This window comes from Pagrus major, chromosome 5 (genome assembly GCF_040436345.1).
Source record: "Pagrus major chromosome 5, Pma_NU_1.0".
NCBI classification, from domain to species: Eukaryota; Metazoa; Chordata; class Actinopteri; order Spariformes; family Sparidae; genus Pagrus; species Pagrus major.
Genome location: NC_133219.1, coordinates 34,242,902 through 34,531,259, shown reverse-complemented (window position 1 = coordinate 34,531,259; position 288,358 = coordinate 34,242,902). Strand labels below are relative to the sequence as shown.

General features: G+C 41.2%; 8 protein-coding genes across 10 annotated transcripts; 7 read left to right on the top strand and 1 right to left on the bottom strand.

Annotated features, from left to right (window-relative positions):
- Positions 1-3,016: 3,016 nt before the first annotated feature.
- Positions 3,017-13,394, top strand: LOC140995890 (mothers against decapentaplegic homolog 4). Of its 2 annotated transcripts, none has more exons than XM_073466045.1 (10): positions 3,017-3,258; positions 4,471-4,752; positions 5,615-5,789; positions 6,233-6,487; positions 6,624-6,731; positions 6,853-6,903; positions 7,338-7,521; positions 7,911-8,079; positions 8,433-8,571; positions 8,714-13,394. In XM_073466045.1, the coding sequence occupies exons 2-10, from the start codon at positions 4,513-4,515 to the stop codon at positions 8,923-8,925; spliced, it is 1,533 nt and encodes a 510-aa protein (XP_073322146.1). In that variant the 5' UTR covers positions 3,017-3,258; positions 4,471-4,512; the 3' UTR covers positions 8,926-13,394. The 2 variants fall into 2 exon arrangements, with proteins under 2 accessions (XP_073322146.1, XP_073322145.1); XM_073466044.1 differs by having other exon boundaries at positions 4,411-4,752.
- A 2,453-nt stretch (positions 13,395-15,847) lies between these two features.
- On the bottom strand, positions 15,848-24,644 carry LOC140996174 (RNA-binding protein MEX3B-like). The gene is made up of 5 exons (XM_073466471.1): positions 23,867-24,644; positions 22,422-22,660; positions 22,203-22,248; positions 19,855-20,624; positions 15,848-19,689 (listed from the first exon to the last, which is right to left on the bottom strand). Exons 1-5 carry the CDS (start codon positions 24,528-24,530, stop codon positions 19,279-19,281), a joined length of 2,130 nt encoding a protein of 709 aa, XP_073322572.1. The 5' UTR covers positions 24,531-24,644; the 3' UTR covers positions 15,848-19,278.
- Positions 24,645-26,430: 1,786 nt separating this feature from the next.
- On the top strand, positions 26,431-31,567 carry tmed7 (transmembrane p24 trafficking protein 7). Its single transcript, XM_073466328.1, has 4 exons — positions 26,431-26,487; positions 26,800-27,002; positions 27,644-27,889; positions 29,384-31,567. The coding sequence occupies exons 2-4, from the start codon at positions 26,844-26,846 to the stop codon at positions 29,618-29,620; spliced, it is 642 nt and encodes a 213-aa protein (XP_073322429.1). The 5' UTR covers positions 26,431-26,487; positions 26,800-26,843; the 3' UTR covers positions 29,621-31,567.
- A 1,166-nt stretch (positions 31,568-32,733) lies between these two features.
- Positions 32,734-40,494, top strand: fem1c (fem-1 homolog c). Its single transcript, XM_073466881.1, has 6 exons — positions 32,734-33,360; positions 36,083-36,252; positions 36,363-36,551; positions 36,863-37,374; positions 38,100-38,276; positions 38,534-40,494. The coding sequence occupies exons 1-6, from the start codon at positions 32,817-32,819 to the stop codon at positions 38,796-38,798; spliced, it is 1,857 nt and encodes a 618-aa protein (XP_073322982.1). The 5' UTR covers positions 32,734-32,816; the 3' UTR covers positions 38,799-40,494.
- Positions 40,495-60,147: 19,653 nt separating this feature from the next.
- Positions 60,148-65,686, top strand: LOC140995700 (coiled-coil domain-containing protein 112). Its single transcript, XM_073465778.1, has 14 exons — positions 60,148-60,192; positions 61,174-61,292; positions 61,654-61,775; positions 61,945-62,034; positions 62,305-62,380; positions 62,602-62,728; positions 62,932-63,048; positions 63,246-63,383; positions 64,038-64,159; positions 64,393-64,519; positions 64,712-64,879; positions 65,043-65,141; positions 65,261-65,379; positions 65,478-65,686. The coding sequence occupies exons 1-14, from the start codon at positions 60,148-60,150 to the stop codon at positions 65,506-65,508; spliced, it is 1,500 nt and encodes a 499-aa protein (XP_073321879.1). The 3' UTR covers positions 65,509-65,686.
- Positions 65,687-65,875: 189 nt separating this feature from the next.
- On the top strand, positions 65,876-81,792 carry pggt1b (protein geranylgeranyltransferase type I, beta subunit). The gene is made up of 9 exons (XM_073466870.1): positions 65,876-66,003; positions 66,563-66,681; positions 68,427-68,491; positions 69,398-69,549; positions 69,739-69,871; positions 71,501-71,546; positions 73,628-73,812; positions 75,015-75,123; positions 78,075-81,792. Exons 1-9 carry the CDS (start codon positions 65,876-65,878, stop codon positions 78,239-78,241), a joined length of 1,104 nt encoding a protein of 367 aa, XP_073322971.1. The 3' UTR covers positions 78,242-81,792.
- Positions 81,793-90,643: 8,851 nt separating this feature from the next.
- Positions 90,644-118,865, top strand: trim36 (tripartite motif containing 36). 2 transcript variants are annotated; one of them, XM_073465429.1, is made up of 13 exons: positions 90,644-90,758; positions 92,344-92,578; positions 100,528-100,874; positions 101,486-101,632; positions 103,560-103,655; positions 104,442-104,579; positions 104,684-104,799; positions 105,906-106,027; positions 112,055-112,172; positions 112,276-112,481; positions 114,686-114,869; positions 115,609-115,722; positions 116,397-118,865. In XM_073465429.1, exons 1-13 carry the CDS (start codon positions 90,720-90,722, stop codon positions 116,767-116,769), a joined length of 2,235 nt encoding a protein of 744 aa, XP_073321530.1. In that variant the 5' UTR covers positions 90,644-90,719; the 3' UTR covers positions 116,770-118,865. The 2 variants fall into 2 exon arrangements, with proteins under 2 accessions (XP_073321530.1, XP_073321529.1); XM_073465428.1 differs by having other exon boundaries at positions 92,344-92,590.
- Positions 118,866-121,787: 2,922 nt separating this feature from the next.
- Positions 121,788-240,579, top strand: ccser1 (coiled-coil serine-rich protein 1). The gene is made up of 11 exons (XM_073466977.1): positions 121,788-121,911; positions 127,882-128,876; positions 129,642-130,059; positions 133,224-133,408; positions 141,095-141,185; positions 143,809-143,917; positions 160,802-160,976; positions 166,420-166,497; positions 177,507-177,584; positions 182,397-182,477; positions 235,571-240,579. Exons 2-11 carry the CDS (start codon positions 127,890-127,892, stop codon positions 236,360-236,362), a joined length of 2,994 nt encoding a protein of 997 aa, XP_073323078.1. The 5' UTR covers positions 121,788-121,911; positions 127,882-127,889; the 3' UTR covers positions 236,363-240,579.
- The last annotated feature ends 47,779 nt before the right edge of the window (positions 240,580-288,358 follow it).

The following is a 288,358-nucleotide window of genomic DNA, read 5'->3' as shown; positions in this document are numbered from 1 at the left end:
TCCCTGACAGAGAGACAGTCACATCACATCACTTACCCTCCTGTCTTGCTTGTCCACTTGTATTTACATTCGTGACTCTGTTGATGCATTAACACACACAGACACACGGAGCAGTCACGAGCCTTCGCCTCTGAGGGACGGCTGTCAAGGTGATGTATAATGGCCCGATCCACCTCAGCACCAGCAGTGTGGAGACCCTGAAGAAAAGCAGCTTCAACCAATCACAGTGTCTCCCTTTGCGATGTTATGCTGTGAAAATCTGTATGTCTAAATATGTGCTGCTCGTCCTAATCAATTAGCCGCCAGCTGCTCCACATTCACTGCAACTGCAAACTGCTTTGAAGGTGTCTGTATCACCTGGCAATAGCTGATATATATTTGCTCATTTCTGTCAGCCATGTGAGAAATGAGATGAACTTCACATTAAAAGGTAATTCCCTGGCTTTTCGCGTGACATTCAAGCGGCCTGGGTACTAATGCAATCTACGGTTAGTGCCACGCAAACACCTGCAGCATTACATCCTCTACCACCTAGTGCAGGACGAATGAATGGCAGTCATGAGGACAACAGGAGCATTTAAACTTCATGATCAGGTCACGCTAAATCAGGTTTCGCAGCGACTTTGATGTGTAGATTTTGTCCAGAATGTGAAACACGTCACGGTCGCTCCTGTGACTCTCATTCTTTAAGCCTGCTAGGAGCTGCAAATGGGTGAAATTCAATTTGTAGGGCTGTTACCAGAGTGTAGAGCCATTCATTCCAGATTTACATCGATTTAAAGCTGCCTCAAGGTTAAAACATTGAGTGAATGTCTTATGGATGTGCAACAGTTGAGCATTATCTGGGCAGAGCGATTGCAAAATACAACCTCTGACAGTTGTAGGCCTGTACTGGAGTTGATCAAATGACTGAATACTAACACGCCATGAATGCTGGGCAAAATTCAGCATGATAAGGTTTGATTTTGTCCATCAGATTTGAATTTTCTTTTAAATTTGCAAGAAATTATGATATCAATTGGTTTATTCTGTTTCATTTTAAGGTTAGAAATGCTATTTTTACGGTGTCCTGCTGTTATTAATTATTTTTTATCATCTGAGATGCTGGCAGAGTGACAGACTGCGTGGGAACTTTGGATCCTACAACCATTTTTGCATCATCACACTACAACACAACAGGTGTTTGCTTTTGGCCTGTGGTCCACCATTAAGTTTTATTTTTGGCCCTTCAAGGAAAAGAAAATATTCTAATCTTTTTCACCAAAATGAAGCGTAAAATTCATCACAAAATGATCAAACCCTCTGATTTCTGATCAGAGGATGCCAGCGCAACAGAGTTTATGGGCTGGTGATTACTGCTCTCTGCTGGACAACCAGGGGAGGAATTACAGTATGTGTGTGTACTGAGAGAGAAGGGAGCGTTACCTTCCTCACGTCCCACAATGCACTGCATAAATGTGTTTATGCAGAAAATGTGACAAAGATAACCTCCCCAACCTTTTCTCTAATGTGATTCATTAGGATTGTAAATTCGGCAGCGAACTCATTTATCACTGTGCTTCTCTCTGCCACGTGCTAAATGGAAATTAAAAAGATCAAGGCCTTGCAATAAGTGGGTATTTTGGTCACAGAGAGAGGCATAAAGAGAAATGAGACTAAAGGAAGAATAAACTGACAAGTGGAAAAACCAAAGCAAGGCACAGACAATAGAAAGAAATATAAAGGCCTGCTCTACTTCCCTCAATGACGGCTATTTATCTGAAATAAAGAAACAGAGACGACAGAGCTTAAAGAGGGAGAGATAAGATGAGGAAACAAAGAGAAAGAGAGATGATAGACAATTAAAGTCAAATTATGGGAGCGTGCCAAGTACATTAGCTGCCAACGCTGATAATTAATCATCATTGTGCTGCTTGTCGGCAGGTAATATTCACATCTGTAATTGGGACAAATTGGTAACCAGTGGAGCATTTAAACTTCAGCATGTGTGTGTGTGTGTGTGTGTGTGTGTGCTTTTACATTCTCATTAACGTAGAGAGGGTAAAAATGCGAGTGGAAAAATCAAGGATAAACACTGTCGACTTTTCATTCCAGCTAAACATCACAGCAGCAGATTTCACTTAACTAATTAGCACGTTTTTAATGACAGAGGAGAGAACGTTCAGTGGAGAGAGCAGCTGTGTGCAGCAGCTGAAATAAAACTGTCTTTATGTAAAAGCCTGTATTGTTTACTCGATATAAACCAGTGTGTTACTATCGTTCGTGCATTCATTGACCGTCTTACAAAGACGATTCTGCTTTTTCTCTAATTTTGAGGAAGAGTTGAGAATCCAGGGGGAAATTTTAAAGGAGCAGTGAGGAAGTTATAACCGAGTGACCCGGTGTGTCAAGGAGGAAAGCTGCTGTCACTTTATCCTGCACTTACCCTCCTGCAAGATATGGTCATAAATTGATATTGTGATTACTTTGACAGATATTGCGATCGCGATATAATTCATGATTATTATGGATGATTAAATTTTACATCACAATTTTAATTGTCATTGGAAAAACTAGTAAAGTCACGATGATGTGGCATTTCTCCTGATCACTGCCTAACAAATGTGTTTTATTACATCTGGAGAACAGGTTTTGGAGGCCAGAGCATCTCTGCAGCACTACAAAATCTCATGAAACACTGTTTTGTGACACATTTTACCTTTAAAATGTAAATGCATGTGATTTGGATATTGCACTTAGTCATATTGCGATTTCGATTATTATGCAATTAATTCTGCAGCCCTGGTAAAAGTATTAATAATAAAAGTAGATATAGAAGAATATTACATAATATTATATAATATTAATAAAAGTGGTTAAGGTAATACCTGCAGTTATTATAGTAATATATAATGTAGTACTCTAATAATAATGAACTGTATGGACACTTGACAAACCCCTGTCTCATTGTGCGCATGCGCACTGCGCCATAGAAGTAAATAGAGTGAGAGGCGAGTGAAGTGGGTCGGGGCTTGACACGAAATCTGAGGTTTGACTCAGGTTTGATTCGCGCTCTCGCTTTGAGGATGTAAGGCTGCTCCTTACGACCAGCGAAGTTTATTTTCCCCCCACCATGTTTTTGTGAACAGCTGGTGAAATTAATGAGGATAATCCAGGAGGAATACCGGATCTGCACAGCCCCACCGCTGGCCCCGTCGGCACGGTAACTTGGTACAGAGGCAGGGCTCTCCTGCTAGCTGCCACACCAGCTAACTCCAGGTAGCGTACAGTGCTAGCTATTTACACCGCTTTATTCAGTTTGCAATTCAAAATTTAACGCTACGTAACGACCGCGTCGCAACCAACGCGCTGCGGGGAAATTATTTTGTTGTTACCAACGCAGAAAGTGGTCATTGTGCTGCGGAACTGGTCATGATAAACAAACACGCCTGCTAACCTCGTAGTAGCATGCTACGTTAGCTCGTTTGCTATCAACAATCATCGGTGCTAACTGATGTTTTCGCTAGCAGGTAGCTAGCGGCTAATCCCATTTCAAGCGCGTTATGATGGAAACGGGAAGTTCCGGTTAGACTCTTCAAAATAAAATCACATTCAAGCGGTTTCAGTTTCACAAGACAAATAAGCGTCAGGCAAATATGCTTTTAATTGCAGTGTAAGGTGGCATGTGTGCGCTAGATGGTTTTAACATACAGTCACCTTTGCTGTTGATATCACGTAGTGAAGTTGTCTTTGCCCCTGTGGTTAATAAAGTTTTACCTTTTTTATTTTGAAGACAACGTGTCTGTACTTCCGGTTAGCTCTAACAGTTAGCGGTAGCTTCTCGCAGCTTCCCTGAATTAACTGCAGCCAGAGTGGCGCCGCTAGCTAGCTGAGAGGAGACGAGCGAGCACAACTACCTAAACTTTGTATCCACCCGCGCGTAAAACACCTTATTGTTTTTCTGACCTCAACTACAACTGTAAAAAAAATGCTGCTTCGTCACGTCATTTGGTCGTCGGTGAGCTAGTTGTTAGCATTAAACCGCTAACAACTTGGTTAGCTTGAGGTTTACAGTTCATTTTGGTTCATGCCTCCTGCCAACCATCGGGACTTACAACAGAAACATTGCGTGGTTATGGTGTTCTGGCTGGATGGCTAATGTGGATTAGCTCAGCATTAACGTGCAGCACAATAGCAACATGGCATTGACTGACAGCTACTCTACTCAGAATAATAAAACAGGTAGATACAGCTTGTTTCTGTACACTCAGCTGCCGGATTTTTGGACACATCAAGCTACAGCTTCATCTAATACCACTTACAATGAATACATATCTAAATAATTTATCTTGCATGAAGATTAAGATTATAACCATCAAAGTTTTATCAACACCTTTCATCAAAAACCTGCATGTTATCCCCTCTATTCAGATCTGAAGATCGACATCATCTCCGCTCCAGCTCGCTGATTATGTGAAACTGTGCCAACAGCGTACATCCTCTCAGAAAGTGCAGTCCGAGACAGAAGTCAAGATGTCCATCACCAACACACCCACCAGCAACGACGCCTGCTTGAGCATCGTGCACAGCCTGATGTGTCACAGACAGGGCGGTGAGAGCGAGACGTTCGCCAAGCGAGCCATCGAGAGCCTGGTGAAAAAGCTGAAGGAGAAGAAAGACGAGCTCGACTCCCTCATCACAGCTATCACCACCAACGGGGCCCATCCCAGCAAGTGTGTGACCATTCAGAGGACGCTCGATGGACGGCTGCAGGTAGGACGACACTGTTATCTGGATCATTCATTTAATACACACGTTTTGAGAAGCTCAGGCCAATAATACATCTGTTCATGCTTGGAAATGATCCTTTTAGTCTATTTCACCTATAGTAAATTATCCAGGCTTCAGATTCAGCTGCTATTCCATCAAACCAAACCATCAAATACCACTAAAACAGTTGTGATCTCAGTAGAGATTAGTTTGCACATTATGTTTGTAATAAAATGCCATAAAAATGAAGAATGCCAATTATAATTTCACAGGCCTCAAGGAGATATCTTCACATTGCAAAGAAAAGCAGCAAATCCTCAAATTTTAGAGGCTGAAACTAAACATTCGTCTCATTGTTTCAGCTCTAACGGCGTCCAAAACGTGAGATGAAACACCTGCCAATTTGCCAACATTGCAAGCTGTGATAGTAAAACAGAATAATTATTAATTTAGCAGCCTATATCTATTATAACTTTCTTGTTCTATTACTACATCACTTAACAATAAAAGTATACCATTAATATTCTATTAAAAATCGTATCCAGTTATTAGCAACTCAACCATGGTCTTATATTTATGATCATTTTCAAGTTGTTTTACTAAGACATTAGAGGTTTGATGTTAATTAATTGATTAAATGTTTTTTGTGATCGGCAATTGTTGCAGACACCTGACCTTGAATAAAAATCAGTCAGGACCTTTGAGTAATGAGTTTGTAAACCTGTGATCTCGCCAGACCTTGCCATTCACTAAGCAATAAGAAAACAAGTTGCATTCCAACAACCATTGACCTCAGCTGTAAGGACAGAGCGTACAAATTAATGACCTCTTGTACTGTCTCTCTGCTCTGTGTTGCTGTTCTCAGGTGGCTGGACGTAAAGGGTTCCCTCATGTCATCTATGCCCGGCTGTGGCGGTGGCCCGACCTGCATAAGAACGAACTGAAGCACGTCAAATACTGCCAGTTTGCCTTCGACCTCAAGTGTGACAACGTGTGTGTCAACCCCTATCACTACGAGAGAGTGGTGTCTCCTGGCATAGGTGAGTAACGGGGGGGGAGTTTTCATCGAGGGTTTAAAAAATGTATGACAAGGTCAATGTGGAGCCTCATACCATTTTACACCAAAGTTAGTGTGCATATGGAGGTTTTTTAAACCGGTGGACAAGTTTGCCTTTTGTTTTTTTGTTGTATTTTTTATCTTGTGTGTCACATTTGTAATCACAAAAGCCAGATGTTAGTGGGTGTTAGTGTCTTTTATTTAAAGTTTCAGTTCTCTGTTTGTTATCGTGTACTATAGTGAACTGAGACCAAAAACTGCCTTTTTAAAGAGGGAAATATATTTAAATACCTTGTTTTGGCAATCGTTCTTTTATGCCAAATGTTATAGTTCAAACCACAGTGATATTTATCAGTAATGCAGATAAGTAGTTTGCATTGTCAGTAACATGTTCTACCTTTTTTTTCCCTTTCCCTCGGTCCACAGACTTATCAGGACTGACACTGACCAGTTCTGGCCCCAGCTCAGCACTGATGGTTAAGGATGAGTATGACTTTGACGGACCGCAGAGTCTGCCTTCTATTGAGGGAGGCCACTCCATCCAGACCATCCAACACCCGCCTTCTGGCAGTCGCCCGGCCCCCTCTGAGTCATTCGCGACCCCAAACCTGCTCCCGCCTGCTGAGGCCTCCACCTCCTCCTCGACGGCGTCCTTCCCTGCCATCGCTGCTGGATCAGGCAGTAAGATATACTTGTAAAATATTCCGATGTGTGAGCTTGTTCGTCAGTCACTTTACGTTTGTGTGTATTTGTACATATGTGTCTGTAATTGACAGTTTAAGACTTATCCTCACTTCTGTGCTCCTTCTCTCCTCAGGTGCCAGTTCAACCTGGTCCAGGAACAGCAGCTTCACTCCCAACATCCCCCACCACACCAACGGTCATCTACAGCACCACCCTCCCATGCCACATCCTACACACTACTGTGAGTACAAACTGTTACTGCAGCTGTACAAAAAAATAATGCATGGACAAATTCACATACTTGTATTTAAATTGTGTGCAGTATGAATGAGCGCTGACATTACTGTCTTTGTGTCTGTCAGGGCCCGTGCATAATGAGCTCGCCTTCCAGCCTCCTATATCCAATCACCCAGGTGAGATCACACAACAAGCTCGTACATGTAGTTTTTTTACTATTTTAGTTTTTATATTGATATATTGTACATTAAACAAAAAATGTTTATTAATGTTTTTGTTATTTATCAAATGAAAATATCAAATAATTATAATTAGGTTTTCATAAAATTGTTTTGTTGCTTGGGTTTTGATAACTTGAAAACTCACAAAAGTTGAATATTATCTGTATTTACAGCTTATGATAATATGGTGTTTGATCCAGCCTTTTAACATGACGCAGTGCGGTTAGCCTTCTGAGTTTTTCTTGCAAATTTCTGACTTTATGATCTCAGAGAATATTTGAGTTTATTATTTGTAAATTTGTGAGTTTTTACCTTTTTTTTCTCTTTATTTTTCTACGTTAATCTAAAAATATTGAGTATTATTCCAACAAATATTCCATCTGTTTCAGCTCCTGACTACTGGTGCTCCATTGCCTATTTCGAGATGGACGTTCAAGTCGGAGAGACGTTTAAGGTGCCCTCTTCCTGCCCAATCGTGACGGTGGACGGATATGTCGACCCCTCAGGAGGAGACAGGTTCTGTTTGGGCCAGCTCAGCAATGTACATCGCACTGAGGCTATTGAGAGAGCAAGGTCGGTGAACAAGGGACAGAATCATGGAGCTTTTATTTTTTTATAGGAACAGGCTTCTAACACGTGACATCTCTCTCATTGGTGGTGTCTTTGAAATAATATTAAAAAAATAATCAAAAATATTAAGGGAAAATGCATTTCCATGTCTGTCTGTTTTGTTTTGAGTGTGTATATTCACACATTTAAGACTTGAGAGCCTCAGAACGGCGTCTGTACTATCAACACATCATATCAGAGGTGCATGTTTATTTACAAGGAGAATCACACAGCCTTTACACTTTGTAAAAACATCTAGGGCAACTGACTAAAACTGAAGTGCTGAGTGTAAACAGAACTCCACATGGCACTGTTTTCACTTCCATTGTTTCCTTGTTTCCTCTGTCTCCCAGGCTTCACATCGGCAAAGGGGTTCAGCTGGAGTGTAAGGGCGAGGGAGACGTGTGGGTGCGATGCCTCAGTGACCACGCCGTGTTCGTTCAGAGTTACTACCTGGACAGAGAGGCGGGCCGAGCCCCCGGAGACGCTGTTCACAAAATCTACCCCAGCGCTTACATCAAGGTATGGACATGGGTCACTGGACTGTAAAAACGAGTTCATCACTCAAGTTTGACATTTCATAGAACGTTATTTCTCTTGAGGAAAAGTGAAAGCTGCAACATCTGTTTCCATGCATCACCTCAGGCTTTTTGCTCTGTATTGACGTTGGTTTTATACAGTTGTGTGTATTTCACAAAAAATGTTCTCCCATACTGCCAAAGACTCCTCTTGTTATCTCATTAGAGATAATCACACAGCCCAGCTCTTACTGGGGTTCTCTCTGATTGGCAGCCTGTGGTGCTGACATTTCTCCTGTGCAGGGGAGGTAATTGCTGCTGAATGTACAGTGTTTCATGTCTCGTCTCTCCTGCCAGGTGTTTGACCTTCGCCAGTGCCACAGACAGATGCAACAGCAGGCTGCTACAGCTCAAGCGGCAGCTGCAGCCCAAGCAGCCGCTGTGGCTGGAAATATACCTGGACCTGGATCAGTGGGAGGGATCGCTCCAGCTATCAGTAAGATACTGTTACTGCAAATACAAAAGCACATTTAATTTACTTTTTAATGTAAGGATTTGCTGCTTTTATGCTCGATTGTTGAGTTTGTCTCACATTCACACATTCAGTATCAACCTGACTCCCTCTCCTGTTATCTCAGGTCTGTCAGCAGCAGCCGGTATCGGTGTAGACGACCTCCGGAGGCTGTGTATTCTCAGGATGAGTTTCGTCAAGGGCTGGGGGCCCGACTATCCCCGCCAGAGCATCAAGGAGACCCCCTGCTGGATTGAGATCCACCTGCACAGAGCTCTACAGTTACTGGACGAGGTTCTGCACACGATGCCTATAGCAGACCCACAGCCTCTGGACTGAGATCTTCATAGCTGCAGCATCACACTGCGACATACAGTGGCAATGGAAAGTCTTCCTCGGTGAACTGTTTTGCATGGAGAAGTCAGTGGAGCAGCTGATGAAAAAATACTTACAGGTGTGTTTGAGGCACCTTTGTGCACTGTGGCCCCTAATTTTACTTTTTACCAAAGCCGTATATTAAAGATATTTCTCTGTATTTTTCATATATGGCTTTGATTTATAATGACTGGAACAATGAACTGTAGGACTAGAAAAAGACATCACATATAACTACATTTTAACCATGCACATAGTTGATCTGCAGATCCCATGAAACTGGAATGTAAACCGACTACTCAGTGTCCCTGGAGTCCATGACCACCAACTACTGACAGACATTAGATTCACTGAACAATACGAGGACATCTCTACAGCTGGGGGATGAGAGGCTCTCATATCCAGTGTGTAGAGCTGGTTTTCTGTTGTGTCAGTTTTCAGTCAAGCTGTTAACACCTGGGAGGACGAGCAGCTTCGCTCCACTGTCAGGCTGAGGAGAAAAGCAGCAGCACTCTGAGGAGGATCACTGCTCCACATCGTCAGCCACTCAACAGGGTTGGGGACCACCCAGCTGCATCCGGTTATACTAAACGTTTCACGAATATCACAGGACAAAGAAATGACATGCAACACGCCTAAAGCCCACTCTCAACCTCTGAGCTGACACAAGGTCAAGTCTAAGGACTGTTGTAGGTCGGGTATTGTCAAACTGCAGGTGTGGACCTTAAACTGGCTGTGGGTTTAGTGGGTGTCCAATGACAAATCTTGTGGTAAAGGGTACAAATATTTATCATTAACTAGTTGATCGTTTGCATGCATCTTAGTAGCACTTTGGCTCTATTAGTCTTCATAAAGCACTTAGTAATGCTTTATTCTGCATAACCTTATTCTACAATTTCAAGGCCGTTAACTAAGAGCTTTCACACAATAATAGTCGTTATCCTTTAATATCACTTAAGTGTTGAGTGTTAATAGTGTCCAGATGACTACTTGGACATCGTTAACACTTGTAGTTTTGTGTTTAATTAAGAGGTTATTGAGGGAAGCTCTTAGTTAATGGCCTGGTAGTTATAGTATATGATCATGTAGAATAAGGCATTAATAGGTGCTTTTTAAGAACTAATAACGAGGAAATATGCTGCTAACATGCATGCTAACAAGCAGCTAGTTAATGGTGAATATGTGTACCCTAATATAAAATGTTACCACCCTCCACCCGCACTAAATCAAACAAAATTTTGGACTGAAGGTAGAGCCCCTGTTGGAGGTCCTGGACCAGACAACCAGAAAATAAATGTCCCTCTCCCCATGTCACAGCTACATGAGGGGTTTCAAAATTCTCCGAATCCACAATATGATATAACTTTCGATTTTAAAGCCATGAGTCGATTCAATTTCTCCTGATTTGACAAAAATACCACCCGTCAGTGATTCAATAAGAAACAATAAAAAACCAAAAGGAAACTGAAACATTTTATTTGAAAGCTCCTTTTGATAGATTTCCAATTTAAAATCAAACCCTAAGCTACACAGGTGCAGTTTTTGTGTGGGTGTTGTGACATAGAAAGTTGAATTAGTCATTGAAGATACAATTCATCTATTTTCACTGACTTACTGTGATTTTCAATTTTTGCTCAGTGAAGTGATCATCACTGGTCACCCTCCAGCGTGGTCGCCTCCCGTCTGTTTCAGGTATGGTTACTGTTTTTTGGAGAACGCCCTCTTCTATGCTGCCACAAAGGATGAGTCTCGTGCACCTTCTGCCAACGGTTTGCCTTTTTTTTTTTTCACTTCTCGCTGAGAACAAGAAAGCTGCTTTTGGTTCAATAAGATTGAAACAAGAAAGCAGAGAAGAGGCAGCCAGTCGGTGTTGGACGGTTGGACGTCTGAGATGTAATCACAGTACCATGAACAGGGTTTTTGGCAAACCAAAGTTCTGATTGCTCAGAAACAAACTGAGTCGAGTGATCATGAGATGCTGGACTGTGCCCCAGTTACATTTGGAGGTTTCTTTAATTGACTTTTAGTTGTACTTGTATTCATTTAAATTTTATCAGTTTTTATCCCCACACATACCCGACAGTCTCTCCACGCTAGTTTAGAAGTATTGTACTAAAATATGGTATATGACTTGCAGCCCACTTATATACTACTTAATCCAGGCCTCTTGTGTATAGTTTACTGACAAAGATGAGAGAATTTAAGAGTTTCCCAGCAATATTGATATATTTTCCTGGTTTTATTTTGTTACTTTTATTAATTGATTTGTATTATATTTTTAGCACTTTATTTTTTTTTCTTCTTGTTTTTAATTGAGTAACCCTTATTTTGAGGTGGTTGTCCTGCGACATGAATAAGGGAGTGAATAGGTTGGTTTGTATTTTCTGTAGGATTGTGAGCAGAGGCAACATTGTGATGCATTTGTACTGAAGACATTTGTAACACTAAGACACATTTTTTTTAAATCTGCTTTTGCCCTTTCACTCTCACTCTAGGCATTTACACACATCTGTAGGGTTTCTTTTTGGCTGTTCTGAGTTGCAGTCATTTTCTTTTTTGATTGCAGTTTTTTTTTTCTTCTTTTTAATCCATGTAAATAACTTTGTTTTTGAAATGCATGTCAATGTTTGCATGAATTTTATTGGCAGATAGACCCCTTTATCCCTACCCCTCTTTTTTAAAATAGAGTACTTCACTTGCCCTGCGTTACACAGGGAAACTGGACTATCTAGAGGAGAGTAGAAAGCAGCTCCGGCTGTATACTGGTGTGTTGTTGTTTTATTAATACAGCATTAAAGCCACACAGAGGGGAAACGGGATGTAAATGAACCAACGTTATTATATAAACTCATCATCTTGGCTCCTAAATAAGGCAACTTGTCTTCCTAAACATACAGTAACCCAACAGTTGTTAGTTTGCAGCCTCTCTTTAAAGCAGAAATGGACAACTTTTCAACTAGTGTTTCCCTGTGGTATTACTGTCGGCGCTGCAGTTGCAAAGACAGTGTTAGCATGGCTACAGCTAACGGCCGGGTTACTGTCTCAAGTAAAAAACAACCGTAGGAATCCCAATTTGAGCTAGAAAACCTGATCTCGGTGCCATTTAAAAAAAGGCAGAAATAAACACCCGGTTGTATTAATAAGTCGGCAGGTTTTGTTACTTACTGATCCGGTAGAAATAACGCCGGTTTTGAGCCGGCTCAAGTCCCGGTGCTAAGGAGGAACACGTATCAACGGGGGAACAGACTTTGACACAACAACAACTTGCTCTCCATCAAGTCAACGCCCGTCTGTTCACTCTTGTTTTACCTCGGTTAATCACTCTCCCTCTTCACCTTCTTTGCCTCCCCCATCAGCGGGGCTCTTTATCTTTTGCAGTGTAGAGTTTCCACAGTTGTTCCACCGTTACCTGGGGATAGTGACCGGGTAAACAATGCCTCGTCCAGTTTTGGTTGCCGTAATGCCACCTTCATTTTTGCGGGAACGATCAAGCCCGGTGGTAGACAGAAAAGCATAGTGAAAGCGAGGTTTATAGGGAACCAATGTATAGGCACAGTGTCATTTATTTTACGGCCATTACACTGTGTAATCGGTATTTACTCCAGAATGTGTTCAAGCAAAAAAAGTTGTCTATCACCAGTTTAAAGAAAAATGAGTAGAAGCATGATATTTTCTCTCTCACAGGTGTTGAAACAGTTGAAGATAATTTGAGGCACAGAGATAAATTTCCCCTCCTCTCCCCCCGCGCTGCATGTGATACACTACTCTGTTGCGCTGTTTTTAAAGGCATTTGTTGTCATAGATCACACACATTGATTAGGAATCCAGATTTCATTCGCTCACAAACATCTGTTCATGCTTATTTTTCATACCAAACTGTCACAGTATTTTTTTTTCTGTACTGTTTTCATGATTATGTCCCTGAACAGGAGTGTTATTTTCTGAACGGTGCTGTCTTAGTGGGTTACGCAGACGAATTGGATTTGTTTAAGGTTTAATTGAAATTTGGGGTTTGATTATCACAGGTATTGATCCACTCTGCTATCCATTTGCTTTGTCCCCCCTCCCTCTCTGACACATCTTGGATTTATTTCACTTTAGTTTTAATAGTATTGTCAACAAAAGTTTATCCTACATCAGGGATTTCTTCACTTAATTATGCATCAAATTAATTGAATGGCAGGAAACAGAATATTTTCTGATTATATGTTACTGAAAGAACTGATGCTGAATCCTGTCTGGATAGATAATCTGTTATATTCTGTTGTGCTTTAAGGTGGACAGATGTTTTTATATAACTTGCAGTTATTATAGGAGCCTAAAGACACAGCTCAGACGAGTTGATGTTGACTACTATGACAGATTGCAGATATAAATTTTACCTGTATTTCTTATGTGAGAGTCTGTAATTAAACATGGAGTGGTATTCTCTACGTGGTGACCTGTTTATTTTCTTCAACAAGGTGACATGTTTACAGGGATGACGTTGGTAGAAATCAAATGTGTGCGTTTGACGTCTCCCTTCACTCTCCTGTCAGTAACACCTTCATCCTCCACAGAAGACATTTTGTGTTGCCGTGAGAAGACTTCTGATGGAAATCAAAATGAACGCTGGTGACTCAGTGTGATTCCAGCGTTGCTCCGCCCACCTACAACCTGTGAGAAAGTCTAATCAACCCCGAGCAAAAGCACCTGTGTGGGTGTATATGTACATAAAAGTCGTGGCCATGCAGTTTGTTCTGCTGTCCACAGTTCTGCTTCAACTTCACGACACGATGAGTGTGGACTTTATTGTGAAGGAGACATCTACCAGCAATTAAACAAAAACACTCAGATTCTGGATTTTTCAAATAGAGAGGAAAAACTTAATTTTCTTTACGGCATTGCTAATGACCCAGCTAATTGAATATTTTTCATACTGTCGGTGGTTCAATTCCGATCTCCTGTCCGCATGGCTGCCACACAAATGTAATATTTAAGGATTAATGCCCGACAAGGTGTCCATTATAATGTGGATGATTGATCATTCGAACACAAGGCCCTGCACTGCCACCCTGTGGTCATTAAAAGGAAACACCAAGGGGCAAATCCAAGTGTTTCCTCTACATTAACTGATTATAATAACCCAGATAACTAAACAAAACAAAAAACACAAACAAAGGACCTCATTAACATTGAACTACATAGTTCCCCTTTAATCATGATCAAATCATGAAATATAAACAATAGTGCTGCAATCACTTGTAGCACTTGAACCATTACTAAGACCAACGTGGACGCAGAACAAATACCAAAAATTACCCCCCTGCAACCACTGCTACAAAACGATTACAGAGGAAACACTGCATCCATTGTCCCAATCGGTCCAGCTGATGGCAGTAAATATCAAACATGTCTGATTTAATCACAGCAGCTCCAACTGGAACACTGAAATGCCGACATGAACATATTTTGTACAATCTTGTACAAAAGCGTTTTCATAGTCAAACTCTGATGCTGTAAGATCCTGACTGAGCCATGAGGTAGCAGGGGTCAGAGAATCAAACCATTAACCTGCCAGTGCCACCGCTTTTCTGTGGATGTAAACAGTGACCCAACCAAATCTCTCCCCCGCTGGTAATAGTTACATATAACCTTATGGGGACACATACGCCAGCAGTGTTTGTCAGTCTTTTAATTTTTAATTGTCAGATTTGGGTAGGTGTGTTCGATGTAGATTTGGTTGGTTGTCTCTCTGCTGTTGCCACTCCTGACAAATTGTTCCAGTGCAACTTACAAAACAAAACTGAGTGAAACGAAATCCCCTCATAAAACCCTCGATTTACTATTCTGTTATTATTCAATAATCCTCAAGTGATCCAAAGATAAGACCGTTTCAGCTGAACACGAAGGGAGCCAGAATTTCAATGCCTTTTTTTTTTACAACTGCAATAACAATAAATTATAATTTAAGCATCAAATTTTCAGCCAATTAAAAAATGTGCCTCTAGGCTACAGAGACTTTTTCTTGACGTAGGAACTATGAGCAAAAAAAAACAGAACAAGGAGCCTGTTTAACTTGAGTGTTATGCTGGCTCGGTTTAAAGATAGAAATGATGGCAGCAACATCATCAGAAGTCCAGAAGGGCTTTCACATTTTAAGGCATTGGTCATGAGAGTGATGCTGGTTTTTATCAGTGAAACGTGTCAAAATGAGGGAAAAAGCTGCAAATCTGCTGAAATGTCCCCCTTATTCCTAGAAAAGCTGAAGCTCCTCACATCCTGAAAAGGATCCTGCAGGATAGGGAAGATAAGTGTAAGCATAGACATTAAAATGCTATTTTACACTAAGTTTTACTCATACATATGAAAGGTTCACCCAAAAATAAGTTATCATCTACTCGCCCCATGCTGATGAAAAGTTGGATAAAGTTTCAGCATTCTCCTGAACAACTGAAGTAGATGTGGTCTGTCTTAATCCAAGTCTCTGGAAGCCTCAACATCCCGCATGCAGTCGAGTTTGTTCACCCACTTCAGTCAGCTAACACTTTGCAGCTACAGCGAAGATTTTTCTGCTTGATCCTGGGGTTCTGGAGACTTGGGTTATACCAGGCGAGCCATAAGGAGGCATTTCTGGGTTTTCATTCTGGTGTTTAGGAAAATGCTGCAACACTGTTCTGCTGTGAAGCTCCAGAAATGTTTTGGGGACTACAAAACTTCACCTGACTTTCCATCCGTGTGACGGTGAACAGATAATGACTGAATTTTTACTTTTGGGTGAACTTATCCTTTAATATTATCCTCTTATATATGTCTTATGTTTGCCGTTTGTATTGACTGTAATGTGCAGTGTATGTTTTTATCTGTATTGACACACAGAGCACAGAATGAATCACAACAGTCCGACTTGGCTTTAAATGAAACCGTCTTTATTAAGTAACTTTAATATCAGAAAAATAAAACTCTTAAATTCTCTTTACAGCAAATATATAATATCAGTGCTTTGGCCGCAATAACTTAAAAGGCCGTTATAAAATATAGTCTGCTTTTAAACTCCTGATCAATTTGAAGAATTTATATGCCATAAGACTCCCCCTACATATACAAAACAAAAGTGTAGTAAAATTAGCAAATACTTTGAACTGTTGGTACAGCTTAACAATATATGTATTTATATATAGATAATCTAAAGATACATTTTACAGTATACCGTTCTTAATTTGGTGGCGTACAGACATGACAGGCAGCTTGAATCCTTGGCCTTTTTACAATTGCAGTGTGACGTTTTACATTGGCGGTACATTATGAAGACATGCTCGTGATGCACATTCCATTTTTCCACTGGGTTAAAACGGCAGCTATCAATACTAATATCATCAATACTGTAAACTAATAACTAGACTACAAGCAGATAGCATTGACACCCTCCTGCAACATTTCTGTTTCCAAAATCTTCATTCAACTTAATCACTCAGAGAAAAGTGAAAAAGAAAAAATTAAAAATCTTATTGTAAACATTTTAATATAGATATATTTATGTATATATATGAAATGTAACAAAATAAAAATAATTCTGTATATTTCAGTCATTAACAGTAATATTATATAATACATACACAAAAATGTCAAGAGATTCATGTCAAATAAACTGAGGGGCCGACAGTGTATTGCATTCCCTCAGAGGGAGAAAGAGAGCAAAGAGAGATCGACCCTTCGTAGATCTGAGAAGTCAAATAAAAAGGACGGAGAGAAGACCACAGGGGGCAGAAAAGCAGATGGGGATTTTTTTTGCACTTTTGGGACTCGTTCGTTTCCATTTCCTCAAGACGGCTCAATCACCCCATGAAAGATATTCAGCGATGTTCAGGAAACAGAGCGAAGCGATGGAATAACTCCCAAATACTGTTTACAGCTGGAATGCTAGAGTCCAATGTCCACACAGTAAAGCAACAGTATTGACCTCATGTAGTGTCAGCACAGTCCGAGATGAACTCATTCCAGCTGCTTCCCCTTCGAAATGTCCATCAACGCGTTCGATCCTGTAAAAACAAAGTCTAGAGACACTGGTGTTTAAAGCTAAAGATTTGAGATGATTTCCACCAATTTGTACCTTTTCTTCACTTTTCAGGTGGAGGAACGGACAGATGCACACGTGGAAGGAGGGCGGGGGGGGGACAAGAAAACAGAAAATTATGTTTTTGGAGTCCCGTCCAGTCAATAGTGTGATAAGATATGGGGAACGACTGTGCTTAGTAGGGCACAGGACAAAAAGCAAAATGAGCTGAACATGAAAGTTTGTACCATTGAAACATCTGATCATCGCATTAAAGCGCGTGTTGAAGGTTGACCCCCGACTGAAATGTAGCAGAGAAACAGAAAAGAAGTGTGTCCTTCTACAAGTTTATGCCCGAGATTGTTTGAGCTCTGTAACAAAAAACCAGAGTAGTTTAAGTCGACTGGTTATCATACGGAGACTATTTTTGCATAGGCCTCGCTGACAAGACATGGGATTAAATAATAGCACAGTAAAGCTATGGGTGGCCTTCAATTTTTGCATCCCAATGGAATTATTTCGCTGACTGCTTCCCAAACAAGGACACAAAATGGCTGCAGGTTGGGAGCCGTTCAAGTGAAAGTTGAGATGTCTGTACAGTACGGGGATTTGTTCCAGATTACAGCCGTCTTCATAGTTTCATAAGATATCAGTTCTTTTGGCTCCCAGGTGAGGCCTAACTACTAAAAGTAGCCATACAAAAGTATCTGCAATAAAGGGGAGGAGGAATGTTACCAAAGGTACGAGTTGTGCATATCTTTCTAGCTTAAAACCAGCAAATGGTTTCCCAAACAAGGATGTAATCGAGAGATAAACAAAAAAAAGGCAAAAAGAAAACAATGAGAGAAAATGTATGAAATTAACTACATGGGAGTGTTCGGTGCCAGAAAAAAAAAATAACGAAGCAAAAGGTGGTAAATATTTGAGAATAGGAAGCAAAAGAAAACATCCCTGTGATATAAGCTTTGTTCCACCGAGATTCATTTAAGAGACTGAACTTCGACAAATACATTAAGACCTCAGTCTGTCAGCTTGTGTTCTTTTGAGCAAAAAAAAAAAAAAAATCTGGATTTGTAGATAGTGTTGTCAGAAGATTACAGGCTTTCCAAAAAGGCCACAAGTTTGTTTTTAAGACAGAGCAACACCGTGTGTCCGCTGAACCAGTTGTTTCTTTTTTGTTTACTCAGAACGGAATTAGGCACAAGTTTACCGTAAACAGTTCTCTTTTTCTTTTTTGTAAAGTAGAAATTGAAAAGCAACGTGGCGATACTGTAGTGGTGTAACATCCTAGTATAAAAAGGAGTTACGCGCTTGTCGGTTATAATCTGGGAAGGTAAGAAACCTGAGGCAACAGGACGCTGCCGCTGGAGTGTGACATGTTTACAGTTGTGGATTTGACCCACGTGGTTTAAAAACCCTCTGTGGGTGCGTTTGAATGTGTAACAGCGATGCACAACAATTCAGATTTATGATCTGGAGAGAGTAAACAACAAATCCTGTTTCAGTCGGATAACGATCACGCAAATTATCTGGGATAGAGTCGCGGCTGCTGTGTATACCATATATCCAGTTTACTACAGTAGGCATTCAAATCTTGTGGTAACCGGATCACTTAATTTATACATATTCATATGTGGGACTCACTATATGTAAACATGCTCACCTCTTCTTTCTTCCTCAAAGTTTCCTGCTGTGAGCACAATAATAGAGGCAAAAGGGGGCTGGGCCATTTTTCAGCACATAAAAACAACTGTAGCAGCAAAAATAAAAAAAAAAAAAAAAAAAAAAAAGAAGGATAAAACTTTTGAGATGTAGACAAATAAAATTTTGACCCAAAAGTCAACATCATGTATCTAATAGAATTCAAAGTACATTTAAAAAATGTAATAAAATATAGGTAGGCAGATACTGATAACTAGATGTTTGAGGGAGAGGAAAATGTAAAACAAAAGTCATGATGAGCAAAAAATATATATATCCCACCCCACCCAATGCTACAGAGGGTTTCCAACCCTCCCTTTGATCAATCATTCAATCGAGGAAGAAGACTTCACAATAACAGGCACATGAACGGGCTGAACATCCTAACCCATGCCCTAAATACAGATCATTCCTTATTCACCTATTCTTCCTCACCTTCGTCAACCAAACACCAGCTTGGACAAAACCAAGGTGAGGACACACCTACACACTGATTCGGGGTCAGTTTTTTAATTTCCCTACACATGTTATGAAGTGTCGGGGAGGCTGATCCCTCTTCAGACGTCAAGGTAAATGGAGTAAAATCACATATTGCGGAGCTGAATGGCCTGTGTGACCGGGGACAGGCACACAGGGCAGACAGCATCTGGACCCTGGCATATGTGGGTGGCACAATCAAGACAGAAGAGGTTATGGCCACAGGGAACCAAGGCAGCGATCACCTGGTTATCCATACAGTGGATGCATATCTCCTGTGCTCTCACTGCTGATCCGAGCCCTGGTCGATAGGAGAGGGAGGATTCAGGAGGGGAGGAAGAGGAGGCGGTGCTTTCACTGGAAGAGGAGAAGGCCGAGCTGTAGGAGGGGAACCTGTGGGCGTCGAGGGTCCCGGACGAGCCAAGCGGCCCTCGGAGAACACGCTGGGCCTGAGGGTGCTCCAGGGCTTCTGTGCCAGAGAAGGTTGGAGAGAGCCGGGGTGTCCCAGGCTGACTGGTCTGGAGACATCAATGACAACATTGATTAGATGACTACCATCATAAAAATAGACTCAAAGAAATGTTTTTTAAATATCAACGTGTTGGATCATGAGTGCATTTTCTGTGCTGTTGTCAAGTGACAATCACTGCGGTTGAGACATGAAGCTGTTGAAACTGACATACCTGAGATTGACGAGCATCGAAGGCCTGGAGGGGTTGGTGGTCAACAAAGGGGCTCCAGATTTGTGGCTGTGCACCAGGATGCGGGGCCTGGGCAGTGGAGATGGTTAACGGGTCAAATCCTGATGAAGAGCTTCCCCCTCCCAGGGTGACCAGCTCCTCAGACCCAACAGGAAGAAGACTCTCACCAAACCAGAAATTTGCGTTGCCACCATTGCTGTTGTTGTTGTTAGCATTGGCGTTAAACGCACAGGTTGGACTGAAATCTGCCACCCGGTTACCATTCCCGCTGCCGTGGAAAGAATCAGCTGAGCTGGAGCCGCTGCCCAGGGAGCTGGAGCTGTCATTGCGATAGGTGGAAGACATCCTGACACCACTGTTAATATTGCTATTGATTCGCTGAGTACCACTGATGCTCATTGGCAGCAAGCTGCCGCCACCACCCCCACCAGCACCACCAGCACCTCCACCACCACCTGGTGATGTGGCACCAGCATGAAGCCAGCCAGCCTCTCCCAACCCAATCGCTGCTGCTGCTGCAGCCGTGTCAAAGCTGACGTCTGTGCCGTTGAATTGAAAGTCGTTGTTGTCCACACCAGGAGCCTCAACGCCTCCGCAGGTCCCCGTGCGGAGGGCGATGTGCGCCTCTATCTCATCCCTCGCCCGGTCCACGTTCTCCGGCATCCCGGTGACCTCGAACACTGGCTCTTTGTCACGACTCGGCGTCACGATGTAGGTGTGGGTCTGCTGCTGAATACGTTTGATGGTTGCCCCTAAAAGATACGACCAGACCGACTGTCAGTTTAAACAACTGCTTTGGTGACACATGAATGTCAAGAGTTAGGTTGGATACCATTTAATACCAACACCAGATAAAAACATATAGCACAAATAAGTCTTCATAAATCTTAATTATATAAACTGTTTTAGTGCTGAATCTCAGTCCGAAATGTTTCCAGAGTTGGTCTTTTTTTCATGTAATCACATTACTTTCTTTAATGTGCAAGAATACATCTTATCTGTATGTGTGTGATTTCAAAGTCATGCATTATGAACAGTATGCATGTGTTGACTCTGAGGCCTAGTAACCGAGATGCCTTAAACATTTGTTCTGGTTTAACGCATTACACAGTTTTGTCGGACTTCAAGGTTATCATCTGATCTTCTTCAAATAGGTGCGTTTGATTTATCAGCAGCAGGGTGGTGTGGAAACAGAGAGAGCTGGTTTAAGCCTCATGACAGCATAGATCAATCCCTGAGTGTCCATTAGCAAAACACTAAAAGACCAGCCCAGTGGTGGCTCAGCTGAGCCTGCCCTTTGACCTTTTGGTCGGGGGAAACGAGGCAATATACATTACTTTCTTTGTGAGCCAGTGGATTCCAATACGGATGACCATCAGATTTAGTTTCACACATGATGTATGTATGTATATATGAGCATAAACAAATGGCACATTGAAGAAAAGCAAAGAATAGGAGTCAGGAAGAAAACAAATAGTGGAGTATTAATAGTGCTGAATTGGCTGTAGGAAATCACTGCACTTCATTGTCACTTAACTACAGTGTGACCTGATTGTGTCAAGTTGATGAATTAGCTCACACAAAATAATACTAAAAGACTTCACAGTCACATTCACAGCATTTTACATTTTCAGTCGTTACACCCGGTTTTTTCTAACAATGATATCTGACATTGAAATTGGAAGACGCACAGCTGTGCAATAATTATAGCCCTGAACTGGAGGCCGTCCTGGTGACTCAGCTGGCTGAAGCACATACCACCCAACCACAAGACTGTGAGTTTCAGTCGAGTGTAGGAACGTTCTCAAATGTCATAACTAGATATTTGAAAAAGAATCGGTGTCTTACATTTTCTTTAAACAGAAGCACAGAAACAAATCCTGGTCACAAAATTAATGTGCCACAATGTACGGGCAGGTAACAGACAACTTATCTCAGTGTGTGTAAACACCAAATACTGAATATTCAAATTCCACACAGTCTCTTACTACGACCGCTTACGTCATCCTCTCCTTAATGGCTTAATGGCACTTGGTTGAGAACCGCTGCATTTCAATTTACAAATCAACCCCAGGGCTTTCTGACACCGAGGTGGTAATGTCAACAGGGCAAGAGGTTAAAGAGGTTAAAGAGAGTGAGAGCGAAATGCAACCTTCCAGAGTGAACCTCAGCTTGTTACACACGATGAGGGATTGAGAGTTGTTCTGCTGTTACGCAACACACCATTCATCTAAAATTACAAACTTGATTTGTAAATGTATTATTTTACCATTGACATAAAAATCACAAACGCCGAACCCTCTTTACAGCACGAAGGATGAAAGACCTACCTTTGGGACCCACGACCAGCCCGACAACACGATACGGTACCCGCACCTGTAGGGTTGAAGTGACACAGTTTACACACTTTAAATGAGAAACGCAACAAAAAACATACAACGCAGAGAGACTCCTTTAAATGTGCTTGTGTGGCAACATACACAAAACTTGTGATTCATATCTTTGGCACTGGATGTCACGGTGACTCACACTCCCTTGCATGTACTGACCTGAATGGTCGTTTGTCCAGGTAGGGAGGGGGTCCCCGGGCCGGTTACAGCAGACAGAGGGCCCGTCTTGTTCCGAGAGGCTCTGATGAGGGAGAAGTGCTCGGCCGCAGAAAGGATCTCCCTCTTCGCCATGGCCACATCCTCCTTGCGCCCTGTCACAACAAAGACAGGCTGCTCTCCCCTCACCGGTGTCTTGATGTAGGTGTTGGTCTTGGCTCGAAGCGCCTTAATCTTACAGCCTGTCAGGGGCAGGTTAAAGAGAGACGAGCAGGACAGTTGTATTATTTTAAAAATCTAACACGCTGCATCAAACACATATTAAACTTTTAAATATTTAATATCTCCAATTTAACCTAATAAAAGCCCACGGCGCACACAGGCTCGGTATGCAGTCACTAATGCCATTTAAGAGTTGCATAGCTTATAAATTAAATATTCCTTTCAGCTGTGGTTGAGAGTCCAACATCATTACCAGAGCCATTTCCTGTTGTTGTCAACACTGCAGTCTGTGCACCCTCCCCCAACTGCTCTCAAATCCGACATAATAACACTCTCCCAGCCCTACCAATGAGCTATGTAAAGTTTATGTAAAAGACCAGATTAAAAAAAAGGCACAGGGGTGTCTCAGAAAAGCCAGTCGTGTTTAGTGCAACACAGAGGTCTTTGGTTATGTCAGGGAGCTAACTATAACCTACAGCTGATGTGGCAGAGCAATGGTGCCTGACTCTTCGTGTTCTCCTCCCGAGACAAAGACGAGCCTGGTTCGGCTCGAGAAGGCACGGACAAGGCTCAGTGTCAGAGAAGCACAGACAATAACAGCCGTAATAAAGACGACTTGTCGAGGCGAGAAGACACACAGGGACCTTCTCGCCGATTGCACTCGTGGTGGCAACTTTTGTTGGGGAGGTGTTGGGCGAGGGTGGTGTTGACCCAGTTAGGAGGAGTTGCTAAGCTAACCTAGCTGATTTCGAGCTAACGCTGACTGTCGTGACAAAAGGCAGACAAGTCTGAGTGATAGTTTGACTCGATTTCAGATCGTTTTAATGTTCAACCATTACATACGTGTCCAGATGCCCCAGATAACGAATGTAACGTTTAAGACTAATTACGTAAAATCGCGCGTACACGTTTAGCTAACGCTGCTAATTGACAACAAGTTACCTGTTAGCTAACATTATTCCTCACTTGTGACAAAATAGACAACTTAGCTTCATGTTTTACAGAAACTTGACGTTTTCTTTAAATTCCAACATTATATCTCGATAATTCAATTAGTTTATTACAGCTACTGCCCGGTTCTGGTCTTGTGCACGCGTTATATTTCGCCCACTTTACTTCTACTTGAACTTATTCCCACGAAGTTTCGCCCAAACTCACATTAGTAACCCAATGTCGGTGAACGAAACCGGACTAAAACCGTCCGAAATGTATCATCGACGACTCACCCTGCCTGCCGACGATCTCCGCGACGTGCTCCGAGCTCGGCACGGCCACGCACTCGGTCGTGTTGACGCTCTTTCTCCGACTCAACAGCGACGGCTCGGCCTCGTAGCCCGTCTCCCCGTACACGCCGGGCGGTAGCATCGCCATGCTGCCGGCCGATGGGAGGGCGCCGCCGCCGCCGACCGCAGGATCGTCCCGCTCGTCTCCGTTGTACAGCAAGACCGTCTCGACGTGCGGGGGCTCCATCCCGGACGGCATCACGGAGCCGCCCGGCCCCGATGGGTGGTGGCGGTGGACGTGGGCCTGCGCTAGCAACGAGCTACCGTTGCAGCCCGAGGAGTCGGCGGCTACAACTTCTGGCTCCTCGTCCTCGGGCGCCGCCGTCATGTTCACTTCATCTCCCGAGGGCGGCCGATGCAGAGGCAGGGGCTTCAAGTCTAGGACCGTACCGAGGAGGTTGAAATGAGAGACCGCGGGGAGATGGTGGTTGTGATGATGATGATGGTGGTGGTGGTGGAAGGTGAGGCTCTCGTCTGCTTGTTCGGGGGTCTGGCTCTGGGTACCGTGGTGCTCCTCAAGGCCCATACCGGCGAAAGCGTGCACTAGAGGCGGCGGGACCTCGGACTCTCCCTCGTCGGCCTCCAACAGGGATGTGCTACTAGGCATGGTGCAAAACTTTTATAATGGTGCCGTTAAACGGTAATCGATGCGGATAATTGATCAAATTTTTCTTGATTTTCAAAAAAAAATAAAAAGCGACCAGCGCCTGTTGGTTGAAATGTGTGGCTTTTGTTTTGTCTCTCCAGTTCTCCATGCAGCCCTCCCACACTGTAATCTCGCAGGTTCACGCGAGACTTTGTTTTGGGGTCAGACGTGTGTTCAGAGCCGTCAGCAGGACGCACTGAACGCGCATCATGCGGGGATGGGACAAATCATAACAAGATAAGATGAGATCATCCTTTACTGATCACCAGAGGGAAAATTCAAGTGTCGCAGCAGCACAAAGACAAAGTAGCAAGTAGAAATTAAAAAATGAAATAAGATAGATATACATAAAAATAGAATAAAATAGGAGGTAACTACAATTGTTAAAAATGGCAAGATAAGGGGCCAAGTAATGATATAAAGTGTGAATTGGTAGCAGCAAGTTATGTGAACAGCAGGGTACAGTGTCGTGTACCCCGTCGTGTCTCACAGTGTCAGAGTCCTGACTTTGACAGGTGCTGTGGGGATGTCTGTGTTTGTCTGGGGGCGGGAGGGTGTGATCAGTGAGATGACAGACTGTAGCTTCCACTGCTGTTGTAGAGTGTGATGGCAGTGAGTACAAAGGAGCGGCTGAAGCGTTCAGTTTTGCGATGCGATGGCTGAATGTGCTGCCCATCTGCCGCAGCTCCTTTGTGGAGAGGGTGAGAGGGGTTATCCAAGATGGCTTTGATTTTGTCCTTCATCCTCCTCTCAGCCACTGTCTCCAGACCGTCCAGTTCCAGTCCAACCATGGAGCGGGCCACCCTCACCAGCTTTGTTTAGCCTGTTGACCTCACCAGTCTTGATGCCACCCCACCAACACACCACAGCAATGAAGAGTACACTCACCACCACAGACTGGCAGAAGGTCTTCAGGAGCTTCAGTCTCATTGTGCGACCAGTCCAGTTTATTGTTGACGTAGATGTAGAAGGTACTTGTATGAGTACACTCTCTCCACTTCCTCCCCCTGGATGATGACTGGGGCAGGAGTACTGTTCCTCCAGTAGTCCACCATCACCTCCTTGGTCTTCCTGATGTTGATCTTCAGGTGGTTGTTGTTGCACCATGTGACAAAGCTCTCTTTCAGTCCCTCTGTCATCGTCAACATAATAATATGTTTATAGCCTACAATTATGTACCCTCCGTCATAGGTTTTGTGCCAGTTAAAGAAAAAAGATGAAAACTAAGTCTGATGAGAAAAAAATTCAATGCTAAATCTTAATTATGAGATAAAAAGTCGAATTTATGAGATAAAAAGGTCACAATGAAATATAAAGTCACAATTAGGAAATAAAAGGCCATAAATCTGAGATCTGAATTTCTGCGATTAAAAAGTCTGGGGGAGTAAATTCAATTAAGCCGTAGAATAGAGACATTGATTGTGGCATTTACACTCTATATAGACTTGTATTAGGAGAGATCAAGATGAAGACATATATAAGTTTTATTATAATGCTTAGATTAGGAGATTAGGGCAAGGAAAGTATCTATTAGCCATGCAGAATAAGACAATAGACCAATGTGTGTCTGACCTAATGTCAAATATACCATGGCTGCATGCTCAGGCCATAGAAAGTGTCATAAGAGAGATCATAAGAAATATGAAATAAGATAATGATTATGATTCTCTGCCACAGTCACAACTGAGATCATTTGAGCGCTTGATCTTCAGGTGCAGTGTTTAATCTCACCACAGCCACGTTGGAGTGTATTTGGAGGATGCGTCTCCTCAAGTACGTGGACGTGGCCCACGTGATCTCACAAGCGCTCCTCCAATGAGAGCGAGCAGAGGGCGGGCTTCTACCGATGACAGCCAATGACGTGTCACGTTTGTAATACGTTACGTAGCATTAGTCGCATCCGGGTGAGCGTTTTGTGGTGAGTAGCAAGCTAATGCTGACTGAGACAAAATAATGAATTTAGAAATGTTAATATGTGAATATGCTCTAATTTTAGTAACCTTGATGCGTCTATGAAACATTAATACACTAGTTATTGGAAAATATTACAAATGCCAAGTGGCTTCCTGTAACGAGTATATAAAGGCGAGCCAGCTAGCTAGCTAGTTAGCTTCGAGCTAACAAGTTAAGCTAATATCAATGTCCGGGTTTGCTTTGTCACCATTTTTGTATTTTTTGCCACCGTCAATATTGCTTTTAGTTTGATGTCTGCTGTTGTTTATTTCGACAGGTTCGCTCAGGTTTTACTCAGAAGCTTGGCTTTCGATCTTCAGGATGTACAGATCCTTTCGGGTGCTACTGCAGGTGCTGTGGGCCCAGCTGCTCTGTGGGTGGGTGCTGGGCTCCGAGCTAACTTTTGAGCTGCCAGACAACGCCAAGCAGTGTTTCTACGAGGACGTCATCATCGGTACCAAGTGTACACTGGAGTTTCAGGTGCGCCAGTCCTCTTTTGGGCCAAACCCAAGCCCCGATCAGTCGTCCTAATGGGAAGCTGACATTTGTAAAGAATTAACATAGGTCTGACTGTCTTCTTTAAGTAACATCTGTCTTTAAATGTTAACGCTGCAGAGCTAGGAGCAGCTTTATATCAGCAGTAATCAGAGTGATCAATAAATGTCCATATGTAAATATGAATGTGCACTATTAAGCAGAATTTTGTGTATTATTTTATTACAGTTCACAGTAAACTATATTTTTTATGGTGTTTTCATATATATCAGTGTGAGGTTTCTCTTCATTGTTTTGTGTGAGATATCCTGCAGTCTTCATCTTAACAGCACAATTTTACACTTATTGTTACAAACGGAAGTTGCCAAACAATCATGACAAGGCAAATATTAATACTCACTCAGAAACACTCATCAGCTTATTGTCCACATCTGCCTCATAGAGACCAGTATCTGGCCTTAAGCCAAATAATTAGATTTGTCTTTATTGAAATGACAAAATATCTGATATAATAATATCATATATCTGATTGGGATGTGATCATGGCTTTAGTGAATATTATCTATCTTTCTTCTTTCTCTCTGTACAACTGAATTGATGGTCCTCCTGTCTGTGTGTTTTTCCAGGTGGTGACCGGTGGCCATTATGATGTGGACTGTCGTTTGGAGGACCCAGATGGAACAACTCTCTACAAGGAGATGAAGAAACAATACGACAGCTTTACCTTCACAGCAGCCAAGAACGGCACCTTCAAGTTCTGTTTCAGCAACGAGTTCTCCACCTTCACACACAAGACAGTTTACTTTGACTTTCAGGTTGGCGATGACCCTCCACTCTTCCCCAATGAGAACAGAGTCACTGCTCTCACCCAGGTAAGCTGTGTGTGTGGAGATGTACAGTACAAGCTCTTATCAGTGTTTCCCACAGAATGACCTGTGTCCGTGGCAGGAAGGAGGGGTGGCGATCAAATGAGACAGTCAACAGTCTTTCTTCAGAGATGCTTTAAACGTTTGCCTACATAGTGTTGCTTCAATTGTCCACCTTCATGAACACACATGGGCTTGCGTTGCCTCTTTCCGTTTCTCTCTCACAGTATGTGTCTGCACTTTCTTCGTTAGCAGTAAGTTTTTATTAAGTTGCCCAAAAATTATCCTCGTGTTTTGGATTTTATTTCAACAATGATTCCATTTTCACAACAGTAGTTAAGCCGCTTGTTTTTTGTCTGTTGGTTGGTTGATTAAGATTATGATTCAGTCTGCATTGTTTTGTTGTCCTGTTACAGATCTGGTGATCTTAAATTATAGTTAAGCAGTTATGGGTTGTTCAAAATTTGGAGAAACACAGGGCTATCCAGTTTGATATTGGATTAGGCTTGATTGAATTAAAGGGGACTATTCGGCCTTGGCGGAGGTATGCACTGCACTGAGTGTCATTCTAGTTTTGTTAATGATTCATCCTATGAAGATGTTAATAAACAATTTAGTATCAAATGACATAACAACAAACAGAAGTACTTAAAAGCTTTTACAAAACAACAGCGTACATAGGCTTACGTTTTAATAGTAGAGTCTTGGATCACAATTGGTGCACTGGGACGCGTTTGTGCGTGTGTATGTTTCTCTGCAGAGCATCTGCGATGTCAGTAGGCGGGAGGGGCAGAATGATGGCAGATTGTACTCCTAGTTAATCGATTGCTGATGGCATTATACTCTCAGACAGATATAACAATAAAAGTAAAAAATGCCAAAATGGCTCACCAAATATACTTAGGCAGCCGTTAATAAACCTGGGCAGCCCGCCCAAGTACAGTTTGCGTGGGAAACACTGCTAGTGCATTTGCATGTTTGTGTGTTGGCTTTTAAATTTTCATTGTAAATTACTATCTTACAATTGAATACATGCTCTGACATGAGCCCAAATTTTTATTTAGGGAACTGAAGTCTTCTTTTGCAGATGGCATGTAATGCAAAATGAGATCATACACTTTTTCACATCTCTCTCACTTTAACAATTTTATTTTTGTGGCCTGTGCAAATTCCCAGCCAGGCTCCACCTGAGTTTAACCTGAAAAGAGGTTTAACCTGCTGTAATGACTGGATCGCATGTCTGGGTGTGTTTGCCGCGAGATACCGATCGTCTCATTGTCTTCTCGGGCATCTAGAATTTTTACCCGGATGGCCATGTTTTATCTGTGGTAATGACTGAATGTTTCTTTATTTTACAAGTTGGGGGATGTTTTAACATTGGATTTTTTTTTTTTTTTTGCTCCCTCAACTTTGTAAATCAAAGTTAAAATTGTCTCCTCCTTAGTTGGTCTATCATAATTTTCCAGCCACAGTCTAAATATCTTATATTGGTCTTTCCAGTGTGAATCAGCCTGCGTGTCCATCCATGAGGCCCTGAAGTCAGTCATCGACTACCAGACACACTTCCGCCTCCGTGAGGCCCAGGGACGCAGTCGGGCAGAGGACCTCAATACCCGTGTTGCTTTCTGGTCTATCGGAGAAGCCATTATCCTTCTGGTGGTCAGCATCAGTCAGGTGGTCCTGCTGAGAAGCTTCTTCTCTGACAAGAAGACGACTACAACACGCGTCGGATCGTAACAGCCTCTGATCCCGGATTCATCACTTTCTTTGTTCGTACCTTGGCTTGTGTGCTTAGAGTGAGTACGAATATCAGTGCTGAACTAAAATTGGATCATATCAAACTTCCAGGTAGTACAATCTGACATGTTATCCTCGTTCAGCACTGGCATTCTAACAAACTTTATGCAAAAGAGTTTTGTGTGAAAAGGTTATATGTGTTAAGAATGTTTTTGAGTTGGTAAAAGAGGAAAAACCTGAAGAAAGGCTTGCTTGTAACTATCTGTATTGGAGGCGGTTCAAGCAGCTGGTCACATAGTTACAGCAAACTTACTTTAAATATTTGAAATGATTTCTAAATGTTTTCTTATTTTATTTGTGTCCTTTACTCCCCCCCCCCCATCATCTCACATCCTCTCTCCCTGATCTGTTCGATTTTTCAGCCGAAACTGTGCACTGAAATAACCAAGGCAGTAGAAGTTGTGACTAAATGTGTAAAGTAGGGAGAGCATTCGGTCTCTAAGCCCACATTTGCAAGGCAAAGCATTTGGTTATGAAAAATCTGTGGCATCTTTTTCTTTGTTATTAAATCTCACTGTATTAAGTGAGAAAGACTCAATATGGTGTTTGCTTTTATCAGCTCTGTCATTTCCGATGAGTTATTAGCAGGGAGTGTACTGTACAGAGAGTCAGCCATCCTTTAATCTAATAATACCATGAAACAGTTTGAATTTGGGTTGAGGGATTGAATTTAGAAATGTAGATGGTTTCCTTTTAGTGTCTGCAGCCAATTCCTGGAATTGCATTTTAGGCTCCATTTGCCCAAAGATGCATCGGAGCAAAGACGTGCTTCGGTTTGACCACACTTAGCTGAATTATCTTGTAAAAATCTTATTAATACAGGTTGGGGCTTCTTTTTGACATCTATGTGATTCAATGCGGGACGCAAAAAAGTAATTGACATTATTCTTGTGTTTGAAAATGACACATTTTGTGTGTCAAGTGGCAATGCCAACAATTTGAAGTGCACCACCATGTTAAAAAACTTTGTCTTTCACTGGTTCCCTTGCAATGTTATGTGTAATTCTGCCTTTGCTGAAGTGTAACAACTTATTTATCATGTGGGTCAATATTGTCCTCCTGGTTTTATACAGCACTGTTGTAAAATTCATGATTTTTTTTTTTTTTTTTTTGCAAAATATTGCTTGAATGTAAGATAATTCTCGTAACTATGAGTCGTAGTTGTAATTTGAAATGTTATCCCCTCACTGACCACTTCATTTTCAAAAGGAGTAGGAAGGAAGATTTGGACAGCTTATATCTAATGTCTCCAGTGTCATTTTTAATTTTTCCATCATCTAATTCAATCAGTAACACTGAAAGAAAAATTCTAAATATATAAGGTTCATTCTTAAGATTTTAGCTAGACATTTGAGCAGGTAGCACTAAATATGACAGCTGCAGGCTTAGTTCAGCCTGGTAGTGTCGCTTAGACCAGGATTCGCATGGAAGTTGTTCTTTTTGTCAAAATCTGACAGCTCTTAGACATAGTCATCTTGATTGTTGTCATTGTTTGTTTGTGCACAACATCTATGAATGTGACTGAGATCTGATCACCTGTTGACAAAGCCAAGAGACTTGTTATAACGTGAGACTTCTGCCATAATTATTTCTTTTTATATGAATGAAAATGACAGACTTTGACACCTAATCCATCGCAAAACACAATGCTTGTTTGACTTTATACTTTGGTTACGTGGACAACAGCTAACACATCTGTTGTTATTGCCATTTATTATTTCTGGCTTGACTTTTCTTCCTTTGTTCCGCTTTCCCCTCTCGCCATATGCTCATTGTTAGTTTTGTTAAGTGGTGCACTTTTAAATTAGGTCATTTTTGGACACTGAGGTTATTCTGGGAATTTGTTAAGTTATTGGGATGGCTGAATAAACTTTCTGTTAAAATGTCTGGGTATTCTTTTATTTCATCATTAATAAACACTTGTTTTTCATGGAGGGGTGGAAGTTTTGGGATAAATGCCCCATGTCATGCTGGTTTTTTTCCTGTAGGGAGCGATATAATCAAAGCTATCATAGCCATCTTTGCATGGATTAATTTAAAAAAAAAAAAAATATTGCTTAATCCAGCAAATACAGAGGAGATATTTAATTTCTTTCACGCTAATTATTTCTTTATAAAATCACTCGTACTCATAAATCAATAATGTGTTTTTGTTGTTTTCTATTGGCTACGTCACAGCCTAGCGGCTCCGTGATTGGTCGTCGACACGTCAATCACGTGCGGCGAGTTGAGAAAAAAGACTGCGTCGGATCTTCGATTTGACAGAAACCGAGTCGTGATCATCCGGTCGAGCCGTGGGTGGATCGCCTTCCCTATTCGCCTTCCCCTTCGCCGAGACTATATCGTCGTGCCAGCTTGCTGAGTGGCTACACGGACGACTGTTATTCGCCGATTTGAGGGGTAACGTGTGTCGTTTTCTTCTCGACGTGTGTGAGAAAGTAAAAAAAACAAAAACAGAAAACCCGCCTCGGATACCGGGGATATCCCCCGCTTGTGAGGTCGAGCGAGAGACCGAACGTCGTTTTCCCAGGCTAAGCTAGCAGCAGCACGGCGTTACGGGTGGGGGTGGATTTTTCTATATTTCGGCCCTCCGACAGCAAATATAAAAAAAAAAAACGCCTCAGGAGTATGTCGCGGAACAATGACAAGCGGAGCTAATGGAGGAGAGGGGGAGAAGTGTCAGCGGATGAACGGTCAGTGAAAAGAGGTGTGAAGTGTTGCAGCTAAAAGCGGAGCTAGTCGGCTAGCTATCGATCAAGGAAGTTGACTAGCCACCTTGCTAACTCGGCGACAAATGTATTACTGGACCAAGGGTCGCCTCAAACGTCTGAGTTATTAAACAGGGTTAGACATTCACGCAACGTAACAACGGGGTGATGCCGATATTTGAAAGCTGGAGTTCAGGAAAAAGCCACGAAGTGCTGGTGAGCTTTGAACCAAATAAACGCGAGCTAATTGGTTAAACCCTTTTTTAGCTAGAAAGTGGGAGCTTGTTGTAAACAAAGGGTCCCCGAGCCGCTCCGGTTCACACTGACGCTACACCTCCTGCTGTCGTTGAGCCATTGTTTCTGGGACAGCGTTGCCTTTTTTTTTTCTTCTTTTTTTTGTTATTTAACAGTGAAATCAACTCTCAGACATGGATTTAAAGACCGCCGTTTTTAACGCAGCCCGGGACGGTAAGCTCCGTCTGCTTCAGAAACTGTTGGAGAACAAAGATGGGCACGAGGTGACCAAGCTGATGGGCGAGAAGACAAACGGGGCCACCCCGCTCCTGATGGCGTCCCGGTACGGACACCTGGACCTGGTGGAGTACCTGCTGGAGTGCTGCAGCGCTCCGGTGGAGGTCGGCGGTTCGGTGAACTTTGACGGGGAGACCATCGAGGGAGCGCCCCCTCTTTGGGCGGCCTCGGCGGCGGGTCACCTCAAAGTGGTCCAGTCCCTGCTGGGTCACGGTGCATCTGTCAACAGCACCACCCTGACCAACTCCACACCCCTGAGGGCAGCCTGCTTCGACGGGCACCTGGACATTGTTAAATACCTGGTGGAGCACAAAGCTGACCTGGAGGTGGCCAACAGACACGGCCACACGTGTCTGATGATCTCCTGCTACAAGGGACACAAAGATATTGCGCAGTACCTGCTGGAGAAAGGCGCAGATGTCAACAGAAAAAGTGTCAAAGGTGAGTGGGTTCATACTCACAGCTGTCATCAACCCAACAGTGGCCTCCTTTTTTTATTCACATGATTTCTGAGGAAAATAACTACCAGCAAATTAATTGATTGAAGCCAATTGATTCTGCAGATTCCCACATTTCAGACTTTAGTACGGTTTTAATTCTCTATTCCACATCGACCCAGATAGATAGATAGATAGATAGATAAGTAAAACAACACATAAAATACACACATAAATCACAGGTGATCTAAATGTACACGTTGCTATAACCAGCAGGGAAAGACAACATGAGTTAATAATTAAATTGTTAGCAAGTTTCCTTTTTACAGTGACTCAACATAATAACATGAATGTCTGGTTTCACAATGGAAAACACAATGATGACTGTGTCAGCTTGGGCACACTTTGTGGGTGTGTCTGAAAGATCTCATGTTCCCCTTTTTAGATGATCATTTCTAAATACATGAAAGCCAGTGGCCGTTTGTCTTTTTTATTAGAGGACAGACGACAGGATTGCTTGAAAAGAAAAACATCAAAGTGTTGTTGTATCTAAGCGATTTGTGGTCGACACTTCATCAACATCCGATCACTTAAATCGAAACACTTAGTTCTCCTGATCAATAGAGGAGCAGGTGGCAGGTGCTTTAATGTGCACAAACTACTGCGGGGGCTTAAAAACAAGCTATCATGTGGTGATTGAGGTTGAAAGCACTCTCAGTAGCTCATTCTCCAGACTGGTGCCTTTCACATAACAGCTGAACCGACAGGAAGGAGTAGATGTGTAATATTAGATATGAAGTGGCAAATTTCCAATAAAACAACGGACATTGTGCTGATGGGAGGCGAGCAAGCTTGGAAAAGAAGTGGTCAGGGCACCACTATTGCAGCTGATTCACTTGCCCTTAAATTAGCCTTAATGCTGTTTAGAGCAACATAATGAGTATTCAGCTAATCCCTGGCTGTGGAAAGGATTTCCCAAGTTTCTGGATTAACTTGTTTTGGTAGTGGAAGTAAATTAGTCATCTAGACAAGCAAAGCTCAACGCATTTCTTACACCAGGTAAAACTATTGATGTTGAACACACCCCCTCCACGGGGGAAAAGTCAGGTCTGGTGGCAGGTGGTTTTGAGGAAGAGGCATTGTGGCAAATTTATGATAACATGATGATGGAATAGGAAATTATTCTTTTGGACAGTGTTAAATATATGAACCACATTGGAACATGATTGTATAATCACTTGAAAGCATTTATCCATCCCAAACCGTAACACCAATGCTAAAAAAAACAAAAACATATGCAACATTAAGCCAGCTCGTCCTGTCCATCTCTGATAAACGAAAGGAAGAGCTGCAGTGCTGCTGTCCCCAAGTTTTCTGTTTTTTAAGAGCAAGATGGCAAAAGAATCTGATCGGTCTAGTTTTGGAAGAAACTAAACAGTATAAATAATGGTTAATCCCTGACTAACCCTGTTTGGTCTCGTCTACTTGAATATGGATTAGCCTCAGTGCACTGAGAGCAGCCAGGTGAGAGGCAAGCAAAGGCAAAGCAGCATTACACACAAGAATTGTATTGAAATGAAAGGCCAGTAAGGATGGACATGACATGTTTGGGGGTGTTCACTTGTATGTGTGATTTTCTTTTTAACTTTATAGAGTTAGTAATTGCTCCTCAAGAACAACAACTACCACGTGTTTAACTCCAGGAAGAACCAGCTTCTGTTTTACAATGCTCTGTTGATGATTGACCCTGAGGGCTGTGTGGCCTGTTTTGAAAGTGATCTGCAGGATAGGCAAGACATGTTTAGGCCAAGTAGTATTTTACTGCTAATCTGTTACATTCATGTTATGTACCACCATTTACATAAGTGTTACGATGCTTTGTCTGGATGCAAAAGGTGTTCTGAAACACTGAAAAATGTCAGGATCAACACGTGTTAGGAATCCTACTGCAGGAATCTAGTGTGTAGACTTGCTGTCTTAACTTCAGGGAAATCAAGTCTTGTCTGTGATCAATTGTGAGAACAGGAAAACATGCATTATAGTTCAAAATGTGCTCCTTTCATGTACTGATGGCCGCTCAGAATACAATGTCTTCAATCAAGGCCGCTGGTGTCGCTTTTTTTTGATGTGACACACCCACCAAATGAAAGCAAACAACTCAAAGACTGTTTTCAAAACATTTCACAGTGTCAGGAGAGGGCATATAATTTAATGGGGATATCATTGCACACGCACTGGTTTGCTGCAGCTGAGCTGACATTCCCACCCGACAGCTTCTGTTCAGCCGGCTTACCCACTGTACTAGAACTAGAGGCAGCATGACCTGAGCCGCACCTGAATGGGTAATCATTGAGTGGAAGTGAGCGTCTAACAAAGGGTTCAGTGGCAGCATCCACAATAATCCTGGTATCAGCTGATCTGCAGCCATTTGGAATATATTTTCATGAGAGAGGCTAGTGTACAGGGTAAACTGCTGACTTGTAGTTCTGCTGTAACCCTCTGGGTCTCTAATATAGTGATAAGAAATTGTTGTTTATTTTATCTTAAATACACTCAATGTAATAATATGGTACTCCAATTAAATAGCATTACAAATCAAATGAACAAACTATCTCTGAATCCTCCTAAGCTCCTGTGTGGAGACATGTCTTTGTCCAGGTTCTCATTGAATATAAATAACACAATCTGTAGCTTACTGTAAGACATGTGTCCCCCTCTGTTAACAGGTAACACAGCGCTTCATGACTGTGCAGAGTCGGGCAGTCTGGAGATCATGCGGATGCTACTGCAGTATGGAGCCTCCATGGAGCAGGACGGTTACGGCATGACACCCCTGCTCTCTGCCAGCGTCACAGGCCACACTAACATCGTAGACGACTTGACAACGCACCAGCAGGTCAGAGTTGGTCTGCACAGATGTTTGTTTGAGGCCATGGCTGTGACATTTTGAATCCATTGAATATTTATCTTCAAGAAATATGACAAATGTTGTTCCTTTCTTTGCAGACAAGCAACAGGGAGCGCATCGATGCCCTGGAGCTCTTGGGAGCCACATTTGTTGACAAGAAGAGAGATCTGCTCGGAGCTTTAAAATACTGGAAGAGAGCAATGGACCTCAGGTACACGGACAGTAACAACATTGTCCATAAGCCGGAACCCAAGCAGCTGATCATGGCATATGACTACGCCAGGGAGGTGAGTATTAGTTTGAGTTTATTAGTTTTAGAGTCCATCTTTGGTAATTCTGCATTGCATTAAATACCTGTGAAATAGGTTTTAATTACTGCTTGTAAGTCATTATGTGCATTTTATTGCACAAAGATGGGGGAGGGAAAAACGTGCATATTATGCTGGATTTACATTTATCAAAAAAACTAGCGCAGCAATCCAGAGATTTTAGGAGCAAATGCTATTTGCTCCTAAAAACTCTGACTTCATCGCATGTGAACAGAAACTCTAAACTGCTGCACCCTGCCACTGTTCTGACCTTGTAATCCTCTTCCCAGGTAACGAATGGAGAAGAGCTGGACGGGCTGATATCTGACCCGGATGAAATGCGCATGCAGGCACTGCTCATACGTGAGAGAATCCTCGGCCCACAACATCCAGACACGTCTTACTACATTCGCTACCGAGGTGCTGTCTACGCGGACTCTGGGAACTTTGAGCGCTGTATCAATCTGTGGAAGTACGCTTTGGACATGCAGCAGAGTAACTTGGACCCCCTGAGCCCCATGACCGCCTCCAGCCTGCTGTCGTTCGCTGAGCTCTTCTCCTTCATGCTGCAGGACAGAGCCAAGGGCCTTCTGGGGACATCAGTGTCATTTGAGGACTTGATGGGGATCCTTTCCAAGAGCGTGTTGGAGATTGAGCGGGCAGTTAAACAAAATGGACCGATGCCCCCGGACCCTGCCCAGCTCAGCAAGGCCCTGTCAATCATCCTGCACCTCATTTGTCTTTTGGAGAAGGTGCCGTGTACTGCAGAGCAGGACCACTTCAAGAAGGAAACTATTTATAGGTAGGTTCAGTGTAAATGACATGTGTTAGAGCAGACATTGGATTTTTAGGGCTGATACCAATGTTAGTAAGTAAAGAAATTCTGATATCGATATTTTGGCTGATATACACACATCTTTTGCCACGATCCACCAACATTAGTGAAACAGTCAGAAACCGCAATTTATAACTATTCATTTCACTGGGAAATGAATAGTTATAAATTATCTCTAGCATCTCTTTCTCTTATAATCTGCGAAAAATAAAAGTTTTCATATTGGCGCATATGTGCATATACACTAATACCGATATTTCTGTGATATTGGCAGATAATATATTCCAACTGATGTATCAGTCCGGCTCTGATTTGTCACAGTGTACTGGGAGGTCATCCACATATGGTAGTTTTCAGGGAATGCACTGGTTTTGTGGTGATACTCATTTGACCTCATTTCTGCAAGTCTTTTTTTAGCCCAGCCATGTATTTGTAGCAGTGTAAACTTGCATCAGTCTGGCTGTCGAGGCGCATTTGCATCCCCTTTTTTGGCAAACAAGAGTCAGTCCAACTGAAGAATGCATTCCCCCTCTGACACATGCCTTTTGTGAATTTGTCTCAGTGAGTCAGGTACTTTGATGACTGCCATAATCTGTGTCAGTAGCTCAATCAAACCTGAAGCCAGTTCAGACACTGTCCTGTACTTCGGTAGTGTTGTTACCTTGATGTTGATAATTTTTCCATATCTTCAGATTCCTGAAGCTCCAGCCGTGTGGTAAGAACGGCTACAGTCCACTACACCTGGCAGTCGACCGCAACACCACCTGCGTGGGCCGCTATCCTGTCTGCAAGTTCCCCTCCCTCACAGTCGCTTCCATCCTCCTCGAGTGTGGGGCAGATGTTAACAGCCGCGATGAGGATGACAACAGGTCTGTTTGTTTGTATTTTTCTTCTTCTCTAGTGCCAGCTCTCATAATTTGCTGTTCTTTCTCTATCCTGGTTTCAGTTTTCACCAATAATTCTGTTAATAAGAAGCAAAATAATAGAAAAAATAAAATAATTGTGCTAACCCTTCTCTATCTACAAACTAAGAAATAATAAAGTTGGATAAAAAGGAAAACAGGTTAATCCAGAACAAAGATAACATCTTTTCTAGTATAACCTATAATCTAATCTCTCCCATCAGCCCCCTTCACATCGCTGCATCCAACGGCCACCCAGACATCATGAACCTGCTGATTTCATGCGGGACTCACTTTGACAGCACCAACGCCTTCCAACAAACTGCATGCGACCTCCTGGACGAGAAGGAGCTGTCCAGGAATGTCATCCAGCCCATAAACCACACTACCCTGCAGTGCCTAGCAGCCAGGGTCATCGTCAAGCACAGCCTCGACTACCGGGGAAACATCCCCGAGAAACTAGAGGCCTTCGTTTTGCTCCACAGATAATGATTGTGAAGGAGTGGATGGATGAAAAGAGGAGGGGGTGTGATTACATCGAGTGGACTCGACGGACTGAGGAGCACTATAGCTCAACACCTGACCCACGAGGTGTTTGAGGAGCCGCAAGACGATTTTTGTGGGTTAGGTTTGCAAATTCAAACTCTTTGGAGGAATGAACTTGAAGATTGGTGTGAACAAAAATGTCCTCATTTAATCGGGATAAGCTGAAAAATTATTGGAGCAAACAGAGGAATGAGTTACCATTTGCTTCCTCTGTTTGCCGTTTGGGATGAATTACGAGTGGATTGCAACATGGACACACACAGTTGTATCTCCGGATGAAGTGAGCAAGGGGTTTACGTATTTTGCTTTAGGAAAAAAATGTTTTTTTTTTTGCATATTCCACTATGCTATTTATTGAATGAAACTTGAGAGATTTTTCTCCATGCTGGCTCCAACTGGCCTCAACTCTGCCTGCTTCTCTCTTCGCAAAGCAAGGATTGAGGCGTTTCTACATATGCTGGGACTTCAGGTTTATTTTTTGTTTGTCCCATCACTGTTGCCAACAGTCATGGACCCTTCCTCAGTCATCATTAGGGTTTTTTTTTTTTTTTTTTGTACTTTTACGATACATTTAGTTATTGTCATGCAAATCTGGATATCTGCCCGAATGGTGTGGATTCTAGACTCATTTGTCGTTCCCACTTTAGTGTATAAAACAAAGCTTTACGAGAAGGGTTTAATGTCTGCGAACACCATAAGTGCTTTATTCTTCCTATGCACAGGCTAGGCTGTTGGAAAGAGAGACTGTTGTATTCTGTGCCGGCACTTGTCTGTGCAATATCTCTCATGAATATTTGTGTTTACCTCATTGCTGCCGTTTCCTTCAGTATCCCCTTACTTTACTCAGAGAAGGTGGGGGGATGCGAAACCATTTTACTGATTGTTGTTGTAAGAAGAGTGAATGAATTTGAGTGACTGTGTATGTTCATATGTGTGAAAGAATGCGAACACCACACAGAGTGTTTCTTGAATGCAGAGTGTTGTTTTTTTTTTTTTTTTTTTTCGAGCTCACACAAATGATTGAGGACAAGAGTTTGGTGAAGTGGCACTCATGGAGATTCCATATTGCACATGACTGCCACTAGAAACAACCGCTGGAGTGTGCAGGCTTGTACACAGAAGTGACCTCTTAACATTCATACATGGCCGACCTTTAAATGCAGTCGTTCTTTTTAATGATCCTGATCAAAAGGCAAAACTCATACCATCATCGGCCCACTGTGCATGTGCAGCAGCAGCATATCAACCAACCAGTCACTGCAGAAAACCTTTCATGAGAACTCCTAGACTTAGACTACAGCTAGGGTAGTTCTGCTCATTTTGTACAACTGTCGTCCAATTGTATGAGAACTGAAGACACAAACGAGTGGGAGGACGCCGTAAAGTTTGTGAGTTATCTTGTTTGCACATTAGCTTTAGATGTGTGGGTTGAAAAAAGGGCTTTTCATAAATCGTAGGTTTTCATATTGCAGTCTATTAAACCTGACAGTTAAAAACCAGACATAGAAAATGTATGAGGACTACCAGGGCAACTTGATTTGAATCTGCACTTTACTACAGCGGAGTTTAAGATTTGATATGGCATTAATCAAGTTCATGTCTTAATAACCAGTTTGACAATAAACCCATGTTGCACATGTCTCCTCGTCCAGATGTCTTTATTTTTCCTTTTCTGTCTGATTGTGGGGGGATTTTGAAGATGGGAATTATTGCAAATGTTTAAGTTTATATGAGATGATGTCGTTCATCCTTCAGTTGTAATCGATGGAAATTTCTCATGGCCTAATTTGAATTGAATGCAGTCCAATGACATGTATCTCAGGCTTGCCAGGTCTGCGGTTTTCCACAGAATTTGGCAAGCAGAGAACAAAAGCACACAGACACACATGTGATGTGCCTGTACTCTCTGCCGGCCGATGCCCGACTCATCCCCAACTCTGCTAGTTAGTGAAACTACTAGCTAGCTAGCATCACCTGGAGAAAGGAAAAGTCTTTTTTACTATTAGCCTAAAACTTCTGCAATTTAAATATTAATTCAGCAAGTACATTACCTCTAAACAAATATGTACATAACAGTAACAACAGCAACAGTACAAGTAGAAGCTACCATGAGGATGTGATTAAAATATGGCATTCACTACAGTAATATGGTAACAACATTGCAGTCATGTTTTCTAGGCGGGGAGGAGGAAGGACAAGTGAAGAGAAAGCAAAAAGAAAAAACAAGGTTAGTTACTGAGTCGGTGTCTTTGATAATACACTATCTACTTACATAAGGCTATTTTGGGACCAAAGTGAAGTAACTGTTGAGGGAAAACAAGTTCAATAGCAACCTAGTTGGACTGAAAAAGCAGTATATGCTTTGGAAAGGGCATGTTTTGTGTTTCTGTACAGACTTGGCAACCCCAAAAGAAAAACGTGAGCGGAAATTGCTATACAGATACTGAAAATCTACTTTGACCTACTTTGATCAGTGTACTGTAAATGTACTGCTTCGAATGGTTCACTTCCTGGCAATATGGAATAGTTAATAATTACCAAAAAACATGTCCAGTATAGTCGTTAAACTCTCACCAAGTTATCTTCAAGCAGTTGTTTTACTGAGTTACTGAGCGGTCGGCTCATTCCAGACACTTGAGCTGGGAGCGGGTACGCACAGGACCCCTCTGGACTGGAATGTGTCCAGAGAAACCTTTGACGTTGCTCATGCTGGGCATCCAGTCGCTTCCGAGAACTGTCCCAAATAAAAACATGCTGATTTGTGGCATGTTTGTTCAAGACTTGTGGCTTAAAGCAATAAACGAGCAGCAGCGGCTGACAGGGAGCTTTGAAGAAAGCCTGGACTGTTTTCTACCTTATTGAGAGATTGACTGATTATTTTTTCCACTCAGTCAGAGGAACTCATCAAATATGTTTGCTTTTGGCCATAGTACAAGAAATAAAAAAATATGAAAAACACTTCCCAGCTTTTGGCAAGTGCTCAGCACAGACATCTGAACAGTTGTTTCTATCAGGTACAGTAGCTGATAGGATCAATACAGCCAAATCTGACATCACAGTCCGTAAAGATAAAGGATTCAATTATAAAGCAAGTGATCCTACAAACACTGCAGCTGACAAAACTTTAAAATCATCATCATTTGTGTCAATAGTGTTAAAAGCAGTCGTCCCCGGCTCTTTTACATATTCAAGGAAATCACTGAACCTGTTCAGAAGGAAGTAACAGTCACTTATGCCCCGTTTCACCAACATGGACTCGGTTCCCATATCTGTAATAACAGAACAAAAAGTTGCAGTTAATCAATGCCATCTGCCATCTTGCTATTACTGTTAACTTTGTTTTACTTGTCCTTTGTTGATGATGCATCCTTGATTACAATGTGATGGTTCGCTGAAGAGCAACCAAGGTTCCAAGAATCCACAACAGAACCGGGTCAAGAGCCAGAGCTCATTTTGCAGAAGAGAGAGTGAGATGAGGTCAAGGAACCTAAAAAAGGAAGGAAGGGTCATGACTTTACTAAATCTTGCTTTGGTGGCAGACTATGGTGTCAGCTGTATTGGAGTCTATGGGAGATGCATGGAGGAACACACTAAAACCCAACATATTTACATCAGATGACTTCTGATGAAGAAATGCCTCCAGAAAATGAAAGAACAGACTTCAGAGAGAAGGTCGGCAACTGATTTTTTTATTGACATATTGTTTCTCCCTCAAAGGCGGAGGAACTGTTTGGTCGGACCTGCCCCCTTTGGTCACAATAAAATTATCCCTGTCAATCATTTGGGGAAAAAAATCTGTGACCTACTTCCTGAAGTGTGTTCTTTCATTTTCTGAAGGCATGTCTTTGTCAGAAGTCATACGACAGAAATATGTTGGGTTTTATCGCCCATAGACTTCAATACAGCTGACACCACATTCTGGCACCAAAGCAAGATTCAGTGATGCAATCTTTAATGGACCTTGGAAACCTTGGATGGGGTAAGGTAGTCACACATTGTTGGTTTTATAGACATGTTAGCGTCATGGATCCACCACTTTGGTGCTATTTGATGCATTGTCATGATATTCATGCTCCCCAGAGGATGAACCCTGCTGACTATGATGATCCTCAAACTGTTCTTCTAGTACCACCAGCAGATTCATATTTTCCACATTTAGAGACATTTTCTTGACAACTATTGGATGGATTGCCATGAAATTTGGTACAAATATTCAGAGTCCCTCAAGGATGAACCCCTGTGATTTTGGTAGTCCTCTGACTTTGCTTCATGCGCCACCACCAGGTCAGATTTTCCATTTGTGAATTAGCTTTACATAAAAATAAATTTTTTACAGACATCTGTGGTTACTGGACTGTTGGTGGCTCTTCAGTGCCACAAGTAGGTTCATATCTTGTCACAACATAATCCAGATGTTAGAGTCGATTCAGATGCCTGCTGTATTTTTCCCTCTACAACTTAAAAGTTACCCTTTAAAAATAAAGATGAACACCAGCCTTATCCTTTAGGCAGCTGTCAAAAACATTTGCTTGGTTCCTTCTCCAGGTCTCAGGTCAGATCATCGTTCTGTTTAAACATTTTGAAGGATGACAAAATGCTCTCACCCAACAATTTGATGTTAAAGCTCCCTCGTATGCAAAGAAAAAAGGAGCCGAGTTCTGTCTCGATGATGCATTTATTACATTATATAAAAGTCACGATGGGAAAATAACAAATTAAAATGCAAAGATGAATTAGTTTCTTTTTTTCCCCACCCCCTCCTCTCTCACAGCAAGACTCTCACCACCTGTTTCCTCCACATGTACAGCAGCAGCAGCAGCAGAAGCACCCAGTCCCAGAATCTCACACCTATCCTGTATGTTCCCTCATGAGTCACAGGCAAGATCTCTTGCAAAGAGGAGAGTAGGAATCTCTTAATGAGTCACGATTGCTGTAGGTATGTGTACTGGGCAACTGAGGCAGAACAGAGCAGGTTTGGGTGGATGTTTTTGAACCATTTAAGTGGGTCAAGAGCCCATCTTGTGATCTATAAAGAAGGATTTTGCAACACGCAGCCATTTGAAACCATATTTTGTTTTTCTTACATAACAGAACAGAACTACAGCTTATTCTGAACCTGAGAAAAACAGTTGAAAAGAAGCGAAGGTGTAAGTCTAAGGAGTGTCATTGAACTGTACTGTTTTGCTTAATCATGGCCACACCCGTAATTACCTGCTAAAAATAGCACAGATATGATGCGAAAGAGGACACATGGTTATTTATTTTGACCCAGTGTGAGGAGAAACATATTTCCGTGAACTGTGTCAGCTGGAAAATCAATCTGACTTCACCCACATCTCGGCAACGCTTCCTTCTTTCCAGCCTCTTATCTCAGCTGTGTAAAACTCAGTTAACCTAGATTTCCCTCCAGCGGGAATGTTAATGTCTCTCTTTGATGGCAATTGTGAAGTGTAAAGCGTAGGTGTTTCTGGGTCTCAGGGCCCGGAACAAGTCGAGGCTTGTCAGAGCACAGTGTGAAACGTGAGTGTTCATGTGGCGCAGGCCTACTTACTCCGGCACTGGAGGTTAACAGTGCCATCAGCCCCGTGTCGAGCTAGATGTTGACATAATGAGGGAGAGAGATAAGAAGGGGTGTCGAGAGAGGGAGAAAGGAGTACAGATCAAATGAGGTCTGTACCACAGGAGGAAGGTGTGCGTGTAGGAGGACGATGTGTGCATAAAAGCCAGATTTTCGAGAAAAATCACTTGTCAGCTCAGCAGGGAGGGGGTGTAGTGAGTCAGAGGGTTGCCCATGAAGATGGTGAGAATCTACCTCGCTGACCTATCTCTGAGCAGGAAACAGACTCCTTCTCAGCTTCAAGAACGGGGTCATTTTTATGTTCTTGTTTTTATCACGCTCACAGGATGCAGTGGGTATTATTCACAGGCAGGAAGTATGAACCATATATGGTGCAAACACAACGATACATAACGCATGGAAACCAGGATAGGTTTGCATTTTTTCAAGTTTTTGTTTCAGATGGAAAGTTGCATAAAGTTTAATCATCCACAAAACATTTCCGAAGCTTCACAGGGAAACAGCGTGGCAGCATTCCCGCACTTTATTAAACTTCATGGTAATTTCTTCTGTCTTTCTCACTCAGTTTTCTACATATTGTGTTTGAAAAAAGTCAGACAAAGACAAGGGTTAAGTGTCTGAGTGCACAGATTAAACCCTGATCCTCCAGATGATATTAAAGCATCTCTGACACAGTCCTCGCTCGCTGTACAAAAGGCTCCACATTATGGCTTATTTTCGTGGCCTTTTGGCAGCGCTGTTAGCTCAGCCTACTTCTGTCCCGTCTATATTTAGGGCCGAATAATGCCCTGTTGGAAAGCTGTCCTACATTAAGCGAACTACTCCATCTCTGAATACCTGCAGGTGAACTGGGCCTCATTCACCAGACATCTCTCCGTCCCTGCGCCTCCGCCTGTCTCCACGTGCCGGCCCGGTGAGGACAGACCGGGAGCTGAGCAGCAACAAAGCAGGACATTTTGAATAAGGCCTATTGTCAATTTGAATGTTTTATTACTTTTTCAATTTCCCATGTCTACCTTTATCTGTCTCTGTCATTGTCTGCAGCACTGTCTGCCACCTCCTCACACCTTTTTTTTCCTTATCTTCCTCTCTCTCTCTGTCCTTCATCACAGCAGCAGGAGAGACATTTCTGCTCTCTTTATGGATGAACTCCCACCTTTATCTTCACAATGAGCGACAAAACAAAACAGATTCAACATGCAAAGAAGAGCAAATCTTCTATAGGAACATATGGATATATATGAGCCTATATAAACATCTTATCAGTTACGAGACTAAAGTTCAGTAAACTGTTGTACCATGATTGCACGACTCAAAGCGATTTTGCCAATGAGTCGTGTGTCAACTATGTACATACAAACATCACAACTTTATGATTTTAAATTGCATGCAGTGAATACGGTCCAATTTTGAGTGCAGGTGAAACCCCAGTCCTTCGCTCTATCTGCTGTGGAGAGCAGATTGGTATTCAGGTGGCCTTTGTCGGCATGGTAAGAAAATTAAACATGCAACTCAATGTTGACTTTTGGTTTTTCACGCGACACAATCACAAAGTGTCCTGGGTGAAAGTCATCTTAACTGGGCTGTGGACTTTTCACAGGACTTAATGGGAAAGATTAGCGTATCACCTCCATGCAAAATCTGACCTTTAGGTATACACTGCATGGATTCTGAAAGTCATGTTATTTGGACGCACGTTGAAGTGATCCTCATCTGGTGGTACAGTGGTCAGGCTGGGGCAGGGCCTTTCTGTGTGGAGTCTCCCTGTGCCTACTTGGGTTTCCCTGGGTGCTCTGACCATCTTTGGGTTTTGCACCGATTGGACAAAACAAGGCATTAGTTATTAGCTTGGGCTCAGAGATCTTATGACATTCCTTGCAAATCCTAAATACACTGCAGCAGTGCGCCTTTCACCTCCATTACACTGGACTCTCCAAGCTTTAATACCTGCTTGCGGTCAGATGTCAACATCTGCATCTATATACGTGATTAAAACCAGATGTTTCAGTGCTGTTTGCCATCCTTATCATCATATTCCTGTTCCTAACAAAACATATTGTCACTCCAACTTGTTATGACTTGAGAGATGATCCAGACCCACACACTGAGGTACCTCTCAGTGCAGCTTTAAGTGCCCAGTCAGTTTGTGTGCTCATTACGTTTCCAAAGTTTCCTTGGGGTGAATACAAGCTTAAGACCCGTGCTTTCAGCCCTCTCAGGCCTGGGACATTAAATCCATCAACACTGTCCTCCTAAGACAGAATGTAAACGGAGACGGGTCGGCCCGCTGCACTGATTCACCAGAGGACTGCACTCTGTTTGCCTGTTTACTTTGATGCTCTGACAGTGCAGCGCTCTGCATGAGAGGAGCACCTGCTGAATGTAAAATAAGACGGTGGTGACCGAGAAAGTGGTGTCGGGGAAAAACGTGACCGATTACATAAGAGCCCCTGCAGCAGCTAAAATAGATAGGAAGGGTATTAACATGGGGATCACTGCGGTCTCGAATGTGATACTGGTGTGGACTGGACACCGCGGGCTCTGCCTCGCTCGTTCTCCACACATCTCTCCGTGACTGGACCAGGCGCTGCTAATTGTGTGTGTGTGTGTGTGTGTGTGTGTGTGTGTGTGTGAGAGAGAGAGAGAGAGAGCACACTGGCAACAAGACTTTCCATCTCTAGTCAGCTGTCAAAACAACACTCATATAAATAGAGGAAGAATTAGCTGGCATGGCAGTGATTATGACAACAAATACACAAATTCAACACTCACATATGCAAACAACACACACAAACAGACACACACAGACACACACACAGAATTAGATCCTCTTTCAAGTGTGGATTTGACACTTGTCACTCAAGCTAATTAATGTGCAGAGTTCAATCATGAGGAGTATTATTAACAGTTGACACATTCATATTATAATTTTCTTTAATTAGTAAGTTTTTCACTTTATATTAAGGTCCTTGTAATAAGCATAAAGCCATTATAAGTCCCTATAAGATGCTTATTAACATTAATAAGACTATATAAGCATTCATAGCATCATTAGCATGTTTATTGTTAGATTATAAGACATTTACATTCCCCCAAACCCTAAATAAAAAGCTATTATATCTGACATATTAACATTATTTTCCTTTTTCATTCTTACTTTAGCAAAAAGGATGACTAAGTGTGATTTCAGGTAGGAGTTTTTGACATTAAGTAGCCTGTAATGACTATATAAGCTACAATCAAAGTAAAAACAAACACATTTCAGTATTATTTGCTTCAGAGTTTATCACTCTGCTTCAAACACTGATTGTTGCAGAATTATACATGACGTCACCTTTTTTCTAACCGAGACCTGCTCCCTTTAAACCAGTGAGAGCACAGACACACACAAAAACACTCATCTTAGCTGAAAAAATCAAAAACTCTTCAAACTTAATCAGAAACTATAGTGTTCACGAATGATCCCCTCACTCACAGTAAGAAGCTGTTTGAGAAAATAACTCTTAAAATGTGACATGTGACAACACCACTGTTAACACCTCTGCTGCCTCACTTGATCTTCTGTGTGAGAGGATAGTTTTCATTCTGATGAAGGCAAAACAAGAGCAGGCCACCGCTTCTCTACTAAATATAGTCAGGAGATGACACACAGGGATGGATGCTCTGCGGCTACACGGGGGCATCTAGGGTCACCTGGGCAGATGATGTTGGTGGCTGTCCAGACACGAACATCAAGTATCGCTTGAAGTCGGAGACACTGACGGACCCAGCGGCCATTTTACGCAGATATTAATCAGGAATTTGTTACTTCTCGGTCCAGAAACAAGGTGCTGGACATTTACAGCGTGTGAAGTTTAAGACTATTACTTTGATACTGAGAGCCATAAACTAACTTTAACAGCTATATCAGTGTCTCTGGGTTTGTCACACCCGTTTCACTCTCACACATACCCTAATGGAAGGACCAATCTATGGATTCACTTACCTTTGGTGAAAGTCATGTTTAAAGGGTAATACCACTCCGTTTGCGCTCAGGAAATTACGTGAAGCAACCTGAAGCCTGCATTTCAGATCCAATTTTTGGGAAGCCCTGAGATCCCAAACTTCTTTGTCGAGCCTGCGCTAATGCCGTTAGCTTAGCAGTTGCAGTTTCGGCTTTCAAATCAGTTTGGTTTGTTTGGTCGGCTTAGCTGTGCAGACACGGTTAGGGTTGCAGATATACAGTGATAAAGCAATCACACTTTAGATACAGGCAGTTACAATAGAGTAGTTTTATGTACGTATATTGAAGATAACAAGTGTTTGTCAGGTGAGGTGACATGACTCAGAGCACATGAGTGGATAAATATCAAAGTCTGAGCCGGTTCCTTATCAGAAAAAGAGCCGGTCACGTTTTTGCTTGAGGTGTTTATCTCTGAGTTGAAAACAAAACCACTCCTGTCATGGTGAATAAGGTGTTTTCCTCCACTTTCCAATGCATTCATGTCAAGAGGAATCCATTTCATACGAGACCAGGATAACAACGCTTTTATTTCTCCCTCATTCAGAATGCACCTTGTACGACAACAATCCCTCTTGATCAGTCTAAATGTTTGGCTGTGCCCACATTTGTTGCCAATGCCAAACCATCTGCCACAAAGCAACACTGACTCATCAGGCCCACGCCTACGCTCTTTTCAGAATCCACGATTTCCACAAGGTGCCTCCTTCTCTCTATCTAATCACCGTGCGCTGTGCTTCTCCCCTGTGTTTCTGCAGTTCGAACACAGACCTGAGAATGTGGCTTGCACGGCGTTGCGGATGCAACGAGACGAGCGGCCATGCCGTGCAACAAAACGTGTGAACACGTTATGCAAATGTTTTTGTCAAAGCTCATCCAAATTTCTTGATATATGTGGAACGAGGTCAGATTATCCATTCTATTCTTTTCTGTTCTGGTCTATTCTAGTCTATTCTGTTCCTGTGCCTTGTCCTGTATTGTCTAGTTTGGCATTATGTCATGCCTCCAGCGCCCAGACATGCGTGAAAATGCACACACACACACACACACACACACACACACACACACACACACACCATCTCTCTCTCTCTCTCTCTCTCTCTCTCTCTCTCTCTCACTCTTTTTGTCCTGGAGCCGATCAGCAGTTGATAATTTACACAAAGAGCGTCGACAGCGTTTGCTCTGGTCCCGGGCTGCCAGGGACAGGCAGAGACAGATCCAGTGTCCAGAGGATAAACTAGATGCTTCAACCTGCTGGTGTCCATTACTCATGATCACACCGATACAGCTGATACCTCAATCCAAGCCTTTACATCTCTCTCTCTCTCTCTCTCTGTTCGTCATCTCTCTTCTCTTAAATTAGCTCTCTGTTGCAGAGCACAGATAGAGACTGGGCTTTAAAGGGGAGCGCCAACCATTTTACAAATCAAAGTCTGATGTTTGTGAAAAGGTTGTATAAAGGCTTTCTCCTCATCTCCGCTCGAGGCTACATTAGCTGCCACTATCACAACACACCTGATTATCCAACAGAACAGTCGAGCTGCATTGTGGGTAATGTAGGCACCAGGTTTTTGCAAGAGAAAGTGTGAAATACAGACAACATCGATGATTCTGCTGCATTGATTTTCACTCTTTTACTTTCTGACAGTGGGAGTGCAACGCTAAATCAGCTAAGTACTTTTTAAACCTGTTCTTAGTCCTGGAAATGTATGTAAGTTTACCCTAAAAGGCCTATTCTGGGTCCAGCCCAAAGTAAATTCAAAGCTGTTGTTGAACCATTTGGAGTACAGACATGGTTTTGGGCTCTTTTGAAATGTTATAAGATGTTTTTTTCTTTCCCCAAGCTGTCAGAAGCTCTGTTAGTGTTTCTGGTATTAATCTATAGATGTCGCCAAAATCTTTTAATGCAAAAATAAGCCTGCAGATGACCTGTAGCTGCCCCTCTTAGCTGGAAAACACAATGGGTCCACATCATTTAGTCTTACATGGTCCAAGTTCAATTTGATAACAATATAACTGAAAAAGGACACTTGAAACTTAAGAAGAGAAAGAAAGAAATATATTTTGTGTCCTCAAAATACCCCTGCTTGAGAGTAACAGGGGCAAAAACATATTTTAGCTCTTCATTTTCTTATATTTCTTATATTCTTTATGAATATATAATAATGAAAAACATGTGATTAGGTAAACAATAAAGCTACTTGCATAATTTTCAAGTTTAGGGCTTTAAAAATTGATATAAACTATATATTGCTGGATTTGAAATCTCGTTGGCTAAATGATGCATCACTCACGTGGAGGCTGGAGTGGCCCTCAGTAGAGTGCATACCTCTGCCAAGGCCCAACACTCCCCTTTAATGCAATTAAGCCTAATCCATTATCAGATAAACCACGTTCAAATCTGATAGACTACATCAGATTGTACTCACTCATAGATACCAGCCACCTAAATAAGCTTGATTTTCTTAATCAAGAATGAAAATGTCAAAAAATGCTCGCAATCTTGCAATGTTAATGAAAAATTCCTGGATCTGTCCCTTCATCAGTATCTGCACCAAAAGTTAATGGGGTCTATTCTGGGCTGCGACCCATCCTCCATCCAGGTTTCATTGAAATCTGTTCGGTAGTTTTTGTGTAATCCTGCTGACAAACCAACCAACCAACAAACAGATAGACACAGGCGAAGACATAACCTCCTTGGTGGAGCTAATTACAAAAATTGTCAAATGTAATAGTAAGTGTTTAGTGTACAAATGAAGTGTCTTGGTATGTGCTGGGAATGGACTTTTTCAATGAATCTGGTGTAGGTTCACAAAAATGTTCCCATTTATTAGAAACTGAGATTATTTAGGCCAGAAAATGACTCATCAAGAAAATCTGCAGTCAGCGACAAGAAGCTTGACCACAGACAGAGTGCAGCGTTAAACCTACTGGGCAAAACCGTGTCCATCTCCTCAGGATGTCTGTACGTGGTAAGAACATGAATCCTTCTACACCAGGACTTTGGTGTTGACGTGACATCTCCCACAGGCAGCATCTGAGAAGTTTTCTTCAAGCACTATGATAATCGAGGGCGGTGCACTAAATTACAGCGTTGATGGACATAGTCTTGCATGCATGAATTTTTCTGTTTGTTTCTCTGGGGACAACGAGTCAGAGAGAAAGTCGTGCATGTGGCAAAGGGAGGGGCACCGGGGCTGATCTGCCCACATGCCAGAATGAAAGTAGAAATCCCAGTTTGGCATTCAAAGCCGCTGTCAGTCAGAGCGCCTCAGAAGTCCTTCAGGCACGGGGATCCTTCAGGCATGACAGGCCAGAAAAAACCCTCCAAAGGCTCCTCCAATACAGCGAAGACAGGATCAAACTTCTGTTTAAAGGTGCAAAAAATTTAAATAAATCATTTTTAAGAGGTGATTTTTCTGTCTGCGAACGAGTCACCGCGTTATCCCTCCTCATAAAAACCAGGGGTAAGGTGACAGCAGCAGCCTTAGACTGAAGTGGCCAGTCTGCTCATTAAGTCTCACACACACACACACACACACGCATGTACACCCTGTGAACCCCGAGTGGCATGTCTGCAATCAACCCCTCTCCAAGCCCCCACAGGTCAATCTCTGTAACGTTAGCACTTCGCTCTCCTTATCTCCTTCTCCCTCGCAGCGCACACACACTCAGAGACACAAAGAAGGGCATGAAGTTAACTGTGTTCAGTGACGGAGCTGCAGAAACTCCCTCTCACAGCCCTCAGGTCCCACGTGAGCCTTCGTTCACTTACACTTAATCAACCCGTAGCATACAGACAGAGCGAGTCCACAGCTGCGGCTCATTATTCTACAAATGCCGTGACATTTTACTGTAATATGATTTAGCCTTCTGTGCTGCTCAGAAATCGATGTACTGGACTTACAGCAGGGACGTGGGTTCACAGATTTTAACGGTGCATCATGTAAGAATGTGAAGGAATTGGCATGAATAAATCATTTTGTTTTGCCGATGTATGAGATAACTTAAAAATGAGTCCATTCCCGACTTTCTTGGTTGCCCTTAAATGCATCTGGACTGATGTCTATGTGAAGGAATCAGGACAGATTTTCCAGGAAAATCAAAAGGGTGTGAAGCTTATAAACACTCAGGAGTGCCTTGCCTCTCTTCCGCTGCCTGTAGCCAACACTAGCTAAAGATAGCTTAATGTAATAAACACATCGGCCAACAGATGACTGATGTGTGTATTTGCTCCAAACAGCCAGAATACTTTACTGTACATCAGCAGCAAGCTAGCTAGCAACCGCATGCACTTTGTAGTCCGATTAAGGAGTCAACCACACGGGCGTCTTTGCTTACTTTGGCGGTCAGAGTTTACTAATGTTAAACTCCAAGCAAATCCAAGATGCAAATTTGCTTTGCTACCGGATGTAAATGTTTTATTTGTCCCTTCGCTCGCATAGGGTTGAAGTGGCCAGGAGGAAAACATTCGCCACTGTTGATTTCACTCATGTGTGACCGTACCCTTACTCTGAGTTGGCAGCGAGTTGCAGCAGTAGAGATAACTTATAAACTGTCTGCCGTCCTCTCACAAGCCTTTTTTTTTTTTCCCATCGAGTCTTAAAACAGATTGACTGTTGTGCTGTTTTAACCTCAGCAGGTGCTCAGTCAAACAAACTTTGTTGGCAATCCAAAGTGATTCATCATCAGTGGGCTGAACTCTGCATCCCATGACAGAGGATGATGCTCTGAGGGAAGTATCCCTTTAGTCAGAGCTGGAGCAGACACATCTCTAACAGGAGGGATGACCCATTTAAAACAATGCTATTCTCGTCTTTGTCTTATTAAATCAGATGTTAGCTACATGAGGAGTAAGATTACACTGTTAGTTAAGTCCATTATCAATCATGAAGGTTCTTGATGTAATGTATAAAGTTAACATGGCTATATTATGGCTATATAGATACTTACATGTAACATTTCTGCATTCAAATGTCCAAAAATGACAAGACCTTTTTGTATATAAATTATTAAGTTGTGTTCTAGATTTTTCCAAATGTTTCCAACAATGTTCAAACCGAAAAAATAATTTTATTCAAGATAACGGTGTGTTTCATCTGGTCGCCAGTCGCTTTAACCTCAGAGAGAGAGTCAGAGAGTGAGGAAGGAAGTCGGCGAACGTGACTCAACGTAACACAACTTACCGTCTTTTGTTTTGTTTTGATTGAGAGACGCACCAATGGCAGAAATTACACACTGTGCATTTACAAAAAGTGCTTCGAAAACTAGAATTTTGATCACCTACAAGTCTACGACAACAGGTCAAACTCCAAGTCTGATGAAGACAACGTGGCATGATCAAAGGTAAATGGGAATTTTTAAACATCACCCTGTTTCTAAGGTCAAACATGAACTTTTAACTGCCAAATGTCCTGATTTTATATGTTTATAGGCCTTTAAATTGTGTAAGATATAGCCGGCTATTTAAAGCAGCACATGTATCTCTCACAGCAGGTCACATGAGGACCGCAGTGAAAGGCCTCCGCTGTACATCACCATGTGCAGCGTGTGGGTGAGCTGGGGATATGAGAGAGGCACTCTGGGTAAGAGCGTCACTTTAATGGCTGTTAATATAAATGAAATGACAGTCAAGTGGGAGCTGCGGAGAGGTTTTTAATGAGGTTTTCTGAGATAAGAATGTATAGCCTTCCTGATCGAATCGACCAAATGAACGTGATATGACTGGAGGTGTGACTGGCTCTCGATATTGTCACTTATACAAGCGTGACATTCAGGGTTGTTTACCATCTCAAGCTTCTACTAATTTAGATTAAACTTCCTGGAAGGATAGTGCATAATTCAATAACCTGTAATTTTGATAAAGTTTCTCAGCAATAAAGTTAGTTTCAGTGAGAAAGAGAAATATAAGCTCACTAATTAAATTGTGCGCGCATTTTTTTTACTACTGATTTCAAATTTAAGAACATTTTAGGCTATCGTGTTATGTTTATGGTGCGTTCATGTGCGGTCAAAATAATTGGAATGTTTTGCTGACTAGTTAAATTCATGTTGATGCCCCCTCAAGTTGGAACAACAGCTCGGAAAGTCGAAGAAAAGATGGTACGCGAGTTGACGCCACATGAAGCTGAAACATGGTGGATGGACGTTCACATTGGGCTCATGTAATGCATATCAAGTTTTGGCACACATGTAATCTGTAGTGTAGTATTTTAGATGTGGCCATTAAACGCTCTCTTCACTTCTTTCTGGTATCCATGTTGCCCCCCCATTATGAGTTGAGGCACAGCTGAACGACTTCCCAACTCCGGCAGTGGGACCGTCTGAGGAGCATGTGAATGCAGCATTAGACATGTTTGAATCCTACTTTTATTTACATTATAAATGAGTTTAGGGCTGCAACATTCAACAAGCAAATGCCACAAAAATAATATTTCAAGCCAGCTACTCCCAAATAGTTGCAATTTAAATGTGTGTGTGCATTAATACTACAATGTATTTCAGGTCATCCTGTACGACCTGAAGTGCTGCACAATTTGAAACCTGCTCGTGGTGTTAGATGAAAGGTCAGAGAATCACTGGAGTAATCAGAAATCAAAACTCTGGGGACCACTGAGGTCTCCATGCCAAATATTCATGGCGATCCATCCAAAACTTTGTGTGTGTGATATTTCTTTCCAGACCAGTCTTTCGCAGCCCTTTCCCCACCACAAACCCTTAAAATAAAGCAAAGTCAACTTGACACCCTTCCATGACACACTGCATCTGCCAGAGTCGTGAGCGTGAACTTTTGGAGGTCTGAAGAAGCAAAAACTGTCCAGCATAAAGCTTGCAGATGTCCGGAAAAAATCGTAAGTTGGCATGTAAAGTGGCTGACGTAAGCACACATATTAAATTAGCTAAAAATTAGCAGCAGCGAGGAGAAATGTTCGGCTGGTATAACGTGTTGACGTGTTGACGTCACAGAGAGAAACAGAGAGAAGGGTCTGAAGCACAGCAGGTAAAGCAATTAGTCTGATCACTTTCCCCCTGCCTACCACACACTGCTCAAGTAATTTACTGATATGTACACACACACACACACACACACACACACACACACACACACACACACACACACAAACACACACACAATTTGTTCTGACACCTGACTAGTGCTGTAATCGTATAGGGTGTTAAAAAGAAACTTGATCTGGCGGCTACGTCCTGCACATGTTGAGCATGTTAGACTCAGGCGGCACATGCAGTCGTGTGTGTGTGTGTGTGTGTCTGTGTGTATGCGTCAGTGCATGTAGTTTATGTGTGTTTGTCCACATAGATAACCCTTATAAAAGCAGGCATGCTGACTGAAAAACACCTCCGTTTAGTAACAGGCTGACAGCCAGCAGGGCAGAAGGTCAGCTCAGGTGTAAGAGCGTGGACGCAATATCTGCACGGACGCAAACACTTACACACACACACTCACACACACACTCACAAACACTCACACACACACAGATAAACACAGTGACAGATGTCATAAATAAGCACGTCTAATTCAAAGAAGTGGCCGGAGGGAAGCTCAGAGTTCCTCCGTCCATGAATGCAACACCTCTCAGTTTACAGGGATCATGTCTCATAACATTTCCAAACAGGCTCCTAAGAAGAGGTCAAAGGTCACGTCTTTCTTTACTTCCCACTTTCCCTCTTGCACATATCTGCAATAGTGTCCTCAGGTCAAGAATACGTTGTTTCAACTCAAGTTTTAATGTGAACGTGAAAACTCAAACTTCACACGTGTTTTGCAGCCAATTCTGAAATCAACTTCACTTTTGAGGAGATTTGAGGGAAACACTTTCAGTCATGTGAGAGAAAGTTCCAAAACCAACCCAATCAATTATTTTAAGACAAAAAAAAACTAGATTTAAAACTAAAGGTCCGCTTACTTCTTCTTCCCAGAGCATTACACTGTATCTTGAGATCTCCCTCAGGGGTGAGAGTTTACTCAGCTGTCGTCACATCGCCAGATTTCACTCATGCGCAGTGGTTGAAACTAAGTAAATACAATCGCTCAAGTATTAGATACATGTAACTGAGTATTTCCAGTTGGTTTTATATATCTACTCTGATACATTTACTCATTTTTTTTAGAGATTCTGATATTTATATGAAATACAATCGACAGCTACAACCCCGATTCCTAAAAACACTGTATGCAGAATGCAATAACTTGCCAATCCTTTTCAACCTATATTCAATTGAATACAGTAAAAAGACGAGATATAAAATGTTGAAATGAATAAACTTTTTTTTTTTTTGTTTAGATATTCACTTATTATGATTTTGATGCCTGCAAAACACAAAGTGAGAAGGAGCACAGCGTCCTGTTCAGGGTCTTATATCATGATGTATCATTATAGATTATTATTATATAAAAGTATTAGTATTTGGGAAAAAAACAAAATACTGGTATGAGAACATGTATTTAATTAAAATAACAGTTTTATGTAATTAAAAAAAAACAAAAAGACATTTTATACAATCTGATGTTATTACAATTTAGCCATTCAGTAGCCTCAGTATGGGTTGGATTTTGTTGGGCCAGCTGTTGAATTGCGACAGTAAATATGTTGTGCATTTAGTTTATTATTCAGTAACTTTGTGTTCACTTTATCTGTTTTAACTCCTCATGCTGCCTTCTCTTAGTTTGCATTGAATCTAGATAACCAATAATCGATATTAAGGCAGCTGACTATCCATTAAAGACACCACAAATTCAAATTTGCGTCCATAAAATGTTTCTAAATTGTGATGGGCTATTTTTACCTGAGTGGACGAGCTGGGGTTGTATGAATAAAATCGTACAACCAGCTGTTAACTTTGACCTCTGACCCCTATGGACCAGGCAAGACCCCTGAATGGCTCTTAAAGAATCTGTGGATGCAGTATGTCAATTATACTGCACGCACAACGACAAAATCATCATGCCTCATTTGTCAAGGCTACACTATGACTATACTGACTATAAGATAGAGTCTGTGTAATGTTTGGTGACTCTTGCTGTACTTTCATTCCCAACAACACAGCCCCAGACGGATCTGTCGCCCAGGCTCTTGAGGGACTGAGGTCTCTTCGTGGAGAACTTGCTGAAAATTCTGGTATTAACAGCACCTTTGGCTGGTTTGATGCAATGTTTGGTAAATGGAAAGCACTAATCTTGTCTCTGCTCACTGGGATCATTGTAGCATTAGCTCTCATTGGACTGTGTGGTTGTTGTATCATTCCCTGCATTAGAGGTTTAAATGTTAGAGCCATAGATAGGTCCATCTCAACTCAAATGATGTCACTGGATGTCAAACATAAGATAATTCTCTTGATTTGTTCCCTCTCCCTGGTTGGTCCCCTCCTTATCCTGACTCTGATGATGATGATGTGTTTTCCCCCCTCCCAGCTCACAATGAATACTAGGAATGTCTATGTTCCACAAAAACAGCTATTATTGCGTTTCAACTATACAATATGTGATAACTTAAATTGAATCCTGAGGGAATTTTTAAGTTTGATGTCTTGTGTGTAGTTTGTATATACTTAAAGTGATCAATAAATGATCAAAAGGGAGGCGTGTAACGGAAAATTATATTACTAGACTCTTGAATGAGAAATGATTTAACTCTTATATCATTATTATGTTTTACATTGTCTTCATATGTGCTTCCCACACCCTTGAATGTGTGTGCTGTCTGCACAATAAGAGATTGTTAGTATTATGTGCTTCTTGTTATGGGAACGGGACCTGGTGCAGACATGAGAAGGACACACACAGTTCACTCCTTTCTCTCCATCAGAAAGGTTTCTCAACTGTCTCATCTTGTTCTTCTTTCTGCAGACCGCAGGCCACTCTGTATGCTTGTTGAACCGTCTTTATACAGAATAAAATCCTTAAAAGACAACTGGTATTTCTTACAAGTTTATTTCAGATATCTCACAAATAAGACACATTTCCACAGCAGTCACATGATGTCAGCTGAGCTATCGCCATGGCAACTTAGCAGACCATCCAGTAGGGAGGAAGGTGAGCTGTGGTTGAAAGGTATGGAAAAAGCTAGAAGGAGGATTTTTTTTGTCAAAAGTTTTAATTTGTTGTTGTTTGTCTATCAAGAATAAAATTGTTTCCCCTCACGAAGGACAATGAAGAATCTTCCTTCACAAGAAGTCTATTTAAAAGATGGCCAAAATGTTTCATCTCCTTGACATTTACATCTTTGTACCCAAACATACCCTGTCTGGAAATCCCCTCCTTTAAACCAACATGCTTTGTCTGATTTGTTATGCCAACCCGGCTGAAGTTTCCTCTGATTGTCTCATTTATCAAATTAAGCGAGTCCCTCGGCTGACGATGAAGACAGGAAATTGTAACACACTTCATTAAGGAGAGCGGTTGCTATTTATGTTGCGACGACAACTCTGCCTCTGCACCCAGGGGAGAGACCATCCCCAATATCTGCACTCAATAATGGATTCAGGTTTCTATTTATACTCCCTCGCACTCTGTCTTTCTCTCTCCTCCTTTCTCTGTCACTTGGCCAGCTCTCATAGTAATTATAGCTGTTGGCCATCATAAAAAAGGCTGTGACAGAAATAACCGAGGCCTCGGCGGATAGATAGGCAGCTATTTGAGAGAGTGAGATGCGCATGAAACTCTAACCATCTAGTTGTAGCAGGGTACACTTGTCACTTTGAGGGAGAAAATCTTACAATTTGAGGGGAGTTCACGTTCAGTGATTTGAAACTTACACATGGTGGGTTTTTTATACGTTGATTTGAATATTTTTAATCCCGTTCAGTGTTATTTTCTCATGGAAAAAGAAATATTTTAAGAAACAGGGTTAAGAGTAAGCAAGTAAACCACATGGAAAGATTGTGGTCATGGAAAACAAACCATTTGGTGAAGGTTAAACAATTGGTTAATGTGGTTACACTCTCCTAGTTATATTAGATTTTTGGCTTTTTTAAAAGACTTTCTCATGTTTCACTTAATTGGCACTTAAGTCCATTTACTCAAATACACATGTGAGAAACTTTCATGTTATAGAACCTCATACTTCTGCACAACATCCCAAGAGGAAAATATTGTACTTTTACGCTACTACATTTATCACTTTTCGGATTGCAAGTTTTCATACCCTTCCTGTCTAGTGAAAACCATGTTCCTCCAAAAGTTTTCCAAGTCATTAGGCCAAACAAACTATTTAAAAACCCTCTCGGGTGAGCTGGAAAATTGTCAAAAAGCTGAAAAACAGAATGTTTTTCTGAGCTCGTGAAAAGTCAGGACATCAACAATACTGACACGTGATTTTCTGACAGTATATGATGCATTGCTATAGATTAAACTACCCAACAGTACATAAAGGTATGTACTACAGCAATACAATGCAACATACAAATGAATAGAGTAATATTAATCCAAAAACATCAGATATAATGGTGAAACACTGACAGGAACCATTTTACTGCACAATGATTATATTATCATAATTTAAGTATATTTTGCTGATTATATTTACTTTTATGTTGTTCACCTTCTTCTATCTACCTGTTCATGTCACATTTCCTGTCACTGCAGCTTCCAGTCTGTCAGTCTACAGTCGACGACTGACGCGCAGCGCCCTCTGCTGGTGGGCGTCACTCACTGCAGGAGCGCTCTGACAGGCGTTTGTTTACAGAGTCACTTAAACATGGCCGCCCTAGCAACCACACTATGCACTGCTAAACATTGCTCGGTAGCTATCACACAGCTTTTTTTCCTGCATTTGTTGAGAAATTGACGCGCCCTACACTTCAGTCGTTCACATTTTAATCCTGTCAAATGTTTAAAATTGCCAGGGAAAACAGGAGAAATGGGGCAGAGCTAATCATTAGCAAGCTAATCAGTGCGAGCTAACGTTAGCTAAGTTATGGGACTGGGGAACCGCTTGCTAATGCTAACTTCATGGTTTAGCTTTACACACGGTAGCCGCCGACATACTGTAGCTAACCCGGTGTACACTCGTCACGACTTTGTGTGATTATTTTGGAGAGTTTGCATGATAGTTTGCAAGAGAACCAACAGCTAACGTTAGCTATAATAGCTGTCCGAAAATGGATGCGTGACGTGTAACTTGGTTACCCGTGTTGCTGTGGGTTCAGACTGACGAAGGACGGCGTGTTCCATTATCGGACAGAAGATGAGAATCCCAAAGTTGATTCATTTTATTGTACACACTCAGAATTATTGAGGGATATTTTAGTTTTCCACTTAATTGTTTATTCTGTGTATCTGAATTTTTATTTTGTGAATATTCATTTGACCTGTATTGCATATTCATGCACATGCACCCATATCCTAATATCCCTCACTCATTTTGAGTTGTGTAGGTGGAATTACTGTAATGTATTAGACAGTAATCTGCCTTAGAGCTGAAACGATTAGTCGTTTAATTGATTAATCGATCGAAAGACACAAGAGTGATCGTTTAAGTGAGCATAAATATCAAACATTTGCTGGTTCTTTTCCATTTGTGATATTTTGGACTGTTGGTTGCACAAAAGAAAAAAATGAAGCCATCATTTTTGGCTCTGGGAAATGAGAAGTTTTCATAATTGTTTGACATATAATAGATGAAACAATTCATTGATTAATTGTGAAAATAACAGATTCATAATAGTCAGTTACAGCCCTAATCGGCTTGTGTTTTGTGCTTTCACTAAATGAATTTGAGCAGGGAGAGGGAGACTGCAGTGTCCAGCAGCCATGCACGTCTTCCCTGGACAGCGTGGATCACCGGCAGGCCAGACAGAATGCTGCACAGTTTCTCAGGGAAGCTGAGAAGAACAGGAGGCAGTAAGTGGAGCTAGTCAGGGTTATTTCATATGTATGTCTTCACTTCCACTGTAGCGATACAGTGGGTGGACACAGTGAAAGGAAAATGCTACAGTAAATGACATCCAACACTACCATGAACGTATTAACAACTCAACGAACCACATACTAATGTGGGACAAGCAGAAGCCATGTTATACTTTTGCTTTCAAGTTTAGTGTAATAATACGTTTAAAACAGGTTCCTTACTTGTGCTTTATTAATGTTACCGATCACTAAACCGCTGTAACACCTCAAGCAAGTCCTTGAACTTTGTATAGAGTTGATAACAGTGTGTTCTCACAGGTCAGTGATGTTAACTTTTCTCCTCTTTTTTCCTCAGGATTGAAAAGTTGGAGAAGGAGCGGACGCTGAGCGTTCAGTGCAGAAAGAATGGTTGGACAGATGTGTGTGGAGAACTGGAAGAGTGTGAGAAAGTGTTGGGGGAAGAAAGAAATGCAGAGAGTAAGTCTGTATCTTTAATGTGGGACTCTGAGGCAACATTTCTACCCTGGCGTGTACAATACTCTACTGTGAGGCCATCTCTGACTACTCCCTGGATGTGGGGCATAGTCGGGTTAAAAAAGGGATAATAACTGCTATTCATAATATTCTTTGAACTTTTTTTCTTTAGAGATGAATCTTCAGAAGCAGCTAGTGAAGATTCATAATGGTGTGAGGAAATTTCAGATGCAGCTAATAGATGTGAAGCCAACTCCTGAGTGTAAGTTTTGTATCTAGCAGTGTGTCTTCAGAAACAATCATACAATTTTAATTTAATCATTCGTTCAACCATCTTGTGAGACATTCAGGCCTTTTTTCATCATTAATATCAATAGTTATGCCTTTCTGCTACATCAATTTAAGAGTGCTATTATAAAGGGGTGCACTGTTCTGTAAAATATGGTGATTGTAATATCATAAAAGTACAAATTAAAATAGGATTGTTTTGTGCCAAATAATAATGTTTCTGCATTTCTGCTTTGGTTTTCAGTGATTGAAAGACTGAAGGAAATAATGTCAGAGGTGGAAATCTCAATCAACACCCTAAAAGAGGAACAACGATCATGGTAATGACACACGCTAAACAACTTTAGACCTTTAGTGACCAGAAAAGTAGGAACCCCTATTAAATGTAGTGCACTTTAATGAAATAAACCTTAGAGAAATAGTACCTTTAACTTAAAAACCCTCCATTAAAAAGCTGCTGATCAGTGTTTGCTTCACACGGGGAAAACATTAATGGACTGTAATGAAAATTGCCATTCTTTGTGTTTCTCTGCTCCTCCAGCCTTGAGGAACTTTTGAAGGAGGACAGAACGTGCAGACAGGAGATCACAGCTTACGAGAAGAAGATTGAAAACTGGAGCCTCGCTGCCAAATCAGACCCCAAACTGCCCACAGCCCCGACTGTCAAGGTCCGTCTCCCCTCATCTTCGTTCATCATCTTTTGGATGAAAAGAGGATAGAGAGCTGAGTTTGAGATATAACTGCCTTTGGGCTTAACATGTTTCTGGACATAAGACTGTTTCTGAAATCACAAGACAGCTTTTATAATCTGTTTCACGTAGTGGTAGGAATTGGTGGAAAAATATTTATCTTGCATTATCTTTTCCAAAAGACCAAACTCCCGGACAGTGACCTCCCTGCAGAAGTCAGAGCCCTGGAGTCTTTCCTGCAGAAGACAGGAGGCCTTTATGGTGGATGGGACCAATTTGACCACCAAGCCTTCCTTAAAGTAAGACATTATTGTCATTCAGTCTCTGGTTGTAATGTAAATTCATGTTCCTTTGCCACCTTATACTTGCAGATCATTTCCCACAGCCTCTAAGCGACACTCCTTAAAATAACAGTGTTCAACGTTTTTGCTTCGAGCCATAGGTCGACTGCTGCACGATCCCTGTCTGGCTTTATTCTCATCTGTTTGATTTACAGGTCTGGACAAGGCACAGTGGGCAGCCTGCTTACAGGAAAGAGGCCAAAATGTACCTGCCTGGTAAAACACTGGAGGAGATAGAGCAACATGAGGACTGGCATCAGGAGCTGCTTTACCTGCAGGACAGAAAGAGAGAGGTAGAGAACTGTGACTGAAACATGTATGAACTCAGAAGGAAAGCAAACCACCTTTGGACAGGTACATGGTAAATACAAAGGTCCTCACAAGCTCATGAGAACTGGTATGGGAAAATGGAGAGGAAGAAAAAGCAACACCTTTCCCTTTCTGCTTCTTGACATCACCTGACTGTATTTAAATTCATTTTTGTGATCTGTTAGGACTTGTTTCTTCTAGTTAGATGCATATATAACTAACATTGAAGTTAGAAATGTGAGTTTTATTATGGAGGGCTGAATTCCTAATCCTATAGCAAGTGATTTCAGTTATTATCCCACCTTGAATTAAAAAGAGGAGGAGAACTAATAACCATAAACTATTACACCATCACTACAGTTTCAATAAAAGCCTGTTGTATCTTGCCTATGATCGGCTCAGAGAACGCCTGCTTTATTTAGGGTGGAGGACACATTTTCTTGAATGGTTGAAAAGTGACTGTATGTGCAATATAATTCAACCTCCACTATAAATGATATTCTCATGATATAAATTAGAATCGTAAATTAGGACCGTCTTTATTCTGTATAAACACGACATAGATGCTATTTCAGAAATAGTTTTTTTAAGCTGTGGTACTGTCTTCTAAATATATACTACTACTACTACATCCCCAGGCTATTCAGCGGTGGAAAGCCAGCAAGCAGCAGGGACGCCAGACCAGGATACAGAGTCAGAAGGAGGTGGAGGAGGCAGAAAGGAGAGAGAAGGAGGCCAAGAGCCAGGCCAACCAACACAGGTGAGTTAGAAATAGAAAATGATAAGAAGGAAAGAAAGATGAAGGAGCAGACGCTGATTCCATGACAAAAAAAACTGTGGAGTTATTATGAGCCAGATCTGATGAGCACCCAAAGTGTTGGATTTGTCATCTTAAGAAAGGGAGAATTTGGGGCATTATTTGCTCTTAATCTAGGTTTATGTCACTTTAGTGTCCTGTTTGTTTCAGTGTGTTCAACCCTCTTCTGTTTTTAGGACTGAGGAGGAGAAGAGGGAGGCGGCCCGGCGACTGGAGGAGTGGAGGGAAGAGAAGAGAAGGAACGAGGAACTGGAAAAGCAGCAGAGACTGGCTGAGGAGATACAAAAGAGGAGACGGGAAAAGGTGCTTTTTCTGCACATGTGAAAACGCACTTAACTATAGTTGTGGTTATTTATCATCAGAGATAGTGCTTCTGTATTGTTATGCACTAATCTATGTGTTTATGAGTATCGTGTTATTTATTTAGCATGAAAATCAATACACATACAGAGTAAATGTTTAGCTTTACCAGTCAAAATGGTTTCCGTCTATCAGGAAGAGCGTCGCCGCCAGCTGGAAGTGAAGCTCACCATTGAGGAGCAACTACGACTGAGAAGAGAGCAGGAGGAGGAAGAAGGGAGGAGAAAGAGAGAGGAGGAACAGAGGGAGATGGAGGAGAGGAGAAAGGAGGCAATAAAGGCCATCAAACACTTCAAAGACAGGGTACGAAACAAGAAACACAAGACCAGTAGGGGTTTTGTTATGTGGATTGTAATGTGTTATGGGGACGTGAGATTTTACCAGTTTATAAAATGAATCATGTCAGTGGATAAATGGAGCTGTCACTGTACTCTAACATACGAAGCTTGTCTCTGCCTTTCTGCAGGATCTTCACAAGGTGGAGGCAAAGCTTCAGGAGAAACAGCTGAGGGAAAAAGAGGAAGAGGAAAGACAGAGGAGAATCGCTGCTAAGTTGAAGGAGAAGGTAAAGGACTGCACAGTGAACGAGTCAGTCACATATCACAAGATCTCTCAGAATCATTAACAAAAACCGTACGAAAACCGTCGATGGAAAGTGTCTATATTTACTTCTTCTTCATTCAGGTGGACAGTCACGTCAGCAGAGACCCCTCCAGGCTTACCCGTCACACTAAGGGATGGGACGAGCGAATGAAACACATTGGACCTTCAGGAGAAGGACCTGTGCTGCAGATGTTTCACAGGTCTGATTGCTCCTATGTTTAATAGTCAAGTCTCTATGGATGAATGTTTTTAGGAATAATAGGTGTTTGCTTGCCAAATAAACGCTGTTTTGTTGCAGAGCTGTTCCATCTTGGAGACAAGGCCTGTGAGGGCAACAGGGGAAGCCAGCTGATCAGTCCTGAAATGCAGTCAAAATGAAAATGAAAATGAAAATTGACATACTGGGACCTCAACACCAGATTGTGCCTTTATTTGAATGAACTGTGCTGTGCTTTGTACAATCTACAATCACAAATTTGTTATTTAAAATAAAAGTTTGTCATTAAAGTTTTGTGTAAAGTTCTTGTCTCTGGTCAGCAATATTTTTCTGCGGGATATCAAGAAGTTTTCCTACAAGTGATATCCCAAAAGAAAACCTGTGAGCTCAAACCTCTCTGTGCACGGCGATGTAGTGCGAGCTTTTATTTTGAAAAACAAGCGTACCGGAAAAGATTCCTCATAGGTGCGGATGCAAAGATGGCGGAAGAGGAGAGCCAGTTTGAAGAATTTGAGCAAATAGACTTTTTAAGAGATAGACATGTACGATTCTTCCAGAGAACACTTCAGGTGTTACCTGAACGATACGCCTCGCTGGAAACAACCAGGTACGTTTACTGGAGTGAAAAACGTCGCTCGTGTTTATTTGTTTTGTTGAGGAACTTGACTAGCATCCAAGCTAGCTTGGGTTCAACCGTGTTGAATGGAGGCTGGTGCTACTTAGCTTAGCATGCCTGCTAATGTCAGTCAGGGTGGTGAAGTTATGACAGATTCGCTGTTGTAATACAGGAAACTAACAATGCAGCCGGGCACGACGCCCTGTGGGGCTTTTTAGTCAGTGTTGTTGGTTTATTTTACATTAATAAGGCGAATTTAAAGGTAAACTTCAAGCGAATTGGACTGTAAAGTTGCTCAGTTGCTTCACTTGTCAACAAATATCTCTCAAGGTGGACGGAGAACTGAAAGCTAAAATATTTAAAGCTAAATATCAGCTAACCAGGCTCCTCTATCAAAATATTGTTCTCTTCTGTAATTAAAGTGGCTGTTCTATACCTGATTTGTTGCATAGGTCTAACCATGCATTCATTATTGTATCTTATATGTCTGTATCTTTCCTGTCCATCAGTATTAAATGCGTAAACAGGCGTATATCTGCCTCTTTTCCAGGTTAACGATCATATTCTTCGCCCTGTCTGGTCTGGATGTGCTGGATGCTCTGGACGTGATTGATAGAAATGTAATGATTGAGTGGATCTACTCATTGCAGGTTCTGCCAGCAGAGGATCGTAAGTCTCATCGCTTCTCCACACCTGACTGTCAATAAGCTGAGTTACATGTATAAATTGCCAATAGGTATGACATGATAAAGTTTGAGAGCCACGTTTTTATTTAGTGCTTCATGCCAAAGCAACTAACTACATCACAGCCAAGGTGGATGTGGCGTGATCACCTCTGGTACACAGGGCTTCAAAAACAGATGTTGCCATAATCAGCTAGGGTGTAAAAATGCTTCTTGAGAGCCTTATTGAACAAATGAAGTTAACATAGCCTATGTAGGTACAGATCAGTCATTTTACCTGGTCTAACGAGCTTCCACAGCCTCATGGGTACTCTGTCAAACAAAATAATCATTGTTTTAACTTTATAGATGCAGCAGGGATTTGGAGAGAAAATCCCAGTATTCTTTTCAGCTTTCTAGAAAGCTGAAATCAGAAAGAAGAGGTCTATAAGAAAAGGCATTGAGGAAAAGAGACGGGTGATACAGTGGTAAGCTTAGGAGTGGTGCAGGACTAATGCTTTTTATTGCTTTAATGGGCAGACTTGATGCTGACACTGGTTTCTAATTTCCAGGGCAGTGAGTTTAAGTGAGGTGGATTGTGGTGTCTGAAGGGTGACATCAAGAAAAACATTTAAGTTTTAACTATACAGAGTTTCATGTGGAAACGACAGAAGCTGAAATATTTCATGTCAATTATTCTGCTACTGTTAATGTATAGAGTTGTCCTCAAAGTCCTTCGAACTATTATTATTCTCTTTGGATTTTGAAACCCATATTGACCTCCAGGTGTCCTCCTTGCCTAACCTGTTCCAACTCTACCTCCGTTCATCAGAGAAAGTTGGACTCTAAATATTTAACGACTTGTTTTTTTCTGCCTGTTAACAAGCCACTCTGTGCCATCTGTTTAGATGCCCAGTTAGTTAATTATTCAAGACATCAACAGAAATCATGTTGGGATAGCCGTGCTTGATTGGTCTCACTTTTGCTGCTGCCATATGTTGGTGTCTGGCAGTTTCCCTGTCATTAGGTGGGAAAATACAGCTTGGGAGGCACTTAAAATTTCCCAGTGTATCATCAGTATGGAAATACATTTTTTGTTTGAAGCTATTGAGACTTTTAGCAGTTGTTGAGGGGCGGATTGTTGCTGTCCAATGGAGTGCAGGTGCATTGAATTGATTAATCCGTATAGGGCGAGTTAATCTATGTAAAATGTGTGTCTGCATCTGTGCCAGAAGACACCTGTCCCTGATGATGATGTAGGTGCAATTTTGAAAGTAGACAGTTTTGTTTACAACATTAGGATGCTGAAAACACATGAATAATCTAGACGTAGTCTGGTATGACTGCATAAAAACTCTAAGTGAGCATAAGACTTGCCTGTCAGTCATTCAGAAGTGATGATATGAGGTGTGACACATCTAAAAATATTGTTTGGTTGTCATGTGTTGTTATCGTATGTGTGGCACGTTTTCGTATTCTCTGCAATATGATGGCATTTTCTTCATTGGGTTCTGCAGTATGTTATGTTTTTACTGTAGCCAATAGATGGCAGCAGGACACTCTTTTAGTCCTGAGCAACTTTGCAGGACCTTGCTGAAGGTCAATACAAACAGAATGTTCGACCTGGTTTGTGAGACAGTGAGTGAACCAGAGCGGTGCTTTCTTGTTCCAGAGTTTCTTGATGTTTGTTAGTCTATAATGTGAAGTATATCTTACATTTCTACCTGCACCTTCTGTGTCATTCTCTTCCAGAATCTAACCTAAGTCGCTGTGGGTTTCGAGGATCGTCACATATTGGTATTCCTTACAGCACTAAGGTACTGCCCCTCCTTCTTCCAGCAGTGTTTTTTGACCTGATCCTTAATTTGACAAAACGTTGTGTGTTGTAGGACGGAACAATTAAGCAAAATATTATCAAAATCTCAATATCCAAATCGTAGAAGCTGCAATTTTTTTGATAAAGGTCAAATGTTTGACAAAACGGCATTAAAATGAGGTATTGTAGAGCTGCAGATACCCTGACCTACACATCTTGTTCTCCAGATGTAAGAAGCCATGTTTGCTACAGACTCCAACATCATCATGATATTAGTATTTCTTTCAGTCTAAATGAAAATAGTGATCATGAATCATCACAATTACAATATCTGTCAAAATAATTGCAGTTTGCTGATGTTTTTAAACAATAGTGCAGCTCCAGTGTCTTGTATGTAAAATGTAAAGTGTCCCCTCCCTCTGCATTAGTCCAAAGAAGATGATTTATGGTATTTACTGCCGTGATCCCATGTCTTTTTTCTATTTTTGCCATTTGCATTAATCTGTCTCAAAATATTTAGATTTTTAAGCCATTTCAATCATTATGCCAATCTGTTTTGTCACAGCAGGGGGTCTGGGCCATTCCCAGTTTTATGAGCATCATCATCCCAGCAGCAGTAATATTACAAGTCATTTTAACAGATGTATTTCTGACATTTGGCATTACTTCTCTATCTCTGTGGAGACATAGTTTTTGATGAAACAGCTTTGCCAACGCGAGTCATTTCCCCAAAATGAGGTCTATTTAAGCTGTCTGTAGACGGCTAAATACTTGATCTGTTTGGTCGTATTATTGTTTTTAAACTGCTTTTTTCCTTTTTAGATATCCATCTAAACTACTACTATCCTTTGTTGTTTGTCTTTCCATCACGGTTGTAGGAATAATCTCATTTGTATGTCCTCTTCAGGGTCCAGGTGTGCTCCATCCATATGACAGCGGCCATGTAGCCATGACCTACACTGGGCTGTGCTCGCTGCTAATACTGGGAGACGACCTGAGCCGGGTTAACAAACAGGCCTGTCTGGCTGGTCTCAGAGCGCTGCAGCTGGAGGACGGCAGGTCGGCACACACAAATCTGCACTGGCACTTTTTGCTCTGACTCAAATACACCTGAGGTCATGTGAACACTAGCAGACTTAATGTGTACTGACATTAACTCTGAATATAGAAGTTGAACTAATTTTCAACAGTTTGTGTAACCCTCCTGTCCTCGTGGCTTCCTGTGTCTGTCTCTCTTCCTGCTTCCAGTTTCTACGCAGTGCCAGAAGGAAGTGAAAATGATATACGGTTTATCTACTGCGCAGCCAGTATCTGTTACATGCTGGACGACTGGTCAGGCATGGACATCCAAAAGGCCATTGAGTACATCCGAGGAAGTTTGGTGAGTAGATGTAGAAGGAGGTTGTGAGAATATGACGTTGTAAACAATGAGACCTACTGTATATTGAAGGCCAACAGGACTGTCCCCTAATGGTACAACCTCTGTTTGTGCATCATTCAAAGCAGTGCCTCTACACTTGAATGGGAAGAATAGGCCGCCCACCTTCAGTAGGTGGCACTCTGCCTAGAAATAATTCATTTATAATAGATGGGGGGTTGAGCAGTTCATCGTGGTCTTAAAGCTGTAGCACGAGTTTTTCCACCCCACCAGAAGAAAAACAGAGAAACAACAAGTTCCAAGTTTATGGGTGATATTTTTGTCAAATTGTTGAGTGATGTTTAACTCAAGCCTTACTTCAGCCTCCGTGTTTGTATTTTTTTTATTAGATATGGGTTAGACGAATCAAGTCTGTTTGAGGTATTGTCTTCACGCCGTTCATCTCAGAGCGGAGAGAAGGATCCCATTTATCTCTAAACTTTAGCTTATTTCAAGCCTGACATTTAACACAAAAGTGTTTCATTACATAGTTTCATTATTGTGTGCAGGGTGTGTTTGGCTCTCTGTCACACCCAGACACATACAAGAGAGAGGGAGGGAGGAAGAGCACCATTCATTAGTTAACAGATAACTGTGAATCATGTCTGTGAACTATACTTATCCACTGGCCACATGCTGGTGGGTGGATTCCAGAAACATCTTTGGCTATGCAAGTTAGTTGTTGGTGAACATAAATATACAGAAACCACCAGATGATAGGTGGTTGTGTGTCTGTGTGTGTATGTGGAACAGCCCTGGAACAGTAGACAAGTTTACCAGCCACACTGACGTTTCACTCACATTTGTATGGCGCCGGGTTTCCACCTACCAACCTTATTGTTGTGGCCCGATCGGACCAGACACACAAGCAGCAAGGACTCAACCTTGTTAGTTTTTCCCAAGTGGCACTGAACTGTATTATTAAAGGGAGTTGTGTTTTTGTTTTGTTTTTTTAAAGTTGCCTAGAAACTTTTCACAAGTGTCATATTTTGTTTAGCCTTTTCTTTCTGATAACTAAAATAACCAGGTCCCCCATGTGTAGTCCCAAAACAGGCTACATGCTCATTTTTAGCTGCTCTGATCTGAAAAAAGAAAGTTGATGTAGAATAAAATTCAAGTAAAACTCATCTGGGACAGTTACCACTTCCTGCATTACATTTATTTAGTTATATGAAAGACTAATGCTGAGAGTTTTAGAAAACGGTTCTGAAAGGTTAGAAATGCATCTGAGTGAAACCAAAACAAATATATCGTACGGTAGCTTAAAGCAGCAAAGATGAATCGATTAGTTGTCAACTATTAATGATCAAATGAGTTTGACACATCACATGAGCAGTTCTGTTGTCTGCAAAGTCTGTTAAAACAGCTGAGAACGGATGTTGGTGTTTGTTCGTGGTGACATCTTTACGCTCAGTTTTAAATAATGCCTCACAAATGTTTTTCTTCTATTTTAAAACGGGTTGAGTATGACTACATGAATGGAATCAGTGTATGCGGTTCAGCCTCCTCTCACACTAATCTCTTTCATTAGCCTTTCTTGCCAGATGAATTATTGCTTGTAATTAAATGGCTTTTTCTTTGTGCTCTGCGCAGTCTTACGACAATGGGTTCGGCCAGGGAGCAGGGCGAGAGTCACATGGTGAGTATCATCATCTTCTCATGGTGTGTACTTGAATAACAGAAATGTGAGTTTGCAGGCTGAACGCACATTAGGTGGGTCAGGCCTGTGGGTCAGTGAAAGAATACAGCCCAGATTTTCAAGTCAGAAGGTTCATGTGAGATCAAAACGTTTGTGAGTGCGTTGGTGGTGGTGTGGTAGAGGGCATGAAAGTGGCTGATGGGAGTAACTGGTTTAAAGGATTAGTGGATAAAATCTCCGTAGATACATTGTCCTCATTAATCCCTCCCCCACTCAAATTAAACCTTGTTATTCTGACACAAAAGCTTTCCTCCTACACACACACTCACACGTTGCAAGGCACTGCTTGGAACACATCCACAGTCACCTTTTTGACACAGTAAAGGCAGCATTGTGAATGCATAAATTAAATCCATAAACTTTAAAAACTGCTTGAAGGGATCCCCGAGCGTTTCCCTCCTTGCGATAAATTCAACTTCTATGATTACAGGCTTCATTGAGAACTCGGCTCTCTTCTGCAAGCCAGCCAGCTCTCTGTCTGAGGGCTGATTACACATCAGTAGAGATATACAGTAGATGCCCATTACCCATCCACCCTTGAAGTATGTGTTTGTTCAGCACCAAGACCTCCCACACTGTGTGCAAAAGACTCTCTTACACTGTTTTTGTAGATAATTGTGTTTGAGCCGCTGAAACATGGTGTTGCAGAAGCTATTTGCCAGTGAAAGGAAATAACTTTCTCTGTGTATTCAGTGTTTGGCTTTTATCTCACTGCTTCCTCTGTAATTCTGGTATTTTCTTCTTCTTCAGGCTATGTACTCTTTTCTCAAGACTGCTACTTTTTGAATTAAATACACTTAAAAATGCCCAATATTTGGATTCCATGAATAATGCACTGTGGCCCATTGAGGAAAGATAGCTGCTTTCAGGTGTGAATAATATTATTCATCATAGAAAGGATGCCAAAAAGCTGCTTTTCTTTTCTTTTAAATATATTTTAATTCATGTAAAGCACATACCTGATCACAACCTGCTGCTATAGTGAATGTGGATTCCCCACATTTGTTTGATCCAGATCTATATTTATCCCCTCTGATCTTCCTGTGCCTCAAGAAATAGCGAGCCAGACATGGTTGATTGGAGGCGAGCGTAACGCGTCGGCAGATTTACACCCCTTACCCAGCGACTTCACCCCACCTTGTCTTTGTTTGTTATCCCTCACACGTGAACACACACACAGATAAGCAGCCAGGCCTGGTGGTAATGTTAAGGGATGAGTTAAATGCATGGTGCTAAAAGAAGCACTTGACAGTTGATGGATAGCTGCTGCTTGTGGCTTTACTGATAAAAGCCTGTCATCAGTTGACAAACACACACACACACACACACACACACACACACACACACACACACACACACACACACACACACACACACACACTCATGTTTGTATGACTCCAGCTATAAAGATGCTCTGCATTCAGTCCCTGCCTGAACCATCTTTATTTCACTCAAAAGAAGAGTTGGGACCGGTTTGATCCAAATTTAGAATTAGGTGCTGATGCTGACGTAATTTATTTATCATCATCGGCCTGGTGTCTCCAATCCAGATTCCTTAGACTGAGGATCAGTAGACATCCAAAATTCAAGTGTCGGATTGCACGTGAACAAAAGTAGATGGTTCATCTCCACGTACGTCTCTCAAAAGTGGTCGGTCATTGTGCAGAAAAGTATGAAAATGCATCCATTTTCTTCTCCAGCAATGTGTTTCTGTTTCATAAAAACATACGGTAGCTCCACGTTGTGATTTCCAAAGGTGCACAGTGACAGTAGCAGCATGCTAATCAAATATTTGGCAGTAAAAGCGGCCACACACAGACACCTACTCTATTTTTACTCCAGCGTCCTGTTATCATCAAGAAGTACTCGTTCATGAAAGCATGTCGGGGTGAACCACTGCAACCGCGGTTCAGTTTCAATACATTGTCAGACATAAGTCGTCTTATTTTATTGGATTTATTTGTGTTACGAGTGTACCCGCTGTATGTGTGTGTCATGCACCTGCCTGTCTGTGTGTCCAGGTGGCTGGACGTACTGTGCCATAGCCTCTCTGTGTCTGATGGGTCGACTGGAGGAGGCGCTGAGTCAGCGGGAGCTGGACAGGATCCGGCGCTGGTGCATCATGAGGCAGCAGACCGGCTTCCACGGGCGCCCCAACAAACCTGTAGACACATGCTACTCCTTTTGGGTGGGAGCTACACTAGAGGTACGGGTGTAACAGACACAATCATGTATTCACTCACAAGCTCCTGCCTGCTTCGACATGTTAGTGCATTTAACTGTTTTACCACAGAGTTTCTGCACTTTTGCAGCATTTTTTCACATGTAAGAACAGACAACAGAGAAGTTTTGCTCCATATAACGTGAGGATTTTTTCGCACTGTCTAAACTGTGTGGCTTAATCCAAAATCCTTAACCCAAAAAAACCTGTGAGCAAACCTTTCATCATGTGGGTCATAACTATGCCAGAGGTACATCCATGCACACACATGGTCCGGCAGCTAAACTGCAAACGGCTATGAGTAAGCCAGGCACATACACACACACAAGTAAGCAAACACAATGCAGGAAAACTGTGAATTTCTGGGTCAAAACTGTGCCAGAGGGACAAATGCACACTCATACAAAATATTTGTATATGGCAAAAGTGCAATATGGCAAACAGTGAGGTGCGATGTTTTCTCTACTTGTATCCGTACAGGAAGAGAATATCAAGTATTACATTATTGATTGCTGCAACCGCCCTCTTTGAAGTCAAATGTAACAATATGAGAATTATCTCACTCTTAGAACACAACCTGTTCAGCATCTTTTCATTATCAATTTAAATATTTATATTATTTATATAGTATTTTAAAATAACTACTAATAAAGTAAAACTAAATAATTAATCAGCTGAGCAGCTCTTGTTTCAGCCATGAAGCAGGTAACAAAGACATGGAGGCAGCAAAATCCACCATAACTAACTTCATGGCTGTCAACAAAAGAACACATTTTGGACAGGGAAAAAAATGCATAACAAATAGAATATATAATAAAAAATACATAATATGTAATAAATAATGCATATACACATAAATACATATATTCCATAAGTTACAAAAAATGTTTCAGTCTAGTTTAAAATGTGCCACAAACAGATACTTCTCTTCAATTCCCCAATCCCATTAGTTATTTTTTGTTATTTCTTAATTGAACTGTAGAAAAAGTATAAAATTGTGCACTTGACTCTCACATAAGATGAAGGAAACATTGTAAGAAAAGTATTCAAAGAAAATAAAATAAAATAATTAAAAGCTCTCTCATTTATATCTTCTTAGTTTTCATGTTTGCTCCCGAATGTCATAGTAAAACTTCTCCCTCCTTTTCTCTTTCACGCTTCCTCCCACCACTGCCCTCCTGCTCCAGCTGTTAGACGTGTTCCAGTATACGAACTTTGACAAGAACAGGAGCTTCATCCTGTCTACGCAGGATCGGTTAGTGGGGGGATTCGCCAAGTGGCCGGACAGCCATCCAGGTAAAGAGATTGGACTTGCAGAGGTGCCTGTTACAGGAACATGTTGCAGTAGAGGCTCATGGTAATCGGAGGGAGTACAAATAAAAGGACACCACTGGAAAGCCAAATACAGAGTGCTACCACAGTTCTTTATGTGGGTTTTGCGTCAGTGTTGCTGTTCTGTCAAAGCATAAATGACACAACTCCCATGTACCTTTTTATACCACTGTAGAGGCCACAGAGTTATGTGGTTGAATGGCATGTTTAATGTCCTTGTGGTGGAAACGAGAACAATATCTACATCAATGTTGCTGTTCATCGTATTGTTGTGGTTTTCAGTAGCTTCAAAGGACAAAAAGATGGTGGAACGAAGCAGTTTCACTGAACTGCTGAACAGTTTCTACCCTGCCCTCCACAGGTGCATGGAGGTCAGGGTGGAGTTGCGGTTGGCTGTTTTTTCTTGAGATCAATGGAAAAGCTCTTGTAACCCTAAACTTCAATGGTGCACATGCTCGTGTGCGTATGTGCCCTCGTGATGTGTAATTGATGAGGCGATTGTTCGTAGGTAGCCCGAGGACACAAGAGATCGAGCTCCTCACGTTACAGAAACAAGGCAGGGAAGATAGGCTGCAAGAAACAATGAAGCAAAACAGATGCTGTATTGACAACGCCTCGTAAATATCACTGAACAAAAGACCGTTTTTGGAAATAAAAGGGGCCCTTTTGGGAAGTGGGTACAGATAGCATTTTGCTTAAACAGTATAGTCATCATGTAAAGATACTGATGTGCAGGGACTGTTTTGGGAAGATAGGAGGGAAACAATTACATAAAAAGAGCTGTGGGTCTGTTTCAAAAGAAGGTTCTGTGTATTTATCCAGCAGATATGTCCCAAATTTAGCCAAATGTTGTTTGAACATTTGGCACAACCTGTTTCTGTCAATCAAGAAGGAGTTCAGAATGTCAGCTGGCATGTTGGGAACAGGTTTGTATACGTAGAGACAGAGTCGTCCAAATTTCAGTCTAAATTGATTTAATTTAGTTTCAATAAGAGCATCTGTTTCTCATAAAACAGACCCACAGCCCTTTTTATGTTCTGAGATAAAGGCTATAAAAATGTCTGAATAGATGCCCAAATGATGAAGGCGCATCAAACTATCATAAGAATTAGCCGCTCTCGTAAAGAGTCATGTGTTCTCAGATTAGGTAGTGTGATTTACAGCTACGCGATGCCACATGCACAACTTGTTCCATCCTGACAAACGGTTTTTGTTGAAGCGATCACTACTTGAACAGCACTGCTCTCTTGAGCCCTTTGCTTCGTCAAATGGACAGAACCTCCCAAACAACATGACCAAAAGCTCAGTCCTTAATATATCTGGAGTGTCTGTGCCTTTATAAGCCCAACAGCAGTTATTGTGACCAACATTTGTAGCTCGGTTCTTATGATTAGTAAAATGATCCAACGGTGGTAAATTTCCTCACAATAATGATGCATGTAAAGAGGGACTGCTTTATAGCGGTTAAAATCAGTATTTTCACAATTGCTGCTGTCATAGTGTCATTTTTGGTCGCAGTAGAAGCCGACTGTACTCCACCTTCCCAGCACCAAATGTCAGATTGACAAAGTTAAGGACTACCTGGTGAACAGTGAAGCACTTAGCAGCTAAAGAGCCAGATATTTCCCTTGGGAGTTGGTAGAGACCACAAAGTGAATATCGGACTTACATTGGCCAAGTGGACAGAAACACCCCCCCGGGTGAATGATAATGTTTCTCTGTTACTGCTGAATGTGGAAATACGAAACAGTTATCTAACAACTTCATCTGTACTCACATGAAAGCTGATGATATGTCAGTGTTTGGTTCATACATGGCTAAAACATCAGTCATTGCAGGCTTTTAAAAAATGTCAGGTCACATTATAATCTTCGATAACGTTACAAATCACGGCTCCAGACACATTTTTCACACTGGTTGCTCTGGTGCGCCAGATTATTTCATTTAGGTGCAACTAATAATACATTTAAACTGAACACATAGTGTAAATGATTGTGTACAGGAAAAAAAGCCAAAATACATCTCAATTGGAAAAAAAATAAACCTCTACATCCAGCAGATTAAGGGGGTAGACTAGCTCGTTATTGTTTATGTTACACCCTCCTCCATCGGACTGATTGACTCTGTGAATCCAACAATGAGTTCTGAAGGTGGTTAAAGATGTAATAGTCTGATCAAAACCATTAAATAGCCGAGACTGAGAAGTCCTGCTGGCCGACAATTCTGTATTATCATTTAGCGACTATCAGTGGAACGACATCGTGGTCTTGTTAATGTTCTGCAAATGTGGGTTGTCCAAATAATTATCTGAATGAGCTGTAATGTAAAACACACATTTGATTGTGTCATGTGTCATTTTCTATACAGTTTCCATGCATGAAGATCTGTGCTATGAATCTAAATTGAACAATGGTCTTATAAATCAGATCTCGCCTCAGACCTTGGAACCGATCCAGACATCTCTTCTGTCCAACCTTGAGTTTGAGTCCTGATTGATGCTGCTAATGGTGCTTTGATTGATTCTGATGTCTGTGTCCAATGATCTGTCATTTCATTATAATTCAATTACTGCTCCATTAACTGGCCTGTGCAGCTCTTACTCCGTTCCCAGGGGAGGGAAGGGGCAATGGGGCCATCCTATATGCATTATTTATAACATCTTAAAGGAGCAATACAACAAAAACAATGCTTCTGCATAATGGTGTTTTTTAAAGTAAATTAGATTAGTGTTTTATTGATTCAGTAAAGGAGAGTGAGGTGACAAACACCATCACCGTCTCATCTCTGATCATGTCTACAGACCTGTCAAACGCAGGTGCTTTCGCTGTGATACATGTTACCATCTCTGACCTAGTTTCCCCTCCTTTTTCTCTTCCTCACTTCCTACCTCCTTCTCTCCATTTCCCGTCCACCAGACCCGCTCCATGCCTACTTAGGGCTGTGTGGTCTGTCTCTGATCGGAGAGCCCAGTCTGAGGAAGGTCCACCCAGCTCTTAACATCACCCAGAGAGCCTTTCAGCACCTCCAGCAGCTGCAGCAGACATGGAGGGACAGCACCGGCAGCTGCAGCAGACAGCACTGACAGCAGGATGATCCACAGCTCTGCCTCTGAACAGGTTCAGTAACAGTAGTCAGTCAAAGGCAACTGGACTCTTGCTTCATGTCTGGAAGATGTTTTTTGGCCCCCTCATCTGAGAGGCCCTCCTCATTTCAGGAACCAGAAAGGTTTTTTTTTTTTTAAGACTCCGGTTACAAGGAGTAACTTTGCAGAGCTCATTTTAAGTGACTTTTCTGTCGATCAATACACGCCACACTTTTTTTTTCTCTTTTGCTGCCTTTTATTAGTAGACTGTAGTAAATAACAATGTGCATTTTGGTTTGTGGGAGTAACATTATGTGCCAGAAAGTCAAATTTGAGTCACTGGAGACTTGAAGAAATTCCAGATGCCTCAATTTCTTTGTAGATAGTGATGTTTTGGAAGCTTCCTGCTCCGTAGCCTCATCATGATAGTCAACACACACAATCTGCTGTAAACCTTTCTAGCCGAGGATGAACGCAACTGACTCACTTCACATGGACATGAGGAACGTCCTCAAAGTAAACGTCATTCACAATCAGAGGACAGGGAACATCTAAATTCTGGTTCTGGAGTAACTGGCAGCTTCAGTATCTGAAGTTTTGTCTAATTTTATGTGAATCAACTCGCAATACTAAATAATGTCCCATACATTGTTAAATAGAACAAATATTTCCTCATTTTTGTCCACAGAAAAGTATGTAGTAAATGTATGTAAGTACAAAATCATATGTTTCCTTTAGATTAGCATCCCTACGTTCTTAACAAAAACCACTCCCAAGGCTTTATCCTCCCTGTGCAGTATTTTCTGCCTCTCTGCCCTCCTAACATCTCCATCCTTACAAAGCCTCGAGCTCCGCAGTCCCAAAGGTGCTACCAGCCTGGCAGGTAAACTCTCCCGTGTCTCTCCCTTCAGTTTCACCACTGCAGGCTTTGTTTATTCAGCGATCAAGAGAGATTAAAATGATAATAGAACTGCTTAGGTGAAATTCATGGAAAAGTCGGCTAAGAGCCAACAATCACCCTGAAGGCCAAATCTACGACTTATTTATCTTAGAAAGAAGATTAAAGAATGAGTTTGGCTGCAGGCCTTATCATTTCAGATCACAGAAAATGTAATTTAGTGTTCTCATTTTTCTCGAGGCTAACAAAAATAGTTTGGGCCTCTAAGGGGAATTTGGTAAGAAGAGGAAAATCCCTTCTTTCCTTCAAGGTAGCTGTCAATTTTAGGCGCAGATCCCCAGACTCCTGAACCCTGAACTGATCCGAGATATCCTCCTTCACCATACCCCTGCAAGGCACCAGCTAGCCTTAAATCAATAGGAGACAGATAAGACGGTGGTAGCATAACTTGGGGAAATGTATTCTTTTTGAACTGCACTGGGAATTGACTTGTTATTTTCAGATGCAGAGAGGACGCAGGGCAAAAACAAAGAACAATGAGGAGAATGTGTTGCAGAGAGGAAACAATTGTTTTCCAACGTGCTGGTCACTTCCTCTGAGTCCTAAATTGTTGACCATTGTATGCACAGATGCAGGTGTTGCAGCTCTTAAAAGCCACCTCACAACCTTCTTGAGCTGAGATACAGGTTGGAAATGTATGGTTTTAAATCCTGATAAGCTCCCAAAATGGTGACATTCCCAATTGAGCTGTTCCTCCTGCCCTCTCATCACATCACTGCTCTGATCCCCCCCCTCCTGCTGAAGCCACACCCTTTCATTGTAAGAGCGCTGTCACGGCGAACACCTGCTCCTTGAGATGACGAGCAAGGAAGAGACAGTATCACAGCAGGTTAGAAATACAGCGGCTTGTCTGCAACATGCTACCTGTGGGAGTCCACTGCGTTTAGCACCAGTTCTGACTGGATGTTAAAATTATATGGCCCCTGTGGTTTCCCTTCCGCCCTCTAAAATGAAGCTGTACCTGGCCTTGTCTCCTTTCCCGCCAAGTTCCCCCTCGTTTGAGAAAGCAGGGCAGGCAGACAGAGGAAAGGGGAGAAGAGGGGAGGAGAGGTGAATAAATAAATCATCGGACCCATCCATTATTGAACAAAAACTGTCGGAGTCTGGAATCTCCTCTCTGAACCCCGACCAAACCCCCAGTGTTATATAGCCTGTTTTGGTGCAAAAACATTTGCTTTTTTAGCCAACTGCATCCTGTATTGGTGTATTGTTTTATATTTCTGTTTTTGCTTAAGACACAAGACTTTGCTCCAGGTACTCTTGCTGATCTTACAGACTTCTGTGGTTTGTTTTCTGTTTGTTTTTTTACAAACATTTTGTTACCATAAAATAGTCTTTTCACCTTATGCGAAGGTTCACATATGACTTTCATTGCCGCTGCTGAATTGAGCCTCAGACACACAAATCATGTGATTATACAACCTCAAAAAAATTAGCTATTGATTTAGTCATTCTGTAGTTTTTCTGGTATTGATCTTTTTTCTTTACTTAGTTATGAAATGATCTAAATCTGAGATAAATCTGAGACGTCCCGAGTGAGAAATGTCCTCCATGAATCTTCTGAAGTGACTTTTACTGCTTACACAACCTCCTTCGCCATGGTTCTGTCCTTAGCGTACGTAGGCCAAGTCATTTAGCTAGAGACTGCTCACTTAAACTTAACTCTGAAATGTGCCTCATGTCGCTTTGTTCTGGGTCACCGCTCTTTGAATGCTCTCTACATGTACAGCATGCTTAAATTGGGCTCTGCTTGGCTGTTTTCTATCAAGAAGGACACTGAATACAAGTGTTCTCTTGAGGGGATGGACGATCGGTGTTCACTAAATCCTTGTTAACATTCAGGAAGTGGAACACCTACTTTGTAAATGAGTTTCCCTCCTCCTGAGCCTGACTAGTAGAGGTCATTTTTTTACCAGAATCTGGCTTTGTCTCTTAATCTCTGGTCCATAATGCGTTTCCAGACGGGGGGAGGAATTCATTGAGACAGAAACCGTAAATGCTTACTCGACTTTAAGAAGGATGAAAGATTGGGTGGATGGATCTGCCAATGGAGTATATCACGTCTCCTTGTTTTTTTTTGTTGCTATAACGCTCTGCAGTCTCACAGCATGGAAAAAAACGACCATGGCAGCGTAGGCTTTGTGCTTTTAGGATGACTGCAGTAACGGCTGTCTTCAGACAGTCCAGACATGTGAAAAGACTGTTAAAGTGTTATGAAATGCGGCCAAAATGCCACACATAGTCAATCGTGAACCCTTGCTCTGTCATCAACTAATATACATAATGTAATAATAAAAAAAAATGTAACAATAAATGTAATGGAATTTATTTTTTCTATGCTTTGTAGAAATATTGAGTGTAGATAAATATGTAAATGTCTATAAATATGTGACTTCTATTGTGCAAGTGCTCAAGATGAAAAAAATGTTTACAGCTACATCAGTGAGACGGATAGAGGAATTGGATATGCAAATGTTGATATGTGGTGTATTATAGTACCTCAGCTTTCAAAATTGAGGACAGTGATGTTGATGGTAGCTTGGCGGTGCATACTGTATTTATGGTGATTAAAAACACGTACTAACTTTTACAATTGTTCTCGTCGTGGTGTGTTTATTTGTGTGGGACTTTGTACATTGCTTCACCCTGTAAGGAGTTTCTTGCCTACAAAAGGCCAAAATACATTAAAAAAAGCTTTGTTTTAAGAAATGCCTGTGTCCATGTGGGCAGGGGCAAAAAGTCGAAGGCTGTGGGGCCATTTTATCCCCTCTGGTGCATGAATGTGCTCAGAAATTTCAAAGGCAATGCACCTTTGTTTTATGCAAACCACCGATACATTCAAATTTGTCCATGTTATACGTAGCATGTTGACATTTGTACAATACATGTCATATCGCCCTCAGGAGAGTTGTCGGTGGCGTCTCAGCTGGGAGAGATGGCTGCTAAGCTGTCAGCTGTCTCAGAATTTGTAAGCATAACACCAACATGATTTTTACAAGACGTCAGGAACTTTCAGCCGTGCTTGTGGCGACAAAACCAGGTATTTGAAGCCAAATTATGATCTTTCCCTAACCTTAAACAAGTGGCCTGACCCAACCAGACCGTGTAAAGTTGCTTCATATCCGTGGTTGTCAGAAACAAACTTTGCCAACATTTATTGTGACAAATGGAGTGCCGCTAAGAGACGGTTTACCTTTTGTGGAAAGTGCTCTCAGCTGGTCCAAAGCGAGCAGTCCTGTGTTTTTTGTTTTTCTTGCTCAATCTTGTTACAAATGGAAAATGTATCCTGATGATGACCCTGTGAAAACAGGTCACTGAGACACCAAAAACATTGAGATTTATCACCCAGGGACAAAGAATCCACAGCACTTTTACATGAAATCCGGCCAATAGGTTTTTTTTTTTTTTTATGCCTGATGTTGTCGCTAAACAAAAGGTCCCGGGATCACCAATATCATTCAGTAAACCTCACTGTCAAAACCAAACTCTTAATCCAGATCTGCACCTGGAAAGAAAAGAAAAGTGTGCATCATGCCCCCTTTTCTCTCAGGTCAGGAGGGGTTTTTACTTTTCATTCATCGCAGAAAAAAGGACATTGCTCATTTGAGTGTTGTATGATTATCCACCAGCTGAGATTCTGTATAAAAGTCCTTATTTCCTCTCACAGTGGACTGTGTGGCTGGATGACTCAGAGCTGCTGTTGCTCTATTTTTACCTTCAAAGACAACAACTGGTCAGCATTTTCCCTAATTTTCCTTTTAATTCTACTGCAACGTGGACGAGTTGTGCTTTAGAGTTACACAGTCTGATGAGTTTTTTTTTTTTTCCCTGTCCTTTGCTAGGTCAGTGAGTTAGCCACAGCTAAAAGCCTTGGGGGAAGGGGAGTTTCTCTGGATACAGAGCACACAAGCAAGCACACATATATAGAGTCCCACCTGGGAGCTGCATAGCACAGTCACAGACCTCACTGTTGGCGCTGATGATGTAATTCGATCCAGACAAATGTGGCCTATTTGCACTCTGATATCCAATCTGGATACGGAGATTATTAAAAATTTACACGGTACTTGATCACACGTTTTATGATTTGCAATCCATCCAAGTTTAGAAAGCAATCGAATCAAAAGGAAAAGTGAGGTTTGAAATGTGTTTTCTTCCCCCGTGAATACAGCCCAACCCAGATTAAAAGTGTCAGGGGATGCTCCGCGACAGCCAGCTGCCGCAGCTGTAGTTTGGGTGTGGTTATGATCCCCCTGTTCGTCAGACAACTTATACCTGTGTGGCACCACACTCCTCAATGAGATACGTAACCCTATATTGTCACCGAGCAGGAGAGGCCGAGGGGAAGAACGTGTAGAAAGTAAAAAATGACGCCAACGTCATTATCAAGTTCATTTATCAGGCACATGGGGACAGAGGACTGTTTTCCTGTTTCTTGAATGAAGCTGTTGCTTCAACACAAATATAAAAAATACAGCTTGTTTACCACGTTGCATCATGTGAATGAATGAGTCATTCCTAATGATCCACAGGCCCTTGGGTCATCTTACATGCGCTTACGCAACAGCTGTTTTCTGTGCAGTTGTTTAAGTTGAATCAATTCTACTTAGTAAAACACACTAATCAATGCGTTATATTGATTATTCAGTCAAGCAGAGGGGACTGTGGTCCAGTTATGTGGCTTTTTCATGGGGCGAGTCAAGTGTCATCACTGGTCTCATCTTTACCCCAAGAGTCTGTTAAAATAGGCAGCATGTTAGCTGACATTAGCTGATGTAAAGTAGGCTCAAAGCCTCACATGTAGAATCAGTGTTTTTCACAACCTGGCAACCCAAGTTGTCCCTAAAGGTCCAATATGTAAGAATTTCAGCTGTAAACATTTGAAAATGATCAATAAAATATGAAGAAATAAAAGTTCTTATGCGTTGATGTCTGTATTGTTGCAAAGATATCTAGCCTACTGAGGTTAGCATGCTAACCAGCTAGCCCAGACCCGTCACGCTCTCAAGCTCCTGTGTAAACACAAACACTTCCTCCCAGTCCGCACTGCTAGCTGCACAGCTAAAGGCAGCTGCAGTTGGCAGCTGTTAGCGGTTACTCTAGCAATATGCTGCCCCCTATTTGTTTTGAATTTGACAGTGGTCATTTCTTACATATTGCACCTTTAATGACGGCTTACTTATAAAACATTGGTATGATTTAAAGCCATTAATGCCTTCCACTGTCAAATGTTATCCCAATTTCAAGGTTATAACAAGGTTTCCCATCTCACCACAGAGATGACAGCCTGTCCAAAATGAAACCACATTGCTCCACCGCAGTGAACAGTGATTATCTCAGTGTTTTGTGGAAACAGTGGTCAGATACTCGACTAGTTATTAGTTTTGTCATGCACCGTTTGCTCCGCCGGGGCAGTCTGCCAGTTTGTCCCCCTCCACATGCTCAATGGGGTGGAATATGTCTGCATGAAGCCGTGAGGCCATCTGGTGACGCGGAACAAGTGGCATTGCCAGAAAAATTAAAAACACGAACTTAATCCGGCCTCACACGGTCGGCTCACATTCCGGCTCAGGCATGAAACAGGTCTCTGTTTGAGTCTGTCTCACATGAGATCAGAGCCTCTCCTCTTCCTCCAAAACCCAGCTTTAAAAGGGGCATTATGTCGTTTTGGAGAAGAAATTCAAACTAATTACATCATAAAAACTCAGAATTATTAACTTTTTCTGTAACTGAAGAAAGAAGCTGCTCTCAGAGGAACATAACTGTTTGATGCTAGAAAGGTGGCAGGGTCCGCCACATGTAAACAAAGTAAAACAGTATGAAACTGTGTTGTTTCAGTCATGAAAACAAAGAGAGTTTATTTATTTATTTAGTTTGTTTAGGCATTTTAAAACAACAGTCAATGAAGATCTTTCTCTTCTGACTCAAATCTCGTCCCAAAAACTACATAGTGCACCTTTAACGACAGGAAACAAACCACTGTGAGTCCAGAAATAGCGGCAGTCACATATTTGGGTCGCAGTGAGAAGAAATGAGTCCATATAACGCAACATATGCGCACATGAGCGCGCTGCCAGCCATGCGTAAAACTTGACTCAACGCAGCTCTAACAGATTTAAGACCACCCTCTCCCCCTCTTTAATCTTCAGGCTGGGATTATTATGATTGTTTTCTGGCGATTGGTAGATAAATCTGGTTGATGGATGACAGAGCAGCAGGATACAAAGAGCTCTGTGAGTCGAGACATCGCCGCTGAGGGATGATGTGGAGAGAGAAGGAGGGAGATGGTACAGGAGAGGAGAGGAGAGGAGAGGGCGGGGTTTCCCCTCAAGATGAGGCAAACTCGCAGAAAATTGGCTTCTCGCGGGCAGCAGGCGCATGTATACTGTAGCCTGCACAGAGAGGGAGGGAGGAGAGAGGATGGTGATGGAGGTCTGAGGAGCGGCTCTTCTCTGCTGATGCTATCTCACCTCCCCCGTGAAGCTGTGATGCGTCTGATCCTGGCTCTTTAATCCGCAGCTGCTTGTTCTGTCTCTGTGTTTTTCTACATTATTATTTTTTTAACATCCCTCTTTTTTTTTTTTTGGGCCGGTCTATCTACTGTACATCCATCTCCATCTGTAGCCATGTCGGACTCTGAGGACATGACGGAGTTCGCCAGCATCGTGGAGCGGATCGAGCGGGGCGAGGTGAGTCTCCCTCCGGATGATTTATGGCGCTTGTGACAGCAGCGGTCTGTCTGTCAACGTGCTCCCGACGGCAGCGGCAGCAGCGCCGGGGCCGGCCTGCAGGGCTGTCAGGGGGGGCGGAGGACAGGGATGACAAGCCAAACCACTGGCCAGTTTTATTCTACTATCGTTTAATCGCATTAGTGCCAACGCTTTCCATTCATTGCATCATATTATAATGTACTGTATCCTGATTCTGATGACATGATCAGAGGCATTAAAAGACAATTGAATGGCCTGTCGCTGGACCCACACCTACCTATTGTGGGCGATTTCAGGTGTGCCTCCATTGTAATCTATCTATCTATCTATCTATCTATCTATCGTTTGCATTATACAGGGTGTCTGCATGTCCTTATAAAGTCTTAAAAGCCTTAAAATTAGCCGGAAAAGTCATTTAATTGTCTAAAATTTGAATTTGTGAGGTCTAAAATGCCACAAACCTTGAAACCGGATTTCTGATTTCATTTATCAATCCTTTAATATATTTTTTGTCAAAATATATTTAAGCCTACCACTGGACCTATTGTCTTTTTATTTCATACTTGCACTTTGTTGTATTTATACTTACCATTACCTTTATACTTACCTTGCAATGCTCGAATAAGATGATTTGTCCAAAAATCAATCTTAAATTTGGTTGAAATGATCTTGTAAAGGTCAGAAAACATCTACATTAGGTTCATTCTCCAGTCGTTGCCCTTGACCCGGACACAGGCTAAGATCTGGAGTTCCACTGCTCCTCTTGGATGGGTCAAATTCAGAGAAATGCAGTGTTGTACATTGTGTTTTTTTAAATTTATGGGTCTTATACCTGTACACATCCTGTGATATTATCAAGTCGTGATACTCCCCAATAACTGATATTTCTAAAGGGATCTGAGATATCAAAAGACCCTTTTCTGCTAACAGAAGACTGACTGACCCACAGAAAAGACCCACACATTCTCCATTATATCCTCCTTTATTCTGTGTCAAGGCTTCCTGGCCTTAGGGCTTCTCTTCTATTCTTAGAGAAGAAAAAAATCCTAACATAAAGAGTTTAATTAGAGGCTTCGGTCGCTGAGTGTGTTGGTAGTTAGATAGTGCTGCAGGCAGATCACAGACTCATGTCAATATGTGGGACACTTGGCAGCAGCTGTGTGGTGCGACGGGGCTACCGGGTTACTGAGGTGTGTGTGTGTCTGCAGAGGGAGGAGGTCTTTTAACCCATTTCACTCTTTCTGACGTGTTGAAATGCATCTCTGCTGCTCACACACAATCTCTGACATTCATCCATGCATGCATGAGCTCTGTGTGTGTGTGTGTGTTTCATGTGTCTGATGAGAAAAAAAGAGCAGATTGCACAAGTGACTGACTCACTGGCTAGCTACAGTTTCTGGATTCAGTGATATTTAATTTTAAATCTAATCAGGCCTGTCCTGCACAATGAGTAACAAGGTTTGCTCATATCTTTGTAGCGTCAGAATGATATGCAAGAATGAGCAAAACTGAGATTCTGGTTAATATAAACACAATACATGCATATAACAATGGTGGTAGTGTGAGAGATTAGTGGTTGAGTCTCTTCCTGCAGGCTGCATCATCAAAACAGAACAAAGAAACTGTACAGACATTATGCTCCCTTCAGCAGGCTGTGCATCAAATATTGTTAAGTTAAGTGTTACATAAATGTTAAATTAAGTTTTCCGTTATAATGTTTTGTTGCATACCGTGAAAATTTAAGAAACCTTTTGCTCTGAGAATGAGAAAAAGATCACATACTTGTGAAAATGATGCAACCATTTGGATGTGTCAGAGGGCAGACAATTCCCTCCTCTGTGTTTTGACTTTCATGGGTCCCTACAGGATGCAAAGTCAAACACTTAACTGTGACAGAAGGTAGAAGTTGGATAGAAATCTAGAGGTGGATGAAACTTCTGTTGCCTCAGTGAGATTCAAACTGCAGCGCTGCAAAGGTCTGACACTGTCTGTATGCTTTGCTTTTGGAAAGCGACTGACTCAACACAGTCAGCTTTCAGTGACTGTGCACACTCCAGCCAGTAGATTTATCCAAAGACAGTTCATCAAGTTCATTCTGTGCTGCTGCAAAAAGAAATCTCCCTCCCAAACCGTCCCAAAAAGCAGTAACATGGTCCATTTTCTAGTTTAACTAAAACATTGTTCAGTTGACCTGCTAGGGGGCCCCAATGTGCAATAAAATGGACCTTACAGCCACTGCGGCAAGCAATCTGCAGATCATAAATCCCTGGAAATAAAAGGAGGGACCCTGACATTAGTAGAGACTGTAAAGAGAACAAGTTATAGCTCACACAGACCCCTTTATAAACTACAGAAACACTATGTGAGGGTCACTACAGGAGCCTGCAGTCAGTCCAGAGACGCTGCAGAACTTCAAAGCATTTGCTTTAAATTTAAATTACTGATGCTTAATACTACTACTATACTATGCAAAGGAAAGGCATGTTTATTTATATAGCACCATTAAGACACAAGGCAATTCAAAGTGCTTTACAGAGGCATAGAAATGCATTAAGAATACGACATTAAGAGAACATTAATATTGCATTAAAAAACGTAAAAATAAAACCAAAAACAAATAGATCGAGATGAAAAACAACGTATATATCTGATTAATAAGAAAGACGCAGTTAACAGAAATGCTTTCAGCCCTTATTTAAATGAGTGGATGCTACTTATACTACAACTATACAGATACTAATGGACTAATGGACTATAAGTCAATCGCACTTCCAACCTCCTGCACTTCATCATAAAACACACGCTGTACATGCTTTGTTGTCACTGCTACAAGTGTATGAATTGTACTTTATGCTGCTAACAATGCAATCTGCAGATACAACACTCTTCTTCTATGATTTTTGTAGTTGTAGTAGTTGAATTGCAACGTTCTTGTCTCCTCACTTCACATGTGTGAGTGTATGTTCTTAAAGCTGTAGTTCGGTCAATATTGTTGCATTACCACATATAATATACAGTCGCAGCATTTATGAGGTGCTATTGAGGAGATATAAAAATATGGAGATATGTTGAGTTTTGCGATGTAGCTTAAAAAACATTGTGATGTTATTTTAAGGCCATTTTGTCCTTAAATAAAGCAATATACATTCGCCTCGCCTTTGGCCACCTGTTGAATTGATACTCCAAACCAACAGTGGGCGGCATATCACCAGAGTAACCGCTAAATGCTGCTAACTGTAGCTGTTAGCGAGTCAGGTAGACTCCAGTCGGCCCATTCTGCAGAAAAGATAGCCCACTTTTACTTTTGGTAGTTGGTGGTGCACTATGTAGTTTTGGGGAAGACATTTTAATCAGAAGAGAAAGATCATCACCAACCATCATACGGTTTTGTTTGGTTTATTTGTGGCGGACCCTGCCACCTTTCTGGCTTCAAACAGTGTTCTGGGGAGCTTATGTTCCTCTGAGAACAGCTTGTTTATTCAGTTATGGAAAAAATATATATTTCTGAGTTTGTTGATGACTTTATTATTTTTAGTTTGTATTATTACCTCATTTATATTGTAAATATTAAAATCAAGAGCTTTAATATCTTCTCCAAAACTACATAGTGCTCCTTTAAGTAAGAATCCAGGACTTTTACTTATAACAGATTACTATTTGTTTTTTTGCACTTTTATTTCAGTAAAACATCTCCAACTTCTCCCACCACTGCATATGTCCTACCGTGGCTGAACTAAGTAAGATAATGCAGATTTAACTCCTGTCTCTCTCAGCTAGATAGATAGATAGATAGATAGATAGATAGATAGATAGATAGATTTATTAATCCCCGAGGGGAAATTAGGTTATCATAGCAACAGGTACATTCAAGTACGAATACAATCAAAATACAAGGGCAAATATAGACAATAAAGTACTATATACAAAAGTAAAGAAAATAAAATGCTGAGGTGTCGAGGAGTAAAGGTAAATGGAACATAAGGTGCAAGAGGATAAGGTGCAGTTTTATTGACAGTAATGTAATTAATTTATCACCTCATTCATATCATAAAAAAACACGACGGGAGCTGCGGCTACAGGCTGCCACCTGGAGCGGCGCCATCTCTCGAAACGGATTCCTTCCTTAATTGCCTTAATTTCCCAGCTTGGGATCAATAAAGTATATCTATTCTATTCTATAAACATTAAAATCCTAAAATCAGGAGTTTGAATGTCTTCCCCAAAACTACATAGTGCCCCTTTAAGTAAGAATCCAGGACTTATAACTATTTTTATTTTGCACTGTAAGTATTGCTACTCTCCATACTCCATAAGTGAAGATTTAACTGCAGGTAGACAGTGCTGAGTCTCACCTGTGCCTGTGATTTGAGTGGACAGCCAGGTTGGACTGATGACTTCCGTCAAAGTTTACGAGCTGCACATGAAGGCAGCAGTGGTTCCTATGGAGATCAGACCCTCCCTCCCCTCCCCTCTGTCTGTCCCTCTCTCTCTCTCACACACACTCCCCCCTCCTGTCTCTCTCTCCTCCCCCCTCCACACACACACACACACACACACACACACACACACACACTCACACTGCAGCAGTGGCTGGAGCCGCCTGCTGATTCACCCCTCGGCTCTGCCTCCTCGCGCAGCGTCACTCACTATTTAAATCCGCTCCGCCGTCTCTGTCGGCATCTTCAGCACGGGGCGTCCGAGCCGAGTACTTGAACGCTACATTTTTTGTTTTGGATACATTGTTGTGTTGTTGTTTCACACACACACACGCACGCAGACACACGTACGGGCGGATATTTTCTGCCTCATCATGACTGCAGAGATGCGGCGTAGCAGCAGCACAATTGCGGTAAGTGTGAGAAGAAGACAGAGGAGTGGGGGGGGGGGGATTCATGATGGAGACGCTTTCCGACGCGTCATTGTTCAAAGCCTGTAGCGTCTCTGCCACATTGTTAGACAAAGTTGGCGACAATTAGCAGAGCTGTAAAACCGCCACCAGTCCTGTGTGAGTTCATTCAGTCATTGTCTCGGTTTTGAAACTTCCTCTATCCTTCTCCGGAGAGGGGGGGAGGTTTGTTTCCACACGTGTGGAGGCGTTTATCTGCTTTTTAATTAAAGTTGTGCTCACTTGTAATGGCAGGGTTTTTAAGCGCAGCACCTGGAATAAATGGGAGGGACTGTTAGTTTTGTGTTTTCTAGTCGTGAGCCAGCCGAAACGTTTTCTCCTCGTCTGAAACGTGAGCTCGTGTATTTCACTGTTTTGTCTATATTTAGCCGAGCTTTAATCCTGTCTTATGTAATGTATCAGAAAACATGCTAAAGACGAGCGTGGCTGGGCTGTCACTGTGGAGTGTACCAGGGGTAGAGTTAAAGTCCAGGCAGGATAATAAAATAATAAAATAACCTTACCTGAATCCACATTTCCTCCATCTAACTCACACAGCTTAATGTTGTCCTGAGTGCAGACAAAAGCTGCATCTGCAACGTCCTAATAATAGGGTATTGTTTCAAGAATCAGCTGTATCCTGAAGCTGCTGAGCTCATTTCAGAGTCCTGCTCCTCCTCATCTTCTTGTTAAATGATAGCAGCAGCTACAGCAGACACCACTGTATGAAAATATTCACAACATTGTCTCGATAATCATCTAAATGTTCTTTTTAAGCTTGCATTTGGTCAGGAAACAGACATTTTTATTGGATCGCAGACAGAACATGCATCTCTTAAATAGGGGTCAGTATAGCGATAAACGATTATTAGTAGTCAAGGAGACCGATAAGAGATAGTTGGGACTAATGTACAGCTGCAATAAAAAGTGAGTTGAGACTAATCAGTGAGGAATGTAAATAACTACAGTTCACTCAAGTTCTGCACTGAAGTACAATTTTAGGTACCTAACTTCTACTTTCTGCTACTTTTAGTTACTGATTACTTTGCAGATTTGGATCATCCAGTTCTGATCGGTCATTAGTTGTCAAGTGAAACCAGTCAGATGGTGTTGTTGGCAGGACATTGAGTAACTGGTTGTGACTACAGACACGTGCATCAGAGCCAAAGTGGTGCGTTTTTAAATCGTGTGTTTTATGTTCTAATCAGAAAAATGCTAAATGTCGGCCCCGACAATCTGTCTACCCCCAATCTTAAATAAGTAATCATTAATCAAGAGGTCTTCCTGAACTCCTCGCTGTTGTTTTATTGTTTGGAAACCGTGGCATTTACACACGTCTGATTTAACTTGTTTTTCCAGGGGATACAATGTGCAAGACAGGCCTTCAGCCACAGTTACAGGCAATTCAACAGCTTGTTGTGGGTGTTTTTTATCACGACCCATGTCAAAATCTTTATCGTCTGATCCCTAGCAGCAGCAGCTGAGATGCAACTTCATGTAAAGAAACCTAAATGTTAAGTGTCTTTAGTAATCCTGCCTCCATCACCAGGTCCCGATCAAAAACATCGAGAGGGAGCTGATCTGCCCCATCTGTAAGGAGCTCTTTACCCACCCGCTGATCCTGCCCTGCCAGCACAGCGTCTGCCACAAGTGTGTCAGGGAGCTGCTGATGCTCAACCATGAGGACTCCTTCGACGCCGGCTCCGAGTGCTCCCTGCCGGGCAGCCCCAGGTCCAGGGTGCCGTCCCCCTCCATGGAGAGGCTTGACAGGCTTGTGAGATCAGGTGGGTCTCGGGGTAAGGAACCAAAATAATATTTCTGTAGGTTGATTAAGTTTGTTCTTTTTACAGGAGGGATTTTATTGTGTACAGCTTTAGTGTAGGGAGGTGGGTCTCAAATTTCACAACAGCGTATAGAGGCATTAGCAGGGGCAGTGCTCGAGCTACTGTTGCGAGTTGATATGTGAGCTAATGGAGGCTAATAACCAGGCAGTGGCTGCACGGGAAATGCAAGAATCAAATGCATCTGCACCATCTTCCAATCAGTTATTCTAACTTCCTCTTAGATTGTCTTTCTCCTGATTCCCATAACTTTGCATTCAACAGGTTTCAGTGGCTGCAGCCTGGGATTTTACCTCCATAGAAAAGACAAAAGGCTTTTCTCAAATAAGGAAATATGTGGTTACAAATCGAAACTGGAGGGCACATTTGATTACCTAACATACTGAAAGAGTAGGAGGACTTCATGAACAAATAAGCAAACTTTCAGCCAATGCAAATATAAGGTTAATGTTGAATAAACCCACGGAAACTCGGCGCTAGACAAAGCATTATTGTATTGTGTTGTATCTGTGTTTTAATGTGGCGCAGACACCTCCCCTCCTCCCTCTCTTGTCCTAGATAAAGCAAAGAACAAACCTAAAAAAATGATTTAATAATTTCACCGCTCAGCCGCGACATTGTCAGTCATCACTTTTTTCTCTAATCCCGTCTGCTTTTACAGGCTTCATTAAAGAGACAGCAGAGGAACTGACAAGCTGTAGTTTTTATCTCCCAGAGAGAAAAGAAATGTTGACAAGCTCTCTCAAGCCCCTAATTGTCTTCACCGTCTGCCTCTAATGGCCCAGGGGCATCAAACATCCCCTTTCAATCATGCGAGGGCTCGTGTATTCATTTGGAAACGTTTCAGCTATCATTTTCACCCCACCTTTTTAATCGGATGTAGAGGCATATGTGTTTTGCGTTATGTGTGGTATGTACACGAACGAACAGAGCACATCTGTAAGCTCCTTTAAGGCTTTTTAAACTCTTAAAACCAAGCTGAGCTGGAGGAGGAGGAGGACGGGTGGGTGGGTGGGTGCAGGTAGCTGAATTAACTTGTCACAATATTTTTGCGTTCTCTGCTAAACACACGGCGCCGCTGCAGCCGAGCCCGAGCAGGTCAATGTCTAAGCCTCGAAAGCAGCACAATGGGACACAAGGCTGCCTTTCTGCCTTTTGAGGGCTCTGGGCTACGAGCCATTTACATACAGATGTCGTCTCATTTGCACTCTTGTCCAGTCTTGTCGACAAAACCAGAGTTGTGTCCAACATCCATACTACATACTAACTCTAAGCCCAATGCTAAGATTTGAGTATCTAGTGCGCTCATACTGGAAAAGTGACAAAATGAAGTACATCAGGGCAGATGCCTATACAAACACATGAGCACTTCAGTGTTTGTAACAAAATCAGAAAATCAGCGCACAAACCCAACTGGTAGTGTGTGACCCCCCCCTGTCGCTGATCAGTCATATCATCTGCAAAGAAAGCACAATGATCTGACGACTTTGAAAATCTGATGGTGTTTTGGGCGGACTAGAGACAGAGACGGATGCTGCGTCAGAGCCAAAGTAGTTCATTTTTAGATTCATTTTATCGGCAGTCGGACACACCGACTCTTAAAAACATCAGCTGTTTTTAGTTTACTGTTGATATACACTTTTTTCCCACAATGCAGTGCACAAAGGATATGCTTTTCGATGATGGTGAGACTGCTACAAAAATATCTAGAAAAATAATATAACTACTTACTGCAAATGCTGTACAGTATGACACTTTGTTTATGGTTCATACTGTATGTTATTAGTATGGAATTGGGACACAACTCAGGATATAAATATCACTTGGATTGAAAATGCTACTTATTCTGTAGGTTTGTGCTGGATGTAAACACTAATGCATATTCAGTAGCTAAGTCTCAAATCCATACTACACACTTACTCTAATCAGGGTTTGAGTATGTGGTGAAAACACATGACTTTGCAGTGTGTGCAGAAAGGAAATGAAGAAGCTGATCACAGCTGAAAAAAACAAAATGGAGCTAATTGTGGATGGTGATTTTAAAAATACGCTCCAGGAACACTTCAGAAAGCAAAACAAGTCTTCTGATGGTTGAAGTATCGTATAATTTCTTGTATGCTAGCTGAAAAAACAGTGTACTTTGTTCATACTCTGTACACGTAATGTGTGTAGTATGGATGTGCGACACAGCAAGTGATTTCCCTGAAACAGAATGGTTAATATGTTTTGAATCAATGGACCGTTTTACATGAAACTGAGTGCCAAGTATCCTCGGAGCAGCGCTGAGAATCTAAACCAGACGACCAGAGCTCAAAAGATCCCCAGAGGTACAGTGAGGTGAACTTTTTTTGGGAGCTATTCAGCCATTCACTGTTCAAAACCACTGAGACCGGGCTCCCAAACACAGCCTCCTTCATTCAGACTCCCCCCTTTCAACCTGAATGAGTTCATTCTTCACTGGCAGGACTGCATCTGTTGACGTAGGGAATAATCAAATCCTGCTTTTGAGTAAACAAATGTCACGCCTGTGTGTGCATAAGCCTCTGTTATTCTTATATTCTCAATCTGACTGATTGGTGAATTGATGCACATTGTCCGAAAGTCATTTAAAACTTGATTTAATTCACATTTAATTTTAGCTGAATCTCTTCCATAAAATAACGCTAAATTAAATTAGTCAACATGAACTATTCACAAGTTCCTGGAATTCCCTGGGGGATTATTGTGGCAGGTCGTTCCCGTGTTAAGTGCATTTAATCAGCAGATTACATAACATTTAAATTCTCCGTGCGTTTCGAATATTCAAGAAGCCTCGAAATATGAGAACATTAACTCCTGAGTATTTCTGCCAAACGCCTCCAACGCCGGGTGATCACATCGCTGGTAGCCATGGTGAAGCAACCTGCCTGTAAGGAATGAATGAGGGATTAGGTGAAGGGAGAGAAAGAGAAGACTTAAGGCTATATTTATCAGTGTGCAGCCGGGACCAGCCTGTTGTGTTTGGACAGAGGAAGGCGGTCACTAAAACTTCATCAGCATTGTTCCTCAACTTCATGTTTTTTTTGTGTTACTGGGTCTCAAACAGCATGATGCATTTATGTTCAACAGCTAACTCATGACAAGTGCACTTTAAAGTTGGTATAAATGCTCTTAAAGGAAAAGTTTGACATGTTGGGAAATATTCTCATTAGCTAATGTCTTCAACAGTTGTGTATGCATGGTAAATGCTAAGCTACAGTCAGGAAAACGGTCGGCTAAGCTTATATTGCTATAGCCTACCTGTCAATCTTTCTGCTCTCATGCAACATAGGCAGTTCACATCTCCATCCGAGTTTTTAGTGTTTCCAGATGGCTCATTTCAAAGTGAGTACCATGTAATATATCGTTAAATAGGCAATAAGATATGGCCAAATTTTAAGATTAAAATGCAAAAACAAAGGAACTAGCATTAGCAGCAGAGTGTGGAGAGACAACAGTGGTGAGGTTATGTGAAGTAGGCGTGCTATACTAGCGGCTGAGCCTGGCTGGGCTGAGCAGAGCGGACCACGGCTAACTGAGCTACTTGCTAACAGCAAAGAGTAGCTAGCTGCTGTAAACGTGTTTGTTGCCCCCCTATAGTTTTGGCGTTACTTTCGAATTCTGGCCATTTCACACAAATCGCACCAGATGCTATGTGCTGTAGTTAGATAATTAAGCTAATGCTAGCTCCGTGAGCTCCTTACTATGGTTCCAGGTGACTCATTTTCAAACAGGAGCCCTGTAAAATGGCCACAACTATGCACATGATTGCTAAATAAGCCTACAAGATGTATCCTGAAAGACTGCAACTAAAGCTGCGTGTCAGGGCCGCTCCCTGACACGCAGCTTTAGCCCCAGTCTTGGTCTACGGTCTGTATCTTGCTTGATTAATCTATAATGTTAGCCTACAAAAGCTTCATATTTAGCTCAAAGACACAACTGACTCCAACTCATCAAGGACGCGAATAAGTGTATTTCCCAAAATGGCAAATTTCGGCGTTCATTCATTTATAAAGACCTCAGCCCGAAAGGTGTGACTACACTTCAGACATGTTATTCTCAAACAGTTGTCAAATTCTGTTTTTAGTTGTGTGGATTTGTGCTCGTATATCGACCGTGTGCACAAATCAAGAGTTAATTGTGCTTTTAATAACTGTCCACATCCTGTATGTATATTTTTAACAATCTCTTTTATATTTCACTCTGAACTGCATTTTTTTTAAACAAGTTTTCATCCACTTTGCTTTGGTTTTGGCTTTGTTTCTCCAATGTCATGTTGTTTATTAAAACAATAACTGGTTTCACACGTCACTTCTTCACGTTACTGTTTCATTTTTCTTGTTGGTCTCACCTCACTTCTCTGTTCATTGCTTGCAGCCACAGTGCGAAGGTCGTTTGGAAGTCGAGGTAGACGCGGCCTCCGTGTTTACGCTAGCTGTAGTAGTGAGTACAGTACTACTAGAACCCCTGTGAAACCCTAGTTTGGTTCTACCTTTTTCTCTACTTGGTCTACGTTAGCCCTGTCAACACGACCATACAAACTCACACCACTGGATAGGGACAAAAATGGATTTTTACTGACTAACTTTACTGTTACTGTACCTAATATTAGGAGATAACAGCTGAAATGAAAAGGCAGTGACTCTTAAAAATGTCTACTGAGCATGAAAGTGATTAAAATCCAGATGAAGGCATTTGATTTTTGAACTTTGGTTGAGTAGGTTAGGAACAGATGAGTGAAAAGGAAAGGGGAACAGCGATGATGAGTCGTCATACGAGGAGGCCGACTTAAAGAGCAGTAAAGTAGAAGAGACGACAACCGAAGGGAGGTATAGTCCGCGACGGGGAGTTTGGCAAGTGACAAAAAGGAATTGAAAGACTGAAATTAGTGAGAAAGGGGTGAGGATGTTTCCTAGGAGTTGAAGTAGGACAGGAATGTGTGTGTGTGTGTGTGTGTGTGTGTGTGTCCCGGACCCCCAGTGTGTGTGTGTGTGTGTGTGTGTCTCTGTAAACTACCCAAGCTTTGCATTCATTTCGTAAAACATCGTGGCGAGTGAAGCCGCCTTATTGAGCGGCAGAACTGTCAGTGTCTGTTGTTTCTGAGTTAAACGCAATATGTTCGGACACGCTAAGATTCTTAACTGTCTTGTACTGACTGACGTGTGTGTGCCTTTAGGGTGCTGTGAGGCTTCACTTGACAGTCATTAGTGTTTGATAAACAGTTAATAAGAACACAGACCTGTTTTAACTGACTTGTAATCATTTTGGGCACGGTGAATTGAGAAGCGTCAGGTTGGCGGCCAAGTAAAACAAGACTGAAGGCTAGATTTGTTGGCCGGGTTTGTCTGACATGCTCAGTGAACGTTTTTAAGATCTCCAAGATGAGTCGATTATAGGAGCTACTTGGAAATTCAATAGAATTACAGCAAACAATGAATCGGTGCTCTCATTAATAAGAACAATATTACTTTTTAAAGAAGGAAATCAGGAGAAAATAAGAAGTAAGTTCAAACCTCACGTGGCTGTTTTCAGAGCTCCAGACCAACTTTTTGCACTGGTGCATCTACTTTTTAATTTAGGTGCACCCAATAATGAATTTTTAAAGAAGAAATTAAAGAGATCCTGCTATAAACTGACAAAATAATCTACAGAAAATATGTTTATAGGCTATTATTTGCTCAAAGGCAACTATCTACACACCCAGTCTGCCGATGTGCTACTTTTCAGGGGCACTGGTGCAACCAATGACGATGTTTAGTTGCACTTTCAGCGAATGGATTAACTTCGATTCAGAATTGTTTATGTGGCCTTTAGAAACTAGGAAACATTTCCTACGTTTTCTATTTATTGTTAAACTATTATACAAACTACAGTCGATCATATACGACAGCCACTGTCAGAACAAAATGTGAGTATAGCAACATTCAACAAGCCTAAAACAGATTTTTACTTGCATTAGACATGAACAATGAAGTAAAACTATCCCTGCATACACCACAAGATTTAGATTTTTAAAAGTATTCAGTTAAATGTGCAGATTCTGCCTCAGTCGTGACTGAAGAGCATAAAAATGCACAAATTTACAGACACAGATTGATGTGGCAGAGGAAAAGAAAACAAGCCCTGTTTGCTCTGCAATGACTCGTCAGTTTCTGCCTTCGACTCTGCAGATCCACAAATCAGCACACAAACACACAAGTACACACTTTGCTGCAGGCGTCTCCTGTCTGCTTCGTGTTGGCTCACACCTGCTGACCTGACCAGAGAGCCGGAGTCAATGTGCAGCGTCCCGACATGCACGTTGACTCACATGAATAAAGACACACGTACACGCTCTTGCTGTCTTTTGCAGGATCATTCATTGGTTTGATTATGATTTCTTCTCTCATCCGGTGACTTTACTTGTCCTAACAAGGCAGTGTCACCTTCATGACCATCGTCAGACTGAGTTTCTCATCGTTTTGTCACACCACAATGTTAAGTTCACCTTTTTGTCATATGAAATCAGGTAGGAAGGGTAACTGATGTGTGGCAAACAAAGCTCAGTAGTTTCAGTTAGTAGTTGGATCGCAGACAGACTTGGCCTCCGGGCAGTAAACTGTCTCGCCCTGTCACAGTCTCTAGTTCAGCTCACGTTACACGGCATGCACACGGCTACACATCCTGTATCACATAGTTTATCTGTTTGCTGTTCTGCCACTGCTTTTCCCTCAGCTGCACCTTTTTTACTTTGCAAAACTGCTGTTTTGAACTAGTTTTCCTATTTTTCGCTTACCTGAGGAGTGTTTGATTTAATTTCCAGGTCCTCGGAAACGAAGTGGAAATTCTGGCTTGCATACTGAGATAAATCCAGCACTCCTCGCTTCCCCTGTCCCCCAAAAACGTGAAGCAATATTTCTGTATTTTTGATTTGCTGTGTAGTGACTTCAGTTTGCTGGCTTCATACGAGTGTGTGGTAACTTGTGTTTTGTGCCCCCCCATTGCTTGCACCTGTGATGTGACCTCGTGTAACAACTCCTTTACTGTGTGTACTGCCTTGTTACGATGCGGCTGCATCGGTAACAAGCACAATACCGTGAGAAACTCTTGAAAGCCGTGTTGCTTTAAGAGGAGCTTTGTTGTCGTGTTGATGCATTGAACTGGACATTTGATATTAAGGTTCAATTGCAGGACATTTTTGATTCAAAGCTTTTGGTTAAGTTACATTGCTTGATTTGAAAATGGTCGTCCATATTTTTATTTTCTTGATCACTCATTTTAGGGAAATTTAAATTATTTCCGTTTGTCCAGAGCATTAAAAGCACTTAAATACTCCTCACTCCTGTGGTAATGTTGACTGACCTGCATTGTAAATCTCTAAGCTCCAAGGATGCCATCCTCCCCATGACTATCCTGCATCCCATCACTTTCCAAATCTGCCCCAGTCCTCTTGGAAAACTCCCTGGACTTTTTTGCCTGAATGACAACTGCTCAATAAACTGCCTGTATTGATGTGAAAGCTCCATGTCTGTGTGGAGTAGTGGTCATTGTGGAAATACAGCAAAAAGGGAGACACACTGAGGCCCTATTTATGAAGGCATTATCAACTATCAAAGGCATTTTTGCCGTAAGATCATACTTGGCAAGTCTTGTAGATGATGTAATGCCGCTTTTTGTGAATATCAGCCCAGAATCAGTTGAACACAAACCGGGGCTCACATTTTTCAAAGCCCTTATTTGACTCTAAAGTATCCCTTCAGTGGGATTTGGAGTAGAAAGGCATTGTTGTTAAAGAAATAGGGCCTCAGACAAGAGTGGAAACTGGGTGATCCAAGGCTACGAATCCATATTACACATGATCTTTTCTCACTTGTTCTTCCTCCGCCCTCCCCCAGGCTCCATCTCATCCCCGGGGTGGCGCAGAGGTTCTGTGACTCCCCGGGTCACCACCATCCCGTGCCCCGGCTGTCAGCACGACATCGACCTCGGCGAGCGTGGCATCAGCATGCTGTTCCGTAACTTCACCCTGGAGAGCATTGTCGAGCGCTACCGCCAGGCCGCCCGCGCGGCCATCGCAATCATGTGTAACATCTGCAAGCCTCCGCAGCTGCAGGAGGCCACGAAGAGCTGCATGGACTGCAAGGCCAGCTACTGTAACGAGTGCTTCAAACTGCACCACCCCTGGGGCACCCCCAAAGCTCAGCATGAGTATGTTGGTCCCACCACGAATTTTAGGCCCAAGGCAAGTACCATCTCTTCCCTATCGGCTGTTTTTTACCTCAACGGTTTCTTTCAGGTGGACTATGAACATCTCTTGGAAGATAAGTTGTCACATGAGTCAGAAATAAAGACGAGTGTGTATAGATTTGACCTTGTTCAGTCTGTAAATGGTTAAATATTGGAAATGTTTCATAAGGAATCAGATGACGACGATGACTCAGAAGGTGAACGCAATCACATATCACACTTTTCTCTACGTCTCCCCTTCTGTGACTCTGAGTCATTGGTTTTAGAGTACTTTCATGAGTCTTGTTGGAAACTTGAGTTGCTGGATTTATCACTAAATTTCTCTTTCCAACTCCCTTTGGTGATCAAACGGCTAACTGCCGTCTTGATCAATTCAGATGAGGATCTTGGCAGTAAAAAAGAGCGCTGATTCAAATTCTATTTTAAGTCACAGGAAACGAACCGCAGAGAGCTGGCTAGATGTTGTTTTTTTTCCAGTGAAGGTCATCTTCCTGTTTCACTTCAGCTAGTTTTTGATCACTGTACTGTGTATATAGTTAAGTGTGTGTATATATGCATCTTTGTGTATGTTGTCTGTGATTTTAACTCATTGTCGTTCTGTCTCAGGTGCTCATGTGTCCAGAGCACGAGATGGAGAAGGTGAACATGTACTGTGAGGTCTGCAGACGACCCGTGTGTCACTTGTGTAAGCTGGGAGGATCCCACGCCAACCACAAAGTCACCAGCATGAGCAGTGCCTACAAGATCCTCAAGGTACCACAGTCAGACTCTGTTACGCTCTGAGAAAAGACAGGTCGGCTACCTGTGGGTTTCAGTTGAATACACTGGTATTTTGTGGTGTTGTTCTTATCTGTGCTGACTAATGAGTAATTTGCAGTCTAACATAATACTGGCTTATGATAACAAGGATTAAACTGAGTTTGAACTCAATGCCACTGTTAACAAAGACTTGAAATGGAGTCGCTGCCAAGGAAAGCAGCCTTGGAACTCAGATTTTCCGCTATTTTGTGATGATCAGCAGGTTATAAATTGTACTTCTGGCTTTGTCGTCGTTTGACACTAAACCCCTCTTTTAGAATATGATTATTATCTTAAAGGAGACACATTACGCTCATCTTCAAGTTCTTAATTTCATTTTGGGTTACTATTATAATAGGTTTACATGCTTCAGTGCTCCAAAAACGGTCCAGTGCTGCAGCACCGTATCCCCCCTCCGTCTGAAATGCTGTTTTAGCTCCTGTCTCTTCAAGGCCCCTCCTCCTGTCTGCTCTGATTGGTCAGCTCACACACGCCCGAGCCACCACCGCTAACAACAACAGAGCAGCTCATCTGAATCAATTCTTACGTACCAAACTAGCTGCTAAGTATAAATCGTGCAAATGAGTGACATGGTGACATAGTGTGATGTCATGAAGTCAAGGCGAGACTACTGATGAGGTGTTCAGGAGCAGTGTTTTCTTTCAAGATCTTTTACATGCACAATAACCTATAAAACACTGAGGAAAAGGAAAAAAAATAAAATGAAAATGCATATTGGGTCTCCTTTAAGTTTACATTAAGATCCCTTCAATGCAGATTGAGTTCAGCCTCGTGTCACTAAACACTAAAGAAACTGCATTTAATTACCTAAAACTAAGTAAAAGTCTTTCGGTGGGTAACAGCTTTCCGTTCAGTGGGATTATGATTGGTAGCTCAACTATTCAACAAAAAAAGCTTTCGAGCTGTTTTTTTGTTGGGTGCTGAGGTTTTCATCTCCTGCTGTAAAATTAATGCCTGACCTGTACCTGTGCTGGCATGCACCAGACTGTAGATATCAATCTCTTCTGTTTGGAAACTGGAAGCCAGGCTTGCTAACAGCGTTAAAACTAATTGGCATCGCGTGTGGTCACCAGATTTTTGCCACTTAGCAGAATTAAGTTCAATCAGTTTGAGTGTTTGGTTTAGCTTATATGGAGACAATAATGTCTGGGGACTGTGTTTTAGGATTGTTTGGTTGCTATGACAGCTCCAGCCAACACAAAGACGCATCATAATTTTAAGAGAATAGGTGTTGAGGGAAATATATCGACCAGTAATTTCATCTCGTTTTTACGGTTTGTCTCGCTTGGTGGTTCAGCAAGTCGAGGCAGAATCTGTGTGAAACTGAGTCGTCCTGTCTGTGTTGACACAAACACTGTGGTGCTTCATACTTAATGAGACCATTTGTTCCTCATCATTTTGTGTGTGTTGTACCTTCAAATAAATGTATCGGATGTCCTGAACAGACCGGGAAGCCTTCGTCAGCCGGGAAGTGGTGTGGGTTTCAGTTGCTTTGAGCAGAAACGTACTGTCATCTTGTTGTGATACTACAGTGAATGTTGTTTGACTTGCTGCAGCTACTGAAACAGGCACTAACGCTGCGTCATACAGGGTCATGCAGGACAGTAACACGTAATCAATCAGGAAATACGATATTCACAATGCAGCTGCAACATAAAGATGAGGGGAAAGTGTTGTGTCACGTGTCCAAGAGTAGAAACTGAGAAATCCCACACTTTTTTTTTTGTATGTGATTTTTGTAACAGTCGTGTAAGTTATATCTTGTTTGTCATGTTAGTGCTGTGTCACTGTGGATGTACTCAAGTTTTTTGAAGGCCATATTAAACTCACTTTATATCCTGCTGATCTTTTCTCTTAACAGGAGAAGCTGGCCAAGAGTATCCATTACCTCATCAGCAAAGAGGACCAGGTCAGGACTCAGATTACAGATCTTGAGCAGCTCATCAATCAGACTGAGGTGAGAGAGCTGAGTCACGCTGCGACGACTGCAGCAGCCTTCTTCACTTCAAAAGGATGTACTTTTCTCACTCCAAAAATGTTCCAGCATGAGTTTATATTTTATTTTTAATTCCTTGATACATGAATTGTCCTTTTTTTTAAATTTATTTTTTTCTGTTTTTATTAACCAAAAGATCAAATTGCAAGGAGCATGTGTTAATTCCTCTACATAGCTCTTTTCTTACAGAATACAAATACTTGTAAAGCCTCCACAAAACCAGTCTGTGAAGTCGAGAAACAAATACACATTCTGTGTACAAAAAAGGAAGATCACTAAACAAACAGTATGCAAACAAGGAAACAAAAGATTTGCTTACTAGTGTCTCTCACGCACGTCAGAGTTTCAGCCACTGAAGTTGTTCCGCTTTTACTTTGATGCTGGTTGTAAATGGATAATGTTTGAATACACCTACGCCTCAGAGAGAAAGATCAGTAGTCCCAACTATGTACTTCAGTTGTGTAATGCTAACTTTTAAGCTTCTTCTTAGTCAAACATTAACTAAAAAGGTGGCTAATGTACGGTGTGTCTCTCGTCTCAATACTCCTGTAAGGGTGGAAAACAAGGAGAATGACCATCAGTCACATAGTTGTCACATAGTTTTACGATAATATACTGATGACACTCTACTCTGACCCCTCTGAAGATCTAGTTAAAGTGCAAGTCATCATTTGGGAGGAAGTATATGAAAAGAACATTTGATTTGCTTTGTGTAAATCTGATAACAACATTATCTTCTTCTTAAAGGAAAATGGCCAGCTAGCAGAGCGCCAAGCTAACGAGCACTTTGAGCGTCTGTTTGAGACTCTGCAGGAGAGGAAATCTGAGATGCTGAGGTCCATTGAACAGTCACGAAACCGACGCCTGGACCACCTCAAGGCCCAGGTACGAAAAACCAGGACTGAATCCTACGTCTATTGACTTACCCTCTATATACAGGTTTCCTTCACTCAACGTAACCCTATCTGTACCCTTACTTTATTTCCCAGGTGGAGGAGTACCAGGGCATGCTGGAGAACAGTGGTCTAGTGGGCTACGCTCAGGAGGTGCTGAAAGAGACGGATCAGTCCTGCTTTGTACAAACTGCAAAGCAGCTGCACATCAGGTAGAGATGGTTGACACTGACAGTCACATCATTAGTAGTATTTTGAAATGCATTTTTTATTCAATTTCTCTGAATTTTCTCTGGGGTTTTTCTTCGCAATCAAAATATTATAATGACTACAAGTACCAAAATCCCCAAAAATGGCTAGCCTTATATGGCAACATTGATCAATAAGTTATCCATACAATGTAAATCTCTGGCTCTGCAATGAAGATGTACGTAAAAACAATCAATCTGAATAACTTTCATAGACATTACTGATGTCTGACTTCTAAAAACATACCAGGAAATGTGTAGATAAACTGTAGTACGACTGTAAAATGATATTTAAAATCTTAAAGTGCCTCTCTGTAGTCACTGGGAACACAGTAATTTAGAGTTGAAGAGTGCACTTAAGCATCTCTCTGGTGTCTTGAAGTTGTCCTCCTTCGCTCTAATAACAGGAAGGTGAGCCAGCACTTCAGCTATCGCCACTAATATCCTGACTATAAACTGCACTCGACTGTCAAATTAATAATTAAGCGGCTGAGTAATAATCGCCCGCTATAAATTCATTACAAACTCCAGAAGCTGAACTTGATTATATAAAGTCTGTAATGATTCATTTTGTGTTGCCACCATACAGTTGAGCATGGGCGGTGTCGTCCCGTTTCTCAGTGGATTTCTTAGGTGTGATCTGTTCTGTTTTATTTTAGTGTTGAGCACATCAATCTGATTATGTGTTTGGGTGACTGGAGTGTGTCAGAAACACACAACGCCACGTGCACAGAGGTTACCAAACTAAAGCGCAGTTAAGGAAAGCCTCATGCCGCAGTGTCCAGTCAAATGACTGTGTATTAGTGTCTTCTGCTCTGAGCTGACTAATTGATCTCCATTAGCAGCTTTGGATAATCAGTAAACCTTTTCACTCTCGGGAGCATGACCCCGGTCTGCACAGTTTTCGGCTGTTGACATGATTTTAATCCTCTTTTCACTTATGAAAGTCGATATAAATAAAATTACAATCACAGAAATGGCGCTAGAGTGCAAAATTGAATTATATGCCAATCAAGATAAGCTTCCATTAAAAATATTTTATCACGTTTCGCTTCCTTGTTTGTCTTCAGGATCCAGAAAGCCACAGAGTCTCTGAGGACCTTCCACCCTTCTGCTGACCCCTGCTTCGATGAGTTTGTGCTGGACACATCCAGAGAAGAAACTCTGCTCAAAGAGATGTGCTTTGGTGGAGGTACAACTGATTTATTTCAATTTTTTAAATGGTGTAAGATGAAAATGAAAGTGAGCTAAAGAGAATCAGACTTCATGTTTTATTTCCCAACATACAATATTTACTGCGACCGTGCTATACAAAACAAATCAGGTTGAATCCTGAAATGGTTGCAGGCTGTTTTGTGACCTCCTGTTTTAAAGAGGGTCTCTGTTCTCATACATTGTTCCACTGTTTCCACACATCATGTCTCACAGACGAGACTCTGTGTTAAAGGACAAGCTCCAACGAGAGCTTGACCCAAAGTGGCTGGAAAAAGTGACCATGACTTCATGTCAACGAGATACGACGCATCTACTCATGTCTGAAAATGAAGAAGGTCTTTGTTCATGTATTCTCTACACCATGAGAAAACAGGCTTTGGATCACAGAGCTTTGCCATTTTTGGAAAGTTATTTGAACAAAATAAGCCTGCTCTTTTAAACAAGGATCTAAATAAGTCCATATCACCTGTCCGTCACATGCACTGCCCTGTGAACTGTGCTGTGCTAAGAGGTCAGAGGTCAGCTGTGGGAATCCTCTAAATTGAATAAACAACTCTGGACATGCTCAGAGTGGTTTTTAGTTCTCTGTGAAGCCTTTTTTTCTGGTCTGCTGGTTTACAAAGGATTGTTTTATAAAGGATTGCTCAGGTAGAGGTTTCCCATACATACTTCTTTTACTGAATTGGCATTCTTCCTTTTGTCAAGAAAACTAATTGGAGGGATTGTTCCACGCTATTTTAGACGTCACGCTATGAGACGGGAAAAGAAACAAGTTAAAGCAGATTCTGATGCAAACTTGACAGCTGTGCCTTCCCAAAATGTGCTGGAAAAGAGCTTTTCAGAATACAGACAGCAACTTCTGTTGACTTTATTTTAAGAATTGGCAAGAGCCGTAAAGAACTGAGACATAACAGATGATCAATACATTTTTCCAGGAGCAAAGATCAAACGTCTGCAGATAACTGAGCAGACTGCCAAAATGTCTAAATACGGAACAGTAGATAATGACTGAAAGTTAAGTCAGAGCTTCACAAGGTGACGAACATCAACACGTGTCATGAAGCGGCTGGATTGATGGACGTGTTGCAACATTAACTCAACACTTATAATTGATAATTACTGTCAGATTAAGGTGTTTAATGTGTCTAAGATTCCCTGTATAAACTAGAGCTGGAGAAACATTATGCTTACTAGAGTGAGATGTTTATATTGGATTCACCGTACTCACATTCCTGCCTAAACTGCATGATGATGGGATTCATTTGGGAGACGGTCACATTACTGAGTGATGGTTTGTGTCATTTGGCTGCATCTGGTTGAGGCTTGTTTCAAATGCCTAACCTGACAGTATTATGTGTGTCAATGACTGTGAGGGTAGAGCAGTATTTCACATCATTGTTGCACGTAGTGACAGTTGGTTGTTGACTGGTGTCAGATGTTTGGGGCATCCCAGAAAGAAGAGCCTGATGTAAAATGATAAACCGGTCAACGTCACTACAAAGTAAATCGCTTTAGATTTGAGTGACAGTTTTTGCCTCAACATCCAAAAGATGTTAAAATTATTGAAAGCTTAAACGTTGCTGACATTGGAGACAAAGCATAAGTGTCTTTGGCATTGAGCCATTATCCCCCAAGTGGATCAACTGACAGTTGTCTCAGTGACCGTTGGTGACAAACAAAGCTGTGAGTGACTTGAGTTTGTGGCTGTGGGCTTTTGTTGCTACACTGGAGAGCAGCCACATTGGTTTGTTTGAAATCAGTGATGTGAGATTTATTTCGGAGGCTAAAGTTGGCTCTGTCTATACTAATCAACAAGACATGCACCGCTTTCTGTATGACTCATCAAAAGAAGAAACGGTTATATAATCATTAAACAAGTTCATAGCTTTAATGAAGTAGATGCTTTACTAAATAAATGTGCCCAAGAATGTCTGATACTTACAGATGGATAACATGTTCATTTTAAACACATTTTGAAATGTTTGAACATTCCTTTGCTGCTTCAAAGACTGAATGTGGATCTTCACCTATTCATAGAACACATTTCTGAAAAATCAAGGTCTAAATTAGCAAAAACCTAACATGCAATTCCTCGTAAACATTAGTTTGATTCAGATTTATACTACGAACAGGACTTTTTTGAACTTTAAACCTGAAATAGCCTTTGTTATTGCTGAAGAGCCACATTTTGGTCTTTTTGTTTATTTACTTTTTCTTTTCTCTTCTTTTTTGTGGTGTTTGTGTTGTTGACAGTTTAAAGTGGAAAAAAATCTATTTGTCCCAATCCTCAAATTATTTTATAGCTCTATTGTCTCCACAAGTATGCAGTCAGAACCAACAGATCCACAGAAGATGCCATATCCACTGCCCTCCACTCGGTCTTCACACACCTTGAGAACCAGAACAGCTACATCACACAGCTGTTTGTAGCATTTAAATACAATATCACCCTTAACACTCTGGGTTTGGGTACCACACTCTGGATATTGGATATTCGACTTCCTCACCAACAGACCCCAGACAGTTTAGCTTGGTAGTCACACGTACTCTACTTCAGTGCTCAACACCGGAGCCCCCCAGAGCTGTGTGCTCAGCCCCCTCCTGTTCACACTGTACATCCATAACTGCGGTCCCAGACATCAAGAGAACTCGAAACAACATATAAACATCATTTACTCAGTCATCATCTTTAGGCTTTCAGTCTAAAGTGTTTTTTAAAATGACTGAAGAGTCATTATTTTGCTTCTTTAGACTAAACATGTACCTAAACGAATCTTGGAAAGTGCTGCATGCAGCTGTTGGGTGGCAGTCATATTGATGCGTGTCTTTTATCTCTGCGGCCTGTGGGAGTTGACGATGCTCTTAGTCTGAGTGCAGGGAGAGAAAAGAAGCTGCAGAGGCATTTATACACTGCAGTAATTAAATTGAAGTCCTGGCAGATGATTCAGCACTGAAGAATCACTGTAGGATCTCTGGATAGTTCCCCTAAACTCTTATACTGTGCATCCATTATACGGGAAACTAATAAGGGATATACGTTTTGAATAATTGCCAGCCATCTTGTTGGTTTATAAATCTGTATGTGTTGGCTTTTGCTCAATGCCTGCTGCTTCATCATGTTTCCTCATCATATGTTCCCTCTTGGATAACTGCGTGTTTGTGCTCTCCCATGTTAACCCAGCTGTGGCCCTGCTGCGGGTTTTGACCCCATGCTCTGCTTCTCAAGAGGCTCTGAAAGACCGTGTTGTCAAGTGTAAATGCCCACTTGTCCTCCATTTTAAATAGGAGTTTCCTGCAAAATGTCAGGCTGAGAACAGTGCTCTCAACTCTCAACTATTTCCACCTCCTCAAAGATATCGCAGGCACAGAATCAAGTGTGGAGAAGAGAGGTGTGGTTGCTCCAGAGCAGATCAGAAATGTGTCGGGTGCTCTTGAAAAACGGGGAGGAAAAATGGAGTACGGCAATCTGGACACTCCAAATATAAGAAAATGTGAATATAATATTAAAGAGCCTTTATTATACTTGCTAAAATCATTCTAAAAGTCTAAAAGATATGTTTTTTTAATGCATGTTGCCTTTTTTTTTTAATGATTTAGCCACTATAATAAAGGCTTTTTAATAATTCCCTCATCACTTTGCCACTTTTTCTTTTTTGCCCTGTTGGCCTTAGTAGCGGTGGAATGAAACTGGACACTAGAGAAAGCAGTTTCCCGCAGTGTCACTTGGCAGCAGCCTGTCCTGTATGTGATCAATGGTGCCTTTTTTTTTTTCCCCCTCTGAGTCATTTAACTCTGCAGCCTGCTGTGTGAGGTGGCTGATTGCCCTGTTGGTCTTTTGCCTGTTGGTCCGTCTGTAGCAGACAGGTGAAAACACAAAATCTAATTTGTCAGTGTAGCTGGTTGTGTGTGATTTTCCGCTGCAGCAGTAAGTCATTATTGTTCTTGCTCACTACTCCCCCAACACGAGGGTGGAAATGTGTTGTTTCAGGGGTTAAGAAGGAAGGAATGAAAATCTTGAGTGTACTGGCTCAAACATTTGTTTTGTACTCTATTTGTAAGGGACAGTGCCCAGTGGTCAACAGATAAAGATGAAAGATTGGAGACAGTTGGCTTACATTCACATGCACGGTCAGACAAGTGGGTCAGAAATCTACTCGCCCAAAGTCAATTTTTGCTCTCCTCAATGCAAATTGTTCTATTTATTAGTGGTTATTAACTAACAACTAAGACTTAAGTTAATTGTCATGTTCAGTCTTCTCTGCCTTGCTCTTAAATTTGCTGCAAACTGCGCAAAACATATTGTGGAGTTTCTACTAAACTAAACTCCTGTTTCCAGAAAAATAGAAATGTTTGGTTGAGCTTCACCTCATAAAAAAATATTGCTTTACCACTTGCCTCGCTAGATTTACAAGCCTGAGGTGGCATTTTACTTGCCCCGGAAATCCTTATTGTTGGACCCTGCATTCACCTTGGCAAAATAAGACACCCTAACAATCAAATAAAATGCCAGTTGGAAGGTTATGTTTTAACCAGTGTCCGTTTGTTTGTTGGTTGGTTGGTTGGTTGGTTGGTTGTTCAGCAGGATTACACAAAAACTACTGAGCGGACCTTCATGAAACTTAAATGAAGGATTGGTTTCTGCCCAGAATAGACCACATTAACTTTTGGTGCGGATCTGGATAAAGGGACGGATCCAGATGTCCGGATATTTTCTCGCTTTCTTTAACGTTGCGAGATGGGGCTTTTCCCCCAACATTTTCTTAAATGTCTCAGGAAATGATGCATAGTTCTTGATTTAAAAAAAAAAAAAGAAGGTGGTTGGTATCTATGAATGAGTACAAAAAGGGACTATTGGGCCTTGGCAGAGGTATGCACTCTACTGAGTGCCATTCAAGTCTAATAATGTACTTTTGTATAATGTATGTACGCACACAGGATGTTGCCAGCATGGCACTGTAGTACATGAAAATATGCACAGGGCTATAAGAGGAAACGAGCTCATGAAGGAGCTCATGTGCTTGGTAGAAAAAGACTTCGGAGACTGAGGATTAGCCAAGTGACTTTGCAGGCTCAGAAAGCTCTGCGGCAGTGCTGACACTGGTCAGAGAGGACTCTGTCTGCAGGGGGGAAACCGCTTTAGAGGGATTGGGAATGAAAATAGAAAATATTCCAAAGGAGATGAGGAGGAATTCTCACAGGCAGAGTGATTGAAGTGTGTAGAATAAAGTCAGAGAGAAAGACGGTGACCTACATGGTTTCAGTAATGTGATTCTGTTTCTGTAGACAAATGAGCTTCAGGCTGAGAGAACAGTCAGTGATGAGGTGAACAGAATCATTACAGAGCAGATACTGTTGACATAAGAGAGAGGACAGATGGGAAGCGGTGCTGCTGGTATGTAGATGAACGTCAAGTAAGAGCCGGGCGGGTAATGCTTCTCCTGAAATCCTAACAGCCACCAAGAGGTGATAAAAGGCAATAAATGATATGAGGAAGTAGAATGAAAGAAGTGCTGGTGAAAGTGGAAGAGAGGAGGTGGTGGTGATGGTGGTGGGGCCGCTTTACAAAGTGCATTTCCTGGCAGGGAGTCTATGTGAAAACCTCTTAACTGGCTCCATTATGCAAGACAGTCTTATCCATTGTCCTGAGTGGAGAGTCCTGATCCTGACAAATCTAATCTTTGCCACTCTTACACTGCTGCATTTGCTTAAGCCCAAGTTATTGAGCTGAAATACTACACTAAGCATAGTTAAGACACAAGAGATTTTATTGGAAATTCCTTGTTCGAAGTGGTTTGTCGAGCATTAACATCTTCCATGTGTTCTGTGTTTGAACACTTGGACAAAAATGCAATTAATGCTTAATCGGCATTGTTTTCTGCATATCTCACCCTTCCCTGTTACGCACACCTGTAAAACAAGGTGTACTTATTTGTTTGCAGATGGCGTGTTTAACTAACTGGTTATCGTGGTTTTCTTTTCTCTGCTCTTTCTCACTCCTCTCCAGTTCCAGACCCTCCTCTGATCGACTTATCCAATAGCAAAGTCTATAACGAGGCCTCGATCTGCTGGAGGCTGTCTGATGACCACCTACCTACTGATCACCACGTGCTTGAATACCGCAGGTGGGTGCAAACATACAAAGAAACCAATGCGAGAGAAGCGCAGAGGACTGTGTAGATCCACAGGCAATCAAAGTTACTTGACTATAATCTTCTTAACCTCCAGAATCAGAGGCCCAAGCCAGCCCCTGTCCCAGGAGGACGGTGAGGACGGCGGCGTCTGGAGGGCTACAGAAAGGGTGCACGGTCCCAGCACTGTGGTGTGTGACCTGGACCCTAACAGCCTGTATGCCTTCAGGGTCCGAAGCTGCAGGAACTCCATGTTCAGCCCCTACAGCCCTGAGGTCACCTTCCACACACCACCTGCACCTGGTAAGCCTGAGAGGAGAGGAAGTTTTGCCCCATGATGGGTGTGTGTTCTTGGTTTGTCCTTTTGAGTCTTAAAACCGGATGTTTAGTAGAAAAGGGAACAAGAGGAAGGGAGTTGTTGAGTCCCTGAATTGCATAAATGCTAATTATTTAAAGATAAACTTTGTCTACATTTTTTTTCTTAAGCTCAATCAAATCCAGCTGTTATTGTTGTTAATGCTGAGAGCATTAATTAATTAACAAACTTATTATGTACAGGATTAACTATCGGAGAACCAGCCCCTGTTATTGGGCCTCTTTTTGGCCAAGGCAGCAGCTAAGCTCCTCGATCCCCTTTACTTCTCAGAGCACGTCTGGGTGTTTTGCAGCGGGCTCCATTTTAGGAAGATTATCAGATGACAGATGCCTCACTGTTTTTGAATTTTGTGGCATGTGCGATGGAGGTAATGAAGCACAATGGTGTTTCAGTTCATCACCATGGCAATAGCTTCTGCGCTTCAGATGGCTGAAACCAATATAGCTTTAGTCTCAGTGTGTGGGAGTGGATTGTGTCGTACAGCTTTGGAAGGGAAACCTGCACTTGCATCTGTTGCTGGCGTTTTTAGGCTCGCCTGACAGACGCAAGGTGGAATTCATTAAAAAACGGCAATCAGCCTCAACCATCTGCTGCGCTTGAATTCAAATCGTATCCTCTCAGTCAGGGACTGTGTCTCTTTGATTCATATTCTGCTTGGCAATCACTGCATCCTCCTCGCTTTGGACTGATAATACATACTGCGAGTGTAAAAGTCTGGGGCTTGTGGAGGCGTTTTTTTGTATGGAGTGTCAGTTTTGACACACTTTTTTTTTTTTTTTTTACCCCCTCCCCTGGCAGGAGCCTGCATCAAAGTCACACATCCATACATGACTCGTTACTCCCTGATCCTTTGAATCCTGCACAAGCCTTGTCATTTGTGTTGTGACTGGAGCTTCCACATTCCTGTGCTCTCTGGTTCGTGTAAGACTGAGTGGTTGGATTCCCTGTGCGTCTGTAATGAGACAAAACATTACGTAGCATGAGGGGACACATCAGTACCCTTGCTTAAAATTATAATGACATTACAACATGTAGGCACTTAGAGATTTGATTCTGAGGATTTATCAGTCTTGACATTGTGTCGTTCGGTGAGCAGGATATCATCCAATCCCTCACAGCCTAGCATGTAACCAGCATCCTTAACAGCTAATATTAAAATCCCCCCCCCCCCCCCCCCCCCTTTTTTTTTTTAGATGGCAACTGAACAGAGATTTCAAGGTCTGGCTGTGGTTGAGACACAGTTTTCTATCCCAGGTGCTGCTGGCTGTGAAATTAAAATCTAGTCACTTTGGGAGTAATTTCATGCTGCATCAATTATGTTTGCCCCAATTTTTCTTTAATTATTTATTAAATGACTGGAAGCATCGATTTTAAAGAGCTGAGCAAATGTCACCGGCTCTTTTTGCAACATGAACATGGCTATCAGTTGTAATATCAAATATGAAACCATAGCCCATATTTATAATGTTGTGTGTGCTAAAAATAAGCAGGTTTGCTTACGTTTCTGACTTCCTTTTTATATATGAGAATGAAGGCTTCCAGTTTATCCTGACTACATAACTTCATATAAATCTGCAGCATTGTTGTCTGGTCACCCTCTAGGCAAGCTTATATTGTTATTATGATGATGATGATCATGGCCTAGTTGTTGGAAGGACTCCCCTAGACACATTGCAAATGAACTGGTCTTCCCCACAGTAGATCTCAGATTGTGTGGGACGGTTGAGTGAACAGACATAATCATGTCAGCCTGTATGTGTTGTGGATTATGTTAATCGTGGCCTTTGGCCCACAAACTATTTATAGAATGCGTTTAATTGCATCCAGATGAGGAATATGAATGGCAGCTGCATATAGGAAATGTGGATTGTGTTTCATTAGGCTCTTCATGGTGTGATGATGATGATGATGATGGAAAGTAGGTCTCTGTGCAGGGCTTTAAGATTGTGCTATAGCGCCCCCGTGTGTCAGCTCTTGTCACCTACCTGTTTATTCCCCAACAGGACATATATCACTTCCTCTTGCTCAAGTTGTACTCACAAAATCTGATTTCTTCTCCTCCACCTTCCTCTTCTTTCCATTCTTTTTGTCTATCCTGTGGTTCATTCACCCTCTATCTCTTCACATACAGCTTTTGGTTTCCTGTTCAGCGACAAGTGTGGCTTCAGTACCGAGCGACTCATTCTCAACAAGCGCCGGGACACAGTGGAGAACGTAGCAGGCATGGCCTTCCTCCTTGCAGCTGATCGTGTGCAGACGGGCAGCTACATCGGACTAGACTACATCATTGGGGACACGGGTATCTCTCAGGGAAGGTAAGCCAAAAATACTGAACTTTCTATAATAACAAATTACTTTTGCGCAGTGAGCCTCGATGTAAAGCGCAGGCAGTGTACCCATACATGCCAACCCTTTCATTACCCTCTCCTGGTTTCATCATGGGTCACAATTCTCCTGTATTTCTCCTGATTCTTGACATGTTGTCACACTTCCCCTTTTACATATCATAACCTGTTTCTGCAAATGTGCAGTGTATAGTCTGCTGTACTGTTGTGCCTCGTCCTCAGTGAGTGAGAGACGGACAGAGAAATGGAGAAAAGAAGGAATATTTAAATGTCACCGTAATGCAGAAAACAGCCCTTGAATATCACATGTTTCGTGGGCAGGACCCCCAAAGCCCCACTTTGGTTTCAAAATCCTCCCTATTTTTGTGGTCTCAAGGTTGGTTGTAGCACACAATGTGGAAACTTAATGGTGCTCATTAGTCTATCAATATCTCATCCTGTCTGGGTATGAAATATTCAAGAGGGAGGGAGCAAAGATGGGACTTTATTTTTGAGCATAAGGTGGGAGAATCATTAAACTGGCATTTCTGTACCATTTTTTTCAGCCTTCATTCAGAAAGACTGATCGTTCACTGTTCATTTATCACTGAGATGAGATTTTTTTTTTGCACCAGGGATGTTGGATGACGGATCAGAAAAAGAGTATTAATGACTCCTCATAATGTCCCGTCCTGCAGTAAGAAATTGAATTGCATCATTTGTTTTGCAGACACTATTGGGCCTTCAAGGTGGAGCCGTACTCCTACATGGTTAAAGTCGGAGTGGCCTCTGACTCAAAGCTGATTGAATGGTTTCACAATCCCAGAGATACGAGCAGCCCAAGGTAGGTGCAACCTTACGCTTCTGTACCGCACACACAGCAATCATTTACAATTTATCCATAACCAATAAACATTTGGTGAAACTGAGACGCATACTGTATAAATTGTTAATCTTTACCTTTTTTTACAAACCTACCGGCAACACACACAGACACAACAGTCTCAGTCCAGCAATAAGTGTGTTTGAGTCACATGTAATCCTGTGATGTAAGAGAACCAGTATAAACCTGTAAAGAGCTTACTCACAGACAAAGCCTGGCTTTCTCAATGGATCAGCTCATGGAAAAGCATGTAAAGAAACACATTATGTTCGCAGATACATTTTAACTCTATGGTAATTACATAATGCATGCAAGATGATAAACAGCTGGTCATTTCAGGGCTGAGTATGCGCTTTCCCCCCAGATGTTGTTTTGTTTTGTTTTATTTTATTTATTTTTGAATGGAATGGATAAATATAGGTTAAAAAAAACACAACAACACAAAAAAGAAAATGAGTCTAACAATTTCGATAATCAGTTAACTGCCAAGAATTCACTGATTCAAACCCCTTTAAAATGTAGAAATGATCCCCTGCTCTTTGTTTCACACCCTCTGATTTTGACATAAGTTTCAAAAATGAGATACAGCCTGATATAAACTATCCACCCAACTCTCTTCTTCTTCCTTTCACCAGGTATGACCATGACAGTGGGCATGATAGCGGCAGTGAGGACACGTGCTACGAGCTCTCCCAGCCCTTCACCCTCCTCACCCTGGGCATGGGCAAACTCTTCATCCCCAAAGCTTCTTCATCCTCCTCCGTCTCCTCAGCAAACGCAACTGCGGCCAATGACCCTGGCAACCGCGTGCTTCCCATGCCACAACGCCTGGGCGTGTGTCTCGATTATGACGCAGGCCGGGTGTATTTTTACGACGCCGACACCATGAGGTGCCTTTACGAGAGGCAGGTGGATTGTTCGGGAACGATGTACCCTGCTTTCGGCCTCATGGGCAGCGGCAAGGTTCAACTGGAAGAGTTCATAACGGCTAAGAGACTGACGTTCTGAGGAGGGTGGAGTACGTTGATGCTTTAGGACCTGCTTCTGTTTGATCTTTGGCAGGTTTTAGTGACAGGGTAATGGAGTACAATCCAAGTTTTTCTGAAGGTCAGATGAGGCAGATGTGATCAATGTGTTTGGTCCTAAATGTGAAATGAGGGTCTCTGCCAGAGTTGGCATGAATAATGTATGATCCACACACTGAATATTAGTGTCCACATACAAAGGTCTTCAGAGGCTTGTATATGGTATGTGAAAGGTCTTCTCTACATACCAAAGCTTCTGTCTCTGTTAATTGTTTTGACCTGGTTTTAATTGCCAGCTATGATCAGCTGTTAATGTAGTGTAATTGGCTGCAAAGTTAGTCTGCAGCGACTTTAAATCTTTATTGTTTTAACATGAAACGCCTTCGAGCTTACACTTACACTTCCTCTTTTGCCAGGTTTATGTTCATAGATTATTTTGTGTGTATTATCGGGTGATGTTTATTTCTTTTGGCTCTTTTCTCTAACTATGTGTCTAAATGTAGCAGCATGGGTTTAGATGTAATCTTGGTGGACCTGAAAGAGCCTTGTAGCTACTTTAATGCTAGCGCCTTTGTGCCTTTTTTTTTAGGGAATGGCTCACTTATCGTAGTTTGCTCTTGCAAGCAGATGTTGGTGTCATTGCACAAGCATTATGGACATAGTTGTCCGCATAAATACTGTATGTGAGTTTTTACTGTAGGTAGTTTGATCACAGACACTGGTGTCAAAGTTAAAACAGTTAATGGTATTCATTCTAACTTGTTACTCACCTATTTACTCTTGACTTGATCACAAAAAAACACTACTTTTCCTCCGTGTCACAATTTTTATTCAGCTGTTTTTGCACAGTATGATGAAAGAAGCCTCGCACATGATAAACTTTTCAATCATCACGTTTTAGCACTACCTAGTTAGCTTCTTCACTTTAAAAGACGTAATCCGCACATTCTTGTCCGTCACACTCTCAAAAGCGTTCACTTTTTACTAACTTACACATGATTCCTGGAGCAGTTACTTAGATTAACAAGCCTCTCACTGTTTGCACCGAATGTGACTTTGAACATCACGAAACCAGCCAGGTACCAGACCACCGTGTACTTGTAGTCAACTTCAGTTTGACAGCTGCAAAGTCACCAAAAGCCAAAGCTCTTGCTGGCTCCTGGTGCTTCAGTGCAACACTCAACTCTGTGTCTCTCATAGCCTTTAAACACAGTTTAAACACACAGTTATTCAGGTTCTTACAACAAGTGCTATCACTAAACACACTGTTCTGTACCTTTTTAATATCAAAACCACCTTTAACTTACCCAGAAGACACAAGGAGTGTAGCATTTAGCATGTCACTTGTGAGTTTGGCTATCAGACAGACACCTAAGCGGTTGATTGGCTTTGAGTAAATCAGCTCAGATAGTAAAGTCTAAGAGAGCACATGAGACAGACTGTTTCCTTGGCAACCACACTTGGTTTTTGTATAGACGCATACTGTAAATGTGCCTGCACGTGGGTTTGTTTGTACAGTCATGTATATTTTTGATTTCTGAAGGGGTTAGGGTAATCGGTGTGTGTGCGTTTTCTCAGGTTTCTGGCCCTGATTGGGGCCCCAATGCTACCTACCTCTCTCCGTCAGGCCTGGAAAACCTTAACTACTGTACCTTTCCTCACAGAAACGAGTTTGGTTTGATTTGCAGCTTCGTCCGTCGTCAGTCAGTTCGATATCTCTGCCCTCTCTTAAATGGCAGATAATAAGCTGATCTGTCAGAAATGTTTGATTTAACTTCCATGTACATATTAATCCAGAGTATATTATTTTCAGTGAAATAATAAAGTACATCTTAAATGTTATTAGTTGGTGTTTTGCTTGTGGACTTGAAACAGACATGTAATCACTATCGGTGGAAGTTACTGTAAACAGATGTTAAACTTGTTCGGCTGCCTTCGTCAAGGGAGTGTTTTTCAAATGGTACTAACGACCTTTTCTTCCTCCTTTTTCTTTTGTGGTGTTGGTTTGATTAGTCAGTTTAAATGTTTCGTTTTGGGTTGAAAACATTAAATAAATTCATGCTCTCATATTTAGCTGGACATGAACGTTCTCCAGTCTCAAAATATTGGATTTCTGTGACTGTGTGCATATATTTCTTTTAGACCTGACGCCTAAATCCTGCATTTTAAAAATATCTCAACATCTTTAAAAATATCTCTATGCATTTATGAAAATGGCAGGGCAGGTTCACGTTTTTTTTTTCCATCACAGAATGTATTCCTGTTAAATACAGAACAAACAGCTGAATGTTATTTTTGTTGTTGTTGTTTCTAAGGTGGTTTTCTTCTGTTTGTTCCACTTGGGGGTCACAGCACAGTTGTATGTAGTTTTAGAAAATCTGTTTAAAAAAAGGCTTGTAATCTCAACATACACAGCAGTTTTTGAATTAAAAATGCATCCTAGCCTGCGTTTCAGCGATGAATTTAGAACCAAATATTTTGCAGGCTGGCTCTCAATCTAATACCAAGCTAGCACTTTAAAAGATCTGTAGCATGTCAGCGACCGTTTGGCTCTGCAGGTGTGTATAATAAATGTGTGTGCAATATTATGAAAACAGGCTGTAGAATAGACAGACAATAGGGCCTGTCGAGACAATTTGCACTGTTAATAGTTTATAGTTTAGTTTGTGGTTTTAAATTGGCTTTCCCTTGATACAAAGTGAATTTTAAACACTAATTTGTTTCTTATTCTTTTTTTTTTTCTCAGTAATTTTTCTGAACTCTAAATTAGCGACAGTGCATTTGTCTCTGTGTTTTCTCCAGAGGATTTGGATGTGGTGTGTAAGTGGTGGGTTTCTGTATGTGTTGTATGTAAAGACTTGGAAATGTCGTTCTTTGCTCTGATTCCTGGAAACGCTAGACTTTTCAATTTGCTGTGTGGGGATTTCATCAAATAAAACTAGTGTGTTTTTAAAATCCACTTTGTCTCTTTCATATTGTTCACATATCTGCGTAGATGTATGGTTGTCTTTGATTAATTTAACAGCTGTGACATGATGCCAGTCAACAGTCTTTCTAGATTCCCTCTGTTATTTCTTGCACAATTCAGAAATGCTGTCTTCCAAGCAATGCACACATTTACAACAGAGCTTCCATATTTACATATTTAGCACTGTGAAAGTGTTTCACAACTATAATCTTGAGCTTTCTTTAAATAGTTCAATAGTGTAGGCTACTGAAATGTTAAACTGGAGCTGTCTTTACACATTGCTAGTTACATACCTTTGTAAATTCTGCAGCTAACTTCTGTATGCAACATCATGACTCTGACCACTGCCCAATTATATTTTTCCAGATGCAATTTTTGCATTTATTTATTTATGTTCTAAATCACATTTAAAATGTAATCTTTGGCTGCCTCACATTACTTTTTATTTGGTAAAACTTTATAATAACTATCATTAATAAATGTTCAATTAATACTATAACATATGTACATATACGTACAAACAATATATTAAACCTATTAGAAATGTCATACTTTGACAAATGTGTCAGCCCATACAAATATTTATGTTTGTGTATGTAAATGACATATTTTGGCGTACATTCACATATATATTTATTTATACAAAACTTAAGTATGTGTATAAATGTGTAATACACAAGCTATATATATTCATAGCTTATGTACATATATAAAGAAAATCATCATATATTCTTATAATATATGTACATATTTCATATATGTTCTAAACTTATACAGTGTATAGTTAACATGCATGGCCACAGCATATAATATCAAGTAAAAATTCAACAGACTTTTTTCATGTATGTATGAAAAATATATATTAATATTTTTGCATATAGAAATGTATTTGTGAAAAAATTGCCAATATTTGCTCTATCCATTTATCTTCCACAAGTTCAGGCCTCTGGAGAGAGTTCTGCTGGAGGAATCAAAATTAGATATTTTCTAACCCCTAAGCTAAAAAGTGTACAGACAGGTGTGATGGAAAGAGGTCTATGCTGGAGGAAATGTGGTGAACAGCTTGCAGATCATTTCCACATATTCTGGGGCTGCACAGCCATTCGATCATATTGGCAGGAGGTAACACAAGCAATACAAAACATACTTGGTGATGGAATTGACTGCTCTTTTACGACAATTTATTTCTTATTTCATCTTTTGGCCCAAGATAAATACCTACTAAAGATATTATTAGCTGCCAGCAACAAAGCTGACTGGATGAATATTGTTACTGCTATTCAAGGGATGGAAATAATAACTTTTTAATCAAATGTATGGACTGATAATAAATTCCTGCGGCAGATTGTGTATGTGACCTCACAAGATTATCACTGAATATTTACCATACTTGTATATCCATCAATTAACTGCATTGATGGATATACAAAGCAGAACATATGGTAAATATTCAGCTTGTATAAATACAAAGGTGACTAAATGATTGTAGGTTCACAACACAATACCAACAACATGTTTATTCTAAGTTAGAATAAGAGTTACCATGAACTGGATGACTGAGAACCTTCATCATCGACAACACGTTTAGTATAGTCACTTATAATGTACTGTGATTGCTCTAGTTCTCCCCCTCTAAAACTAAAAACAGGACAGTTTTGAAAAATGTGCTGCAAATATACATATGCTAGTGGTTTTTCAGGTTGTGGAGCATGAATGAGTAAAGAGTTTATGGATTTTGGAAAATGTGGTCATTATAAATCAAGTCAAGACAGAGTAGATTTTAATAATATGATGTATTTATTGATGATATTCACCCAGCAAAGACTGAAGTGAAAACCCATCCACCTGCTGAAGGATGCTGAGGAGGAGAGCAGCAGCAGGAGGAGGAGGAGGAGGAGGAGTGACGTCACGCTGTGCACGCTCTCGTCCTGTCGTCGCAACCCGGAAGAGACGAAGGAGGAAGAGAGCCTCCACGTCACGGAGGTGTAACATCGGCGTCAGTGCAACACAAGGTGCTACCTCAGTGGGATTTCAGTGCCATTGTACAAACCCCCGGGGCTGTCCCTCATGTAGGTTTATAACCACACGGCGAAGATACGTCCGGCTGCTCGGTCACTGAGCGGCCTCGGGAGAGACTGCGGGACCGACTAACGTACGGTACGTGAACGGTGTGTCTGACGGTTAGCCAGCCCCCCCCCCCCCCCGGAACCGGACGGTACCCGCCGCTGTTTCCCTCCGAACAACCGGTGACCTTTGTAGCTAGAAGACAGCGATACTGCGGTTTTTGTATTGATAAAACGTCGTAGGGACCATTAGCCCCGGAGTGTCGTCGCTAGCTAGGCTGGATTAAAAGGTCGATGGCGTCAAAACGTTGTTGACGTTTCGGTTTGACAGTTGTTGGCGTCCTGCTGCTGCTGGTTGTTTAGCTTTGCATCTCATTTTCATGCAATCTGTATAATCTGATAACTAGTTACAGCTAAAAAAAAAAGAAGCAGCCAGGCCTGTTGATCAGTAGTGAGAAGTGTTGGTACAGTAATACTGTAAGCACACTGTAATAACGTGCTAAGGCCCGCTCATTGTTGTGATTGTGATGTGCTAACGTGGAGCAATCTTCAGTCATTAGTCAGTAGGAGATGCCACTATATCTGAGTAATAGATGTTTCTGTAGCAAAATACGCCACTCAATATTAGTCAGGGATGTTGGGTTATTTCAGTGTTTCACTTCCTTTTTCTGTGACATGTCTGGATTTTTATTTTTGTGTTGAATGTTTTGGGTCCCAGCACATTTCATTTGACTTTTGTTGCATATTTTGAGTAGTGTATTTTCATTATCGCTTCATCAGTTCAGGGAAAAAATACAATAAGATGTAGTGAGCAAAGATGGATGATTTAATATTCCACATTCTTCTTCTTCTTCTTCTTCTTCTTCTTCTAATCTGTGTTTATTGGTGGACTAACTTTCAAGGTGCAAACAGCCACCTACTTTATCGATGTTTGTAAAATGCTGCTCTCATTAAATTAAATCTTCGCACTTTGAATTCACATTACGGCCTCTGTTTATCGGGTAGAATCTGACCGACACTGATAAATGCCTGATTATATACATTTTTCAATATCTGGCTGATAATTTATCGACCAGAATATATCTTCCGTCCCTACAAATTGTTGTCTAATTTGCTTTAGATTGACTCATCTAGTAATAGACTAATCGTTACAGCTCTAACATAAAAAAAAAATCATTGTGTACCTTATACTATGTCGTGAGGGTTATCCAGACTTGGGGATGGAGACTAAAGATTCAGAACAAAAGACCTTAACTCTAACACATTTTTAGCCAAATGCAAATGTTTGCTCCATCTCCATTTCAATTCAATTGAAGCCTCTGTGATACAACACTCTGTGATCATGCTTATTAATATTTATGTGTTATCCCCATCATGACATCATATCGTATGACATACAACCTACATCAGTTCAGCACTATGATGTGCAGCCTATGAATGGAGGGATTAATGTCATTTTAACCTAAGGATTCTCCATATTATATGTCTGAAACATACCTCCATGTGTTTGTATAAATTAGAATATTGTGATTATCTGTGCAGTGGATTTATTAGTTTTTTATCTACTCTCCATCCCAGCATTGTCTGAGTGACACAACTATGTTATAACTGGTTATAATTGAGGAATCTGTTGTTTTCAGCTAATCTGTTTCGTACTTGTATCTGTATGCCACTGTATGTCAAGTTGGTGAATGTTTTTTCTCAGTTTGCTTCTGTTGTTTTTTTATTCGCAGCATGTTTTTTTAAACGCGATATATGTGTTGTCACAAGTCCTGGCCTGTGTTTTGCTTGTGTTTTGCGTATTTGCATGTGTTTTCTTAAGTTGCAGTGTGTTGTGTGTGTGTTCTGAATAAGCAAAGGTTTCTTGTTTCCTTGGTGGCCCCTGACAAAATGGTTTTCATATTTTCAGTAGCAAGGAAGATTACATTAAAAAGGTGTCCTCCACCCCAGGATGGCTTGTTGTTTTGTCCACATGTCCTGGCTTGCATAGACGAGGGCAGCAGTTTTGTTATGCCTGCCATAAGTGAAAAAGTTGGTGATATATTGATGTAAGATGTAAGATTTGCAACAGTATGAGCTGCAGTGATGAAAACGGAAAATGAAAAATGAATTTGGTTCCTCAAATTTGTGTGTACATTTCTTCTGATTTGTATATTGCCACATAATATATATATAGATAATCTTAAATCTCTTTTTTATTAAAATACACAAATCCTCCCAGGTTCAAAGGAATAATTCACTTTACGGAGCCTTTAGTCGAGCCACATTACCTTGTTTTAAGTGATCTCAAGATGCCATATCAGTCTCCACCACATTATGAAAGCTTGTTTTCAGTACTGTATATTGTTCTCTGTATTTGTTCAGTCCTAAGTACAGCAGTGTTGCCTAATATCTAATCTTCTACTCCATGTAGTAGAGATTATGGTTTTGTACGTAACACGTGGTTACGGTTGTGAAAAAGATCCCATCAAGAACCTGTTGTATAGGAAACACCCAGTTGTTCACACCCCATACACACCTTTATTCTTTCAAACTGTCATGTAATCATATATTAGTGTAAAATTACCCTGAGATGGGAATTCACCTTTTGATTTAACATATAACTTGTGTAGATTCAGGCTGTAGAATGTGTTGATAAGCAAACGACACAGTCAGCAGTGCAGGAATAAAAGACTTCAAGCTAAGCTGGTTTATTTGGCATGTTGAGATCATTAGGAGCATGGCAGGGGGCTCCTCTCAACTCCCACAGATATTGATTTCAAAACAATCCATTATGAACATATATTGTGTATTGTGTGTGCATTACAACAGCCTGTGTTTGAAATGGAAGCTGGCTCTATGTTTACAGCACCATTGTTTTGTTTAACAATAGTTTGTAATAATAATATTTTAAGTCAAAATCTGTTTGGGAATTTCTGAAGCAACCGCAGAGCCTCATACCAATTTATATACTGATTGACATCGAGCTATTGTTGTTTACCCTTCAATATTTGCAGCAAACCTGTGGTTAGCAATTTATCATGACCCACTGTGAAATTTTGGGCATTGGGCTGAAATACTCAGAAAATTAAGCTCCCTAGAAACCTGTAAATCTTAGAAATACACTTGTCTGGTCCACCGTCACTAACTGCAGTAAAGCAGCAAAGGAAAGAGGAACCGACATGAGGTAGAGTTATGCTCCTCTGTGAAACAGGTAGTCTCACTTCTCGTGCAGTGACTGAGCAGTGAGAAAATAAGCACCTGTTTCAGTGCAGTGCAGACAGCACTACTTCTCTTTTGCCTCTTTTTGTAAGCGTTCGCCTGGACAGACTACATGTGAGATATTATTCTGGTGAGTAGTGTGTTCGACAAAACTGCAATTGGTCATTATGGAACAGGAGCATGATGCCAAATACAGTCGTGTGTATGTCTATCAACGTGAGGTCAGTGTCATCACTTAAAAGAATTTTCTCATGATTGGTACGGTACGTGAAACAGGTGTCTTCAATGCGTTTTAATCCTGATCCAATCCGTTGGATGTCTCACCTTGTCTTGATAAGCCAGGTCAGAGCTTCATGACCAGGTCAAATGGCTGTGTTATGGCGATAATAAACTAAATGCCTCTAAACTGCTGGGTCATCCGTAAAAAGGAAGTCTCAAATGTGTTGACAAGGGCTGCTTGTGTGTTGACTTGCACGGACAGATTGAAGTGATCCAGGACAGACAGAGCAAAGCATAGCAGCATTTTGTTATGTGTGCACATATAATTTCATTGTTTACTCTGTCATTACTGTAAATATTGTTGGCCTATTCTGTCTTAGACAATATTGATGTACCTTTGTTGTATATTGCAGTAAGGTAACCTTCAATAAAAACAGGAACTGCATGTGTATTTAGAACTTGATCAAATTTACTTTCAAGGAGGTGGCACACTCATAAGCCACTTCAGTAAAGGGTGTTAATGTAAGCTTATTACACAGAGATCGACAACAAAACACTCCAGTAGCTCTCACAGTCGCAGCTTCTTCAACATTAGAAGGACTTCATAGGCACTGTTTGGCTTATTAATTGCAAACAACAATGAAAACGTGAGTATGTACTGAAAATAATGTCTCCCTGGAACTTTGGTTAATCCTAACAAGCAGCGAGACAGTAGTCCTGCTTGCAATGCGTTCACTAAGAGGCTTGCTAATTCTAAAACTGTGGAGGCTCAACCTCGATTCGGACAGTACCGACGAGAGGGTAGACAGGTAGCATTCCTAAGGCCAGATAATTAAGTGTTGACGATGCAAGTTCATTTTCGTCTTCTGTTATCTTTTGCCTAAACTGACAAACTCCCACTTTGCTTTTGTCACCTCTTTTGTCTTCTTTTGCATGTTGTGCTTTCAAACAAGTCAGTAACTGATGAGTGGGTGACACGATTTAGTTTCTATATCGAGAATTGATCGAAATTAGCTTTCAATTTTGATAATCAAATTCAATGGCAGTATTGGTGACACCGGCTGCACCGACTTGCGCGCATCCACAGCGGGTTCACAGTGAAAAAAACAAACTCCAAAAACACTTCAAATATGTCATAGCTAGCTTAGCATTAGCCTGCAGCTACACTTCTGGACACTTTGTGCACTAAGACTGCTGACTGGTTTGAAGATAACTTTGACAGTGTCAGAGATGTTTCAAAGATCCTTAATTGATTTCTTTAAGAAGAGGGTTTACACTCGAGGGATGAGTTGGACTGAACTGATAACACTGCCAGAGATTTTTTATTGATTTTTTTGGAAGATGGTTTACTAGGGATAGATTTGAGAAGCCAAACTTTGAATTTCATCTTTAATTGTTTATTGCTGAGTCGCTTTAGGGTGGTATGTTTTGTTGAAATTAGCTCACCCCAACCTGCGAAAATCCACCAAGATAAAGTCAAGCTCTTATTGTAAAATCCTCCTAACCTTTCAAAGAAGAATTTGAAAATGTAAGTGACAGTTGTCAGGGCTTAAAACCAAAGATCTGTTGAACTTGAACTGATTTAAACTGTATAGAATCCCAAAAATACTAAGTAATACAGGATAGTAGGACTGTAATTGTTATACTTTCTGTATCATTTGCCTTCATCTGATTACACTCCCGTCTCTTTTTCTCTCGCTCTCCCTGTGGGTCAGTCCCGTCTCTTCATGATTCAGCTGTCAAATAAACGTTAATTGTAACATGGGGCATGTTAAAGAGAAGTTCCTGCAGTAATCCCATGCACGTAGACTTTTTTTCCCCCCATCAGATTAAGACTGAACTTGAATATATGGTCTTTGGAGCAGAAGCTCTGCGTGCCTGACTAAATGTTCTGTTTTGGTACAGCTCCTGTTGTTTTTACCTTATAAATATTAAAAACTGTGATGTCTCCTTTTTAAGTGGAATATGTCAGACGTCCAGAGATTTAGGGTAAAAAGTACGAGTTGACTAAATGGCAATTTCGGCTTCTTTGTCTCTGACTTTTCACTTCTTTGTGATAGCAGTAGTCCTATCTTTTATTCTTATCATGTATAGCTGCACCACAAACAGAGCTCCAAGTATGCTGGGCATCTTAAGTATGGTGGGTCAAACCACTTTGGAAATGAGAAAAACTGAAAATGAGTTATGATTTGCTTTATAAGTTGTGTTTTGAAATGTTTTAATCACAGAATCCTCCCTGGGAGATAGTAACAGGACAAACAACGCTGTTTACAAATGTATTGCCGATGCCCCCACAGAGAAAATCTATCACATATGACATCATTTGCAACAGAAGCATCTGCAGGATAAAGATGCAGTGGTAATTTGTTTTGACTCATTGAGCGTGGGATGGGAGATTTCTCACTTCAAACAGCCTGTGCTCTCTGAAGCTCCTTGTTTTGATTTTTTTTTTTAAACTGTAAAAATACTATGTGCTCTCCCATTTGGTGGTGTTTAGGTCCAGCATTTGCTTAAAGGGTTAGCAGTCGGTTTATTTGAGATTTCTTACCTGCAGCACAAGAGAACATACTGCATAGTGTACATTACGCGATTCTACAGTATGTGATTTACGTTAAATGTTTCTTGTGTTTGGTTCTTTCCTCAGTGTTCCAGATGGGTGAATCAGGCTCACGCCGTTCCACACTCGTATCCCGCCTGCCGATCTTCCGCCGCAGCAGCAGCAAGAGGCAGGAGTCTCTCCCTTCCTCTCCGTCTTCAGGCGGAGTGGGAAATGGTGTCCACAGCTCCTCGCCATCCAGCACTAACTCCAGCTCTGGCAGCACCGGGAAACGTCGGAGCCTTTTCCGCACTCCATCTCTCAGTTTCACAGCTAAACGGAATAGTGAGCCACGTGTCCAGCCTATAAACCTGAACCTCACTCCTCCGCTGTCACAGGGCACTGACACAAACGGAAATAACCAGCAGACGATCCCTACGTCAGTGTCAACAGGTTTCAGTGAGAGTGGTGGACGCCCCAAGTCACGCCACTCATTTGGGTTCGGTAGCCACAAGAAGAAAATCACACGCTCTCAGACTGAGGATTTTGAAAAAGCGTCTTCATCCTCTTCCACAACCAATCGAAATGTGTTTATAAACTGCATCAGCAGCTCAGGGACCAATGAGGGCGACGACTCTGGGTTCCTTGATGACTACAGCGGTGGCAGTAATAACAAACGCTCATCACGCCAGAAGAAACAGCTACTGCCCAAATCTTTCTCCGCTCACCACCGCTTCTCCAAGACTTCTGATCACCACCGACCTCCTGAAGTGAATCTGGAACCTCCAAGCTCCACCACCATCACTCCAGGGGCCGGAGGGCTCACACCGGGGTCATGGCCAGGCGAGCTGCTTGGTGCTGGTGGTGAGAGCTCACTACAGTCACCGATGATATCAGAGGACCGAACCACAGCCATCACCCCTTCAGAGTTCATCCCCATCACGGAGGATTCTGTATCGGAGGTGGATGCCCTGCCAGTCCCCAGTCCTGAATCGGGTTTAGACCCAGGACCTAGCTCTGTGCCTGGGCCGGCTACTGACACAGCTCCACCTGACCTTCCACCTGCTCCAGAGACGTTCAGCGTGGCGGTCTCTACCTCCCAGGTAGCTTGTTTTGCGCTTTTAACTCTGTCTTTCTGAATCATACAAGGTGCTTTGGAATCAAACGGGTTAATCAGTATAGACATAGAGCACACTTCTGTGAAAGATTAATCGTAGTGCACCAGCATGAGTTTTGACAAGCATTCTAAATTATCTGAGCAATTCATTTTTAGGCTTTCACAAACAGGAAATTATATGCAAAAAAGATTGAGACATAAGTGCTCCGGGAACAGACAATACAGCCACAGGTGCCCTTGGATGTCAAGAACAAAAACTATAAAAGAGGAATATTTATGACCATTGTGTGGAATCTGTGAAATGTGGCATAAAAATTGAGCATTGGGCATGAAAAGTCCTTTTATTGAAAGTGCTTAGGCATGAAAAAGAAAACCCTACGCATGTCTGCAAACTGCTCTCCACATTTCACACCTTTGTGCTCTCAACTTTTCCTCTTCAAAAAGAATGTATCCTATTTTATTTCTCGGTTGTTGAGGGAACTCCAGACAGGAAACCATTTACCCAGAATAACAGCTGCAAAGACAAAGCTCTGTACTCAGGCCATTGAAGAGTAAATACTGTATGACTGTGTTATCTAAACATGCACACTGCTGCCCGAGGACACAAATATCCACCTACTAAATGAGTACTAAAGTGGTTTCTCCTCTCTGTAAATTGCTTTTTGCCTCATTGGAGTTCATAGTTGTTCTTGTATTTGAATGCAACATTTTAAAATGCTTGGTAAAATGCAATGGTCTGTCCTCTCCCCAGGTTTTCTTCACTCCCGCCGAGTCCAGCACTGACAAACCTTTACTCCCTGACACCAGCACAGCCAACAACACTGACTATGAGACTGCCATTTCCCTCTCAGAGCCCGAGACAGCTGTACCCTGCCTACCTCTGCGGGAACAATCACTGGAAGAGAGGAAGGAGAGGGAGGAGGAGAGAAAGGAAGCAAAGGAAGTGGTGTCTGTAGAACAGAGGAAGGAGTTGGTGGAGAAGAGAAAGGCAGGTTACCACACAGAGACAACAAGCGAGAGCGAGGCGGGTGTGGTGCGCAGTGAGGGTTGTCACTCCAACCCAGAGCAATCAGAAAGGAGGGCAAGAAACACACTGTCTGTTCAAGAAAGAGGAAGCTTCTGTGGCTGCCACGAACCGAGGTCCTCTCACTTGAGGAAACCACATGCAGGTATGAAAGTCATGCAAACACGAACAGCTAAATCTCAGATTTACATTCACAGACGCACACACTTTCTCACCCTGTTAAATGGTTATACGCTAGTGCTCAGTGGTCGTTACAAGCCTAGGTTGATCCCTCATAACGGAGACACACAGACAGACACAAACTTGGCTTCAGTACGTGTTTGACATTCCTTTGTGATGAGGGCTCCATGAAAATGGTTGGCCAGGTATGTTATCGCAAAGACAGACAAGGGTATTGACTTCTCACTATGCAGTGACGTACAGGCTATACAAGTTTTTTTGTATGATACATCTGCTTTCTTTGGTGCCTTGGTTACTAGCTTTTTTTTCAATTGACTCTTCTCCCTCACTTGCTTTCTGACATACGCACTCATTCACTTATAGAGGAATTATTTGAGTAGATTTACCATTACAATTAACCACAATTTGTGTTGAGAAACAGACGTCATGCTAATAGTTTCCTGAGTGTTATATCTAAGGTTATATATAAAGTAAATGCATACGTAATGCATAAAAAAGAAACATTGCATACAGATGTCTTGTAGACCTGTAAACTCTTTACCACAAAACAGTTAAATATTATCTGTTCATTATTCAAAAAACATTTACTATATCTCTCCCCAATGAGTTTGATGTTAACATGTATCATGCGGTTAAGGTGACGCCATGCTTCTGCTCCTTCAGTGTTGATTGATATTTTCACCTCCTACTGCAAGACTGAGCAAGTGTGAAAAACATAGCAAATAGAAATCTTTGAGAGTTCATTAACACGCCTCTGATACAGATTCCCCTAAGAAACTGTTAAGTGGAGGTGATGCAGTCTGGGCTAATCAGAACCAAAGTAATAATGTCATGTCTCACTGAGTTTCCACTTCTTTTTTGAAAACTACTATGTGTTTCCTTAACTTCAGAATGATGTGGTCATTTGTGATAAAAGTACAAAGTGTTTTCAAGCATTACAAATTCTACAAGAAACTTTACAGTTTCAAAACTCATTCGCCTGTCACTCTGCAGCTGTAACTCAGACTGTGAATTCGGAAAAATACCTCAGCCTAATAAATCAATGCCAGTTGTGGGTGACAGAAGAGAAAGAGTATGTGTCATACTGAAAATGTATTCCCTGACCAAGTATGATTTGTCACTATCCTCCTCACTTCTTCAGCTGCCGTAACATATTGCAGAGGAGGTTTTTTTTTTTTTAGCCAAGGCTTTTCTGGTAACAGCACCAAAAACTAAATCTGCAGCCCACTGCTCTGCTTTCCAAGAATGGTTTACCTCATGGCAGACTTTGATTAAACCATGAAAAACATGAACTTCTGACTGAGTTTATTTCCCTTTCAGCAAAAGAGATAGATGATTCAAACTCTTAATGAGTGTTGGAACATTTTTGGTTTCACCAGGACTAAGTAACCATGTAGGAATCAAGTTAAGCTGCTGCAACTCATAATTTCAAATTACTAATACTGAAATGTCACTTAATTCGTGCTTTGCTTGCAGTTGCGCTCTATGAAAGTCAAACTATTCTAAGATTACATTTCAGACCAATAAAATATTAACGGACGGGCATTTGTATACATGCCAGCACAAATACTCTTGTAAGAAGTTTATGACTTATAGATGAAATGCTTAGTTTGATCTAATCTTTTTTGTTGTACAGACCGAATGACAGTGATGTTGCACCAACAAAAGTCACTTCCAGGTGGAGAACTGGCAGTTGATTTATATTGTGGAGATTCAGAGATATATAATTGAACGCAGTGGTCTGACTTGTCCGAAATTTCTGCTGTGCTCATTTTATATGTCGTGTTGCTTCGCTTGCATCTTTGATATCTACCCAACAGCAACATCTCAGAATAGTTTTGTGTATACTCAGGCTGTCATTTTATTCAGTCTGTGGTCTCCAAACTAACGTACGTTGTTATCAATGAGATATGAAAGCATCGAACATGCACTTTAAATTAATTAAATGTATACACTTTGAAATAACATCATGAAAAAGTTATTGTCAACAAAAATTGTGATTGGTTCTACTGTATCGTCTCGCAGAACTGTAATTCATGTAACTGCATGATATTTGCTGCTTTGTATATTACATTTCTAATTTGAGATTGTGAACACCCACCCATCCACCCACCCACCCACACACACACACACACACACACACACACACACACACACACACACACACACACACACACACACACACACACACACACACACACACACACACACAGAGTTTGTTCAAATACGTGTTTGCTGGAAAGCAGCTGAATATTGATTTACACTTGTGAATTTCTAGCTTCCAGGCAGTGCGAACTAAAGACAGACTACAGTCATAGAATGTCAAGCTGCTCTGTGAATTTTAATATATTCATGTTTGCACACAATGACACAAGCCTCTGGTATGTGCGCCCACATTTAATACAGGTCTGATTTTCCTTCCTGGTTGAAATGGTCTCAACGTTGAGTAAAAATGGTTGTAGACAAGCTAATTATGGGCCCTTTTCAGGGTAATGCTGTTGCTCAACGCGAAGCCAAAACCTCGAATATCCATGCTCATTTGTAACACCATAAGAACAAAGACAAGAAGAAGACGCACACACTCACACTACACACCAGGAAAACTACAGTATGTGTGTGTGTGTATGAGAGAGAGACAAAGAGGAAAAAAGGAAATAGTTTGTATAAAATGCTGTTTAACAAATGTTTTACAGCCTGTTGCTCAGTGAGAGGATGTGGTAATAGTCTCTATTCACATCTATGTATTAGTAGATCAAAATAGAGCAATTATAGCAATTTTCTGTTTGTCTGAGTGAAGTGTATTCACTCTGCAGTTTCATTGTTTATCAGTAAGCTTGGTGGTACTCAACTGTTGTTATTACAAAACAGGCACAAATACTATTTGACCAAAAACAAGCATTCTGAAGAGCTTCATAACCGGGAGATTGAACTTCATTTAAAATGCTGAATAAGGAGAAGCTGCTCTGTCATTAAGTTTAATGGAAAGATATAAAACAACATATATCCCACAGGAAATAGAGCTGACTGCTACCAGTTGGAAATATAATAAAAAGATGATTATGTCTCTGCTCGTGGAATCACTTTTATTCAGTCTTTCTCTCTGTCTCTTTGCTCTGTTCTCTGCTCTAGCCTCTCTGTGTAGCAGTGTCAGCCCCTATCATGAGGTGATGCGGATGGAAAGGCGTTTGCGCTCCTCGTCTGAGGGGGCTGGTGGGCCTCGTATCCATGGAAACCACAGAGATGCCCCCGGCATGGAGGGATGTGGTCTGCTCAAACACAGAAACAACTCCTCATCATCCAAACTGGGAAGTCTGGTAGGTCTTGAGCTGTGAAACATACAGTGTGGTCTGTGTGTAACAGTTTACATTGTAATCAAGATGTTTAGGTAAAGCATGAGTAGACACACATGCACATGCAGTTAGCTTGACTAAGTGGCTAAGCTTAGTAAGTGCCACTTCCTCTTCTGTACATCCTCACAATAAGGTGAGGCAGAGCAAGTTTATTTGTATCGAATCTTTTCAACCACAGACATGAAAAGTGAAAGGGCTTCACATAAAGCAAATAAATGTAACAGAACAACATTTATAGACATAATGAAGAGCAATAGAAAAATCAATTAGAAAAGGAGAATGAAATGGAAACAGAATAAGATGAGCGACCAGGGACACGCTGCTGTCCAGTTTCAGGGCTGTGATAAATATCCCCTATTAAGGAAATAAAAGTACAGTAGAGAAAACAGAAAAACAAGAGAGATGAACAACAGCACTGTCCATCAATTTCACCAATCTGGAGCCTGTTCTATACTTCAGACAGTTTAAATCTGTCTCGTGTCCTCATATGTATGCGTAATGTACATGTTGATGTTTATGCAGTTCTCAGTAATCCAGCTCATGGTAATTCTAAGTGCTGTATCGTAGACTTGTTTCAGTTTCTTGAAGACGTTTCACCTCTCATCCAAGAGGCTCTTTCACTTCTAACTAACTGGGGTTTAATTGACTGGGGACGTGTTGATATGTATCATGTTGATATGCATCCGGGTGAAAAGTTGCCTACAGGGGCTGTTGCCTCGAGCAAGTAGTTCAGTTGCTTTCTTTAATGTACATTTTTAGCTTTGCAAACATTCACAGCACAGAATGTTAAAGTCAACCCAGTTCTACTCGCATCTCAAATCAAATATTATTTCTGTGTCGCAATGCTCTTAATCCTAAAGCGACTAAAACGACGCCTTTGGCACTGAACAGTTTGCTGTGAGGTGACACAAATAATGCACTGCATAGAGGTTTTTGTATAGCAACTACAGATGTAGGAATTGAATACAGATATTTAACATTTCCACAATCTTGTATCGACCTTAAAAACAGGCACCATGTGGCCATAGCTGTGTACTGATGCTACAGGATGATGATAAAAGTTTCCTCGTAGGGAAGCTCGCCACATGATTACTAAATTGCCCTTGCATCATTACAGGAAGAGCCCAGCTTTAAAAGGGGACGAAAACAGTGGATTCAATTGCCCACAATTGTAACCAGCTGCTAACATACTCCCTTATGATATACTGTTTGATAAGGGATCCTTCCTAATCTCACCCAGTATGCTTTGGGCCATGAATATACCAAAAGTGTTCCAGCATGCTCTGTGCAAAACCAACCACAGTGCAATTGACTGTACTACGAAGCTTTGATTCACAAAAATAGTGCTTTTAATTTTCACTCACTTTGAATTAAAAACTAAAAACGAAAAGGAATATTTCCCCTATTTGCTGAAAGGGATATCAATCGTGCCTGTTCACATTTACATACAAGACAAAAGACAGTATGTTTTTTGGTTATTTCGGTGACGGTTCATCTCAGAAACAGACTTCTCTTAAACTCTTTCAGATTTCAGAAGTTTTTTAATGAAATGTTAAGCCACACATGGTGATCAACAGTGCTGTGTTGACTTTGCCATAACAAAGTGCGACCTCAAGTCTTAATGTGTCACTCAGTACAGATATCCAACAGCTCAAGTTAAGCATAAGAATCTTTCAATAAGTGACTCTGTGCATACCCCTGAATTTGATAAACACATAATAAAAGTCTGGTTTCTTACATTTGAAGCTCTTTAAGGCAAAGCCCTGAAATTAAGTTCAGTGCGGGAGAGAATGCATAAAGCACGAGGAAAAACTTTTTCAGTCATCTGTAGGATTTAAGCATTTTACATCCTGTTTGTTAGCTCAGGCTGACTTTATTGATGCATGCTGTAGCTATATCCACATTTGTTTCTAGAAAGGCTATAGCCACTATTGTGTATTGGTTGGTTTTCCTACAACACACACGAGGAGGCTCTGCGGGAGGAAAGCTAGTTTAAGCCAATCTCATTTATTTCACCAGAGACTATAGGCTTTTACTAAGAGATTAAAAAGGGCAGGGATATACTCAGCACGTTGCTGTGTACTTTAGTCTGCATCTGCTTCTTGACACACACTTCACCAAACATGGAGTAATCTCTCACTTTCCTTCTTCCAGCCTATGAAGGGCTCTTCAGAGGCCTGAGTCATGCAGAAAAAGCAGGAGCCCTGGAGTGAATATTAAATTATGCACTGCCACTTCTCTTCTTTTTTAACTTTGTCAAACTTTGCTGGGTAGTAGAGGGTACTTGTAGCTAAAAGGTCTGGACTGAGAGTCCAGAGCATTTGCAGTAAATACATAACTAAAGCGAGTGAGGTCATGAATAAAAGGAATAGAATGGTACGCTCATTGTTTATGCATATACAACGTGGCTGACTGTGGTGTTTGTGTGTTAAAGAAGCCTGTAGGACATGGCACTTGTGCAGGGCAAAACAGACAGACTAAAGCACTCAATACTAAACAGTACGCTAGGTGGACATGCTTTGTTACTGTCGCGTCATTACAGCTCAGACAGAATACGATTATCATAAAGCAAATGAAGATTTGGTGTGCAGTGACAAACGACTAATTTGCTACAGTCACAGAGATAAACTATGAGGTGCCTCTGTGAAGCGAAGCAAGGCTGCGTTTGCTCGAGCTGCTCCGTGATCTCATTCCAGTTGTTATTCTTATTTTGATACCCCTTTGGGATGCTATGAAATATTTATTTTACCAGCATACACATACAGTGTTGGTTGCTCATAAGTTTCCCAATGACAGCTGCGATAATATTGAGGCAGGCAGACTGAGATAAGAGAGAATTTTCTCGCCGACGTCTTAAGAAATTCTGTTTTGTCAACTGGAATTGAACGCAATCACTGAGACAATCTGAACAACTTTGAATATGCAACTTTGTAGTTTGATTGACATATATGGCAGAAAAGTTCAACTGCAATCCACTTTACTTTGACTGATACTTATGCATATCAACAGTTGCTTTGCGGCGTCCTTGCTAGACAGCGCTGTAATGCAGGGTGCTGCTTGTTTTCATATCCTCCAGTCTGACTGCTGCCCTTGTAAAGGCTAGATATCACCAGTGACACTTGTATTAATCATACAACACATAAGGATTCACTTCTTCTCCCAGAAAGAAGTTGTACTAACCAGAACCAGACGGCGGGGCTTTAAAACGAAAACCAATGAAGAGGCTTGCAAACATGTACTGAATGCTCAAAAACATCATATAATGCAGTAACAATTACCATACACACATAAAATCTAATCACGTTTCAGATAAAATCATTTCCTCTGAGGCTAGGTTTCTTAATGCCAACTGGCCACACTGTACAGCTCTGGCAGCAGTGGTTGGTGACAAACATCCTCATTTATCTCATGACTAATGCATTTGTATTCATGGCTATCGGCACTGATGTCTAGGTGAGCTAAAATGCCGTTAAATAAACAGCATTAGTAGTACTATTATGTGATTAAATGATACATTTAACACATTTTTTAGATTTTTTTGCATTTGTTTGCATGTTACTAAAGAACTTAAACTACCTGTTGTAAGATATGGACCACCTCTTATATGCCACAGAAGCATATCACATACATTCATGTATTCAATGGTAAATGCCTTTCGTCTAACTTGTTATGTTAAAAATATCATGGCGATTAAAGTATCTTCATTCATATTATAATTGTGGTAATGTGCACAGCCCAGAGGCTAATACATTGGTAAATGTACCTGGAAAGAATAGATTTGATAGTCAATTAGGGGCACATTAGCTATCAGAGAGGAACAAGACTCTGCAGGACATTAAACTGCAGGACAACCCTCGAGGATTGGAATTGACTACCGCTGCTGTGGAAAGGACATTTAAGAATGTTTCTTTTAACTCACTCAAGCCTCTTTCCATCCACAGCACTGTGGCTAAAGAGCTCAAATACCATCCTTGTAGTAGCTTTTTGGTTATGTTGGTGCACTCAAATATTCAGAGTATTTTTTTAATTTTATTTTTAAATGACTATTAAGAGTGAGCTCATAAGCTGGCTGGCCAGAAATTCTTCACATTTAATCTTAGGCTTGTAATGTGTAGTACTTCTACAAACCATCTTCTGTTACCACTCTGGCTACTTGGCATGGCTACTTATGGTTGACAAATCCCTACCACAGTGTGTTCTCAGGTTCTCAGTCAGATCCAATCAGGATATCCTCTCAAGCTCCACCATCTCGTCCAAATATGGTCACTTCTGGCTCCAAAAAAGCAAGATGACGATGGACATTATTCCAAAGTCGAGGATTCAAAACAGTTGTAGTTTTTAAGTACTTCCTCATCCTCGTCATTTCCAGACTACATTGTAGAAGTACTCTATTCTACGATGATTGTCGTCACGTTCTCTGCCTTTGCTGCATCAGTCACAGCGTTTTTCTTATAAAATTGTAGACTTTACAACATGTGGTATGAATCCTGAATTAAAATATGTACCTCAGATATATGACCATGGTGAAGATATGGATTCTGTTGCTACCGAAGTCAACAGTATAAAGCACTGGGATTTAGTATTTGTCTGTCCTACATGTTAAATGGCATTGCTTGTTTACTATGAAACAGCTGTTTGCTTTGCTCTGAGATGAGTGATTATATTGTATTGAAATGAGTAGATGTTAAATATAACAAATGTCACATGATGTAAGGCAGACAATGTGGGTAAAAATCAGTTTATTTTCACTCTTGCTTCATGATTTGACTGGACATTCAATCCGCGACTGCCTCAGGCACGTTGTAAACACAACTGGCTGTGAAGTGTCTGCTCGCACAGAATGAAAGTAATTTGTTAGTCCGTATATTTTCCATGGCTAGAAGCTATAATACCTGGCCGCAATGCCAAGACTCTCTTCCTTGATCTTAATGCATTTACCACCCTAAAGCACTGAGTAAATGTAATATTTCATAGACTGTATATATGATTTCCACAGTGGGTGAACAGAAACCAGTGGCTGCTGATGGATGGAAAGGACCTCTTGCTTCCTCTTATTCCTGTTTTGGATGTCATTCTATTTGGCAGTTAAGAGATGGAGCCATCTTTTAATGAGACTCGGATCTGATATTATCTCTATTAACTCAAGGATTATACTCACTCAGATCACATAAGCGAGGTAAAAAGGTGACATCTCCGGGTTATAAAATCATATTAACACATTTCTCTGGTTAGAGGGGCACATTAAAATGGGTAATTTAGCTTCAAATGAAGTCTGTGTGCAGTGGTATTGCACTGTATGGGTCTTTATTTCTTTTCCAATACCTTTTAGCTATTAGCTGTAATGCCTGAAATGAGGTCTTCTGTTCAATTGCATTACACTGAAGGCATTCTCGTCTTTTTTCTGATGTTTACTGCGCTGAGTGCCTGATGAGAAAACAGTAATATTCATACATAAGACGCAATGCCTTGGAGAACATTGATTTAGCTTTAAGAAAATCTTCTCTCACTCTCACAGACACACACAAACAAATGGACAGAGGTGTGGTTGAATAGTTCGGTATGTCACTAAGCGTTGAGGCTCTTTAACTCAGATGGGAGGAGATCAACACAGAACGTGCCTGTGAGGTTGTTTATCTCCAAGCAGTGATGAAAGCCGAACAGACTCTGTCATTGGATTTTCAGATTCACCTGCATCTGCTGATGCTCCACGAGACCGGTGCATAATAGGAATAATTAGGATAATTCAGACAAGGTCTCTCGTCGAGCATTAAGTGGTCTGAAAGCCTGTAGTAAGCATCATCCACCTTTTTTTCATTTTGGAAACCTTGTCTAAAAGGTTGTTTCAAGCAATAAAATGTATTCAGAACCAGGTCAAAGCACTATTTGTAATGAATAATGAGTTCCTTTGGCCTTGTGGAGCTATCAGGCTGCTGAGAGTTGCTGCATCAGGATAATTCAGTGTACTGTATGAGATGAAAAACAACAACGTTGTGGTGCTCATTATTACTGGTATTTGTCTAAGGTCTTATAGTGCACTTATATGGTAATACTGTTTAAGCCAATTATAGAGACGTATCTGCAAAATTGTGTTCTTCGAAGATAGAGTATTGTTGATTTACATGCACAATAATGCAGTCAACAACGGTCTGTTGCAACTTTGTCACATATATATTATATATTTTTACCAATTAAGTTCCCTGCCACAAGTTTGCATATACCGCTACAATATTTATACTTTGATTACCTCATGCAGGGCTTTGTTGTGTTTAGTCAATTCTTATTTCTTGTTGCTAAAACTTCTTTATGCAGAGGATTTCCCTTTGATGACCATCAGATGGCAGCATTGACTTTTGAAATGCAGCTGAACCAAAAGGAGCATCATGCATCATTATAATCTCATAATAATACCACTAACACGAGTGCATTTACTGAAAGATTACAAATGGAGATTTTTTTGGTGGGCGTTACATCTGGAAGCATGACTCCCAATAGTCATGTGGATAAGGGACTGGGAAAATCTTGTCAGTACTTTCTTACATTTAATCGCTGGATTCTGGAGAACATTGTGTCCGAGTTTGATGTAAGATGTAAGAAGATGTAATGTAGGTGCTCGCTATAAACACAATGTCATGTGTTGAAAACTTTTATCTTGAAGTGAACATGTATGTAACGCTGTGATGCTACCCTCTCACGGAAAGTTGAGTGATAGGGGGGCGGAGTGGCTCAGACAAAGACTCCGTTCATACTATTACAAGACACTGAACCATCAAAATGAGTTTGGTTATTTTCAGGTAAAATAAAGTTAGATAATTTAATAAGCCTGAGTGAGGAGATTAGTACTGTTACCTATGTGTTATTGGAAAAGAACACCCTGTTCTCTCTGACGTAGAAGAGAAAGACAGTGTATTTTGTTCGATTCATTTTAGAGCCTACTAAATTAAATTAAAGACATGAGACACATGCTGATGAAACTTTGGATTATGAATACGGTTTTGATAAACACACGAGTACATGATGGGCTTCCTTCATGTTTTGAAATACTGTAGATTTGCCAAGTTTTCTTGTTCAGCAGGTATTCTTTGCTCAGGGAATGTTGACAGATGTCGCACAAAGCTACAGCCTCATTCGGCACATTCATTGCTTTCTCAAAACCGAACCCGAATGATCCCCACGTAACAGGAGTAGCAATATGTTTTCATGAGCTTGGATGCATCGATGAGAGACTAAATACCTCATTAAGTGCAGGCAAAGTGAAAAAAGTCCCATTAACTTATAATATCCTAATTATATACCTAATAACTAAAGTAACATAGAAATGATAAAAATATGTGTCTTTCTGGTTGGGGAATATCTTTTTGAATGTTAAAAACCTCCTGGATTACTTTGATGAAAATCATTTAATAATTTGCTTTAATGTTGTCGTATCTTATCTCTATTTTAATTAGTCATTTTTGTTTTTCTTCCTTAGGGTTTGCCAAACCGGCTGAATGTTACATTAAAACTGTTAATCATGATGACATGTTTAAGCATTTTTTATTTCCCAGAATTACAGAACAATCATTCCATTATGTGTATAATAAATATTTATCATTGTTTGGTCGGATGTATATTGTTTGTTCTAAGTTTTGGGGTTTTGCTTTTTCTCTTCAGGATGTTTTAAACAACCTGGGTTCCTCAGAGCTGGATGAAGACGATCTAATGTTAGACCTGGACCTCTCTGATGATCAGCGGCATCGACATGGTAACCTTTTCACCTCATTAGACCTGAAGTCTTTATGTCAAGTGTGAGGGTGAAGCATTCAACAGGCCATGAGAAGATACAGACGATACAGCTGCTTGCTTTTTCACACTTAACTGTATCGAACAAGCAAGTTTACAGCATCGGTCTAACTACTTATCAGAAGCTGGGTCAAACACATGATTTGTTCCTTTTTTTTTTCAATTTTATTTTTTTCAGTTAACATCTTTGTGTTGCTGTTTCTCTGGAAGAAAAGCAGAGTTCTTAGAAAATAAACATTCATATCGAGAGAGAATCTGTCACATACAAACTCCTGCATTTTATCTATCCCTCCTTCTTTCAAGTGAATGTCTGCTCTTATCTTGTTGTCACAGATACTTTTTTTTCTTGCTTGCTCTCCCTCTCTTAACCCTTCTTCTTGCTGTCTTTCTCTTCCTCTCGCTCTGTTTCCCTTCACTCTCTGTCTCTCCTCTTCCTCATTAAGCCCCCTCCAGTCTATCACCTTAAAAACATGAAACCAGCACTCTGCCTGGTTCTTTTAACATGTGCCACGACTTTGATGTAGCTGCCTCATTTACAGCGATTTATCTCCTTTGTTGTTTTGGCATTTCAGTCACACTCCTCCTGACATGCCTCCATGGTTAAAAAATGACTGTCAGGGGGGAATTATTGCATATGCTCTGCCACAGTGAAGCATGAAGTGCCAAACAGTTACCACAACCTCCTTTTATATAACACAAAAGTGATTCATTTTATTGAATAAGGGATTTACTTTTTTCTTTTATTGCCACATGATTTTAGAGCTCAATCTATATATCGGTTGATATCGGCTTCTCAAAAATATATTGTATCGCATATACGTTGTCCAATATGCTTTCAACTTTCTTTGTATAGAACATAATGCAAAAAAAAGATACGTGGGGGAGTTTATAATTTGTTATACTATAATTTGTGTTTACTATTTCAGTGCACTGATGTCATTTTGGACAACAGAGTTTATGATGTAAAATATTTTGCCTCCTCTTCATAAGTATCTTTGTCACAAGTGTTTGATAACCCCTTTTGAGAGATTATTGCAAAAAATGTGATATAATTAATATATGATTAACATGATAAATAAAAAAAAATCTGATTTTTTTACCATCCAAAATCAATATCGGCATTGGCCCCAAAAATCCAGAATAGGTCGGGCTCTCCATGATATATATAACATACATACTTATCACACAGCCCTACTCACAGTACTACTTTCAGTAGCGATTGTGATTGAGGTGATCCTAGATTGCAGATGTTTGCTTCATATTAACTGCAAAGACACACAATGCACACATTGACAGTTGGTAGCTGCGTACCGTATGATACATAAATAAAATTGTTCAAGTGGGGAAACATGAGCTTCCATTTTTGTGCTTCAGGTTAATCAGATACAGGGACTACATATTTGACTGTAAATAAAGTGACAGGGTACACTTACCCTCAGCTTAACTCTCATCATGTTTGTAAGCATGTGTAGCTTCGAGTCTTATCTAACTGATCTCAGAGTCAAATGATATAGAAATGCGAGGTTAGACTCATCTATCTCCAGGCAACATTTAAGTCCCAGATGGACTCAGAATATTACAGTTGCAGTCAAATAAAGTAAGATGCTCAGAAGCACAGCGGAGGAAAGACTACAACAGCAGCTTCAGCCCTAATAAACTAAATTTCCTGTGCTTATAGGGGTTGGAGAGGATCAGGAGGGAGAGCGGGTTTGAACTGAGTGTTCACACACACACACACACACACACACACACACACACACACACACACACACACACACACACACACACACACACACACACACACACGCACACACAGGCTAACGGCTATGCCTGATGCAGAGCTAAAGGAGGCAGCATCATTAATACACACAGTAACACACACAAGTGTGCGTGCTTAGTCATTAGACCTAATGGTTTGCAGACTGTAGCATGAAATTAAAGGTTTGATGAATTGTTCTCATAAAGTCAAGGGACTAAGAGTTTGTGCTGGCGATGGAAGAGTAACGTTCTTTCACACTCTCAAATTAATGGGACGAATTGAAATACACACAGACGCACACCTGCGCACACACTTTCAGGTGGTATACACAAAACAGATACACGCACGTATAAAGATGAACACACACATGCAGTCACACACAACCAACGCCACACACTCTCACTCCTTACTTTTACCTCTCTCAGGTGGCTTGTTGAGGCCTTTATTAAAAAGAAAGCAGTTTCACAGCAATTTATGGCCAACAGTGTTCGTCTTCAGGGCTCTGTGTTCCTACTCCAACTGTGAGTCTGCTCTGTGGGATCAGACAAGGACAAAAAGAGAGACGCCGCAGGACCTTTACAATAACATGAAGAAGAGCCAAATCTTGGCTTCATCAGCTTTTATCTCAGACTGTTTCACTCTGTTCTATCAAGCCATTGAAAGTACACCTATCTGAAAAAATAGGCGATTGTGGGCAGAGAGTTATTACATTTTTCATGAATTAAATATGTTGTGGTCAGAATGGTATATTTAGACATATTTCTAGGTTTCAGATGCATTTAGATAATTAATAACTGACTATACGTGTGTTTGGATGTGTGCACAGTGTCCAGAGAAGACTCCAGCCAGTCCCTCGCCTCCTGTCTCAACCTGCTGCCCTCCCCCATGGATCCACCAGGTGATCGCGTCCCAGGAGGGAAGGAAAACAATCAGAGGTAAATGTGTAGAAAATATGTCTCAATATACTGTACGTGTTATCTCTTTCTCCAAACGGATGAAAGTAAAGTGGTCTCGAGACAAATGAAAAATGCAAAAGCAGAGTTTTCTCGCACTTACAAAACAAATCAAGACAAATTGTTAAATAATTACCTTTTTGTGTGAATCAGCCACAGTAATGTACAGAAAAGACAGGAGAAGAATGGGGAATGGTCTGGCATGGGCTGGTCTGAAACAGGATTACACCACAAACAATTGGAACATATGAATGGCTCAAGGATCTGTTGTGATGTATTTACCTTCTTAGCCACAGGGGCATTTATCTTCTGTGTGGTATCTTAATTGCATTATAGCTACAATATAGCTTTTATTTTTTACACCACACACTCCTTTGCCACTTGAGAGACAAAGAGAGAGAGATGGGAAAGTGTTGCCGTCTGTTATACGAATTGCTGATCTGGAGTGTTCCCTGTAAATGCATAAGATGTTTTAAGTCTTTCCATCCCTGGGAGATGAGACTAGACTGAAGCGCAGAAAGACGGAGGCTAAATAAATAAATAAGTTCTATTCGAATGAATATGAAGCTGTCTGTCTGTTCTCTGTCTGCCAGTAGCCGATGGCTGAAAGAGAACACTTAGAGTTTCTGTTTGTACGTGTGAGTATCACTGCCAAGGATGGTCCCCATTTTTGATCAGATTCGGCCCCTTGTTTCTTCTCAACACTGAGGAATCAGGATATGTCGTGCTGGGCGCACACTGTGAAATGCATGGGTACCAAGATGCCTGTAAACACACACACAAAAGCTGTATTCATACTTATTTGGGTTATTTGGTTTGATCAGTAGTATCACCTGGTGGTAAGCCAGCAGATGATTACTGCTTTACCTCTCAGGGCACCTCTCTCTACTCCGTAGAGTAGAGAGAGTATCTTATTTCTTTCAAAAGTTTTTGTCTGTCCATATAATCCCCTAAATAAACTGGTTACAATCTTTGTTGTTTGCCTTGACAGTGCAGGTCAACCTGTGTGGGTAGTTTTGAAGTAGAGGTTAAAGGGTTTATACTACACCATTGAGACACTGGACTTGACCTTAATTTGTTATTTTTTCCGAGAAGGGTTTTCATCACACTTCTCACATTCTCTTTGAATGTTTCGCTGAATAGAGAGACATTTTCTCTGTCTAGACAGTGTCAGTGAATCATGCAAGTTGGAAGACAACCTTTTCAACGCGTCCAAGGTTTGTGTTCGACAGTTCATTGGTTGTTTCTTCTGAACTGACTTCTCCGGTTCTCTGTGAAAGCACTGGAGTACCATTCATGTCCACTCATACACACACACACACACACACACACACACACACACACACACACACACACACACACACACACACACACACATGACTATGCGTTATTAGATTGCATTGCATTATTCTCCTCTGTGCACAAAGTCAAGGCTAAAATGTCTTTTGTCTGGAACAACTTTTCTTATGTTAATTGAGTTTGGATGTAACATGAGGAGACGGCTCCGTGCCTTTCAATCCAATCAGACAGCATATAACAATAGTATGAAGGAGATAAATTAATAGGTGAGGGAATAGTGTCTGAGCAGTGTTGCTTCAAAAATGTGAACACATTTCTATCTACAAATGGGGGAGCCCTGGTTTAGCTTGTTAGCATGCTAACATTTGCTAATTAGCACTAAACGCAAGGCACCGTCTGATGGAGATGTCAGTAGTTTTGCAGGCATTTTGTCCTAAACAGGACAAGAGTGAATTTTAATGATTTTAATGGCACTAGTTAGTGTTGGTGCATGACCAAAGTTGTTATCATTCATCCTGAAAGGGACATTGATATTTGTACCAATTCCCTAAGAAATAGATTGAATACTTGATGATGAGATGCAGTATATTGTAGATTAAAGTGGTGGACCAACTGACTGACAGATTGACATTTCCATCCCTGCGGCCATGCTGCTAGTGTCGCTAAAATGAATGCAGTAAATTCATATTCACATCGCGGTCGGTCTGAGTGATGACCTAATTAGTTCCTTTTTTATATGCCACCTTCATAACAACCAACGGTCTTGAACCTCTTACTAGAGAAAGACTCGAGCCTCCAAAATTGTAGCATCGCACAATTTAACAGTATGTGTTCTAGCTACTGTCAGTGAGACAGTGATGTGAAATAGTGGGCTTAGGGGGAAGTGTGTGTTCAGTTAACTTCTCCACAGCAAGGGAGCAGTTTTTGTAACGGTAGTGCAGAACAGCAGAGAAACCTCAGTAAACATAAAAATAGACTGGATGGAGAGTGTCACTGCACTGCGATAAAGAAGACAAATAACGCCACTGAGGTGTAGATCGACTTCCAGACACTTCTTTTTTTAATTTCAAAGTGATCAAAGGAAAGTGACATTGTGTTTTATTAAACAATAAAAAATATGAAAAAAGCACAGAATTGTGAATCCACGCCAGTTTTCAACACGTGAACTGTTTCGTCTCTGGAAACACTGTGCAGGTTACATAACAGAGCCAGGTCTAAGTTTCTTTCACGTAGCTGCTGGCAGAGGTTAATTTCCCACTGTGGTAGTTTAACATCTTCACTTATTCCTTCTTAGAGAACATTTTTCAGACAGATTATACTGGGAAATCTGTAAAAATCTGTGCGCGAAAGACACTGAAATTGGAGAGGGGAAAGAGAGCAAAATGTGTTTGCCCAGAGCTCGCTCTTTCTCTCTCACACTCTTTGTCTCAGGTTCCACATTCCCTCGAGGGGACATTGATTTGCTGGAGGCAAAGCAAGCTCTCTTCTGTTCACACACACAAGAAAACACAAACAACACACAGACATGCGCGCACACGTACACACGCACCTGTCAGTCAGTCAGCCTGTCCAGAGAGAGTATCGGCTGCAGGATACTGCTGGCTGTCTGACAGCCTGCACAGAACATCTGCTATACACACACACACGCATGCACACACACACACACACTCACACACAGTCTTGCATGCCATACCTCCTCTTTGATGTATGACAGTTGGATGATTTTGATGGCAGGCATTTAATTCTCAGCGTTTATTACTGTGTAAACATTAATAACCGCTATAACAAAACTATGGCAGTAAACGCCATGTGCTAAATATTAGTGTCCTTTTTTTTTTGTGAGTGCATAGGTGTGCAGAGGGAGAGAGAGACACAGGCAGAGTGGACTGGAAACATCAGAGTCTGCTGTCCTATATTCACTTGGATATACAATAAGACAAATCTGAAATATGGGGTCACATTGTACCCCATCACCTCGTAAATGCTGCACAGTAGCTGGTAAAAAGGATCATTCAACAGAGACACACTGTACTCTTTAAAACCATTTAATCAATGACAGGTTGGGATGACACTAAGAAGGTGAGAATACAGGAAGGGTAGAATATGACATTTAGTGATGCCACCTTTAGAGAGATGTTAACACGGCTGCAACTAAGAATTTTAAAAGGTCAAATGTATGAATTAAGCGTTATGTAAGAAAATATTCAGAAATAGTGGAAAACGTTCTTTTAATTTCTATGGTGACCAACGTGACATTTTTCAAATGTTTTTTTCAGACCAACAGTTCAAAGTTTACTGTAATAAAACATCCAAATAAATAATTAAATAGAAAATCAGAAAACTCTACTAAAAATTTTGCATTTCTGCTTAAAAAAATGACTCAATCATCAATTTTTCAATTATTCAAAATGGGGGTCAGATTGTTTTTTTTTTTTAGTGTTTAGCAGAGGGTAATGAAGTGTTGCTCTTTCTAATAAACTTCATGAGTTCCAGCCCTCACCCCGGGAAATCTCTCTAAAGAGCCAGTGTTTGGTTTGTCCATTCTGGGCTACTGTAGAAACATGGCGGTGCAACATGTGGGACTCACGTGGAGGAGAAGCTGCTGCATCTGTAGATGTAAAAGGCTCATTCTAAGTTAACAAAAACAAAACAATTCTTATTTTCAGGTAAGTATTCACCAATAAAAAACATAAAAAAACCCATTTTATTTATTTTCTGCCGGTACATCCCCTTAATCCCACACACTGGACTTTAACACAGCTGCTTCATTTGCTGTTCCTTTATGTTTGCCTTTCATGTTTAAATTATAAAAACAGCTAATTAATACAGTCCTATCGGGCTACATATTGATGGAATGAAAATGGGCCAAAAATACTTTTTTCTTAAACTTTTTTAATTTCTTTTTCTCCGTGTGCTTGTTAGATAAAGCCATCTTTGGTGAGTTAAGCCTGTTTTCCCGTTGCAATACTTGATCTAGATAATATTGCTCATATACTCACTGTTTGACAATAATACAATAATGACTGCACTCAGTTCCTTTTAGTTGGTGGATGAAGGGGGCGGAGGGCTTATTGGGTCGGTGAATACTGAATATTTGTATGTGCGATGTGTCTCAATGCCCATTTTGTGTTAAGATATCGACTTCTCCCTCGTCTCTCCTATAGAAAAAGACACAGAGGAAATTAAATTTTGACAGTTGGGATATAGCTTGCCTGTTGCTATGGTGACAGCAGTCTGCCTGCTGAGAGTTCCCCTTCCCATCCTCTTTTCCCTTTCCTCTTTTTATTGCTGTTTATTACCACGCAGAAGACAGGTAGTTTGAGGGAGAGGACATGCAAACACTCAAGAGGTGTCCTTGTCTGTCAGTGTGGGCTAGACACTCAAGACAACCTCAATTCCCACGTAGCTACAGTATATGTATACTGTATGTGGTTAAACGCTCTTGCATTGGTATTTGAAGGCTTAATAAAGCAATGTCAACATTGTTGGACAGGTCCCAGTTCTCTCCAATGACAACTTAATTAAGTATGTCTTCAGAGTTACTATTTTGTCTCTCATGTTTCCCCAAATGCTCGAGGTGTCTGTCTCGTCTACATCAGTGATTCCCAACCAGGGCTACCTGAGGGGGTCCTTCTGTGGTTGCCAGCGGGTACCTGGAAAGATTGTAGAATAGCTGAACTATTTTGAAAAAATAGAGTTACATCCACACATTGAGGCATCTATAAGAATTAATGTAGTTGTTGTTGCAGTAGTAGTTAGCTAGCAGAGGTTATTAAATAGCTAAAAGTAGAGGATAAACAATTAAAATAATTAGCAAAAAGTAGTGGATGAATGTTGAAATAGAATAGAACTAAAATATAGAATAAAAATGTATTTTTCCTTTGTTTATTTTGTGTCTTTCAGAGTATAAGGAAAATGGAGCAATTGTTACCGAATTAGCAGGGTATTATTAATTAAATGCAGCAGAGAGGGGAGTGTAAGAAAGACAGTTTAGGCATACTTGTCACACTTGAATCTGTCAGTAGTGAAGCAGCACTGAGCAGCAAAGGCAAGTGAAGAGAAGGCGTCGTGTGTCGGGTGATTTGAAATGTGATTGGACCCTCCACTCACATTCGGTAGACATGTTACATAGTGATGTACTCTCAGTTGGCCCTCTTGTCTCCCACAGAGACAAACGTAATCTGTGATTATATAGAATTTGCTATCATACACATATGAACAGAGGAGCATATTTGTTTAATGTTAGTATGATTCATGAAGTATATCAGCCAAGTTTTTGTCTTAATCCCACCTGAATTAATATAGTCAGCAAAAATAACACACACACACACATACACACAAGTCTCCTCCTACAATAAGTCGTCTGCACTCACATGCACATTTATAAAAATAGACAAGCATAAAGAATCGAGCTGAGCTTTGGAGTGGAGCTGGGGACAGATAAAATGCACTGCAGCATGATTTTCAGACACACACGCGGCATACAGTGGGAGTTGAAGGGAACACAGAGTGGATTCCCCTCCCTCTCCGTGCAGTTTGCTGGTGTGTAATGTTGCCGAATTTGTTAATCCAACAAACGGTGACAAACTCAGTCTTTTATCTCGTATTAATCTGCGGTTTTTGGACTAGCTTCACAGTGTATATTAAAGAAGATTTGTCGTTTTTATGTTCCTGACACATTCTTTTTAAGGAGATCGTTTTGTTTTTCTCACAGTCTGTGCCCACAGTGTGCTCGTACTAGATCAGCATCATGCTCCTTAGAAGTCTCAGAGGGAAAAGCGATGGCTATATGCTCTGACATTTTTAATATTCAGAGCAGCCTAATAGGCTAAACGTGTTGAAAGTCTTGTAGCGTGCGTCTGTTGTCATGCTTTAGTCTATTGCTGTTGTTCAGCCTCTAATTTTTATCACTCTGTTGGGTTTATTAAATGTTCAACACAGGGAGACTAATTAGTGTTGGCTTTCAGTTTTTTCCCTCTTGCTTTGAGTGAGAACTTGTGGTTCTGATTTTTAACGCAGAGAAACACATCCGATTGGCAGTAAGACATTCCTTTGGTTTCTATTATTTCTTTTATCAAGTGGTCTGTTCCAGGAATGAAAGAAATTATTTAAGTGGTGTCTTCACTGTTACTGTGCCATATCTGGGTCGAATACATCCATTCACTGACCATGTGACATGCTGTAGCTGGATATGCCACACAGAGGAGCTGGCTAGGTGGATAAGCAAAGGTTAAAGCATGCTGTCAAAGTAACTCCACCAAATTAAATTAGTGTTTGTGTACAAATCAAATAAATGTAATGTCAACACTGAGCTTTGGAGGTGTCGTAGGTGTGTTTTGAAACTTTGAAAGACCCGAAGCTGTTTTTGCTAGCTTTACACACGGTGCAGTAAATTATATGTGGAGTACACAATCAAAGCACAACTCCACTGGCTGTCATTGTAGCACTTTATATGCCTAATACCTAATTAAGCAGCTGGTGTCTTATTTAGAATAAACAATTAATTTGCATCTTCACATCCTGCTCACCAGTGTCCCTCTATACATGAATATACAGCTTGTTTTCAGTATTGCTACGGAAATGGCTCGTTGAGGAGCATGCATGCCCTTAATATCCTGGATTAAAGAAGCTTATTCCTGGTACCTTGGCACTTTTCCATTTCATTTAATCAGAATTGGAGCTTATGCAGGTGATTATGAACAGGAAATAATATTTGTGTGCACCAACTCAAAAAACATGAAGACTTAAAGATCCAGAATTAATAAGGGGATGTTGTTTAGCGTGTTTTCAATGAGGATATCAAGTGTGAACATTTGACACGTATCTGACCTCAGAGCAGAGTCTGTCATAATAAATACAGGATCACTGTCACGTAAATCATTTGTACCTTGCTATGACTCAGTGTGGAAGTAACAATTGCTCATCTGTGCCATTATTTTTTGCACAAGCAACAAATCAAAACTATGACTCATCTAAAACAATATATTTGGCTCTCTGAAAGGAAAGGCAGTCTGACAGTGACAAGAGAAGGACAGACACAACATTTTAATTCATCTTGATGCTGTTGATGTTGTTACAGACCATATCCTCATAAAACATTAGCTACACACTCTGCTTCCTGAAAACACGTCCCAGACCAGGAGATTGCCGCCAAAGTGTACAGATCTGCCCGTGTTTTCTCCACAAACCCTACATTTATAATAAACAGTGATGCAGTGTGAGCTCTGTTAGATCAACAGTTTAATCTTGTCTACTCACAACTGTAATACATATGATCACCTTAAGGTGAGAATACATTATCATATGCTTACCACAGTGTATAGATTTTCATTGTTTTACTCTAATATTTCTATTGCAAGGCTCACCTCAGCTTTTTGCACTTTTAGCTTCTCGTAGCTGCAGGGTCAGGTAAAATATAATGAGGCAGAGGTTTGCTGAATAAACACAACCACAACACATTATGAGGTAATTGAAATTCTGGTCCTAGTATCACGGCGTCGGAATAACTAGCGTAAAATTATCATGTCCTTAAGTAATGAATAGAATAGATGAACATTAATGTGCACTCCACACAGTGATTCCCTTTGGGTGGGGAATTTGCATTTTTTTAACATGGATTTGTTGATTTGAGTTTGAAAATCAAATAAAAAAAACAAATCCAGCTTCAGTCAACCAGTGGTTGCTTTTGTGATGTGTTGTCACCTTTGGCGTCGAGGATTACAAACAGGAAGATTTGCTTTTGAATAACTGGAATAAACACTAATGTCATTAAAGCAACATTATGCAACTTTTTTAAAAAATAACAGTTTAAAATTAATTTTGATGGTACAGTGTCTTGTAATACTGTGAATGGTGTCTCTGTCACTGCCACTCCGCCCCCCTAGAGTCCTTACATAATGACTATTCAAGTTTTGCCCTGATTTTTACAAAGACAGTATTCCTCCGAACGGCAGCAGTGAATACTCCAAATAAAGTGCCCTAAAATGACCTTTATCACCTCTAAATATGTAAAATGTGGAGCAGCTGGAGCACTTGTGCCATTTTGCTTCTTTGTGTCAAAATAAGATTTGTACAAAGTCTTGTTCAGCTGTGCAAACACAGTCCTGAACCACCTTCCTGAAAAGTCGATATAGTAAAAACCAAAGTTGATTTCCAGGTCTTTCATAATGTTTGAAAGACAAAATAACAATTTGAATGTATTTATAGAGCACCTTTCATAAATGAAATGAAGCTCTGTACACATACAAAAAACCCCTAAAATCTAAAATACGTCAAAGCATATAAAAGGCACACAACGTGAATACATGCAAAACCATGACAAATCTAAAAACAATACAAGTATACAGCCAATGAAACAGCATGACCAAGATGAGGGCAGGCAGGTGAGCTGGTACAGATGAGAACCAGGGTTGAATGGGTTTTCTGGGAAGGCGCAGGACACACAGGTGAGCAGGTGAAGGCAATGGAGCAGATTCCTGAGCAGAGAGACGCCGGAGATATCTGCACGTGAGCCAAGCAGAAAATAACATCAAACAAAGACATGAAAAAGTCACATACGAGATCAAACACACTACATACAATATTGAGTTAACGCTAATTAGGAATATCCACACAGAATATGCTGTTTACATGAGTTATATATTGTCATGTTTGGTATATAAGTAAAGTATTACTAGTGTGCATGTAAATGTAGTCACTGTGAACTCATTTAAGGGGGGAGGCACTTTTGGTACTTTGTGAGCTCATAACATGGTTTTTGTGCAAAAAAGTGGCAATGTTCTACTTCAGTGGAATATCGCTTTAAGGCATTAATACATGAGAAAATGTTGGGCAATGTGGCTTGGCAGGGTTGTCTGAAATAGGAAATGTAATTTGTCACATGGGACCAGCACTAAATAGATCTCTCTGAGCAACAAGAAGTTTTGCTAGTAATTAGAGTGTTCTGATTACACAGTAACACACAGGTTGCTCCCCCAGAAAAAAGCTGGTGTGGTGGCTTCTAGCCTTATTGTGTGGGATTAATATGATGATACTCACAGATGTCAAGGCCTTGCAGAAGTGGACAGTCTCAGCTGGTAGTATATACTGGGCCAGTGCGAGAGGCAGAGTGCAGAGTGCAAAGGAAAAGCGGAAAGGACAATTAGGTTAATCAGAAAGTTACCCCTGCCGAATTACATTTGTTTTATATTCTCCCCCATTCTGTGTCTGAAGACCTGAATTCACTATTAGGTTCACTGCCTGGAGCTTGGCTTGTGCTCACTCTTTTAGTCACAGATGCACTTTATGTCTGAGATGAGTTTAATGGCAGCATTAAACATCCGTAGCCTCAGGTGCTGAATGCAGATGAGCACACTGTGTCTGTCAGATGGAAAGGAGTGACAAATGAGGGCGATCATTCTCCATTCGCTGTCGTATACCGTGCGTTATACTTGCGTTCAGATGCACGCATGACTCGAAGATGTCTGCATGACACGCATGTACAGCCACACACACACATATATTGGATTGTCCTCATAAATATATCCCTTTTTGTCAGTAAAGATTTAATGAGGAAAAGTTGGCACAGGGGACTGACTGCCTTCCTCACCGTGTCTCAGTGTTCAAGTGCCCTTTACTGTTATTATTCATGAGACAATGCAGTCTTTATATAGCTGATTGACAAGGGTACAGCCCACCCCTTTGCACTGCTGCTCAAGATAATGCTCTTCAATCACACATAATTTATTTGACTAGCAGTCATTATTCCTCACTTCAACTTAACATTATGTAAACCCCAGACATCTAAGTGTGCATGTAGAAATGTGTTTCTATATGGCTGTGTGTGTGTGTGTGTTGTTTATATGTGGTGTATGTGCACGTATGTGTCAGCGCTAGGAGCCAGCAGCCCAGTAATAAAACACTGTGTGAGGTGGTAAAATAATGAAAGTCATAAAAAGGCAGATAATTGGCTTTTTCAGGTTGGTGAAATGGATCGCTTCTAACTCTGCTGTTGAGAAATGGCTCCTGAGAGGAGAGGGGTGGAGAGGAGAGTGTATGGGAGAGGAAGACAACAGAGGACAAACTACATGTTGAAAGTTGAGGAGACAACGAGAAAAGAGAGGAGATGAGTGAAGAGAAAAAAAGAACAGAGAATAGAAGAAAAATATAAGTACAAGTGAAAGGAAGGAGGCATTTTTCACACTCGTCTCCTGTTTACTTTTGTCTTTCGTTTGTGCAATTACTCTGAAAAGACTAGAGAGAGAGAGATCTCTGAAAAAATTGAATTGCACTCTTCTCCATTCATTTAGTTCTAATTAGCTTCACACTGACATGTTCTCACAGTACCAGTTTCATCCACTAGCTGGTGATATACAGCTTCTATATCACCTCAAATTAAGACTTTGTCCATCTGTGTCATCGTCTGTTAATGACTCGTATCACGGGGTCTGCACACATCTACATACAACCTGTTCAGAGGTGCAGTGTGTGTGTGTGTGTGTGTGTGTGTGTGTCCATGTCTGTGTGTACGTGAGAGAGATTGTGCAGGTGGTAAAAAAAAAAGAGAAATGAGGTGAGCGTGTCGGTCTATCGGCTCACGACAGTAAAAAGACAGATGACCCTGAGTGGAGGAACGGCCTCCCTGCCTGTACAACATCTATCATCACTGAACAGACTTGTCTTCAACTGTGTCGTGCACTTCCTTCTGTGTGTGTGTGTGTGTGTGTGTGTGCGTGCGTGTGTGTGCTCCTGCACGTATGTGTGGGGTAATTACCTGCAGATGAGACTTTGCTGGAAAAAGACTTTGTCTACTTTGTAACTGCAGTCAAGAATATGTACTCTGACATGCTCACAACACACACACACACACACACACACACACACACACACACACACACACACACACATGCACACACACACACGCACACACTCACATTGGCACTTTGGCAGTCTCTGCCAATGCCGCCGTCATTGAAACAGTCACATGATTCTGAGTTTTGTTCCTTCCTCAGTGAAACCTTGGTAGCATTCAGTTTAACAGCTATCCTGCTGAATTTATTCTGCTGAAACTCTTGAAGGGAGATTTCAGGTTAAAAAAAATCAAATCACAGACTTCGCTATTGTCTGTGTAAGAAATGGCCCATTGCTGGTAAAATTCTGAAAAAATGTATTCAAACCTTTTCTTTGCACTTGCAAAATATATTGCAGACATTCTGTCAGTGTTTTCATTGGTTTGCTCCTGTGAGAACAAGCTTAACATATGATTTTCTTCACTGTATTAAGTTTAGAGTCACAATGTGGTCAATCTTAGGTATTGAAAATGTAAAAACTGACTGGCGGGACATAAACCTTGTCTGTTTTCAAAGTCGAGGCTTTTGCGTCCACATCCATCTTCCTGAACTTCAAATCCTTTCGTTTCTGTGCCCTACATGAACTTGAGACATTAATCCTGAATATTCTAAGTATCAGGAAATAAAATTCTGTCGGAAAGATGGATGTTATAAGGTTCGAAGAATGTCTACCAAATTTGCATATGACGATGTCCTCAGTGAAACATTGTGATGGACGATGACATCGTTGTTGGGAGGAAGCTTGATACAAAGTGAGCTGGTCAGCTATACAGAGGAAGCTGAGCCAAGAAAATACAAATAACAATAGCACAACTGAGAGAAACATACTAACAGCAGCCCGCAGAAAAGAAACACAGCTGCCACAAACATAACCCAGTGTCTCGGGTCGGCAGGTTTAATAAGAAAATAATAAACGGGACATGGAGATAATGTTTGTGCATTAAGAAGCAACAATCTTTTTTCTTTTTCAGTCCTGCTGAACGGCGGCTCTCAGGGGACACACTACTTTTTGCGCTCTCTGGTTGGAGGGGCTTTTAAATCACAATGTTACAATGGTAGAGGGTTCAGAAGTCCAAGTCTATCAGTCATTGGGGCTGGATGATGGCATCGACCATTGCCCCAACCTTAGATATTAGTCATAGGAGGTAAGGTCGACCATTTAGATGGAATACAGGCAAAATAAAATCACAAAATTCAAGACACGGGACAAAGGACCCTAGAAATAACTGTAAAGGTAATATTTGTTCTTAAATGTTGCCCACAGTGAAACACATTTACAGCCCTCAGTTGCTCAGTTCAGCCAGAAATATTCCACCTCTCGTCTCCTGAAACAGTGAACGCCTTGCATAAGGGCACCTCTATCATTATTGTTTTTGGGGAGGCGAGTGTTGTTTGAACCCTTCTCCCACTCATTTTCCTGTCAGTGGATTTGATGTGCACCACAGAGGTAAAAGAGGAATCCAAACCAAAAACCCTGGTGGAAGCTAGAGAAAGGGCAAGAGCGTCAGGCTCAGAGAGACACACAGATGTCGAAAAACAAAAACAAAACTACAAGAAAACAACTTTTGAGAGACAAAAAGACCTTTCTTGTCGCACAACCACTGCGCACCTTGACACAAGCTGTCAGACAGAAGGGTACGTGATTGATCATATGTCATTTATTTAAGCTGAATTCATCCCGCCTAGAAAGCAAGGTGGAGTGACGGAGAAACAAATGGAGAAAGTTTACTCTAACCTGAGATGCCAGGCAGGAACAAAAGCTTAGAAACAATACCGTTTAAGGGGGAGAGAAGCACCCGTGGCTGCTTGACAGACGGAGCTCACCTGTCCTCAAAAGACAGCAGGCTTCATCGACATTTGTCTGAGGTGCTAAGCAGGATCCCTGCGGGGACACCTTGGGCTTTGATACTGCATCAGTTTAGTGTAGTGGTTGTCAAAGTGATGGGGGGGGGGTGGACGAAGGGGCGAGGGGAGAGCTGTTGAGACGGAAAACGAGGGCTCGGGCGAAAAGTCGGATGGGGTGGAGAAGGGAAGGGCAGGTGAACAAAGAAAAGTAAGAGAGAGGGGAGTTTGTAGAGAACAGTCGAGGGTTGCAGATTGATGAATAGAAAGTGAGTGAGAAGGAGGGGACGGAGAGAGGGGCTGGGGAAGAAAGTGAATGGGTGACATTGAAATGAAGAAAGAAGGGTGGGACTGTGAGCCGGCGAAGAAGAGGGCAAAATGAGCGAGCAGTTCAGTCCGACCTTTTCGGCGAGAAGTCTTTGGAGAGGCTTATGTTGATCGATATTTTAGTGATATGGTCTTGTTTTGCTCACATTTTTCCTTGAAATTTTGCTGTCTGACTTAATGCTCCCCGCCACTGTTTGCTTGGTGATTTTTCTGGGAGAATGGGACAAAAGGCATCTAATTTCCTCCCACCTCCCCCCGAAATGGCTATCAGTCAAAGCGAACACGGTTCTCTTGATGATAAAGAGCTCCTCGTTTCAGCGGCCACGTCGGCCTCTCTTCACCGCCATCCCTCCCTCTCCTCCTTTTCTTGATATGCAGACTGTGAACTGGCTGGTTGTCTTTGCGGTTTTTCAGACAGGTGGTTGGTATTTCTCTGCTCACCTTTTGAAAATGTCATAAAGAAGGTGAGATACACAGTCCCCCTTCATGCACTTCTGTCAGAATATCACAACTTGGCAGAGAAATGTGTGTTGTAGTGCAGGAATTTTAAAACATATCTTGAGTAACCTATTGGTTAATTGTGGTTGTCTTTCCAGTTTCTTGATGGCTGGAGAGTCTCACATAACTTTTGCATTACACTGACATTATTCTATCACTATAGTTACTTGAATAATCAGTAGCACTTGGATTACACAAGATATATGTGTATATTTTCTATTTGCGTTGTAGTTTATATTATGCTGCGATGCTTCGAGAGTATTCAGTCTGGAAAATGTGGAGAAGGGCTTCAAAATCAATTTTGAATTAATGTGACAAAATCAAAAGCTACATTTTTATCAGTGGGTGCTTGTGAGGAAGATATACAATCGATTCATTGCAAAAAGTTTTGCCCTTCCAGAGCACAGTGGCCTTGATACAGAAGATTCAACAGGCTGTTATTGTGTTCCTGTGTTTTGACATTTCGAAAAATCTCTTTTGGGTCAAGCATGGGTCATCTCCACATTTTTATAGATTGAAAACCTGACATTAATTGATTTTTAATTCTTGTTAATGGAAAAAGTTCACATTGTACCTTGTAAAGGTTGAATTTTCAGCATTAACAGAATTGAGTATCAAGTTATTTTGACCTAGAGTCAAACACCGTCGATTACACTGATCAGCCACAACATTAAAGTCACCTGCTTAATATCTTGTAGCTTCTAAAACAGCTCTGACCAGTTGAGGCACGGACACAGGACCTCTGAGGGCATCCTGTGGTTTCTGGCACCAGGACGTTGGTGGCGGATCTTTTGGGTCCTGTGTGTTGGAAGGTGGAGCCTCCATGAACTGGACTTGTTCCAGCATGTCCCATATTCTCGATCGAATTAGCATCTGGTGAATTTGGAGGCGCCTTGAACTCTTTTTGGGCAATTCCTGAAGGGTTTTTGCAGTGTGGCGGGGTGCTTTGTCCTGCTAGGAAACAAAAAGCCTTAATATGTCATCCATTTGGCAGTTGCAAGAGGGCTAAGCTGTTAATCACAGTTTCCAGGTTATTAGCCAAACTTGTTGTAGATTTGTGATTAAGCCAGTTTCCTCTGGCATCTGGCAGTTTACTTTTTGGTGGTCATCTTTGCAAATTTTTAATTGCAAGCCTGGCTGTCCCGCAGTCTTGTGTCCCTGTCACAGGTCCAGTGCAGTGCTGGTGACTTTAGATGAAAACTATGGCGCACAAAACTATCAAGCTAATATCTCCTTGTCTAAGAATAACTAATGACAACTAATGTGATGCATAATGAATAATGTTGGTCTACTACAACAATCTAAGGAAGACCACTGTCTTTCTTAGATTAGCATTATATTTAATCTTGTGTTCCTGTATGATTATTGTGGCATGAGAAACCAAAGGTAAATGTTAATCACAAAATAAGAATGTAGAAAATGAATATGACTTTTCAAAACGTATCATTAACTCCCCTATAATCACCGAATAGTAAATGTCAAAATAATAAACCACAACAACAGCTGTACAGCCATACGATTACATTCATGATTGCACAAAGCTATCATAAAGTAAGCTGTGGCGTTTATTTTCCAAATGTATTGTATGAAGGAGCTTCATCTTTGTTTTGAGCCTTACGCCAGGTGGAATATGAAGTAGTCGTACATCTTAAGCAGTTAATATAAATGATGCTTCAGGTCAAACCTAAACTCTTAAGCTGACAGAAGAAGTGAAGTGAGCTCGGAGCAATGAATGACTATAGAGATATAGTTTTTATAGATAAGGTCAGCGTTTGTAGTTGTGGCGCTGGAAGGCGAAGAGAGATGAGGCCTGCTGCAACATTGATCAAGCCCGACTCTTGTTGAAAGTTTCTCATTGTATCTGTCCTCTGCCGTGCTAAATAGGTGTTGAAGGTGAGACAAAGAACAGAGGCCATGCACCAGAGACCAAAGACATACAGCTCCAGAGGCCTGTTTACTGTTTAATGGACTGTGTTCTCAAATGGGACAGTTAATTAAAACAGTGCTGTGGTTGATCTCACCCTGTTGTTTGTGTTCGAATCCAAACCCACACCACCGCAGACGTGTGCAGAGAAATAGAGTCACGGAGGCTTGCTAATAATCAGGCCTTAATCAGTGACTTATGAACTCGTCCTTTTTGGAAAGATTTCAGCTCTTTCGGCTGGGAGGTCTACTGCAGCTAACAACTGAAAGTTAATTAAAAAGGTGTTTCTAAACACACACAGTCACACAATCAGCTGCGTGCACAAACACGTACACGCCGTTGTTTCTGCAGGACAATAATTGTGGACATGCAATAATACAAAACACATTTAGAATCCTCAAAAAATACTGAGGAGGATGCAAGCCAGATCACACAGCTGCGACGGACTATGATGAATCAAAGCTCTCGACAATGAAGTATCCTTTTGAGTTGATAATGATGTTGAGACGCAGGATTAGAAGCAGGACTTTGATCTTTGAATGCACGAGTGTGTATGTGTGTCTACACATTTTGTATGCATTTGTAAGTGCTTTTGTTTAGTCTGTTTGAGTGGGAGTGTGTTATCACCTCATGTTGTCAGATTTAAATCATCTTAAAACAGACTTATTACAGAAGTGGATGCTCATTAAAATGAACTCCTTCGGGGCTCCCGTGGAGCAGCTGCTGTGCTCTCTGATGTTTGCAGGTCTTGGTCTGCATCCGACCTTTGTTACCCCGTCTACCACCCCCGTAGAAATCTCTCTTCTGTGTCTCAGTTTCTATTTCTGTCTCATTTATCTTGCCTTTTATCTATGTTTTTTATTTAAAGCCTGTAGGAGAAGAATTCTTCACTGGGTTGCATCTAATTTTCACATATTATTCTTCCGCATGCTGATGAATTACTGTTTAGACCATGTTTGGGCATTCTGGGAACTGTGGGAATTGTTTAATATAGCATAACGACCGAAGGCAGAGCGCCTTTGAAAGATTCCACTGGTTGCCTGTTGAGAGCATATGAAGACAGGTCAATGATCAAGTTTTCACTCTGACTCACACTAACATGAAATCTCTTTATTGCTCCCCCTTCCCTTTGCTCTCCCTCTCCTCCAGGGAGCCCAGCCGTCCGACCAGCCTGCTGCCTGCTGACTGGAGCTCGGGGCTGGGTTTGGGGCGGGAAGATGAGCCGTTGCCGCCGGGGCTGGAAACGCTTCCACTCAGGCTGATGCAGCAGGACTGCACTGCTGTCAAAACCCTGCTTTTAAGGCTGAGACGGACACTGCAGGAGGTGGGATATGCACACACAGACACAAGCTAGACTCTTCTTAACATGAGTTCATAGAGATTAACTAACAGTACATCCCAGAACACTATTCTGTTAAGTGGCCCTTAGTGCATTTGGCTGCACAGAACAGAAGAATAATGCAACTAGAAGTTGGTACCACACTGACAGACCTTTATCTGATCAAGGTATATGTACATCCGATTGTTTTAAACCAAGGTTAGCACATAATATGAAGCAAAAGGCATTTGAAAGCAAAACATTACAGAGCTCCACTGAAAGATTATTCACTCCTGTTTCAATCAGTTCTATTTCAGCTGCATGAAATCTTCTCAAAGTGGATGCTTTACCGCCTTTGAAAGGTCTCTGTAATCACTTTGTTTCGTTAATTTAATCAGATCCCACATTTTGAGAAGGAAACTGGAAGCCTTATTTGAGTTTTTGCCCTCATACTCTTCATATACACACACTCCAGACATTAATCCTCCTGTTTCAGAGTATCACTCTGCTCTTTAAATGCTTTAGCCTCCTCATTGCTAGTTTACCTCAGGCTATGAGGCCATCTCAGTGTGAAAGTCGGGAAACCAGTAAAATTACCTCTGCACCATTATCGACGTGATTAGCCGTAATAGTCACTTAGTAAAGCACTGACACGTTGCAATAGCTTCGCAAGGTTTAACTGTAAAAACCAGGGAACCATATTGATGGCCACCGTGCTCAGTCATGCTATCTTTTTAACTGCGGGACCACTTCACACCAGAATGTAAATAGAACTTAATAATAATTTTCAAGCTTTTAAACTTGGAGTACATTTACATTTTATCATTTACTGGGATTTTTTCACATGCTTTATTTGGGGTAATTGCAATTTGCAGAGTGCTTGACTTGGAGCAGATTCTCAGTCACAATGACAAATTATACAATCAACTGCTGAATGTAAATTCCAGTTTTATTGAGACCACAGTCCAAACAAGGCCACAATGATGATTACTCTCTTTTGGAAAATGGCCACGGCCTAAATAATTGTTAAATTTTTTCAAAGTTGTATATCGGCTTCAATAGAACTGGTTATTTGGAAGCTGGTGTTTTTGGCGGTGCTTCATATATTGTGCGTGTTTTGTTTCGGAATGAAAGTGCTCATATTTTCACTCACACACTTCGTCCCAATGTTTTATGAGTGTACGACACATTTGCATAGCAAAGAGAGATGTTAGTAAGACCGTAAGCTCTGGAAGTTGAGCTGAAAGAGCATCCATTAGCAATGTCTGGCTGCTGTTTTTCTTGTAATCTACATGGGTGTCTGACCAAATGCAGCAATATTATACAGACCCAAACTCACAAATACAAATACACAAAAAGGCCTATAAAAGGGTGACCAGACCTTCCCTAACACCCCACCATTAGTACCTCTAAACTAAGATCAAAGCTAGTGGTGAATTACAGCCCACAGAGGCATGTGTATGGCCGTCTCACATTCTCTTTACTGTTCATTTCTCTGTTTTTCCCCTACCAGGGCCACTGTGAGAGAGACATGAGACATGAAAATGATAATTACTGGAGAGAGACATAAACTACAGTGGTGATGGAGAGACTAAAGGGAGTGCAAGGGAGAGAGTACACAGCAGCAGAACATGAATATGAAAGAGGAGATACTTTGCCCTCTTTGCTTGCTCTGTTGTGTCATTAACTTGCAAATTTTGTTACCTTCCATCAGTGTATGTAATCCATTCTGCGGCAAGGGGAGGGTGACTCGGCATGTCTGGATGCTTTGCATATTATTTGCTTGACCTTCTGGTATGGAGCCCCAATCGTCTTTTCCTTTCTTTTGTGTACCTTAACTTAAAGGCCCCAAGTTCACTTTACTTCTCTTCTCTTTAATGTCAGTCAGAATACCGGTTTACCGCTTTATGTGTCACCCATAAAACAGCACGTTTCCAATCCTGTCATCCTCAAAACAACTGAAAAGGATGGAAGATGCTTTCAAAGAGGCACAAATTACCATAAATGACTCACACAGCGTGATCTAATATTTTTTAAGCCAGGCGCTCAAGTCCAGAAGTCCAATATTTATCTCATTATCTCCTAGATTTTCTGCATTTGTTCTACCCTATGCCAACAACTGTAGTAAACACTGCCGAGGCTCTCTAAAAATATCATTTGAATGCCATTTGTATGGTAACATGCACAACCTTATAACATAGAAAAAATACAAGTTGCGAAGTTGATCTTTGTGTGATACCAAATAAAGTGACATAACACTCTGTTAAGCTTTTAGATTTTTGACAGATGCAATAACATAAATCAATAATTACGTAATAAGTCGGGGTTGTGCCACAGTTTTGGTAGAAAATACTCCTATTATTACTTATTAGATTCAGAGTAGTTCAGAGCACCGAGGGAGTGTTGGTATTTACACCACTAGCACAGGAGCTTTAGAGTGGGACCGCTCATGGCTAGCTAGTTAGCATGCTAACTTCAGTATATACAGTATCTATGCAACACAATACATGGACGTCATAATGTCAGAACTGAAGTTTTGAATGTTTTAAATTCTCACATATTGCCCCTTTAAGCTAGACAAGGCACTAGACTTTTACATTTAATTTAAAAAAAAAGTGTTGTTTCCAACTGAGACAGCAAAAGAGAGAACAACTTAAAAAAAAAGAAGGCATTTCTGCTTTTTTTAGATCGTGACAGCTGGAGACAGACAGGAAAGGCAGGGGTGAGAGAGGGGACGACATGCAGTTAAGGGCCCGAGCTGGAATTGAACCCTTGCCGCTTCGCTCAGGACTACCGAGGCACCCCATAGAATATTTTTATGGTTTAATGCATATGCTGAGTTCGGTTATGTTTTATGGATAAAGATGTCAAATATAAGAGTTGTCAGTGAGAAGACCTGGAATCTGTGAATGAAATGATAAATTGCAAGTTTGCTGTTAAAGGATTAAGAAAAGGGGAGCTCGGGTTAACATGCCGACGGCAAACTGCAACATCCGAAGTTTATGTCCGACTTTGACACATTTCTCTCCCTCGTTTCACATCATCTCTCTCTACTCTGTGGTAAAGGCTTAAAGATGACATAAACATGAGTCTCATACACACAGCATAGAAAAATGCATATCATGATATGCATGACCTGACCAGATAATACATCACACTTTATAATTTCCTTTGTTTTCTGTGCATCATATTTGTCAAATCAGTATGTTTATGGCAGCTGGAGAGACTCCATCCATCCGTGATTTATCTCTCTTTCAGCAGTTTATCCTGTTGGTTGCACGGAGGAACATTTCTAAAATACCACTGTCCATGTGCGCATTAATGTTGCAACACACAATGATCCCCATTTGTCAGCGTCAGCCATGGACTCTAGCAAAACAGTGACGGCCCCATTTGTTACTGAATACACTCTGTGCAGCAAAATCCTCACATGCACCACCAGGCCCAGTTAGCTTGTGCCTCTGCAGCCCCTTCTGTCCATCCCAGTGACTCTTACCCTCAGGCTGCTGCTTGACTTGTGGCAGCAGCTTATTGTTGCTGCCTCCATAAAGTCTTTTCAGCAGCGTAGTGTTGTTACTACAATAGCTATGGATATAAAATGTATTTGAAAATCCTATTATGTATTACTGTTACACCACTTTTTATGGAAAGGGTTAGGGTTCGCGGCAGAATTGTAATACAGCTGGCTACTATGATATCCATCAATACCAGCAAAAGTTTGCATGAACTCTGACAACTAAGTTTTATATATTTGCAATTTAAGTTTAACCACAAGACCTCCCAAAGCTCGGGGTTAGAAAACAAAAAAAACACTCAGCAATATCCGTGCAGAGCTGGTATTTTAAATTCAAAGAACTCACTAAATTGCATGGCAGTATGTTGCTAATGGTTCTGCTTTCTGATAAAAAGCCAAATGTCAGTGGAAGAGAGTGGGCATGAATGCACCTTGAGTTATTTGAAGGTTTTCATTTCTTGATTAAACTGATGTGTGAATGTGATTAAAGGGGTGTATCAAACTACAAAACCTGCCTCCCTTTCTTAGGCCATTCATCATCTTTCGACATTTAGCTTCTGGGTAGTGCAAGTCATTAAATCCAGAGCTCCCAGGCAGCTTTCTCCATTCTTAAATCCGAAAGGCTTTTTACTGATCCACATCTAATTGTGGGGACAGTTGTGTGTTAAGGCCTGTGGGACAGGGGTGACCTTAAAGAGACTGTGTATGTGTGAGAGAGAAACGAGAGAGGGAGAGTGTTTGGGTGTCTGTGAGTGTGCGCCTGTCTCTCCACATAGGGAAAGGCATTGATCACAGATGACACATTGAGGGCCTGACGCCATAGCACACCTATAATTCTGATAGGGAGGTATGCTTCTTTAAAAGGTCAGCCAAACCAATAAACCGTCAAGTTTATGCTGCGCAAAGATTCAGGCCCTGATGTTTCTCAGGGTTACCTTCAGAGTATTGACAGGAGGCCAAAAATATTCACAAACAATCAGGAGTTTAGCCTAAAAAGCACCTTTTCAGGGTGTCTTGATTGTGTGTATGGTCATCGCTCTCACACAACGGAACAGTTGCCTTGCATATAAATCTGCAAGAGGGCAGCAGATGGTAAGAAATAGCCCTTATCACAAAACCAAGTGTTTGGAACACGTTAGTTAGCATCTTGTGTGTACTGTCATGTCCTTACCTTGAATTATTACATCAAAACCAGCACTCCCGGCTAAAGACATGACTTTATCTTCTACTTTCCCATCTGTCCTTTCGTAAGCCCTCCCAGTTGACAATTAGACCAGCGTCTGCTCATATTTGAGGAGTGTGTGCGTGTTCGCATGAGACAGAATGTGCACCTTATGAATGTATGCACTGTCCAGCTGAGTGTGTGTGTGCATATATGTGAGACCCCTCTAGCTACCACCACCACCACCACCCCCCCACCCCGGCTCTCTGCCCACTAGACACGTGTGTCGAGTCCAAAATGTGTCCGATCACAGCTGGCTTTAGAAAACACAGAGATTACGTAAGAAACCGGCTAAAAAAAATTACAGAATGGAGTTGTATTCCTACAGCCAAATTTCTGAAACCAATTATTAATTATCCTACGTTTTTGTGAGGATAAACCTACAGTATATTAATAGACAAGGTGAAATATTGCCTCGCAGAGGAGGCTGCAGCTTAAATGAGCAACAATCTGCAAAAAAAACAGTCTTTTATACCTCCCTCTATTTTCCTATTAAATGAATGGCCAGACTTCTAATGTTTTTGCCAATACTGTTTAACACCCAAATGAAATTGCAAGAATTAAAAGCTGAAATAGTTGCATATGCCTTTATTTTATTAAGTGAGATTGATGCTGTAAAAGTCATTCTGTGCACATTACTAGTTTATCAGCAGCACTTATCACAAACCTCAGCATGATGTTAATTTTTATATTTATGTTTTTGTCTTTTGCAGAGCACAGAGACGAGTCCTGCCAGCAGCCTCCAGTCTCTACCCATCAGCCCTTGCAGTGAAAAGTCCCTTCCTTTTAAGGTAACTTAAAGTGGAGCGTTTTATTTTGCTTTACTGAATCTGTTTGTTTGTGTTTGAGACAAAAAAAGAGAGACATGCACTGAATGCTTAATAAGTGGCTTTGACCAACTTTTGAGCAATTGTCACTGCCATCTGTCAATAAGTTTCTCTCAAATCTCTCAAGTAGCAGAGTTTTAGTCCCCTGAATGATTTTACAATTGTGCTGAGTTGCTGCCAGACTGTTTGTCTTTTTGACAAGCAGTTTGAGGGGCATCACAACACCCAATTAACTGTCTGACTGATCAATGATCCAGCTCACGGACAATTGGATGGAAGTCTGGCAGGTCAGAAATTTTGATCGGGTGTCCTGCAGCTTGAGCAGTTACACGGATACCGTCAAAAGATCTGACATAAACTCGGCTTGTTTTGTTGTTACTGCGCTAGTATTTAAAATGTTTTGCTAAAACTGTAGCCCTGAGAATATTGGGACATAAAACTGAACCTCGCTGTGGAACAGACAGACCATATTGTCTGCATCTTCCAGCCATCTGTGGCTCTATATTTATCTTTTTTTGTTTGACTTCCCATTCGTAGTAGATTTGCACAAAGGAATGCCACCTTTCTCTCTTTTTGTCAACATAATTGTTATGTTTGGAAAAACTTTATTTGAATTATCAATGGACAAAACTGACTGGGGGTTCTGTGTTTACGTTCAGTGTGCGCAGCCATGTCGTGGTAGGTCGATTGATCCGAACAGTATAAGTTGGAGGTTCTCGCTGTGCAGAACGTACATGAAAGATTAATAAAAACCAAAAGTGTCTGCCTAGCTCAAAACATTACAGCGAAATGTAGTTTATGTGATCGTTTTATACAAAAATAGTGCATAAGATTTGCGTAGCTCTGTTGTGCTTTTGGGTAACTACAAATCAAACCATACACCGAGCAACATTTAATCAAACAACCCTCAAGTACACCGAACCAGCTAGTTCAATTAAAAGAACACAGAGGCCTGTCTGTGATCCAAAATATAAAACTGAGTCTTCCTTTGATCCGTGTGTCTCCTTCAGTTTCACCCTTATCAGAACAATTAACAGCAATTTTTTTCTGCAGCAGCTCTCAATGAATCGTAAAGAGATCAAATAGGAAGAAAGAAAGCAGAGGAGGGAGGCAGGGTTGGGGGACAAGGAGAGGGAGATACAAAGAAAGGAGTAGTGAAAAAAGAGTGATAAAAAGCACAAGAGGAGGGGAATAATTGAATGAGAGATGGGCAAAGTGCTTTGCTTGCCATGACAGGCCCCAGACCCCCTCTGTCAACCTAGTCCATCAGAGCTCCACGATCTAGATGAGATTTATTAATCTCTGCAGGGAGTGTGTGTGTGCTCAAGTGTGTATGTGCGTGTGTGTTAGAGCAGGGTTTAAATTTACCAAGGGAGGGCTTTTGTCAAGCTTTTCTCTGGGATTTAGTTGGGTGACAGCAGAGTTCTTGTTAGACTGTTGAAGGAGAGAGGAGCAGAAGGGATGAGACTCCTCAACTCTCTAGTACTGTTTTAAATCCTATGGTGGTGTCTTATTGATCTGCATTGTATTGAGTGTCTGATAGTCAGTGTCTGACACAATACCATGAAATATTATGCATAGTTGTTTACTGAGTGTGTGAGTGTGCGATTGCATGTGTTTTTACCAACCTAATCTCAAGAATTAATGTCGGTAATTTATGTTTCTGCAGACCAGTGATATGTTGTTGAATATGTTGCTTCAGGTGTCCTTATGTTGCAAATTCATGTTGTGACAATGCTGTGCTTGTGGTCTTGCGGTTTAGGCACAAATTCCACTTAGCTAAGGTTAGGAAAAGATGATGTTTTGGCTTTCGTCGTACTGTTGCCACAAACATGCCTGGAAATCGTCCCAGCTTCCGTCAAAAATATCCAGTTTTGTTGGCACCAACACGGCTGGATAATGTGTTGACGTCTTGTCAAAAGTATCTGGTTCTGTTGCCACAAATACAGGTGAAAATTGTTCCAGCGTTTCGTTAAAAAATATTCCGTTTTTTTGGCACGAACGCGGCTGGGTAACGTGTTGACGTCTTGTCAAAAAAAAAAAAATCTGGTTCTGTTACCACAAATACAGTTGGAAATTGTCCCAGTGTTTCGTCAAAAATATCCAGTTTTGTTGGCACTAACACGGACTGAGTAATGTGTTGACGTCTTGACAAAAATATCTGGTTTTGTTGCCACAAACATGGCTGCAAATGATCCCGTCATCTCCCTAAATATTACCCAGTGGTTTAAACCATTGCAAATGTCAAAACACTGTCTTGGAAAGTGTTTGCAGCCATCATACCTGTCAATCCGCCACTATCTCCTCTTCCTCTTGATCTTGAAAGCTCATATACATGTAATTTGAACGTGATAAGACACGTACTGTAGAAATGTTAATAAGATCTGTATGAAATGCACATTTAATGCATCTGTGGTTTGCAGAAACGTACAATGCCATCATTTATTCTGGTGACTTGGCTGTTTTTTTTTTTATCATGGGGCAGGAAACAGTACTTTTTTGTTGGTGTAATTTGTCACTGTGTCTTAGTTTGGGTGCATTTATTTGTGTTTGTGTGTGTGTATAAGAGAGAGAAAGAGAGAGGGTGTTTGTGTGAATGCGTGCCCTCTTTATTGACCTACATGGAGTATCAGTGGCAGCTGGATGATAAGGAAAAATTAAAAATGTAGGGTGGGACACAGCATGATGAAGACAGCAGCTCTGGCTCAAACCCTCCCAGGAAGAAATGCAAGGGTGGACAGACGGGGAACTGGGTGGACAACTGGGAGAGAGGGATCAGGAGGGGTTAGAATAAATGAGGGCAGATGTCTGATTAAACAGTTCCAACCACAAATATAAAGACTTGACCTTTAACCTACAAACTGTGTAATTATAAAAGGAAAAATGTAATAATCAAGTCATACAGATGGATCTAAAGGTTGGAGTTTCCTGTCTGTGGATTAAGCTAACAGTGATGTAAGTCTTGTAAAGATCCATTACCAATTTATCTATTAATATTTGTGGGACAAGATATTGCAGTCATGCATGGAGGTTGATTTATGACACATTATTAACAAAATGTTTCAACATATCATAATATATTCAGTGAAACTTGGCTGGGGTGGAAGAAAATGTGAAGATTTGATTTTTTTTCACGTCATTGTCAAATATTAACAAAGCTACGCAACAGATGATTAAAATATTTGCATGCCAAACTTTTATTGAAGAACAAGCACCAGCTGGCCTCCAAGTGTTAAGAAAATCTGGACAAAATCGTTGCTTCAAAACAATGATTGAAAGCAGATCTCAAGGCGTTCGGTCCGATTGTCATTTGTGAGAAATAAACTTTTGCGAGAGTATTGTTTAATTTTCCGATTAGCGATTCATTCTGATTATCCTGAACCTCTCCTCAACTAACCCAGAAGTAGACTGTGGCCTTCTCAAGGAGAGAGAGAGAGTGGCAGCGGTATGGAGATTGATATAAACAGCAGCAAGAAAGCTTGGAGGAATTGAGGTTATGCAGGAGACGGAAACAGGTAGAGGAATAAGAGATGTGTGTGTGTTTGTGTGTACATATATATATATATATATATATATAGAGAGAGAGAGAGGAATGAGTAAGAAGGTAGGAGGCAAAGGCTAACCTTTTGACAGAGCTGGAGGCAGGGAAAAGAAACAACCTAAAGATGGAGAGGCCGTATTGCATGAGGAGAAGCGGAATATGAGGAAATAGTTGCAATGCTGAGAATAGGATATTGTTCTACTTGACTGTAAGATAGATTGGGGAGCGAGGGAATGCAGGGGAAAGGCTTTAGGGGAAAATGTGGAAACTGTAGTTGATATGCATTCAGTTTGAGGACGTTAAGGTAGATCGCTCACTAATAGAGGAGAGAATGAATACAGACGTGCGAGAGATGGAGGTGGGAGGAAAAGGGAAGGAAGAGTTTGAGGAGGAGGGCGGCAGAGACAGAGCGAAAGGGAGGGGAAGAAGAGAAAGAGTTTGAGGGAGGGGCGAGGAGAAGAGAATTTGTCCTGGCACTCCAGAAAACGACTCTGTGGGTGTAAAAATAATCTACGGTAACCACCTGAGAGGCTGCAGTGTCACAGTGCGCCCTAGTTTAATTTAGGCCCGATGCATATGACATGATTTTTACCAGATTTTGTCCCAGTTAAAGGGCTCTACTGTATTTTAGAAGCGTGAAGTAGAAAAACTCAAACTAGAGTTGCTGCCAGAGGTGTGCCAGAGCACCAAAAAAGTCTAGGACAGCAAGTTTTGTTATTAAAGACGTTTGTATGTGTTCACCTTTGTTTCAGAAGACATGAGAAACTTCTTTTTTTATAGTGAAACATTTATCATTCTGTCAGATACCGCATAATTAGAAATTAATAATGTATAATTATGACTGCAAATTCGTAATTATAGACTGTTCTCCACAATGTGAGGGGGTTAAAAGGATACATGTGTGCAGGAAAACATGTCAAGATGCAAGTTTTAATGGACACACACACAATGCAAAAACATCATAAACACACGTCATCACACACATATAAACAAGTAGAAAATGGCGTTTCATAACAAAAAAAAAAGGCAGGGAGCACGAAACAAGACTGCTCGTCTCATCTGTCTATCTAACTCTCCATCTTGTCTCCTTTTTTTAGGCTCCCTCATTCCAGATAACCTTTTCCCCAAACACTGTTTCTAACTAACAGCCAGGACGTCCAGTTTCTCACACACACTGTCACAAACTGAAGTGTGTTAATGTGTGAAAGTGAGGGAGAGGTGATCAAAAGAGTTTTTTTTTTGGGGGATTTCGTATTCTGAATTCCATATTTTCTGTGAAGCGTCTGTTCCTCCCGATATGAGTTCTTGAGATAACATTAAAATCATTAATAGTGAAGTTTGAACAGGCCTTTTACATCTTAAATTATTAATTACAACATCTTAAAATGTGATTCCAGTCTGGGGCTGGTTGCACAAAGACATGTTGGACTGATCTTCTGCTTTACAGCGGGTCAGTGTTTGCTTTTTTCTTAGAATTGTCAAATGCTACTTTGCGATAATTGTTTTAAAAAGAAAACCAAGAAGTGTCAATTTAAGAGACTGCAACAACACCTTAGAAAACCATATATACGTATATTATTTCTGCTCCCACAAATCACAGTTTTGAATATTTACAGTAAAATGTCTAATTATTCCAGAGAACGTACATTTTCTTTGATATAAGTGGAGCTGAGCAGCTTAAAAGGCTTGGTCAGATGTGCTTTTTAGTTTGATAAAAGTTGTAATTCACTCAGAACACTCAGACGATTAATCCTACTTAAAATACTCAAGAATTATATCTGAAGTCTGGCTATGTGTTAGATCTTAGCCACAGTTAAAGCCTGTCTTTGTACAACCAGCTTCTGGTCCTCTGATATATCATTTTTTATATCATCGCTGATGTGTCTGCCAGTTCCTGTCTCTGCAAAATGAAATACAGTAGAAGTACGGTATTTCACTGCAAGTAATTAGCATTATTTTTATATCTTTTTGTGCTATATTTAATCTCTCAGGGATAATTCCTCATGTGAGGCAGCTCAGTGGCTATCGCTATATTTTAAGTCACCGAGGCAGGTGACATCTCTCTTCTGTTTCAAACGGCGTAAATTTTACAGAACTGGTTTGACAGGTTACCTAACTGTTTCTGTGCGAGGTGTCAGCTTTACTGCCTTTTAAGGTGCCTTGGACAGATGGAGTAGCTATAAGAACACACGACTGCTATTCACCAGACACAACACGTCCTTCAGGTTATAAAGGATGCTCGCGGCGTCACAGCTTGTCGTGTACAGCGTGTGTTCAGATTCACAGAACTTCTTATTTTCAAAGCTGCTGTTTCGTAGCATACATGGAAGATAATGGTGATCTGGTCATTAGACTCTTTAGACAGCTGAGTTCATTCAGATTGACATGTGATAAAGGTCACAGTGTTTTATTGTACATTCTTGAAGGCATGATACCGGATCTCTAGGTGCAAATGACACATTTTTCATCACCTCCTCCATCTCTCGCTCTTTTTTTAACACTCAAGCAGCTTTTCTCGCCCTCCTCTGTCTGTCAGTGTGCATAAATAGGATGCAATTAAAGTAATAATTATAGTCCATCAGGCAGATACAGTTGATAAACACAGACAGCAAGCAGACAGGAATAAAGACGGATCTAGACATGAACAAATACTTCATCCCAAAGGTAGGAACTTAATGCTGGATCAGTGCGAGCAGGTTTGTGTATTTGTCTTTGAGATGCTTTTGTTTTCTCACGTAACTATGAATCTTAAGAGTTCAGTCCTTTACTGTGTTTGTTCAAGCAGCCAGTTGAGACAACGTAGAACCACATCAAGAACCTACGTGTTGGATTTAGACTAGTATCACTTTTTGGCTTGAGCAGCTTTACATTATGGCACTTTCTTTGCTCATTTTTGTGCCGGACAAGATATAAAGTTCACCACTTTTTACTTGGAGGTGCAGTTTTGTGCAAAGATTGGAAAATCACACTTTCCAGACCCAATTTACAGATTTAAACAAAAAAAACCAAGTCATAAAAAATTGCAAAATGCTCAGGATTCATTACTTTTTGCTTGGTTTTGTGTTGTAAGTTGTTGTAACTCCTCCATTTCTCTTCTACGTTGCCTTTTGCCACAGTAGTTTCCATCAGCACTGCACTGAAAATCAAGCAATTTCCAAAAAAAAATCCCTCATTTGCATGCTGACATTTTTCAAACATGTCAAACATGGTTAGAACCATCCAAAGTAATTTGCAATTTGGATGCAAGGAACAATTTGTAGGAATTAGGTTAATACACGAGACGTATGTTTGTAACGGGCATGAAGACGGGCGCAGAAATGGTTATTTCTCCCTGTTCATTCTATTTAATAGCTCTGCATGGTCTGCGCCTACAGTACATGTGTGATTTACTGGTCTATATACCACTAATTGAACGAGTTTACTTCTGGAGCTTTTAACCAGAATTCCTGGCTGTTAGTTAGGCTACATTAAAACTAAAGGTGATTGAGCATTTAAAAAAAAAGCTGCCCACAACACTGGAACTGCCTCCCTTTGAGCTCAAGACCTTTTAAATAGCAGCTCAAAGCACATTTTTTCAGATAAGCCCTCATTGTTTTATTTGTCCGCACTTAACAAAAGAAAAAGGTTTATATAATCATATCTAACACCTCCAAGAATCTTTTTTGTGTTGTCATCCTGTTAGAAGGGAAGTTTTTGAGGAGGCGTTGTCATGACCAAATATGCTGCCACTGTAGCCTTAAAATGACACTCCAGGAATGTTTGGTCATGCTGATTATACCATTTTACATCCCTTCCAGCAGAGTTATGGATTGATATCGGGTAGATTGGTCTGAAGATTTAATTATGTTGTCATTCCTCACGCCCCTTTCCACAATTTCAAGCAATGGGCAATTTGACAAACAAATTAAAGCTAGATGGTGTTGAAATAATAGCCAAACAACCATCACATTTTCTCCAAACTGCATTTTTCAAAAAGAAGTTAACAAATTGAATAATTTCTTCTAACAAGGGGAATGTAATTCATCTTCATACCCTCTTCAACTTGCTGCTGATTGCAAGCGTGGAGTGGCCTCAACCTCTGTACAAAATCACATAAAGTGGATGCACTCCAATGATTTTGATCAGATTTATCCACTCTGAGGCAATTCCAATCACATTAGAAATAAATTCGCATGCCCCACTTTTCTTCCACAGCCTTTTTTCCGTTCAATCCAGCCTTGAAAAATTGGTTGGAAAGGCACCTGATGGGTGACTTAATGCACATTGTGGTGCTTTTTTTCCCCCAGCAATACAGTTTCTCATTTAAGTTTCTGGCTAGTTAATGCTTTCATCTTTTTCAGGGATTTTTTGCAGGATTGCACTTTTCGGGGTATTTGAGCCAAGCGACATAAAAAGTTCTCTCACAGTTTTGATACCAATCTCCTTTGCTGTCTCGCTGTCGAAACTCTTAAGCTCTCGTCTGACCCGTAAACAAACCGCACAAGTCAATAAAGTACATGGATTTAGTCATAAGCCTGTTCTGATCATTATAAACACAACTACTGACACACACGAACACACACAGACGCAGTCACACAGTGGTTATCGCCGGACAGCTCATTTAAAACAGCTTTCAGTCTTATTCGGGTGAGATTAATTTTAGAGGCTAATTTTTGTAATTGTCACAGTATGTTAGTGGTTTTTCAGTCCCATCCAAATCTCATGTTACTAAATATTGTGCTGTCTCTCTGTGTGTGTGTGTTCTGAATTAAAAAAAGAAATTGCGGTATCTCCCCCGTAAAGCCAGCCAGGTAAACAGAGTCCACTCTGATTCAATACCGCTGGGTTTTGTTTGTGATAATTGTTTTCCGTTTTCCCAGTGGGAAAAGTATTTTATTTTTATTGGTTGTATCACCGCAGAAGCTCTTAACAAAGCTTTTAGCTTCGTCCATCTTGACCATTATCTTCTACCCATGTTATAGCCCCCAGACATCAATTACACCTATTAAATGAGGAGGCCAGAAGACAATACCCATCAAAACGTTTTGAGACACTTTCAGATTTTGAGTATATTGGCCTCAATAAATCCTCAAAATTGTGAAACATGGCCAAAAGCTCTTTAGCTGTCAAGTTAGGATGGAAAGTGTGTATTGGTATAATTGGGAGGAGACCTGGCTTTTCCAGGAACACTTCAAGCCACAGAAAAGCTCTAACCGAAGTGTTTGTCTGATGGTCGTGCAGCGGTTGAAACTCCTCCCTTCCACACCTTTCCATCGTCAAGCAGGGATTTACAGGTTATCTGCAGGTCTTGAAAATACATTATTTGTATAGCAGCTTCCTGCATAAGGGAATTCAAACTGCTTGCAAACAAAAGTTGTTGAAAAACATTGAATTCTTGGGTCAGTTTATCTATCTATGAAACTGAACCTGGATGACAAAAGAAAGTACTGCTTGCTGATTTAGTATTCAGAGATTATCTCCATTCTTTTACTTTTCCATTCAATCAAGTCAGAAAAAGCAGAATGTCTTTGAGCACCCTTAACTCTAAACTTCATCAACCTCCCTCCTCATCCAACAAGTGTCTCTATCATGCAGCCAAAACTCACCATTTTTATGTTTCTTTAATGAGTTTTTTTGGTACTTCTAGCTATTTACAGACACCAAAACAACCACGATGTAACACATTTGTGTACAAGTTATATTTTTACATTTCTGAATATTGATGTGAGGGCTTGCTGTCTGTGTTTGAATCAGAGAGGTCATTTAAAGGACGGTGTTTGGGCGATATGGTTCCCTGTGGTCTCCCTCTGACTCTGTCTGTCCTTTAGCTAGATGGCTCCCCACAGTCTCAGACCATCACGCTCTGCCTCAGGCCCTCTCTGTCCTCTCCTTCTCTCTATCACTGTCCCCCTTTCGTCATACCACCAACCCCATCCCCCTCATTTTCCTCCTGTTATCTTGCCCCTCTTTTTCCTCTCCTGCTTTTATGTCCTTGAGAGGTAATGACCGTCTGTCTGTTTGCCATTTCCTTCTCTCCATCTTATCGCTCCCTTTGCTTTCTTATTCCTTTCCCCCCATTTCTTTCTTTTCTACTCTCCTTCTAATCGTGTCGCTCTCTGTCCACATTTAATCTACCTGTCCGTTTTAGAATTAAGTTAATTATTGTAATGAAAACTGCTGTGTCTGGAGCTCAGCTAGATTTTTGATTTTCGACCTCCACATGAACTGGTGTGTAGTCTGAGATTCTCTGGCAGCTACCTGAAAACGACTTTAGAAAAACCCTGACATTGAAAATCGAGTTGGCAGACTTACATTTTTGCTGTTTTTACTTTTCTTTATTGACATTCAGCATCAAGCACATTCGCATAAAATCAGTTTCAAATGTTGTGTGCACACACCATCCGTTTATATTTGTCTGAAATGCCCTATTTTGAGATTTGTAGCAGACTCAGGGGGAAATGAAAACGAAAAACAGTGCAAACTATGTATTATAAGGGAGTGATCTCACTTTTACCTTGTAAGAGTCTTCTTACCAGCTACCTGCAGTATATTTAATACATATTTATCTCCGAATCCAAACAATATGGTCCCTCTCTCCAGGGGACATCTAAAACATCTTGTAAGGCATCATGTACCCCTCTCCAAAAGTCTTTAATGATGAGGCAATCCCAGAAAACATTTTGCATTTAGTTGTCTGCAGTTTGTCAAGCAAAAATCCTTCAATTTGTGAACTGGTACACTTTGATTGATGGGTCCATATTGTTGTTCATTCCTCTTTATATGATTATTACTTCTTCCTTGTCATTTCAGGAACTTTAAACACAAGTAATGTCAAATTGTGCAGCAGATAGATGAGATGAACAACTTAAATAACAATCTCAGCAAAATTATACATCGCAAACACATTTTATTTTAAGATATCTATATATACGTATATATATATTTTGCTGTGAAACTTGTTTTGATAGCTGCCATAACAATAAAGTTATTTTTATTAGTATTATTATTCTCCTCACTCGTCTGTCTTGTGTCTCTGGTGCTCCTCTCCATCTTCCCCACAGTAATGTCGCCCGACAACACAAGGTCATGTTAAAGTGCTGTGTGCTCTGGGGCTCCGCCACAGGACGCACCAAGTTTATCACAGAGACGTAGAGAGAGGAGGCGATCACAGTCCTGCATGTACCGCGTGACAACTTTATTACACTGGCGCACATACACACTCACAAGACCAACAATAAGGCTCATAAATGCACATAAAACACTTGCAAACACACGTAAACGTTTATGGGAACAGCCAGAGAATCACACGCACGCACACAAACGCCTTTGAATGTTGTCATCCTCTTAGGCTCTATGTATTGCTTTTGCGGGAATATGGTCCCTTGGATAAATCACTGCTGTCTACAGTGTCCTGGGCAATGTGTAACATGGTGTCTTGTTGCTTGCTGTGCAGGATCCCGGCAGAGAGGAGGCCTTGCTGCAACAACTGAGAGAGAAAGATGAAGTCATTCTCAGACTCCAGAGTGAACTGGTAAGATCCACTAACCATAAAATATACAGTACATAACAACTTCCTCTTTGCACAATGTTTACCAAATTTTGCAGAGTCATTTTGATTCTTTTTAAAACACCACTTTTTTCAGGGATGGTATTTTGACTTTCAAAATGACTTTAAGTCATTAGACAGTAATCACTGTGTTGAGAGAACAAGTTGACCAGACAGAATAAAGTGATTATGGCTGGTAGGGATAAGAAAATAAGTCTGGAAAGCCCTATTTTAACCTCTTGACATAAAAAATGGTTCTGGTTTGGTATCACCAGCCAGACGATTGAAGACTAATGATGATCATTAAGTGATATGAATACAGAATGTGCAGTGATGAGAAATATGAGTTCATCAAGTAAAATCAAATGTTTCTCCAACTGCTTCAAAGTCTTTGTAACTAGTAAGAGAAGCACTTCATACGCTCCGACATTGAGAAATAGGAAGTTTTCTCATCTAATTTTATCTCCTTCACAGTCTTTTCATTTTTTTGGCCTCTGTTTTTCTAAACTTTGAAATTAATAATTAAAATAGCTTGAATGTTTTTAAATTATTTGTTTTATGGTTATAAATTAAAGACTAATAGCCTTTGAAGCACAGTTTTTTTTCCATTCCCTTTTAAGCATCAAACAATCCCTCTGTAATGGAAAGGTTAAAAATAATTCAAAGACAGGAAAGTTTTACTTTTGTTAATGAATTAGTAAAAGCGTTTTCCCCCGTCTTATGATGTTCTGCTGTGTGTGACTACATACAGCAGGGGGCGGACTGACAGGAAAGACAGACCGCAGAAAGAGAGAGTAAATGAATGTGAGAATGGCTTTATAGTTGGCTCCAAGTCACACCGTCAATATCACATGGCATGGCACCAGAAAGCCCATCTTTTCTGTCTTTGTTAATGTAAACTGCTTGTTCCCGCCAGCTTAATGTAATAGCAGAATTATTGGGAGTCCAGTTCAGCCAAGAGAGAAGTATAATGTTTTCACAAATTTGTCCCTGTAGACAAGGATGGGAAGCACTGAGTCATCTCCGTGTTTGGGTTATTTGGAATGACCGAATTGTACTCACAAATTATAGGGATTTATATGCAAAATGAAATGGTTTTGTTTTTTTTTTTCCTTCCCTTTTGGAAGCTGGATTGAAGCTCATCCCACAAAAATGCTCCATACGGTTACGTTTTTCATCATTTGTCATCTACAAGTCTGTAATTTGTCACCTGCTCTATCAAAGCGATGTAATGCAGACATTATGCCAGGCGTTAGCAGGATAATGTGCCAGTGTTATGCTGCTGTTGTGTGAGATGCCAGTCCAACCCACTGACTTGAGTCTCATTTGGCATCTGTTTGTTTGATCACTTTCTGGCACACGCATCTCATTTTTCTCGCTCTTCGTCTTTCGTCTCTTCCCCCCTCTGACTGTGATAACTCTCTCTCCCTTCCTGTGAGCAGCACCCATCCTCCTCTCTCCTCCTTTCTCCTCCTATAATTTCAACAGCATGTTAATGTCATCTCTAAAAACAGGTGTGTCTGGAGTTACTCTTTTCTCTTGTGATACCCACTCTGTAAAGGAGCTGTATTATGCCTGTTGACACTGTTTAACAGTTCATCTAACAGTAATTTCGCTCTCTTCTCAAGTCTTCAGGCAACATGACATTCTGTACACTTGCACACTGAAACACCTTTTTAATCGCACTGAATTATTTCTTGTAGTTAGTTCTGCTGTTAATAAATACGCGCAGCAGCTGGTAATAATCTCTAATGAGTTTTACATTCAATTATCATTATTTTCACAAGGAAATGGAATTCATTAAATGAAACACTCTTAGAAATGAACTACTCTAAATTTTTAAGTCATTGAAGAAATTTGATCGTTTATAATAAAAAAGATTATAGTGTTTCACCGGGGCGCTCTTCAGTGGCTCCTGCTAGGTGTTATATTTTTATCTGTGATAAAAAAGAAAGTAAGATTACCAATAGAATATATTAGCATGATCAAGAAGGTTATTAACCAGAATAAATTTCACCTAAATGTGTCAGAGACTGTGATATCTCTCTTAATTGCTCTGTGTCACTGGGATGGGAAGCAGGAGAGTAAATACACGCCTATGAATGAGATCAGTATAAATGGAAATCTGCACTCAGTGGCCGCTTTAGTAGGCACATCTGTAAAATCTAATGCAATCTAATGACTTTCCCCCCACCAAACATATATATATATATATCTATATATACTATGATCTATGATCTATTTATATATACAATTTTGCAGGTGTATCTGTTGAGAAACATCCAACAGGTTTGCTGTGAGTTTATGAAATCTGCCGGCACACTGGTGAGCCTGACTGACACAAAGCGGGTCTGTGTCCGTGAGCTGGCCCCCGAGCAAATGAAATGAAAGCGTACTATACAGTAAAGCAGTGATCAGACTACAGGTACTAAACAAAGGAAGGCAGTGATCAGTTGGAATTCAATTACAAGGGGAAACAGGCAGGAAGAAGCATCTGCTTGATCAGTGGTAATTTTGTGTAATTTCTTGGATGGAAGGGACAGTCTGGATGCATTTGCAAACTTCAGTGCCAATGTTTAACACAAGACAAACATGGCAATAATGTTTAATGTGCAAACAGAAATCACAGCAGATGTTACTGGATACTGTTCTCATGCATGTTTACCTAACATTTGAATTTGAAGTAGCCAACTTCATGGATAAGGCTGGCAATGTTCTGCTGTGTGTATTTCCTTCTGTCAATAAGTCAGTGGAAAGACCCACACCAAGAACACATTAATCCGTCTCTCAGTACTTTCCAAACTCCACAGTGTACCTGAGGTTCTCAGCCCTAAGGCTGTTCATTCCTACCGACAGCAAACGTTTCTAAAACATGAGTGTATTGTTCAGGACTACTTCCATGTGCAGATTTGGTGCTGTAGTGAGCATTTACAGCCGCAGGATGTTGAATTTAATCAAAATCAACTACAGCGCTTATGTTCATGGTAATGGGGGGATCATGTCAGCCAGCGCAACAGTGTGGCTCATTAATGTGTTTTTAATGGTCTTTGGACAACAATAGAAGTCTGTGACTCAGATGAATAAGCTGCACTGTGTCAGGCTACACAAATAAATCAAATCAGTGTTGGTTTTGGTCTTTTCATCGGATTTGTTGAGAATAAAAATAAAGAATATCACCTGAAGTCTCCAAGTCTGGATAAAGTTTTATCATATTTTTCCAATTACCCTCTCTCTTTGATTCTTTTCATTTATTTTCCCTCATTACCCCATTTTCTTTCGACCCATGTGGTGAAATGGTAATGCCACCATTTCTTCCAATTCCTTTATCAATCAGTCTTCAGGGGATTCAAATGCTTGTCTGTTCATCTCACTTCTCTCGCTTTGATTTCCAGACATACAGCTTGTGTGTTTTTATGAGCAGAAGTCTGAGTGTATCTCTTTGTGTGTATTGATAAATTGTCGACTGCGAGCCTGCGTCCTTGCTGTGGCCACAGCCTTACTTTATTTTTAACTGCACTGTATGCCCTTGGAACAAAGGTCATTCTGCCACTGCTTCAAATTTACAAAGTTGTGCAGTTGAGGAGCCATGTCGTGCTTTTGAACACTCATGAGGGATAAGATGTGTCTATGTGGGAGAGTCTAGAAGGGACACCATGCCCACAGCAGCTAAGTTAAAGTGCAGGAAAGGGCAGCTCATAGCCAATGCTCCCCTCGCTCTGCCTCCGTCTGTAAATCTGCCAGTGAAAACCTATTAATTATCTCCTAGAAGGACCTGCTAGCTGGCTGGCCATCACTAGCTGTCACTTTTTATGAGTTTTCTCCTCTCTCTGCCGGCGCATTTTGTTGAAGGACCGGGCTCCAACTGCAACATTTAGCTGCGGAAAAGCCTCCCTTGCGTTTCATGTAGGCACGAGCATGACTAATGAAAACAGATTTTTTACTCAATCTGTCAGCTCGCTTCTGCTGGATGTGAGCAGGACAGTTTATATTTGGGTTCAGAGCTATGTCAGCAATTAACTTTCTTTCATTCTCCCTACCGTTAACCCATCCTTACACCTTGTCTTAATTTGGTTGATTAATTTTAATCAAGGTTAATGAATTTCTCAATATTTCATAGCCACTGCAACTTTAAACCAGGTCTGTTCCCCTACCCATGAGCAGTGTGGGGCGAGCATGTCAGAATGATTAGTGGCATCGTCATAAAATGCTCCCGGTGGAAATAGTGCCGGGGTTCTTCTCATTCGGAGGACTTGCAACCTGCCTTTTCGAAATAATCACGTAGCGGTAACACAGGAGTCGGCAGGTTCCTGGTCAAGGTAAAAGTGCTGTGTTTTGAAGGACGGGGCCAACGTTTTTCTCTCTACACCTCCGACTGTAAATCTGCAAGAGGAAACCTATTAATTATCTCCTAGAAGGACCTTTCTAGCAGGCTGGCCAGCACTAGCTGTCACTTTTTATGAATTCTTCTCTGCTGGTGCACTTTGAGGAGGGTCCCTGTTCTAAAATCTGGCTGTAGAAAAAGTTCTCCTTGCAATTCAGCCCAGTTTTATGACCTCTTGGATTTCCAGGAGAAGCAGCAGAGTGGGAGAGAGGGATTTGGGTTTGTTGAGGTTGTTTATTTTTCTTCTTTTGATAGCTAGCTGCGAATGGAAGCCAACTATGCTGAGTGTTGTGAGCGGAGGCAAGGCACACGTCTGCTGGGAGAGCATTTAGTTGTTCTGATTTATTCGTATTTGATGTTCTTTCTTTATGAAATTTTGGACACGGTTGATGGGTGTGTGTTTGTTTCGTATGCAGGAGAGTGCCAAAGCTGCCCTGACGATGAAAGACTGCCAAATGACTGACCGCACAACACAGACAGAACACATGGGGCCAGAGGTGAGATACACACAGACCACACACACACACACACACACTCTCTCTCTCTCTCTCTCTCTCTCTCTCTCTCTCGCTCACCCTATCTGTCAGACACAAACAACTCATTGTGCACTTCTAGCACTGAAAATGTGCTTTATGTAAGAATGCCTGCATCTCTCGGATTACATATCACTAAAAGAAGCTCATTTGTCACAAAAGTCTTGATTGCAAGCCCTTTCTTCTCTATCCTTTTACTTTGTTGTCCTATCTGTGGCGATGCACTTTATGCTGAGCCACAGCCACCATCCCTCTACCCTTCTTTCTTTTCTTTCCCACCTCTCCCACCTCCCACCGAGCATCTTTTCACGTTGAGCTAAAGCTCTAATCCATCTTCCTCTTTCTAAAGATGCTGTACTGCAGTGACATTCATATTATAGTCCACTACCTGCTCCTCCCCCAATTCCCACAGTGTGGAGGGAGAGGGTGCTGTGCTGCATCCTACCTGCCTGCCTGCCTGCCTGCCTGCCTAACGCCCTCAGTTGACATGGCCTCTTTGGCTTCACTAGGGGCTGACAGTATGGGAACGCAGCAGACTTAATGGATGACTGTCTAAAAATGGCTGCCTGTAATGGAAACAGGAGCAAAGTTTGGGGTCTGTTTCTTTCTTTCTTCCTTCTTTTAAAACACTTTTTCATCTCCTCTTCTCCTCAGAAAGTTCTTTTATACCCGCTGCGTATAAAGTTGGCAAGAAACATTGTTAAAGGGAAAAGGCTATGTTATTGTGTGAGCAAGTGGATGAACAATACCCACACCCAAGTCTCACATACTGACCTACACACACAACAGATAGTGTCTGACTTCACTCATCCAATGTCAAGTGCAAAATGAACGCTTTATTTGCACAGAACAGAAATAAAACTTTCCTTCTGTTGATTGTCAAGTATGTGTTTCTGAACACCAGATAAACTTTTTTACAGCCATGAACTTAAATTAAGCTGCCGGCTACACAGACGATAACTTTAAAATGGAGCTGCACTGTACGATAAAAAGTACTTCATTATAATGCCGCTTTTTGTCACATTTTTTATCCAAAAATTGCAGCTTCTGCGATTTTGGAAATTGCACTTGGCCATACTGTGATTTCCATTAATTGTGCAGCCCTACTTTTTATTATTTTACTTCAGAGATTCAGACAAACAATGTTATTTCCTTTATAGCAGCCGGATGCTTAATAAGAGGATTCTGATTTCATATTTTGCACATTTCTCGGCAGTATTTCTCTAGCTGCACTGGTTCTGCAAAATTATAGTCCAGAGTCATTAGTTGTAAATTGTTTTTGTGTTGTTATGATAATGACAGTTTTGCAGTAGAGTAGAGAATCCTAAGGAGGGTCATATCCTGTATATAACTATAAAATAAACTAACGCAGTTAAATGAACAGTTATGATTGGCCTCTATTACATTATGTTGTTCGTCGCGGCCACACTGCAGATCTATTGCCAGTAAAAGTGTAAAGCCTTAGGTGTTTCATTTGCCACACCGCCTCGGAAAACAAGGAGCTGAACGATGGTCCTGTGTATTGTCTCTGACTTAGAGAGAAAAAAAGAGGGTTTTATTGTCTTCTGATTTTTCACGGAGCTAAGCGAAGTAGCTTTGCCTCCAAAACCTGTCGTGAATTTTTATTCTGTAATCTTAAAGCCTGTGTAGAATATCGAACTACAACAAGACCAGTTTGATGTGTGGACTTTGTTTGGTTATTTCGCAGCATCCAGGTGGCGGCAGAACAAGATCTGATTAAGGTGTTCACAGCGGATCTGCTGTGTGTATCTTTGCTTTAACAATGTGGGCCACTCAAATTAGAGACCGCAGATGGAACACATACTGTACCTGCTGTCCTCTGATGGCAATACAGAGAATCAATCAAGTAAATGGACAGGACTTTACAGTATAGATGCAAGCTGTTGTGGGTAAAAGTTGCTGGGAAGAAGCAGCATTTATCTTTCGTCTACCTTGCTGGATTTATTAGAAAACAGAAATGAAACAATCTATATTTATATATTGTATATTATAGAGGTTATGTTGGCTGTTGTTTGAAGAATATAAACAAAATTGAAATAGATGATGAAAATGGACATATTGTAATGAAAGTTTGTGTGAAAAGTCTGTATGTCTTCCAACTAAAATCTTAAAAATAGCACAGAGCTATGGGCACTTTGCACAGCGCACTCTTGCTTGACCAGGCCCACGTAGGCGGACTGTAGACGTACAAAAAAGCTGTGAATTATGAAATTAAAAATTTCAATGCAGTGCTGGATTGCTCGTGACAAGGTATCAAAACAGGAGCAGGCAAGAAAAGCCCCTCACTGTACAAAATGCCCCGAATCCTCTCATTTTACCATAACCGTTATGAGTCTTTGTTTTTTCTTGTACTACATTCAAAGTGTCTTCCTTCCTATTACTTTATCACACAGGCTCACACATTAACACACACTCACAGCCTTAGATATGTCTGCACTGTGCCCTATTTGCAGTCACTGACTAATGCACTTCTTATAATGAAGCCTGAAATGGCCTCACATAATTGTATGTCGGCCCTGGACACTGAAGCAAGCAAAGGTGTGGGTTTGAGTGTGCAGTATGTGCTAGTGTGCAAAATCTGTATGCGTGCCCATGTGTTTGTGTGTTCGGCTGTGTGTGTTTGTTTTGTGAAGCAGCCATTAGTCCTGGCCTCAGACAGCAAAGTCAATAAAATGGCTGTTGAAAGTGTCAAAGTAACCTCAGTCAAGTAGGTTGCATTTATGCCTAAGACATTATATTTCACCCAACACTGCGGTTGTTTGCGTGTTGTCATGCCTCACATGGCATAATTCACACACTAGCATTGTGATGCCGCTTGTTTGTCCAGATGTCCTCTGGACAAAAAACACAGCAGACTATGTACTGAGAAGTTACAGATTTTTCTTTTTCTTTTTCTTTTCCGATTCTGATTGATATCAATTAATTCAATTATAACTACTATCACCTTGATTTGTCTCATCAGGAGTGAGAGAGATGCTCTGTCTTTGCTCCGACAGCACAGTATATATGAGGAGAGATTTAATCTTTGAAGATTCACTCAATTATATCACCTCTCGGAGTGCTTTGATTAATTGGCGGATAATCATTTGAATTCAAGTGTCTCATTCACTCTGCAGGTGGAAAACAGCACGATATTAGAATACCTGTCATACAGCATTTGTGCATGGAAGCCAATACTGAAATATGCTCATCACTGTCTGTGTTGGAGGTGTATTAAAGACATCGCAGTGCTTCCAAACTCGCTTTACTGCATAGCGTCTGGTCAGTAGCACAATAACTTTATCTTCCTAATACACTATGTCCAACTTTAGGAAGTCTGGCCAGCGCTCCACAGCATGGTATTGCTATCATTATAAAACCAGTACCTAGCTATAGAGTCCTCCATATGCTCAGGCCCCTTGAGTAGATGGGCTCTTAATTAGAGGAGCAGCTGGCTGCCCGCTAGCAAGCTAGGCTAGCAGCACAGGTGACTTAACTCAGCAGTAGCTACAGCATGTGCGGCCTGATTTTAGCCTCCCCCCCTCCCCTCCCATGTGTGCATGACTGTGTGTATGAGAGAGAGTGTGTGTTAGTGAGTGTGTGGGAGAAACTACGGCGTAGAGCAGTGCCTATATAGGTTAGCTACCCCAGTGCATCGAGGACAGCCGGCTAGCAACAGAAAGTGTGTCTACAAGTGGGGCAGCTATTTCTACTGCTTCTACCACTTCACGAGGTCGACCATCTCACTCATGCTCTCTCCCTCTACCTCACTCTCCTTCTTTTCTGGAACGTCCTCCTACTTTTCCTCACTCCGTTGTCTTCCACCTGCTTTTGCTCACTGATCCCTGAAAGTGCAGCAGAAGTTAGCTTTCAGAAGTTCCTCTCCTCCTCAGCCAGGTTTCCAGGGCTCCAGGAGTCCATCAGGGATTCTCCTGCCCTGGTTTCCCCGCCGTCGGACACTCTGTCCTAGGGACAGTTCCTGGCCCCCACGCTCTGTCCCAGAGAAATACAACTTTGGGCCAAACTTTCCTCAAAGTTCCTCTTTTATTTTAATGAGGCTACCTTGTGACCTGCTGAGTTCTAAGAAGGTCCAGAAAAGGAAAAGTTGTTTGGATTGCTGGAGTTCACGCCTCACTCCTCACTCTCAAGACACATCGCGCTCTCAAATGGTTGTTTGCATTAATTTGAGTTTAAATGACACCTTAGATGCTCTTGTTAGTTTGACAGCTGCAGTTAGTAAATGGAAATTGACTGTGTTCTCAAAGGTAATAATGGACCATTTTGCATTTTTCTTGAATTCTGCATAGTTAAACCGATTTAATTTGCAATTAAATAACAAAACCTCAGGGCTTCTCAATCTACCAGATGTCAGTCCAGTTTCTGTGACCTTTTTCTGCTGTAATTGTGGCGAAACCTGATTTTATGAAGGCAGATTGCAGCAGTAAATTAGTGAGAATGTGAGGTGAGAGAGTTGGACCTCTGCAGTGACTAAATGCACAATCAAGCTTTGTGAATTTGATCTACAACCGTATTTAAGAGTTGAGTCCTCAAGTGTAAATAAATCATCGATCAGCAAGATGCAATAATTGTTTTCTTTTTATAGTGATGTTGACCCCGCGTAGGTCACATACTAAGAAGAGGGTCACTACGTATAATATCTTGGGACATCGTAAAAAGTGCAGCTAAGTACGACCCAGATATCTTCCTGAAGCTGACGAGTTAGTGAGAGAGCCAAACACAAATTGAAAAGTGTGAACTGACCCCCATTTTTCAATTCTACACTTAAAGATTTCTCCACTCTCTGTCAGCACGCCAATGTAGAGATGGCAGGTAGGGTGAAAGACTGACTGAGAAAGAGGAAGACAGAGAGGGAAAAAAACAGAGGGGGGGTTAGACAGAAAAAGACGAGAAGCTATTTTATGTCCCGCAGAGACTCTTAAGAGCTGGAGGTATGGTGGCTGTTTGAAAGTTTTTTAGAGGGGATTGAATCGATTGAGATTGCTTTCTTTCAGCGAGCTAATTTCATGGGCATTCTTAAAAGGAACATTTTATGGTGGGAATCAAAAGCTCTTGATGGTTAGCTCACTCTTGTTCCCTTTCTCGCTCTGTCTTTCTCACTCTCGCCTCTGTCGTTTTCTATTCTCCATAGATTTAGGCAACTTTACTTTTTTTGCCTCCCCTTTTTTTTCTCTCTTTTTCTCCTGGCTTCATCTGAAAAGAATGAGAGGAGCTAAGCGATAGTTGAGGATCGTTTATTGTCTGTTAGTGGGCTATTACATTTGAATGGTGAAACATAAGTGGATCGGGCAGATTCTTCTGTCTTTGTCTCTCATTCCATGTCTCCTCTCTCCATCTCAAATGGAGTGAGGTAGGGAGTGACTTATTTTATGTGCAGAGGAATAATCTCCTTGGGCTACATAGGTCATAATATATGAAGAATGATCAAAAAGGTCAAGTCAGTGTATGACTGTATGTACGAGTGTATGAGTCTTTGCTTATTTGTGTGTGTGAATGAAGGAGTTTTTTTAATATTATTGTATTAATATTAAAGTCAATACCTGATTTAGTATAGATATTTTTGCAGATGCGGTGCCAGTTTGTTGACAGATGGAAGAAAAATAGAGCTATGTGAGAAACATTTGACATAATTAGTTGCTGCTATTATTCGTAAGAAACACAAGTAATCTAACAGTTATTTTAAAGTATAAAAAAAAAGTCTTTGTGATGCAAAAACTTAACTAAAATAATTGGTACATAACGGTGTTTCAAACTTTCTGAGCGCGAAACCACTGAATATGTTTAGTGAGACATCGGGACTTTTTCCAGCCAGGAAAGTCAGGTATTTTAAACAATATGTCAGGTCAATATGCAACCCAAAAGTGAGTGTTTTTAACGAGACATCGGGACAATTTCCAGCCTTGGTTTCGGCAAAACATGATCTTTTCCTAACCCTCACCAAGTGGTTTTAGTGCCCAGACCATAAGCACAGCGTCGACATAACATATAATAATTGACCACATACACTTAAAGTTGCCATATAAGGAAACAGTATGTTTCCATCATCTGTATTTTACAGAAAACATACACTGTCAACATTTATTCTGGCGATTGAGTTGTTCAGAAAGTGCTCACGGCTGTGGCAGACAAATCATTAGATACAATTACAGACGTTTGAAAGCTAAAACAACTGACAGCTTAAGCCAAGACAGGGCAGCAAATATAGGAACTGGATGATCAGATATGTCGCTATATTTGTCACCCAGCAGAAAGAATGAGGGTGAGATGGGAATCTCTGAGCAAAGGACATGTTTACTCTGCTGACACTGCATTCCTGTAGAGAACAATCCTTTAAAGATGTCTCGAAAAAAACAACTCTATCGAGAAAACAAGCACATAGAGGCCATCTCATAGTTTAAAATGGAGTGTTAACATCTGTTAAAAGACAGATGTTCATTTTTCATCGGATGGAACTATCTCTGGATGTTAAGTTATTTTTTCTTGCACCTTCTGGTTAGGTCATGTCCTCACATGGCCCTCATCCTCTCTTAATCCTTGTGGTCTTTTATCTTGAAATTAAAGTGCCTCACAGCACCTACCTGTAAAGTCTTTATTTGTTAATCGCCATGAGTAATGCATCTGAAACTTTCAACAAAGGTGTGTTAAAAATCATTGGAGTTGTAGCTGTGATACCTGGACTAAGAGTTTTTTTTTTTTTTCTTTTTCCCGCGGATTTAAGGTGGATCAAGTCTATTATGCAAATAAAAGAGTAGATAATCTGAGTTTAGCCCTGATACACCTCCATCAGTGCTCCCTAACCGCTGAGGAAGTCGCTCTCATTTGATAACGGTAATATCACTTGCTAACACCTTTCAGCTGTGTGAAAAATGATCGTCCCAACACTTGTACAAACGAAAGGAGAACAATCATTGATTCTTTTTTCCTTCCCTTTGTTCTGGGGATGTTTTTGTCCGGTGTTATTGATCCACAGGGTCAGTGGGAAGAGAAGGCTTTGGTCTAGTTCGCCTCTACTCGTGTCCGCCTATTATTACTGTGTACGGTACAGACACAGATCATGTTCAGCCGACCCCCTGTTGAGAAAACACTCCTAATGAGCGGCTCTGGTTGGTCTTTACGTATCGTCCTCGGGCTGGGAAACCCTTAATCAACATGCATGATGACATAGATCATATGAGCCTGCGTCATCAGTGCTCTCCACGTCTGTGCCAATTTAAGCAGAAGGATGGAGGGTCCAGTGCTGATTGTGACTATGTAGGTCTTCCACTCCTATTCCTGTAAACTAGATCATTTTGTACAGCCGTACTGAGTAATAGAGCTGCTAAGGATAGAAAGATAGAGAGAAAGAGGAGGAGATAGGGGCTGAGCACGAGAGAGGCAGTTTTCTGCCCTACTTTGAGTTTTTATACATTCTTCTTTTTATGTCCGTCAGTCTTCTTCTCCCTCCGTCTTTCTTCCCTTTCTTCTTTAAATTTTATGATTTCCTTAATCCCTCTTTTCTTCCTCTTTTGTGCCCGGCTATAAAAAATGCCCTTAATTTTCCTTTCTATCTCCCTGCACATATTCATCCATTTTCTTCGCTCTGATCTTTCTTCATCGTCATACTGCTTCTCCTTTCTCTGTCCCTGCCTCTTACCACCTTTCCCCCCTCTGAACTCTACCTTTACCCTCCTTTTCTTGTCATCTTTCTTTTAGACTCCATATCCTTCGTCCCAATCATTTACTCTTTCTCCTTTTTCTTATCCTTCTCCGATTTCTTTTTGTCATCTGTCTCTTTCATGTTTCTCACCCATTCCTTTATATCGTTTCACTCTGCCTTCCTACATTCTCGGCTTTATGGTCGGCCTTTCACCTGTATACCTCTCCATTCACATTCCCTCCCTCCATCCCTCTCATCTCCTTTATTACCAGTACTCCTTCACCCTGCCTTGCCCCTCCCTGCCACTGCTCATCCTCTACTACAGTTTCTCTTTAACTCTAGTTAACCCTCTCCTCTCCTCTCTCCTCCCCTCTCTTTCGCCTCCTACTCCCTGTCCTTGCTTAAGGTCAAGAGCTAAGTCTAGGAGTGTGGCTTTTGGCAATAACTTACTCAGTTCTTTGTGTGGTGACTGATGACTGACCAGTTTTCATGTTAAAATGAGAGTTGTGTGCTCACTTTACTTTACTTTACTTCACATTGTCCGTATTAATGAACCCGAATGTTCTGATTTTAAGGGGGAATTATTGTAGATGACTCACTTATTCGTCCAGTGAGATAATTCTGTATAATAATTGGGAATTGCCCGCCTTGCTGGCCAAAGAAGAGAGTTCAATCACAGTTATGATACTTATTGTTATTGGTCTATTATTTTATGTAAACAAGTCCCGTTTAGACCAGGGATTATTGTTGAAGATGGTAGGTTTTTAAGGTTATGCGATTGAAATACAAGCACAATGTGTATGCATGTGTGTGTATATAGTTTATGTGTGTGTGGATGTGGACTGATAGATGGCTGGATAGGGTGAAATAATGTAAAGGCTGTGTTCAGGGCGGATATAGGGTATTTAATTGAAGTTTTATGTGACCATCAACTTTTATAGTTCAAGACCTCTTTCCATCTGCCTGCTAGGATTAGAACTGTGTGTGTATGTGTGCGTGGGTGTGTGTGTGAAAAGAAAGTTTAGTTCAGGTCACAATGTGGTAAAGAACGGTTGGCTGGATGCATTGACTTCCTGGTGTCTTGTTGTTTATGTGAAGTTGTTCGGCAGCCATCAGAGACCTCCAGGAAGACACTGCATCCAGCCAAGAAATAGTGAGGCACAAAACCTGCTAAATTCAGTGCATTTTTTTGATGATATAACATGCCGATGGGTGAGCAACACGGTTAGTGTACAGACATGAGACTGGTGTTAATCTTCTCCTCTAACTAATGGTATGAGAGCAAATTTGTGTATCATGTTGAAATATTGCTTCATTAACACATTTGTTGCTTTGATGCAGCTGCTACAAGTAAATTCTACTTATGCTATAATACTGTATACTGTACGTTTATCTTTGTAATATTTAAAAGGTGCACTATGTAACTTTTTTGTCATGTAGTCCCATATTCTTGAACTGAACTGTTCTGTTCTAGACAGGCAAAGTGTTCAGTGTATGGCATCAAAGTACATCCAAAAGTCACGTTGCAAACTGCTTTTCCACATATCAAGAGCTCTGTCTCTTTGTCTGTTTATGGGCCTGTAAATAAGGCTCCAATAAGGCCTGTTCAGCAGTCAGAAGTATTGTTACCAAAAGGTTACGTAACATGAATATTACCATCACAAAACATCCACACATTAAGGTAGGAAGATTAATCATATAATGTGCATTCCCACTCGAAGCTAAGCTCCTGATAGACCTTCATATTGAGGCTAAAGGACACGTAATGCTGCTGGTCCATTAACATGCAGTCAGCAAAATGCAGAAACCATATTGCGCTCCTCAAAATAAATTACAGTAGCAGGATAACAAATTATCATTTAAATGCAAGTTTATACACAAACTGTGTTTCCTCTGGTCTCTTTAAAGAGAACGCAGTGTTTACTAATCATATTTCTTTATGCAGTTTGTTTCACAGTTTTAGAATTCAATGTAATTAGTAACAGGAATAGAGTGTTGCCAGCTGGGACAACATTAATATGAATAACATAGCTGACTATGTGGAGAAAGATACCATGGAAATACTGTTATTTGGGTATTGTAAGTACATGTTGCCTAAAACCCTTGTCCTCGTCTCACGTCTTCTGATGCACATTGTTGTGGAATCGGTATAACATTTGTAGTTTTTGGCAATCAAATCTCTGTGTGGGAACACGAACAGCAACCCTGTGTGGGAACACAAAGAACAAACCACCAGTATTTATAAACCCTGTACTTTACAGAGGTGTCACCCACTGACTCTATTTTTTCTTCCGTTCATCAAAACAGGTGTCATTGACGCAAAGCACCTTACAGATTTTCAGTGTTACAGAAAGGAGGCAGGTGAATCCTCGTTCGGTGTGTGTATCCTGTAAGTGTTGCCAGGGCTTTTAATACACACTAGCAGAAATGCACTGCTGCTGTGAGTGAGTGAATACATGCAAGAATGAATACACTCAAACTTGCGGGTGAGTGACATGACAATCGTCCTTGTAACAGTGACCATACAGGTGGCAAAATGAACAAGCATTCAACTTTGTAGGCTGCTTTGCATCACTTACACTTTGTTTATTTGTTTGGTTTGCAAAGGCCTGTTCGCAGTTATTTACACGTAATGAGAAATGAGTCTGCCTCTGATGAATGCAAATGAGGGGGGCAGGCAGTGCTGGAAGTTGATTTGTGATTGCTGTGAAGTAAACCAAAGTAAAGTATTTCTTCCTCCTCTGATCTAACAACAATCCCTCTTTGTCTCCGTCCCCTCTTTTTCTTTTTTTTTTTCTTTTTGTATTGGTTGCACTTTGTGTCAACATGTCTTCTGTTTCCAGGGCATCAAGGCGCAAGGGAGCGCCTCTCTCTCGTCAAGGAGACAACTGAGTGAGTGTCTCTGTTCTGATATAACCTGACTGGACGTGACTGTGTCTTGTAGTGATCTACCTTAATGTACCGTACTAGAGTCGAGAACAGGGGTCTTTGTACCGAGGCTTGATTAATCTACACGGTCCTGCAGGCTGATTAAACTCTCGATCTGCTATTGTTTTACTTCACAAATCAGCTTAAACAGTGTTTGTTCCGTTTTGTTTTGGAGAGTTTTAGTGCATTTGATTTTTACACACTTGAGTTCAATAATAATGAATTCAAGTGGAATATATTATACAATCTGCAGTAGGTGTGTTGACAAGAGTGTTAAAGGTTATAAAAAGAAAAGATACAGTTGAATCATAAAAGAGATGGTGTGACAGAATCCACTGCTGGTTATGTGAAGTGAAATGATGGTGGATGCGTTAAGAAGAGCCTGTTTATGTATCAATCAATCCCAGTATAGAGACCCTTGAGGAATGCCACCTGCACTGCCTTGTCCTGTAATGTAGACAAGAATGCTGCCTATTGTACCCAACTAAAGTAATCCTGCCCAAAGTGATGGTGACCGTAAAGGATCTTGGCACCAAGATCATCTCTTTTCTTGTTTTAGTTGATGTTACAGAAGAATGAAGTCTGTTGGAAGTCAATGTAATATTTTCTGTGGTGTAAGTCAGAGGAGGAAAAAAACTATCTGTTCAAGCTTTAGTCAGTGCTTCAGATAATTTTTCTTTTATTGCAATTCAGTGGTGCCGACCATTTCTGTTAAAAGCCGATGATCTTGACAAATGACATGGTTTCAGATATTGAACAAAGTGAAGTGCACTCCGGTCTGCATATTCTCTAAGCTCATCATTCAAGTGCTTCAAATGCCAAGTCAAGCAAAGATTCGAGCTCATGAAGGACAAAAATGTGTATTTTGCTCCAATATGCTAACTTTATTCATATATCTTGTATTCATTAGATGCTTTTTGCGCTGTCCAGTTCTATAAAGGGAACTGACACATGGCATCTTAACAACTAACCAACCAATCAGGGATTTGCAAATAGCATTACGCAGTCATCAGAGTGCAGTCTAATGATTAAGAATCATTATAGAAGTCATCTGTGATCTTAATCCCATGTCAATCTGCCATGTCCATGATTCGTAAAGTAAAAACTCCACCACAAATACCCGACCAACCATATTTGCCAAACACAGACGTCATGTGATGATATTAGTCCTGTGCGAATCATCATCTCTGTGATTTGGGGTCGTACATCTACTTTTTGTTGTCAGACTTCTTAACAAATATGAAACTTTAGCAGTGCTCATGTTTAACAGGAGTCAATACCTATACCTATAGATACAAGAACACCTATACTAATACCTATTCAATTTCTTTTAAAGGTGCCCTTTATTTTTCTCCTTTTGTGGAAATGTTTTCACTTATGGAGATTTGTCAACTGCCTGCAGACAGAAAAAAAACACTCACGAGCCCTGACTTTTACATTCACAGTGAACACGAGGGCTCGTGAAATAAGGCTGCAGACTGTTTGAAAGGTTTGCATTTTAAATACTGCAGTGTGAAACGCTGCATAGAAAATGTTATGTTGCAGGGGAGTTCAGGAATCTCCCGAAGTGAAAACGCCTCTGGGGAGGAAAACTAAACAAAGTGTACTTTCTTCTTAAGTCTATTCCCTGCTTCCTGCCTACCTACCTGCACTGTACTGGATTGTACTGAAGTGGCGCCTGCATGCATTAGGATTAAGAGCACTGACATGTGAATGCAGTGTCCCAGCCTCCCTCTTCCTGTTCATTTGTGAACTTTAACCCCATCTGTCATTGCACTATGAACTGTAACCCCACCCGTCACAGCACTGTAGACCCTTTTATTGACCTGTGTGACCCGTGACCTAAACCATACTGGCTTTGACCACCCTCCACTCAATCAAACTCACATTACATAACACCACACACACACACACACACACACACACACACACACACACACACACACACACACACACACACACACACACACACACACACACACACACACAGACATTAATGCATGCACACTAAGACCAGACTCCACATACCCACACACAATAAGGCACATCTAATGTTAACCATGAATTACAAAGGACCTGTTTCTGTTGTTCGAACAGATTTGTGTGTGTATATGTACGTGTGTGTGTGTGTGTGTTAAGGTGTGTTTGTGTGGGTGTGTGTGCGCATATGCACTGTCAAGGAAGTAACCCCTGTGTTTGAAGGTTAAGCGTAAAGGGACAATAAGAGCCATTAGAGGCTCATTTCTTTGCTCCATTTGCGCAAGGGCACCTATGCAATTCAATGCTGGAGTGTACGTTTGTCTCTTTGTGTGTGTGTGTGTGTGTGTGTGTGTGTGTGTGTGTGTGTGTGTGTGTGTGTGTGTCTTCTCTCTTTGTGTGTATGTGTGTGTTGTTGGGTTATTTTGACACAAATGTCCAGATTTGCTGCAAGAAATCCCTCATCCTTTGTGTGTGTGTGTGTGTGTGTGTGTGTTTGTGCTTCTTTTCGCTCATTAAACTCCTCAAGGACTGACAGTAATGCTGTGCTGTTGAATTATTAGTCACTTCTGGACCTGTTGCAGGGCAAACATAAATGAGCAAAGCCTTATTTATTCAGCAAGGTGAAACCAAGTGGCAACCAACATGGCTCAGTGCTGAAGCCAGAAAAGCCCCATGATGCAGTTCTTATATTGTCCCACTAGATACTTGTGCCAAGACGCAGACTGGATGTACTGTAAGTAAGTGGACAGACCCCTGACTTCTCTTTAGAAATACAAAGTCAGTATTTTTTTTCCCATAACAGTGGATAATTGCACCTCTTTTATGTGTGTCTTGATGGCAATTTTGTAAATTACAGCTCCATCAAGGAGTCATCAGGGTTAAAGAGTTTGGGGCCACGTTTGCCTCTGAGGCAGTGACAGTCTCCTCGTTCACCAGAGCTAAGCTCCCCTCTGGCTTCACTCAATTTGAGAAATAACAATGTGGCACTGAGATGTAGACCTAAAGTCGATGCATCAGAAAGCTGCACAGCTGCACATAAATCTATTCTGCAATCTTTAAACTCTGAATAAACACCAGGGATGTGACGAATTAAAGATACAAATATGCTAAATATGTGCCTGTGAATATGTCGTATTCACACTGGCAGCCAGGCAAAATTCCGATAGTATTCTCCAAATGATAGTTAACATAGAGCAAGCAGGACAGGTACTGGCAGAAAATTGGCGCCAGCTTGCAGAGCTCCAAGAAGACGCTGGGGATCTCTGGGGTCACACTGCAGCACTGACTGGCTCACTGACAGGGAGAGAGAGGTTGCATTCACTGGGTTAAACTCCGCTGTGGCTCAAGTCAGGTCTGGTCCATTAAGTTGTATTAAAACAAGATGTGTTAAAACACCAAAGTAACAAACAAACTAACTAACTAATTGCGGTAGCAGTAGACCAGCAACTCCCGTGTTCTGCAAGGTAAATTACTGTTTTTAGCACAGCTGGATATCACCGCTTCAGTTCCCCATTCAGTTCTGCAATCAAGGTTACTCATACCACGTCACTCTTGTAAAATTGATTCTTATATTTTTGTGTCCTTTGTCATATGATAAGGGTGATGACAAACATAAACAATCAACAGGTCGGCCATTGTCATGAGTTTTGATAATTGGTTAATTATCACGGTGTGAAAGCTCAGAAAAATTAACCTTGCTGACTAAAAAATAATGTTGCTTTTCCGCTGTGTAATATTCACTTTCTGTGTGAAAGTACTCTTGACATAAACAACAGTTTGAAAAAAAAAATATAGACATAGGCAAATAAATTCCACACATAAACACCCACAGTGTGTAAAGTCGTAAATTGTAACACTTGCGTCAGTTGCCTTGTTGTGCCCCACAAAGGCCGAACAAAGGAGGTTTCGAGGTGGACCAGAGCTTCAGGATTGGTAGAAATGTATTTTTAAATAAATTATATATTATTAAATTATGTAAATACATGAACTCTTTGTGATTAAGTACCATGTAGACATACAGATGGCTGACAAATTAAAGGAAAAACCAACATAAAGTGTCTTTGTAAGGTGTTGGACCACCATGTGCCACCACGTGAACAAGTCTCTGGAGCTCTACAGGACGTGTGGAACACCATTCCTCCAAATGATATTCCCTTTATTTGCTCTGTTAATGTAGTCGGTGGAGAGCACCGACTACTACTGATCTGGTGACAGTGACAGCCATAGCATCAGTTTCACATCATTTTCACACTGATCGATCCATTCAGTGGCCCCTCGTGCCCTATTGATAGGGGCATTGTCATCCCGGATGAGACCACTGCCATCAGGATTGAAATGTTTCGTCGTAGGATAAAGGTGATCACTCAGAATAACTTTGTATTGATTTGCAGTGACCCTTCCCTTTAAGGACAAGTGGACCCAAACCATGCCAGCAAAATGTGCCTCACCTATATGGATCTGAATTTGATATAGTCCTTATTTATTTAGGTAATTCCTTTCATTTGTCGCCTGTGTGTACATCTGCATTTGTTGCTGAGCAGTGTCAGTTCTTGTGTTAGTGTGTGTGATTGTGCATTGGTGGGGCCACTTGTGTCGACATTGTGAGGAGAGGTAGCAGGTGGAGGGAGCAAAAGAGTGTGTTCATGTATGTGCGTCTGTGTGCGTGGGTATGCAAGTCTGCCCGGTGGCAGTCACACCAAGATGAAAGATTCCTTTACCCAGGTGGAGGTTGCATGCCGGAGGAAGTGTTGTGTGTGTGTGTGTGTGTGTGTTTTGTGTGGAGTTGTCCCTTCTGGGGTGATATGAGGGTGAGAACGACTTCCTGTTTGGAGTGTTTCAGTGTGTGTGTGTGTGTGGCTGCATCACGTCTTTGATCCTCTTTTTCGGGTACCCATTGTGGTTCCCTTGTTGCCTGCCTTAGATGGGCAGATGAGAAAGTACAGGTGTGGGGGTGTGTGCATCTGTGGATGTGGCTTCCAGCTAGGGACAAATATCGTCAAGGTAATATTGGATACATCCAACTGGCCCCTGCCATCTGCAGGTGGTGCTTTTCAGAGGAGGCGGAAGCCAAACCATTCCCAACAACCACACTGCGGTGCCATACAAGAACCTCAGAGGTGGGAGCTGTCTGTGTGGGTGTGTGTGTATCTTTGTGTGTGTGAGTGTGCATGCATGAGGCTAGCTCTAATGCTGGCTAGCTGCCAGGGCACTTATCTAACTCTGATCCACAGTGCTACTCGCTGTGACTCCTAATTATAGACAGAGGCACTCAAACAGAGGCATATACACACTGTCTCTACATGCTCTCCTGTGTACCATTCACACTAATGAGGCACTCTCCCCGAGGAAGTACCCGCACTCCTCACTCCTCTCCACTTCTTGATAGAGGCCACCAAGACCACCTCCTTAGCCAGCCTACCTCCTTGTCTTCTACCCAAGGAGAGAAAGTTTGACTTATGTGCACGTACAGAGAGACACGATGATATAGAGAGGGAAGATTGTTTAGATGAACGCAGCGATGTAAAGAAGAAGAAGAACTTGATGGTAAGATAAGTGTGAGAGCTGGAGAAATGCAGGGAGAAATGGAGCAAAAAAATGAGGGGATGAAAGAAAGCTGCCGTGGGGAGTGGAGGAGATGAGAGAGAGATGGACTGCCAAGAAGTGAAGAAGCCAGCAGATAGAGATCATGATGAGGGAATGGACGGCAGGGGACTTGGAATGGCTTGTGAGAAGAGCAGACTAGGAGGAGAAGAGATGGAGAATATTTGTTCTGTTTACTTATTGAGATCCAGGATGCATGATCACAATCCTCCTGCGGTCACACAGGCTTTCTCTGGCCCCCTCTATCTTTCTGTCTTCCTCTCTGTCCTTGTTTCCTCCTTTATCTCTCTGTGTTTTCTCTCTTCTCTCTTTGTCCTCCCCCCACCTCCTCCTCCCTCTGTCATATCGCAACATGGTGAGCATGGCACTCAGTCAGATGCCTAAATCCTTCAGGATTGGGCTCAGGTTGCATTAGCATGTTATACATCACTGCAATATGTTGTATTTAATAAACATATCCTTTTGCAGAGCCCTGATTTACTCACTGCTTTAAATCCAAATCTGGATTTGTTTAGGTGGAGGCAATATTTCTTCCCATGCTTACAGTATATAAGCTATAGCTTCCTACTGCACCTTGTTTCAATAAGAGCTCTGCTTTTTATCATGAGCTCAATGAATCTTGAGCATTAGGGGGGAAAAGTCTATTTTCAACATACACAATAAAGAAGAAGACTTCCCTTATATGGCCCTTAAATCTTGATGTAACAGTCCCACGCAATCCATGATTAGTTGGCCCTTAAAGGAGTCTTCTTTCTGTGCCCTCTAAATAACTTTATCAAGGTAACACCGCTCCTCCGACCACCTCCTTCTTCTATACGTAGTGCTGACAGAAGAGAACAAAGCAAACACAAGAGAACAGGAGAGGACAGAAGGGACTGTGGTGGCTACTGCTGTGTGCCTCTCATCCCAGCTAACCCCACCTAGCCCTAGGGGCAGCACAGGGGAGAGAGGGGCCCTGTCAGCAGAAGGTGTTTGAGTGTGGGTTTGTGTGTCAAAGAAATAAGAACAGAGAAGGAGAAAGTGTGCATGTGTTTGTGTGGGAGTCTGTGATCTGTGCCCCCATGTATGGCTCTCTCCCCCACGGGCAGGGCAGAACAGCACAGGGAGGCGGGCACCTAACTGGGCACAGATGGCAGCAACAGACAGGGACGGTGGCGGCATAAACACGTTAATAAATAATTATCTGAACAATGACACAGGGTACACCGGCGTGGGCGGGGAGGGGGACAGAAGGACAGGAGGGGAGAAGGAGGACATGATGAAAACAGAAAGATGAGGAAAGGATTTGAGAAGGCCAGGAGAGAGAGTGACAGAGAGGGTAAAGGCACAGGACAGGATGGGAGGATGGGGAAGAGGGGAAGGAAGTAAAGAAAACTCGGAGAAGCAGTCAAGTCAAGGACAAAGGAAATGAAGGACGAATAAAAAATTACAAAGGGGACTGAGGAAGAAAGTAAATTGTTTAAGCCCCAATAAACAACAGCTGTTGATATTACAGACACCGTATAAGACCGGTAAAACCTAACAAGGACTAAAGAAGTGAATCTGGAGCTAGAGTTTAGTGTCCACAGATCTTAAGTCCAGTGGTAGTTTGAGCAAAGTTCAGCAGCTGCTGCAAAGCCTCAAAGGTGAGATCTTCTTTAGTTTTATGTGTGGAGGTCTTATAAAGGAGTTAAAAGGATTGGGCAGGGCTACAGTCGGAAGCAATACGGAGGGAAGAGAGGAACAGGAAAGGACTCAAGTTCAGGAAACAAAAAGTGACAAGGTGATAGATATAAAGTCATGATGATTGAAAAGTGGGTGTGGATGAGGGTGGATAGAAAATGGAGGAAAACACGACAGAAGAGACAAGTGAAATACCGTGGTAATGGGTGAAAGGTGAAATGAAAAGCAATAGCTCAATGACGTGTGCGCCCAAGGGTGTACGCACAATCTGCGACACAGCACGCATGTTTCCCTGCACAACCTTGTGTCATGTTGCTGACCTATAACTGCTCTTATCGATAATGAATGAAGAGAGGTCCTTTTCTACCTCTCGGCTCCCTCTCCTCTCCTTCTCAGACTCTCCATCACCCCTCTCTCCCACCTGTTTCTCTTTCCCCTCTGTCCTTTTTTTACTCTCCATCATTTTTTCTCTCCCTCCTGCTCCTCCCAGCTCCCCAGCTTTCATTACCAAACACCATATCTGTGGTCAGATATTAATTTATTTGAGTAGCGGGTTAACATAATTAGGGGCTCGGAGCCTGATTGCAGCCGGCGCGTGTGTGATTGTGTGTGTGTGTGTGTGTGTGTGTGTGCGCACGCCTGCCGGCTCTCAGCCTCTTTAGATATGTTCCGAAAAGGTCGAGACCAGATTAACATTTTAACTCGGCGTCAAGAGGGATCCTCCTCTCCCCTTCGCTCTCCCTCCCTCACTCCTTGCTTATTTCGACTCAGTGTTGTGTTTTAGTCAAAGCAAGTCGTGTTTTGCTCTTGTATCATGTTCTGTCTGTTTGATGATAATCACAATGTGTTCATCACTGTATCGTAAGTTAATTGTTTGCCATATTTTCTGTCTGCCCTCTGTGCAACCTTCCTTTCTTTCGCCTTGAATGATTAATTCAAAAATGGTTCGCATCCTCACTGGTTAGTTTACAGATCAAGACATATTAATGAAGTGAGTGCAACAATGAAATGGCCGCACTTTTATGTCCTCTGCATAATTTCCTTCTTTGACTGAAGCAGAACATCAGTAAATGGCAAAGGATACTTGGCTTTTTGAGCATTTACAAGGGTGTAATTACGAAGGGGTAGACTCTAGAATAATTCTGTTTCATTAAAAAAAAAAAAAGAGTCAATTTTATGTGTAAATGGACAAGACATATCCTATCTGAAATACTTAATACTTTGACTTAATTTGTGAGCAGAAAAAAGGAAATCATTTAAATGTATCACTCCTGTTGATTTCCGCAACCAAAAAAAGAGCAAAATCTCAGTTGCAAATGGTGTTTTAGCGTGACAGGAAGCAGTTTGACTTCTCTTCCAGAATAAGTGGTGGCAACAGCTTTTGTTCACACAGACAGCGAGAATGACAAATCGGAAAGAGGTGAGAAGTACTCTCCTTCAAATGCCACAGGATGTAATCTTGTCCACTGAAAGCTGTGTTTTCAGCACTTGAAGTCTGTCTTTAAAGTTTAGCCTTGCTCTAAAAATACTTAAGCTAGCTCCTTTGTGCAGGACGGCAGCTGCAGTCTGGTTGGCTGGTTGGAAGCTGTCCATCCCTACATGCAGCATGTTCCACGCACTCATATTTTTTCCCACAAAATATGCCTAAATTTACACCGTCAATTATTGCTGAACAGACTAAATTTACAGAGTATGTCTCATCACCTATAGATGGAATATGAGGCCATTTCCAGAAATCCTAAATTAAACTGGCATCTCTGCTCCTTGTCGTGTCGCCCTGGTCTTTGATCCTCCTCTCATCCGCCACCATTCTCCTCTGTCCCTTTTCCAGACCTCCTACTGTCTTGGCTACCTCTCCAAGTGCTGCTTCCGTTTCGTGGCTGCTCTTTCCCTCTGTCTTCACTCTTCTTCCTCACTTCCCGTCTCAGATCACCATTACTTCTTCTACTTCACGCCCTATCTAGTTTTATGAATTACCACTGATGCATTTTTTGTGTGTGTGTTTGTTGTGGGAATAATAGTACAATTTATGCATGTTGTCTCTGAGTGGATGTGTGTGTGTGGTCTGTAAGTTAGAGGGTAAGGATACACATTTATCTTACTGAGGTTAACTGCTGTTGAACATTTTTTGTAAAGTCTTCCTCACATCCTGCTTTTTTCACATGTGTACGAAACAGATCACTTTCCTTGGCCTGCTATATTTCCTTTTGTAGCTGTATGTGTCAGGCGCACTTACAGTACAGATAGGCAATCACACAGATCCCTAATGGCTCTCTTACTGTAATCTCTTCATGACATTGACTCTGAAAATCATGAACAAGTTCAAGTACACTTATTCTCTTGAATACTCCTCTGAGAAGCTGCATGCCTTGCTTCTTTGTGATTGTCTGTGTCAGTTTGTCTGTGTTAGTGCTGTTTTCTAAACGGTTACTTAGTTAATTCAGTGTAAAGCATCTGATGTTCCGTCCATGTTCATTCTCCTTGGTGTGCCTCCCGATCTATGTTCACCCATGTGTTTGTATTCACTTGTGTGTATTCCATGCTCATGTTTCACCTCACTCATCTCACTGCGCCATCTCTCTTGTGTCTTCTCTCATGTCTTTTCATCCATGCATGTCTACCTCCTTGTCCGGAAGCAGTAAGCAGCATGGTATGACGGAGGAATGAAACAGGTATGGGGATGTCTTGAGTTGGGTCCAACTACAAACCTGGGTCAGAAAATAGTTTTCTCCCAATGTTCCTGCCATATATATTCTATATTTTATATATCAAGGGCACTATCACAGAAACAAGGTATGAAATCCATATGAATATATTGCTCTTCTTTAGCGTTACATTAATTTTTGTAATTGATTGATCTACTCTGGCAGGCCATAGACTACGTAATGGTCTCTTCGCCCTCTAGGCAGGGATAAGCTCACAACTGGCCCAGGTTTGTATGTGCCATCTGCCACCTATCCATCATTTATCTAACCATTCATTGCTTAGCCTGTTTCTCTCTCCAATCAAGACAGCTGAACATTTGATTTACCTTCGTTATGGTAAATGTGACCTCATGGGTGTATTCCAAAGCAATCTAATTCTATGTAGGTCTCAGTGCTCTCAAGTGGCTCTCTCATCCCTGCCAAGTCTCCTCTCCTTTTTCTCCCCCCCTCTTAAAGATGGAAATCAAATTCCATCTGTGTAGTCTAACAGCATGTGTGAGGATATGGAAAAAGAAGACAGTGATGGATTAGAGCAAAAAAGCCACTTTAGACTATTGAGACCCTTTTTTTAATCTTTCATTGACTTGAGGAATGATTTAAGTGGGTAACTATACAATGATAAAATAGCTTTTCTTTCAATTTCAGGTCCTTATTTCTAGTCTCACTCTCTCCTCCACATGTCAATTCAAAGTTTAAAAGATTTACAGATAGATTTATTAACTTAGACACAAGCGTCGTTGACCGTCTCGCCAAATGGAATTTGAAAATTATGTTTTCCAGTTTATGTACTCAAAATAACCTCAATAATCAGCACTCATCATTTCCTACTCAGCATTTATTTGTTGTCTGTCGTACATGATTCTCTTTTTGATATGCAGAAATCAATACATTTGACTCAGCGGTGATTTGCATGCCCTAACTACCTGTCTACAAGTAATTCATACTGAGTGAAGCCACAGGTTGGCCATTTTGAGTGGTGGCAGGTGATTTGCATCGATGTGATTGCACTGCCCCGTTGGCAGAACTTGGTGTCATATCTCATCTCAAGTCAAATGTGTTACTATATCTAAATCTGCTTTTGTTGTTGAACTTTACACATTAACCAGCAGTATCAGTATCAGATGTACCTGAACACATTTATGGATCAAAAGGATTATGTTTTGTTCCTTCCGGCTGTTGATATACTGTTGTGTTGTTGTTTCACATTATCTTTGTTCTCCTTTTAGTGTGACTCAGCCCCTGTAACATCTATTTAATGTTGCTCGGGATGAAGATTGTGTTTTTATAATAGAGATCACACTGTTGGGACTTTTGTATAAAGCAGTGTCAGCTTGCTAAATGGTAGCTCAAGCTCAGTATTTGTCATTTAGTAGTTTTACAGTGTTCGACAATGAGCTCAGGCAGATAACAGTGTCCTCTTTGTACATTAGCTTGTATTGAAATAAATTGTCAGAGTGAGTCTGATTTTGTTTTTAAATTGACACAGAACAAGGCTGGGCAAATGGTCTAATGGAGAAAGCATGGAGGATTGTTAGCGTAATCGCTTTGCAGCTGCATGAATCTGCCTCTGGTGGAAATATTTCACTGCTGAGAGCAGACCTGTCGGCAGGATTATTGGGGAAGGGGGTCATTAGATTGAAATAATTGCGCAATCAGTGTTGCCTGTAGCCCACAGCCTTACAGATATGTAAGGGATAATGCCCCGGACGAGGTGTCTATTATCTGGAATTAATGAACAACAGGACGGTTGACTCCACGGAGTCCGATAATTCTGGATTATGGACACCTCGAAAGGCGTTATCTCTTTGGTATCTGTGAGGCTACGGCCACAGGAAACATATGTTATTCATAGGTTATTCTTTCAATCTAATCTTATCTCTCCATAGAACAAAAAGACCATTCATTTTTATTTTCATGCGTTAAGGGTTTTCACAGCACAACACCTGTGGGACTAATAGCTGGAACAATCATTACCATCCAAGGAGGTGGAAGTTTCCTCTCGTAGGAACAACCTTGGATACTACTTGCCAACTTCTAGTAATTGGATGCTTTGACTGTGTCCCTGTTGCTGTGGTTACTCGATTCCATAGGTGATGGTTTATAAGGAATTATTTTACACCTTGTAGCCGATCAGAATCAAGTATTCCCCCCGACAGTGGTACAGTATAAGAAAAACAAAAGAAATTGTATAGGTTACCTTGAGCTCACAATCATAATGAGGTTGAAGACTATATGCAGCAATTTCATCATTTAATAGGGTTGAATGAATACAGCTATGCATCTGCACGGACTGGCGTCACTGACTGAATGTGACAAATTCAGAAAAAAAAAACAAAGCAACAGAACAATGTGGAGCACCAAACATAGCCAGCTTTCAAATGACAACAAAGCCAGTAAGTCGCTCTTTGAAATTAGAGCGGGGGCATTCGATTCTGTCCTATAGAATTAGAGAGGATCAGAGGGAGATAAAAACCGAGGGCACATAATATAAAGTGCCGTGGCCCTCGAAACCTCCCGCTCCCCCCTGACCCCCAACCTCTACCTGCCTCTTCTTTTCAGTTCACGGGTTTGATTGATTCCCTCTGAATGAAAAAATGATTGATTAATCCATCTCCAGTATTAGCAGGCAGCGCATGGAGCTTTAGGCAGATCCACTTCATGGGCGGTTAGTGAAAGGTGTGCACCTGTGTGCGCCGTCATCAAGCATCGTCTGTATTGGCGGTGTGAAGATGTTCATTGGTGTCCATGTTTGAGAAGAGTTTGTGTTGCTGTGTGAGAATGGGAGAACAGCTGGTGCATCTCAGCGTGCGGGGGTCTCGAGGGGAAATGACATGAGATCATCCTTAGCGCACAACAGGAAGCTACTTAAACTGTCCTTGAAACTAACCAAGCACTCCCTTTAGCTAAAGTACACTATCCTGGGCATGAGGGATTCATGCTGTGCATCAGCCTCAGGTGTCTTTTATTTGGTTATTTGTTCCAGTTCTGGACTTTCTTGTTTAGTTGTTTATTTCAGGCATTTTGTTTGCCATTGCACGTTATAGCCCAGTACTCCTGCTTTAGACTAACAATTCCCTAGTTTATGTTTTGTTTAGCTTACAGGAAATGCTTTGGTAACATTTTGTAACAGCCAGATACTTCATACAAAATTTAAATAGAGATAAACCATTATGGAAATGAAGTGTCTTGTTTAGCTTGCCAGCCAATGTGTCTTCATGTTGGTGTGTTTGCCCACGGGGAGGAAAAGGGGAGCGGGTTAGTAGCATAACACTCACACATGCATGTTAAATATTATCTTTCTGTAGACTTCCTCTCTGTCTCTCCTTTGTGCGCGCTTGCTCATTCCTTCATTACTGTGTTAGACCAGGTCTTTATTAATGAAGGGACATCTGTTTCATGAAAACAGAAAGATGCCTGGGAGAGAGGGGATGGGAGGGGGGGGTCTGAAGATGAAGGCACGCAGAGCACAAGAACAAGGGAGGGCCAGACTTAGACATAGAGAGATGGTGGGTGGTTGCAGGGGGTTTGAGGCAGTGTGAGTGGAAATAAAAGGCAAAATGAAAGAGAATAGAAATGCGAGAAAAAAAAACGAGGAAGAGATGTCAGACATTTAGACAGGAGTCGTCTCATAAAGATTGATTCAGTGTAGAAATGGGGCCCTGCTCTCACACCCGTACAGTTACATGTACAAATCACATATACACATCACATATATCATCATAAAAGAGCACCGCAGACATAAATTCCCTCACAAACACAAACTGCACTGAGCCAGTATGAAGTTGTAAAGCATTTCATTAATCTTATTTAAGGCATGTAGCATGAAGGATTAGTGCAAAAACTGCCCAATAATGGCTACTTTTGAATGAAGCACATAGAATAAAAAAAGAGAAGAATAGAAAAGACCGTCATGGAGGACCAGTTGGAAATTGTCCGGACAGAAATTAGAATTCAGGGTTTAACATTCAGGCTGGAAAGAAGAATCAGAAGTGTTGAATTAGAGCAAGCACAAAGTGCAGAGTCATGTGCACACAAGGTCACTGAGGGCGAATCTAAGTGTATTTGTTATTTTTGTTCATATAGATGCAGTGCCCTGTGCGCCAAAGCTCAGGCCAGCATCTTGCAGAATAAACTGTAAATCAGACGGGTGAGATGATTAACTATTGTCTCCTCGGCCTGTCACATTAATTGTGTCATACCTTTTAAATAGCTGTGGCGCAGGAGAAAAATACCTCACCAAAGGACAACAAAATACAAATTGTCGTCTGCAAGAAGGAAAGTAATATTCTTGTGTAAGAAGTGTAGAGTTGCAGGGTGTGAATATACGGCACAGCAGAACAAACAAATTGACTGATGGAGAAAAGTGAACTTATAATCTGTATCTGTGTGTCTAATGCATCCTAATGCATCTACAACAAAGCAAAGCATTAACTGGCAAAAAAAAAACAAATTACAAGTTAGATGTTTGCAGAATAAGAGATGTTCCTATGGTCGTTTTGCAGCAACCCTTTTTTGTGCATTTAACCAAATGTAAAAACAAAGGTTCATCATGTGTAGTGCTGCCATCAAAGGGCTCTAAGATTGAAGGGAACAGTCTGAAAGACCAGAAGACTAAATGACTGTCATTCTGTCATTGCATTAAACTTTAATCTAATCTAATTATGTCTACTGGTTGGAGAATACCAACAAGTCTTTTCTTTTTCAGCATAATTATATAATTTTCTGCACATTTCCACCACAGAATAGACCAGGTGCAGAGTGGGATGTTGTCCGTGCAAAGTCAAAGACCTAATTATAACCAAACTACCAGCACCTCGCCTGGTGCTATTTCATTTGCATGAACTCCTCTCCGCTCACTTTAAAATACCAAACGGATAGGCAAGGCACATTTATTAGTCATGAAAGTACCAACATGTCTTCCTTCCGCAGTGATCATTTTTAGCTAAAGTTTTGTTTTGTTGACATTTCCAGAAGTCTGAAGAGTGAATGCAGCTAGTTGCACACATTTGCTGAAATGTTAGTTGTTGTGAACAAGAAGAGAAGAATTTGAGGACCAAAATTATCCATCCATTAAGACAGTCAATTTGTACTTTCAATAAGCTGTTCATGCTACTCAAGAGCTAATGACCTTCACCATAGCAGGCAGAGTGGGTGTGTTACACATCCTGAAAGTCCTTTTTAGAATTGAGTGAATTAATCCATCCAAGAATAAGCCAAGATAGGATTGAGAGTATATAAAATGTGAAACAAAAACAACGTAGAACAAGAACTACTTTTAACCACAAATGGGTTATGTAAGTCCAAAGTGGCAAAATACGGTTGGATGTAGAAAGATAAGCGGTGTTAAAAAGAATGAAGAAATAAACAAAAACAAAGTAACGCTGGAGTGAAGAAAAGGACAATGTGAGTGTAGTGCAGTGTTGAGGTCAGCCATGGGTGCAGAGGTATCACACACACAGATGCGCACACTCCAACGGCCAAGGTCAGATAGAGTCACAGTAGGATCACAAGGTCCCTGCAGAGGGCCAGGTTATAACTGACAACTATAATTAGGCTAATTAGAGCAACAAAACCATCATCACAGAGGGTAATGACCTGGGCAGGCCAGCAAGGGGGATGGATGGATAGATGGATGAGTGAGAGAGCGAGAGCAGAGCAGGTAGGCAAAGGGTATTAATTAGGGTGAGGCAAAGGGGAATGATGGATGGATTAGTACAAGAGTAGGATAGAAAGATCGACAGGCTGTCGTTTATGAGCAGGGTCACGTCGAGAGGAGGGATAGAGGGGTGGATACGAGGCACAGACAGGTTAGCTCTCAGACACCTTTGATCTGTCAGTCAGGGAACCCATTGTGCTGTTACACATTTTCACTTTTTTCTTTTTTTTTTTGCTTTGGCTTTGGTTCAATTTAAAGCTTTTACACATTCACTCAAATGTACTCGTTCAAAATACTGTCTGTGTTTGCATGTGTGATGTATCCAATATCATATTTGCTTTAACACTGGAAAAAGTTACTTTTCCTTTATGAACTAAAATTGTTTGTAGATTTAGTAGTTAACTGTACAAAAGGGGGAAAAGTAATTCAATTACTTGAATCACTATGCAAAGTGTGGCTGAACTACCAGCTGCTGCGAAATGTTGTTAAACTACTAGATGTAGTTCAGTATTTCTAAACACCTGGTCATTGTTCAAGCAAATGTAAAACAAGCTCTGGTTCCAGGTTCTCCAATGTGAAGATTTCCTGCTAATAACCAAAAGTTTGTCAAGGGCTCAATTTATTTCATCATGGTATGAAAATCAAGTTGAAAAGGGTTTGAACTTGCTTTGGAAATCCATCAATATCCACAGTAAGTCTGTTTTGATGCCTCTCAAAGTCACAGTGTACTGTGGTAGACAACTGGCCTTGACATTTTTATTTAAGGACAAGGACATTGCACCCACAAGCCAAATCTTCAGCTACCCAAACTCCACCAGCCCGTCAACTCAACCGCTGCCTCAATGGGCCTCCTACTCATCCACACACTCAACCGCATACTTGCCCACATACTGGCTTATTTGTGGAATAAGTAGAATTTGTGGAATATACGGATTGAAATATTTTAGAAGCGATGACATGAAAGAGTTTGACATGTGAGTGAAAGACTGTGACACATACACAGGGGAGACAAAATGGGGGAAAAGAAAGAATTGTGAAATAGAGTGCAAGAGCGCGAGATGGAGAGAAGTAAGACTGTATTTTATTTTTTTAAGGCAGCTATATGGAGATTATTCTCGGCATTTTTACCTTTCCTTGCCAGATTGAGAGTGCAGAGGCATACAGAATATATATATATATATATATGTGTGTGTGTGTGTGTGTGTGTGTGTGTGTGTATGTGTATATATTCTATGTGTATATATGTATGTATACATATATTTATATATACTGTATATATTCCCCTTTTTCATTAGTTTTCTATCATTTTTTGTTTGCCCTTGCTGAAATCTAAAAGAAGCAGAGTTATACACTGATGATTGCTATAGTTAACGAACTGATGTGAAGCTGTTTTCTCCAACATGAGGTTTGTTTGTAATTCTGTCTTACTGCTTTTTGAAACTCTTTGTGTCAGTTTGAGGGGGAGGCTTTAGGTGGGTGGATAGATTAAGTATGTAGTACTGGTGCAACTCTGTGTAAGATAACTAAACATGCTACAGTTCTGGTTCTGGTAAGAGAAGAAGCCACCTTGACCCTTCTTTGTCCCCCTGCTCGTTCTTACTGTATGTTCTTATACATCAAAATGTTAATGTAAACTTACTGTATGCAAGGTCGGGGCAAAAGGAAAGATTGAAGAATCAGTAAATCAGGACAAATAGATTTCTTTATTTGCTTCCTCATGGTTAGCCTCTGTTACTGTAGATTGCTAACAGCCATGTTGATCTGCCTGAGTCATGATTGGGTTTAAAATACCTAATTTGGTCGCCATAAACATGGCTGACAGTGTCCTGAGGTGTCCTTAAAAACACCAGATTTTATCGCCACAAACACAACTGGAGATGACCCAACTTTCTGTGAAAAATATCTGTTTTTTACACAAACTGGCTGGAAATTGTCCCAAATTCACCTTAAAAATATCCAGTAGTTTCACACTTACACAATATGGTACATGGCATGTACAAACTTACAGATATATCTGTGGTTTGCAGAAATGTTGACTGCTAAAATTATATCCTGGTCACTGGGCTGTTTGTTGTGATTAGTCACCCTTCGTGATGAAGAGAGGATTTCCAGCCTCTGACCGCATCTGACACTACATTTTATCTGTGAAATTAAAGTCGATTCACACTCTTTTCAATAGACACTTCTGTTTTAATGACTGAGTTCAATATGACATGTGTATTTTGAATAAAAAACCTTGCATAATGACGCCTCAATCCACTCCATTCAGAATCTTAAAATAATCATCAGTAGGACAAAATACAGCTCTTGATCAGTACTTATGATTTACACTATACATCCATATACATTATTTTTTGATGTATGCAGGGGAAAGTATTAATGATTTCCTCGACATGGCCTTGGTTTGTTTCATGTGACTCTTAAGTGATGCAATACACACACAGTGAGTCAGTGTACTCATTTTTTTATGGTTTCCATTGCATTAGTGGGTCTCTTAGACAAGTTCATTAAGCTGTCTACTAAATGGGCCTCAGCAGCTCTAATGAGTTTTTCATTGTTAGATAATGGATGAAAAAAAATTCTAAAGGTCAGATCAACATTGATATTCTTAAACAAAAAAACACAACCCTGTCTATTAGATAACCTCCATGTTAAATGGTATTTGCTTTTGCTCTTATCATCATTCACTGCCTTAATTAATAAAAAACAAATTTCCACTTCGGTATCAGGAGAGATCAAGTTTTTTATATTTAAAGATGGATACAGCGAGCACACCTTTGAGCTATTAATGCATTTTTTATTTTTTAAAAGCCCTGTTGTGGGTGGCAAACTCTTGATTATGCTGACTCTGTATGTATATGTGTGTGCATCCTAAATAACGTTGAAGGTTTCGCTCATGAAATCACAGTTTGAATATAAAGAGGCTACAATCGGCAGTTGGGCAGAAAAGACTTGTGTAACAGAGTGTTTGAAAGGATAAGTTTGAGCAGGAGAAGAAGAGAATTGACTGAATGTACGGGACTGGTTATTCTCACAGTTTTCTTTAGTATCATGTGACTGAGAGAGAAGAGACAAGTCAGACAGTCCACTGCATCCTGTTGCTCACAGACTATTTTGACCTTTATTTTGAAATGCCTCCCCTTAACATTGCACAGAAGTCAGGGAAAGTTCTTTTGGGAGCTGAAGTCGCACACACATTCAAACATGAACTAATTTACAGCCCCAGTCTAACAAGGTTGGTCTCTAGATCATCCGACTTGTTGCCCCTCTCTTAATGAATAAATAAAGGAATGAACTACATACTCAAAGGGACCCAAAATGTGGAGTATTTGTAGAATGACAACAATCTCTACAATTTTTACATTAATGGATAAAGTGGACACCTGTTAATGTGTCATTGACCACACATTGCAGTGCATGTCTGTTTCAGATATTTACTCACAGTTTTTGAAAAAACTCAAAAAGACATGAGCCTGCAAACTGGTTACACATTTACTACCTCTCGAGCAGCAGAAGGGTGTGTTTGTTAGAAATAAGACAAGAGCGGCGTAGGTAATTTAGAGCACCGCTTTGTCAGGAAGGAAGTGTATTTAGGACACATATATCGAAGGAGCGGGCGAATTGGGACAGAGACAGAAATGTTCCAAGTTGCCATGGGCACCAACGGAAAGGAAATTGGACTCCCTTTAGTGTAAGCATACACTGCTTGTAAATTTCTCCAGGGCGTTTGACCTGAAGTCCCTTAGAAATACTGAACTCCAGCAGGCACTGGAAGCCGCTACTTTTTGTGTGTGGTTTATAACAGCACGATAATTGTAGAAGGTACAGGATGTGCCATTACACGACTTCACAGTTTCCTGAATGATTCATTGTTAATTGGATGTAGTTATATCACTTAAAATGTTGGCTCTGATACTTTCTCAGTGCACTGTGGGACTTCTTCCCATAGTCCAAAGATGTGCTTGTCAGTTGAGACTCTAAATCACCCAGCGGTGGAAGTATGAGTGGGCTTTGAGTGGTAGCCACATGATGGATCTGTCAAGAGATTTTTCAGGCTTCTGCATTATACTGAGACAGGCCTCAGCCTCACTGCAGCCTTAAACATATATACTGTTTATAAGAATGCAGTAAGGACCCAAGTGCAGTGCATATTTAACAAGTAAACTGTGTGTGTTTATGTAATGCTTTGTGGTAAAGAGGTTCAATGAATTTTCTTTCAATCAGTAGCTACGTTTACATGGACAATATTTCTTCCCAGATTGAAATCATTCAAACTGACGGTCAACTGTTTACATGGGATGGGATTAATAGGGTCTGGTGTTTACATGCAACAACATATCTAATGGAAACAGCTGTGTGACGTGTGCAAAAATGATTTTTCTTTCTCGTCAGATATTTTGTCCCTTTTTCTGCATGTTTGATCAGCTCCCCGTCCTGAAGATATATATATATATATATATCGTAGTTCTCTAAGAGTTCATAATAAAAACAAACTCACCGCAGTAGACCAATTCAGCTAAAAAGACGCCATTTTCCGTAAGCGGAGAGACGAAAATGTGTACCTCCACCCCTCAGATGGGCGGCTACCAACACGTGCTGATGGGGCTGAAGAAAGGCTGTCCAAAACCTTTTCAACACTTTCTTTTTGAAAAGCCAGCTGAAAGGTTTCTCAGTACAGACACTTTGCTACACAAAACACTTGAAAAAAGCTGAACTTCCGAGAACTGTGAAGTGGACTGCATTTTCTCAATGCTCAGAAATATCTGAATTGGATAAGACTACCTCTTTGTAATGCAGACCCTGTGCAGCTTTATTATGTTGGAAAATATATCAGATCAAAACTCGTATCAGCAGTAACTCAGTATTGAATTACTTGGATTATGATCTGATCAGAATGTTCCTACTTTGAGGGGCTGTATGCAGGATGTGAGTGTTTACGTATGCTTATGCAGTATATACCTGATAGTGTAGTATCAATATATCGTTTGGCATCATCTTTAACCTTAACACTGTCCGAGGCATGTTCCAAAACAGCAAAAGCAGCCAGTCTGGTAGTCATTAGGGGTGTAAATTGCAAGTTTCATCACGATTCAATATTATATTGATTCTTTGGACAACGATGCGATATTTGCCGATATCACAAAGTCTGCCACGATATGATTTCAATTCGATTCGATTCGATACAGGAGCCTGTGATCGATATGAGATGATGTCATATGCCCATTGACCACACTCAATTACATTTATATCAACTCACAAAAAGCAACTAAAATATGATTTGACAATTGCATTACTGAACTCAGACGTGCCATGGGAATTTCAAAATAAAGGCATATCTTAACGACGGCAGTGATATGAATCGATGTTTTCACTTTGCATGCCATTCCATCGTAGATCAATGAATCGATATATCAATTCGGGTCGATGTATCGTTACACCCCTAGTAGTCATTCGCTCGTCATCAGAAAAACAGGATAGAGGGACTGAAATGGATGGTGAGTGTGTTTGTGACTGTGTGTGTTTTTGTGTGAGATTGATGGAATGATGACTGACAGGAATAACTGACAGATATTAAGTGGTGTTATGCAGCAAAACGGAGCCTGCTGCTGCCGTAACTGAGATTTTTAAAAGCATATTTTAAAGTCGTGCTCATCCCTGCGACACACACACACACACAGACACACACAGACACAGACACACACACACACACACACACACACACACACACACACACACACACACAGGTGATTTCATTTATTAAAGCTAATTACTGCGTGGGTGTACACAGACGGTGCTTGATTGACATCTCCCTCACTCTCCCGTTAGCTTTGTTGCACTTGTTAGCATGTGAAAAAATAATTTTTCCTGGAGTTGGTGACAACACATGATTTCCAGTATGGCTCAGCTCCAACCTCGCCTTGAACGGGCAGAGAAAGACAACTGTTTGTGTCACAGTAAAGAGAAGAATTACTTGGGCTTTATTTGTTCTTAATTTAGATTTTCTTTTTCACCGCATAAAATAATATTTAATTGAATAAGCCTAATTATATCTTCTGTGATTCAGTTTTGTAAACATTAACGCATGCAAAAGTCCAAAGGGGATGGATACTTTTTTATGGGCGCTGTGTGTGTGTGTGTGCGTGCGTGGAAGTGCTTGAGAGATTCTGCAGTCGGAGATGAAAGGCCATTTGCCTTTGAGGAGAGGCCCATATCAGAGCTCTACACTGCTCTACATACTGCTTGAAACCACAATCCATTTTTTTGTCATTTTAAAAATTTATTTTGAAACTTTGTTTTGTTTTATTAATACTTTTTATTCCTTCCAGAGTGACATGATGTCATATTTCATTGTCTTGCCACCCGTCGCCTCGGTTTCTGTCTCCCGCTCTTCCTCCATGATGATATTTTTCCATGTTAATACTTCATGCCTCAGTCTGACATGTTTGTGCCAAGGTTTGGGTATTATTATCCTGTTTCTGTTATGAAAGAATGTAGGCTGGTCTATTAAGAGAAGTAACAGATTTAATATTGCCCTAAAGAGTTGTACAAATCAAGAAAAAAACTATTTATATTATTATCCTCCTTATTCCTCTCTATCCCACAGACATCCCCGAGAGTTACATTCAATAATTTTGCAAGAATTAGAAGCGGAAAACAAAAAAAATTGTATTTCCCCACTCCATTTGCAAGCAGCTAAATAAATCACAATGAGGCTTTAGAGCAACATCAAGTAGCATGTTGATGGAAAACACAAAATGAGAACAACAGCCTCTTACACAAGTTACAGTAATCATATCAGTGTAAAGCTGCACATGTGCACACCCATTCAATGAAAAACACATGGGGACACACAATAAACCATGCTTCAAGCGATTAAAAAAGCAATTAGCTCCAGCTTCTAATGTGTGAATCCGAGAAAAGGCCATGGGACTAACATATTAGCACAGAAAGACAAGTATAGAGGACATTAAGGAGGAGAAAAATATAGGCTCCATACATTTGAAATCACGTCTGTTATGTCTTTGTACAGAAAAAGGTAGAGAGGTTATCAGAACAGGTGTGCTTGAGTTGGTCGGACGCCAGCAGAGGAAGCACATGCAAGACATATATTTAATCCGCATGAAGAAACACAGCAGTCTGGCTCAGAGGAAGACAAATTTTCTGTTATTGCTAAAACCAGCTAAAGCCAGTTTCCCTCCAGCTGCTGTACTGAAAAAGAAAATAGAAAGTATTTTTATTCACTGCTGCTCTCTCTATTAATTAAAGTTATCATACAGTATATAATTGATATTTCTTTTGTTACACTATGCTGCCTAAAGTACATTCTGGATATGCTTAAATTGTTAAAGATTGCGATTGATAGAAAGTTGAGATGCTGGTCACCCACAGAGACTTCACAGCATTAAATTCAGTTAATTAGTTCATTTTCAGTTGATCAGGAAAAATGAGAACTAAGATGTGACGACAGTTTTAAAAGTATTTTTTAGCTGATTAACCTCCACCTGCTGAAATTGGGCTGGATACACAAATAAAATCTATAACAGATCCCTGAATTTGTTTTAAAAATGAGTATTGATTGATTCAATCCAGAAGTTTTTCTATTATCCTAAAATAACAAAGAAACGTGTCTCTCTAGACGTTTCACTGAGTAAACCAACAAAGAAACATTTGTTTTTGTAGAGTGACTGTCGAGGGACAAACACTTTGTTTAGTTAGTGTTTGTTTTTTTGATTTGCCTGCAATCAAACTTCATCACAGTGCACTTAAAAAACAATTTTCTACAAATCGTTCGCAGAAGTGGCCCTTTTTCCTCATAAACAAGGACCAGAGCTAACGTCTTGTCAAAGATAATGTGTATTTATAATGTTGACTTCAGTGTAAACTTTGGGATTTAGGCCAGCACCACTAGTTTCCTTCTCGCCGATACTAGTTTGGCATCTTGTTTCAAACACGAGATGCAACGCTCCATTCTCTCTCTGAGCTACACAGCCCCATCTTGCAGATGAAAAGCCAATTACATGACTCTCATTAACTCACAGTCGTCCTCTTTGAACATGGTTAATCATGCATGGAGTGCCAAGAGGATAGAGATTAGGAAGCATGAACACACACATGCAGAAACATGTCAAGGCGCTGGGGATTGTTTATTTAAAGGATACAGAGAGCGGACACATAAACGCTGATAAGAGATTTAGAAGCTCGCAGCTGTGGATGTGTTATCGTTCAGCAAGACTCTTTCCGTCCTAACTTGTGCCCTGTGCATATGAGTTTGTATATTTGTAATCTTTCCCTGGACATTAGATTATCCTGCTATTTTTGTCGGGAACGATGTGTGTGTATGTTGGACCCGAGGCTTAATTTTACCCTTGTAGGTCACACTTACAATGTGACGTCAAATGATACATGGTCCTGCAATGTGTATGTGCGTGTGTCGCTTACTTACACATGTTGGTGTGGAGCCAGATGACTAGAAGGCACAGTGGATCATTAAACACGCAGGGCATTGAGATCACATACACACAGCTGCAGTATACTGTACAGTAGAGAGCATATTAAATCAAGCACACATCCAGTGGACACACATCAAGATGGCTCACACACACACGGTGGAGGAAAACACAGACACACACACACACACTCTCAGCAGCGCCGGGTGGTCTAACTGGGCCTCCGGTGATTCGGGACAGATTCAGGACACTTTGGGTTCATTAGTCAAACCAAAGTAGGACAGATACCTTTAGAACTTCTTCTCTTCTCTTCTCTTCTCTTCTCTTCTCTTCTCTTCTCTTCTCTTCTCTTCTCTTCTCTTCTCTTCTCTTCTCTTCTTCTTCTTCTCCTCTCCTCTCTTGACCCCCTGCTTTTTTCCCCTCTCCTTCTCCCCTCATCTGTATGATCTTTTCTGTTCGTTTTTCAAAGTCTCCTTTTCATCTGCTGGAAACATAAGGCCATCTGTAGCAGTTCTAGCCCTCTCTTTGTTCTCTCCGTCTCTATCCCCCTCTGATAACTCTCCTCCTCTCTTTCACTCTTAACACACACACTTTTTTGTCTCTCTGTCTGTGAGATACACTCGTGTGGACGCAGATACAAGCTGTGAGTTTGATCTGAGACAATTTGCTGCAACATTAATGAAAGCATAAACTCACATGAATATTGATGAGCTATTCTTTTGGAATCTGCGCATTCCGGATGGCCTAGAGGCAAAATAGTAAGACACATGCACGCACACACACAGACACACACAGACACAAAGATGGAATATTTCACTGACAAATATTGTTAATGAATATTCAGCGACAACATGAAATCTGAAATTGTCAGGGTCTCTCATGTTGTCGCCCTCAGAGCAAGGCAACTCTGCCCGAGTTTCACACACACACGCACACATGCACACACACACACAGTACTTTGTATTGATTTCATGTGTCCAAGAGGAAAAGTTTCCATGTAGAGAATTTTATTCAGCTGTGTCTCTTACTGCCTGTGCATGCTCATGTGTGGGTGGTTAGAGTTGAAGCTGCAGTCAGATAAAATCCCTTCGCGCCTTTCCAGTTAATATTCATGTGAATTTTAGTTCTGACGATTTAAAGGAATAGTTTGACGTTTTAGGAAGTGTGCTTATTCGCTTTGAGATTATTAATACCACTGTCAAGTCCACCAGCAGATGGTTAGCTTAGCTTGGCTTGGCTTATCAGAAAGACTGGAAACAGGAGTAAACAAAGGTAACACCTCTCAACACCTCTAAAGCTCACTGTTTAACACCTTATATCTGGCGTGTTGTGGTTTTTTTGGAGGTCTTACGTGGGGGGGGGCATTTTGTTGGGTGCAGCGACTCCCCAGAATCATGTTGTCAATATGAGGTTGCCAGGCAACCAGCAGAGTCTCCAGACTTCCCCATCTAATGTTATCTGTCAGAGAAGTGTGTCTGGGTGTTTGCTGTGTTTGCGTTGCATTTCGGTGTAAGTGTGGGAAATTGTCTTTCTCTGCTCGCGGCTGTTTTTCGCCTTCACATACCAAATTTTTTTAAACTCCTGGGCAATCTCTTCAAAAATCAAACGTGGGTCTAATTTGTTTTCACGAAAGATAACAAGACTCAAACTGTGCAAAGTTAAAGTGTTTATACATGCAATCATAAACGGTTCGACCTCAGTTGAAACGTTCGCTGTGTATGTATGTGTGTGAGTGTGTGTGTGTGTGTGTGTGTGTGTGTTAGCCCTGTCTTCAGAACTTCAGGGGGATTCAATGAACTTTCAGAAACACTGCTGCTCAAACTTTCATAAGTCTTTGTGGCTCTGCTCGATTGTGTATTCATGTGTATTGAGTCGGTGTCTTTGTGTATTCCTCCGGTTCCCACAGTTCTCTTTCCTCAGCGCTTTTCAGGGACACAATGAGGATAATTAATCATAGAATGAATCTTTTTCTTTCCATCTCTGTCTTTCCTCGTTCTTCTCTCTTACATCAATACTCTTGTATGCACATAAACCTATTCTCTTTCATGCCCCCTATTGTCCTCTCTTTGTGTTGTCCCTCAGCCTCTTTCCTCATTCTGTGCTCTCTCCGCTGCTGTTTCTCCTCGTGTTTGATAAGTAAGGTAGAGAGACAGACGGACAGATAGTCAGTGTCGGACTTTCAAGGCCCTCGGGTGCTCAGAGATATGAGACGTGACACTTTCCAATGCATGCACCTGCACTCACTGATAACACACACGAGCTATACAGCCATGCACACTTGCGCATATACACACAGACCCTCATATGCAGCATACTCAGCATGCATACCAGAGGTGGCAGTTGACAGACACACTCCACAGGGCCATGTAGGAAGAGATATTTTTCTTATCTCAGTCCTTTCCCTCCTATTCTCTCTCAAAGATATTCATTCTTAATTTTATTTGTGAGACATCTAATATAATAACAGGAGCTGTAATTTACTGTACCTTTTACACAGTAATTATTTGATTAATCAGCTAAGGCAACACTGTTTTTTTAAATACTCTCTCCCAGCTGCTTGATTTCCGCTCAAAAATGGATGTGTTATATTTCTGAATCAGATGTGATACCTTGACTCATTTTGACACAGCAGATAAACAGTCTAATGTTTACCCGCTGCCTGAATAGAGAACACTTCATGTTTTCCAGGTATTGGAACATTATTTAGCTCTCGTTTGGCTCAGATTTGCATTTGCAGCTGCTGTGCTGTGGCTCTCTGCAGATAATCTTCCCAGTGAGGATGGTTGGTCTGTGGCCACCCTAACTGCTACGCATTGGGCAGTGATTTAAAATGCTGCCTTTTAATGTATCCGCCGATAACAGGGCTAAAAATGGGACACAGCGCAGAAACAATGACAATACCAATGTAGAATGTAGAATGTAGGCTAATGATCTCTGTGGCTTTTACATGAGAAAAGATTCAATTATTCAGAACAAAAATAGTTCATTAAAACATAATTAGAACAAAATAACTTTTGCAAACTCATTTTCTGTGTCCAACCTCATTTGGAAAATGTGTCTCATTTGGAAAAATTTGGTCTTTCTGGATTCTTTCCAGGCAATTCTGCTCAGCTTAACCAACCAGAGTTTGTGTTTATACACACAACATTCGACCATGAATCTTTGCTCACAAGGATGGTTGCAGTCAATAATTTATGCTTATCATGGTGTGACTGCACACTCTCTTCCTTCAGCGAATCAATTGTTCCAGTGGATGGCTGCTCTGGACAGTTTGACATTATGCCACTGTGGAGCGTCTGTCATAAATGATTGATGAGTCATGGACAGGTCTATATATGTAGGCGGTCTTTGCAGCTCTAAATAAAGGTGTTAATTGTATAAACTCTTATTTTGTGAAATGAGTCGTCCTTCTCAGTCAGCTACTGATGATGGCTGCACAGCTGGATCCGCTGTCAGTGGCTTTAACTGCTTTGGTGTTTCTATTTACACACATAATGTGATGGACTGCCCAAATAATGAGGGTACACTGTTACCACTATTATTCGCTTTATTTGTGTCCACCCCCACAAAGACAATGTGAAATTATTAGCCCGTGCGTATTGTCTTTTTAAAGTAAACTGTTTGACAAGCATCCACTTAATGGACTTCAAACCTTTGTGTAGATTTTGTGCAGAACAATCAAACTAGTTAAATGTGTCATTGACTTTCATAAGCTCAAACAGTTGCACTGTGTTTAACTGCCATTCATCAATAAATGTTTCCAAGACGCAAGCTTGTTTAATTGCAAGCAAAATAAAACTGTCAGTTTTGGAGCGCTCGGTGCTGTGGGATGGATCAATACTTGGCTTTGAAGTCAGAAAAACAATATCAAGCAATAAAAAGTTATAATTTCTCATGTATAAATAGGATAACTGTTTCAAATGGAAAATTTGGAATAGGCTGTTTGTTTTAGAAGTTAGTTTCAATTCACTTAAACACAGAATGTTATTTTTTGCCCATTAATCCATCTTTTTTTCTCCTGGGAATGGGTTCTGATAGTTGGTTTTGGATTCAGTTTTTCGTTCACAATCTCTCTTACTCTCTTTTGTACTTTGCTGATGCTATCAAAAACTTGCGATTGACTGACTGAACATGGTGAACTGTCCTAAACGTTCCAAAGTGTGGATATATTTCACCAAAGTCAACATAAATTGATTTGGTAACATAATCCCTATATTCCCCTGTCCAAACATATGTGAACCCTCCTCTAGTAGTATCAAATACTTTGGGTTTTTTTTTTTAACTGTTTGTGAAATATGTTTATGCTGCTCCATAGCAGTGGATTGAATAGCAACATGTGTTACCAGAGTGTCTCTACAGACTTCCCTGTGAACATTGAAACTACTTTCTACCAAAGAAATGGCCTCTTTAAAAACTATTGACATTGTCTACTGGATTGTCTGCACAAACACTCCAGAGCTAACTGACCAAACGGGGCTTGTTTGTTTTTTCCGATTCAAGGTGCATGGTGCCCATACTGTTGCACAATGTGAGATCACAGGACATGCTCACTTAGCTGTGACAAACAGGTACTTTGTAATTTCATGACCCGAGGTGCTGATGCAGCAGAGGCGCCGCGGGGGCGTAGATGTGAAATGGGTTGAATTAGGAGGAATTAATTGTAGGTGTCTTAGGAGTTGGCAACATTCACAGCCAATCAAATCAGCTAATCTTATTTTCTTTAAAAGGCAGCGCGTGCCCACCATGGCACACTGACAGATGCATAGTGGAGAAGAGAATGCAGGCCAAGTTCACCCGAGAGGAAACCAAAGTTTTACCAAAGATGTCACCATTTTGCAGGTTGATCTAAACATATTACATATGATGTAATGATTACATAAACTGTAGGTAAAGCAAAACATTCTATCCAGCTTAAACAGGAATAAAGAAAGGGAAACATGATTCCCTGCAATCAAACACATTTTCCCATTTATTTTACTCTTGGCCGCCAAGAATATCCACCAGAGCAGCTTGTGTTAAATATCTTGCTTAAATGAATAACGGGAGAATTCCTTCTCTCTCCTCTTCTCTCCTCTTCTCTCCTCTTCTCTCCTCTTCTCTCTGTCGTCTTGAGTGGAGTGTGGGTGCAGGAGGGCAGTCAGTTGCTGTCAGTGTGATGACACAGGTGGCAGCTGCAACATTATCATCAAGCCTCGCAGACACTTGATGGAGAATCTACTTATTTCTTCTTCTTCCTTTCACTTCTCTTGTCTTCTCCTCTCTTCTCTTCCACTTTTCTCTTCACCCTTCATTCTCCAATAACTCCTCTTCTCCCTCAACCCAACGTTTCAGATTTCCTGTATTGTTTCAGCTCTCCTGGGCTGTCACACAGAACAAGATGAGAAACCGGGAAAGCAGCTTATCAGCTGTGCCAACTGACAAGGGGGGGTAGTTGTGTGTGTGCGCATGAGTGTGTGTTTTTGTTAGTGAGACTGTATATAATGGGAAAAAGGCTTGGTGCAAACTTCTGTGTGTGTGTCTGTCGGTGTCTCATAATTGCACGTGTGTGTACGAGTATTTGTAATCAGACGGAGAAGCGTGTGTTTGGCTGCGTCTGGGGCGGCTTTGATATATATACGCAGACAGAGAAAAAGACTTTTGGCTCCCATCAGTTTCATGCTCCATCAGTACTCACCATTGTGTTACAAACCCCACTGCTCTCTCACACACAGACACATACCCAACACACACGCACTGTCTATATGTGTGGATCAAGATGCCTGCACTCGCACACAAGCACCACCACTGCTACTATTCCTGAGCTCTCCCACATGATGTATCACTCTGACAGTCCTTACCACACTGTCATAACGACAATCTTCATTGTTTTCCTCACTGTCAGGCTGTCAATCTATCCTGTTAAACTCAAACTGTCAAGTCCCTATACTTTACTGCTTTGGCCACAGTCGGTACACACACACGCACACATACACATACAACATTGTATTGTTAATCACACAAACATTTGCGAGTATACTATATCACTGGATCAATAGTTGCAAAAATCGCACACTGATCCTGCCAACTCACAGCCTTTGAATCAACCATCCCTCAAAAAAGTGTGTAACAACAGCCTCCCGATGAGCTTGGTCTCAGACATGTTTTGTAAGTTAAAAAATTAACTACAAGTCTGAAGCCTTGTATGCTTTTCAGAAGAATATAGGCATTTGTGCTCCCTGTGCTTTAGCTAATATATATTATATATTTCTTATCTGTAGATTTTCTCCCCAAAAATCTGGATTATTGTGAAAAGCCTTCCATTGGTATATACAAACACCTCATTACTTTATAATAATAATATTGCACCTCTTCCTATTTTTAAACCATGTTCCATTATAGAGAAAGGGGAGGCATAAATTATGTTTTTTTATGTTAAATTGAATCAGTGACAAATTTATTCTGCCCACTTTTAGACTCAGGGTCGTATTTTTTCAGGTTTAAAATACAGAATTATGAGAGAATTTTGGATATAAATCAGCTACACTGGTAGATTTCACAGTCTTTTTATCAAATTAATTATTTAATGGTAGTAATTGTGGATTCTGAAGGCAAAGGGACTGATTTATAGATTGGGATGTAAGGGGTTGGACAGAGGCCCACTGATGGTGACCAAAGAGCTTTAACTGGGTTGTAGTCATGGAGTTTGTGCGAGGTGCATTCAGGTAGGATACGTTTTTTTCTGCTTTTGAACCGTTGTCGAGTGTAACAGGAAGAGGATGGGTGTCGTGCACAGGTACATGGGAAAAGACGAGAGAAAATTTTGAGTTTTGGAGGAGTTGGACGTTTCTTTGTGAGTTTACTGGGAGTCCAGAGAGGATGCGCGTGAAGTATTCTAGCCAGAAGAGATTACAGACTTAGAGTCCTTGAGCTGTTTTTCAAGTGGAACTGGAAGGATTGTGCATTGTTGGTTTGGTGACAGTCTGAATACAATTATATATTTTTCTGCCATGGCTTCACAGGAAACCAAGGCAAGTTTATGACCACATATGGGGAAATGATGGAGAGACATGGAAAAGCCAGAGTTCAAGAGTTTAGAGAAGTTACAGCCAAGTTTGGTAAGATGTTTGGCTATGCGATATTGATTAATGGGCATGCATGTGAACAATTTAAGGGTAACAGTGAAAGCCTTGGGCATAGAGTGGGACTGTGCAGCGTTACCGCCCCTGCAGCCTGGAGGGTGAGACTGTTGGAAGAAGGAGAAGCCAAGAGTGGTTGCCTGATCAAGGTGGAATAATCCCATCTCTACTGCCAGGTCTCAGCTAGACAAGGAAAGTAAAGCCAAGGGAATGGACTCTGAGAAACTCTAAGTGTGGCCAGGGTTCCTCATTGCGAGGATAACCCTCTGCAAATCAATACTGCCAACACAATTTGAGGATCAGATAGAAGTTATTGTGAGAGTTTGGGGGATTTAATGAACACTGGCTACATTTCTGAAATATATGGAAATGGTAGGTTTCCTCCACTGTTGGAGCAGTAATCCAGATGAATAGCTGTATGCACATGGTGAGCAGTAGTGACAGCTTACAGGAACATATTAGACAGAGAGTAATGCTGAGCATAGATCACAGCTTCTGCAATAATTAGACAGCACCAGCGGGGACCATGTTGACACCTGGGGGAGCAGCCGGGTGCAGCAATTAATCCAGCTACAGTTGAAGTGCAGTTGAAGGAGGGGTAGTTAGCCTCATGTGCTAATGTTGAGGGAAAATCAGGTGAATGCGGAATTCTTGTTTGCTGCACAACAGATAAAACCATCCATTCATTAGCTGAGCTGTTCAGTGTCGCAGGGGGCTGGATCATTTCCCAGCCACACGTAGGGTTGGAGGTAGGTTACACTTCGATCGGGTGCCAGTCTGTCGCACAAAGACATTCACACCTACAGGTTCCAATTCAGCTGATCTGCATGCCTTTGGATTCAAAAGCAGATTGGATTAAAATGGTATGGCAGCCTTCTCCTTGAGAAGTCACAATCCTGAGAACCAGGCAGAAGTGCCAGTTAAATGTGGACTACTTTAGATCCCAAATGATTAAACACCAGTCTTGATATTTTTATGTCCAAGAAAAAACAAAGAAAAAGGGAGAGGAAGGACCAAAATGGAATAACTAGCTAAGATATTGGGATGTTTGTTAACTTTGTCACTGCAAAGGTGAATGGATTGCAGTTGGCAGTTTTTATGTCCAAGGTGACATGGGTACATGGATGTTTGAAGCTTAATGGGTCATTGTGCTGTGGATAATTAAGTTTTTATGACTAAAATCAGGCAGCCGATCCCACCGAGCCAAAATGAGCAGCAGCACATGACTAGCATGTAATTCATAGCAATCCTCTAAAAATAGAACCTAAAAGAATAGATCCTTGAAGTGACCACATGCAGTGGTGTTAAACCCACATCCACCATGTTGCTTTGTGTTGAAGTGAATCCAGCCTTTTCCCCTTCTTGCTGTATATTGATGTCACCTCTCTTACACTTAACCAACACACTGCTTCCCTCTTCATCCCTGACTCCAGCTTTCTAATTATCTTTCTCTTTCATCTTCAGTAACTTTGGGTGTGTGCTGTCAACTCTTACTCTCACTTTGTCCCTTGCTCTTCCCCACATCCATCAGACCATCTAGCCTCTTGCTATCCTTTCCTCTTCTCCTCTCTTCCTTTGTTGTCTTGCCTCACTATTACCTGTGTGTCGACCCTTCCCCTCAGTGCTTTGGCCCACTCTTTTCTCCTTGTTATGTTATTTGTCTTTTCTCTATCTCTTTTATCCCACTTTCTTTCACCTCTTTCTCTTCTCACTTCTTTGTCCTTTTGTTTCCCTCTACTATTCCCCTTCCTTTCATTTATTTTCCTCCCATCTCTCCTCCCTCATTTTTACTCTTTCCCTCGCTTTTTCCATCCCACTCCTCCGCTTTTGCTTATGGTTCTGGGCAGTGTTCACCAACCATATTGGCACAGGCTGGTGGTCGATGAGTTTCGCCATGATTACAAACACGCACACACAGACACATGCGTATGTGCGCGCACACACGGACCTGTTGGGGATGGTGGTTGATGAGCAATGCCAGACTCTCAGCATCTATGCCCATCAGAGCAGCTCAAGAAACCTCATTAGGCCTCCTGGCCACAGCATGGCACTGGCTTCGATACTTGCCAGCCTTCCTTCTTCACTCTGGGAAGAATTTGAAGTCCTGGGGCTATATACTTCTCAACATCGACAATCATAAGTAGTGACTTAGAGTCCCTGATCAAACCCGACTTCAGCATCTCCAGTGATCACACTGGTCGCCTCAGAACCGCGGCGATACACGATGCTCCTGCCCCCCCTGCAGCCGTCTTGCTGTAGCTAGGCAACACGTAATTGGCTGTCATTTATTTGTATGCCTGCAAGATACACACAAAAACTACTACAAAAGCTACATTTAGTCAATCAGAAACAGTAATAACAAGCAAATGGAGAATTTAGCTGAAACTCCATATGCCTCACTAATGTGCTGGTATCAAGTGTCTGCAGGTGGTCAACAACAAGGAGAACTTGTTTTTCCTCCTTTGTTTTGTTATTGACAGTCAAGGTGGCCAAAATTAGTTGCACATCACTGGCTGAATGTGAACTCATGACCACAGGTTGTTAGTTCAGGTTTGGGCTGCACAATTAATCAAAATATTTTCGAAAATTGCAGTATGGCCAAGTGCAGTATCCAAATCGCAACAGATTTTTGATTAAAGTAAAATGTGTGACAAAACAGGATTGTAATGAATTAGTTGCTCTCCAGATGTTTGGTTCAGACTAGAGCCTGATATGCATTTGTTGGGGCCAATACCGTTATTAGTGTGAGTAAAAAATTCAGTTATCTATATATTGGCCAATGAACTCCAAAGAATGTCACATCAACATGACTTTAATCGTTTTTTCAGTGAAATTATGACACAAAAATGATCATTCCCATTAATCCTGAATGATCTCTGAACTGAATCTGTCAATGTAGTTGCAGTGTTATTTTTGTTTTACCATATCATGCAGCCCTAGTTCAATTCCTCTTGTCATTTCAAGTGAAGAAAATATTAGTCTTTGACTCATTAATGTTGGTATCAATGTTTCTAGCAGTCTTCCAAGGAACAATGGTGACTGGCTGCTCAAAAAATTCACGAAAGGTCAACAGAGGACACGGACTAATTTGCATTTTGATTATACTGTATTTGCCACACTGGTCCCGCTCTCCCCAGGTACTTAGCTGAGAATTGGGCTCCGCTGTGTGTGACCCGCGTGCATGCATGTGTGTGTGTGTGTGTGCGAAATGCTTTGAATACGAATTCTTTGCATCACACAAGAAACATAAAACAATTGTTTGCGTGCACCAACACTAACACATCAGTTTATTATGATAACAGAGCTGCTGGCAGATCCAAAGTATCACAGAATCATCAGCTGTGTTTAATGTACCCTTCAAGTTCTCACACACCACTCACAATTGTGCATTTGAACATGTGTGTGCATGTGATGGTTTATGTGCTGTATATGTGGTTATAAGATTTCCAACTTTTCCCCTCAGCTATTGCTGTAAATAAGTTTGTTTTCGGATTTCTTTGTAGTGAAAAAGCCAAGAGATGACTCAGTCTCAGACAATGTAATATATTCAGGCCTTCAGCCACATTGATATGCTGTGGAGATGCCCTGTCTGAGATATTGTAAGTCTAAATATTTATCGAGTTACAGACACACGCACCCCGTTTCAGACTTGTGGGTTGCGGCAGGTTACTCTGCTCGGCTGCTGTTACTCAATATAACATCAGCCTAATGTAGATAATTTTGCAGGAGCACGGTGACAGCATTGAAGATTGGTAGCATTGTGAGACGATTAACTGTGCAGTGCATCACATTAGTGTCCTGCCTCTCGGTGAGTGCCTCCAGCAGGGAGGTCCGGGTTGTGACATCCAGCCAGCTGCTTGGCAGTGTGCTGCAGTGTGGGCGCGATTGACAGCTGGAGCGACGTAAGCTCAACTTTGGTCCTCTCCATCTTTCTAGTCATCATCTCAACCCCCAAACCCCCACCCCAACTGTCACCACACACAAAGAACAAACAAAACAAAACTTACCTGCCTCTACCTCTTTATCTCTCTCTCTCTCTTTCTCCTACTCTCTCTCTATCTCTCTCTCTCTGAGGTCTCCACACCGCAATAGCGTACCATCAATCCTCCAACTGTCAGGGTCTCTTCAGCCCTGCATGCCGCTGGCATACTTAAGCACCAAGTTACATAACGATGAAAGAGTGAACAAGGGAGAAGAGACAGACAGTGGAGAAGGTGAAAGATGAGAGAAGGAGAGAGGTCAAGGGAAAGAAGGAAGAAACAGACAGACAGGGAGAGAGAGAGAGAGAGAGCAGTCTTGTCTGGCTTTTCCGTTGGCACTTTTGGCCATGCTGAGTCAATCCATGCAGGGCTGATTTTCGTATCCGTTACCGGTTTGTGTATGAGTTGTGCCAAGCTGCACCCGAGATGAACCATCTCCTGGAACCACTCTAAAGCGCTCCCGACCACCTCCAAGCAGGTTTCGTGTCTTCAGATTGGCCTATGTCATGATAAGTAGCTGGTGTAAGACAAGTGCGTCATCAGTTAAAGACACACCTTCAAGCAGGAAGTACTGTTGCAATGGCGATTGAAATCCCTGCCACGCCCAGTCAAACCGAGGCAAGCCAATCCAGCACGTGTATGGAAAAGGGCTGTTTGTGGTCATGTTTATACTTCCTGGACCCACACAATCTCAGAGATCAACCTGCCACTGTTAACATATGTAGCCTCTGATATTCATATACCCGTGCAGTTAAAAGCTTTTATCCTATTAGCATTAGCATTGACTGAATGGCAAGAAATGACTGCATTGCAAGGACAGTTCACTTTCAACAACTCACTGACCATAACTACAATGAACATTGAAGTGTGCAACGCTCTTTAATATTTGAGCCCTGTTTTTGTGTCCTTTTCCTGCCCAGTCTAGTAATTCACATTATTAATTCTGACCCCTAATGTCATTTACTTGTTTTGTTCTGTCCTCTCCTGTTCTTACTTTGGTGAAAGTACTCTCCTGATTTGTAGCAGATTTATTAATGTACCACTGCATTTCCTGAATTTTAATGCGCCTCCTGTATCACATAATGTAAGTACAATTTCGTATAAAATCCGAGAGACAGGTGAGGTGGAGAGTGAGACGGTGGTTTGAAGATTGGGAGAGCCGTATGGGGAAATACAGAGGCGAGTCAGGGGATAGAGGGGAGATGAAGATGGAAGACTTGCAACAAAGTCTAGATGGAGAGAGGGAGGCGAAAGCGAGGATGCAGCTACAGGCTGTATGAGAGGCTCACTTCCTGAGGGGGTTGTGTATTGATGAAAACCAGCGAGTTCAAAGTAGAGGTATGCTATGGCCTTGAGACATCAGGCTCAGGCTGCAGTTTCACCCCTCTTTTGATTGTTTGTTGTAGATTTATGCAGCAAAGTGCCTTTAGTTGATGTGGGAGGCTCTGATGTACACACCTTATCTGTGAATACAGTAGTGATACATTTTTGGCAAAAGCTAAGGAAATTGTAGTTGTAGCACTGCGGGATTCAGCTTTTTATTCCCCAAAACTTCTACAAACCAATGTACAGCACTAGCAGCACATTAGGGCAAGTAATGAACCATTGTGGACGTTTCATGTCACGATTACAGGCTTCAAGGCTTTTTGTTTATTTGTTTGTTTGTTTGTTTTGTTTGGTTATTATCTTGCCCGGTTGGGTCCTGTATGGAATTCTTAATGGAAATGAAAAGAAAGCTAGATGGCTCACTCCTGAGCTACTTCCACCATCAGCTTCTGACAAAATGTTGTATTTCTTAGTTTTTTAGGACCCAGTCAAGCAAATGAGTTGCTAGATTTGATTGCCCACTGTGGCATTTTACTTACCCGAGGCCATCGGGTAGTTATTGAGTCCTGGGTTGTAACTACAAAAAATATCTTGATTATCAGTATTATTGCGGTATTGTAAAAATTTGTTCTGAAGAATTTCTAAAAGTACACCCACTGAAATCATTTCACTGAGTTATATATTAAAACCACAAATAGTAAGTAGCCCTCTGCACTCTTTTGCAGAAAAGAGTACAGAAAAGCTGCACAATCATACAGCAGCAGAACAACATGCAGTGTTTTTGCAAGAGTAGGTGATCCTGAAAGTTTTAATTTACGTTATTGACAAGCTATTGGTGTTTCAAACCGTGAGATGTTACACCCCACATCATTGTATTCATCTTCAAGTTAACTTATCTTACATTTGCTATAAAGTGGTGGGTGGTGCTCAAGAAGATGACTCACAAGATTTAAAGTGTTCTCTCCTTTCACCAAAAATTTCTCCCTGCATGTTCTGCAGGTAGTGTGATCGTCTTTAATGAAAGTTCCATCTGCACTTCTATAAAGCCAAAACATGACTACAGTTCAGAGTCCTCTCAGAAGGCTGGAAAACCTTTGGAGCTCTGTCACTGCCTTTCGTCATGTTTTCACTGATGCAAAACAAACCCATGCTGCATGCTGTGACTGCATCTGGTTGATGCTGGACGGTATTTACTGTGAGTTTTTCAAAGGGTGGTAATCAAACACGGTTTCAACCATGATTAGAATATTTTCTTTTATGATTCCTTCAGTGATCTTCACGTACTTTGTACTACCTTGGGACTCAAAAAGACTTGTTTGTCTTTTGAGTCCCCACGTGATATCATTAAGGTTGAAGAAGCGAGATCAAGTTTACAGTTTGGGTCCTGCATTGTTTGCGCCTTGCCAACTCTACCTTTCTGTCACACTGGGCATAAATATGCAAACAGATACAAATGAGACTGTCGGTTGAGATAAAGGTAGACAGGATGAAGTGGGATGGTTTGGGCTCACACATCACGGCTGGGAAATGTATTTGGTTATAGTCTAAATAGGATTTAGAGTACCATCTGTGTGGGTGTACTGCACTGTTATTGTATCTGAACACCCCAGCGTTTCACACTTTCAAAGAACCACAGGATTACTTTGTTCACAGAGTATGTAGGTGTCAAAGAATATAAAGAACTCACATTTGCAAACTTTTACCTCTCTAATCTCACTGCGAAGAGCAGCAAACTTTTGGGGTCCAATTCTTTTCAGCCCCATGGCCTTCATTAAAATTGGGTGTGTGGGTGCTGGTATACTGAGCCATGGTGTGTGATTGATGGCAGTTACAGTAGGAGTACTTTGCTTACATTGGGGCCGTTACACCTAGCCACAGTCTGTTTTGTTCTCTTTAATTACTTAGTTTTAGTTTGTTTGAGGGGAACAAAAGTCACAAAGTAAATCTCCCACCCCCTCCTCTCTTCTCTTCTCCCAGTGTAAAAATTACCAAGACAGGCGATAGCAAACATTGTATAGGGATGTTTTAGGGCTTTAAGGAGCTCTTTTATGCAAACTTGGCCATTACCACATTGCTGTGTTCTTCACTGCCCAATAAAAACTAAGGTTGCAGGAGAGGGCCCCCTTAAATCACTCTGATTTACCTAGGTCTACGCTTGTGTATGTGTGTGTGTGTGTGTGTGCGTGCGTGCGTGTGTGTGTATTTATAGGACTGTGTGTGTAAGAGAGACTCTCCAGAGTGTTTGCACACACACAGGCCGTCCTGTCACTGGCGAAGAGGCAGCCTGCTTGCCGCAGAGCGTGTACTTGAGAAAGGACACCTGAGTTTGTAAATCAGTCCTGCTCTCTTTCTCTCTGCGTCCTGCTGCCTGCTCTGCTGTTGTTCCCGTTCTTTGCTTTATCTCTGTTTTTAATCACCTTCTCACCAGTCTCTCATTCTTGCTCTCCCGTCTTGTCACCTTTTTCTCCGTTTGTTTACTCCCCATTGTGTTTGACATTTTTCTTTCTCTCGCTGTCCGTCTGCCCTTCTTGTGTTCTCAAACATGCGCCGCCTCCAGCCTTACCCTACTTCTTGGTTGCATTTGAATATTTTTTTTTTGGATAAGAAATGTCCCTTTGATACAGAGCATATGTCTCTCCAATGAACTCTTTGTAGTGTGCCTGGTAATTATTTCTTTCAAAGTCGACTGCCAATTTATATCTTACTGTTCTCGCCTTACCTTCTGTTGTTTGCTCAAATGTCTGAGGGTGGAAAAACACCACCGATTTTTCTTTTTTTTTTTTGGAGGGGGGTAGATTAGTTATTTAGCCCCAATTAAGCCATCCCACATAAATCTCGACCATATTGGATATTCAACGCCGTGGCAATTCTCTCATGTTTTTTCACAGCGCCCCTATGTCGAAAATTTGGCTGCAATGGAAATTATCACTCCTCTTAATTAGATCAAGGAATCTGCAAGAAGTCTTGTAGTGTTTATTTACCCATTAGAGCCCATTAGAAAGCAGAGACACACTCCCCGAGCTCTTTAAGTAAGCTGTATAGACAACGACACACTGTTTGATGTTTTGGCAGAGTGCTGTTGTGTTTTTTTTTTTCTAGTTGGACATGAAAGGACACGGAGAGCTTTTAAAGTGCAGATTGTTTGGCTGTAATTCAGATTTCTTTTTTAAAAGCCATATTAAATGAGCATGTCAGGGATCGTTTTCATGTTTCTGTGCAGTGCAGACGGGGAATACAAGCATCGGAGACATGCAGCATGGATAGATTAAGATGTTATTAGTCTTCTGTAGTGAACATCTCTGAATGAGTTGGGTTACATATGATTGTGTGAAATAACAAAAATCTCTTTATCTTTAAGACGAGAAAGAGAATCTTTGTATTCCCTTATCGTGTAGATCAGTATCCAGAACAGAAAGGTTCAAAGCGAGGCTTACCCTGTTCACGTATTCTTGTTTTTTATGTCCTTGGGACCTTTTTTTTATTTATCATATTTACCCCACCCTGTGCTCCATACTGCCTCAGACTAAATTAGAGCCCGGCACAGTCACAGCTAAATCCTCATAGAATCCTTTCATACTTTGAAATGCAAAAAAAGCTAGAAATAGCACCTCACAGTAAGATATTAAAAGTCTGGTGGTGTTCAGGGGCTGGAAACTCTCACAAGCCACTGCACAGACAGAATATTCCAACATATAGGATAATTAGTACCGCTCTTTTTTTTTTGAAAAGGACTGCTAAGGTGGTTGCCATGTACAAAAAGGGTTTTAATTTTTCATCCGTTGACCCAACGTGTACTTTAATTAAAGCTGATGCTGTAAGTTGTCCTTTAAAATCCAGCAGTATAAAAAGGACTGAGGCGAATCACCAGCATGACACTGGCTACATATTTATGAAGCTCACGTACGTCACAAAACACAAAAGGCCACAAGGCCAATTCAGGTAGTGAATGCAGTAAAATGTCTGTTTTTTGGGTTGACGCGTGTCCATGCTGGGAAATAGTCCCGTGGTACACGATGCCACAACAACCAGTGCCAGTCCGCTGATTCACATGTCGAGAAAAATACCCTTTACAACCTGAAAACAGCTGTAAGCAGGTGGGATAGTGTTATTAATGTAATTAAAGCAACATTATGTAACTTTTTACCTTTAAATAACAGTTTTAAAATCATTTTGATGGTACAGTGTCTTGTAACAGGGTGAATGGTGTTACTATCTCAGCCGCTCCACCCTGCTATCACTTGTTTCAACACATAACATTGTTATGATGCAATGAGTTTTGTTTGTAGTTAGCACCTACATTACGTCTGACAAATTGTTGCAGACCTGGGATTTGTATTTATGACAGTGGTGTTACACTCAAAAACTGTGGGGGGCGCCAAATCGCAGACAAAACACAACCCCCACCCTCTTTCCAAGTGGTATTATCGTTGGTGCCGCTGTTGCAAAGACAACTAAATCGTTTCCATTTTCCTCAGAGTCGCAAATAACAACAACGCAGGACATAATATGAGTTTATTCAGTCATTTAGTCTATATTAGAAATGGATCACCAGTTAACTTTGCTTTTCACTGGTGAACGACTTCCTGGCTAGACAAGCTGTATAGTGATAGCAAAGATAATAAGGAACCAATGTAAACGGCGATGATTTCATCATTCTATATCCATTACGTGGTACAATCAAGATTTACTTCATAATGATGCATTGAAGCAGAACATTTTAATCTATGGCTAGTTTAAGTATGACATTTGCGTACCTTCTCCATCACTGTTTTTTAAACACCAGAGCTAACATTTCTCTGTGTAGTAAGCATCGTTTGTAATTTCACTTCCTCTCTCCCTTCCCTTCCTTAATTTGATTACAGGTTGACAGTATTAGCACATGAATTGAAACCGTTTCATTGAATTAGCATTGCCACTGTTATACTGTACTTATTCAGTTAGCTGTGTTCTGGCCAATTACATTTCTACCACTCACACCACATTTCCGCCGACGTCCTCGACACAGTAATTACATTACATTCAGTATTCATTTGCATGCACAAACACATGGAAACACAATCGTATTCATACACATGTGATAAATAAATGCATGCATATTGAAACACATGTGGCACACGCACGGTATGTGCACATGCAATTACACATGCTCGTGCATAAGCACGCCACACACAGGAAAACACAGAGCCATTGTGTTTGGCGAATGTCAACTCAGTTTACACTCCCGTGAGGTTCTGTGTCGAAAGAGATTGTGTTACTTTAGTGAACATTGCGCACTGGGTCCCGGTGTGATTTTGGTTTTGTGTGTGTGTGTTTGTGTGTGTGTGTGTGTGTGGGAGAGTAGGAGAGATGAGAGAGAGAGAGAGAGAGAGAGAAAAGGGGGACAGTGATGAGATATGTTGCATAAGGGGGAGCAGTGGAGTGTGAAAGAGAACAGGTGGCTCCCGTTTCTGCCATCTAGCTTTATGTGCCATCTTCCCCGTGTGTGTGTGTGTGTGTGTGTGTGTGTGTGTGTGAGTGTGTGAGTGAGATAGAAGGAGAGTGTGAGATCCCAGTGCTTTGTGAGTGGGGATTTGTGCGATGCCTTGAGCGCATATCTCCATACATGCGCACGTTAACTTGTCCCGTTTCTCTATCAATTTGTGTGTGTTTGTGTGTATGTGTGTCTGTGTGTGTGTGTGTGTGTGCCTGTTCTTTAGTGAGCAGGGTTCCGGTTGGTTTAGAAACAATTAGAACAAGCTGCAGGAGCTCAGAGAGATCGTTCTCCAAATGTCACCCAATTAACAATCTATAGTGAACACACTACAGTGCTCCCTCTCTCTCTCTCTCTCTCTCTCTCTCTCTCTCTCTCCCGTGCTGCCTGTCTCTCTGTTTATCTCTCCCTCGCTCTTTATCTCTTGAAGTGTATGATTCTTGAAAAACGGCAGATACACATCTCGCACACACGCTGGCAGACAAGTGCTAAAGTCTCTGTAACGTCCTTGTCCTGTTTGTCTTTCTCTCTCAGACCAGCCATCCAGGCCGGTGGTCAGGACTAGGCAGCAGCAGCCTGGCACCAAGGGACCGAAGGGCAGTGCGGTCGGTGGGGGCAACACTCGGAGGGGACCACTCTAACCAGCACCACCCGCACCACTATCCCCCTCTGCACGGCCGGCCTCCTGCATCAGAACGACACGCTGCCAGGGAGGAGCGGCGTTGCCAGGGGGCCTTGGCACAGTCCACAGCCCATAACCCTGCCCTGAATCTGGGCGCCGGCTCCTCCAGCCTGTCCTCTGCCACTTCTGCAGTGTCAGCTCAAGCCTCACCCACCGCTACAGCCCAGCTTCCAGTTTCAAATCAATGCCCAGGCTCCGCTTCAGCAGCTGCTAATCACACCGCAATCCCATCTCTGTCCTCCAGGCAGCCAGAGGGGGTGTCCTCCTCTTCTGAGTCCTTAACTCAAGGAGGAGGAGGAGGAGCTGGAGTGAGTCTGTCAGGTGGGGTAAGGAGAGCGGGAGGAGAACACCATCCCCCGAGTCATATCCCCCGTGCAGTCGGGGCCAGCTCCTCCTCGAGCCTCCACAGTCTTGCAAGCAGAGGGAGCCCCTCTCCAAGCATCTCATCGTCCGTCCAAGCCTCCCCTCCACCTCCTACTCCTTCCTCAGCCTCCTCTTCCTCATCGTCCTCCTCATTTACGGGTCGTTTAGGACAGCCACCTCGAGGCCCTCTGTCTCTGCACAGCTACAGTCGTAAAAACGTCTTCCTCCAACATTCCCTACATACTTCGGAGCTGCAAGCTCTGACGCAGAGAGACAGTTGAGGACACACAAACATTTACTCCATCCCGTCAGCAGGCAGCCATATTGACTCTGTAGAAACAACTGCTGCTCCTTCGGTACAAGTTGCTTGTGTCCCAATTCCCCTGTAATCATCAACCACACGTGCTTACAATCACATCAATTACAATCCGAACTTTTGCTGGTATTTTGTTCATGGATTTTTCCACGCTTAAACACACACACACACACACACACATACACAGAAACACACGTCAGACTGCAAGTATGAAAAAGGCACTCACCCGTCTATCAGAACTCCCACACTGTGTCATGCTGACAGTTTAGATGTGCTTACGCCCACAGACACACAAAGTGCACGCAGACTCGCAACCTCACATATGCGCGCACACACACACACACACACACACACACACACACACACACACACACACACACACACACTCTCTAGATCTAGTGACATGCACTCTCTCACAGAGACGTCATCTGCGATATCTCTGCCTCAGAATCTACTGTACACAGATGACAGGGCGGTGAAAGTATTTGTGTTTGCGTAGTGAAAGATGTATTTTTTATCCATTTGTTTGGTCATTTTTACCAGTTGAGACCATGTGCTGCTTAAGGAAGTATGGGACTGATCATAATTTACGCCGGTAAGGATTTATTCTCACATTGCCAAACATCAGATGAACTGTTCATTCCTCAACAGAAGCCCAGAATATAAAAATACATGTTTAGATGAACATCCTCCACACCATGACCCCTCTACTGCATGCTTTTTAAAAATTTAGGGAAAATACAGGTGAGTATTTTGTACTGCAACAGAAGCAGGAGTCTTTTAATAATATTTCAGTGTGAGCTCTCACCTCAGTGTTTCAAGAAAGGGAATCTAGACTAGGTGTCTTTCCTCCTCCTCCTATCGATAAGGCATTAGATGTACCTTTGGCTCAATACTGGACACCTGTTTTTGTAGAAATCCAATGTTGCAATATAACCCGCATTATATACAAGAATCAATGTGTTCTACAATGTTAGATTAGTACAGTACGGAGGTTGGAATGAGGAGTTTCATTCTAAAATGAGATATCTGCCGATTGAATAGGCACAGAATGACATTTAACAAACTGGCACTCGCTTAAACTAATAAAACATGTCAGACAATGAGATTGAGCAGAAGAAGAAAAGCAGCATTGTGTATTTTCTTCCAAAAATATGGGGAAAAGTATCAGGTTTTGGAATGAAACCCTTCAAATCTTCTGTCGGGCTGGGTATTGAACAGGGATACTTACTGGTGCTTTGCTGTATGACAGTGTCAATAACCATTTTTAGGATTCAAAAGGAAAAATGTTTCAAATAGCGGCATTACGGTTGGCTGACACATTTTCTATGACAATTTTACCGAGGCAATCAATTGTGGAGAGTCTGAATCTGCTTCAGGGGGGGAAAAAACACGACAGGACTTATATTGCACAGAAAGTTGTTTACTTGATCAAATAATGAAAAGAAAGAAACAGAAAACATGCTTTAACAAACTAGTCCATTTGTAAAAGCATGAGCACTGAGGTTTGCTCTCACTGATACCCAGTCCTTATACGTACGTTAGCCTTCTTTCATCCTCCTGAGCTCAGATGTGTCGGCTACCTTTTAAACCACTGACATAACGAGATGGAGGTTGGTATAATAAGGCAATTATGTTGTTTTGGACAGTAGGACAGCTACCTTTTGAGTGAGATTTACATAAACTGTAACTGCCATGAGTCCAACAACATCATTCACACTTTGGCGAAGGAACGTGTCACAATTTAATAGGTGAGAAAACCCACCTTTCTTTTTTTATATATACATATGTGAACAACTGGACTGCATAACAAGCTGCTCATTCTGCCACTGCTGAATAGATTTCTTCCGTTGAGCCGACTACACTGTCGAACAGCCCCCTTTCTCTTTCCCCCATAGACTTTAAGGTAAACAAATCTTATAATGTCAACCGGGAGGTGGGAGCCTGCTGCTGAGTACAGGCCAGAAGGTCACAGCTCCCGGCGTCGACAGAAAATGTTAGATTTTGGAGAAGTTGTTGACCTTGTCTTTCTCTAAACGGCACCTGGCTGTAGGGAAGTTGTGTGTGTGTGTGTTGTAATGCACACCTCATGAGACAACGGCTTGGTAGAAGTGAAGAAAAGCCTGAAGGAAGACAACGCAACACCCACTGGTGGAAGCTACAACTGTCCCTCTGGTCTGCTTCACTTGCTCACGATTTCCTCTCTTTTTATCCACATTTTTTTTTCTATCCTTTTACTCTCTCACCTCATTTCTTCCTTCACCCTATTTTATTCCTTTTCCATCTATCCACTGCTTACTCCCCTTCAATCTCTCCCTCTCTCTGTCCCCCAGCATCCCGCGCTACTGCCCGTAAACTCAGTAGCTCCTTATGTTCCTCTCCTCTTTTCCAATCCGTTATCTTCCCCTCTCCCTCTATACCTGCTTAGCTTACTTACTCGCAGCTTATATTGTCATACACTGTATCTTTCGCGGACTCAGTTGCAGTGGCTCTCAGTCCTGGGCATTGGGACTTGCGGCGCCGCTGATTTTCATTCCAGCTGTCTAATCAGGGAATAATTTTACACCTGGTGAATGCAATTAACTTCGAGGTAGGGTAGACGGCCGGCAGTAATGTGGCTCCGGAGGATCTGGACCAAGAACCGCAGCTGTAATGCCAACTTAACATTCCCTGCTTGGTTTGTGTACAGGCGGAGGGTATCAATGTTTTGTCGCTGGCTGACCTCTTAAGAACTGCTATTTACATCCCCAGTCAGTGCATGCATCATAATGTAGTTGACACCATGTGAAATGTCATAAGGGAGTGTTTGGCCCTGTTTGTACTGCCCACTCAGATTTTATTTTTGTGTCAAACAGCTGCGCTCGTTTTCAGCCGCGCTCATAATCGGAAAACCACAAAGGTAGTTTGGTGGTTATGTCACATATCATGAAAGGGAGAAAGCCCCACCTGAGATGGCGGTCTAGATGTGAAACTGCACTGCGGTGCTTGAAAGACATTACTCCCTGTCAAACTGCGAGAGTGAAGTGATATTGCTGGGAAACAAGGGACTGCAATCATGAAGTGGGCACACCTAACAAACCTCAATTTTTCACTGTACTTAGCAGCATGTTGTGCGTTTGAGACACTACACTTCATTCGTTGGGAAGTTATTTATTGTTTCCTGCCTTATTTATATTTATTGCCATAGAACCAGTTTCCTAAAAGCATCTAGGCACTAACAAATAAAGATAGCAGTCATGAAAATGATCATGACGGACGTAACAATAATAATAATCATGATGTTACTGTTATAATTTGAATGAATCACAAATACAATGCTGTCCTAGCTTTTTAAATGTGCTTACTGTAATTATGTTTGTTTCTTTATGAATTGCTGTAATAATGAAATCAAACTGTATAACTGTACATAAATTATTATAACTGTTGTCGTTCACCGTTCATGAACACAACGTTTTTTGTGCTCATGAAAATGACACTGAAGAATAGGGTGCACACACATTGTTTGTCGGCACACAGCAGATTAAAACACAACAAAGACAAGTGAATTTTGGTCAGAATGCAGTCTGAAGTCTGAGCTGTTGCCAAATGCTGTAGGTACACAACACAAAACAAATCTGACAAACCTGCTAAATTTTACATGTAAAGGCCAGTTGACTCACTTATAGATGTCGGGCAGCTGATCCAACCTTTCCCCTCTTTTAAATCCAACCTTTGCACTATGACTACTTCTGCTTGAGATTCCTTTGCTGTGTCAGAAAAGTGGACGATGGATGATAATAATCAGTTAAAGCTGCTTTTTTTTTTTTTTTTGTTAAGTTCAGGATGAAGCCTGTGTCTTAGTCTATAAAACTATTGGGTAGACTCTTACTGTGAGCCGCTGACCAGTTGAGGAATACAAAAAAAAACTTTCTTCACAGAGTTGCGTTTCACTTTTCATTGACTTCTGAACAGTTTTGAAGTTTCATCTGTTTGATGAGAAATGTTTGATGGGCTTATCTGGGGTCAGAAAAACCTCGCAGTGTGTGTTTACCCAAAGTCTTTCTCTCCGGTTTCTGTCCGAGATAGTTTTCTTGTCACTCTCACAGATGTTTGTTCACACAAGAATTGTTTTATCAAAAGATTTTTGTCCACCGTGTCCTTATTGTTAATATTTAATACAAATAAAACTGATGAAAACATTCAGTTGAGATTCATTTTTTCGTCTTGAGGTCTTTAAAGTGACTCGGAAGTGTTGAGGCATCGAAAAAATAAATGTGCCACCGCCAAACAAGAGGAGTGCGGGAAATCCGTGGGACCTCGGCTCCATCTCTCAGGCAGGGTAGATTTCACTCTACAAATCCCGAAAGAAAAGGTTGAATAAAATCAAAGACTGAAAGTAGAACGTACAACAAAGTAATGGATAAGAATCTTAGGGGCCATCACTCTGAAAGATTCAACAGAAGAGAAAACTTTTCCAGCTGTAACATCCGAGTGGACTCTTAAAGGTTGCACACAGCAGCGGGTGCAGACAGAAGTAATTTTTACCTCATTTGACATTAGCCTCCAACCTATTTGAGTGAGTTTTCATTTGGCAGTGACCATAAAGTATGGAAGTGTTTAGAAAATCAATTATGTTAGAATGAGTTTGTGTGCATGCGTGTGTGTGTGTGTGTGGGATGTAGACTTTGACTGTTTACCCCGTAGGGAGGACCTGTGCACGCTTCTCATTTTCTGGACTCACTCAATTAGTGTTGGTGATGTTATGACTGGCTGACTAGCGCCGCGCAAACACACAGGATTAGAAGACGGCAGTTCTGATTCTAACTTGCTCTAATTGATATGACAGAAGGTCAGCACACCAGTAAACACACGACTTATTAACGGAGCTTTGAAGTCCAAAGAGATCAAGCTAAAAGACAGGACGTGTGTATTCGCTGTTGACGATGGATTCCCCGTAGGTGGAAGAATTTGCATTGCTGGTGTTTGATATGTGGTCCAAAAAGCCTAGCGCTAAAAGGAATAATTGATTTGTTGATCAGCAGAAAATAAAACATCATGTATTATTGATAATTAATAGCTATTGAAGTCATTTATCAAGCAAAAATGACAAGCACTCCAGTTCCAGTCTGTCAAATCTTATTATTTTCTGCTTTTTTAATGTTCTATGTCATTTTAAATTCAATATCTTTGGGTTTTGGATTGATGGTCAGTAAAAACATGGAACATAAAAACATCACTTTGTATTCTAGTAAACGCTATTTTAATGTATTTTCTCACCTTTTTTTTTCATATACGAAATGAGCAAACTAATTAAAAATAATTACTTTGACAAATAAAAGAAGAAACTGAGGGTCTAGTACTTGCTTTCTCTAGAGAATCATCATGACAACTCAACAAACTCCTTTGAGTACGAATGTGAGATGTAGTTTGAAGCTTCAGAAAGTGCGACTAAGTGGTCCTTGACTATTTCTGGACAATTCACCGGACTCATTATGCATCATTGAAAGTGAGTTTTGCCCTGTCCAATGGAAAGTCGAATAAAAAGACTCTGCATGACTGGTGAAACTGAAATCAGGCAGCTGAGTCAGACCTGTAACCTAAACCCAGCAGGCAGCCAATATCCAGCCTGTTGCTGATTTTTGGTTGCTGTGCTTCGTTCTGGTGAACAGGCTTCGAGTACAGTTTGGCACACAGCATGTGAGCCGCATTTCAACCACAAAACTCTCCTTTTTCGGATGAAAATGCTGCAGGAGAACCAGGGTTTACTCAATGATGGTATTGTGATCTTTGATTACGCTGAAGAAGATCTAAATAAGATGAGACGTTAAAGGATGCATTCATCAAAGAATGCAAATTCAGTCATTAGTTAATCACCGTCATGCAGATGGTAAGTTGGATGAAGTTTAAGTAATCCACAAAACATTTCTGGAGCTTTGCAGAAAGCTACAGTGAAGATTTCAGCTTTAAAAAGGGTGTAAATAATGTCTTTTATAATCATTTTGGGCTTTTGGGCTTTCAAAGACTTGGGAATGCTGGAACGCTGATTTGTGGACTATGACGCTTTCCATCAGCATCGGTGTGAGCAGATATTGACTAAACTTTCATTTTTGGAGTGAACTTTAATCCTTAAATTTGAATATAATGATCATACAAAGAAATCAGTCACTCAATCAATATAAAACTGAACTTAAGTGACTGTTTAGTGGTCCTCTAGTGGGCTTTAATGTTGTCTCTGTGCAACTGGCCTGACTTAAACAATGTGGGTGGAAGAAAACAAGAGAATGGCCAACAAAGGAGCAACAATTGTGCATTTTAGTGGATTTTTTCATTAAAGTTCTACCTATGGGGCACAGTTCTGGTGTAAACAACCTTGTTCTTATTGTGTTATTAAAGAAGACAAAGTGGAGAACAGTTACACAACTACAGTATTTTAGTAGGTAGCTTATTCATACAAAAAACACCCTGTTAAGTGCAGGCTGTATTATGAAATGTATAGAAATGTTTTCTCTGTAATGTTGCACTCGCAGCGCTGTCCTTACATGCTTCTGTTTTAAAAGGATTTGTCTCAGTGGTTCAATGGGTCAGCCATTTACACGCCAAGCTAGCGAGGCTGGAGGCGACACAGACACCAATTCACACATTTCTACCTCCTACCTAAACGTGAAAAAAAACCCATGTATGTATTTTCTCGTACGGGCTGCAGAGGAGCAGTTTCACGATCCTTAAGAGCTCCATCGATAAAGATTGTTGAACAGCCTGCTTCAGTTTTCCTGCAAATGAAACTAACGCAGCAGCTTCTGCTAACTCGTTCCGACAACTCTCAAATTCTTAGATTAACACCGGTTTAGTATGTTTTACACAATCATGTAACCACAGCCTGGTACACTGATAATGCGGCTGTTCGAGTGCACAAGCGTGAAATGAATTTAGTCTTTGGTCCGTGATTGCCGGTTGAATGTTTTGCAAAAGTGAATAATTTGTTATCACACAAATCCTGTCTTAAAGTGCAAGCTAAGGTTCGCCTAGACTAGATTTTAACTTGAATCTGTGGATTTCATCACTTTTTTCCTTGTCAGAAAACTCTGAGATCTGAGGGACCATAACCCCGACTGAAAGCAGCCAACACTGTCGAGTCTGAACACTGAAGGAATCATTTTATTAGACAACTGGTGTGATGGAAGCAACGGAGTTGAAGAAGTAAGCTGAATTTCTTACCTTCAAGGCTATTTTTCCCTCTGAATGAAACTATTTGAATTTTGTGATATTTGTTTGTATAATTTTGGCACGCATTCTGGACGGACTTGGATGTTTGTGATGCTGTTAGATGGATGGTGTGAAGTTTCATGAAAAGGTAAACTGAGCCGGATTTGGGAGGGAAGTGGCCTGGAGTGGCTGAAGCTAAAGTACACAGTAAGTACTTTGATGTAAACTACAGAGCACTCAGTAGCTGGATGATTTATGAAATTGTCTTTGACAGAGCCAAAAGAGGAAAACATCAGAATGAACGCGATGACTGATGAGGATCTACTTTGCACTTCTGCTTGTTGTTCTGCTCTGTAGATGTGACATCGTGTGCTGTATGTTACATTGTGACAAATGTGTCAAATTTTGTATTGTTTTCAATTAAAATTCAAATAAAATCCCTATTTGTCCGCTGGATCCTGTTTTGTATCCAGTTTGTGTTAAATTTAAACCTTTTTCTAATTAGACCATGAACTGTAACTCTGAAAAAATAGCCCAATTATTTATTTCAAGTTCACTTATTAAAGTCAAGAGCTAATGGGTGAAGCATTTCGGGGATGTTGATTTGAAACACAGTATTAGCATAACAACAAAGCTAAAGCCAACAGGAGTAGGTTGCTTGCAGACGATCAACTGGTAACAGATTGCGGCGCTGCCAACTCAGGGCTGAATTCAAGCCATACATTAATGAGTCATATGTAGTTTGAACAACCAGGAGAAATGAAGGTTATGCTGTGTTTCAGGGTACTGCTGTGTGGTAAATGTTGGACTCACTGATGGTCTGAAGAATGGCCTGTGAAACATGATGTGAGCTGCTGAAAATGTCCTTTCCTGCTTAAAATGTGTACGCTGCACTCTGTTCTTCTGGCTTGTGTGACTTTATGGTGTCTTGTAAGCCCCCCTGCAGACTGCGCATAGACTCAATTATAAAGATTTCATCCCTTAATTCATTCATCCATAAACCGGTAGGCTACTTAAACAAAGAGCGTCCAGTGAGAATGTCCACACACCTCCAGCATACTTCAGACCAGGCGTACGCACAGTTCTCCAGAGCCAGGTGTGGGTGTAATGATGAAGTGGAGAGGAAATATATGGTGAGCAGTGTTGTGAAAAGTACCCACAGGCATATTTGAGGAGAAAGAATCTGACAGTTAATGTACGTAAGAGTCAAAATTAATTTTCAGGCAACAAATGTACGTAATGTAAGTGTCAAAAGTACAAGTGAAGTAAATAATACATACATTTTCATGTATGTATATACTGCATACTGTGGGTGGACTGATTATTTACCTGGCCGATCCTGTTTTATTTTGAAGTTTTACCCTCATGTTTTTTCTCTTCATTTCCTCCCAGTGTTTTATTTCCCTGCCCTTTTTCTGTGTCCACCTCTGTCTTGTCTGTGATCAGCCCTTGTGTGTGTGTGTGTGTATAATAGTGTGTGTGTTCCCTCATATTGTTGTCAGTCCGTCCTGTGTGACTCTCCTGTGCTCTTCACCTGAGCCTGTTCCCTCCGGTGTCCCCTCGAGTATGTTTTCTGGTTTTTGTTCCTGGCTTTATGTTTCTGCTTCGCTCTCATTGTTACCGTTTTGAACTTTGCTATTGATTTGTACTTTCCTTTTGGTTGTTACTTTGTTTTAGCTTTTTGTGCTTCTACTTGGTATTTTGGGGATTTTCGCTTTGTGGTTGTTTTTTTGGATTCTTGATTTGTGGATTATCAGCTTTTTTTGTTAAAAGCTCACTCTTAGTTTCTTATACTGCCTACCTTTTCCCTGTCTTGGTGTCCACTTTTGGGTCCAACCACCTCCTAATTGTAACAAATGTGCTACTTTGGCTTTGATGCAACATGCAATCTTAAAAGTAACTAAACCTATCAAATAATTGTAGCGGAGTAAAAAGTACAACATTTGCCTCCAAATTGTAGTGGAGCGAAGTACAGTACTTGAGTAAATGTACTTAGTTACATTCCCTCTCTGTGTATCTGTATCATGTGTGGCTTCCTCACTTTTCCCATGCTGCCCTTGCTGCTAATCGTCGTTTTACTGAAGTCCTTCATTTGCCTCCATTCTGCATATATTTACAATTTGGAGCCCGTTATTGGACTTTTTGTGTTTGGATCGCATGTAATTTAATCTGATTTGGACCACTGCCTCTACACAGCGTGCATTTCGATGCATATTTCAGTGTGAGGTAAAAAATTAGGACACCCCTGCTGGGGACTGAAAAATGATCACTGGTGTCAACAGAGCACACATGTCTGAAGAACTTTACTGTTTTGTTCATTTTGGATGTCGCAGGTGTTACAACATAACGACACGAGTGGGACGATCTTAGCAGAAGCATGTGGTGTTGACTTACCTATTCAGGTCTTGCAGTGTTCTTGTTACAACTCGACTTCTAGACAGATCAATAACAGTTTCTGAAGCGCTGCCAGACCGCTCAGTCAGACTGTCGCTTCTAGCTGTTGGCTTAGTGCGCTGTGACAGGCACGCTTCCCTTATGTCTGCAAGCCTGGAGTGAAGGGGTGAAGGAGGAGGGTGGGTGGGGTTTATCTGTGTGTGTGTGAGTGTTCGTGTGTGTGTGTGTCTAAAACTACTCTCAGTTACTCGCCACTTGAATCTGCTTCACTGCTCTGGCTGAATTTAACTTTGGATTTAAACCATTTTGTCACTGTGACACCTGATCATTGATGCCTTTAGTCATGGTGTCTGCGTGAGAGAGCGAGTGAGAGTGTATGTGTGTGTGTGTGTGTGTGTGTGTGTGTGTGTGTGTGTGTGTGCATCACAGCCATCTCTCTGTCACTGTGCCATTTGTCAAAATCAGTGTGGATGAGTTGGATCCATTTAGCTTTGTCCCCCATCTGTCTCTCACTCGCTCTTCCGCTCTTCCTCCCCCCCATATCTGTCTCTCTGTCACTGTCCCTCTCCCGTCCTTTTCCCTCTTGTTGTCTCTCAGAGCAAAGCACTCTTACTATTGTATTGCATGGCTAAAAGGCTATTACACTGCTCACTTTGCCGCAGAGGCAGGCACACATGCACTCAGCGCAGCGTGCAGCCAGTCACATTTGGTACACTGTTACAACCCTCCCTCTAGCCTGAAGTTACAGAGATTGCACAGACACAGAGACTCTCTCTGCCAGCCCATTTTAAAACCAGGCTCATTTGCTGTTATGTCTCGTTTGAAGTAAGAGAGCTAAAATCAGACACAGCTCAAGCTAATGCAGGTGCTGAACCAGCCACTTAAACTAATAAAAGAACCAACAAGAAAAACTGTTTATACACAACACAGGCAAGTATTTTTAAGAACCTAAAGCCAGTCAGGGAGAGAATATGGAGCAGACTTGTTGGCATGTGGTGACACTGATAAGCAGGCACGGTGTGGTGGTGGAGAGTGTAGGTGAGCTACAGAGGAGGTGGCAAACTGCTGAGGATGTGGATTACTGATACCTCTTTTAGATCAAAGCAAGGGCGTCTGAGAAATCTGTGTTCTCCCTCGGTGTGAATAGCTGAGCATTGCTGCATCCAGAACTTTGCTCCCTCTCTTGGTTTAATATTGGCCTGACAAGGTTGAACACAGGTTAGCGGACTCAACAGTAGATACGTTACAAGCTCAAAGCCCTCTGTCACAAATGTTGCTCTTCTCAAGCTCAAAATACTTAATCGTACCACAAAGACAGTTTGACTGGTTAGGAAACAACTCGATTCAATACTGATGCTTCTGACATACATACTGCAAGCAAATGAGACCATCAGCAACATGATTGGCTGTTTCTTGTAGTGCTTATAGTTAGTCTTTGTTTCCCCAATCGTCATTTTACGCTTGTTAATCGTACATAACCAAATTTACATTGATACGTTACCTCATTGCCGTGCATTCTGCAAACAGCTGTGTTGAAAAAAAAAGTACTAAAAACAGAAAAAAGATTGTGTCCTTCACCTCGCTTTCAAAACGAATGCATGCACTCCCAGATCAAGATCCTTAAACAAAAGGCGGTGCTGCTCATATCCCTTTTTTTCCACAGGGGCTGTCGCAATCACCCAAAAATGAAAGTGTAATTTGTTTTATTTCGTTGTTCATTTCAGCCTCCATAATGCTGCCTCAATACAATTACAGTAGTCTGATATGTTTTCTTATATTTCTTGTATGATAGCATTTGAAAAAAATATCTTATTCTTTTACTTTTTCTCTGTTTTCGGTCGACATTGAAGTTTCTATTTTCTGCTTTCTGTGGACACTTCAACCTCAGCCTCGCAACTTTATTCCCCTCCTTTTTTTTCATTAAGCTTTTGGTTTCAGACAGCTGTCCTTTTTCTGTCAGTCACTGGCTGAAGGGAAAAGATACCCATCTGTAAGCTCTTGGCAAGTTTGCTTTCCTGCGGTGCAAGTAGATGGGAATATGAAGCGAGAGTGATGCCCCTCAACATGCCCATCCTAGACTGTGAGATAATTGCAGCCCACATGAGTAATCTCGGCTGTTTCACACATGCAACCCAAAGCGGCCCATCAATCTCCCAAGACAGATAAAAGTGCGCTACACTGAGCCAAGATCTCACTGATGGGCATGACATGTGATTTCACAGAAGACAGATATCTAAATATAAAGGTGATTCTTGTGTTTCATTTCCTGTTCAAGTCCTGTGTGGTGTCCAAAACCGCAACTAAGTTAAAACTTTACATTTCTTTATGCTGCAGTCCTCCTGTCACAACGCTGTGCTCATAGTTTGGCTTAAAATACCTGGTTAGGTCGGTACAAACACGGCTGGAGATGTCCTGAAGTCTCATTTAAGACATAAATATATAAAATACACAAATATTATATCCTGACTGCTATGGCAGAATTGAATAATGTAGAAAAGCAGATATACACGGTATGATAACCTTTACCTTTCACCCCACAGTCTATCTTCAAAATGGTACATCACTGCAGTACTCCTTTCAACAGAGGTCAGAAAGAGTGAAAAGGATTTCTTCACACTGAGTGAGGATGACCTTACATGTGCTCAGGAAGTGCTCAGTACACTTGAGCCAATAAAGAATGCCACCTTGGTAATTTCAGAGGGTAGAAAGCCCAATCTTTCTATCATTGTACCACTTCTTGCCAAGCTTGGGCACAGAAGAAAGCTTGGATGACACACAGACAGTGAAGGACATCAAGGCTGCCACAGCACAAGATGTTGGAAAGAGATATGATACGAGATAATGAGAGGGAGACACAGTGCGCTGCATCGGCTCTTGATCCTAGGTTTAAGGAACTACCCTGAGGAACTATCTCTGAAGCAGAGACCTCTGAGACCTACTCCAAAATCACTAAAGCTGTGATGGCTGCCATAAAGAAGCAGCAGAATGTGCGTGAAATATATAAAGAATTAGGCTATTTGGTTTTTATTCCTCACCCGCCTAACGACAAAGGACGGCCCCGCCTCCGACCCCCAGCCTCTGCCAAAGACAACGCTGCACCAGCTGCTGCTGGAGCTGAGAGGTTTCGAGAGGAAACCATCTCAGTTGGTGGAAGGAACACATGAGTTCAGTACCCTCCGCCGTCCAGATTAGCAAACTGTTTTGTTTGCATTCACAGCACAGGCATCTCTGTGGAGAGACCACACAGAGAGGTGGGCTTGTCTCCCTCCACCAAAGCCTTGCCATTAAAAAAACAGAGACCATCTCGCTGTGGGATCACACCAGCCGCAAAGCAGAATGTCCACGTTCTGACCCACTTGGGATCTCTTGGTTCCTACTTTGTGAAGCAATTTCCTCGTGGTGTTGTTGTGGAAACCGAATGAAATATGAGAAAAATGTTCTATTAAATTTTGGGCCCCTGCAGGAGACAGCAATTCTAGCCCGTCCCTGCCAGCATCAGTTAGCGTTATCTCCTGGAAGAGGCTCCAAACTTGTGACAAGCTAAGTCAGTTAGAGGTCCGGTGGGTGTCTAAACTAAGCATTTGAGTTACTATCCAAAGAATGCAGTGACAGGCCTCTCATTAACCACCTGCATTTCATCAGTGAGGAGATCAGTCTCTGGCCTCTCTGTTGCCCTGCATTTGGAGCTCAGACTGCTTCCTATAAACAAGGCCTCAAACAGACCATCAATCAGTGCACATCACCGAACAACACAGACACATCACTGCTGGCTGGATGGTGTACAGAGTAGCTGTGGTGAGCAAGTAATAGTTTACAATAGTCTTTGAACACCCAACCTAAACATTTATGAGGCTCAGTAAAACTAGAGAGACAAAAAAAAGTATTTTGTCTGGGCAAGATAGTTTATCTTGGTTTATTTCCCAACATGTCTGATTCATTTTGTATCCAGTAAAACACCTTCTAGCTCCACTATATGTTCAGATGGGTTCATAAATTAACTTCAGTTAGGCTAAATCATGATGCTTTGCCCAAAAAATATTTAATTTATTTCTGAAATGAGGAAAAATGTTGGGCCCATGCAATCCATAAATTATCAATCTTATTATTAAAACTATGTGTGCATGGCCAAAAACAAATGCTTTGAATTAATAACCGTACTGTACGGTAATTAATCACATCTGATTATTTTCTTCTCTTGTTTGGAACTTCCATGAAACAAAACCTAAAAAAACTGCCTTACTTGACAAAAAACTCGACACTAAAACTAACAAAATCTAAATGAGAGCAATGAATATGCAATGGAGGTGCATTTCTGCCATCTAACTGTCCCTCTCACATCACATGAGAACGGCATAAGCAGTCCTGCTGGACCGATCGTGTTACCTCGCGACGCAGCTGGGTTTGTGAGATCTTATGTGCGACTCCGGCCACGATTTGAAACATGGCCTGTCCCAAGTGTAGCTGAGACACTAAGGGATAGCTCCCGCTCTAGAAACGGTATTGGACACGCGTACAATTTATACTATATCCTAGTGTGCTTAATATCATCCAATTGTTTAAACCGTAAGATCTTTTTCAGCATGTTTCTCCCCTTTTCCACAATTCCCGTAGCCAGTTCCCCATAGTGTGGTCAACGTCACATAATCTAACTTCCCTGTTGGCCAGGGGATTCATCTATATGCAGCCCCTTCTTTTCACCTGCCATTTGGAAGATTCACTGAGATGGGGTACTGCATGCTGAGTTTCATGCTATCCCCCTCACATCACCCATTTGCACAGGAGCCCCCCAACTACATAGGAGTCAACAGTTCAACGACAAGGACGTTCCTTGTCCTTGTTGTTGAACCCTTATTGGCTCCCCACCCTTGAACACTGCCAGCTTTTGTTTGTTGGAACAAGCAACCAAGCTGGAGGCACAGCTGTTGTGAGCTGAAACTAGGTCTCGACATGGTGGGCATTTGTTTTGCTCCTGGGCCACCCAAGCTTCCCAACAGAGAGAGTTGAAAGATACTGGCATGGTAATTATGTCCACATACACACTTTTGGCGTTACAGCTATGGTTGCAACAGTATGAGATTTTCATGGTAGGATAACCATCTCAGAAAATATCAGTAACAGGGACTCTGAAAGGAATAAAAACAGTGGCTCTATTATAATTTTACACAATATTATGTCCTGACAAAGATGACACGTGTTAAAAATTTGAAATATATATATTTTTAACACTATTGTGGTAGAATTCAATGAGCAAATGTGCACGGTATGATAGCTGTTCATTGTCTTACCATGGTATGCAACTGTGACTGCAACCCTACTACACAAATAATACTTAAAACAGGGTCGCAGGTACACTGAGATCCACAAAATGATAGTGCTGGAGGCTTTATACCGTGCTGAAGAACACTCACCAATCCTTCACCACCCTCAGCACTCAGTTCAGGATACGTGCTGCTTTGCATCATCCTCTTCATACTGATTCACATATGTCATCCCTGTCAGCCTGCAGTATGTTCTTCTCCTCTCCCTCTTTGGCCCTGCGTGTGAAACCAGAGATTTTCCTGATATGGGTCGACTTTCTTACACAGAGGCGTCGTTTGACTCTCCACCGCTCTGCTGTCTTCCCAAATACAGAGGAGCACATCACAGATTTCAGCTGACATTTTTAGAACGGCTTTTTTTTGTGTTTGAACTAGGCAGTCGGCGTAACAGTTGGCATAGTTTTATGTGAACGTACTCTACGGTGCTCGCGTTGCCCACTCAGTGTCTCTCTCCTTTTTTGCTACCGGACTACCATGTGTACAACACAAGACAAATTTAGCCTGGGCTTTTACAGGAAGCAGATGGTAGGGTATTATGTTGACGATACTGTTAGCCACTGATGACTCTTCCAGGCGGCCCACTCGGCATCTCTGCTCTTTTCCTCCCCCACCGAGGCTCAAAATATTAAACATAATGGGCCATTTTTGGCTTGTAAGAGGAAATTGGCACACTGAAGAGCTTAATTTCGCTACTATTCTCTTTTCATTTCTTCCTTTCACCTCTCCTCCTTCAGCCCCCCCAGCTCTCTTTTGCTCCTTCAGTTGGCTTAATGTGAACCCATCAATGTATAGTCCAATAGATCTAACTTTGGCTGCCAGTATTGTGCAGTTTCCAGGTCCAGGAACTTTCTGTTCACAACCGCAGACAAATTTAGACAGAATTGGAAATGGGTTTGTTGATTACAGAGAGCAACCCTACCACTCAGGTCAACATAATCTGTCTTTCTTTCTTCCTTCGCCTGCTGTAGCCACGCAACACTGGAAATGCTGAAGTCATAGGTCCTGCTTCACAACCCCAAAGGAGAAGGTTTCTTCTGTGAAAATGTCCACTTTTCAGTACATTTTCAGATCAGATATATATATTTCAAGGCAGTTACTCCCTACCCACGTCTTCTGGCCTGTTAAACTTTTGAAATAAACATAATTTAACATGCAGGTGATCAGCTGAAGCAAGAAAATAAATTCCGGATTACTTCAAAACCCTAAAAAATCTTGAGGACTGAGGAAATAATTGGAATAAACCAACAACTTCATGGCATGCATCTGGATTTTAAGATTAAAGCAAATTGTGCAGAATTAATTTATGTAACTAAATAAACATACAAGGGAATCGTACAGCAGGCAGGACACGTTTTCATGGATTATATCTCAATTTAAATTAATATTAGTCTATTTGAGTCTGTCAATATCATAAGCTGCAGTGTCCTTCGCCTCTGTATGTACTTGTAATGCATTAAAGTACCATCGTCATATAATTACCGGTAATAATGTCCCTCCATATGTTTTTCAAGGTTTATCATACATTTCTATGAATTTCGTGATGTCAGAGTTATCGTCAGGTGCTGCAAAAATAGGGAGGACCCAAATGCAAGACACTCAGGAGGCAGGCAGCAGGTAGCACTGGGAACAAAATGCGAGCTTTAATAACAAGCTGAAATCCAAAAACCAAGAAGTGCAAAATTCCAAAAATAAAAAATAGCAACACAAAAGCAAAGAACAAACCAGTAATGATGTGAGAAACAGGAAACGAAAGGCCAGGAACTAAAAGCAGAAACATACCAGGGGAGACACAGGAAGACACGGTACTAGGCTCAGGGGAACACAACAGGACGAACTGACAAAAGACATCAGGGAACACAACAGACTATATACACACAAGGGCTGATCAGTCAACACAGAAAAGGGCTGGAGGTCACACAAAGGGAGGAAATGAAAAGCAACACATGACACATGAGGGCAAAACTTGACAGTTCCTGCTAAGTCAATAAACATTGTGCGGCTTTACTTGGTAAATGTTACTTTTATTTTGAGTTCATCTGTTTGACGTATAATGTTTATCTTCCAGCAGTTTAATCAGATTCTTTTCAGTCTGAGAAAAGCAATGATGAACACAATAATATTGCAGCTTCTTTTTAAAGCTGCAAATCACTGTCTGTGCTCCAGTTGCTTTTCCCCATTATAATATATATGTGCCAGTGATTTCAACATTGTGTGTAAAAACTGGTTGACACAGTAAAGATTGGAATAAAGACGATGCAAATTTTGTTGATATTAGTACGTGAGTGTTAGAGAAAGTGGGCTTTATCTAGCGGCTTTGAAAACTTCCTTATTCTGCCCAGCGCCCTCTGAGTCTCTGGATTTGTAAAACAAAACAAAAGCCACCAGAAATTACTTTTGCTGCGATGTCTACTGGGTAATCATTTCTAACCAAAAATTCTTCTGATCTCTAAATCCAGTATCCATGATCCTCAATGAATTTACCCCCTTTCAAATCTGGAACAGAAGCTGGGAGGAGCTCCCAAATGACATTTACCAATAATAATAATAATAATAAAACATGAACAACAAACAAAACAGGACAGGTAAGACCAGTACATCAAGACAGCGCTATTAAGAATTCAAATATTTATGATATTTATTGCCACACGCCGCAGCTTTTCAATGTGGAAACATGAGCCTCTCAAAACAATTTATTTCAGTGTCTGTCCATGAACTGTTGTTCTCTGTGCAGTCCTCCATACCACTCTGCTACCAGCAGCATGGATTCTGCTCAGCTGCACCTCCATCACTCTCGATTTGACGTCATTGCTGTGTGTCGCACTGAGAGAGATGCAATAGACGCTTTGCCATCTAATTTGAGTGGCCATTAGAGCCGCAGCAGATTGATGATTAATCAATAGTTGATCAATGGAAAATTAATCTGCAACTATTTCAATAATTGATTGTTTCAGTGATTTTTCAAGCAAAAAATGGCAGCTATTTGCTGGTTCCTGCTTCCTAAATGTGAGGATTTGCTGCCTGTCATTTACAATAGTAAATAAAGAGTGTCTGGGGTTTGGACTGTTGGTTGGGCATAAAAAGCAATTTGAAGATTTTCCTTTTGACAGATATTGCGATATAATTCATGATTATTATGGATGATTACATTTTACATCATTGAAAAACTAGTAAGATCATGACGTCTCTGCCTATCAAACATGTTTTATTGCATCTGGAGAACAAGCTTTGTAGGCCAGAGCATCTCTGCAGCACTACAACATTTCATTAAAACATTGTTTTGTGACACATTTTACCTTTAAAAAATTGCAGTTCTTGGGATTTTGATAATGCACCTTAGTGATATTGCGTTTTCGATTACTTTGCGATTAATTGTGCAGCCCTAGTGTGCAATATGTGTCAGAGACAAGCCACTCTGGACGCTTTTGTTAAGAGGGTTTTGTGGAGCCACGCATGAACCCTTGATATGTTAAAAAACCACATCAGTGGCGAGAGTACTGCAGTTTTCCTAGTATTTATGGTTATCATTTAAAGTGGCCAATGATCAGATTTAAAACCACCTGATCATTCCCATTTCATGAATCATATTGTAATCTCAATATCCGTCAAAATGGCCAAATCGAATGATTTATTTTGACCATATTGTGCAGCCCTAATCTGGATATGCCCCAAAAATAAAAATAAAAAATTAGATTTGGGCTGGCAGTCTAAACTATGTCTGAATTTCTGTATGGTAGTCCATGTGGTGTTTGTCTGTGTGTCTTTTTTGTGTGTGTGCGGGGTGCTCTGTGGCTGCAGCAGCTCTGTCAGGGGACCACAGCAGTGACAGCAGGCTCATTTGCTGCATGATTATCGACGGGGTTGTTGCAACTGAGAGGAAAGGCCGCCTTTGTACAGACTCAGACACTTTCACACACACACACACACACACACACACACACACACACACACACACACACACACACACACACACACACACTCTACACACACTGCTTCTTGTTTAAGCCAATTATGCAGGCCAGTAACCTGCCATATGGCTTGTGCTAGTTCAGAATCTGTATTTGTGTAGATTGTGTGTGTGTGTGAATGGTGTCATTATAGCACAAAGTCAGATTGAGCCCGAGGCCGCAGAGCAGATGTCAAAAAAAGAGAAATCTTAACCAGTCCGGCACTGTGGAGGCAAATGTCCGCACAATGTGTTCAAGATGAATTAAATACAAATGTATTTATCCGTCAGTTTCCTCAGTTTTATCCGTCAGGTTATGTTTGATAAAGTTCTACGTCATGATCCTTAATGTTGGTCAAACAGTAGAGAGGTATTTATCTTATGGATGGATGTGCAGCGGGGGAGGGAAGAACAGACAGCAACCCAGACACACAGATCAGCAGAGTGGCCTGAGTAAAAACGCCTGCTTTCAATTGAGGGTAATGATGTCAGTGCTACCACCACAGTAACCCATTATGGATTAATGGATTGGAAAGTTCACATAGCGTTGCTGCAAAGTCACACGGGGACACTGTTGTACTGCCGAGCTGATGGATAATTCTTAAGTTGGACAGATTTTGGTGATTTGCCGTCAGACAGACTTCAGAATCGCTGATGCATCTGTGCCACAATTAAAAAAAACGATAGAGGGAGAATTCAAATAGAAAAACATGTTATGTAACAGGGGTCAGTGTGATGTCTTGTTAAAGTATTGAACAATTAATTAAATGTACATGTCGCTCAGTTGGATTTCTGAATTTTGAATAATGGATTCAGGGCCTCGGTTCTCAAACATGATGCTTCATCTCATTCTTTCACCAAACTATATGCATCCAAATCAAATGTATTACACAGCCATTCCTTTTTCTATAAAATGACGACGTATAAGTTGTTACTTTGGGCCATTAAATATGGGAATATCCTCTAGTTACTATGAGGAAAATCCATGAAATTCTGAAAGACGATGGACTACCCACTTTTTTTGGGAAGTGCTGAGAAGAGGAACCAGCCTCGGGCTTGAGAGGACAACAGAGAGATGAGAAAATCCCCCACACCTGCTCAAACCTGCACACACACACACAAAACATACACTCACTCATACACATGCACATCGATATGCACCAAACTTAAGAAGAGTGGGACCGCAGGCTCTTGTGCTTCTGCTTTGATGTGTGTAAAACAGAGTGCTACTTGTGTACGTGCATGTGTGTATGTGGTTGCGTGGTCTTGTGTCCTTTTGAAATAGTGGTATTAAGGTTGGCTGTACTAGTCTAAGATAATCTTTTTTTTTTAGATTTTATTACAGCTTCAGTCGCAGCCACTGAAGAAGCGTGTGTGTCTGATTGAAGACTGATCATGTCTCGACGCCTCTTGAAAAAGGTTAATGGCTCTTAGGCAATGAGCCGTTGCCGCTGAGTGTTTTTAAATTTTGATTTCTCCGTCACTTTAAGGAGAATGAATCCATCTTTCAAATCATTTTGTTCATAAATTATTTCGTGAACATGAGAAGTTGAAAGGCTTACCTTCTCACAATTCTAAACAGCTAACTAGGATTTTAATGCAGATAGTTTTCATTATAATTTTCTCCTTCTTCCACACTGATACGGCAACAATGGGCCTTAAGCCTTCAGTACCTAAGTGTGAAGCAGAATCTCTGTCTATCTGTCTGTCTGTCTCACCGCTACTCAATTTGTTCCAAAAACTAAATCAATCATAATAATTTTTCTTACATGAAAATCAGATCAGATATTTAATGCCACATATCATATAATAGGTAAGTGTCAAATATTTAATAAAGTATTGTTGTACGGCCATATTCATGCAATCATTATAGTTTTGATTGATACATTTTCATATCAACAATATGACAGATAAATGAGATGGTGGTGATAGTAAAAACAAAAGCTGCTAATCTAAATGTACATTTATTAAGGCAAAGAGAACAAGGCTGAACTGCTTTAAAGGATATTAAAATCTTTCTTTATCATATTGTCATTCTCAATGAAATATTGCTTTTTTGGCCTATTGCTTTTTTGGCCTCGCTGCCTCCTCCTTTGTGTACTGTAACATAATACTTCTTGTTATCTAAGTTTGCTAGCTTTCTTTACTCCAACAATGTGTCTTTTGCCCAGTCTTATCTGGCTCTATATATTGTGCTTTGGTTTGTGTTTACCAGAAGAGACCATACAAGAAACAAAACAAAAAAAACACTGGATTCATGGACCCTATTGAAACCATCTACAGCGCATAGTCTGAAGCCAATTTTGCTTGTAAAATGACACATAATCTGGCTGCAAAGTAAGGTGTAAGGAGGTTGTATTTAGCCCTGTGTGGCCAGACAGACCCTCTGCCTCTGCCTGTCTATTTCAAAAGCAGAGAGAGTTTAATTCTGTTTCCTCTGGAGAGTTTCCTCTGTCCTGTCAAGTTTATAACTACAACTTTTAGTTTTGCTGCATAAGTGTGCTACAATGTAGGACATTACTGCATGCATGGAAATGTTTAAACTTGCCTGTGTAGGTGCATCTTAGGAAATGACATGTGCTACACTGTGTGCCGCTTTGCCCTGGGTATAAGATAGGGCCCCGTGATTTTGAGTTGTGGCATACAATACAATATTAATGATATTGTACTCACTATTTCATTAACACTACATCCAAGACAAATTAGTGCCCCTGAACTGAAATCAAATTAATTGTGTCCATAAAGTGAGCCTGTAAAACCTACACATGTGACAAAAAACCTCAGACAACAAGGAAATCAAGCAAGCCAGTGCATGTAGATGTAGTGCTTGTTCAGCTGCTAAATTGTGACTCTACATAGCCTGAAATGGGTTCAGATGTCTGTGATTTTAGATGATGATGATTATGGGTCTTTATCTGACCAGAGTTTGAGCAAAAACGAATTTCCTGTATGCCAGGAGATTGAAAAGAGAAATGCTAAATGTGCTTTGTGCACCTCCAGTCCTTGCCGACTAAGTCCGGCAGGGCATGCCGAGGAATTGGATAGAAAATGAACCGTGTGAGAGCTAAATCCTGTCAACATGTCATCATTTTTACCTCCAACATACTGTATGTTTAGGGCCATAAAAGTTCAACATAAAACATAGACGCTAACATTTAAAACGTTACTATCCGAGTTTGAAACCGGCAGTAAACAGCAATATAATACTCCAATACAAAGAATGACATGGCGCACTATCTTTCTAAAACAGAGCCAGTAGATTTTTTAGGAAAGAGTCTAGTCGTACCCCGCAGTATGCTGTCAGAGCTCGACTGCTAAACACTGGAGCGAGATGAAACCACGCCAGATACAGCCACACAAACAGCACTACCTGTACCATCTCCCATGCTGTGGCCCTAGAACTGTTGGTGCTTTAGGCAAGATCATACAAGCAGTCCCCCCTACACACTAGCACGCACACACACACACACACACACACACACACACACACACACACACACACCTCCACTACAGTCCAAAATATCATACGGACACATACGTGAGCTTCTATGATTTATGAATGTCAGAAGTGAAATGATTGCAAGTCAAGGTGAAGGTAGTAAAAGAAAATTACAGCTTGTTCTTTGCAGGGCTGAAGTTGTTGAAGATGAATTATAGGTGAGTAATATGCAGCCTTGTGAAGATGGACCGAATACTGTACAACAATCTGATGTGTGGCTGCCCACTCATCTCGATTTGAGAAGCCAAAATGTTACATAACTGAGTAAAAATATTCAGGAGGACACATACTTCTGTCTTTATCTCACTTCTCCCCATAATCTCAATCCTTCTTACAATGGTATGAGGCAGCAATGTAATAGGGGTTTTCTGTGATGATCACAACACACATACACACTTTAATATGTTGTCTTTATGTCAGCTGGTTGGGTTTTTGTTCTGTCACCATTCTCACCATTGAATAGTAGGGTTGGGAATCTCTTGGCACCTTGTGATCCAAAGCTTTGATGCCTTTATAAAATGGATGCATCTTGATTCATCAAACTTTGAGATTTTTATTCATGATTTATTCTTTTTTTCTTACTGTGTGACTGCTTGCTACTTAGTGTATGCCTATTTGTAATGATCCATGATAAACATTACCTGAGCTCACTCAACAAGAAGCCAAGCTTAGATCATATGCATTTTACATTTAGGGCATTTAGCACATGCTTTTGTCCAAAGTGACTTACAGTAATTCATACACTGATGGAAGTGGTGCCGACCAGCACATCAGGAGCAGTTTTGGGGTTCAGCATCTTGCCCACGGACACTTTGACATGCAGAATCGAACCAGCGACCTTCCGATAACAAGACCCTGGCACTACCCCTGAGCCACAGCTGCCACAGCATGTGACTAGTCAGTCAGTTCAGCTGAAAGGAAAGAAGGAACATACAGCCTGTTCTTACACATTTTTTTCCAACATCATGATGGTAAGAACAGTGTTTAAAAAAAGACGACTGTTGGATGCATTGCTGTTCTCTCTTGAAAGGTTACTTCTCAATGCAGACAAGTCAATATTTTTAAGTCTTGTCCTGTTCAGGTTTTCTTTCCCTATCACGGGATGGAGCTGCATTAGGCAAGAGAGTGAGAGATTTGCGTGCTTGAGTACTATCGCAGGGTCCCTGAGACAGCTTTAGACTTTGGGCACATGCTGTCCTTGCATCATCAAGGCCACTGACTGCCCTCGCTTCTACAACTATAAAAAATGTATACAAGAGATGAAATGTCCACCTTGCACTGAGACAGCTTTGCCTTGTCAGGTAAAGTGACCTTCGTCTGGCACTTCACCTAAATAACATTTTCATTTTAGTTATGTGTCAAAACATGGACTACATCAGCAAGAATGTCCGAGTATGCTACCCAGTCTTATTATACATACTGAGATGTCTCACAGTACGTTTCTGCTATATGCCCTCTATAGTGGTGTGTGACCTTCTGCTTAGTTTGCTACTCGAGCCTTCGAGTTTCTTCGTTCTGTTGTCATCTAGCTGGTGATCCATAAATACATTTACATCTTACAGAGTAGTGTATCAGTCGAATAATATAGGATTCACTTGGTCTAAGTGTAGCACTTTAGCCATTATTGAGTCCATGAAGAGATACTATTTTCGCTGCCTTGTGTCTCCTCTCTTACTCACTCTCAGTCCAAAAACACAGACACTGCTCTCAGAGCAGCAGACTGAATTAGAGCTGTGTTGTGCTATTAAATTAATCGTCAGCTATTTTGATAATTGATTAATCAGTTTTGAGTATGTTTTAGAGAGGGGAAAAAAATGTTTGATTCCATTTCCTTAAATGTGAGTATTTCCTGGTTTCTTTTCCCTCTTTTCAAACATTTTATTGACCAAACAACTAGAAAATAATCTTTTCTTGCAGACCCAGACTAAATCACTCACTACCGTTTGAATCCACACAAACTATGTGCTCAAAATGTAGGCATTCACTTGCTTCTACAAGCCTCTGGCCAAATATTTTGTGGTTAAAACCTGAACATCAGCAGCTTGTATTGTATTGTTTTGTAAGAGCATGCCAAAGAGCTGCCTCATATGAATAATTTCTCGCCGTTTTTGAGCGTCAACTTCAGAGAGGAGAGACTGGTGCATTACCAAACTGAAACATTCGCTTTGTTTTTGTGTATTTAGTAGAGTAAAAAGAAAAAAATCCATCATGTAAGGCCCCGCTGAGCAGACTGAGAAATGGTGCCCTGTGCCACATGTCCTTTACTTCTCCTCACCACCCTCCATTTGCTTCATCTACCCCGCTGGTGCTTGCTGCAATCAGCGGTGTAATTTTAGGTAGCTCACATGTACCTGCCACTTTTCTAACGACCGAAAATCATCCCAACCTCTAGCGAAGGCTCACTTGCTAACAAATGATGAGTGAATTTTTCTGTGCCTCTGCTGCAGTCACGTCAGTGCTTATACGTCTATGTAGAGTAACCTTAGTGTACTGAAAAATAAATCTCGTTCTGTTGCTTGCAAAAATCGAGATCGAGATGTGCTGATTCACGTCTGTGTCTTACATCTTTACATCTTTTTTTTTAGTTTAGTTCTGTAAAAAAAAGTCTTCAAACTGATATATCTGATACTGATATATATGTGAAAGGCTAATATCAGCTGATCAGGCTTCTATTTGCCTTGCTGGTTAGGGTCCTCAGATTCTGAGGCAGTTCCTGTTGCCACTTCCTGCCATAATTGAGCCAAATTAAACTGCAATTATACGATAGGAGTGATCACAATGCGAGGACAGAGAGAGATGTGACAGCGCACCATCAGTCGAGACCTGACCACCCTGCATGTGTACTTTATATGCACCTTTGGAGAGCGAGCTGCCAAAACTACCCACAGACCAATCTGGCTGCTGTCAGTGGTTAGACAGATTCTTCTTTGTCCACATGTCTACCCGACCTGTCCTCAACTTAAACAGTGATGATGAAAATGTAGTAAAACTCTCTGGGGTACAAATTGGACTATCACCCTCTTTTATGACCACACACACACACATACACACCAACTGTCACTGTCCCCCCCCCCTCCTCTCTCTTGCATCACCTTTTTTCTCCCCTTTTTCCATCAGAGCCCATCCTATCCTGAGTCCGAAGCGTGTGTCTGGAGAATATTTATTTTGACCTGTTTTATGGCTCCCTGGATGCATTGCAGCTGTGAGCAGTCATGTGTCTCATTGATAATGAAAGAAAGGGTGAAACAAAGGGAGAGAGGGATGGAGAAAGAGAGTAACAGAGAACAGAGAGTGTGAGCGAGTGCGTCATGCATCTATTTGATAATGATGACCCATTGGTTCATAAGTATGTGTCACAATCTCGGTGGCAAGGGAAGACATTTGACACGCTCAGGACATTCTGTGGTCCCTGCCTGCTTCAATTAAGTGCCTGCTGTTTGTGGCTTTAGAGCCTGTGGCTCCACTAATCTGATGTGTGTCTGTGTGAGTCAGTGAATTAGAGTTTGTGTATCTCCCTGTGAGCATTAACGTGCGTGTGAGACTATGTTTTTTTCGAGTGCTTTCATGGCCCTGCTGCTGCTGATGTGTTTGGCGCTCGCAGGTTTGTTAACCTGTTTGTTAAAGTTGTTGTCTTTCACTCACCTCCAACAAAAACTTTCGGTTCATCGTATCCCCTCTGGTCTGAAAATTACTTTCAGGGACAAGGTTTGAATTTCTATAGCCACAGTAGCTCTAATGCTCATTAAACACCATAAAAATAGCTTGATGGATGAAATGCTGTTCTCCAGAGGAAAGTGTGTGTTGTTACCTAAATCAAAGGCGTTTATCAACTGTACGTTCACCAATTAGGATCCTGTGCATCTTGTGTTTATTTAGCTTAATGAGTTTTTATTAAGCCAACATTCAGCTGAGCGTAATGAGCTTTCTCTTACTTCTCTGACATCGATGGCTGAATTCTTCAACTTGAGTGACCTTAGCACCATAAGAATCGCAGACTTGAATTTAAATCAAATTACAGCAATGGTTATGTTGATAATTGGATGTGTCCAATGTGGTTAGACGGATTTATGATTTGCCCATTTAACATCTTGGCCGTCATCCCTGAGGCCCATATGGCATGACAAATCAATCCAGCCCTGAATTCAACAGTTAGTTTTATCATGAGCTACTTCAACATGCCTGACTTTGCCAATTTTTTTTGTAGTATTCAGTTTACTGTCCTAGAAAAGAGTTTAGCCCCTGGTCTGTCTATTTTAAATGTTAAGTACAAAGCACAATGGAATAGCTGCATTTATTGTTGAAGGTTTTCAGTGAACGGGCAGGACTCAAACCATGACCCTGCTATCATCATTACATGCAGATTTTACCTTGCCAGCCATTGAAGTGGTCAAATACATATGGAGTGCAGAGCCATTGTTTCTCTTTACATAATTGCTGACCAGCAGGTAGCAACATATGTCAGATTTAATGGAGCAGAGTTTGACCCGCCTATGATGTACATTATCATTATTCCATTCGTGACTAAATAACTGCAAAAAACTGAATATCAGAAAAGTTCTTCAAAACTAACTCAAATGCAAAAATATCATATCAGTTTCTTTTTAGTTTTTTGTTCAGTTATCTAAATAAACACTGTTGAAAATGTTCTTTTCATATAAGTGAGAGTGTACATAAGAAAATTGTCAAAACCACATCAGGGAGGCATCTTGCAGGCAGGCTTAGCAGATTTTTAAAAACATTTTTTTTTACAAAGCAAATAACAAAACCACTGTCATTGAGCTAGCAAAGTGAACCTGTTCCAAATTTAACAGCAGCTAACAGCGGACCTTTCAGACACCTCATTCACATGATGCCTTTTTCTGGTCCGACTCAGAAATAATAAAGCAGTTGCATTAATGCTTAAAACCTGCGTAAATCTGCCTTTTTCCACAAAGAATCTTTATCAGAAATCAATAAGGGAATGGATGATAACATAGGTCTGCTCCGAATGGATTCAGCTACTTTGTCTTACCACTAACATGTAAAAGTTTCCGTGTGGTAATTGGGTTGTAGCTGAGCTCAGTGCTGAGAGGCTCTCTGGTCCGCTCTGTGTGGCAACCACTCTATCACCTGAGGACCACTGGTCCTGTATACTTATGCATGTGTGGGTGTGTCATTGTCAGTGTGACCACTTGAAGCTGTACAAGGACACCAGGGGATATTGTTTTCAGGCTTTCATCGTCCTGTAGTAGAGCAGATCTGAACTATAGCTATCCGCGCGCCTATAAGCATGTAGCTGTTTTAACAACCAGAGGAGACGAGTGGGTGAGGAGAAATAAAAAGCCTAATGGCAAAGATATTAATGGGGTGAATGCCCTTTTGATATTGTTCTACAGTGGTTTATGTATACATACAGACAATCACATTGAAGCAGCAACACAAATATATTATATCTCCTCACATCCTGCATTCATGTCTTTTTCAGTTTGTATGAAAACTTAGCTTAGCTGCTCAGCGCAGAGGCTCTACAGTGTATGTGTGTGTGTGTGTCTGTGACTATCGTCACTTGCCAGCTCTGAATATCTTGTAAAGCTCTGAGTATAGCACTGTTAGCTATCCGTGGCTCGTGTGTTGTGTTTACTGCCACAGAAAAGGAATAAATCTCTGGGTTACTATCACAACGTTGCCTCTCTGTTGCCTCTTATCAGGTTTATTAACACTTCCAGCAGCTCTGTGAGAGGCACAAACTGAAGCTACAGCTATCAGAGTTGTGATATTTATACTTGGCGGCATTTCTGTTCTGTTAAACTAATGCACTGTTAATAATCACTGTTTATTATCTATCTATTTTCTGCTGTTTGAAAAAAAGTCTCTTTTCTTCAGTTACAGATATGATGATACATCGTAGATAATCTTTGAAGAGTCGCCCACATTTTGACATCTCCTCATCGTGGAAAGAATACTGTGATATTATTATATTGTGAGTTTTGAATTCTGTGATTTCCAACCCTAATGGAGATAGTCAGGTCGATAAGCAGAAACGATAATGGCATTGGTATTAAGTTACGTGGTGTTCGAGCATATGCAGGTTGGTCGATGGACGCTACAAATCTAAACTGAAGAAGTTGGTCGACAAGTTGATGGGAGAGGATTTGTCGTCAAAGCCAAATGTCAAGTGCCTGTTGGGGAAAAGGAGTTAGTTACCTCACTGAGAAGTTGAAGGTGTGCAGCCTGTCACCTGCAGCTCCTTCTTGTTCCAGTACTCCACAGACTGAATAAAACTACTCCCTGGCATATAGAGTTCATACAAGCACAAAAAAAAGAGACAAATACGAGCTCTTCTTCTAAGGCCTGGACTACACGTATATGGATATTTTTTTAAGCGGATATTTTCGTCCTCGTTTAAAAAAAAAACTGTCCACACCACAGAAATATCTCTGTCCATACGAAGAGGCAAAACTGAAAACGATCGCCTCTGAAGCCTGCAATGCCATGCCCGGCCGATAGGTGGCGATTAGCAAAATGTAAAATACCACAGAAGAAGAACGTTATGAGCATTCGCAGTCAAACGGTCCAGAAGAAGCAGTCAAACGGCGGCAGTTAGGGTAAGAAGTTATGGCGAAGAAACGAGTGATCAGTTCACTTTCATGTTTCGGAATGCCGGCCCTTAATTATTTTTGAAAAAAGGTCGCCATTCCGAACCTGAAACCCTAACCTTAACCATAACCCGGTCGGAATGGCGGACCGTCGGAATGGCAGTCCTTCGGAACGGGTGTCGCCCCCCGCTGGACGAGGACGATGGAGCAAAATCGTACCGGAGCCGTAACGCAGCGGACACGTATCCAGTGCAATCTCGGAGTAAGGTGGAACAATGCCAGCTCGACTTATGAAATGCACCCACACAGCAAACACACTGGTTGTCTTAATAAGCCTGCAGGGTTTTGCTGTTGTACTTTCAGGTGCATTATAAAGGTGTTGGCAGCCTGTATGAAGGAATGAATTTGACCGAATAGGTATGACTTAAATTAGGTCGGTTAGAGAGTCATAATGTTTTTCTGTTTCAAATAATTGCCCAGTGGTAGTTGATATACAATCTACCATCCTTTCACTTTAAAACCTGCATTCTGACCTTCCTGTGAGAGTCGATGATTTTAAAAAGGATATGAAACTGTTACACATTTGTCAAACCTAAGTGCCATGCCACCTTTATCCCTTATCTTCAGCCACGTCAACACTCACAATCTCAAAGCCAGATGCAGCCCTTATCAGCGACTTCTCCATGACTTCTGCGTATCCTAATGTGTCCATCTGATGGAGACCCAATAGACCAGACAATTTGTTTTCTCTCTTCTCACCTGCTCGTCTCCTGCCACTCGGCCCTCACTTTTTCTATAGCTTTCAGGGTCAGCTGGCTAGACAGAGAATTAGTCCACCGCTCTATCACACGAGGACCACTGGCCCTGTAGTGTACTGTGTGTGTCATTGTCAGTGTGACTACTTGAAGCTGTACAAGGACACCAGGGGATATTGTTTTCAGGCATCCATTGTCTTGTAATGGAGCAGCTATCTGTACGTCTGTAAGCATGTAGCTGTTTTTAACAACCAGAGGAGAGGAGTGTGACGGGTGAGAAATGAAATGCCTGATGGTAAAGATATTAATAGGGTGAATGCCCTTTTGATACTGTTGTATTGTGGTTTACACACACACACATTGAAGCAGCAACACAAATATTTCCCGTAACATCCAGTATCTCTCTCTTTTCCTCTTCTCCATCAGCTCAGAAAAGCAAAAGTCATCTCTTCTGTAAGTAAGGAGCAATAACAATAGCAGGGGCAGCAATGAGAACAGTAAATTTTGAAAATGGATCGCCTCCCTCCCTCTCGCCGAAACAAGTCATTCAGGCAAACAAACGAGGGACAGGGAATATGACTGCATATGTGAGAGGGAGGATTGATGGGGGGTATTGATAGAATTTACACTCCCGGTTGAATTGACAATTATCCGCAAGATGAAATTGGAATTGGGTTGTAGAAGTGGTGGGGACCTTTTTGCAGTGAAACCCAGATGCAAATATTGGGATAATTTACATGAGCGCGTGATACCCTCTCTGCCTCATATATTCAAGGATTTAATAGCCTACTTTCCTCGCAACTCTTCTCGAAAAACAGAGGAAGAAAGGGAGAAAGGCATTGTGGGGGAGGGGTAATATGGGAAAAGAAAAGGAAGAGACAGATGCAGAATAGAGCTAGGAGCAAATTCAGCCCTTAATTTGCAAACCGTAAGCAAATTATGGGTGCACAATTTCTTCCCTCCTGCCAGTAGCTGGTGATGCAGTTTGTTTTGGCTGGCTTGCGTTTCCTCCCTGCAATCCATAAGGTGCGCCAAAGCCACCTCTCTGACCGGGGGCAAAAAGACACAGGGGGTAAGGAAGGAAACAGAGAGATAATAACAAGAAACCCAACCATGAACACAATCAGTAGAAACGGCTATGAATTCTCGGTGCAGTATTGCATGGAAATAACAGTTTGGCGTGTCAGGGGAAAAACAGCGTTGGTTTGCAGCCGCAGTAAACCTTTAAGAAGGGTCTCCAAAGATGTGATATCTAAAGTAGGAAAAAAATCTACAAAGGTTACTCTACATCAAAAACAAAAGGATCAACACAAATAAATAGCTAGAGAAAAGACTGAGAGGCAAGTAGTTGGTTTACTTAAAGGGATAGTTCAGATTTTTTGAAGTGGGGTTGTACTAGATTCTTATCCATAGTCAGTGTGGCGGAAGACCAGTTTTGAGAAGCAGCAGGAGTAGGAAGCCAGCAATGTACTGCTGTGGATGGGGTCAGCAGTTCAACACATTTGAGCCATCTTAAAAACAGGCCAACCTAAAAAAGAAATCGGTCTGTTTAAGTGTGCAGTACCTACAGCTTGACCTTGCCGTCAGACAGCTCTATTCTCTGGCACTATATCTTCTCAAACGTAAACAACACCCCTTGCACAGCGTTGAGACAAGTCTGAATTTGCGATGATCATTTCTCGAAAGGGTATGACTTAAAACCACCGTCAAATAAGCCACGTAGACACATAGAGTTAAATACCTTAAAATTAATGAAACAACAAACAAAACAACCAGTAAAAATATCCAGTTTCCGTTTTCTCTCCATAAATTCTTCATCTACAGTCCTAAAGGTTTGTCCTTACAATAACCAGCTTTTCGTCGTTGTTCAGAGTCACTTGTTTTAATTTTCTGCTATTTGTTTTCAAATGCACAAACCACTGAAACCTGGACCCAAACAGCATACTAAAGGCATCTGTAGATGCAAAGGAATGGGCTTCCTAACGACAGGTTTTAGCTAACTTACCCTTTTTTCGGACACTTTTCTACGATCTCTGTCTCACTCCTTTTTCTTTCTTACCGTACTGGCTGCAGAGTATCAGTTTCTGGCAGAACCTCACAGACACGTGCAAATAGACACCCACACCCTCACTCTACAGCCACCTGAGTGATTGTGAGGTAGGGAGACCTCATTAATCATGCCAAGCCAATGAGGAGACAGAAAGCATAGAAACAAGTGAAATGGGAAGTAGGGTACTTCCCCTGGCTTCGTCAGACAATTGCATTTGTGATTATGATTGAGTGTGTTTGCCTGCATGCATGTTGGTGGAAATGAACTCCTTTGAGAGACAGCCTCTGATGTATCAGCACTCCCAAAGTAAGTAGCTATCCTTAATGTGTATGCCCTTGAAATAATGGCATACTAAATATTAGCGCAAGGAAATTTTAACCAGAGCAAGGCAATTTAGGATGTGGAGGCTCAAGGGCTGTTCTTTTTTTTCTTCTTTTAAGTATAGAGAAATAGAAAAGATTGGGGAAAAGGGACGGGAAATGACATGGGATAAAGGTGCGTGCTCAGCCTTGAATCCAGGACAGTTACAAAACACATCCCCAAGGCCACTGAGCCACCAGGACAAGACATTCAAAATATTTTGCTTTTATTGTTCTGAAGGGTACATAATGTGGTTACTTCAGCAGCCCCTCACCGCAGGAGAACTTCTCTATTGTGATTTTTGTTCATCCGCCTTGATAACCTCGGACATAAAACACAGTTATTTGGTAACAGTGCAGGAGGCGAATGATATGCCTGTGAGCCAAAAAAGAGCTTTTATTGTGTGCCGTTAAACAGGGTGTGCATTTACTGACTGCACTGACTTAACTACTGACAATTGTTCAAATAAGACTATTTGCTCACATGAGATTCTTAAAAGCTGCTTTATTCAGTCCTGTTTATTGGTGATACAGCATCAATTGAAGTCTATACAGTAACCATACTTACTGAGGATGCCCATTCAATATACCAACGCCATAATTTACATCCAGTATTGAGGCCTTAATGTTATCACATTGCTTCTGTAGTGTCTTGTCTTTGTGAAGATGTTCTTTCAGCCATGAGAGTAAATCTGAGATATCATGTATTTTGATTTTACAGTCCTACATTGTTTTACACTCCTGGTACCTCAACAAACTCAGGTCAATTTATATGATAATTGATCATTTTAAGCCTTTATTTAAGCAAGGGGTACAGTTTCTCTTATTTAATGGGAACAAACAAAGTGGTAACAAAGGGCTGAATATTTAATTAGAAATGTGCGTATGTTTTGTTCACAAGTAGCCGCAGTAATCATGGTTCAGTTATGCGGAAAGTAATTGTATCTTTCAGTTGAGTATCGGACAAGGAATTGATTAGAAGACCTGTAACCATGACTAAATGAAAATTAAGCAAATACAGCGTCTTTACTAACAGTTTATTCTTTCATTCCCCAGAACATAATGTAATGTGTGTACAAACAGTGTTAGGGCTTTTAACTAGCCAGGGCAGTCTGCAACCTTCTCACGACTCCAGCATCTTTGTTCTTGTTAAAACACGACTTTATTTATCCCTCAGAGCCAACAATTAGCAGACAATAACATTTACACTGACAGTGACCCGTCAAACTTATTGATGCCGTTTCAACAGTACAATGACTCTTCTTTTACTAATGGCAACCTTATCTAAGATAATAATAGCTATTAAAATATAAACACTAAGCTCTGTCCCCCGACAAACAACCACTGTCCTACTTTTAGTCCTAAACTATTGTCCCTGCTGTATGCCATTTAAAACCACATTTGCATCTAGTTCAACTCATACCTAGCAATTTTCAAACCTAACATCACTTTCAGCAACATGATGGGACAGTTCATCGGCCTGACTTGAAATTGCAGTGTTAACAGGAGGAGGTTAGAAGGACGCACAGATGGTGGAGGAACATGATACACTGTGTGGAGGCAGGTAAAACTGACATGTGCTTTACATGGATTTTAGAAGTGGTGAAGTAAAAAGGAGGATACCACTCGTGAAGTCCTTCAAGGCCTTTATGGCTTCATCCCTTTCTGCCTCCCTGCATTTCTGGCACTCACCCACCAAGCCACACACACACACTTTTTCAAACAAGATTCAGCTGTAATTTATACAGAGCGTGCCCTTGTATGTTGAAGTAAGAGTCATACAGTATAGAAGTCACCCCCAAACACCTACATGCACACAAAGGCAATAATATAACAAGGAGTAGGCAGTTTTTCAAGCTGTTTGAAATTGGCTAATTTACAAAATGAAGATGATTAAAGACACATCACTAAGTAATGTGGCTCCTACATGTTTGTTTATCTGTGAGCATAATCACAGGAGCAATAAATCTAATGTTTAGAGTCGGAGGAAGGTGAAAACACACAGGTTAAAAGTGTTACACTGTTTGGAGGAACACTCCACATATCCTCTATAATGTCTTCCCTCTAATTTCTTGCAGTAAAATACATATTTGGCTACAGCAGCACTTGTAGCTTGTAGCATATGTGTGTGACAATAGGGGACCTTCAGGAACCAGATAATCGAGTAACAAATAAATCTGCAGTTCTTGAAACAAAAAAGAAAAAAGCATTAGTTACACTTCAGTTCTGTGTTGACTTCTCCTCACATGTGTTGTTTCATAAAAAAAATGCTTTTACTATAAGATATAACAAACTTACCCGCTGACCTAAATCTCTGACAGAGTATAGATACTTAGGCTTTAGTGTTTGTTGGCTCTATTATTACACATCCAGGCAGTCATCCGTCAAGAAAACTTTCAGCTTGGATACGACATCAATTCACTAAGGCCCACCCATCTCCTCCAAAGCTGCTCCCAAAAGCTGTTCCCTTTCTGATACAGCCTGGGAAGATTCGCCGGTAAACCTCAGAATCTTTGGGCTCCTTACCATCTAATGAAACTGTAAGTCTTACTTCTGTCACTATTTATTGCTGTGGAATTTATGTCCTACTTTTTCCTCCTTAGTCTAAAACATCTGAACAGTCCAGGGAACATAAAGTCCTCAGTGCATGGACCGATCCAGTCCAGTCCTGTAAGTAATAATGGTGGCTGTCGCTGCAGCCACTGCAAATTGTATACGCACTTTAGTGCACAGTCTCAAATAAATGAAAATAATATTCCTAGTATAGGATTTTAAAGAAAAATCTGGAACCTAAATGAGCCATTTTTGCTAACCCTCTGTATGTCAACAATTACAAAAATCCTCCAACTCCTCTTTATTTAAAGCACTTTGTTCAAACAGGTAATTTAATTGAATTTGGTGTAAAAGTATGGCCATGACAGAATACTGGCACAGAGCAGTGCTTCCCTGTCCTTTCTCTGCTTCTGTGGCCAAGGTGTTGCAGCCCCTACATAATAATCTTGCCCTCAAATGAAGTCAGGTACTGCCGCATGTTGCAGTGATTCTTCTTAGCAATCGGCTAGCTCATCGTTGCCCAATCATAGGAAAAATGGATAAGATACTAAGAGTTTCTGCACATGTAGGTGTACGATTTTCCATGGTCAGCACACTTGTGCTGTTAGATGAAAACTTGCATCTCATTCAAAAAACTTTATTTGTCCCTGGGGGGCAAATGTCTTAAACAGAAAAACAAAATGCGTCATCCAGAGATTGTACTGCATTTTTATATGCCTGCATCCTGGGACACAAAGAGCATAGTCGAATCGGGAGTGAGAGCCACCCCGCTCTTTCTGTCCTGGATTAAGTCAGTGGCATCTGACCAAACTCCAATCAAACTGTCTAAATAAGGCAGCGCTCATGATCTATTTACAAAGAGTCTGTGCCTATTCCTCGCCAAATATGTTTTTAGGAACGCGACACCAAGCTCGCAATATGTCACCCATTAGCTGGAGTGTTTACTGATCAGACGCAGCGCAGTGCATTGTGGTTGAAGAAGGGTTTCTATGTTTGGACCAGAAGGCGAATATCACAGCCCTTTTTCTCTGTTTTCTCTGGTCATGTTGCATCTTTCCACACTCTTGTGTAGACAGCCCAGTTTTACGCAAGGGCCATCTTTCCAGCAGTGAAATACTTATTAAAGTATCTTTTTGAATTGAAAGAAATATTCCTTAATTTACCAAAAATCATATATATACCAAGGACCAAGGAACTCATTTAATAGCCAAAAAGTTTAATATAGCGAGTGAGTTAAATTGATTTACCACAGCAGATGTTTTTGTTTTGAAGTTGAGTTAATACAGCTATAAATATATAAAGCATTCAGTTTCTGTCATATAGGTTTCATTTCTATCTAAAAACACCTGGTCATCACTATCCTAATCCTCTCAACGGGAGTCTTGTAAACTAAAAGTCCAGCATTGCCGGCCTTTAGAAAAAAATCTCTTCGGATGTCTCTAATCCTCACAAACCCAAACGAAGAAAGGATGGAGGGCTGATACTTTCCCGTAGGCTTTAAATTGGCCTTGAAGAGGCTTAACACTTCTTGCTCTCCTCAGGGAACACCATTTGGCTTCCTCTTTTGTCAGCTATATTCATCTGAAGTGCTCACTGACAGGTCAAAGATTTAGATAATATCACATGGCCTCTATTTACCACTCTTGTGATGAGAGAGCGGTGTGTTTGCTATCTTTCGCTCTCCACTCTGTTCCCATGAATGTTTGAAGTAGGTTACTTGTCCAGTTTTCACAAATGGGGCAGTAATCAGGTGAGTAGTTTTCCTCCAGGTGTCTTTCAAGTTACACAAGTAAAAGGAAAAAAAAACACAATTTACAGGTTGTGTCGAAGTGAAAGCTATAAGGATCGTCCTTCACAGATGGTACAGAAGAGTTGCCCCCTGTTCATCTCCATACATCAAGTGTTTATCATTAAAACCAAGGATATACAGTAAGTCAGACACAGAGCAGGAACAGAGTCCTCTGCTGTTGGCTGAAAGTACTACCAGTAGCAGCATTTATCATAGTTGAGACAATGCAACAGGCATCCACACCACTGACACATGAAAGTATGCCGTGTAATCCCTGACTCAACCGCTCATTTTTATGTGGGAAGTGCAGGCAAAAAAGATGGAAAGTTGTTTAATGTCTTGATATAATCAACTGGGCAACTGGATAAAATGTTGTCTATACAAGATGTTAATTTCCAGTAGATTCAAAGACATCCTACTATATCTGCACTTTTAGATAAGGGTAATTGCTTGAGATGGTGGGGTTAAGAATAAACAGATCGGGAAGGAGCATCGACTCAGTCAGTCTGTTGCTTTAGACAGCTGAAGAGACAATAGGATACACACAACATAAAGAAGAGTTTCTTTGTCAGAGGACTGAAAGAAAAGTCAACAAGGCAGAGAGAGATGGTGAAACGCAGTGAAAAGCATATTCCCACAGGTCTATTCTGTAAGAACAGGTTCTTGGACCGTTTCCAAAGGTTAACAGAAATCCTTGAAAGATACAGCAAAGAAAAAGTATGAATACACTGTTGTCACTGCCAAGAAATTATAATTATTCCCTTCTGAAGGTTTACAAACAATAGCAGGATTTGAAATGAACAGCTGCTATAAGCTGTCACCTGTTCACCCATTTCACCACCACATCCTTGCAGGGTAATCCAACATGATTTGTGTGTACTGCTTGATAAACAAGGCCAGTAAGTGTAGTGACTGAGCTAAAAATGTGAAATCCGACTTTTAGGTTCATAAAAAGCAACAAGTCCGTTCATATCCGAGGTAGTGCAGATCTAAAGTTCGTGCTGCGTATGGATCTCAAGAGTTCTTCAGAAAACAATCTTCCTCAAGGAGATAGAAACAGAAACGTCATCCCAATTAACTCCACAACCACAGGCTATGCAAGCCAGGATTATCTCCAGTGACCTGGACTATGGAAACATGAAACAAGTCTTTAAACATGGTGATTATAAATCAATCTGTTCCAGGCATTTTCTGATGATTCATAAGTGGCTTAACTATCGATTTAAAACCACAATGCTTGATGTCCTGAAAGAGCATACAGATGAATATTAACCAAAGTGGAATTACTGATCGGGTGAAAACTCTTGAATGTAGAATATATCAGCCAGATCCGATTTCTGTTTGCCCTTTTGGAAATAAAAGTTTTGCAGTTGTAAAGTCATCACGAAGATGTTCGCCAAGCCTATGACTTCATCTTTGAAACATGGAAAGTCAGGCAGTATTGCTTGACCGCTGGGAGTCGTACAAATATCAGCCTAATCTTCTAAATAATATTTTTTTTATAACTTCTTTAATATAATGGGCAGCTTATTTAAATCATGGCCAGGATCGGTAGGATTGAAAATGGTTCAGTTTGCATTTGGCTTTACCTCAACCCTTGCTATGTGGATGTCAGAGAGCAGATTTTTAGATAACGGGTCACTGAGGCAGAGGAGTAAGGTCAAAATTCCTCTGGCATACATTTCTTTCACCAGTCATGGTGGTGATGTACTACAAGACTCAGAGAGAAAGGACTAAGCAGTGAGCTTTCCAAGATTTAACAGAGATTTAAAATGAATCTGAAAACTAAAGTGAGACCAGAAAGGCGAAAAGCAATCTGCAGAGTAGCCATTTTTCTCTATCATGTCAGCTGCCTTTCAGTATGTTCACCATTTTTCTCCTGGTTTTATCCCCCAAGGACTTGATTTTGACTGTAAATGATTCCCAAAAGGTTTTTTTTGCTAAGAATGCATTCTACCAACTTCAAAATATACTCAAAATAATCAGTATGTTAGAGAAATAACCCCTACAGTTCATGATAAATGACCCCCACAATAAATTATATCATATATTGACTTAAACAAAGCCATTCAACCTACCCACCAAGCACAGATTGTATCACGAGAATTCAGGTATGTTTTTTTTTTTTGTGTTAACTCTTGAACCTATTGTTTCGTCAGGACACTATCCCATCAGCGAGTTCAGTCCTGGCCATTTGTAATGGAACAAAGACAGCAAAGGCTTTTTGTCTGTAGCTAGATCTATGTTTTTTCCTCCTAAAACATCATTATTTCCGCCGTATCGGTTATTTCCAATACACTAACCCCCTTTTTCCTATGCAGCCCTTTTGAACACACTTGTCTCATCACCATCATGAAATCAACTAATGGCCCTCTGGTCAGTGGGGCCGGATAGAGAGAGGAGAGGGGGTAGATGGGGAGAGCAAGATGGGCAGAGATGAGTGAAAGATGAGAGATATGAAACAGAGAGAGAAAGAGACAGGGAGAGATGGAGGATGGATGAAGGGGGTGCAGGACTGCGTGGCTGAGCAACATGAAAGTGAAAGTGGGCCGCAGCTGGGCTGAAGCTGGGGCAGTCTGCTATTAACAGAGTGCAACAGTGTTGAGCAGGGACTATGAAGTGTGATTCAGTCTGTCGTCCCAGTCTCTGCCAACCTGTGTTCATCATCCCCTACATGTGTCACATGTTTTCATTTGCTCTAAAGACATCTTCGATCAGGTCTGTGTTAAGCAAGTCATTTTGTAAGGATCGTATGTCTAAAGCAAACTGTCATTTGATAACAGAATAATTTGGATTCGCCTCTGTGTAAAAAAAGATTTATTCGGTGTTTTATGGTAAACACTCCCACTTCTGCTTTTACTAGTATTCCACTTTACTACATACTCCAGTGGTTTGCTACATCCTCCTGCCAAAAATCTATTTATTTAATTGGTAGCTTTTCATTTCTGCATTTTAAGACATTTTCAATGGAGAAGTGGTACCTTGCCCCTGGCAAAATGTAAAGGCATTCCTGGAAAGAAGCATTTTTACAGAGGTGTTGAAGATGAATTTAATTTTGTATCGAGAGGAGTCTGCTATTTGAACAAACCTCAGGTAAAGAACCCCTTTCTGTTTTGGACACTTCATGCCTTTATTCGATAATGTCATTAGAGAGATGGCGGGAAACTATTGGGCTATACTCTGGGGACATCCTGGTTTATGGGCTACATCTTTGGCCCTACGGCGTGGGGCTTCCTGGAGTTAAAGAAGATTTTCATTTTGGGAACATTTATGGAAAATGTATGGAATATACCGGACTGCTAAGACAGAAAACAATATCCTTCACACACTTCAGGACTGTTTGGTAAATTGCACCTTTTGAAATGTTCAATTCTTGAATCTTTATGTTATTATTTGTCATGTGATCATCTATGTTACTGTTGCTTTTCCAATATCTTGGAAGCCTGTGTATTTACATGTAAATATATAGAGTAGCAGGGCTTGGTTTAAGATATTCAAATCAATCAAACAAATTAATTAAAGCCAGGGTTTTACCATATTTGTTTCCTGCATACTGCTAATTGGATTTACATGATGTGTTGTTTTTCCACCAATTTTTAAAAAGGTACCAACTGAGTTTCATCCGATCCTTGTTGATTGGATTTTTGGTGAAACATAGTCAGTGAGGGCTCTTGCCAAGGTAGTGCCTTTGGCAAGTTTTTTTTTTTTTTTTTTTTTTCAAGATGTGGTCATGAGTGCTGATCTCAAGCTGGGTTCTTCATGAAATCCCTGTGAGTGAAACGTTAAATGTTGCAGGGAGTGCAAAATCTTGTAATAGGTTCGTATAAGCCAGTTGGCACGGACACTAGAGAGACTCCTTGAGTTTGTGTTCATAGTTATTGGATAATGATGATACATGCGTGTCTAAATGCCTCACATTAGAGACATCCATACTTTCCAAGGATGACTATTTTACATGTATATTAATGAACAATTAATCATGTTTGAGTATCTTCTCAATTTGCTATAACGATTTATAGCTTGACATTCCTAGATCTATTTACTTCTTCCATTCATTGTTGTCTTTTGGAGTCAGAAGTCTTTTTTTTTTGCTCTACGTGATTCCGTGTTTGAACCAAACTTTCAGACTTCAGCATCACTCACGGCATAACGGTTCCCTGCTGTGACATACAGACCAAAAGAAAAGTTTTTCAGCACCACAGAGAAACAGAACAGCACATTTTACCATTGTTTTGGGGAGAAGGCTGATGTGATGTGTAATGCTAGTTTCTAACACTGGATAATCTCATTTTCATCAACATCATTGCGGAGGACAGTTTCCAGCTGTGACAACATTAAATAGAGAAAGGAATGGCATTTTAGTGGCAAAGAGCGAAAGCACAAACAGAAAAGGTGAAATAGCGGGCTATCTAAAATAAATCAATACATTCTGATCAGTATGCTGTCTAAGTTCACTGAACTTTCAAAAAACGTCTGTTTCCAACATAGCTGTCTTTCTACATTATATTTATATCTGAGTAAAAGATGGGAAATTGAAATCCAGTGTCCTGGAAGCAATATAGAGAATAGTTAGTAGACTGTATTGCTGTTTTGATGTACAGTATACGTGGCGTAGTTTACATAACTCAGGTGTTGATGTGATTAAGTTTAATATAGAAACACAGCAGGTTAAACCTCTCTTTCAGCACCAGTTACAGTGAATAGCTCTGCTTTAATGCAAGCTTTACAAAGAGAGAGAATTATTTTATTGTAATTGAGTTGAGAGATGATAAAAGAGAGGGTGAGAAAGCTCCCAGCTGGAAAGCTTGTGCACTATTACAACTTATAAAACAATTCTCTTATTTACACACTCGCACAGTGGACAGCTCTGAGCTGAAAAATGGCATGTCAGCACCACAAAGAGTCTGAACAACTTTGCATTAGCACATTTTTTTTTGAAAGAAGGTGTTAAGCTAAGACAGCAGGGTGAGAGTAAGATTCAGTTTTCAACAGTATACTTCAGCGGACAGATCTACTGTGAAATGCTGGAGCCTAGTGGATTTCTGGTCTGGTTTCCTGCAAGGTTTAACAGAATATTTCTGGTCCGTCACATAATGTATAGAACGGACACAGTAAATCCAACTGAAAAGAGTAGCTTTACCCCCATTTGTGACACCCATTTGTATTGTAACGACACTGCATTCTGGTATTAGTGAATGTATTTGCAGTTAATACATTTAGGAAAGCCTCTGAGTAAAATTGAACACAATAAGACATAAGGACCGGCGGCGCTGCACTTCAGCTCATCCCATATTTTCACCAGAACAGAGCAGTGCAATCTGTTCTCCTGCACAAGCCACAGTGGGCGGCTCTAATGCTTTTTACTGGCAGAAAGTGATGCTTTTGGTCATATGAGACTCAACATCCAGTCTGTCCACACCACACATTGACCGAACAAATGTTGATATGTGATATTTGTATGAATTAAAGCCTGCATCTGCTTTGAGATCAGACTATCACGTGGCATCACGCAGTATCCCCGCTGATCTGTTGACTTTCTCAGTGCACTGAATTTAAAAATGCCCGAGCAGTCACAGTGCCAGGATACTATGGTGCTTTCCATATTCAATATGGCGGGCAGTGGAAAAACGCTAACTGCAGGAGGTTAGCATAGCAAATAACTCAAGTAATGTGCAATGATAGGAGAGAGGGTAAAGAGAGGTTGTGTCAGAATTGTTTGCCATGTATAGTAAAATGTGGATTCTCTGTACGTTCCATGCTGCGCTTTACAGTTAGTTACATAGCTATTCCAACTGAGCATGCACTGAGATTTCAGATAAAGAGTGTGCTTTATCTCTATAGGTCCTGTCTGTGCAGCGAGCTGCTTTAATGTAATAATGGGCTTTAGATTGGATAGTGTTACACAACAGACCCAAGGACTGCAATAGAGCAATGATAGAGAGCAGCAGGGGATGGTTCTAATGCTCCTGAGTGTGGGAGTGCTGATAGAAAATGGCTTATCAGACAGCATGTCTGTTTACTTCTAAGACGCAAATCGGTTTCATTGTGGCACTCTTGTTTGAGGTAGTTTATGCATGCAGCACGAGAGGCAGCAACAGCAAAAATTGTGCGCTTTTCAAAATGGGTTTTGGCTGAGAATGGCAGGAACAAAGACGTTGCACATGGACTAATGTCAGCCTTGAAGAAGACACAACAGTTATGATAATTTATATTTCTACCAGCCACGTTTATGTACATCGTACTTGTATGATTGCAGGACAGGTAACAGATGTATGTATTGTATTTATGTATGTATATATATTATGTATGCATAATTTAAAAACAGGACAAGAAAATAAACCTTATTCTTTGGTTAGATGGATCAAAGTACTAAATAATATTCACAAAATGTTCACTGTTTTAGCACCATGCTTAATAACAGAAGTGAAATGTAAGAATTAAGTATTTTTTTTATAAAGATTATATAGAAAATATTATTTGTTTATTTAAAATATGCTGTATATTTATTCATTTTTCTTCTAAACTCATGAACTAGTTGTTATTTAAAAAAAAAAAAATGTTTAAAAAAATCCATTACAAGCCACCAGAGCCCAGAGTGAAATCCCAAAAGCCACACACAACAAATGTTTTTATTATATATATATATTATTTTATCTGACAGGAAATTAAACCAGGCGAGTTATACATTCCCTGATTGAAATGGATTCTGCGAGGGCTAAGGTTGGCCCTGCAGATTATTATCCTACTTCCGCTTTGGCTACTCACCAACAAAAATGTCATATGTCATCAGATCTAACATATCAGTCATTCATCTACTCATGTTAGTAATGTTGATCTCATTTTCTATTTGAAACATTATAATATAGTTCCTGAGCCTGAGAATCAAAAAATCAATCCACAAATTCCAGCCAATCAGAATTGGGAATTTTCTGTTGCCATGGTTTAAAAAACAGAGTCAAACAAGCTCACACATGATGCCATAATCAATAAGTAAATGCATTTGTCGATTTATAATGTATTACTATAATTATTATTCTTGTTTCAGCACCATAGTATAGAAAAGAACGAGAAAAAGTTTTTTTTCAACTCTGAGTTCTGGCAGCACAACACAAGACAGATGTAATATCTTGAAGGTTACAGGAAAGCATTCGCAGTTTTCGGGGTTCAACTCCTACTGGGGTCACTCATGCTATAAGATATTCACACTCATGGAACTGTAAGCCGCTTAACATAAAAACATCCACCAAATATCACATGTTAATGGCCTATATTACCATATTTTAGCTCCACTGAGTGAGCAGAGCTCCCTATGCGGCATTTCTGAATGTTGAGGTTTTAGATTTTCCACCCTTGGTGATGGGCTACCGGGATATTTTTTTTGCAAACGCTTCCTCTTGCCAAATCCTCCATTACACGGTATAATAGCAGCTGATCAATTCACTGAATACACCAGGGCTAAAAGTCAAACTTATTTCTGACACTGTGTGCACGCGCTGAAAAGACTCCTGACAGTTCCTGATGGACGTCAGACTTGATAGGGAGAATGCAGTCAACCTTCATGTGGTACTAACCCAACAGGCACAGCAAGACACTGATGCTGTCACTGATGCTGCTCAGTGTATTTTTTCATTCCCACTGGGCTCCATTTGTAAAATGTATGCACTTATGGTGTTGTAAGTCACTTTTAATGGATGAAATGTAGCACTCCTGACTTCAACAGCATCCGCATGGGAATGTTCCAATGCTGTGGGCTGTAGGAGACTGATAAAAAAGTTCCACTCTTCAACACTGCAGAGTGAACACTTCTCAGTTTTAACTCTATATTGGATATGTCCCATGCTGTTAACTGCTGGAGCCTAATAATAGGCTTATGTCAGAGATGATGACATACAGGGAGGCAGAGTATCTATACTGTGCATGGCAGTCCTATATCCTAAAGCCAAAAGCCAACACAGTTTAACCGTTTTCATGCATTTACTAAAGCTATCCCTGTGTCAGTGTCAGTGTAGAGAATAGTATGTCAGTGCCTATTACTACTATTACTATTACTATTACTATTGGAACAGCAAGGCAACAGTTAGGTTTGACATAAATATGAATATGAGATGACTTCAGCTGTTGTTTCCAGGTTTTACACCCAGTTTTTAACAGACAACTGAGAAGATAGCATCTTTTGTTTGAGCCCACACATCTTTCAATTGAGTAAAGTAAATACAAAGTGTAACAGGGGCGTTTCTTGTTGCCCACGTGTGTCCAATTACATTGATTATTCAAACAATACATGGTTTAATCTCAGTTTCAGCTGTGGGTTTTGCCTGTGCAGACTGCATTCATGGTTAAAAAGGTGTAACAATCATGAAGACCAGAGAACTGTCTGTGGGAAGAATTAAATTAATTAAAGCAATTTTGAAGCTGAGAGAATATGGAAAATAAATCCGAGCCATTGCACAGACATAGCCAAGTACAACCATTTAGAAGAAGATAGAAACCACTAGTGTACTGAGCAGCAGATGTCAAACCAGTAGGCCAATAAAAACATCAGCAGATGATGAAAGAAACATTTTGAGAGCTTACATCGTCTGTTAGTGACCAACAACCTCCACAGGGCAGGAGTAAAGGTATCGCAATCCACTGGTCACAGACACAAAAGCACAGAGGCTGCACCAGAAGATGCACCAACAATAAGAATAGGAGATGAGGCTCAAAGGTTCTGGGACTGGGAGTTTTATGAAGTGATTAGATAAAAAAGATTAGCCTTAACCTAAGCAATGGAAAAGGCTAATGCGTGGAGAAAGAAAGGATCTGCTCATGATCCCAGATGAGGTCAGCTGTGAAACACAGTTGAAGTAATGTCATGGTTTTTGCTTGCATGGCTGCTTCTGGGATGGGCTCATTGATCTTCATTGATGATGACACTTGATAGCAGCAGCAGAATGAACTTTCATTCAAGAACCATTTTAACTGCCGAGATAAATCTGGAGGTCCTTTATCGTGCGGCATGACAGCGATTCAAAACACACTGCCAAAACAACGTAGGAGCTCAGCTGGGAGAAAAATGGAAAGTTTAAGACTGGCTGAAGCAATCTTCAGACTAACCCTGTTGAGCACGCATTTCACCTGCTAAAGAGGAGACCGAAGGGAGGAAAAACCCAAAACAACAGCTGAAATAGGCTGATGTGAAAGTTTAGTGATGCCAGTGAGTCTCAGGCTTGGTGCAGTTGTTGCAAGCTATTTCGAAATAAAAACTGAAATGCTGATGTCTCGTCTCATATTCATGTTTTGAAGTCAAAACCAAATGTGCTTTTTTTTTTTATCATTATTGCATAAGGTCAAATGAGTACAACCCAGTACATCTACAGAAACTGGAGACATTTTAAGAAAGAGAAAAGAAAAATACTACTGAGAGACAAAAACAAAAACTAAAAAAAAGGTTTCCCATTGTAGTTTTAAGCATTAAGCATCATTACATCACTGTGTTTGACCTGAAGGACTTTGAAGTACCCATTCGAAACTCCAGCCTTCACTGTGACTCTAAATGTCCCACCCACGTTCAAAAATGTATTTCTGCTCCTATTCTACTGTGTACACAACCAGACCCCAATATGTTTACATTATATAGCAAAAAAAAAAAAAAGAAAATAGCTGTCTGGACATAGAGCAAACACAAGTATAATTTCCTGTGCTGTTGTAAGTTTGCAAGTCATAATCAGACCTTTTCCCTAATCAGTCCTTCTCCACGAGCACTTCACTGTGGAGTGTCACTTCATGTAAAGTCACACTTGAGGAGATGGAGGACACTCTGTATCAGGATGAGGGCATGAATAAAAAAGGTTATGTGTGGGACACTCGCCATTCTTGACTGTAAGCAGGAAACACCTGTCACCATAGATACGGAAAGACTCCTTGGTTGTTCAGGTGTTCAGTAACATAATGCTGTGCTCTCCTCACAGTGTTTCATATGTAAAACACTGACCCTATTAAATATGTTCACTCCTTACATTGATGCTTGCTCATGCAAAGACAGTGTTAGAGGTGATGTTTTATTTTAATCTTCAGTTTAAAGTAAAATGGGTGCATGTCCACTCCCTGACATGTGTGCCTTTATAGTGGTGAACTCTGCCCTAATGCACACATGCAGTCAGACAGCGCGTGTTGTGACAATGAACGACCGAGTTATAGATGATAGATGAGGGTGTAGTGGCCAGAGTGGGACTGAGACACAGTCATGATGTGGCGAGGAAAAGTAGCTCTGTACCAGTATTATGTCTACTTGAAATTATCCCGGAAATGTCGGATGTTTTATGAAAATAGGTTTTGATCTGCTCGAGTTTAGTTTCAGCACCACCCTACTGGACAGCTCCCTTTGTTGAGCAGGAGTCTAGCTGAGCGTTTCAGCACCGTTACATGAGGACAGTTCCCCAGGATGCATACTCTCTGGCCTGAAGGGTTGTGATTGCTTCACCCAGTGAATTAAGGTTAGCCGTCAGTGGGCTGAATGGTGTCCACTGAAGGCTAACCTTAATTCTCTGATCATCATGATTTCTTTGTTTGTTTTGTCTTTGTTTATTTTTCACTTGATGCTTGACTGGCTAGAGAATGTTTCATTCCTCTTTTGCACACAATCTCAAACATTAGATGTGGAAAAAAAAGTGAAGGAGAAAGAGAGAGAGAGAGGGGAAAAAAAGGTGTGTTCTTTATAATTACCCCTGAGAACCTCCTTACAGCACCCCGAGTAAGTTCAATACCAAGGCCCCAGGCTAGGCTCTACCTCTGTCTCTCCGTCTTTCTCATGTTCTCTCGATCTTTCAATCTCTGCCTGCCAGTATTCACCCATCCCAGCCCCCACCCCGACCATCCCAGTTCTCTCCACCCTACTCCTTTTCTCCATCTCCTGGGGTAACAGCGGGAACAAAGGGTATAAAAGGGATTTCATTTAACGTCTCACTTCAGAAGACCTCGTTTAAGTCCAGACATTTGATGGAAAGGTGAATAACTAATTAAAGACGGGCAAAAATGCCGTGGAATCAAGATTCTAGCCAACTGTTTTAATTAAACTCTGGACAGAATACACACAGGAAACACGCCCGTCAAAGCATTGATCAGGTTTCATATCGTCGCACAACATTTAGCTCTTCGTGCCCCTTGAGAAATATCCCTAAACCCCACATATTAATAAATGGATGAAGACCAATAACTCTATTCACTCTTTTATGCGCCCTTCGCTACATCCTTTGTTCTCTTTCCTTGGCTGTCTCCACTTGCCTACCCTGTCCTCTAGTTTCTCCACTCCTAGATAAGGAAAACTCCTTGAGTGTATCAATTATTCACTTAAGATGAGTTTAGATTTAGGTTGTGTTCGTGTGTGCGCGGAGAGGGACGATATTGGTGGGGGAATAATGCTTTCTTTGGGAGATAGTGCCATGTTACTTGGGAATAGATTGGGCTCTGTGATGCCCCCAAAACACATCCTTCTCTGCCACATTAGTCAGCCATTAGCAGGCAAAAGCCACGGGTAGGTGGACAGGTGAAGCACCCTTAAAATATTGCTAGATAAACACAAAATATAAATAAATAAGAAGAGGAATCCAATTATTAGCAAAAAAAATGGTAATTCATTGCCTCGCTTGCAAAGGGTGGTGATAGATAGCCTAGCGATGTTGGCTGATATTGTTCTTTCCTGTGTGTGGCCCAACTCTAAACTATGCATGCACCAAATGATTTTCATTACCAAGATACACCCAATACCACTTACGCTGCAAAGAGAACTGGTATAGCAAGTTCCAGACAACTACTTGTAATAAAGTATTATTTGCACCACCACACGGGATCGGATACTAATGAACATTTGTTGGCCGGTATGTTCTGCAACAAAATGCTGCTTTGGTTTTGTTTATAGATGCACATATTCTGCTTGTACTGATCCTTGTTCTGTTTGTTTTCTGTGTGAGAATAAATCATCTCTGTGGGTTGTTAGTGGCCATTTGAAAGTGTCTGATGGTACTCAGGCTTAATAATTGCTGTCTGGTCTTTCATTTGGGAGCACGTACGAGCTAACACACATACACGTGCATGTGAACGGACACACGCGCATGTGTGCCCTCGTGATAGTAGGTTTTGCCTCAGACACGGTAATTTTGGCTCTCACTGCTCTGTCACTTAATGGCATCAGTGGCAGCACAAAAAGAGAAGCTTGTTGCTTTATACAATGTGCAAAATATCTGCCATTAACTCGCACAAACACCCATGTCCACATGAATATACAGATGCAGACCTCCTTCTAGTTTTACCCCCAACAAGACAGACAATGTCCTTGAGAGCCAGTGACAGCAGTAGGCATGCATACTAACAAGCCACCCAGCTCACACCTGAATTACTCTTTGTCTCTCTCTGAGGCGCATGTCTATCTGCTTTTCCTTACCAGTGTGTATGTGCACCTCTTAGGTTTGTAAGCTCATCAAAAGGCTTTTACGTATATACTCTGAAGCACCCAGATAAAATCTCACTCACACTGACACGGCCCTCAACACTTCCAAGGTGACTCCTCCTGCAGCTCGCACCAGAAAAAGGGCAGCAGCAGTTTAACAACAAAAGAGGAGCTTACATATATATTTTATTTAATGGATAATAAGAGTAATGATTGGTAGGAAAGTGAAAATGTACCATAAAATACAGAAAATATTTCAGTGACTTGTCAAAATGTCAATCTCTTGTACATACTGATATCCTTTATACAGTCAGGTGCTTCACAAAGTAGTGGACCTCACCCCATCCTCACCCCCTTTCATACCCGATTGTAAAACTATCACCTATTACCAATTACAGTGACCCATTTACCTGGTTAACAGGTTTTTTTATTAGCATTCCACAACTTTCCCAGTCTTTTGTCGCCCCTGTCCAAACTTATTTGAAGCATGTTGTTGGCATCGAAACTTTTCAAACATATGAAGTAAAACATTAAAGAAACAAAATGTAACTTCCACAAGGCTGCCAAGCAGGCAGTACGGGGACATTTCCAGACACTTTTGGGGGCGACCAAAGCTGGCTATTTTTCACGGGAAGGGGAACAACCTCAGACAAAACTGGGTGTTATTTTAAGGAGACACGGGGCCGTTTCCAACAGTTCGGCTATTTTAAGCCAAACCATGTTGTTTTCCCAGCCCAGACTATAAACACAGCATTGTGACGACAGCTTTTTTACTTTTTAAAACATTTTGCAGACTATGATTAATCGTTTGTTATGGAATGAGAAATCCTGTTTCTGAATGTAAAGGTAGAAATCATCATACTTTGGTCCAAACGTGTCTCTCTCACATTTATTTTTTTTACTTTGGCTTCCTTATTGTACGTACACTCATCCTCACCTCTGCCACTCTCACCTTCCTCTTGCTTTCTCAAGGCGCAGGAGCTTATCTTTTACTTTATTACACATCTCTTCTAATTAACAGTTTTAATGAACAAGGATGTCACATTAATGACACAGAGACTGGCAGTTAATGTTGCGTGACGGACACAAACTATGAGACACTTTATCCTTTGTGTGTGTGCGCATATGTGCCGTATAAACAGTTTGTTTGTGTGACTGAGAGTTACAAAGACAATTTTGCCTTTTTTAATTTAGTTTACAGTTACCAACAGCGAGAGCTGTAAAAAAAAAAAGTCTCAAGGCTGGTGGTGACAATGGATCCCCTGGGAAGAGGGTACACCAGGCGGTGAAGCAGCTCTGCAAAAAACTAAAACATTGCTGTAAGGCATTAACAGAGTGTAAAACTTGTATCACTCAAATGGTTTTGCGTACAAGACACTGAGTTTCTGACGATTAGACGTTAGGTGTTTTCATGGAAACAAGATCATATTCTCAAATGATCCTTCTGGGAAAGTCCAAAAGGAGGTAAATAGAGAGATAAAAAATCAACGACATGCTGATATAACGTGAAAACCACAAAATAGTCTTCCCCCCATTCTCAGTGGATTTAAAAGCTTTATATGACTTGTCCTGAAATGACTTATTGCAGATCGGAGATTGTAAATCAACAGCAATAACACCCACATATGTGCAATATAAGCCTGTATACCACAGACAAATACGACATGTGTATTCATTGTGAGGTCACACTGGTATCCACACAGTCCTGAGCTCCCAGTACAGCAGCGATAGAGGGATTACAGGCAAGGATCAGTGTTCAGCCAACACACAGGATGGATATGGAGGTCTGTGTTTGCCGCTGCCCATCTAGTGCGAGATATTCCCCTTTCAAATAAGCAATTTCCAGAAATACATGATTGTGGCGTGCGAGATCCGGTCGTCTGAGTGAAGTTCAAGGTTAACACTTTCCTCCACCCTTTGCTCAGCGGCAGTCCAAATATTCCCCCCCACATGTTAGACATTTAAAACATTACTGTCAGTCCAAGGTCTTACTTTACTGGAGGCTCACAAAGAATCCAGTTCACTGATTATTTCATGACACTACACTCTGATTAAATTTAACAGAAGGTCGAACTCCTCGCTATTGATGGGTTTTTATGAATTAGTCATCAAATTATGCAAACCTCTAAATGTTTTTTTTTTACCAAGTTGTATTTCTGCCAGGAAGTGAATTAAGGTTTGGGATTTATGATGATTAGCAGTGATTTATATGCAAGAGTTTGGGTTTGAGTGTCTTGGAGTGGCATACATTTAAGTGTGAGTGGGCACATCTGTATGTTCATCATGTGAATGAAAGGTGTAACGCTCATCCATATTCACCAAAGGTCTAGAAAAAGGTCCTGCCATGAAGGCGTTACACTTTGGAAGCAAATCAGTGTGACCACAAAGACACAGACTTATTACTTGTTTACATTTCCTCTTATGAGTAGAACAAGAACTGAAAACCTCCTCAATCTGTATGAACTGAAAATAAACAGCATACTTTCTGTCAGGAGTCAATCATTTCCTCTGTATCAGTGATATCCAGACTATATTCTGTAAGTATTTCATTCTGTTGCGAGCACAAGACATTGCAGCGCAGTTTTTATCATCCAAAATATATTTTTTTATTTACATTACCTTTGCTTTTTTTCCCCTTATCTCTGTATTTTCAGCTACAGCTCAGTCGCTGACAAGAGACGTTCCCCTTCAACGTGAGTGGTTACATAAACATTTAATAATAAATCAATAGCGTCAAAATAGGAGGAGTGAGAGCAGCTTTCACAGCATCAGTATCACTGTCAGTTTAATCTCCCCGTTCCTTGAATGCGTACAAAATAGTCCAGTCCAATGGTAGCCTGAGGCTTCCCAACACTCCTAATCCCTAATCCAAGGTCTGGGGCAGATTAAGAGGAACCCTGGAGACTCCAGCCCTTCAGGGAGGCAGGGAGGGGATAAATGGATGATAGTGGGGGGTGTGGATAGAAAAGATGGACTTAAAGGATGGGAGGATAGTTGCAGGGGGAAGAAAAATAAGTTTGATGAAGAGAGGAGATGGCAGGTCATGGGTGGGTTCGAGACAAGGTATTGAACAATAAAGTATCTTTTTGATGTGAGTAGATTCAAACAGAAGAACTGATC

Bases quoted from the DNA above. Each gene is read 5' to 3' on its own strand.
- LOC140995890 (XM_073466045.1), top strand. From the start codon at position 4,513: ATGTCCATCACCAACACACCCACCAGCAACGACGCCTGCTTGAGCATC. The intron at 5,790-6,232 runs GTGAGTAACGGG...CTCGGTCCACAG, and splicing joins AGTGGTGTCTCCTGGCATAG to ACTTATCAGGACTGACACTG. The intron at 6,904-7,337 runs GTGAGATCACAC...CATCTGTTTCAG, and splicing joins TCCTATATCCAATCACCCAG to CTCCTGACTACTGGTGCTCC.
- LOC140996174 (XM_073466471.1), bottom strand. From the start codon at position 24,530: ATGCCTAGTAGCACATCCCTGTTGGAGGCCGACGAGGGAGAGTCCGAG. The intron at 22,661-23,866 runs GTGAGTCGTCGA...TGCCCCTGACAG, and splicing joins GGAGATCGTCGGCAGGCAGG to GCTGTAAGATTAAGGCGCTT. The intron at 20,625-22,202 runs GTAGGTCTTTCA...CGTATCTTTTAG, and splicing joins GCTGGTCGTGGGTCCCAAAG to GGGCAACCATCAAACGTATT.
- tmed7 (XM_073466328.1), top strand. From the start codon at position 26,844: ATGTACAGATCCTTTCGGGTGCTACTGCAGGTGCTGTGGGCCCAGCTG. The intron at 27,003-27,643 runs GTGCGCCAGTCC...GTGTTTTTCCAG, and splicing joins AGTGTACACTGGAGTTTCAG to GTGGTGACCGGTGGCCATTA. The intron at 27,890-29,383 runs GTAAGCTGTGTG...TGGTCTTTCCAG, and splicing joins GAGTCACTGCTCTCACCCAG to TGTGAATCAGCCTGCGTGTC.
- fem1c (XM_073466881.1), top strand. From the start codon at position 32,817: ATGGATTTAAAGACCGCCGTTTTTAACGCAGCCCGGGACGGTAAGCTC. The intron at 36,253-36,362 runs GTCAGAGTTGGT...CTTTCTTTGCAG, and splicing joins ACTTGACAACGCACCAGCAG to ACAAGCAACAGGGAGCGCAT. The intron at 36,552-36,862 runs GTGAGTATTAGT...TCCTCTTCCCAG, and splicing joins CATATGACTACGCCAGGGAG to GTAACGAATGGAGAAGAGCT.
- LOC140995700 (XM_073465778.1), top strand. From the start codon at position 60,148: ATGGCCGCCCTAGCAACCACACTATGCACTGCTAAACATTGCTCG. The intron at 60,193-61,173 runs GTAGCTATCACA...GAATTTGAGCAG, and splicing joins GCACTGCTAAACATTGCTCG to GGAGAGGGAGACTGCAGTGT. The intron at 63,384-64,037 runs GTAGAGAACTGT...CTACATCCCCAG, and splicing joins TGCAGGACAGAAAGAGAGAG to GCTATTCAGCGGTGGAAAGC.
- pggt1b (XM_073466870.1), top strand. From the start codon at position 65,876: ATGGCGGAAGAGGAGAGCCAGTTTGAAGAATTTGAGCAAATAGACTTT. The intron at 71,547-73,627 runs GTGAGTATCATC...CTGTGTGTCCAG, and splicing joins AGCAGGGCGAGAGTCACATG to GTGGCTGGACGTACTGTGCC. The intron at 73,813-75,014 runs GTACGGGTGTAA...CTCCTGCTCCAG, and splicing joins GGGTGGGAGCTACACTAGAG to CTGTTAGACGTGTTCCAGTA.
- trim36 (XM_073465428.1), top strand. From the start codon at position 90,720: ATGACTGCAGAGATGCGGCGTAGCAGCAGCACAATTGCG. The intron at 92,591-100,527 runs GTAAGGAACCAA...GCCCTCCCCCAG, and splicing joins GAGATCAGGTGGGTCTCGGG to GCTCCATCTCATCCCCGGGG. The intron at 100,875-101,485 runs GCAAGTACCATC...GTTCTGTCTCAG, and splicing joins CCACGAATTTTAGGCCCAAG to GTGCTCATGTGTCCAGAGCA.
- ccser1 (XM_073466977.1), top strand. From the start codon at position 127,890: ATGGGTGAATCAGGCTCACGCCGTTCCACACTCGTATCCCGCCTGCCG. The intron at 141,186-143,808 runs GTAACCTTTTCA...ATGTGTGCACAG, and splicing joins TGATCAGCGGCATCGACATG to TGTCCAGAGAAGACTCCAGC. The intron at 143,918-160,801 runs GTAAATGTGTAG...CCTCTCCTCCAG, and splicing joins GGGAAGGAAAACAATCAGAG to GGAGCCCAGCCGTCCGACCA.